Source organism: Oenanthe melanoleuca, chromosome 3, assembly GCF_029582105.1.
Source record: "Oenanthe melanoleuca isolate GR-GAL-2019-014 chromosome 3, OMel1.0, whole genome shotgun sequence".
Classification (NCBI taxonomy): Eukaryota; Metazoa; Chordata; class Aves; order Passeriformes; family Muscicapidae; genus Oenanthe; species Oenanthe melanoleuca.
Window position 1 is genome coordinate 64,748,987 of NC_079336.1, and position 203,089 is coordinate 64,952,075.

General features: G+C 37.0%; 2 protein-coding genes across 3 annotated transcripts; one reads left to right on the forward strand and one right to left on the reverse strand.

Moving 5' to 3' along the window:
• Positions 1-894: 894 nt before the first annotated feature.
• GREM2 (gremlin 2, DAN family BMP antagonist) lies at positions 895-39,523 on the forward strand. 2 transcript variants are annotated; one of them, XM_056486930.1, is made up of 3 exons: positions 895-1,225; positions 34,486-34,625; positions 36,711-39,523. In XM_056486930.1, the coding sequence occupies exon 3, from the start codon at positions 36,712-36,714 to the stop codon at positions 37,216-37,218; it is 507 nt and encodes a 168-aa protein (XP_056342905.1). In that variant the 5' UTR covers positions 895-1,225; positions 34,486-34,625; position 36,711; the 3' UTR covers positions 37,219-39,523. The 2 variants fall into 2 exon arrangements, with proteins under 2 accessions (XP_056342905.1, XP_056342904.1); XM_056486929.1 differs by lacking the exon at positions 34,486-34,625.
• Positions 39,524-41,530: 2,007 nt separating this feature from the next.
• Positions 41,531-194,590, reverse strand: FMN2 (formin 2). The gene is made up of 19 exons (XM_056486928.1): positions 192,962-194,590; positions 178,196-178,362; positions 165,378-165,520; positions 161,450-161,522; positions 145,070-146,222; positions 144,460-144,832; positions 143,296-143,440; positions 132,794-132,881; positions 111,644-111,705; positions 104,077-104,168; positions 103,818-103,947; positions 102,724-102,870; positions 100,823-100,882; positions 100,521-100,641; positions 90,858-90,950; positions 75,819-75,870; positions 59,887-60,036; positions 46,160-46,241; positions 41,531-44,750 (listed from the first exon to the last, which is right to left on the reverse strand). Exons 1-19 carry the CDS (start codon positions 194,469-194,471, stop codon positions 44,724-44,726), a joined length of 4,668 nt encoding a protein of 1,555 aa, XP_056342903.1. The 5' UTR covers positions 194,472-194,590; the 3' UTR covers positions 41,531-44,723.
• Between the last annotated feature and the right edge of the window lie 8,499 nt (positions 194,591-203,089).

The window sequence follows — 203,089 nt, forward strand, 5'->3', positions numbered from 1 at the left end:
AATAGCATCTGATGTACCAACAGGCGTAGATGGTGCCTAATTCAACACCATCAGTTAAATGCAGGTCATTGAATTAATTAACAGTGCATCTGTTATAACTCATCATTTTGTTCTCCCTAACTTTAATAAGCAATTTTGCCAGCATGCTTACTGGAAATATTACAACATCTTCCTGCACTGAGAAAACCCACAAGACGTATTTATCTGGTTATATTGTTTAAAGAGAGGGTCAAACCAAAGGCTTGCCATTTTGCCCAGAAGACAGGTCTAATATCTGCCTTAAGATTACAGCACATCTGCAGGAGGGAGAATACTTTTCCACAGGTCCCTTAAGTCATCCTGAGCAAAAGGAATACCAACACCAAAGATGCACCAAGGAATGACAGCCACAGCCGCTGAGAGTGAATAACCTGAGATTCAGGGCGAGGAGGCATCCTGCTTCTATTTTTTGTGCATGCCAAGATTTGACGTGTAGTTAACCCAGCTGGGGCTAGGAGCCCAAACAGCGCAAGGAAAGCAAACTCAACTCAGGCAAAGAATGCTTTGTCCTACCTCAGATTTAGCCCTCAGGTGATCAAGCACTGCATGCTTTTAATTTTACTAGCTAGGGATATTTTTTTAAATGTTCAGAGAACAAACGTGTCTGAATATTGAGCATGACACGAAATGACATGAACGCTTCAAGTCGCGGGTCCCTCAGCCCACGGAGGAAGATGCGGAGGGAAGGAGGGCGTTTTGTCAGACCCACGGTGAGAATGTCCCTCCATAAACAAAGGGCCCGGGATTGGAGGTTTTGGGGAGGGAGGGCGCGGGGGCAGGAGCGGAGCCGGCGGGCGCGGCAGGTCGGGCGGGCGGCGGGCGCGGGGAGGAGCGCGGGAGCGGAGCGGCGCGCGTGGGGCGCGGAGGGGAGGCGGGCGGGAGGCGGCGGCGGGCAGGCCGGTGTGAGCTGTTTGGCCACCGGAGCCAATCGAAAGCGGGGCCTTGATCCTCTCCCCGGGCAGTGGCTGCGCCGAGCCAGTGCCGCGCTCCCCGCAGCCGTCGGGACCGGCACGGCCGCCTCGCCCGCTCCGCGCACCGCCGGCCCCAGCGAGCGCCTATGGGCATCTGCAGCCGCCCGGGGCTTCGCACCACCGGCACCAGCGGCACAGGGCGGCGACCGCCACCGCGCTTCATCGCCCCTTGGGATCTATAGCCGCCGGACGGACCCTTCCCCGCCTCCCTGCAGGTATGGGGCGCCCAGCGCCCTGACCCGGCACCGCTCCTCTGGCGGCCGGCTCGCTCCCTTCCTCCTCCTCCTCCTCCTTCTCCCCTGTCCTCCTACCGCCCCTCCGGGGACAGGCGGCGGGGCCCGCGGTGGCGGTGACAGCGCGGGGCCGCCCGCAGCCCCGTCCCGCAGCTCCGTCCCTCGCCCCCTGCCCGCCCGGTGCAGCCCGGCTCGGCTCGGCCCGGCCCGGCTCGGCTCGGCCCGGCTCGGCTCGGCCCGGCTCGGCTCGGCTCGGCCCGGCTCGGCTCGGCTCGGGGCAGCGGCGCGTCCGAGCGCTCGGCGCCCGCGGGGCGCTCGCAGGGCGCGGAGCGGGAGCAGCGGGAGCGGCGCCGAGCTCCGGCTGCCTTGCTCCGAGCGCCCCGGGAAGGCACCTGGATGGCCAGGTCCCCACGCTCCCTCCCGAAGGAAAAAGGAATACAAATCAGGAAAAAAATTAGCTCGTGCTTGAAACCTGTGCCCCTTTGTACCTTTCTTTCTTTGCTTTGGGTTAATGATGGTTTGTGATTATGAAACCCCACGAGGGATCAGCTCCAAGAGCGAATAGCATTACTTTAAGTCATGACTTGGAAATATACGTGTGTGTATACAGACGCTTTTTTTTTTTTTTTTTTTTACCTTGAACTTGAGGATTATACAAACCCATGTCTCTCACAGGGAGCTGCTGACTGACTTTCTGCTAAAGTTAAGGAAATACTTGTGCTTCCACAGGTCTTGCAGAATTGGAGACACAGGTCTTATAAAAAAAATTGCAGTGGCATTTGGCTGAATAGCTCTTATTTTTAGCATGCTATTGTGAAAGTGGTTATATAACTTCTGGTGCATTTTTGAGGACAAAATTAACAGCTCATAACAAGTTAAACCTCTTTTTGTTTTTTTAATTTTTTTTTTTCTCTGAAAGAAGAGAAATAAACAGAATTAAATTCCAATGAGTAGAGTCAGGTGAGCTTCAGCCCAGCGATAGAGATTCCCTGAGAAAAAGCCCCAGGTTATGAATCCTACAGCCCTCTCGACAGTCATGAAGCAGCAGGTGCAAGACCAAGCAATGTCAGAGCCCCAGTTAGGAAGTTGGTTATCAGGCTGCTCCAAGGCTATTTCTTGCTAAACCGGGGTGAAATCAGCAAGCACTTCAGAATCTTATGTTCCCACCCGTGGCAGTGCAATACAGATGCTGTGTTTCCTTAAGGGATTAGATTGTTTCTTGAACTTCAAGTGCGCACAGCCTGAAGTATTTGCTTATAATGCTTGATGTATTTTAATGCAGATGCTTCACTTGCAAAACTTGGTTCCTGCTTCTCAGGCTGGTCTTTCTTCATTACTTGCAAAAATTGAAGAAGAGTAATAGCCTAAGATTTTAAAAAATTGCTTCAAAAAAGTAACCGTGTGGAACAGCAGTGTGCCTCCGTGGAGAGCCAGGACGTGAGGGTGCTGTGACAGTGTCCAGGCTCTGAGCAAGTGGTCTCTCTCTCACTTTTGTTGCATGGTCCTGCTGTCATCCAAGTGAAGTCCTAAGTTCTAAACATTTGTGATCACTGTGCAGCTGAGAAGAGAGAACTTGTTTGCAAAATCTCTGTTGTAGGATGAGCGAGAAACTTAGCAAGTAGGATTTTGCCTTCTCACCTTCCTTGTAGCCCACTGTTCAGGCAGAGCTCTTGTGTGCGGGCAGGAGGAGTGTCTGCTAGCAGCAGGTTTTGCTCAGTCTTCCACTGCAGTATAAATAAGTGAAAGATGTGTCAGTGAAAAGCATAAGTAAGACCTCCACAGGAGTAACACAAAATAAATGCCGCTAACCCAAGACTTAGAGCTGATTTGTTCAGCTGAAATGTATTCTTTTTTTAACCTTTCAAATAGACTGTGCCTGACTTTCAGTGGGGAATAGAACAAATGTATGAAAAGTTGAAGAATTTAACTATGGAGATCTTTGTTCCTTTTCATAGTACCAGGTGAGGGTAAAAATTAATATCTGAAGTACCCACTGAACTGCATCAATAAATTGGAAAATGCTGGGTTTCAGTCACCATTTGTTAATGTCTATGAAAGTGCAAATCTCAGAGATCCAGATCATCTTTTGTAATAAATAGTCCTGTTTGAGTTTTGTTTAATATGTCTGGTAAGTAGTTTATTCTAACATTATTGCTAAAATAATGTAATAATTCTAACCCACTCATCAGAAACTGATAAATTCCAATTTGGGATTGGTACAGTGGTATTTACCAATTTCTGATCTAGAGTTAGAATAGTTTCAACGAGCAGCTCCAAGTTACTGAGTAAGAATTGACTGGTTCAAACTACTGTGCAGACTTACTGACATCTGAAGAGTATCTTAAAGAGTAGCACAAAGAAGACATTCCCTCTGCTCACAGACGCTCTCTGGTGTGGTTGTGCATTTATAGTGTTGTGGTTCATGTCAGGAGTGGGCTTTTGATGCCCATCCTTCAGTTGTTCCACTTACTATCCATCTCCTCCTCATGGTGAGCCAGTTGGATTCCTTTAAGATGAATCTAAACTAAAAGACATGTTGGAGTTGTTGCTGGAAATATGATCCATAGGACCAGCTCTAGCCTGAAGTAAAACCCTATAAAATGCATACAATGTCTTCTGTGCCGGAATGTTGTGCTGTGCCTGTCAGTTCCTGTTGGGCTGTGCTAGCTGCTGCAGTAGACCTGGTCCATTTGCAGCATGCTTTTGCTGAGCTACCACGCATTCTGGAGCCCATACTAGCTGTCTTTCCCAGGGATGTGGGCTACTCCCTGCTTCTTGCACCATTGCTCAGGTATCTTACCAAAAAACTCCTGGCTCAGCTGGAGAGCACAGCTCTGCAACCAGCCGGGGCTGTCCTGCTGAGATCTCTTCAGTTCTAAATGAAGATGGCTAATTTTTTTTTTCCCTATTCTGGCATGTGATAGCAGATTAGCTTTTTGAGTGGGAACTTCGGATAGTGTAGCCTTGTGCTTGTGTGCTGGGTGTGGCCACAGAAGTTGCATTTAGGAAGGGACCGCTGGTTCTTCACGGTTGTTCGCCGGTCACCGGCCATATCCCATATAAAGGTCCATAAGGCTGTTTGTATTCCTCATTGTGTTTGGGAGTGGTGAGCAATGCTGACTTGATACTTTGAAACTCATTTAGAAATGCTTCGCTGTGTTCCCTCGGTGCAGCATCGTGGCCGGCTGCATCTCCCACAGGGCAGCAGAGGCATCGCTTGGGAGGAGATCCCGCCTGAGGGGTTATTCCTGGCTTCCAGCACATGATGAGAATCATGCTCTGATCCTGGAGTCTAGTTGCCTCAGGCAGGGGGCAGTGTTTAAGGGAAGATGTTTAGAAACATCCACTTGAAACTTCAAGCTTCATTAAAACATGTTAAACCTTTTTTCTGCAGTTTTCACTATAAAAGGAAAATATTTCCACTCTCTCTTTTTTGGTGATTTGGCTGGCTTCTTAGAGTTTCATGTTTTTCTTTAGTTTGCTTATTTGGGAAAAATTGATTTTAAACTGAAAAATTATTCTGTTAATTATAAATGGTTATCTCTCTTATGAAAGCATTTCTTACTTAAAAATATATTATTGGAGCAATGAATTTCTTACCACCTCTTCAGTTTTACATACATTTCCATTGGATCATGATGGAAATGGTAGGATTGCATGTGCATAGCATGCTTGATACAAATACTCTTCTTGTCCTGGATCACTGCTCCAAGACTGCTTTTAGACTGCAGAAAATGTTGTGCTATGCGAAACAATAGGAAGTAAAAAACAAGAGAGCGTTTCCCTCTCACATGACTATATTTCTCTTGCTAGAAGTTCTCTACTCCAAGTCTTATTTCAATGCATAGCTTCTCTGTGGATGAAGTATAGATTTAACATGAGTTGTGTAGATGATGATATGTCACTTGAAACCATGGTATTTCTTGTTCTCAATGCATTAAGCCTTTTATTATCAATTTTAAGAAGATTTTTGAGGCCTGTTTCAGAAAGGGAAGCAGACCATAAAAATCTGTCTCGCTCCAGGACATTAGAACAGAGGGCAATCCATCTTTCAATATCTGGTGTGATACAATCATGGCAACTTCAGTTGTAACCTGTCTTTCTCAAAAAGTCGTCTTACAGCACCTACTTTTAACTTTTTTTTCTTCTATGCTTAACCATACTTATCTATGACATTCTGAATATTTTGTTCTTTGTTGCTGTTCAGATAATATCTCTAAGAGTTATAATGGTGTATTTTAGATTAGCCATAAAATTAAGGGGATTTTACTAAGGTCAGTTTTTCGTGCTGCCATATAGAATTGGTTATACTGTAAACATGGGTTGTAGATAGAAATATACGTGTTACTGTCTTTATTGCAAGACTGTTAGAGAAAGAAAAAGGGTATATTTATCTCTTATTCCTGGCAGGTTTAAAATAATTGTTGCTTAGGAAGTATTTTCAGAAACCATAATAATGAAACTTGAGGAAATTAAAACTGTGATACATTCAAGTAGAGAAAGACTGATAAAGCTTTTGTTTCTGTCTATTTTGTGTTAAGGAAGTGGGAGAAGCAAAGTACACTGTGAAAGGAAAATGTATTATTTACCCTCCAAATTTCATTTTGGAACCAGTTTTTATTGAGTGTGATGGGCAGTGCACAAATGCAACATCAGACTGTGGATTTAACGCAATAAATCTTGAAAATTTCCTGAATTTTTAACTTCTCTTAAAACTTGGAAACAACACTTGTACAGCTCATGCAGAACGCCTTGTTGACCTTGTGTTGTACAAACACTTTGTGGAGTTGGAAAACTGTGTTGAGCTGGTCTAGATGTGAATTAGCTGTCTGTCTCCGTTTACATGCAGTTCTGTTGTGGATTCCAGCCATGTCTCATCTATCCTATTACCCTACTTGAGTGCTGTTATGATAATGCTCAAATAGACTGATATTATACAGTAGTGCTAAGAAGAAAACAAACAGCATTGTAAAAATTCTCCATGACCATTTCTGGCATGGAACCGCAGGTTTTTTCCCTGGTGCAAATCTCAGACCTAATCTCATTTCCAGTTAGGCCAAAACACTAGCTTGGCTTAGAGTTAAGCAAGATCCTGCCCATAAATCTGGCCAGTCTCCATTAAGATAACATCTAGAAAGTTGTCATTTAAAAATATGTGGGAGAGCTTGGGATAGGGGTATAAATAGTGGGTCAGAGCTTCTATCCAAAAGGAAAACATCCAAAAGGAAGCTCTCAGATATCAGACATCCTTGCTCTAGGCATGTTCTTTGTTATGATCCATCTATCGTTTGTTCTTGTTCTGTCAACATAATTTGGAGCTCAGTGTCCTTTTGTGAGGAACAAGAGGAGGCTGACAGGCAATGAGGATGGGAATATGTGAACATGTTACATGACTTAATGGATGCATCCAGTAAAGTCTTCTAATAAAGAGAGAGATGGCTATCGCTTGTGTTTTGATTTAAATAGTTCTCTGGCTGACACCTTTCAGATTACTGCACACAATGGAGTTATACTAAGCATGTTTGTTGACTTTGGTCTATAGTCTTCATTAATGATGTCCATGGAAACTTTGCCTGATTCTTCAGTGAGAGCAGCTTTTGTTGAGATTGTTTCAGTTTGTAAGTAGTCAGTCTTCAGACTAAGTCTAAGCATCTTGGATTCCATGTAGGCAGGGGAAGATTGTTCATCTATCTCTTTAATACTTCCATTCCTTACTGAAGCTGAGCCTTTGGTAAAGTCATAGATCAGAATGTGTGGCTTCTTAACTGTAGCTGAAGCTGAAGATTCAAATGTCACAGAAACTTATTATGATTATTAGGAATATTAATTCTTTTATTCAAAAATCACAGAAGATACCTGAAAATAGCACCATTGTGTTCCATTTTTTTTTATATGTGTATATATATATTTGTAGTGATCCCTTTTCTATAGAAATCCTGAAGGAAACAAGACAAATGCACTCAATTGGAAATTGAGCTAGTATATGTCACTTGAAACTGTCTTGCTTTCAGGTTCCCAAAGTCCCTTCAGTCACTTACATAAAGTTATTCAACAAATCAGCCTAGATTTTTGGTTTTTTTTTTGAACTGTAAGACAAATCCCACCTTTGTCTACTGTACATTCCTCTAAAATGAAAAGAGGCTTTAAATACAAACTGTACCATAATAGATCCCATTTTGTTTTCTTTATCTAATTTTTTTAAAAATTGTCTGGACTTGATATTCTTTCTTCTTGAAGGAGCATTGCAAAAGCTCCTTCACAAAGTAAAGCCTCCTATTTTCTGAATTCTTAATCCAGAATTCCGATTGCTTTTTCCTTCGATTCAGGTAGACTGCTTCCAACTAGAAAAATATTTTTCTGTTGGTGTTTCAATAGCTGGCTTTAAAAATGTGATACATGCAAACATTATTTTGAGTACCTATCAGAATTTGCCAGTCTTCTCTTTATAAAAATAGCTATGTTTTTTTTCAGTCCAAAAATATAATATTTTGTGAAACTCGTTTCTTTGGAAACAAGTTTATTGTGTTATTCCAAGTTGAGCCTAATTATTTTCTGGACATCTCTAAGGTTTCTTTAAAAGAAGCATATGATATTACAGGAAGAATGTTCCTCTTGTTTGCCAGAGAGCTGTACTATGTTTACTATAATAAGATTAAAGGAAATTTGAAAGTCAACGCTAGCTCAGTGGGAAACTGATAAACACACGTTGTACTTGCAGGAACACTCTGCCCAGTAGTATTAGGAAATTTATCACTATTTATTTAGCAGCTCAGACTCTCTCCGCCAAACAGATTTGGTGTCCATTTAAAAGAACACCAGACGCTAAAAAAACTTACCAATATGGATGTGATTTGTGGAATCTGAACTGTTGTCCTGGCATAGCCATCTCGTGTGGCTTAGGATTGGGAATCTCATAGCATAGTCTCTCAAAATAAGGAGTCTGTATCTTATGGATCCTGTTGCTTTCCAAAGACTGTGGTTTGATTCCTGGCACTTCTGGTTAGGTCAGCTATTACAGCCACAGTCATAAACAGCAATTTTCAGACTTTGAGCAAGCTAGACAAGGGTGTAGCTCCTTGGAAAAGGAAGAGGTAAAAACCAGCAATATCTCTGGATCCATATCTGGCATTGGCAGACTTTACTCTTGAGAAGCAATGGCTGTCCAGTCTCATATTTACTAACTTTTTTTATTTGTGCCTTGGCCAATGTTTCAACTAGAGGGTGAATTCTGGAGAAAGAGAAGGCCACAGGGATGACTTTTCATTCCTAAGTTTGAGTTGAGGTCATTTTTACATGGTCACAAGTACTACTTACAAATCAGTAAAACAGAAAGAAGTAATTTTGCTATGAAATGCATACAGGAAATCTTCTGGGAAATACTAGGAGTAGAGGGGGATGTATGAGCACATGGTGATACATAAGCTACTATTGTAAATGTCTTCATCACCTCTGAAATGTCAGATCTCTTGCTAAAGTGGGCAGGTACTCACTGTGTGCTTCTGAGCACCACGAAAGGCCAATGGATTATTCCCACCATGTGTTGGTAATTAGTAGGAACTGCAGGATGAAGTCACTATTGGTTAGCTGTTCATGCTGTGTATGGTAATATATTTATTTGATAAATAGGCGATTAAGGAAATTAGTTAATTTCCACACTCCTCTCAACTATGAAATTTCTTAGAAACAAGCCTGAAAAGCAAGGATCGCTCTTTGTGTGAAATTTATGGATTTGTATGCTACTCAGAAGTCACCCCAAAATATTAATTCCTTTTCTTGGTGATGTAAGATATGAATGTGAGCTCCTAACCTGTTCAGATATTAAAGTCTGATGTAATTTGTGCAAGCTGTGGAGGAATAATCTCATTTCTCCTGCGTTCCTCTCCCCACAAATGGTCTTTAAAGGTCTGTGGATTCAGTGGAGATGACCTTTCCATGCCAGCTGAGTTATCATTTCATTAAGGGCCGTGCCTTTCCATTATAACCATGACTGTAGTACAGTCCCACATGTTGTGGAGTCTCCGAGGCTTCCAGGAACCATGGGAAATTTTATTCTGGTTTTAGGTGATTGGTTCAGGCAGTAGAACTGCAAATGGAGAGGTATGAAGCCCCTACCAAGGGTTTCCTGTCTCAGGGCAGACTGCTGTGTATGTAACTTTGCTGGCCACTCCAGGGCTTCAGGCCACAGCTGGGGTGAGCTCTTCTGCAGATCTGTCCTCAGCAGGTTCACCTGCAGATGGAAGAAATCTCTGTCATTAGGTAAACCAGAGTATTGCCTGTTTTGACTCCTGTGCTTAGCTTTGTCCACATAGATAGACAGGCTGCAATCAGAGTGCTTCCCCATTATGGACAAATTGTACCTCAAGGCTCTACAGACATTGCCAGTTCATCTCCCCTCTCAGACTCCAGCTTCATTTACTCATATAAATAATTGGACAGCAGTCAAACATGATTGACTTAAGCTGTTACTTTATCTGAATGTGTAAAAAAAAGAGAGTTTGAAGAGCTAATGCTGTGCTTTCCCATGTGCAGGCAGGTGTTCAACCATCCCCAGGAAAGCAGGGCTCCACCATGTGCAGTTTGCAAGGCAAATGCCATCACTGCAAACAGTTCTCCTACCATGTCACCATATGGTCTTGAATATCCCATGTGTGAGGTGGAGTCAGCTGTCATGGTGTGTCCCCCCACTTCTTGTTCATCTCCAGCCTACCTTCTAGTGGGGTCAGATCAGAAGCAGAAGCAGAAGCAGAAAAGGTGTTGATGCCATGAAAGGGCTGCTTGGCAATAAATAAAACTTTATCAACACTGTCATATCCAAAACAGCCATATACCAGCTACTGTCAGGAAAATGAACTCTATAACTCTCCCTGCCAAAAGCATCACAAAGTATTAATGGTCCAGAGAGTATCCATGTTTTGGATCCATATCTTCTGCCTACAGCTATGCCCATGTGGCATCACTTTAGCAATGCATAGGTCTAAACTTATAAACTAAAAGGATCATCCTGCCCTTGATTCTGCTTCTGGCCATTAGGCTGTGTCTAAATTCTGTTCCAGCCTTTCTTTGTGCCCTCTGGCCTGTCTGAAGTGGTGTACAATCAATACATATGGAAAACTGGCTCAGAAAGTGTGCTGCAAATGTTGACATAAGTGTTCAAAACACTGTCTGTCCTCTAAGTGATGAGGCTGGTAGGTGCAGACTGCTTGCATGATGTCTTGAAAACACTGTTAGTACTGGGTGGCCTTAGGGGTCTGGATAGGCAGGCTTAGTTTCTAAGTGTGGAAAATCTTTAGATAAGGCTGTTATTTAAGAGACAGCCTAGAGACCAGAATCCCAAATCTTCTGAAATGAGGTGGGCTGGTGGGAGCAGTGAGGTCCAGGAACAGTTTGCTCAGAGAAGCTGTGTATGTCCCATCACTGCAAATATTCAAGACCAGGCTGGATGGGGTTTTGAGCAACCTGATCAAGTGGAATATGTTGTTGCCCATGGCAGGAGGATTGGCCTGGCAGGTCTTTAAATTTCCCTTTTAACCCAAACCATTCTGTGATTGTATAATGCTATCATTGTTTGAACAGAACCTTATGGTTCACTTTATGAGCTGTAAAAACTCTTATTGTTACTGAGCACTTTAAAAAATTATGAAAGGCTAACATGTTTCTCTTATTAACTGCTTGTTGCAGTGTGATACATGTGCATGTAAGCAAATATTAGTAGTATCTAAAAGAGGTAGCTATGACCTTATGTGTAGATATAAAAAGTTAAATGTTTTGTTTTTCTGGAGAGCCTATAAGGATGTGAATTCTAATGCAAATTTGCACACACTGGATTAAATTCCTCACACAGAGAAGGAGAACAATGTATTACTTCAAGACAATGCAAATATACTTTTTTGCTTTAAAAACCTAAGACTTTTAACTATACAGTGAGAATTTCACCCCAGTTTGTATTGCTGTGCTACCTTCATGATGTAGTGTTTCTAACCTGGGACATCCAAAGTTTTTATCCATGGTTTGCACAAGACCATCCATCCCTGTAAAAATATTTTTACTGTAGTAAAAAAAAAAAAAGAGACTGAAGTTGCTAATTGCCCTCACACTTTCCTCTTTTGAAGCAGCATATCTAAACCCAAGTGCTATAAAGTAGGGAAGAGAGGATTTGCTTCTGATGAGTTGAATTATTCCATACATAGATTTTTCTTGGACATTTCAATTATACCTTTTACTCTGTTGATTTTTATGGTAGTTGTGAGTCAACATAATATTTAAATGGAAACTTTCTAAACAGTTTTGTACCTACTTAGGTTTTGTGATAAAACTTGTATGATTTAATTCTGAAATTATTTGATCAGCTTTTCCTGACTTGCATATGTTGTAAAGGTCAGAATTGATTTCAAATTTGAGTTAAACTAGCTCAGGCACTTTGAGACATGGAGCTAACCTATCAAAGATATGTCCACTGAAGGGTTGACATTAACACTTCTGAATTTCATTCTTTAAGAGTCACCTTATTTATAGCAAGATAAATGCACTTTCAGCTCTGCTTGCAAAAGCATTCTTTGGGTAGCTTAAGTAATCTAAAATATATCTTATCTGGGAAACCTCAAAGGATCTATTTATTCAAGAAGTTAGGAAAATTTAAGGGATGTATACTTCCAGCCTGGATTTCAGAATACACAAGTGCTGCTTGCACATTTTAAGAGGACTGTTAATTTCTTTTAATTAAATAGAATGTTTTAAACATCATAAGCTATGTCTTCACAGAGTTTATAGGAAAGATATCATGCCACGCTAGAAATTTATATAAGAACTTGAAAAGTACATTCAAGAAGAAAATCCAAACAGATTAATGCTTTTATGTAACTGAAAAAAAAAGAAAAATGCAAATAGTGACAGAAATGAAAAGTGAGTTGAACTTTTCAGTGGTCTGAAGTTAAATTCCAGACTGTTTATGACTTCACAGTGTGTGTGGGTTTATCAAGTGTTTTGGGCTTCTTTAAAGTGGCTTTAGGATTTTTTTTTATCCATTGCAAACTATTCTGCTCACACATTCACTGTTTTTGAAAGTATTTTTACATGGCAATTTAACATGATTCCTAAGAAATGCTTACAAGATGCATCTTTAAGTAAGATACCTGGCTGTAAACTAATAGTTTCAGAGTATAATCTTTTTCTAGGAGTGTATACATACAGCTTCCTGTTTTTAAGGCTTTTCATGAGAAGTCAAGTGGGATTTATTCCTTCATAGACTTCCTTGGTTAGCATATGTGAGGGGACTCGTGTCTAACCACTAGTAGATTTTATATTGGGTAACATTTACAAGTATTCATTGCATGTTAACTATTATTATTATTATTACTTATTCACTATTGACTTATCTTTGAAGGATGATTTACTTTGTCACTATTGAGTCATCTCCATGCTATGTGGAGACAGCAGTCTCTCTCCAGATCATCATGTGGCATGCAACTATTGCCCTGATGCAGAGTTGTCAGAGGTCTGCAGGAGGAATGTGCAGGAGAAAAGGGAGAAAGACAAATGCTGGCTGAATCTGTGCTGAGGACAGCAATCACTGGTGTCTGCAAGAAGGGTTTCACATTTGTAGATCTTGCTTGCTCCTGTTCACAGGCCAGCTCTGCAGGGCATAGCTGGGCTGTGGGGAGATGAAGGCTAAGTATTTTGCCATTTTTTCTTTCTCCCTTGCTGCTCATAGGGTTGTGTTATTTTGCTACACTAAAAAAAATCAAGAAGCCAGAATTGCAGTGACATTGCTTCTTTGTCTCGGTCACCTTCTCATATCAGCTTACTCTTTACTTAAAGTGTACCTGTTAGCCCAACCTTGCATATGTGTATGACGTGCTATAAAATCTTGGTTAATGCATGAGTTAATGAAAGGTGCATTTTGCTTTTATTTGGAAATTTCAGCACAATCTCTGAGTAACTTAAGAAGAACTTAAGAAGAATATAAATGTATCTGGCCCCTGTGGCACTGCTTAGTTATGTGGCATGTGAAGTCTTTGCCTTCTTCCTTCCCACTTATTTTCACTGTGCAGAAGACTGGCCTGTTAAGAAGGTCAAAGGAATTCTACAAATAACAATGCTTAGAGTGCTAGTTTGTAAACATGAAGCCCCAAACTTCTTGTTGGGTAACTTGCCTTAAACCTTTTTCTTACCAGTGCTTAAGTTTCCCTCTGCCTAAAATTACAGAGGCTAAGAATTTTTCATGGTCCTTGCTCAGTATGTGGAGATGTGAAGATAGATTAGCCTGACAGTCTGAAATTAATACATCTTGCAGAGAAGCAGGAGCTAATAGGTAAACTGCTTTGTGGTAACCTGCCTAGGTGGCTTCCAAAGAAAATGAAGTGATCTGTAGAGTGAACTGCACAGTATCATGGAAGTGCAAGTCATGGTTTTCCAAAGCACCGGTTTTTAAATGTGAAACTGAGCAACCAAAATAATTCAGTAGAGACATCACTCTGAGAACACCTAAGGATTATTGAAGAACACAAAAATTAGATGTCTGGTATCAGGAATTCCAGAGGTAGGGCAACAGGGTGCTGCCAACAGGGAGCTTGGGGAAATTAGCCTTAAAGTGTACACAAGTCAGTGTGCCAAAGTGGGAAATTATTAAACTTCAGATAATGTTGAAGAAATGAGTGTTTACAGAGCCCTGCATCTCATAAGTGGAGGCTTCTGCAGAAGTGTTTGGGCAAAAAAAGGTGGAAGAAAGATTAAGAAATGCTGCAAGATGCTGCTTAATGCTTAATATTTTTGTATGCATCTGCTGAGATTTTCAGTCTGCATGGAAAAAAGTGCAACTGCAGACTGGGGAGGATCTATGAGGGTTCAATGCATAGGTTAAATTACACTCTGGAACTAAAGGTGGTAAGATCTTTGGAGCTATAAGAAGGTGTAATTAGATCCACAGTACAGCTAGACACACTTTACCCCCTCCCCTCTACTGTCAAGGAATGGCCCCTGGTGCCAGTAGCCAGAATGTCACAGTTCAGAGCTGATGAGCCTTTTTCAGGGGCTGTGGGATTTCCCAGATGCTTTTAAGGATCACTGAACATGACTTTACTTCAAGATGAGGAAGTCCTATATAACAAACAATTTTACAAGTCCAAAGTTCAGTTGGGAGCTGTGCACACAAAGGAATACAGATACTGAATTCTTCACTGATACTGTATTAGCCTTGCATGAGAAGAGATTAGGATCAGCCATTCTTTGCTGAAATGATTTGCCTGGTACCGCCAACTGGCAGTAACTAGGTCCTTCCAGCCAGGGAGCTACCAAACAAGACATTTGTGTTATGAAGCCAGCAAGTAATGCAAACATTGTGGGAAAATTACCATTAGCTTCAGAAAAACAGTTATGTGTCACCACTGCTGAAACTGAACCTCATGACTTCAGATGATCTGATACCTCTGGTTTCTTCAGCTGGCCTGGTATCTCTGAAGTGAACCTTAACTTAGGCTAAATTTGGTTCAAACCAGAAGTGTAAATTAATGGAGTACAGGATTATTTCTATTATATTTATATATTTATGCTTTAGGATTGCATGGCACTTGTGCCACAAAATATTCCTCATTTCTTTACTGTTTTCCCAGAAAAATTTGTATTGCAGCTCTTTATCCTTCTTCACTTACTTCAGTATTTTACCCACAGTGGTCTTCCATTCAGTTCTTACTAGGTCCCTATACCTAAGGTCATGGAAAGAGAAATGTTAGTAGATAATTATCTGTGGTGTGTTGATACTAAATTCTTGTGGGCTCAAACTTCTTAGGCATTTAATGGGAGACTGAACCATTCTCAGATGTCCTAAGTGAGCCTGCCAGGCAGCTTTACTAACTTGCATAAGCAAGAAAAATCAGAAAGCAGAAAGTTTGGGTTACCTCTGACTCACAGGACTTCATTGGACTGGATGCCTTTAAAAAGAGAGAAGTTGTCCAGGCACTTTTGGGGATACCTTTTTAGCCATGTTTTATGGTAACCTCTTGGAATATTGGTTGTCTTGTAAAGCCAAGGGCTTCTCTAACCTAAATTAGGATTTACTAGGAGAGATTTAGTTGCTGTTTTACACTAGGCAGAAAACATTAATCTGTGGAGTTTTCCCTTGTCCATTTTTTTCCTCTTTATAGCTAGATGAAAAATAGTTAATTAAAATTATAATATTATTTTAAATATAAAAAATAACTAAAAGTGCAGCATGTTATTGCTTGCAAAAATTGCAAGATATTCTAAGAACAGAAATGTTAATCTGTTGTTTTAAATTACTTCCTAAACATTTTTTGGTGTCATTTTTATTATTTTTTTTCTATCAGTCAGCTGTCAAAATAACTTATCTGTAAGCATTTGCTGGCTACTTCAAACTGATCAAGTATTTTTAATGGTAGTACATTTTTGTGCTGCCTGAAATGTGTCAAATATCATCAAGTCTACCTTAAGATACATCACTGCCTGATCTAAATGACTATATATTTTAAATCTCAAGGATTTTGTACTGGTATTTCCACAGAGTAAAATTATTGTCCCTATTGAAATAAAAATAATTGTTTTCATTCACTTCAATGAAGTCAGTATTGGTCAGATAAAGCCTCTGAAATATTTTAAATCACATATTTGCAGAGAATCCTCCCATCTGCCATATTTTCTTTTCCTGAGCTTACTGAACACAGTGGGCAGGTATGGAGCTTTTTGTTGGTAGAAAGCATTACAGCATTGCCTAGCACATGAAGTCTTGCAGGATGTTCTCATCCTCTGCTGTACTGATCTTTTTAAAGATTCTGTCTTGAATTAAACTTCCCTTTTGTTTCAATTCTGCAATAATTCCTCGGCAATGAGTGATGGATGTACTTTTTATTAGAATATGGACAAATGTATATCCACTTGGTCATAGCTTTGCATTGGGTTACAAGAGAGTATAAATGTAGCATTGGCATAAAAAACCTACCTCAACAACTGGCTTCTCTCAGAAATAGCAGTATATTGGTTACTGAATAACAGTGTATAATAAGAATGTAATAGTAAAGAAATAAATAATATGGATTGTAGGTTGCTGTTGGGAGAATGACTCTTTCCTGGCTTTCAGGAAGCCACACACTGCAATGTCACCTCACCTGTTTAGAGTAATCAGAAATATTAGACTATATCTAGGTAAGGAAGCAGTTCCACATAGGGAAAATGTCAAGGAGATGCCTTTACTCTCTGTATTAATTTTATGGAACTAGCAACAGTAAGTAAATCAAATTTCAAAACTTATATCAGTTTTGGAAGGATAAAGGAGGCAGATGGGAAACTTGAATTCTATTCCAGTGTGTGTTCAGTTTCTGTTTGAGGGCAATTTCATTATCTTCTTTATCATGCTCTGTGGGAAAGGGAGTGTTGGACAGTGGGTACAGCTTCACAGAGCACTGCTGTGCTTGTAGGACAAATGCCATAGCTTTATGATAACAGCTGTTGACAAACTATTCCACACCTGTTAATTACAGGTATTACAAATAGAGAGGAATTTGGGTGTTTGCTGTCATGAGGACATTACAGATGTTTTCTTCTGTGCAGACCTCTGCAGTTGGCCTCAGATCTTTGAGGATGTGGTTGTTTGTCAGCCTGTTCTGTCATCCTGAGAGCTCTGGGTAAGAGGCCACTCAGCTGTCCCGTTCAGTTTTTGGCTGTGGAGTTTGGCAGCTCCATCAGCTGGTGCTGCAGCAGCAGCAGTGCCATTGCCAGCCTTCTAGTTCAGTGCATCTGCCACTGACTCTGAAGGGACCATGGGGAAAAAGTGTGCATGGCACAGTATTTCCCTCTTCTCATCTAACCACCCTGGCTAATTAAGCAGTTTTGACTCCTCTGTCTTGAAATTTGTCTTCAAAGAGGATTTAAAACTTTGCCCAAATTAGCCTTATGTGTAAAATGGTGTCTGTGTGTTTTATGCATATTTAAATATCTTTTAGGAAACTTGACTTATTTTCTAATGATTTATAACTTACATTCATCTTCAAAAAATAAAGAAGAAAATGTTTCCTCTAAATAAATGAAATTTTGGAAAAGCCAAAACGTTCTTCAAAATCTTTGAAGACCTCCTTTGCCAACAGAGGAGCATTGCACAAAAGTTATGTTATCTGCATGCAGCAAAGGAAGTCAAACTGAGTCTTTAATTCTGAAACCCTCTGATGGTATCTTCATTATAAACCTGTTAGGTTCACATTTAGCAGATCACAGAACACCAAGGTGGCTTTGAGCAGTGGTTTGGTGACCCTTTAGAAAAAAAGAATGATAGCAAAGCCTAAAAGCCAAGGAAGACAAGAAGAGAGATGACAAAACTAGGCAAAAAAACTCCACAGCCTATTAAAAAGATGGTTCTTTGGTGGATAATGGTTGTTTTATGTTACATATATATGTATATATGTCTATTTAATTAAAAGGGAATTAAAGGAAGTTTGAGAAGTTGTCTGGCTCTTCTCCTGCTTGTTAGGATCCATTTCATCTAACATAATCCATGGAAGATGTGATTTTGCTTTTTCCTTTTGTGTCACATTTTCCTTAATAATTCTGATGACAAATCTACAAACTTGGGCAAATCAATGCCAATGCCTCACTATCTGTATTGTGGTGCTTACTAATAGGAATATTGTCTGGAATCTTATTTGCTAACATTACTACATTCGAATCTATGAAGACTGAAAACATAACTTTGTTCTTTGCAATTGCCTTTTATGCATTTAAAAGTTATTAACATTACTCCTCTGGACTTTGCTTCTTTCTATTAAAGATCACTGACTCCTGCAATCTTGCCACATTGAGTTGGTTTCTGTGTATATAAATGCTCTTGTCTTTCTTCCTTGCCTCCCCTTGGGAAGACTGCATGGCTTTCCTGAAGCATGGTGCCCAGAACTAGTTCATAATCTACTACTTTCCATTCTGTATTTGTGCACACATGTTTTCAGGGCCAAAAATAGCCTCTTGATTTGTCCTTAACATCCTCACTGTAACATCAGTGAAGGGTGGTGGTTACAGATCTGAGTTTAGCATATAAATTGGATTAGCTTCTGGTTTTGGCTTTTTGTTTTAATTTCCAGGTGCAGAGGAGTTTCTTGTCTACTGTGGAATGTGTTTGGATCATCATACTGTGATGACCATTGTGAAAGATGTCAGTGCACACTGAAACAATTGAAAATTGGTGGAGTGTATGGAAGCCGGTTTGACAAAAACCTGTCAGTGAAGTACTGAGCCTTTAAGAATAAATATTACTTCACAATTGATTAAAAATAAGGGCTATACATATAAGATGGCAGGCACCTTTCTCTGTTTAAATGCCAGCTGATACACTTCAAACTTATTCAACTGTCCTACAATTTCCATCTCTTTTTTCTAATTACAAGTGGGTAGAGGGTGTGTTCCCTGGTGCTTATGACTTGCTGGTGTTCAGGGTACATTGCCATGCTTTTCTTCTAAGGTCTGGGAACTTTAACAGGCTTTTAGGCCTGAATGCAGGAAGCCAATTAAGTGTTTGCTTAACTTCTACAGTGTTAGTTTAAAGCTGTCCTGTCTTAATCAGAGTCCTAATTACTAAAATGCTCCCATGCCTGCATGAGAGCTTAGTCCTATCTGTTGACTATTAATTATATTACATTTATTCTTGCATAAAAGCAGCTGTAGTTAAATGGAAAGCCTTAGCCCACGTGGTTCTCAGAATCAGCCAGGCTTTTGGAGAGTGAAGGTGCCTTTGTACAGTGGCAAGGGAGAAGCTCAATGGATGTGATAAGGCATGCTCCCTTTGACTGGTCATTGTGGTGTCTGTATGGTGGCAGATGTACAAGCTGGTGCTTTTTGGCATCGAAGCCTGAGAAGCAGTAGGAGGCCAAATGAAGACTGCTTCAGCCTTCTGCTGAATGAGTGCTCCTGAATGTCTGCCTTGTGTTTTCCTTATTCAGGTATTACCAGCATCACTCCTTCTCTTAGCATCTCACGTGAAACAAAACTTATGTTTTGCCCAGGGAGGGCAAAAATCCACATGAATTCAATAGCAGAACAAGTGACCAACTTTTTTTACAGCTCTTGTTCTCTGTTCTGAAAGGAAGGTTGGACAAATTCAAGGTGTATTATAATTTCGGAAAAGGTTTTTTTTTTTCAAGCTATAAACCAGCAGATTGGTCCTGTCTCATGAGTATTCTGGCAAATACCTGGAAAGAGAATGGAAAAGTGTTTCCTCCAACTTTTTTTGCCAAACCCCCCTACTTGTTTGTTTGTTTGTCCTTAATTCAGTTTTGTTTAATTTTGTGTTTTATTAATTGCATGAGCACACAGCATCTTCATACAAAGAAAGAGCCACCTTGCCACCGTCTTCCAGGTTGTATTCTGGATCAGGCATGGAGAATCCAGCAAGGGTAAATATTAGGACAGGGAGGATGATAATGGAGAAAGAGTGAAGCAGAAGACATCAGTGTTTCATATATCATATAGATAATTTTTTTTGCAGTGTAACCAGTGGTTGTGTTTAATCAGTTAAAACCCTGATGTTTTGGCAGTAGAAACCTTTGCACTTAAAAGGCAAGACACTCCAAAGTTAGACATTAGGATGGAAAAGTTAGAGTAAGTTTTCATGCTTCTTTTTCCATGTTTAATATTTAGTTTTGCACTACAATTCCAGAGCACATTTTCAAGATAAGATAAAAGATCCTCTTTTTAAGTACTCCATATCCATTGAGGACTTGAGATAAACTGCACATACCACTTTTGGAAATGTAGTCATAAGTCAGAGCTGTAGTGTTTAAGACACTTGCCATAATCAAGTTCTTGTGTCTTTATGCCAGGATGAGGTTTTGATGGGGAGCTGGCTGCCCGAGCACATGTACCTGTTCAAATATCCCACATCTCTCACCTGGCTTCCAGTGGCCACTGTGGAGGAGTGTGCATCTCTCACAGGGTCTGTCTCTGATGTGTCAGCCTAAACAAACATTTTTGTGATGCTCTTGGGCATCTGAAATGGTACTACTCATCACATTCTATTCTATTCTATCTGTTATTATTATTGTTATTATTATTATTATCAATCCTTCTGACTGCAGTGGCACAGACTGTACCACTAATATCAGGCCATTTAGATATAAGGGCCATGCATCCCTTATAGGGAGCCAGAGCATGCAGTTTCATCTGTCAACGCCGCCTTTATCAGCCACACCCTCCCAGTTACATTAGCCTCCTCCGCCCTGAAACAGGTAAGTTGGGTGACAGCGTTCCCAGGCCCCAGTCTGGAAGGAGTATCAGGGCGTGGTGTGGCCACTGGTTGGAGGCAGAGTGCTTGGAGGCTGGAGCTGGGAAGGCAGAGCAGCCCAGCATGGGCAGGGGAGCCCAGCAGCACCACTGATCCTGCAGGCAAAACAGAAAAAGCCAAACCTTTTTGGCTGGATCAGCAAACTTGTCTTGCTGACTGTGTGGCTGCACACATGCCTGTGTCCTGGGTGGGGGGGATAATGAGGTCAGGAGCAGAGTGAGTGGCTCACAGTAGAGGACTTAAACTGCATCCTGGACTGGGTGACGGCGTAAGATGATTTAAGCTTTATCTCAGAGGAGCATGGTTTGCAATCAGAAATATATCCAGCTGTTAATTGCTGTTTTGGTTATTTCCCAAGGTCAGATACAGGGTTTTCTGTGTGCCATTGCTCTTCCTGATAGTGGAGTTTTGCTGTCCTAAAATGACTATATATAGTGGGAATATATATTTGAACCAGTTTGCTGCAGTATTCAAATTAGAATGGAAAATTGAGGGGAAAAGGCATAGGTTTTAATTGTTTTGGTCTGTGATCAGCTTCATTTGGACTCAAAAATGTGGAACAATTAACCTTCTTAATCTGTCAAGGAGGGTGATATAATTCAGGGAGCTTAAATCAAGACCTCACAGACCTCACCCCCCATACCTCAAAGCCTGATGACTTCAAAACAATGTTGAATATGATACTGTAATTCCCTTCAGGTATGCCTACCTCATAATCTAGCTTTAACTGTAAAATATGGTAAATGCCTATCTGTGCTTTCCGTTTTCTCTCTAAACTTTTCTGCAATTTTTAGAGGTTTTTTTGTTTGGTTTTTTATTTTGGTTGCTTTTGTTTTGGCTTTTTTTTGTTGTTTATTTTTATTTTATTTTTTCTTTTTTTACAATGGGAGGGGAATGCGGGTGAAATTATCTCTAGTTCATGTGTGTACAGAAATCATGAGTTTACATTTGTAAACAGGGAAGATGTGATTGAAAGGCTTGTTGCAAGAAAGATAAGTAGCGTCCCCCACTGGCTGCATTTTTGGATGGCTGGTAGCAAGCAGTTCGTGCAGTTCATCCCCCACTCACTGGTGGCTGTGTGTGAAACCCACATGACAAAGCAGGGCTGTTGGGAAGCTGCTGAGAGGCTCCCAAACTTCATCTGTCTTCTGTGTGAATGGCAGAAGACAGCACCACCACCTACCCAGCTGTACCCTACAGAAACATGGCATGTGGACACATGAGCAATGTCACAGTCCAGAATGAAACTGGAGGCCTTGTAGGTGTGGGAACAGGTGTTTTCTGGATTGCTCACAGTGATATGTGTGTCCCTGTCACCTATTTCTAATGTGTCTCTAAATCTCTTGTTTCTCTTAGATGCTTTGCCATGGATTTGGCAAGCGGCTTTAAACAAATAATATTTTGGTTTTTGTGGGGGGGTGGAGAAAAGAGATAGAGAAGACCTTGTTAAAACTATAGTATTGAGAAGAGCTCTTTATGTCTTCTGTACAGTTATGCTGTACATTAGCTTGCATTCTAAAGTCTGTTTCTATTATTTCAAAATCACCTGTCTTGATTTCTTTTCTGCTTTAAGTCTGCAGTGCTATTGCACATTCTGCTTAAACCATACAATTTAATGTTTTAATTCTCACTCCTTTTTAAATTTTTTTTTAAATTTTCTTAGGTAAGTGTAAGAGTCCTCTCCTTCAAGTTTATAACAAAGATGTAGATACAGAAGTGTGCACTTGCTTTGATGTAGCTTTTTGTGTCATTCATGTTGTAGAACAAAGTGTTTGATTTTGAGAGTAGGAAACAAGGAAAAAAAACTCCACAAATGTCCCTGTGTTTTTAATAAACTGAGTTTTTGCCAAGTAGCAATTAGTACTCTTCAGTTTTTGTGCTAATTAAGTGCTTCTTAGGATCCTCTGAGGAGAAGGGGTTTTGCCAAGTTAGATTTTCAGACAGGTGAGCTGCTTTTAGCTTTACCTTTGCTAGGTGCATTTTTTATAAAGTTTTTCCTAATTGCTGTTCTGTTGCTCTGACATTCACCATGTTCTTATGCTGCCCAAATCACTGATGTGATATGTGTGAGGCTTCTCTACAATTTTGTGCTGGAGAAAAATTACAGAAGCTGAAATAATCACTCAAAGCAAAAGCTGTTGTTCTGAAACTAAGTAAGGGAAGAGAGGAAGCATAGTCTTGTTTTCCTAAACCAAATTCTTTACTGAGCCTCCTTTCAAAATACAAGCATAGAAAGTCCCATGGGGCTGTGGTTATCACTGACCCATTGAGGTCCATCATACTACAGGAATTGTGGTAAGTTCAGTTGAAACTTTTTTTGTCTCTTCACGCAGTGGGAATGAAAGTTTTCAGAAGTGTTGATCAAAACTTTTTTTCAAAGAGACTTTTTCAAAGAAAGAGATTCAGACATTTTTGGACTGAAAGCACCTGAAGGCCCTACTTTGAATTGACTTGTGTTTTTTAGGGCTTTCCCATTATTGAGGCAAAAACATGTCTCATGTTTACTCTGAAATGTCTTCTTGGCTTTTGAGGATTTAGTAATTTTACATTGAAAGTATCTTAAAACAAATTTTTCCTTGCTTCATTTCCTTATTGAAAAGAAAAAATAAGGGATAATTCAGAATGTTATTATTTAGCTGATCTTAAGTGGAGACAGAGGCCAGTGCTCCAATATCAAGATGAGGCTTTCAATATGTCTAGTTCTCATAGTGTCAGAAAATATTTTCCCTCATTCCTTGTTTTAGATTCCTGTCCTCTTAATCCCATATTACACACAAATTCTTTAAAAAGTCTACTGTTTAGCCAAGACATAGGAAAAAATATTTGAAAAGCCTAGTTCATAGATACATAATGATTTTTGCATTTTTGATTTAAATCTCTCATAAAAGAATATGTGAGCTCTGTGTGTGATCACTCATTAGGAACCAGATTAAATCTATGGATCAGAGCATTTTCTTTGGGATCATCTTATTTGGCTGTCACAGATGGCATCTGGTTGCTGAGCCATTACAAGCACTTTCATCTGATGGAACAAAACCTTCATCTGATCAAACTTCCTTTCTGCTTCTTTATGAAATGCTTAAACCAGCTCTAAGTGGTTAGGAAAGGTGTGAACTGCAATGCCTATGTTCTCTGACTACTTTGTAATAAGAGAAAAGAAACCAAAGCAAACCCTGAATGGGCAACCATCCTGATCACTCGTTCCCTCTCTTCTCAGTCAGTTTTGCATTTGCTGGTCACATGTGGACCTGCCAGCTAGGATCTCATGTTGTAATTGTGTCAGAAGGGAAGCTCTTTGCTGCTTTGCTTGGACCATTCATTACTCTCAATTAAATTAAGCACTGACATGCAATGGGGTCTTGGTATCCTTTTCCTTCTGTTTGGTAACTTGAAGTCATCCAAGATTGCCAGAAGTGTTGTCTCTCTCTTCTATAGATTCAAGGAAGAGCTGGCTAAGGTAGAACTGGGGAAGAGTCATTGAATAGACCTTGAAGAGAAATGGTGCTTGTGACCTCACACTGAAATTTATAGCTAGATGGCTAACTCTTCCAAGATACTTTCCTGACCTTTCTGAGATTAGCTTTTTGAAAGAACCAAAGAGAAGACTCTTTGGATTTCCTTTTACTTACTGTCTGTTTCTGCTGATCTTGAACGCATCAGTAATGGAAAAATACTCAAAGCTTAACTGTGGTGACACACTTTGAATGGCTTGTGGCCAAACACTGTAAAAAAACCAAGGTCAGAATAAGTTAATAAAGAGCCTCCAGGTGCAATTTATCTTCTGTTGGTGTTTGGGTAAAGAAGGTGCCCCGTTACTATGAGCCAAAAAAATAAACCCTCAGCCAGTAAGTCATGAAGTTGGAGCCCATCCTCTCTGATGCTGCAAGATTATAAATGCAACTGAGGTTACAGGGATAGAAGTGGTCCTGAAACTATCTACAGAAGGAGAGCTCTGGCACTTTTCTGTGGGTGTGTGAGCAGGAGGGGTTGGTGATTGCCCCTGTTGGCTTTCTCCCTTCTCCAGTCACCATTCTGGTGAATGTAGGTCTGGCCTTCCAGATAGTGAGGAAGTTACTTCTTTAGCTCCATTACTAGCTTTGCTTCTGGTGTACTAGTCCAGTGGTACACTACTGAATCTCCTTTTGTTCTGTGAAGGGAGTCTGGAGCAATCAACTCGTGTGTGTTTTTAATTACATGTTTGTTCAGCCTTCCGAGGATGTCAGGAGCTGTGAACAGCAAATGCCAAGTGATTGCCAGGAAGAAAGCTGCTGACTGCAGTCCATCATGGACAGAACCCTTCTGTGTAGCTGCCACTGCCTTGCCATGCACATACCGACGATATCTGATTTTGATTATAGTCTCTCCTCTGATGATAGTGCTGTCTCGGGTTCTCCTGGAGACAAAGTCTTGGTCAAGTGAAAACATAAGCAGTGATGTAGTCAAGGCCAAAGTCAGTCAGTCTCCCCCAGATTCCAGTCTATTGACTCTTCCTTCCTCCTCATTTGGAGTGAACTGAAAGGCTAACGATCTCCCTTTAAATGAGCATAGCTCACTGTATTATGTTAGTCTAGACAAAGGAAATCAAATTAATTAGCAGAAAGACTGCAAATGTGCTGTGGAGGAGGACCTGTCATTAGAGTACCTCATTCAGGCTCCTGTGGCTTGCTGTGTATTCAGAATGATAGCTCTGGTCTTTCTCTCCACAGAAGAGAAATAGAATAATACTAGGCTTCAATTAGAGACAGAACTATAATTCAGTCGTGGGCAAGGAGAGGGGGAGGTGAGTAGGAAGATGGATGCTCTGCAAAGCCTAAGTCATAAAACATAAAATCCCAGTTTACACATGGCAACAGATCCTTCTGTGATTGAATTACAGCCTTCATATTCAGTAGCTGGTCAGGTCTGTAAACCAGAATACAGACAGAGCAAATATTTACATTCAGTTTATAAAGACAGAGGGAGACTCACTGATCTGAGCATGAATCAAAGCCACAAGAACATAGATATGGGACAGCCACGTGTTGCCAGCAGTGTGAAGTGGGAGGGATAGAGTAAATTTCCAGTATTTGGATGCTAAATTTGCTACAGATCATCCTACAGCATTTAGCTGACAATTTTTCTTCTATTTACTTTTAGCTGAGACACACACTGCCAGTAAAAGTGCATAAATGGCAGTTTGCCCATTCATTCCGTGTGCTATATGTTTTCTAATATTTCTGGACAGTTCTTTTGAAGTGTATAGGTATTTAGCATTTTATGTTGATAGTGCATATATAATTAAAATTTTATTTGTGTTCCTGACTTCCCAGTATCTCAAAAGATTTTTTTTCTCTCAAAAGATTTTTTTTCTTTTGACAGCTATTAAGCTGCTATGATTTATTCTTGTCCATGTGACAGCTGTGACAGTCAAAAAGGTTACTGCCAGTTTGGAAATGTCAGTAGACATGTAGTGAAGTAAAAATTATTTTTTATATATTAAAAAACAAGGGTCAAAATATTTCCAAACTGAAGAACTTGCATCAAGGCATCAACTGTGTATGGACTAGTGTAGCCAAGAAGCTGTATAACTCTAAAGGTTTTGAACTCCAAATGTCATGTTTGTTTTTAGGCTTGCAAAAACACAAAAAACCCCCATCACAGCATGTGGCTGCTGTACTTTTCAGCCCTTACAGGTGTGAATTACATTTTGGTTGCATACATCAAGTTTTTCTTGTAGAGACCCTGAGTGAACAGAGTCTTTCAGAGCAAAGCCCACAGCTGAGTTAAACATTTGAAACAAAACTAATTAAAGAGGGATTGTGATGGGCCATTGGTTAACCCACAAAAAGTAACTGCAGAACTAAGCCAAGGAGAAGGCTGGTGCTCTTAGGGAAAGAAGAAAACATCTGGTAATTCCCTAAGTCAGTTTGTAAATGAAAGGAGTTACAAAACATTACAGGACAACCTAAGGATAATACCATGCATGGTGTGCAGCAGTGACTTGCCCCTGCTTGGCTTCCATTGACACAGAGTGCAAACAAGCTTTACACTGTTGGGCCAGCTTACACCCTGGGTGAGAGAATGTACTAAAAACTTTGAGGTGACCCACTGCTGTGTCAAGGTGTCTTGTGTTACATGTGAACATTAGAGCTCATGAACTCTGATTTTCTGTGCGTGTGTTCAGTGTGCCAGTCCACCACAGTAGCCCTAAACATCCCCTTTACTGTTCACACCTCCTGTTCTAAGTTGTGATACCACTGACTTGTTCCCCTTGTCCCCTTCCCTGAAAGATTTTTCATGCCTCCCTGGGTACCCTAGGAGAAAACATTCTTAGTGTAATGCAATAGACGTTTCAAACCTGTCTTGCTGTCCAAACCTTTTGAAATTTGGCAGAGGAAAAAAATTAATTGTGAGGTGGTGTCAGATGTGTTACTTATAAACTGAAGGAAAGGCAAAATAGGATGAGAGGATTCCCTATATTTAGCCTCACCCAGGAGAAAAAGTGCTTTTCTGTGAAACTAGTAACTCTGGTAAGGCACTTAGTTACATGTTTGCATGGCACAGACCTGGCTGGAGCTGGCAGGCTGCATGGGGTCAATGCTTGTTTTATTTGCTCATTAGCAGAGATCTTCTGCATTCTGTCCCAGAACTGCTGTAAGTTTTAGTCAGGAGGACTGACACTTTGTCAGGCAAATTTAAGCAGAGATAAATGTAAATGGAAAATGCTCCAAGCAATAATAAATCTGTGCCATTTTTTAAGACAACTGTATGAAAATACAGCTGAAATGATTCTTACAAGTGACATAGTGGAAAGCAGAGCGATATATAGCTGAAATTTTGTTTGTATGGGAATTTGCATACTACCTAATAGAAAGATTAGCCTGTGGGATATTAGGATAAGAGCAATTCTTATTTGAACCATCTGTATTTCAACTGTATAAATAGAATACTGGCTTACAGAAATTCATAATATAAAGACTAGACTATCAATAACATTTTAGATTTTTCAAACAGGAACATGACCAGAGTCATAATGTGGTAACTGAGGATAGCATCTTGACAGAGAGCCTGAAGGAATCAAACTGTCTGAATCTACCAGAAAATAAGGAAAAATTTAAATGTTACTTCTCTGCTGATTAATCTAGTGTTTCTTATATACAAGATTGCATTCCACCTGCTGATTTTTAGAAGTATTTGCATTTTTCTGATCATTAAGAGAAGCAAGCACTTCTTTTGAGCACTTTTATGTTGCTTTAGAGATCTCAGTTTTCTCCTAGAACAGAACTCATTCAAATGCCCCCTTTGTAGAATGGTGCAAGTACCATAAGGAGCAAATATTGAAGATTAATGGCCATCTCCCTTTATTGAGGCTACAAAATGAGCTGTGCATTCTAGGAGTTGTATGTTGTTTGAAGCCACAAAGAAATTAAGCTCCTAACTCCATCCCTGTTCTATCAAAACTCAGGGAAGCTATATTGGAAATTTTCATACAAAATAATTTTCATTTACAAGAGTAAAATGTTTTTAAAGAAAAGCTTGCCTAAGGGTAACAAATCTGTATTTCTTTGCAAAAAGAAGAGTATTGGTGCCATGCAGTGTAATTGAAAGATGTTGGAAACAGTCCATTCTCAGTTAATTTCTGACCTCCAGTAACTCACTTCCCCTCTGAGCTCAGTTCTGGTCCCGCCATATGTTGCTCACCAAGTCAGTCTACAAACATTTGAAGTTGTGTCGCTTAGTCAGGCATTGGTCTTGGATGAGATTTCTATGTTCTGTTGTAATGCAAACAACAAAAATATGATGGAGACTGTTCATTGCAAAATAGTCTTTTGTAGCATTGATTCTCCAGTGAGGAAGCAACGAAATGAGCTATTGTGTTTAAATACTGAACTTCCCCCATTCTTGTGTTGACTGTCCTCCTTCCCAACAGGCTGAGGGATGGTCACAAATGAAGACATTTGCTCAAGCCACCGCTTCCCTTCAGATTTAGTTTGTAGTTTCCCAAGGGCAGAAGTCTGCTGTTTCCTCCTGAATGAAATGCTGCCAAATGGGAGTTTAACAGCTGCCTTTGACATAGAAGAATAAAGTTAAATGTAGGCTGTTTTTACTTTCTGGACAAAATGTTCATATGCAAACAGAACTGACTTCCTCTTTGGGGCTCTTTATCTTGTGCTGAAAAGCTGAGAAACACTGAGAAGGAGACCAAGTATCTTTTCAAATAAGTTCACTCTTGCAGAGAGACATTTTTTAGATTCATAGGAGAATTATCAATAGTTTCCAAAGACCTTTCCTTGTATCCATTCCTTCCACCCCCTGACTGTAGCATTCTTCAAAACCAGGTTGTGAAGAAGAGAATCAGCCTTATGGACAGCTAGCAGAAATCTGGTTTTATTTTGTGGGTTTTTCCCTCCTCCCACTCCCCCTTTTTTTCCCTAGTGTTGCATATGCTGCCAGTACTGATGACTACCCAGACACTTCTGAGTAGGACATCTCACTCTGCTTGGGACAATTCACATGTGCTCACCAGGCAGACATTTGTCTGTGGTTGTTTCTAAAACCACAAGTTCCTGAAGCTGAAATAGCAACAAAAGTTAGGGCTTTTAATCACAATGATACAAAACCCCCCCTTTGTCCAGTTACCTGCTAGTATTTGATCAGTTTTGTGTTCCTAATCCCCTATGAAAGGCTTTGCTACATTACCACAGATACTATAGGATGACTTTGCTTTTACGTATCTTGCAGCTTTCATTCCTTCTCTTTATTTCACTTTTCCTGTTTTAAAATGATAAATGCTGAGACAATTGTTGAATCAAAATCTTTGCTACTGATAATTACAGGGTCATATGAAGTTGATAGTGGCTTTTTTTACTGTATTACCTGGCTAACATTTAGCCTGAAAAAGAACCCAAAACAACAAAACTTGCAGCATTGTTTCCTGCATTATTTTCTTCTAATTAGGGCCTTAGTAATTGCATCTATTATATGTGTGTGTGTTTTTTGGGAAGCACTGTATTTATCATGGACATAATCACAAAGTAAGGTTAGAAGGAACCACAGTGGCTGATCTGGTCCAACCTTCCTGCTCAAGGAGGGTCATACTAGAGCACATTTCACAGAATTGAGTCCAGACAATTCTTGAATGTCTCCAGCCAGGGATACTCCACTACCTCCCTGGGCAATCTGTTCCACTGCATGGTAATCTGCACAGTGAAGAAGCTCTTCCTCATATTTAGATGAAACTTCCCATGCATCAGTTTCTGTTGCCTCTTGCCTTATTGCTTGGCACCACTGAGAAGAGCCTGGCTCCATCCTCTTGGCACTCTCCCTTCAGAATATTTTAGGCATTGATGAGGTCCCTTCTCAGTCATCTCTTCTCGAGGCTGAACAGGCCCAGCTCCCTCAGCCTTTCCTTGTAAGAGAGAGCTTCCAGTCCCTTAATCATCTTCGTTTTACTGAGGATCCCAAACTGGTTACAGTACTCCAGATGTGCTTCACCAGGGCTCATTAGAAGGGCAGAACCCTCCCTCGACCTGCTGGCAATGCTTTTCCTAATCCATCCCAGGACACCATTGGCCTTCTTGGCCACAAGGGCACTGCTGGCTCTTGGACAGCTTGTTGTCCACCAGGACCCCCAGGTCCTTCTCCAGAGAGCTGCTTTCCAGCAGCTCAGCCCCCAGCCTGTGCTGGTGCTGGGGTTATTCCTCTCCAGGTGCAGGACCCTGCACATGCCCTGATTAAAGATCAGCCAGTGCTCCTCTGCCCATCTCTCCAACCTGCAGAGGTCCTTCCAAAGGGCTGCACAGCCTCTGGGGTATTGGCCCCTCCTCCCAGCTTTGTGTTGTCAGTGAACCTGCTGAGGAGACACCTGCCCCTTCACCTGAGTCATTGATGAACAAGGCAAACAACACTGGGCCCAGTGCTGGACCTTGGGACACACCACAAGGCCTCCAACTTGACCAAGTGCCTCTGGGTATGACCCTCTGGGATCTGCCATTCAGCCAGTTCTGAATCCACATCACTGCTCATCCAGCCCACACTGCCTGACTTTGCCTGTGTGGATGTTGTGAGACAGTGTTAAAGCCTCACTAAAGTTGGGGTAGACAATATCTGCTTCTCTCCCCTCATCTATGCAGGCAGAATCAGGTGGGTCAAGCAACTGGGAGCTGAATTAGTATAATGGAACATTCTTTCAACTAGCATAGACTGTCTCCACCAGTGTCTTCTACATATATCCATTGTGTTGATGATTTACTTTGTTTTTCAATACTTTAAGTTCATTGTTTTCAGGAACTGCCTTGATTAGGAAAACTTCCGAGTTCTGGCATTATTGGGGAAATGCTCTCCTGTTCTTCATCTCCCCTTTTCAAAAGACAAAGCAAGAGCTTGCACAGTAGAGTGTGGCTCCTGACACATCTAGCCTGCAGGAGGACCTTTCCTGGTTCTTTCAAAACTTCATGGTGTTCCCTGTAGGCAGTCTTGACTCTCTGGGGAAGAGATGTTGGTGCAAGAGAAAAGGATGGATCTGCTTTGTGGAAGGGAGAGAGAAGGATGGAGAGGAGGAAGGATCTAGGAATTTATTAAGTCTGAAAGAAATGTTTTCTCCCCCAACCATCTACTATTAGGGCTGTGATGCAACAAAATAGCTTTCTTTCAAATCACTATAGAGGGTTCTTAGAGGACAAGAATGGAAAAAATTCTGACTGTAAAATTTCTGTAATGGCATGAATTATTTGCATTTAAATAATTGCTGCCTTTTGTGTTTTGAGCAGTGGTTTAGAAAAGCACTGTGTTGTACATGGTACCTAGTGCTATAATGCAGATCTGAATAACTGAATCCTAGCTGCAGTATTGTGTTTTCTACATTTTTAAAAGTTTGGTCTGCCTAGCCTCCTGCATGTTTTGTTGTTGCAGCTGGCCTCGCTCCTGGCAATTTAGTAATGGGAATCTATTAATGATGGAATGATTTAATAAGACGCCCGTGTCTCTGCAACAGGAGATACAGTACAGTGTTCAGTTATTGCTAATGCTGTTGGGAGAAATAGTTTCCAAAGGATAGTTAAAAGAGAAAAGTTAGCATCAAATACCTCCCTTGCACAAAGATGCCTGATTAGTCTTTACTGAAGTCTTTATGAGAACATTCTACCATTAGAATCATGCCTAACTATTAATAAATTAAATAAATAGCATTTTTGGCTTCCTGGTAGAGAATTTGATATTTTCTGGCTTTCCCCATCTATTGCTAAAGCCAAGTTTTAGTTCTTTGAAAAGCTGTTGCCTGGCTTGTCTTCAAGGAGCACTTCTTGTGTCCCATCTTAAATGTGAGAACTAACCATGTACATTGTGTTCTTAAGTTGTTACACATATGATAGTTTTATACAGATTCTTTTTCTGATGAGGTCTAATATGAAAGTAAGGGGGGGACTAGAAAAAAAAAATTGGTAACAGGGCTTCTTGCATTCAGCCACACTCAAGTGATCTCTGAGGAGAGTTCTCATGTCTCTGACGTTTCCAGGGTGGAAACTGGAAGCAAGGGATATGGGTCAAATGTGGCCATCTTTGTACTGTACTGCATAATGGGACCTGATTTAATCTAGTCTGTAATGCCTGCCTTTTGCAGGTAGTTACAGAGAAATAATTGTCCAAGGGAAGCTCTTCAGCTGTTAATTAAATTAAATTTTTTCCAAAAGCTAAAAAATCTCTGAACTTGTTTATTATCTTCCAAGCCACTGGCTCTGACAATACTTGAGACTGTACTTCTGATGGTGTATGGTAGGTTTATAGTACTAAATCTTCTTCATGAATGTAGACTGTGATTAATCTGAATAGGTAGAGTCCCAAATTCCATGGTAAGACAGGTTTTGCAGGTTTGGATTTTTTGGTTGTGGTTTGGGTTTTTTAGTAGATAGGGGTGCTTTTGCTTGTTGTTGTGTTTTGCTATGTTTTGTTTTGTTTTAAGTATCCTGTGACTTTTGTTTCTGCATTCCCTCCAGACAGGCCTGGTAAAGAGATGATTGTATCATACCTGTATCAGGGAGTTGGATGCTTCTAGCAATGCTGATAATGCTGAGTGCTTTGTAGGTGCTAAAGCAAACAAATGGGTTTCACACCTCCTGAGCAGCTAACATAAAATATCACAGTGATCTATCTATTACATCCCTCTCTCTTTCTGTCCACTTGCAACCTTGAAATAAGCTGATCTTCAAAACAGGAATTCCCAGTCAGAATCTGCATCCTGAGCTGAGAAAGTGGTCATGACTTTGAAAACTAGAGGAAACATCAGTGGCCACTCAGCACAGATGGGCACTGGTGTTACCTCTGCCCTGCCTTTCAGACCATAACACCCATTTCTTCTCAGGGAGACTTCTCCAAAAATGATGACGTTGAATTCTGAAAGCAAATCCAGAGACAACTTCCCTAAGCACAAAGCTATAAGCTGTTTTGGGGGTTACATGACTGCCTGTCCTGCTCTGGAGCTGGATTACTTTCAAGAATGCATGAGTTATAGGGCCAGAAAGTCGGTATGCAAAAGGGAGCCTGCCTTGGTAGGTACTTTACATTACACAGTAATTGGATACAAAGAAGAAATAAAGCTAAGTAAGGGCAGACACATGATCCTGGGTCTTCCCTTCTAGCACAGTGATCTGATCTCTGCATGACAGAGCTGGATTTTGACACTCTTGCTTCCATGGCCAAGGATTTTTTACGCTCCTAGGCCTGATAGCCTAGCTCCAGCATGTTTGGTTTGATGAGTTTATGAGCTTATACTTGATGCTGAGAGAAAAGCTTGCCATGTGATCTGTAAACGCAGCCAGGCCTCATTGGGTGTCTTGTCTAAGGCTAAGTTATTCTCAGCTCACACACTGGAAAAAAGGCATGGGGGGAACTGGCAGCAGCTGGCAACAACGCTTGAAGAAGTTGAAAACTGTCCCAAAGGAGCTGCCACTATGGGGACCCCCAGTGCAGCAGGAATGGGGGGTCCAGGCTGGCATTGGTGCAAGTTGTAGGGGCATTGGTCTCTTGAGGCAGTTCTCACTTGCAAGGTCTCAGCCACATGCTGTTTCATTCTGTTCCATCTAAGTAGGGCAGAACTGCCCTGTCCTTGCCAAAAGCCAGATTCTCCTCCAATACGTTTTGTGTTTCTCCTCATCCCGCTCTGTCTGCAGACAGACAGCATTCACTGTCTTGCTTTGCATTCAAATTGAGTTTGCCAAAATGTTCTCTTTCTCTGGGAGTCCTGAAGTTTCTCTTCTCTTTGCATGTGAGTGCTGAAAATATATGTGTAGTCCTTGGCAAGGTGCTGGCACCGTGTGACCTTGTTTGCACCCTTACTTGCTTGAATAGGGGATTTGTGTGCCAGGGCTTAGAAAGGGGTGATTTGCAGGCTAGTAAGGGGTAACACTGTGATTAGAAATTCCACGATCTGACAGAATGCACATTTGACCTGCTAGTGTAGAATAGATTATTCCTCTATTATGTAGATATTTCAAGGTTCAAGTTTGATAAAGGATCAATGACAGAAATAAGTGGTGTCTACCTGTCTGTAGAAGTACTTGCACGTATTGCAGTGTTTGGTTTATAACTGTACAATAGTGGCTTTGATTAATAATGCTTTATTAGTTATAAACACAGACTTACTGAATAAATCCTACTTACTCTATTGAATGGCTCTCCATGCCTACATAAAACCATTTAAGCAATTAGAATACTGCTATAGTATTTCTCTATATTGTAGACTTTGAGTTGTTAGTTCTCTGTCAGCTTTCCTGAATTCCTGCATAGGATTTCTGCTTGACCACCACTCTTGACACAAAAAGGAAACATGTCCTTTCAAGCTGCATTTTAAGAGAAAGGGCAGGCGTGGTAACACAGGGTTTCATAGAATTGTAGAGTCATGAAAGTTGGAATAAACCTTAAAGATCATCCCAAGAAAAGAGAGGGGGGCTGGGGGGAAGGGTGTGTCTCTCCTTCTGACCTTTGCTGTCGTCTTCTATGCCAGGATGAGAGAAATGAGACTGGAGAGGCAGTATCCCTTGTGTTTCAAAAGAATAGAAGAGTATGCCTGAGAAATACAGCATAAGGCATCTTGTGGAGAGCTCACCTCTGTCTTTTTCTAGAAGGTTTTTCTAGAACACAAAGGTTTGTAAATCTGGTTTCTTTTCCTTCTCTTTCTATATAAAACACAAAGCATTGGGAATCAGTTGTTTTATCTACTACTGAAATGCAGCCATCAGTGCAGAATAACATGAGTGCAATTTAAAAGAAGCATGGAACACTATATTCAACTGAAACTAATTACCTGATTAGGTTTTGGCCTGGCTGTGTGGGTTGACATCCAGTGGACTTGGCGACAATACCTGCCAGCAAAGCCAAGTCTAGTCTTGCTTCGTTTAAAGACTCTGGACAAAACTTCTGGACTTGCATGCTGAATGCTAAGCAGTGTGAAAATAGGCCACTGATTTAAAGTACCCATGGCTACAGTTAGTATTCAGTGGGGAGATGGCATGGTTGCAGATGAATGAACTTTTTTGTGGTTTAGAAATACCGTTTCCATTTAAAGGTGGTTCTGTTTCAAGCATACACTGGTGAAATTTAACTCTGTGTCAGAACATCCTCTGTTTGCAGCTATACAATTAGCACTTTTGTTTCCTTTAGCACTTCAGGCTTCCCCTCTTAGAAACTTAGTCCAAATCTGACTTTGAGATCTTGTAGACTTGGAAAATAACCTTAAGCCATGTTATCTCACCTAGTCTGCTAGAGTAGTTTCTTTATCTCCACAGAAGTCAAACATGTTAGGTCTGCTTAATTAGGTGAGAAGCATTTGTTACTGCTATTGTTGTCTTCTTCTGCACCTTTACTGCAAACACTTTTTAAATATTTTTGTGTCTTGTTTGGAAAGTGACATCTTTTCCAGATGGGAGTACATATGCAACATCTGAAGTGCCTGTAGTGTTAGACATTATAATTATCATGTGATGGTAGTTTTTTTGTCTAGGCATCTCTCTAAAGGAAAAAAAATTAAAATCATTACTTGGAAGGATTTGAAGCTTTATTGTGAGGAGAGAGATAAGTCTTTCTTCTGTACACTATAAAAATGTCCACTAAGAATAAAGGTGAATAGAGCACTTCAGAAAGACTTGGAAGTGTTCTAGTCTCCAAATGGGAAGCTTCTGTGCACCCACTTCTGGCATTGAAGAGGCCCTCCTTTCTCCTTTCCCAGGGAGAGTGATATGAAATGAGCTGACAAATGAGCAGTTCACTAGTGAGCATTGACTTTATAAGGAAGTTGAGTACACTTAGTCTGATGTTCTGGAAGCACATTGAGACAGATTACTAAAATGAATTGGACAAGAGCTGGTAAGAGATGCTCCACAGAACATGAACACGTAATAGACAACCATAGGAAAAACATTTTTTGCCATCTGGCTGACTATTTTAACTTAGCAACAAGCTTGTGCTCTAACCTATTCCTTAAAATCTAAAATAAATATTGAATCCTCTCATGTTTACAAACCTTCTTAAACCATTTGCCCAAGAGGCCTTGCAGTTGTGAAGTCCTCAAAGTTGTGTTTAAGCATTTCCTCTTACTGCAAAAATAAATCCATCAAGGTTTTGGCCTCGTACAAAGACAACAAATACAAGCCTGTAAGTGCCCTAAGAGCCCTAAGAGACGTCAGAAGCAATTTAGAATAATAAAAATAGTTTTTTGGACACCCCTTGCTACTTCTGCGGGCAATGAGGCTGGGCTGGGACTTGGGGGTTGAAGAGACCTGGGCGTGCACTTTGTGTAACCTAGTATTCCCTTCTCCTCTCCCCTGCCATCCCCAAATCAGCTCTCACCATCTTGGCAAGAGTCTCCTGAGCCTTTGCTAGCCAGGAGGTTGCCCAGCTGTTTGGGCCAGGATTTCACAGAGCAGGAGGAAGGGTTTCTGGCTGAAGCTTCTGTAAAACCACCACTTCAGCTCTGAAAGCATTAGTGTCCCCGTGGGGGAAAATAGCAGTGGGAGAGTTTGGGGAGGGCTGAGGGGGGCAATGTGACCTTCCAAAGGGCCTGGCCTCTTCATGATAAGTAATCACCCGAGAATGGAGCTAATCTAGGAAAAGCGATGGGATTACAAAGGCGATAAGATCTCCACTTGTAAAAGCGTGCGTGAGGTACCAGCTGCATTCCTCCTGTGGTTCGAAGACACGCTCCCCCTAACGTGCCCTGTGTTGCCCTTGCAGGATGGGCTGGAGATTCGCCCTGTCCGTTCTCCTGATGGCGGCGCTGGTTCGAGCAGCGGACGGCAGGAAAAGCCGCCCCGCGGGTGCCATCCCGTCCCCGTACAAGGGCAGCAGCAGCAACCACTCGGAGCGCCGGCAGCAGCTGAACAAGGAGGTGCTGGCGTCCAGCCAGGAGGCCCTGGTGGTCACCGAGAGGAAGTACCTCAAGAGCGACTGGTGCAAGACGCAGCCGCTGCGGCAGACTGTGAGCGAGGAGGGCTGCATCAGCCGCACCGTCATCAACCGCTTCTGCTACGGGCAGTGCAACTCCTTCTACATCCCGCGGCACGTCCGCAGGGAGGAGGAGTCCTTCCAGTCCTGCGCCTTCTGCAAGCCGCACAAGGTCACCTCTTCCACCGTGCAGCTGGAGTGCCCCGAGCTGGACCCGCCCTTCCGACTCAAGAAAATCCAGAAGGTCAAGCAGTGCCGGTGCATGTCTGTGAATCTGAGCAGCTCGGGCAAACTGTGAGAACAGGCGCATAGCTGCTGCTTGGTGTTGCTTCCATCGGCTTTACTGCTGCCTCTCCTCTCCCACTGAGCAGACTGTCCGTTTTGTTGGTTTGTTTCTTCTTTTCCATTTTTTTTTTGGTGTTTTGTTTTCTTTCAGGAGGCATCTCTCCAGCAAGGAAAGACTCCTTGTCACTTGCCTGCTGGAATAATGCTTTTTAACCGGCTGTGTTAGGCACTTCACCATAAAGTTTCATTGTATTTTAAATATCATCTGGCAGTTGAATCTTCTGGAGTGGAGCAGGCTCACAGAAGTTGGGATTGATCATCCAAGTGACCAGTTGGCTGAATCCAGCATTAAATGTTTCCACTGTGTGGAGTAAAGCCCTCTGCCCTACACTCCAGTTCCCTCCACAAGCTGAGAACGCCTTCCCTGTGCTTTGATCTGGAGCTTGCTTCTCTCACTCAGAAACGCTGGGGTTCTGCCCAGGACTGGGGGATACAGATGAGGGAAAGTAACGAGGAGTAATGTGTGAAAAGCAAGCGAGACTCTGATGAGGCTCCTCTCCTTCAGACTTCAATTGTGCAATGACAAATGGCTCTGGGTTTGTTGTTTGAACGGCAGATCAGAAGCAAGGGGAAGAGGGTGAGGCGCTGGGTGAGCCACGGTGACCACAGAGCAGACTGAGGGTGGGTTCTGATGCTGTTGTGGTTAGAGTATATTGAACACATGGCCTCTGCAGCAGTGTTTATTTTGTAACCTAGCTATAGTAAACAGCTGTTTAAAGTATTATAGACCTAGCCATGTATGTTTTTCTTGTGGCAGAGTATGCCAGCGATTAAAATATGTTAAGAGTCTCAGTTGCTAGGTCGGCTGCCTGGCTTAAAATGGACATGGTTTTATTATGCTTTTGGTAGGTTTTTGTACGTTAGATACATGTGTGTGTTTCTTGCTCCAAAAAAGACAACATCTACTTATGACCTTATATTTATGCCTGCTCAAACCAGGGGAGGTGGAAGGGTAGTGGGAGAGATCACTTAGGGAGGTGATGTGTCCCCGAAGATATAAAAGCACTGTCACACAAAGGACAAAGTTCGGTCATTGCTGGACTGAATACAAAAGCTACATAAGTGTCATCAAGTTTTGGGAGTGGCGTCTTTCCCATGATTGGAAACCATGTTTAATGTGTTAGTGTTAAAGGACAAACGCCTCAGTCAGTGCTGCTGGAATAGGTCACTGGAATGGGAGAGAGTAAGTGGTAATTGCTACACTATTGGTGGTCCGCTCAGTTTTTGGGACCTGCACAATAAGTGTTGGTGAACACTTGCAGTTCATTTTAAATCATACTATGTTGTTATTCAGTTGGTGGAGTTTAACATGTCCTGTATACCCCATTTGTTACAGTTCTGATCTGTATTAGTCCCAGCTGCATCAAAATCCTGTGTCAAGCCAGCCCCTTCCCCCAAACCAAAGGCAGTCCTCCCGCAGATGTCTGAAGCTCACAAATTAAAGATGACACGCGGCTCCCTGAGCATGTCTCGCAGTTCAGCATCTGCAGCCGGAGCCGCTCCCCACCAGCCTTTCACATGCAGCACTTCAAGGGTTAAAGCGTTCAGCCCTGTCGCAGCCGGGGCTCCAGAGCCGCAGGTCTCCCCTCCGTGGCCCAGGGCTCCCTAAGAGGCTTTCAGGGCTGATCCCCACCCCAGCTCCAAGCGGTTTACCGGGGCTGGCGTGGGCAGGGTGAGGTTGGTGGGTCTGGCAGCCCTGTTACAGGAACAGGCGTCGCTTTTCTGCCGTGACCTTCCATCGTGTCAGAAGGGCACAGGGAACGCTCTAGGGGCTATTGCTGCTGCCCTGGGGCATCATGCCAGCCCTAGGGTGGGCACAGTTCAGACTAGCCTGGAGAGTGAGGGTGTGGTGGGGTGCAGAGGGGGAAGGTGGCAGTGTAGTCTAGTGTGACTCTGTGGATCTCAGTCTTCACTTGAAAGGAATGAACTGAAAGTCAGACATCCTGGACCAGAGAGAGAAAAGCACCCTAGTAAATTCACTTAAGAAAAACGTGCAAGAATCTTTACCTTTAAGCTATACCCTGCCTGGGTTTTTCACCAGTTTGCAATATGAATATGCTGCAGCTTAAAGCTCCTTTCTAGGGGCTGTGTTTATGTAAAAACTGAGTTGAGCTTGTAATGGTTAAAACTGTATTTAATTCTTGTTTTATAAATGAAAACAAAAAATGAAGAAATGCTTTAAGTATAATGTAATTATTTTATAGGTCAACTATTAAATTATAGATTAAATAATAAAGCTACTCTAGGGTTATATGGCATCCAGGTGTTTTGCTTCAATAGTTTGTGTCCAACTGCACTCTAACTGGTATATTCTCCAGCTTCCTTTTTACCCTCCCACATATAGGTGAATGATGGCTCACCCTGACAGGTTGGGAAAACCTGACTACTTCTTCCTTTGTTTCTCACTCACCTCAGAAGTACCTGGAAGGCAAGAGGGAAAATAAAATGCATTATTCTTAGATTCTGGAGTTGATTCTGAATGAACTTATTCTGGGTTTTTTGGTAAACTGATGAGGAAAGCTACACCACTGGCTGAAACACTGCCATCATTTGCCATAATAGAAGTGACAGACCTAAATAATTTAGTTTAAAATATATCCTTATGTAACAGGCACCAAACTGCTTATAAGGGAAAAAAAACAAAAAGCAATATTCTAAGATATAGGTGAGCTTTAGTGGTTGCTGTCAACTCTTGAATAGGTTCACCATATGGCAGTCCAAACACAGGGTAGTATTTTGGGGTTTGTGGTGGTTTTTTCCGTTACCAGCCCAGAGATGATGCAGTTTCTCAAGGGAAAATTTCTGTGTGGAAAGGGAGCTGTCACATTGATTGATGAGCCTCCATGTGGCCAGAAGAGATGCCTGTGATGGGTCTTGAAAGAAGCAGGAGAACATAGACCACAGCTAACAAGGAAGGGCTATGTCCTTTGTGGCACTACACTTGTAGGAGCCCTTTGCTGTCTTCCCTTCCCTGTCTCTTGCCCAAATCTTCATACAGTTCAGTGTTTGGAGAAGTTTTTTGTTTTAGTAGCTGTTGCTTTAGAGGATTAGAGTTTTGCTTTGCCTTAGCTACCTAGGTGTAGTCAGGCTCCCTGCTCAGACCTCCTAAGTGTCTCTGTCACTTGGCTCAGAGGGAGCTCAGCAATCACCTCCTTGAGTGCTCCTCTCTCATTTCTACCCATCTCTTGGCCAGTCTCCTGTTTTGCAGGTCATGGATTGTCCAGCACACACCTGAACCTCTGCTGCTGGAGGCACAGCCCAGACTCCAGCTTCAGTTCTCTCAGTCTATTGCTGCCCAGCTATTGAACCATTGTTGTAGCAGAGGCATATGCTGTAATCCAGAAATCTCCCCCTTGTGGAAGCAGTCCAAGAACATGGTGAATCTGTCAGAGTTGATGGAAAAGCTGTAGGTCAAACAATTCAGTTACTTCCTAAAGAGGACAGGTGCTACAGGACAGGGAAGGGAGGAGGACAGTGCACGTTAAGCTCCCCACAATGGGACTGCCGTGTCGGCAGGGCCCAGTTTGGGTGGGTGGCAAGCAAAGTTTCTTAGAGCTTAAATTCGAGCAACAGCTGGGAATAAGTGAGATAACAGTGCTGATGCAATAGGGACCCTTTATATTCAGAAATAGATAATTTTTTGAGGTAGTGACTTACCCCTGGATGCTCTTACAAGTAGGTTGGATGAATATCAGACACAGGAACAGATGGGTCTGTTGTAAGCAGGAGAATGGCTCTGAAAACCTGTTCTGTAATGAGAATCCTTTGATGGGTGACAGACATGAGTGGTGTGGGGCATGGCTCTCTCTTTTCTCCCTTTGCTGACTTGTTTACACTATCTTCAGAAAAATTCGACTTCATTAGTTTTCACTTATTCTGTCCATAGTAGTTTAAAATTTGTGTAACTGAAGTAACTGGTGTAGTGGATTTGTCACAAATTTTGCTTTGCTTTTAGCCTAGTCTACAACAAAATAATTAAATGCAATGACTTGCTATATGTTCTCTCAATGAAATGAATATTTTCTTCCAACTTTTTAAGCTGATCATTGAAAATTGGGCAAGAAAAAAAAGCCAGTCTGTGGAATATCCCTGTAATTATTATTCCCACTGCCACTGTTGGTTAATATTTAACTAAGGTTTGGAAGTGTTTTGGGATGATGAAAGATGCTACAAAAAAAGCTGACCTGCTACAGTGTCATGACGTGACAAAGTACCATGCTTCTGAAAGGGTTTAATTGACAGGCAAAACAACATGAATCCTCTTAATTCCTCATTAAAAAAAAAAAACAGATTCAGCCGCCTTTACCCAAGGAGACTATGTGAAACTCACTTCAGCAAGTAACATCTGCTGCTCAGGTCTGAAAGTCATTATTTTGCTGCTGCATTTAAGTAACAGTGAGCAATATGTGGTGTTAGCAATCAACAAAGGCTCAATTTTGTCTCTGAGAATTCTTGTAGAATTAGGGCCAGCTTAAGTAGAGTGCTTGATGTTGCTGTAAAGGAGGGGATTGCAGCAAATGAGAGGAGAGGAAACCTCAGAGTGGGGTGTTCAACCTCTTTAAAACATATCCAAACAAACAAACAGAAGAGCATTGGTCCAGAATCCTGTAAAAGTTGAGTATGCTGCTAAAAACAAAAAGCAGAAGTGAAACTTGTGCTGTAAGTCCTCTTTGGATGTTCTGTGGGTCAACTGTGGTGCTGCACATAGTGGGCTACTTTGCATGAAAGTGTGAGACAGGTTGGAGAGAAGCTATATAAAAGAGAGACGTTCAACCAAATAGATTGGGTCTGAGTAAAATGCAAGAAAAATCTATGTAGCAGCATGTGTCTTAAGATTATAATATGGTTCCATCTGGTGCAGTCAACCTTTGACACTTCAGAGAGAGAGAGGTTTGAAATAATGTCTAATGTCCATGCTGCAGATCCTGTAGAAAGGATATGTATGTATGTGACAGAGGTTCCTAAAGCACTTTTATATATATGCAAGAATTATAATATAGATATAATACTTTTAAATGCATATTTTTGCCTTAATAGCAATTTCTTGAGACTGTTAATTCAGCAATGTTGGTAGGACCAGGTTACAAACCTGAGCCAAATGCAAGACCGGGAGGCACGCACGAGCTGGAGAAGTGAGTTTTACACAGTCTCCTTGGGTAAAGGAGGCTGAAGCTCTCACTACCACCACCTGGGGAAAAGGTGGTATATTTACACAGTTGGGAATCACTGTCACTACCCTGCAAAAGGCAAGCAAAGAGAAGCCTTCTTTCCTCTGCTCTCTTCACAAAGGCTGTTCCTTGATCACAGGAGCCACAATGGGATGTGGTGCTTAGGGAGCAAATAGTTTGTAGCACGCTACAGCATAGCCAGAGAGTGACAAGAGAAGGCAGTTATTTCATTATTATTCCTTTTATTTTCTTATAAATTAACATTCTAAAAAAATTGGAATAGAAACACTAAATACAGTATTGCACATAGTGATCTTTGTTAGATGATCTATTATTTCATTTAGTATAGTAATATACATACTGTAGGTACTGAAGAGAACAGGAAGGCTACAAATGAAAACATGCTACTGTATCCTTGCACTTAGGAGCAAAGTTAGGAGGAAAAGACTATTGTTTACATAAATACAAACATGGATTTGAATCAGTGCCATTAAAATAGCTTTACTCTTTAAAGTTTTTTTTTCCATAAGTTAGCCGTAACAGCAAATAATCTCTTATTTTCTCTTCCCCAAATAGTAATGTTACTCCCATCAACACAAAATTTTAGAATTCCATTCTTGGTAATTTATATCCCTGCCAGAAATTACTACTAGTACAGATTTTCACACAGGTTTATCAACAACAGGAGACTTGCTTTTCACACAGTGAAAAAAACCATCCTTTCTAGTGCTTGGTATATGCGAAGAATAACAGATTCCTGAGGTCATATTTTGCACTTGGTTTTATGACACCCTGTAGAGTATATTAGCTCTGAACAGCTCAGAATGTCTCTTGATGTGCTGTATTAGACAGGGAACAACACAACCCAGCAAGTTAGAGCTCATTTGCCTTACCCCAGTGTCTTTCAGGCTCCAAAGCTCCGAGCGTGTGCATCTGACTGAGTCGCACACACGGTCTGCTTTCAGGAAAAATTAGCTTTGAAAGAAAAGTGTTATCAATCAAGCTGGTTGGTTTGGGGCTCTTAAATAAGGACTGGAGGAAGGGGTTGTTATCAGTTGAGTAGTCTAAAACTGATACAGCAAATTCTGGATTGCAAATAGGAAATAGCATGTGGTCTAAAATGGAAGCCCTAAGTCATGTATTTCAATCATTAACCTCCTAGTCAGGGATACTGAAAGCCTGGAGGAAATGTAATTCTAAGTGTGAAATTGATGTCAATTAGTTGGTAGTCTATGTTCTGTCACTAGAATTGGCTACTGTTTTCCATAAATGTTGTCTCCATGTGCATCTTTTAATGGCTCTCTAAAGGAGTTTTAAATTAACTGTAAAGCTAATTCCAGAAGGGAAATCATGTACATTTGGCCAAAAGCCTGACTTAAGTGATCAGCAGTTAAAACTATACTATACCTTCTAAAGTTCATGTAAAAGTATTAGCTGCTTTATATATTAACAAACTATAATAGACAAATCTTTCATACTCTCTATCATACTTCTGTGCTTTTCTGTATTTTCCTGCTTTTTCATTTTTTCCCTTTTTTTATTTTTTTAATTTTTTTTTAAATGCTGGATTTCTGACCCCCATACCACCTGGCATTCACTATCTGGCAAAAGATGAAGTAAAAGTATGCTGCCTTATCGATTTTAAAGATAGTTACAGTAAACATCTTGTTCCACAAATATTTAGTCATGGAGGGCAACCAAACAAGTTGGGAAAGCATTGATTATACTGTATAAACAGCACTTAACGATTCAAAATACAAACTACAAATGCCAACATGAAACGGATACAAACAATTCACTAGGAGTAACATTTCTTTCCCTAATCTAAGTGCAGTGTCATGAAGTATTTGTGGTAGATGTTGCCAGTAGGAATGGAAATGTTTTACTGTACCAAGTAGCATTCTTATGAAGTTCAACTTAATGCAATTTTCAGCATGTTCAGAACTGATACAGATGCCACTTTTTATGCATGCTGACTTGTCCTATTTGTAATATACCATACACTTTACAAAATACCATTTTTGAGTGGCAAAGGAGATACAGAGTACAGGGAAGGTGTTTCAAGTCCATACCTAGTCTATTTCTGGGCACTCCATTAAAGTGATTACATTCGTGAATGAATGTACAATAACGCATCAGTTGGTGGAAAACTCTAGAGAACAAAACACAAATTTTAAAAGGTCAAGGAAGCAAATGATCAAGATGATGTAGTTTCCTTCCCTCTCACTCCCCACCCACAGGCATGTTGAGTTTTGGTAACCAGGTAACAATGGCTTTTGAATTTCTTCTCTCAGATCTTCATACTTATCTTTGCTTTCTGAAAAATAAATTTAAAAAATAAGGACAAAATTTGAGTGTACACAAAACCACCTTATACAAATATGAAAAAACATAGAAATACATAGGCAAATGTTTTATTATATTTACTGTAGAACTGACTTCACAAATAAACTTTGAAGCTAGAACTGAAGTAGACTACAGCTATACACTGCTTGTGAAATATTTTTGTTTACTCTCCTTTTCACTCATCACTAATCTAATTTTCACTAAGACTGAAGGTCCCTGTTTCAGTGCAAATAAGAATGATATGGGAATAATTAAACAAATAGTTATTTCTTAAAAGAAATCTCTCAGTGTCTTCATATACAGAAGTATATAAGTTAAATGGAGAAGCCCAAAACAATGTTAATTTGGGAGTTTTTTTGGAAATAACATGTTGATCTGCTTTAAATAAAATTGATAAAATGTAGTTTATAATTCCTTACCAAGCTAGCACTCCATTTACATTTCTTATGGCACTAACTACAGTCAACTCTCACTAAACAGTCAAAATAAGAAACAATAAATGAAATATTATTGCTTCCTGTGTCAGATTATGTTAGTTATAACACAGTAAATTACCACATGCTTCATTTACAAGATGTGTCACAGATAATATGACTACACAGCTATGACTACAAAGCACCAAAGAATTAAGTCATGTCTTGGGATGGTGGGGAGCAGAGAGCACAGACAGGGACACACACATGTGAAAAAAAACTTCTAGTATTTTTCCAACATAAATGATGGCTAGTTGCTACAGTTAGGATGTAAATGTGAGGTACCAGAATTTTTCTGTAAAATCAGTCATGAGCCTCACAATGGTTAGGCAGTCACAGGGGAAAGGTTTCATTGCATGACCAGAATTACTCCTCAGTTATCACTGAGGTTATTTATTTGTTTTCATAAGAATGGTGAAAGCACAGTACTATCTTTCTCTAGTGTTTCTCTATTCCAAACAAGTCCATATCAGTGACTCAGAAACCACTGTATGTGATACAGTGATCCAGCTTGAAAAATGTGTAACTATCAAAATTCTTCCTTTCATTCTGTATCTGTAGAAAAGAGAGTGAATACAAACTGAATAAGCTGGAAGACCAAACCTGCCTTTCTGCCTTCTATGTCCATCCTACACCAAGGCTGGGAAGAGCACAGATTAGCACAGTGGGGCAATAATAAACTGCTCTTGCTTGTGCTACATTTATATTTTGTGGAGTAATATTCATAGGCAGATTTCAACTTTGTTAATTTACCACCTTTAAAGAAAATGTTAAACTTTAAAGAAAAAAAACTGACAAACCAACCCGGAACAAAAACACACATAGAAAATAACCTGCCTATAAAATGTAAAGAGAAAAAGGTAGAATAAGCAATATAAACAGAAGTATTGCTACGATTTTTACTTACAATTCCAGAGTCGTGTTTTGGTCTAATATTGTATAGTGACTTCCCCTTTTTCTGCCTGCAGACTTCCTCTGCTTCTTTGACTCTGAAGAGAGACAAAATCTATAAATACTCCTGTACACCAACAACATTTTCAAAGACAACGCAGTATATAACTTAAAAGTTAAGGCCTGAGGACACAAGTGGATAACTTTATTATCCATATATTCATTAGCATGCTCCACAAAATAGTTCTTGCACTCCAGGACTGTTGTAGCCATACCTAGCACTTACCTGGACAGGCATAATCAATTGCATAATCAATTCTAGTTACAAAAGCAATCAGTACTTACTGCAGTTGAAGATTGAAATGTGTGAGAGTTTAAAATACACCGGATGACATGACGTTTACATTTCAGAGCATTCATGAAAATATTGCTAACAAAACTCCTTTTTATCACTGTTTAAAATAATTCTTCATTTATTCTAACCCTCAATAGTTCAATTACAGTTTAAACAAAGTTTGCCACCAAGCTACATTCCCTTCCATCCATTTTTGTATTTAAAATGGCAAAATTGCTTAACCTAGATTTCTAGTCTTTACTCTCTAACTTTAAAAACAAAAAAAAAAATTGGAAAATTTCCATGAAACATGGTGTTTAACCCAAGATGATGCATGCCACTGCACACATATCTTTTTTCCAAAGCTGAGGAATCTCAAGGCTTCCATGACCATGGGATGAACACACTTGGGCTGCTAGGATGTAAAGAGAGGAACAGGTTCTAAAAGTAAGGGCCCACTTCTCAGTGCTTCCTGACATGGCAAATAGGACCAAATTAATACTTTGTGAAATGCCACCACATTTTTGGTGAGAGAAATATCCCTGTTTCCATGCAGATAGGAAACAAACTGTGGAAGGTAGAGGACTACTCTCAGACTGGGAACCTGCCAGAATCAAGCTGATGGGTTCAATGTTACACTGTAAAATGTTTCTTTACAATTTTCACGCATTTTATATATTAACCTTGTAAACACACACGTTTTCTGAAACACTGATAATACAGATTTATGTTATAAATTCTCTAAGCTGCAAAGGCCTAGATAAACATTTCCCATAAGAGAACATTAAATCATGTGAGACCTTCATTGTTTTTAATGAGAGATGAGAATTTTATTGATGAATAAAAAAGTAGAAAACAAAAATGTAAATCCTATATTGGCTTGATCTTGCCAAAAATATGGACTTGAGATGGCACTTATTCTGACTTTTCACCATTAGCCAAGAGTGACAAAAGAAACAACAGTTAAATGATAATAAGAAATAATATATCCTTGGCTGGTTCCTTGCAGTTCATCTCCAGACCATTTGTATATCTGTTCTTTCACTGAGGCTGTACAGGGCAATGTGAGAATCCAACTTTGTGTTACTATTATTTTTGAAAATTTTTGTGTGTGTAGTAAGGGCCAAAATTTTGAAAATAAAACTCCAGCTTAGTCTGCTAAACACATTAAAAAACTGCCTGAACATTCATCTCTACTTCATTCAACTTTATCAGTTACGCTTTGTTCTTTACGTAAGTTTCAAATTTATGCTTTCAAAAATTAATTTAAATGTCAGTTCTTTTCCAGCACTTCCACAAGCTGCCCTCTTCATTTGATGGCCTTGTATATTGCCAGTGTAGGAAGACCTTCATTTACAAAGGTTGGGAGGAAAAAAGCTTTGAAACTTGTTATTTCAAGCTGTAATGCTTTCTTTCTGACTGCAAATCAGATAGACAGCAGCAAAATCTAGAACAAAAATGTCAAGCAGCCAGGTAATTCACCTTTAAAATGTATTCAAATAATTCAGTAAAAGTGGCAGCCAAAATGTGGTGATAGCTTCAAATAGAAACTTAGGGGAATTATGCAGAATGAAGAAAAATTCAAAGACCTTTTCTTTTTCCTATAACGTTTTTTCTTTTGCTTCATGTAAACTTTCCTCCAATGAGGAAAAATATCTGAGACATTGATCTTCCCATGATCTTTTCTAAATATTCAGACACATGCTAACCTAACAAATGCTGCTCTTACAAAGTCAGATATAAAACAGCACATCTATCATATAATTTTCCTCTTTTTCAAATACAATTATAGCTAGCTCCCTTCACTGTGGACATCATTTAAATAACAAAATGAAATCTTACTTGTGAGTAAATGAGTGTCAAATACCTGTACAGGGACTATACAAGTACTATTGAGTTTATCAAAATGACTGTTTTATCGAAGCAGTGTAATATATGCAGGTATTCAGACCACTCAACATGCAATGGCAGCATATGTAACATACAAAAATATTTACCAAACCAGCTCACACAGATCCAGATGTTATTCTTGGGAAATAACAAGGAATCTTCAATTCCAGTCTTTGTCCCACCTAAATATCCCCCTTCCAGGATGGATTACCCACTGCTTGCTAACACACCAGGTCATGAAACAACACAGCACCCTGTGGGTCTCATGATAATTCAAAACAAAAATCCTCACACAGTGAGGAGCCCTATAATTGTTACAAAAGAAATGATAATGCAGTTCTTTTCTAAAGACCAGGTCCCATTAAGTGTCACTGTTGGTGTAACACCTCTACATATTCTGCTTCATGAGAGAAACAGCTTTTTTGAGAAAGGCTGTCTCTGCTTGGAACAGCAAAATGTTAATAACACACCACCTGTGAAGGAGGAAGTCAGAACTTCTGAGTCCCTGAGATAGCACTTCAAAAACTGATCCATAAGCTCCAGACTGGTAAGTGACAATCTTAAGGTTGTGTTACCCAAATTTACAGGATTATATAAGAGGTGCTGGTCTCAATAGTATGGTTGTAGTCCTCAAGGTTTTGGGAGCTTTTATGAAATTCCTTGGAGTTTGAGCCTACTTATTTATACCAAAGGAAATACAGAAAATGAGAAGTATTATTCCCTAATGCACTTAAAGCTGAGAGCTAGCAACCAGTGAGTTCCAGTTCCAACCATATCACTGACTCACTGTGTGGGTTTGGGACAGTTCTCAGCCTCCTGGCTCACCTCCTGCTGTCCTGCAGGAGGATCCAAGTGGTTGGATACAGCCTCATGTGACCCATACATATGCTTCTTCAGCAAGAAATGCCATGAGAAATGTAAAGATAGGGCACCAAAGGCTCATTTCAAGGAGGTTTAGTTTGTGACCATATTAAATCTGGAAGCATGGAGAACTGTGTAAATCTACAGCTGTATCTAACCAAGAAAAGCCAGGAGACTGGTGAAATAGAGGCAAAGGCAACTGCTAGCCTTCCACAGGGCTAAAATCATAAACCAGTGAGTATGCTTATTAAATTTACAGTGTGCAATATATTTTGTGAAGGCTGATCATTCAGCTTAATCAAGATTTTATTAAATGTAAAATTAAAAAACTTAATCTTTCTGGAAGAAGAAAAGGATGTGTTTTGTAGGAACATCTACATGTTTTAACTCTGTGATCTAGAGAAACACACAAAAGGTTGCCTTTGAAGTAAGGACAATAGTCTTAGTTCAGTTGGAAAATAATTGCCATTGGCAAATATTTTGTCACAGGTTTTCTCTGTTAGCCATGAATGTTTTTTCATCTTTCCATGAAACTAAGAAGATTTAGGCAAAACCACATTGTTTCTGTCAGCTCATGCTTGGTTCAAGCCATATTTCTCAGAGGCAAGCAAATCCCTATGCACCTTCTTCTTGTTCAAGCTTTTCCTGCACTTGTCACTGACTTCAGAAATACCCTGATCAGCATGGAGGTGCAAGACAATAATCCAAGACAAAAAGTGCAAAAATTGCATGAGCACTACTTTTTATGAGTTAATTCAACTGTGAAGAGTTGATAAAGGTTTATGAAGAAACTAATGGATCTAATTAAATAATGGGAGGAGGAAAAAGGATTTTTGGAGAAAGCAACACAAGACTCCCAACCATCACAAAAGGAGAAGCAATAGCATACAACAACAGATTTCCAAGCTCCATGTCAAAATGACACCACTGTGCCAATGCAGAGCTCAAACAGCTAAAAAACAGTTAAAAAGACATTCTTAGGAAAGGAGTGGGTATTCAATTGTCAGGCCTTGTGTGGAAAGATAGGCTGCCACTGGGGAGCCTCTGAAACAAAAGTCTGAGGAAGGTGAGTGTTCCCCACTTCCTGAGAATTATGACCCTTAGGCAGAGACAGGCATGTGATAGATTGATTTATTGTTATGAAAATCTGTTTTTACTTAAACTATTTAGTTCTACACTACTAATACTTTCTGTTAGAGAGTTTGTTCAGTCCCCTTATAAAGCCATCACTCTCAATGGCAACCAAATTCTCAGAAGCAGGACATCTTCCAGGCATGACCAGAGAGTGGGAGAGGAAGATGGAAATGGAAGGGACATGGTGTGCTCTTGCAGAATCAGGTGGAACCCTTTACTTGATTAGTGTGGTGGGAATGACTTGCAAGCTTGAGGTGTGTTAAACTTTGCTAAACTGATGCTCAAACTATCCCACTTCATACTTTGCAACCACTTCTCAAACTCACTTTATTTCAGCAAACTGATTTTGGTTCGTTTGCTATCAATCCCTGCCCCATTTTATGCCAATTCTGGCTCAAAAGTGAGCATATCAGTTGACAGAAAAGATAGCATCAACTGTGTTACTTTTAGCAATTTTTGCCTCATATTCTTTTCCCAAGTAGTTTCTTGATTTTGTCTTAGTGAGAATATAATCATACAAAAACTAGTCTTCCCAGCCTAGACAACCAGAGAGTTGATTAACTCTCACTGTGCTAATCTGAAGAGCAGAGTTATTCAGGCTCAGAACAGATTCTAGAAATACTTATTAGGAGTGTTCATCACTTGAATCTCCTTAAATATTAAATTTAGCTAAAGCATTTCTTGCATTCTTCTTTCAGAAAGAAAATACTTTCAAATAGCCCCAATGATAAGAAAACAAGTAGGGAATAGACAACGCTGGCTGATCAGTGGATCAGTTAAAAAAAAAATTAAAAAATCTACAAGTGAATGAATAGCCAGTGACTTACAGAGCCTAAGAATTATGGTCCTGAAATCTGCTACTTAATAAGATTGAGTCTATCAATTGTCACCTGTAACAAAAGAAGTAGTTTCTTATTTCCATCAAAATAAAAACTTTTCTCTAGCACTATCATCTCCTTGTACCTCATATTTATTGTGAGACAAACATAAAAATGATGATTAAGTTTAAAGACAGCCTGTAAGATGAATAAGTGAGTTACACTTCAGCATGCTCACAGGAAAAAGAAACCAGACATGCTTAAAAACCCAAAAGAGTGTTTTTATCTACCTTCTAGACCAAAAGCCAGCCTGGCCACAACCTTATCAAAGCTTTGAGACTTTCTGTCATCATTCAATCCATTGAAGGGCTAGCCACTTCCCTGCCACTAAACATTAATAATTTTGTCTGAAGTATCTGTGGCAGACAGATTCATTTCCTACTGGCTCCATCAAGGCTTGGTCGCCTTACACTTCACTAGTGAGCACTATGACATGACAAATGTAATCACAGTGAGAGCACTGGAAAGTTATGCCTTAGATAGCAGAGCTGCTCACAAAAACTTCCATGATAAACTCAGACAGATATTACTTTTATGGGTGACAGTATAGTTCATGAAACCCAAGAGACATTTTTCTGCAGATATTCTGCTTTTTTTAACACAAAACAAGGCTGAGGCCAATACTTTTTATACTACTAAGTGCTTATTATCAGTTAATAAAAGGAGTGTTGCCAAAATATTTTATGTAGCTTTATCTGGGTTAAACTTGTTTATAATACCTTTTACATATAAAAACAAATAAAAAAACCTCCACTAAATTATCAAATGCCAAACATCTTTCAGATTTCAAGGGTAGAAAACTTTAAAACTTTCTCCTTAAACTCTTCCAAGGCAATATTCCTATATTTTATTCATCGACTAAAATCCTGAAAATATTTTTTTGCAAAGGGAGAAACCAAAACATAAAACCCAAGACGGAAAATTACAATTGCCAACATAAAAGTCAAATAAAAAAATGTAGACCTTTTACTTTCATGCCAATAGGGTTGAAGTGATGACACAGATATGATTCAGTAACTGTCTGCAAAGACTTTATACAGATAAGAAGTACATTGCAATGTACCTGGTCCCTTCAAACAAACTGAGGAAACCTAACCTTAGCCTACCAACAGAGAGATAATGTATTAGACTATCCTGACATCCTGCCAGCTCCTTGCATGGTTAATTCAAAGACCATGAGGCAGACAGAGGCTGTTGGAAAGACACAGTGATTAATCATAATTTCACTCAGAGGACCACAGACAAATAGATTAAAATGTTTTAATCTGGCCACTTAACGTAGAAAATAATCTGTAGCAGGACTCTGAATAAGACCTCCTCTGTCAACAGTGTAGATGTTGAGGAATACATTTCACATTTTTTTAGTGTGAATCACTAAAATGGGCCTAAAATAAAGCTTTGAGGCCAACTGAAATGAAAATTTGAGTTTCCCATTTACAGTCTCACTGTGCTTCACCAAACTTAAAAATATTCTGAAAGTATTTCAATTTAGAATTATTTAGTTTCACTTAGTTCTCTCTGGCAATCATACTCTTGAGGATCTAGGGGTTCTGCTCTTATCTGTGAAGAGATATACAGATGCAAATAAATAAAATAAAGAGAATACTGTGCAAAACATGATTTAAAAATTATAATTTTAACATTAAAGAGAATTTCATGTTGAAAATGGAACAAAATAAAAAAATTTAACTGTTCAAGAATGGCTGTTTCTAATAAAATGTAAGCATACATATCCCCACTTAAATACATTAAATACATTTCATGACCTTCGTCATTAAATTGCCAGAGTGGCCAGTATTTCAGGCTGTACCTGGCCACCTTGAGGCAAGATGGAAATCACTTTTCTACAGACTTTATATATCAAGACTGACATTAATCTAAGAAAAGATAGTCATCGCCTTCCACTGTTTTTCTTGGAACTGAAGCCAGGTTGCTCTCAAAGAAGCTGGCTACATTTGGGCTATTTGGTTAGGAAATTCAACAGGAAATTATAAGGAAAGGGAAGAGGATTAGAAGTGAGGTAAAACTGGCAACATAATCGGCAAGCAAAAGAAGTGAACAGAAGTGTGAAAGCCTGTGTTAGCTGTAAAACATTTTTAAGCAGCAGGTTGGGCAAAAGAAGGCAAAAAAACGTAATGTCTGAAAAGGATAAGAAGAGTCTTGGTAAACAGACTATGTGGAGAAGACGATTCTTAAAGAGAATATGGAAGCAAACCCTGTTAGCTACCTTCTTTATATGCTAAACACACATACTAGGATGCAGCATAATGTGCTAGCATGATACACCACCATCACCAGATAGACACTACTGAAGAACCCTTTGCTGCTTACATGGGGGCTGTTCTGGAATCCAACCTCACACAAATCACAAAAATTAAAAAACATGCATTCGGAACTAGTTCTTTATTAGATCCTTCACTTTGTTTAAGTTTAATGTTTGTAAGCACCAGCTGGCTCACAGCTGCAAATGGAAATATTTTTCCTGCCCTACAAAACACAGGATTGCTTAAAAATGTTAGACTAAGGTATTCAAAAGGATTTTCCACCAAAGATCCAGACTGAGAAATGGATCTCGCAATACTATTTTTCCCCACAAACTTTTCCCTCAAAAGCAATGCTAAGAAATGAAAGTTTTGTTTATGTCCCCCTAAGCAAAGTACAGTAATGCAATAATTAAAAGAAAAAAAAAAAAAATTAATTGCCAAAAAATGGACGAGGAAGAAGAAAACAAATCATACATGTTGAGCAATCTCTTTTATCTGGATAGCAAACAGTGTCTTTGTGAGGTACTGCCTCACAGCTAGCTGCTGAATCTTTGGTGTGTTTAGGCTTTTTAAATTAGATTTTCCAGGGCCCATAACATATTCTGATCAGAAAGCTATTAAGGTTAACAGTTGTGAAATGCTCCCAAAAACTGAAGATCCATGTAATTATTCAATTTAATGTCATGTAAAATTGTCTTCTGTTTTGACATGTCATTATAACTGAGTTGTTATCCCATGCCTACCAGCATGCAGCTCAGCTGGTCAGAGTGTAACAAACACATTGAGATTAAAGCTTCCAAGAGACTCAGCAAATGTATCTGCCCATGACTACTCACTAACATAACCCTAGGAGCTTTTAGCTGGCATTACAGGAGCATGCCAAGCAAAATGTGACCCCACTAAACATACTCCACATGTTCATCATTTCCCTCTCAGGCTGCAGCTCCATATACGTTTTTCTTCTCTTTTCTTCCATCTCTGCATTTCTTTGCAAGTACCTATTCCCATGTCCCTCGATTTCTCACTCTCAAGTCTGACTCACTGGTTCATATTATAAGCCTTAAAAAAATATCCCCTAAATTACTCTGAGAGGACATTGCTCGTGCTATGGGATCGAATGCCCTCCTCTGCGAGCAGGAGTGGCAGCTTACCAATACACCCCTCACTGTGCAACGTACAGATATCCCATGCCAGACTTTAAATTGCTCAACAGCAAGTTTTAAATCATCCTGCCGAGGAGTCTGTAGGGAGACATACCAGTCTTTCTGCAGAGGGAGATCAATGAGCTGTGGAGACATGCTGGCCAGGAATCTCCCTTTCATCTAGATATACACAGTGTGACACACCAGGTGCCAGCTTAACTGCTATTCTTACGGGAATGGGCAACTTCTGCCTTTGAGAGATGAGTGCATTTTTCTGGGTTTATAGGTTATTTTTAATGTGTCAAAGATTTATCATGGGAGTTAAAGGGTTGAATAAAGTCAGCCAAAAGAAATTCTCAAGCTTAGTGTGATGCAAGATATCAGGGACTTACAGAATTTTACCATGGTGTTGATCCTGCTTATGAACTCTCCTCTGCTGGCGTCCCTGACACAGCCTCTGCTCAGCAGCACGACTCAGTAAAGGCAAGAGCCTTTTTATACCTTATACCCACATTTACAGGGCACCTAGACCTGCCCCTCGCTCCTTCCTCCTCCAGCTCTCCCATCCAGAAATAGAACTAAGGTAAATCTGTGCCCAGTTGCACAGGCCCTCTAGAACAGGGAACAGTCTGGAGAGAGGGAAGCACACCCAGAGCTGGAGAGGACGAACAGGTGTGAACACCTCACTGGCACCCAGAGAAAGGGAAGGTGGAGCTGTGGCCCTGCATACGAGTTTCTGCCATATCCCTGATGATATTGATGCTAACATTTGACAGCAATGGAACTTTGAAACATAACATTTTCTTAAGGACTCACTGCTTTTTCTACTGTAGTGAGCCAGGGTGTATTCAATGGCTATAAAGAAAAGATATAGTCCTAAAGATTAATCATTGCTGTCCATAGCAATGAGAAATTTTCTGATAGATAACTGTATTTTCATATTTTACTTCCATGACCAGCAGTTGCTTAACTTTTTAATTTTTTAGAACATTTCAAGACTATTCTGTTGGGATGTTGCATCATGAGCTCTTTTCATCTTTCATTCTTAGGACAGGATATTTTTTCCTGGTTGGTAGGAAAATGGTAGGGTCTGGTCAACAATTCTGCAGGCCTTTCCTGGATGTCAGGAAAAAAAAAAAATACTTCTTGCTCTCACAGAAATGCTAGACTGAAATAGAGCACTTAAGATTGGCTACATCTAACTCAGAAACATGAAAAAAACATTTTTAGAAGCGAAAGATAAATGAGAAAAGGGTTAATACATTGATAGATCACCTTGTAAAAGACAAAACAGGAGGGAAAGCCAGGCATTTCTAGATTGGTGGTCTGATTGCCTAAGAGTTTTCCAAAGAATGGGAGACTTTGCAGAGGTGTTACTGAAACTGTGCATTGCCTGACTGTATTCAGAGAGCAATGTGCATCTGTGGGTATGCAACACCTCAAATTCATGTATATAATAAAGGTGCTGAACAGGAAGCTTGTGGAGATCAAAATACTCTCTCTTTTCAAACAACATCAAAAATATTAGGGAAGTTTTCAGCTAGTCAGCTCTTCTAGTCTTTCTTGCTGATTAAGCACAAAATGCAGGCTATTCTGACAGTAAACCTTTCAAGAGTTTGCAAAGTCTGAATGAAAACCACAGACTATGACTGACACGTTATAAATATATTTAAAGGACAATGACAGCAACACAACAACTGTTAAAACTCCAAACATGCCCCATTAAGTTTTATTATGGATTTCTTTTTTTTTTTTTTTTAATATGGGCTTTTCTGCCTTTTTTTTTTTTTTTTGGCAGGCTTTTTGTTTGTTTTGGATTGTTGTTTTTGGATTTTTTAAAAGCTGCTTAATCAGAAAGAAGTAGTATTTGAAAATTTTCACTTAAAAGGAAATATTTAGGATAGATATGTCATCAGAAATGTCAATGTCCACAAACTATAATTAAAAACTTTATAAATAACCCAATATCAATTTCTAATGGAATTATCTAGTTAACCTTAACTGCAGTGTGACCACAAAAAATATTGCTGCTCAGAAAGCCTCTTGGCAGACCTATGCTTTTACTGTAATTTTCAGGTGCATTTTTCTTTTTATTTCTACTGTATTTAAAAATTTATCACACATAATTTTCCCTAGGGATGGTATTTTCCAGTCTGCTTTACTTCAAGTGAGAGAAGACCAAACGCAATAGAAAACTTCAGAAAAATTGTTTTTAACTTTGCACCATTTTTCTTTTCTCATTTTCCTGTAAGGAAATATGAAGTCTGACACTTCAATGTTTATGTTTTGCATATAAATGCCTGGCAAACCAATAAGCAAGTTGAAAAGCCAAGTGAAAAGTGTTTAAAATAAGAACTGACTGCTTTCTGTAGAACACACACGCTTAAACTATCAGTAACAAAATATAGTACTGCCATTGGAAATGCCATCTATGAATATCCTGTGGTTAAATTATTGTAAAGGAATAAGATTAAGGAGTTAAATTATTGTAAGCACATATTTGCAGAGTCTAAATAAGGAGCAGCCTCTATTCACAGTCCATATGGAAACTGGGATACAAAATATTCTAGGAAAACCCAAACAAACCAGGGGTTGATAAAGATGAACAAACTAAAAAAGACAAGGGAATAAAGTAATACATTTTATAAATAATTATTGTAAATAAAGTTTGTTTCATGAGGCAGAAACCTGGTCAATAGCTCACCAAAGTGGCACACCACAGTCTTTGAAAGGCTCACCATATGTGTCCCTTGATTTTGCTGACAATGAACAATTACAGAAAGTTTCTCTCACCATTAAAGTTTTAGCCTGGTCCTCAACTTTATCAGCAGAAAAAAAATCAAGAACAAGGGGGAAATCTATTTTCTTCAAATAATTATTAATATTTCAGTGGCAATAGGCAGTTTTCAGGTTTGTGTCACCTACAGATCTCATGAACTAGGCTGAGATTTTGAAAACTATCATGATTTACATTCTTACACCTCTAGGCAACACACGTATTTTTCCATAGAGATTTTTCTCCTTTGACTTCTCAATACCAAGACACCTTCATATCACATCATCTTGTCTTTTATTAAGGGAGACAGAAAAGCAAAATCAAGAAAAAAAAGCCTAAAAGACATCTTCAGATATCAGGTTGAGTTATGATTGGAGGCAAAGTATTTTCTGTGCAAAGGTTTTGGTAAGACAGTTGTTTAACCAAAGGACATGCTTAATTTTTGGAAAAATGATGTCTTACTTGAAAAACTGTTGCTCTTAACTGTAACTCTTACTGCCCATTTGGCCAAAACATTCTAATTCCTAAAATGCAATGAAGAAGTACCACCAAAGATTTCTCAGAGTTGAGCACAACCAAGATATCAAAGGTCCCCAAAGTCTAAACCTTGCCTCACCTGAAGAAATCAAATAAAGTGGAAGATTTAAACTCGATGAGGCAAGTGAAAGTTAAAATTCAAACCAAAAATCTACTTGTGATTTTCAGGATGTATTATTTTCAGTCCTAACCTCAGTGACTCCCTGAAATGAAGTTAGAGTGAAAGCCTCCTTCAACCCACCAGCTCTGAGTCTGGGTTTAAACAAGAGTATCCCTGCTGTTCTTCCAAGGGATCTCCCAGTTTCCTTTCCCACTGTAGGTTCTTCTCACTGTCCTTTCCCTTCCCTGTCACATCTTGCACCTGCAGACATTTTGTAGGTTATACATGTTAAGGTCCTTTTGGGCTAGAACCACCCTTCCTAGAAAGGACAAACTGGCAGACTGTTTTTTCTCTGCTGCTTCAACACATCCTCTTAGGATCATTTGACTCTCTTTGAGTTCAATGTATGTTATACTACCTCAATCCCATTCTCCTCTTAAGCTTTAGATGTTTAAAGAAGAACTTTTGTGCTGATTTAGTTAATGTCTTCTAAAGAAAACTATTTTGCAGTGAAAACTCTCTGGAGGATTTTTGGGTTTTTTAAATGAAAAATAACTTGGTATTTTGAAATAAAAGGACAATTTTCTTAAATAATTTTCTATAAAATATACAAGACTAAATTAAGCTGTATTAACTAGGTAGCTAAATCCCTGCATAGGGAACCAAAGATATTTAACTGTCAAATCAGTTTCAAAGAGATATACTTAACTACATGAAATTAATTCAGACAGTCAGTAATACGAAATAGATCCCCAGAGATCTGCTGTACTGTGTTAACACTTGAACCATGCTCTTGCTATAGTAGCAGAATCCAGTTTTTCCACTGTTCCAAAATGTACCCACTTACAGCAAATATATATGGCATACACAACATTGACTATATAAGTGCCTCAGGAAAGTTTTTCAGTAACTTTCTAAAGCAGTAGTCAGATGTCTGTGAAAATTACATAGGATGAGTACACTTGGAAAAAGGGTCTGTTCTTGTCAATTCACCTAATAACAGGCTGAAATCAATAATTTAATGAATCTAAAGCTTCAACCCCACCAATTTTTAGGCTCAGATGCAGCTTCAACTCAAGCTGCTAACAGTTGTAGGATTATTAATGCTTAGAATTTACAAGTTTGAATTTGTTTAATTTTTGCTTATATGACATTTATTACTTTTCAAACAACTGATTAATCCTTGGCATAATTTTGATAAACAAAGGTGACCACAATGGACTACCTGCATGCAGATGAGTACAGACCTCATAATTCTTCTAAAACATGAATCAGACACCATAGCTACTGTCTCATATTCTTTATGCCATTTTATGCCTTTGTGTATCCCATCACCAGGGCTGTGATTTGCAATATGATTCAGTCTGAGCCTTTTTTTAACACAGGGCTAATTGTCTTATTCTCTCTGTCTTCCTTTTTTCCCAGCATCATCAAACAAGTATTAACAATATGCCATGTCTTAATGCCTTGACTTTCTTTGGCTAAGTATGCTGATGAAAATCTCTAATCAACTTTCAGGACTGAAACAAGTCTTCCATTCCTTGGGTTCATAGTAGCATAGTAGTTACACACTCTGCCAAAAACACTGTTCAGGTGATGGACTCAAAAAACTTTAGCACAAACTGGCATTAAAATCCCATTCAAAAATTAGGATGACTGGGGGTTGTGGGTGGTGGGTGTCATGATCTGTTAAAAAAACAAAACCTGAGAAAACTCCAAAAGCATTCAATAGGTTGTGTGTTAATGAAGTGTGGCTGACTGGTTTCTGTGCGATTGCTCCCAATAACATTCTTTGAGAAAAGCCTTTGAACAAACAAACAAATGTACCTTTCTTGAAGAATAAGTTTGTTTTCCTTCTTCCAGAAGTCTTTGAAGTCAGAACTGAATTCATGCCAAATACTGAAGAAAGAATGTGGGGACACCTCCTTCTCGCCCATTTTTGGTTTCATGCAGAAATATGCTGTAGTTTCCAAAAAGCTGTCAAAGAAAGCAGAAATATTAAATGCTTCAGTACCTACTGTTGTATATTTTTTTTTACTTGACACTGACACAGTATTTAATTATTCTTAATAGGAGATCTAAAATAAAAGAATATAAAAATGTAACAGTTCTGAGCTCTTCATATACAAGTAGGTAAACAATGTAAGCTGATTCTTCAGTAAAGTTTGGATCTGGGATTTGTCACAGTTTCTAGTTTTGACCAAAGTATTTTCCATTTCAAAAGCTAAAATGAACACACTGTCCACAGCCCTGCAAATCCAGATATCCACACCCACCCATATACTCCTTTTCTGTTGTGTTGAAAGCTGTTTTCAAAACACAGAGTCAAAGCCTATAAAGGACTGTAAATAAACTTCTTCAGGTTCTGTTAGATCTGTGATACAACACAATAGCTTGGGCTGGAGACTACACAGAAATATTAAAACTCAAACCTGCTTTGTACTAAACAAGAAATGACGCAACAGAAAACTTGGCCCAGGAGCAGCAGTGCTGGAAAACAGGTGCCCATTGTGACTCTACCAGAACAATCCAACAATTCCTTCTGAGCACAGCAAGAGCAAAACTAGTGCAGCAAACACACAAGCTGCTCCTCAAGTGAAAGCTGCTCCTGAAATGCAAAGGTCGTATTTCCCACACTGAGTGAGGACTGTGACTGCAACTTAAATCTAATGTACTTCTGAATTTGAATTGCTTCTATTTTATTTAGGAATGTTACAGGAAGGTACAGAATAATTAGTGAATCAAGCAATATTTAAAAAAATATTATTCCATTTTGTGTTTTCACTGTACATTTTGTAAATACTGGAGATTTTAAGAATGTCTTCCTGATCTGAAGATCAACATGCAAGTCACTGGAGAATTGCTTATTTTATGGAAAGTGCAAGAGAACAATCTCATTTGAAATATAATTGCTGGTGCTTTTCTCACTGATCTATTACTATTCATAGACTCCTATGATAATTTCTCTGAATCATACATCACAGTTTTAATCACTTTAATTAGGGGGAAAAGCCCAACTCCAGCTAAAAGGATGGAGATATAGTTTTAGTCACACAAGTTATATCCATTCATGGATTATGATGGTGAAAATAACATACTAAGATTCAACCATTCAGAAGGGTCACTCTCACGAATTCTGCAAGAAAATGTTTACCCTAATTCTCAAACCCAAATATTCCAGCTGTTTTGCCCTAGCTGAAAAATAAGCATCCACATATATTATCATATTGCTGAATAAAAAAAAGCTGCATCTTAAAAATTTAAAATCAATTTACCAACCAAATTTTACATTATTTTTTTCTCCTAATTTGCAGTTAATTTTTCCATCTGCTGAAGCAAATTGAAGATGTTGAGCAACAAAGATGTAGCACATAAAAATATAGAAAACATACTCATTTTTTAACCCATGACACTGGTACTCAAATGCCACCTTACCTGATCATGTCATTTCTTCAGCTCTCTCAGCCTACCATGGCACTCTGTTCTGTAACTCAGTGTTTAGTCAATAAATGCCCTTTTTTTTTTTTTTGGCTGGGTTCTGTTGTGGCTTTCATTTGGGTTTTTTCCAAATTATTTATTAATGATTAATACTGCTAGTTAAAATACTCCATTTTACTTATTTATATTTTCCCCACAGTTTTATACTGGGAAAGATATTTATCATCTCTCCTCTGATTCCACAGAAACACTCAAAAAGAATATCCATGACATTGCAGTCAGCTGCCTTGTTTTAAACTTCTTCCTATTGCCACATATTTCCAACTTTTTGCAAGACTGCAAAAGTTATCAGGGAGGTATTTTTTCTCCCAGTCTCTTCCCTCAGAATTACAGCTCTGCAGCTGGCTAGTGGGGAAATTATATCAAAGGCTTATTAGAATTTTCAGAATGAACTGACAACTGACATTATTTTTGAAGGAGTGTGAGGAATAAAGAACAAGAGAGAAGTCTGGAGGCATCAGCTGAGTATTTTTATAAGAAGCTCTTTGAATGAAATCCATTAATGATTTACAAAACAAGAGAAAGACAGAATTTCATATAATAAACCTTGTTTTGAGAAGTGCGCCTTCAAAACATTTTGCAAATGACAACGATAAGAAAAGAATTTGACAGTGAATGGCCATCCCAAGTCCTGCAATAATATATGAGATAATGAGCTCGAATTCCATCACAGGAAAACATCCCAAGAAACAGGAAACCAAACAAAATTAAATTCATGCTGTATAAGAGAATGCTCAATTAAAAGAAGAATAAAAAAAGATCAACAGCACTAACATCTATTAGAGATGCAAAGACTTCCACTGTTCTTCAATTATTCTGAGAGCAGGAGGAGATAACCAGTGTTTTTTCTCTGGTGACTGAAAACCTCCCTGAGGACTACTTGTATAACCATTGCAAACTTACACATTCATACAGCTGTGTCTAACAGCTGTAACATAATTACTAGGTTTATAGAAAGCAGAGCAATGCTCATACAGGTTGCTTGACTCCCTAGCAGTTAGTTTGGGAGGTAAGGAAAATTAGCTGTCTGTGAAATGTGAAACATCAGCAGCATAGCAGGTTGTCATTGTTAGTATGTCACACCTTTCTAATGCCCAGTAACAATGCACAAGACATCAGCTGCAACACAATAATACTTCAGGGCACAAATCTCCACAAATCAAATATATTTTTCTACACATGCAGATCAAACACTCAAGACAGTTGCTGTATTTTTTTCCAACCAGAGAGGTCTACCCTTCTTTAGCATTATAGTCTCTTAAGAGTTCATTTAGAAGACATATGGAAACCTGCTTGCTGTACATTTGATGCTGTCATCTTGCAGTACAAGACAAAATGGCATAATTCACACATGAAAGACAAAGCAAATAAAGCCAATCCAAATGCATCAAATAATAAAACATGGACAGCAATAAATCCTCTCTGTTACCATGGTCTTTAAATATCTGATTCGGAAATGTTTACATATGTCAAACTAGACATATCTCAAGGCTAATTCCAGGAGAGGACATGCATTTTAAATACAAAGAGAAATTTTGATGACATTCCCATAGCCCCAAGACTAGATACAATCCTTTCAGACTTCAGCCAGGCAATAAATATCTTAAATAGTTGTGGAGCTTTTCTCTGGGACAAGTCATTCAAATTTTCCTGTTCACTTTTTAGCAGATTTTGAAACAAAATATCTGCAAATACCATTGTTACTATTCCTAACTGTGCATCACATAGACATTTTTAATCAAATAAGAGACTAGCTATCAAAAGCCTTTTGTTCCTATACTCAGATTAAGTTCTGCATCATACAGCCTTGGGTAACTCATCTGACCTGTTTGAATTTCATTTCACCTATATGCAAAATTAAATATTTATTTTTGAAATAAGTACTGCAAAGCTTGTTTAGTGTCCATTTCTCAAGTGGAAAGGTTTATACTTATCCACACTCTTTCTGAGAGTCTTAAAGGAAAAGAATGTGCATTAGAGAAGATCTTTGAGTCATGGAAGAGGGAAAGAAGGGCATGCAACTCAGTTTCGGGGATTAAAAGAGGTAAAGGAGGTCACTGCCTTTGCTTCTAACAGCCTGACTTTTCAAGCATGATTAAAAATATGACAGTGATGGTCACACTACCGTCTTACTCTGACATGGCAAAAGCCAGAAATATTTAAACAGGTTTCAGACCGGGTCTCATATCCCTCATACTGGCCCTGGAGGAGAATTAAATAACATGGTCTTTCTCAAAACAATGGAAGAGTTGCTCATCTCTCTGACAAGTAAGGAAGGAAATAATCAGGAGAGATGGTTAGTTTCTTTTCTTCCTTTCTTGTCTTCTAATGTCTTTGGTTCAAGTGTTTGAGTAATTCAATAAAAACCACTTCGGACTGATGTCTGAACTCACTGCTTGCTCAAACATGGAAATTTGATGAATGAATCACTGGACTTTTATGTGTGCTCCCTTGAGTATGACTATGAGCCTATGAAAGTGATTTTTCTATTTGGAGGGAAGAAAGGAATGGATGTACTAACAGCCAAACCAAATTTATTCATATGAAAAAGAAAAGAAGCTATTCACATTGCAAATGGCTCATTGACAGCAATACCAGCTAATAGACCTGAACTATTATCTTAAGAGTAGCTATGGATTATTCAACTTTTTTTCCCCATTCCATTCTGAAAACAGCTGGCAAGAAGTTGCAGACAATAATTCCAATCCAAGCCTGCTGTCTGGGATGCAGTGGCTGGTTTATAAACATATACAAAAGCAAATCAACAATACTAGAACAGCAGTAGTTTCATCTCAGCATTATTTGATCAGGCTTCCTTGGCCAAACAAATAGCAAAGTAACCACAGGTATATACACGCCCTGGCTGACCTTTCTGAGAAATGCTGAACACATGCTCAAACACACATGTATCTGGTTTCCCCATGCTGCAAACTAAATCACCTGCAAGGGTAAAGATTTGCTCTAATGTGGATTTAAAAGCAGAAAAAAGTGTTTCTATTCTGCATGGTTAAACAGACTATGCATTTTGGTTGAAGTTGGAACATGGATATTCTTTTTTATTTTGGCTTTATAAATCTCTAAGCATCACTTTCGTCCATTAGTGATTAAGAACAGTCAGTGTAAATGGTGTAACCTGCTACTTTTGTGAAGCAGTTGTGTTTCAGAAGCAGTTCTAAATCAGGCTGAGACTACTAAAGCACCTTTCAGTTCAATGAAAGTCACAAATAAAATTTAGAACTAAGCCCATTCTACCAAAAGAAAAAAGGTAAAAGGAAAAGACTATATGTATCTCCTACTACTTATTTAAAGGCAAACTAGTGAAATGTGTTAGTTGATGGGCATATAAACCCATTTAGAGTGTTGATCCTGAATTGTTGACTACATATAGAAGGTGGGTACAATAAGGCAACAGTATTTGCTTCCTGGATGCTAATAATTTGAATCATCATATTAGTATCTGGTTTGTTATATAAAGACACCAAGGCTTTGTATCTATTTTCTTAGTATATTCAACATCTGAAAGCAAGAATTAATCTTCAGTCAGAATACCAACCACTGCAACAAGGTCACACAAAATTATGTCAAATAAAAGAGTACCAGCGCCCTGACTATTGAGATAGCACAAGACTGTTAGGAAACTTTATATGCACAGCATTCTATGAAAGCTGTAATTTTCTATTGATGTATTTTGTTGAGGGTCCTTCTCTGCACTATAACTTTACATCACTTTCTTCACCTTTTCTTTGCTTTTCAAAAAAGGTATAAATTCATCTCCTCAGTGCTGTCTCTTGTTCTGCACAATTATAAGTGAAAAGATGTAAAAAATAAATATAGGTTCATTCAAGATATCTAGTACCTAAATGCTAGTATGAAATTTCTTCTTGTCCTTTTTTTTCCCCCCTTCCCTTTGAAAGGAAGAAAAGTAACCTTCATATATTAAAAAGAAAGTTGAGATAATATGCCAGTTTAAATTAGCTGCCAGAATCACTAATCTCATCTCTTATTTGCCAATTTATATTGTGTAACTATGTATTTTGTAATATTGTTCCTTAGAAAACAAAGGTCTCAAGAGATTTTTCCTTCCCTCTAAAAAAAACCTGCCAAACATTTGCAATGTTTTGAATCCTAAGTCATCTCCCTCATGCCTGGTCCCTTGCCTCCTATAAATTCATATTAAACAGAATCTTTTTTATTGCTTCAACCATATGAAAATTAGCAGCTTCAGTACCAGCAAAAAAATCCCTCTACCTTTGAAGCACCATTTTTTTCCTTCCAATAAAAGCTCAACAAAAACCATCCAATGTTAAGAACAGAAAATTATGTTTTGACAGGCTGGTCTGTCTTGTTCATGAGAATTTTAACACCTTCCCTCCCACTAGTAGGAATGCATTACTACTTTAATGATCATCTACTGTGATCAATATTATCAGTTGTACATAATTATCATTAACACAAATGCAGAACTTCCATATTTTATACTAAAGGCAGCAGACCCTGTAACTGAATGCTGTTACATAGCACAGAGCATATACTGTGACACAGACTGTTAAATTCAATAGACAAATTAGGACTACAGCATTCCCCTAAACATTTTGGGAAAAATAAAATTTTAGGAAGAATGATGATCTCATTGTGTTAACAGTGAATAAACCCGTCACATATCAGATGGCTATGTCAACCTCGATTTAAACTGTTATTCCAGACCTTTCTATTTACTTAATCCAATGGGAGAGTATTTCTTTATTCCTGTCTTTCAGGAACAAAGTGCCTCATAACAGCAGTAACAAACCAGCAAAATAAAATGGCCATAACTAAATTAAATTATACTTTCATTGAATGGTGAATTTGAGCACTGAGATTTTCAAAATCTTTATTTTAGAAAATATTTTTATCAGGTCCAGATTAAGGAACATTGGTTGGGTATGATGAAATTTGCCTAATCAATTCTTGTTGCTTGTATCTTCTGGAAATATTAGGCTGTCAGGGATCACAGTTAATACTACATTTAAAAAGCATACTGCAAGATCTTTCCTCACTGGTTTAATTATTTTTTAATTTGTATTTTTATTTTCATTCATCTCTAAAACAATAGGCTACAATCTGGTCCCTCTATATGTTTGGGTTGATTCCGGGTTTTTTTGCATTATTCTGACGTAAACAAATGCTCCACTCATATAACAAGACCATCTTTTATCCAAGGTGGCATATGATTTGGTGCTAAATTTTATCGGGAGTGAGCTATCTTGGCAAATGGAACTTTTCTGGTGACAAAAAAAATCCTGTGCTAAAAAGCCACTCTGCATATACTGAGTTAGATTCCAGCCATTTGAAAATCAAAGGTCAGGAAATGTGGGTTAGAGGTATTTTTGCTACCTTCATTATATCATGTGCCAAGCATTTGTCAGCTACATCTCACCCAGTAACTGGGGTTTATGTGAACCTAAATTCTGCTGTGGATATTTAAAGGTTATATTTCCATTCAATATTATTCAGAATAAAATATGAATTAAGACAATACATTAGAAACCGAACTAACCTTGAGTCTTTTTTTTTTTTTTGCCTCTGACATTCGTATTCTAGCGGCCACTCCAAGAAAAAAATAATTTAAAAATCAAGCATTTTTTAGCATGACTCTTCAAATGCATTTTTAAGTCTCATGTGCTTTTTCTGTATAATTTTAAAATGACAATTTGAAGTCAGTTCAAACTTTCTCCCAAAACCTTGGCTAGAGCTAGTTAAAGCTCTCTAGATGCATTGGTGTTAGCTGCAACCCACTGTTACCTGAATACCTTGCATAAATGTTTGTGCTCTCCATCTTGGATGGAGATCTTGAATGCTTTTAATTCATGTTAGTGTGGATATGATGCCCATGCCTGCCAGCTAAGCTGCTCCAGACAAATGGCTAGCTCTCTGCTAAGCTAGACACAGGCAATATGAGCATGTGTAAAACAATACCATGCAATTTTGTGCACTGGAGAGTCAGGTCCAGCAACATATCCAAGAGAAAACTATTTTTCTCTCTTAAAAAGGCAAACATATGAGCTTCAAACATATTAAATAACCCTTGGCTGGTTGAACTTCAAGAAATAATAAGGTGCTGTTAGACACAGAATACAGTGGTAGAATGAATTTCAACAGCAGTGGTCTGACACAAAAGCTGCTGGCCTCAGTGCTGTAAGAAACAGCTAAAAGCCTCATGTGAAAGCCCAACTCGACTTCAGATCTTTCTATTAGCACTCCTCATGGTCACTCGAGGCCTTCTAAACAATCACTGTTACTTAAGGAGGTTATAATTACATATGGAAGCAGTGCAAAGCTGTTGTGCACTAAATATGTGTTAAAAGCTTATGATTTTTCAATTTATTGATTACAGCCTCAACCTTATAATCTGCCTGCTCACATCATGTGGCTCATCTTTATGACTGAAATTCATGAAGAAACAAGGTCAGGGTTATCTAAGAAAATAATAACACTTATATAATGGAATAATATTTGTTCTTAAATCTAGAGCAGATTTAGATATCTAGATGGAAACCACATACGTGCTTTACAAAATTTCAGGTACACATAAGATTAATGCATCTCTAAGTATGATTCAGCAAAGATAAAATTTTACATATGTACATTGATAGAAATGCACTCTAAATATAGCAAATGAAATAAATGTACAGGGATTTTTTTGGCATAATAATTTCTATTTTGGTGCTCAAATCAAACTTAAGTTTCAGTTCCTATTCTTTGAAATTGTATTCTTTATAGAATAAAAATGCTCTGAAATACTTGGATATTACAGAACATCCTACCATTTTAAAGGTCTTTTGATGCAGCTCCACCTTAACCCTTTGTGGTTGCTCTGGAGAGCATTCTTATCTAATTCAGTAATTCAAGCTCTCTCCTTAACATGCATCCACTCACATCATCATGGCCAGCATAACTCTGAATAGAAGAATTCAATCCTTTGCTGAAAATAGAACTGTTCATTGGGGGCTTTCATACTCTTAGAGTCAATTACGAAAAAATCCCTTGAAGGGAAATTGAAAGACTTCAAAATCTGTCTTGATGAACTGTCAGGTTGGAAAAGTCTTTATTTCCATTTTTCAAATGTTTAGCACTTGAGATTCAAGTCTCAAGTTATCCCAATACATTCTCTTCACAGAAGTGAAAGAATCTTTGTGTAGATGAGTACAGAAAATGGGCAGAATTTTCTATAAGGATTGTCTAAATGAAAAGGTGGCAGTCACTGGAAATAATAGAAATTAAACAACCATATCAACTCTGGATTTGTGAATCATCAGTATTGACACATCCAAGCAAAGCTACACAAATCATATTCCTTTGGCCTGAGAAAACCATCTCATGTCTGGAGGAGCTGTTACCATCCCTTCCAGGGAGACTTCCTGGTGTTTCTGGTCAGGGGTGACCATGCCCTAATTGCTTTCTTTAGGGTGAAGCAGGAAGTTTTACCTCCTCCACAGACTGATTAAGGTAGAAGAACTCTCTTTCACGCAGCAGCTGAGAAAAGAAGCAGGCGAGGTTCTCTCATGAGAAGCCCTCCTTTAGCACATAGTACAGAAGGGATCTGGCCCAGCAAAGCTGTTTCTGAACTAGCTTGATAAAGCAGCCAAGAAACAAGGCAATGAGGCCGAGGAACAAACCAAGGAGGAGCAAAGGGACAATGCTTTTTTCCCTAGTCACCTAATCTCAATGGATTAGAAGCACAGCAGAGTTTCAGCAGTAGGCTGAAGCAATCCCTGTATCGTGGATTGGCTTGTGGATGGCAGCCTTCCATCAGCTGGAAATTGTTATGGAAGGAATGACCTATATTGCACAGATTATTACTGGATAGTTCCCAGATGAGTTAATACAGCAGTTGTGACCTAATTAAATCCCATCCCTGACGTTCTGCTTCTCTATTTGCATATACATGACAACAGCAACATAACATTGTAATACTTCAAGTAAATCATAACACCCAGCAAAGAAGAAAGGAACAATTCCCTTGGCAAATCAGCATAAGAGAGTAAAAGAGACACATTATCCACATTTAAATGACAGTCCTTGCAAATGCAAGCACTGACTAGAAGGTCTTAGGAAACAATCTAACCAAACAGCTCAGGTAGACAATATGATGAAAGAAAGGTCCTGCTGAACATAATCAGAAGCTGATGCACAAGGGAGAGGCACTGGAGCTAATCACACATGCACACACGCACACAAGCGTCTTACTTCAGCTGCAACAGCTCAAGAGGAATATCTTGAATTTTTGAGGGCTACTCAGTGAAACCACCTGCTGAACATAAACTGGAAGCCAAACAAAATGTGCCACGTTGAAATACTTTAATTCATGTATTTTCCCCCCACTAATTTTATTAGCTACATGGTTCTATGCTTTTCTCTTTTTTTAATCCTTAGTCTGATGCCATAGCATTAGTTTTGGGTTGATCAGATCCAAGTTATTTTAACTATATCGCTATCAGGGTGTTAGCTGTATTGTTATCAATGCTATTTAGCCATGTAACTGTAGTTGCACCTTAAACTAATGTCCTTTATCTTTTACTGTAAGATCCAAGAATAAACCCTCTGCATGAACTTTAGAATAAGTTGCATTAAAAAATCAGTTTACGTGGCAGAATATTAGATCTCTGAATTGTATCCTAGTCTGTTAGGAGTTGTATTACCATTTGTTCATGCTAGCATTGAATGCCATTAAATGCAAACTAATTTCAAACCAATAAAATAAAATAAAATTATTTTTCAAAGAAAGTAAGCCAAAATCTTTAAAAGAAAAGACAATGCTCATACAGGCAAAAATCAATCATCCAAATGGTTAAGGACTTGGCAAATATTTTCAGAAAAGGACAAGGACTTCATCTTCCAGGATAAGACCAATTACCCATATTTTATAAGAGACTTTCTGACATAACTAAACTGCTGGCTAAGTTTCCATTACTGCATATCTACTGGTCCTGATATTTTGTCAGGACAGGATACTAAACTAGAATGATCCAAACTGTTTAACAGACTGTAAGCTTCTTCTATACACATTTCCTCTGCTCAGCAAGTATTTACTTTTTGCTGATCCAACTAATGTATACCTATGGTCTGAAATGTATTACCCTTAGCAATTCCAGCCTACATGCTGGGAGCCACACATCGAGAAATAGACATAACAGTGAAGCAACCAACAATAGATGAATGGCCAAAGAGCAGTGAAAGACAGAATCTCATAGTATATTCTTGCCTTTCAGTTAAAAGTTTTCTCCTGGTGGTTTTTTTTTTTTTTTTTTTTTTTTTTTTTTTAACTACATACCTCTTCCATTCTAAGCTTTTCACCAGTTTATTTCTATCATTAACTCAATTTTCACTTTAACTTTACAGTTCACTTTTGGAAACAATCCAAAACATTGTGTGGAGGGTAGCGAGGTGGGAGGAACAGTTAATGTTTTAAAGGATTACCAGACTTAGGTGCTACATTTCGAGGTGTTGCTTTTCAGCAGTGCCATTGTACCATACTGTCTGCTATTTCTCTAAATGTCATCGACTTGTCAGCTCATAAGCAGGTGTAAACCTTTGTTCCTCCCCAAGTTCTCATGTTCAGTGATGTCAATGGAAGTCTGCAAAGAGTGTTGTGTCAAGAATACTGTTTTTTTCTTTTAAAGGTAAACATTTCTCTTCAAAATTAATGGCACTTTGTTGCTACAGCAAAAGAAAGCAACAACACATTTCTAACTGGATTATTAAAAGTCCTGAAAACAGAAGAGGTGCCTGGGAGGCTGCTCTCAGAAAGCACTTAAAAGCCCAAAAATCACTGGAATGTGCAAGTAATGGAAGCAAATTATAAAATAAACCAAATAAAAATATCCAGACATGGAGAGATGTGCATTTCATACCAAGCCACACACATCCAAATCTCCCAGTTGATACTTGCGTCAAAAGGAAAAAAAAAAAAAATCCTCTGTTTGACTTTTTATAAAACAAATATATATTCTCATAATGCACTGAGATTTACTAACGAAAAAATTAAATTCTAGGACTTTTTTTAAATCGGTGATGTACAGAAACCAGGACAGCAAGTGGAATTTCTCTCTTTCCAGGTCTTGTTAGGCATCAGCAGGAAAAAGAGATGAACCGTTTTAAACTGCCAGTGTATGGGACTGTTGACTTAGTGACTTATCACTTCAAGAAGAGTTACACTATTAGAAATACTAGAAAACCCAAACCAAACCAAACAAAAAAAAAAAACAAAAATGGAAAAGATCTTTAGTATTCTTTAACATTTCTAGCATACATTGTCTCTTACAGGAGGGGAATATGTAATTATATGAAATATGAGTAACTGAACAACTTTCAGTGCTGCTGAATGGTATTCAGAATCAAATGCTTTATTGTTAGACTGAGATAGCAGGAAAAATTGAGATCATCTGACTGTATCTTGGATATATATATTAAAGAAAAAGATTAATTAAATTTCTAATAATTTCCAAGGTGCTATTCCAAGAAGAAACAAATATTTGCTGATAAAGGGGAAGGAAAAGATCACCTTAACTATTTCAGTGGAAGACACATCAGTGTTACAAGTCTGGATTTATTTGCTTTTTAAAAAGATGTGAAGCTGGAAGCCTTCTAAGGAGATGAGAACTTAATTATAAGAAAAAGTAATAAAGTTACATGATATTCCTCTAGAGCTATGCAGCTGTTCAAGTAGCAAGGCAGAAAGTTAGGACCTTCAGCTTCACTGAATGTTGTTTCTAGTAACTTCAGTCAGGTTGTTTAGCTATTGGTTCTTTGGAAATTAAAGGAAAGAAGAGGAGTAAGTAACTCATTACTTATTATAAGTCTGCAAAAAGGCATTTCTGCTGTTGCTATTGCCTTTCACCCTAGCAGGGCAAACAAGGGATCACTTGTCACATCATTTGGGCAATAATTTTGTTGTAATCTTGGTTCCTACTTGCTGTGGATACTATGATAAAAGTCCATCTCATTCTGAAATTGTATTAAGCAGACCTGCAAACAATAATACCTCAATATTTTTCTTGCTGCTTAAGTAAAATTACATCTGAAAAGATGAAAGATATTGAACACTAAGTAAATGAAAATACAGAAAACAGAGAGCATATCTTTAACATAAGTCTTGGGACATCGGCATTATTTCAAATTTAAAAATAAAAACAGAAGAAAAATAAACTGAATTGAGGACTCCTGATATACCAAAGCATCTCTTTCCCCTCCTCCTCTCTCTTTTCTGTTTTACTTCTTTCACCTCCCCCCCAAAACGAGTGATTTTCACTTTAACTTGACAAGTATTTCACAGCTTCTCAAGCATTTAGCAATGAGGATCTAATTGGAAAGTGCCAGGTTCTTTCTTATTACACTTTATCAATATTGTTAAGGGAATGATGTAATTGTTTGGGGTTTGGTGAAGACATTCCATGTCACTTCAGTGTTAATACCAGGCTGGAGCCTTCCTTGTCTGCCTGCATGAGCTAGATAAACATAGACCTGTGTGCTTTCTTCTCATCTCAGGATACTTACTCAGAGAGATCTTGGAACATATGCCTATTGCCAGCTAAACATTTCACTTTTCATTTTATCCATGTGCCAGAAATCCATTCCTTGGATAAACACTTTACATACTGACACTCTTAAAGTCACTAAACACGATAAATAAAGAGAGAATACATCATTTCAAAACTGATTAAACATTTTCTCACATGTGACAAATGAACAGCTATACACTGTATGGAGTCCCTGGAGCAGACATTCCATTTTCTTTGTCTTCATTTTGTGAGTAAGATTAACTTTCCATTTCAGCTCATCTATTGCACAACTGAGCTTTTTTAAAATACACATAGCATTTTCCCCAAATCATTATTCATTTCAGAAACATTTTTTGTTATAGCTACAAGAGCTTTTCTTTTGGACTTTTGTATTTTAATGGAGAGAAACTAATAAAGAAAATTGATATTAATAATAATAACAATAATAATAATAATATCATAGATTTTAATGAAAGCTAAAGAAATGCTTCCATGCAGTAGACCTGAACTTACACATGGGCTGAAGTCACCCACTTCAACAAGGAAAATCCAAGCACATTAATCACATTAACTTTGCTCCATCTAATCCATCACTTTTCCTTGCACTACTTGCTTGCCTTGTCATCCTATGCACTGCTATCTACCTATGATTAGTCAAATGCAACTAATCTTTTATTTAGTTTCTTAAGCTCTTATCATATTTTTCACCTACCCCTTCCAAAACAGATCCCAAGCATTTTATTTCCAAGCTAAATTAAAAATCTTACTGAAATAATCACACATAATACTAAAACTGCATATGAAGTTGTCTTCAGTGTTCTAACAAATACCACTAATCTGATCAAGAATTTCAGTGGGAAGGTGGAAGGAAGAAAGAAAATATCCTTGCTGAATATTCACAGAAAGGAGGAGCAGTGAAGCAGAATTTTCTTCTTTGACAAACTGTGTTAAAGGAGCTGAGAGAAGAAAGAATTAGGGCAAGCCAGAAGAGGCAAACCAAGCTGAACAAGAATTCATGGAGCAGCAGTTTGCTTTCTTCCCCCATCGGCTAATAAAATGAATACAAAGTTTTTGATAACATGGTTCCAGTCTAGTTAGGGAAAAAGATTAGAAAAGAAAGTTAATTAGACAACAAAAGATAGTGATAAACCACAAGATTTCTGAGCAGACTGAAGATTGCACTGCCATTAGATTTCTGTCACATTTGGACTTGTATTGCAATCCATTTTTGACCAGACAAATCTTTTCCTTAAAAGAGCAATCTGAGATGACAAAAATCTAACAGTGCCATCTTCTAACAATGTTTTATTTTGAAGGAAAACTTTAAAGGTAAGAATTATGTAACTGAGCAGCTAAACAAAGCTAAGAAATGTCAGGAATGCCTTGAGCAAGAGGTATGATACTAAGCCAAAGCAATACCCTATTATTATGTCAGTTTGTTAGAGTGTTGTGCTAACAGCACAGGCTGGGAGGTTGATCCCTCTATGGGCCATTCATTTAGGAGTTGGACCCGATGATCCTTGTGGGTCCCTTCCAGCTCAGCATATTCTGTGATTCTGAAGTGAAACTTAAGGGAACACACACCTGCTCAAAGCAGCTGACTGTGATTCTCTTTTACTTCCTTACCACACCACCATGATTCCTCACATGCCATCAAGGACCTACCATCCCCTTACAAATAAAAAGAGAGGTTCTTGTGTGGCCCTCACTCCTCTTGCCTTCTTTTTCAGGTGTTATCTTTACATGGCCCAAGGGAATAGAGAAAAAAAGTGATGTTCTATCAGGAAAGACATCAACCGCCCTGTGGCTTTATTGCAGGTAGCAAATTTGGGTGTTGAGGCCATAGAATGGCTAGCAAACTGCAGTAAAACTAGAAACTTTTATAGTGATATCTTTTAGAGGAATCCTATTGAAAGTCTTCATAATTTTGGGAATATATAATGGATATATTCAGTAGTATGTGTTATTAAGTGATAGTTGTAGCTAGTACAAAAAGAAAATGCTATTTTTAGTGAAAGAAAAGCAAATACAGAGTATGAACTTTCCTAAGTTTGGGCTATAAATGCTGTGCGCCGTATTTTGATCTCTTGCTGGAACTGATAAAAATCTGTCCCATCTAAACACTGCTGCTGGGGAACTCTCCAAAAAAATCAGAACTAACCACATGCTGTGCAATGCAGTGAGGTTTCCAGTTTTGAAAACTGTCTCAACTGCATACACTTATAATGAAATTTAATGAGGTATTTTGCTTTTACCACAAAAAATATTTGAATATCTATAAGCAATTTTAGAAAGGAAGTCACATTTAATAATAAATCTCATTAATTTATTAAAAAAGTTTTAATAATTTTTTATAAAATGGACATTTTGTAAGCACAGGAAATGATACCTAATACTTGTTTGGGGAATGCTAAATATCTCTCAAATTGCCACGATTCTGGTGTAGTATGAATAGTTTTCTATCAATCCCAAATGATATACTCAGAATTTATTTTTTCATAAGGTTAATGCATTTTCTGAAAGATAAGAGTAATATACAATATTTTTTAAAGAATTTCAATCTTTCTGCATTATCAAATTAAAATTAACAATAACTAAATATCACTTTTCTTTCTGAGTGCATTTCTATACCATTCAAAAACACAGTAATGCTGGTTACCAATACAGCAACTGCTAAAAAACATATTTTTCAAAGAAAGGTCTTACTACATTGCTCTTTCTTACCTCTTATGTGCTTCTGTCAGTGACTTTTCTTCATTTTCTTGGTCTATTTTGGCTGTAAAAACACAATCAAATAATTAGCAACAAGGTGAAAGATAGAGATGTTTCAGGATAATTTCAATTTTAAATATGTCATGTGTAAAATATACTGAAACCAGCTGAGGATATTCTCATGTAGGTCAATTCCAAAAAAAGAAAAACCAAAAAACCCCAACCATCTTCCCCATTCAACAACCAACCACCCAAACAAATGACACAAATTTCAATAACCAAAACCACCACTGCAAAAAAGAAACTGATCTAAAATTCAAAGCCTTGAACATAAACAAAAAAAAAAAAAAAAAAAAACCAACAAAAGCCAAAAAACCTACCAGTAATCTTAACAACAACCAAGTCATGAAATTGACTTAAAACCAGATCTTAAATAATGATTCCAAAAACTCAAAGAATATGAGGAGGAAAAGCTGAGTAAAGAGCAGAAAGGATTCAGCCTTATAGTTTTTCTCCAAGGTGCTTGGCAATTATAAATGAAAACTCTTTCCTCTCCCTGTACACACATCTATTAGTGAAGTACTAGAGCTGTAGCAGGTCCATATTGAAAACATGACTAGTTTTATATGAAAGAAAGCATTATTTGATGATCTTGTGAAGGAAATTACAAATAAGAAACTGTCATTCTCACACACTGATGAAAAAATTCTCTATTTGCCACATGTTCTCTCCTAATTTTTTTTGCACACATTTCACTTAAATCACTGAAAGAACACTTAGAAAAAAATCTACAAGAATGTCCATGTTGACTTAGGCATCACCAATGTGCAAAGCAATTGTCAATCTATGCTTATGTGATATTTTTATTTATGCAGTCATTCAGGTAATACAACTTAAATTTCATTTTAAGTCTGCATGCTTAAGCAGAAAGCTCTTTTAATTTGGTACTTGATTCCCTTTTCAAGGGAAGTCTGCTAGATTCTGGGCTGTTAACTTGCAAGGAGGATTTTAAGATTCCCAAGAGTCAGAAAGTTTTGAAGCATGAAAAGGTTCTGAACTGATCTGGTAACAAATGTCAGTTGTATCAAATTCATATAGAAATCTAAAAAAGAAACTTATCTGGTATTTTTTATTACAATTTCCCTAGATAGCTCTACAATAATAATTCATTGAAGTTATTTTTCTGCATTATAGATACACTGCTGTTGAAAATGGAAACCCTGATTTTAAATTTACTGAGAAAAAGAGCAAAGCAATAGCATAATTAGGATACAAAGATAATCACTGTTTTTCAGTTAAATGTTTCAATCAACAGCAATTTACACACACTCAAATAGGCACGTGAAATCTATAAAAAAGATACAAAAATGGAATTTCCTTATACTTCCCCAGTCACAACAATGGTCAGAGCTTTGTCTAGTGCTGCAAATGCTTTTTATTAGTAGCAATGCAGTCTTCTGAGCAGTAGCGCTGCTGACTAGTGCCCGGATATTTGCAGAAGAAAACACTGTATTTAGTAATCATTACTGGAAGACTTGGGCTCCACCATTGTTATCCTGAAAGTGAAAAAAAGAATCCTAGCAAACCACAGAAAACTTGAGGGAGAGATGGGTAAATGTTCTCAAGGAAATTGAAGAGCACGTGAATCCTGCCTGATTACAGGTTTCAATACTGACTTGAAACTTGGCCCAGATTCTTCAGAAGGTTTGCAAGGGCTCACAACCCTTTTGAGTGAAGTTCAGCCCAGTGCTGAGTGAATTTGGGCTGACTTAGGGTTTTTCTTGAAAGCCTTGAATCACTTTGGATAAGAAACCAGGTGAAATGTGTCAGCTTTTACAGAATTTCAATAATACTTTTTTATTTTTTCATACTTCAATCCTGAAAATCAAGGTATGACCAGTAAAACATATAAGTCAAAAGAGAAGAAGCTGCACACAAACTGTCTGGATGAAATGAGATCAAATACCTCATTCTGCATTAACACAATCACTGTGTTTCTGTGGATACAACTTTTAAAGGAGATAATTCTATTACTGAAAAATGCAATTTGGACTGCTTTCACTTAAGCATTGTTAGAAATAGAGGCTAACACATTCCATCCTGCAACAGTCTTACATACATAAGACGTATTCTTAGGATACAAATCTCTTTATAATTTCCAAGACTGATGGGATGGAATATCATTAGAGTTGCCTTGTTTTAGGTCCTTTCTTCTTTATTTCAAATGTTCTGCACACGTTTACAAACAATTATTTACCCACCAGTAATGGAGCAAATATTCCACAATTTATTTTTTGAAAGAGTATAAGTATAACATATTATCCTAAGCTTATCAAAGCACGTCAGAATATCCCCATTCTGGCAATTAAAAAAGAAAGTTATTGTGGTCCAGAGAAGAAGAAAAACAAAATAAAGCAAAACAAAAGCAAGTTATTTCTGGTATCTATACTTTTGATAAATTCATAGAGAATTGGTATTATGGCAGACATGCATACAATAGCACCTTTTAAAAAAATAAGTACTTATGCATTAGGCAGCTACTGTACTCACAGAGAGAGATTTCATCCTGCATCAAATCAACTCTTGGTATCAAACAGAATCTTGCAAGGAAAAGAATTTTCTCTGAAGAGGAATTTGCTTGTGGTTTGTATCAAATGTGATGATATTTTAAAACCTTCCTCATTTAATAAAAAAGATACTACACAGGTAAAAATTTAATTTGCAACCCTATTGCATTATCATTTTTCTAGACAGAAAAAGTTAAAGATATTATGAAGATAATTCTGCTTCCACAAGATGACAGGTGGCACCAGTGAAAGAGAAAATATGGTATGTACACTCAGATCTGCCCCTGTCCAAAGAAAATAATCAGATAACTGCTTTTGTATTAGACACAGTAAACATCCAAGAGCTGTGGAAAATGGCTAAAGACATGCAGTGAAATTTAATAAATAAGAGAAGAAAACCTCCTGTTATCAAAACGACAGAATTTTTCACTATGACCTGGATGCAACGGAATAACCATTAGATGTTGAAGCACCTGGAGATTGTTATAATTGTGGAATGGGAATATTATCACCTGATATTAGTGGTTAGGTGTACTTTGCTCTGCACTAATCACCCCATTGGTAAACTACTTCCAATTAAGTTTTCCTCTTTGAATAGGGGAAGGAAAAAATTTAGTTGTGATGGATCAGTTGAAGTATCCCAGAATGCATTATACTTCAACATTTCACTCAATATTATGCATGATTATTATCACTTCTTCCTCCAAAGCAGTTCATCACAGGTGTAAAAAGAGTGGATGAAAGGCACTAGTTTGGCTTCTTCATTCTTGGCATATATCCATTAAGTAGAAAATGCCAGCTAAAAGGTGCCCACCTTGGAAGAACATTCAGAGGAGAAAAGTGTGCCTTCTGTTACAAAGAGAATTCCTATAACAGGGGAAATGAAAAAAAAAACCAAATCTATACCCAGTCCACAAGTGATCACGGCACAGTTATCATCAATGGCCAACACAGAAAAATCAGATAAATCCTGAGATACCATGGCAGGCTGACCTGTCTGAGCACTCTCTTCTGCCTCTATAAATACTCTCTATCTTCTAAAAATAAGATTATTTCAAAAATGTTATTATTTGATTTTCTTTGAAAAACACTAAAAGAAATCTTTAAGTCAAGCAGTATCCATATCTGCTTTCATATATATTTGGAAACCATCAGCTAATATAATAGTGACTGTTTGCAAGTTTTCTGACAGATGTAGGAATTTCTGCTTTTGAGTGAGTTTTCTTCCCAAATATCCCATATTTTATTGGCTCATCATCTTTTCTAACATCCCCTAGCTAAGAACTTGATTCTTGACACTAGTTTGCTGATTTTCCAAATCGTTCCAAATCTATTAAAGACTATATCATACCAGGAAATACTAACCCCTCTATTTTTTGTAATACATTGGTAAGCAAAAGAAACAGATTTATATGTTGGCCTTCACACACTCTTTGTATTGTAGGGCTTTACAACAGCCTTCATAATCCTGAAGGTATATATATTCTGAAAAATCTACTTCAAATAATATGGTTGAAAAACAACCTTAGGTCATCTTGAAAAACATGGCCATCTCAAAACCCACAGCATTTTAGAGTCAAAGTGCCCTCTAACAGAGAGAAGCCACTTTATCAATGGTTTGCAGCATGTACTGATGTAGTTATATTTTCCCCTTTTAGTTTGAAAACATCTTTAATGGCTTCTTGTTGGATGACATTCCACTGTTTGCCTGCTTTTTCCATTAAGATACCTTCAGATTATTTAAAGTTGGTCTCCTTTTAGAGCAAGGTCTATACTTCCTAAACACTTTATATATTTGGTCAAAATTCAAGTACATTCCTTTCTCCCTACGTCATTGCTTACCAAGTGTGAGGACTGTACTATATCCAAGGCTCTTATATCAATTCTTTTAACTACAGGACATATGTATCTCTTCAAAAATTACTCACATCAGATGTCCTAATTTCTATTCTATCACTTTTTTTTTTAAATTTGCTTAAACTCACTGATTGGTGTTTTATAATTGGGGCATAAAACTCGATTTCATGAAGTTCAAAATGAGCTTTTAAACAAGACTTCACAAACAAAATCTAATTAACTGACTTCTCAAATCTTCTGTCCTTATTAGCATATACCCACATTCCAGAATGATACATGCCATTGTTTTGTTTGTTTGCTCTTCCAATTCTTTTTGATTAGAGTCCTGCAAATGTTACATATAAGCTTCTACAAAGGCACATATATGAATAACCATACTAAAGTGACCTATGCCTGTATGAAAATCTCATGTATTTCACCAAACTGAATATGAGAAATAGACACAGGCATTTTAGAAAATTCTGGTCTTCAGAAGAAGTAAAATTCATTTTTCTATAAATACTTTTTTGTTTTCAAGAAGCCTAGAAGATGAAATTAAATTAAATGGGGTTCAAAGGCAAGGATATAAACCACTGATTGACCACAAATTGTCCCCTCTGACCTCAGTGGATCATTCTGGATGTTATGCTAAGTTCTCTGCAGAAGTCAAGCCACAATGAATGAAGACAACTGCCAAGTATCCCTTTTAGTCCAAAAACCTTTCTCTACTAGTCTCCTCTAAATTTAACCACTATATGTTGTGCACTAAATCTGACTTTTAAAAAAGCTAATAACATGAATATAGCTATTTTCTATATGTACAGACTATTTTCTGTATGGACAGATATTGCAAAAAATATCTATTGTCTCTATTTTTAGTTGTTGCAATTTCTTGTTTGAAAGCAAGACATTTCACTATCATCTCTTCCACAGGATTAAAAAAAATCTAAAAAAAAAAAATTTTACTTACAACTAACTGGAAACTCAAGATGCACAATAACTGTTTCAGAGTAGGATTATTGTGCTCCAGTGTTAATACATATTATCAAAAAGCAGGAAAATTCATTGAAATATTTTTTTTTTCTGGGAAAAAAGCCCCAAATAAATAAAAAAGAAAACAATTACTAATATTTTTACAAATCCTTGTTGGAGATTTACCAGAATCTTTAAAAAGGACATATTTTCTTCCACACTGGTGATGAGTGAATAGTAGCTGGGGCTTTGGAAATATACCAAATGTGTCCACTGGCAGAGGCACAAATTCAAAAAAAGTCCCAACAAAACTAAACTAGGAACAAAACAGAGGGAATTTAACCCTTTTTCTTAAGAAGTGTATGGAACCTGTCACTTCTGCCCTATCCTCACTAGGGCCTGAGGAGCTGAGGTACCTGACAGAGGCCCTGAGGATATCTTCTGTGGGCATCTCAAGCATGTGACTAGGACAGAAAGAAAATGGATGTAGAAAAAAATACTGGATGAACTACCAGCACAAGAGCATGCAGTTACTCTGCTATTATTAGGGTCTAAGTTCCAAGTTTACAAGAGCTTTGTCAGTACTTCTGAGAAAATTCCCCTCTGCTCCTTGTTAGTACATATACTTTTAAACACCCTCAGGAAACACCAAAATAACACTTAAAGATTTTTTTTTTTCCAGTTAGCATACTATTCAAGACTATGTTTTGAAAAACCTTGAAACACCAAAGCAGAATAGCAAATATACCACAATCAATAGAAAGCACTTGAGAAAAGTTTCTTTCTTCCCCCTCCTTCTACCCCAACTCCCTTTTAGACTTTTGAATTTGTTTTGCCTCAGTTTTTGGATTTTGTTGGTGTTTGTTCTTTTTGCATGTTTTCTTTAGTGTGCTTGGGGCATGAGTGGCACTAGGAAGAACTAAGCCATTTTAGATGGACTCTGTCAAAAAGGAAGTGGGTTTTGGGGAAGGCTATAAAGAAAAGTTAGACTATCATTAATTTTTAAATGATACCAGGGGCTTGTGCTGAGTGGCTTTGTGAAAAAAAGCATAAAACTCAAGCTGAGAATTTAATATGAAGTATGGAAGGGATTTGATGAGAAAAATAGACTCAAAGCTAGCAACTAATAAAAATTATCAGTGTCCTCTATGTATAAATGTACTAGATAAATATAGTCACACAACAAGCTGACCCCTTGGAGCCTGTTCAGAAAGTATTCCAAGAAGACCTTGTAAGTCTCCTCAAACTGCATTGAAACACCCTGACAGAGCTTTTGTTCCACCAGAATTTTTTGTTGTTGGTTTGTGGTATGATCTTGACCCAGTGATTACTGTCTGTAGTCACCGTCTGGCCCCAGTCCCTGCTGCAATTTAAGCTATTTCTGCTGAACCAGTTTCAAAGGGCTATGAGTAAGAAGATGCACGAAACTGCCATCCCATCTGATCTCTCCATCTCTCTTAAGGGAATATCATATCTTCTCAGGTAATTGAATACAGGAATGCATCTGAGTAATCTCAGATGGAAGGCAACAAGAATCCTTTCATCTGCTTGTCTATGTCCTAAATCTTTTTGCTTTTTTCCTCTCTTCTTATTTAAAGTGTTAACTAGTATTTGTTTATAATTAGCTATGAATGTGCTTTCCAGTAACTTTCAAGTGGAGCCAGTTGTTTTTTTCTCTTTTTTTCAAAAGATACAAAGCCTTTTCAATGACTCATTAGAGCTGAGTTGCTATAGTTCTGAGAATTTCTATTTACACTGAAAAAAGATCCAAGTACATTTGGATGGCTTATCATTGGGTAAGCTAAGAAAGCTTTACAAGAGAATAAAGCAAGATTTCTTCTGGGAATCCTATCGAGAGTCTTACATCCTTCTACACGTCCTATGACAAATTCATAAAAGGCTATAAGCATGAAGAATACCTGTTCCCCCTCCCCCATTTTCTGAGATATGCATACAGGCAAGAGAACATTTAAATAGAACATTCAAATTTAAGCATTCAGACCTCAATTTCTTAAAGATGACTTGGGATAGAACATCCAATATGCTGAACATTTTCCTAATGGTGGTGTTCCTTTTTTTTCAAAACCTATGATCAGTTAAATACATGAATATTTATATTGATTCCAGCCAATTATACTTCTCTAGACGTTATACACTTCAACAACATGAATGCAAATAATGTGCTAGCTCCATAGATTGTGAGCAAGATTCATAGAAGCACAGCTTAGAACCTCATTGAATATGCTAGGACAGAAATTTGAACTTCCTTAAAAGAAAAAAAAAAAATTAAGCTTAATACTCTATAAAAGGAGGTTTATTTTTGACTCAGTATTCCTCAGCAAGTGGTCCAGCCACACTGCCAAAGCTGCAGAAGACAAAGGCAAGGATTGAGAGAATGAAGAAGGAGAAGACTGGGTTTGAGACTCCCTAAGGAACCCAAAGGTACACAAGTTCATGGGACCTGATGAGATTCATCCATGTCAGAGGAAGTGGCTAAGCCACTATCCATCATATTTGAGATGTTGTGGCTGTCCGGTGAAGTTTTCAGTGACTGGAAAAGTGGAAACACAAACCTCATTTTAAAAAGGGAAATAAGGAAGATCTGGGAAACTATAGCCCAGTCAGTCTCAAGTCAGTGATGGGCAACGTCATGGAGCAGATTATCCTGAAAATTGTGCTAAGGAAGTTATTAGTGACAGCCAGTATAGCTTCATTAAAGTGCAAAGACTGCCTGAAAAATGTTGTGGCTTTCTATGATGGGGTTCCAGTGCTGGTAGATAAGGAAAGAGTACTGATGTCATCTGCCTGGAACCATACAGAGTATTTGACACTGTCCCCACATGACATCCTTGTCTCTAAACTGAAGAGACACAGGCTTGACAGATGGGACACTGGGTGGATAAAAAGCTGGCCGATGCTCACACTCAGAGACTTGTGGTTAACAGCTCAATGTTCAAGAAGAAAGCAGTGACAAGTGGAATTACTCAGAGATTGATTTTGGGACCAGCCCTTTTAAACAGCTTTTCTGGCGACATGGACAGTGGGATTGAGGACACACTCAGGAAGTTTGCTGATGACACCATGCTGTGTGGTGCAGCCAACACCATAAGAGCTTTGTGCTGTTGGGAAGGGACCAGAACAGGCTGGAGAGGTGGGCCTGTGTCAACCTCATGAAGTTCAATGAGGCCAAGTGCAACAGGTTGCCTATAGAGTTTGTGGACGTCCCATCCCTGGAAGCATTCAGGGCCAGTTTAGATGGGGTCCTGAGCAGCCTGGTCTGGTGGAAGATTTGTCTGCCCATGGTAGGGGGTTGGAACTAAATGATTTTTAAGGTCCCCTCCAACCCAAACCATTCCATGATTTGTCAGCCTTTGAAGGATGACATCTCTTGTCAGCTGAATTGAGGGAGAGAAAAGTGGGATCCAATCCAACATTCTGAAAAACCCTGAAACATAACAATAACTAAAAAAGCCCCAGTAAATCACTCCATCATACTTAGTAATGCATTTTTTAGCAGCTACTCACTGTAATGTTGTCATGCCACATTCACAGAAGTAAAATGTATTGTATTTTGTGTGCAGCTTTGAGCTCGATGTTCCCTGCTACTGATCTTAAATCCTACACTGCTTAAAGGTCTCAGTCATGTCGGGACTAGGCAGAAAATAGATGTAAGTTAGGCAGCATACTTATGACTTTAGGTACACTAAAGATCCAGCAAGAGAATTGTTCATCTGTGAGTCTGGACTTCACAGTGCTGAAGAACGTGTGCCATTGTGATTAGGGCTCATGAAAGACCTAAGTGCTCTAAAGCTTAAATATCCTCTTAATTTTCATTCTCTATCCCAAGAACTATGTCATGAAAGAAGTCTTATTTGATTACATTTTTACTGGAGAAGAAACTTAAAATGTGAATTTTCTGCTCTCCCCAACTCTCCACGAGGTTTTTAGCAACTTCTTTTCAGAAGGCATTTTTTTAAGTCTTTTGAGTTGGATGACTTCATGCTATTGTGATACTCATACATTGCTCTCATGTGATGATAAAATATATTTTTTAACTCTACCACATCTGTACTATCTGAAACCACTGGGATGCCTACAAAAATGATTAGATTAGATCCTGTGCCAAGGCACAAAACAGCTGACAGCCCCAGTCTAAAAGTTTGGTCTTTCATGGACCTTGAAGCAAGGTAAGGCTAATTCAGTGAAGCTTGTCTAGCGTTGCAAATGCAACACAATCCAAATTAGGATTATTGTGTAAAAATGCACACCAATGGAGGTGCTGACATCTGAAGTAGGGACAAGTTTATATCATGCTGACGTTAAACTATTTATCAGCATTAAGATGTCAGTGGGAGATTAAAAAAATATTTTCAGGACTCAAAGAACAAGTTTTAAAAGCTCCTTCAATAATTCAACAAAAAGAATACTAACAGAAAAATGTAAACATTCATAAAATTAAACTGCTTAAGTTTAATTCCTCCATCTTTTGTTCTAGTGAGTTTATGTTGTTTGCCCTTCATATTCCTCTAACATTTTCTTCTCAAAGGATAAAAAAAGTATTTTTTAGATCTTAGCAATGAGTATATTTTGGTAATAATAATATTTAAAGTAAATGTCTCCACATAAATTACTAATATCCAACCTCTTAATGTTCCGTGCAATCTTTTAAAGAAAAACAAAACACATTTATTCATATATCTTCCTAATCATGTTTTGGTCACATTTTCCTCAAATTATTTTTAGAAAAATTATTAACTACTGCTATGTTCTCCTTTATATTTATCAAATTATAAAAACAATATTTAAAGAAAATGGAATCTGAAAAATCAATCATTCTGGGTTAGAAAAGGTCAGAATTAAGATTACCCTAGCAGCAGTCATTTTGCAATCAACTACAGTATTTCTGGAGCCAGGAACTTAACCCAGACATCCAAGATTCAGTCTGATGCTTTAGTCTCATTCACAATCCATCATTTGATGGTGCACAGCCTTTTGCTACTTGACTTAAATGAACAAGTCATGACCAACTATGTGGTTGCACTACAGCGATAAATAGAACTCACTGTGATTTATACATTCCTTTAGTAACAATTTGGAAACTGGGTTCCTGAATGCTCTTCCAGGCAAAAGGAGATAGGTACAGACAATTCAACAAACAGGACAATTTACATCCTTATTCTGTAAGAACACGAGGATGGGACTAGAATTTAGGTCTGGAGAAGGGCTGTATTCTTGGGTCCAGCAGAACAAAACCTGGTACTGGTATTCATTTACAATAGCAGAACTGCAGAATTTTCCAAAATAAGACTGGAAGGAACAAAAGATTCAATTGTTACCCTGTGGTTCCAAACTCAAAATCATACAGAAATAATTCTTATTGGTTTTAAATGAATTAGTCAAACATCAGAAATTTTTGTTTTTACTTCTGCAAACAATGCTTGTACTTCTCCCGTGGCATAATGCATTTTCTAAAGTCTAAAACAATTATATTGGCTTGGCTTCTTAATATGATGTAGGTAGATTTACTCAGACTTGAAGTCCACAACACTTTCCCAATTTATAGAATTTCAGAGCAAAAAGCTGTGATTTCAACATATTGAATCTTCCCTCTTCCCAAACAAGACTTACTATTCTGAGGGAGTGATGGTTGCTACCTCCTGCCATAAGTTTCCTGCTTTATCAAGCTGACAAGGATGCCCAGTCTAGACAGCATCCCAACAGCAAACACCCAGAGAGTGCTTTCCACTGCAAAGTTAACCACAGTCAAAACCTGGGGACTAGGAGTCATTTGTGGCTCATGCACACACAGTTCTTCCAGCATGAGCTGGGTAACCCGTCCCATGGGCACAAGGTTAAAGGATTACTAACTGCTAATGAAATTCTTCTGCAAACTGCATGATAATTAGTACCCTTAGCATTTCCCCACACTCATTTTCACCAGGAAAATAGGTGATTCCTGAAACTTTCTAAACTGGTGGATGTGATCTCTCATGTATTTGCATCCCTATCTATCCACAGGTACATATGGAGATAAAGTTCCCAAATAGGGCTTTGCTTTCAACTATTCTCATTTAAATTGTGATACCTTGTGGGGAATAACTCAAAACCAAAAAATGTCACTATATATAGCCTATATTGGGGACATGCACATTTTACATTCCCTACTGCTTGGAATGAATACATTTTCATTGGAAAAGGACAATTTACTAAATTTACAGTTATATATTACATATTGGAAATGCTTAGATAAATGGTTATGAAAAACTAAATAAGAAAGAATTTTGAAAAGTTTTGTATTTTCTGACAACTTTTCTTCAATATCCCTTCTTGAAGTAGATTTTCCTTTTTTTTTTTTTAATTGTATGGCTATGGAGAAGTTCACAAAAAAAAATTGACATTTGTAAGAGCAGGAGAACCACATCATACATTTGGTGATTTGATGTGATTTCAGTATGTAGACTCAAAGACAGGACATGAAAAGAAAACAAGGAGAAAACATGGAAGAAAACAAGAGAACCTGGTAGAACAGAAAGAATTTTGTTGGAGGTTTTGAAGCACACAGATCCTTAAAAATCCAGTGTATAGGATAAATCGTGCTTGCCAATTCTCACTAAGCCAATGTAGAAAGGAGAGCACAGGTAATTTAACCTTCTGTTAAGTATAGTGATCATTTTAGGAATAATATGAAGTCCTTCTAGAAGGGATTGGCAACCTGTAACTAATTTGCATACCTTAATGCACATACTGATTGTTTAGCCTACTGAGTTGGATAGCAAATACTGAACAGCCTTCATCACACATATTAATTTCATCTAAAATTGTCATGGTTCTGAACACATACTTGCCTCTTCCCCTTTTTTAGCTTTCAAATGAAACAATCTTTACAGTCAAGCTAGTGATATGCAATTGTTTTTTGTCTCTGATGAATCTAATAAAAGATTTTTTTTTTAAATTAATACATCATTAGCAACAAACAGCTAGACTAGTTGCAGTAACATAACTCAGTTATCTGGCTGCGTGTGACAGTAACTATTCTTTTAAAACACAGCCTTTCTAACCCCTTGCCAGGGATATTTAATTTGGTGTCCAAGTTTTCTTGCCTATGGGAAAACCATTTTCCATTTTAGCTGCTTGCAACATGTACAAGTGAATATGCTGTAAGTAACTAGCTACTTTGAACTTTTGGGTCCCATTATGCACACAAGTTATCTACTCTGAAAAGGCATCATATAAACATGCCAAATTATTCAACCTTATGAAAAATGCTTTTCATCTGAATTATAAGCTAAAACTTTTTCTGACTTTAGAGAAACTGGAACTTGAAAAGATAAAAAACGTAAAGCTTGATTTTTCTTTGCCCAGAGCATATGTTATATAAACAAAAAATCCCCAAAAGGTGCCAAGAATTGTCCCTGTGTTTTTCTAAATGATCACGTGTGCAGTCTAGCTGAAAAGACTCATCGATTATGTCTACACAAACAACAAAAGCCCTTAGAAAAAATATCTAGATCAAAAGCCTGTCAAACACTGAACAGGAAAGAGAAATCCTGCTTTAAACATGGCCTCTTTCAAGTCGGAATTCAATCCCATGAAGTAAAAACAAAGGATTTCATAATGAAAGGTATTTAAATTACTTTATTTTTGGAACTTAACCAGGGATTCTTTCTTGCTATATGTTAGCCTTTGTCTTTCTTATATTGAGACAGAATTCTGCATAACAGGGTCCAAGGTTTTAAAAAAATGTAGAAATTCTTTAGTCACACTTAACTGTGTTCACAATACACATTTCCAATTATTTTTATCAAAATGAGACAGTGACATTATGGGTTTCTCCTTTTGTCAACCACCCCAAAATGTACATTATTAATATGGGAACACAGCAAAGCTTGTAATGGATGTAATGGATACCCTTTCTTTCTTTTCTTTTTCCTCACTCTCCTAAAGTAATCACACGTAATCACAAAGGAAATTGCATATGCTTACAAAACCAGATCACTATACGACATATATAAAATTATATTCTGGAAGATATAGCCAGAAATCATAAAATAAGCTTAAGTATCAAGTTAGATACTTTTAAAAATATGGTTTCTAAAAGAAAAACCACAATTTTAGGAAATTTTACTATCTGCTGAGACACAATCATATAATCATGGAATGGTTTGGGTTGCAAGGGACCATAAAGGTCATCTAGACCCAACCCCCCTGCCATAGTCAGGGTAACCTTTCACTAGACCAGGTTGCTCAGAGCTCCATCCAACCTGGCCCTGAACACTTCCAGGGATAATGCCCATGTTTGATTTCCTACTCTGTTAATAAGGTCAAAATTACATGATTTACAGTATGCCAGTAGTGCTATCTTACAGAAAAACTTGTGATGTCCTCTCTCTACACATAAAAACCATAATATAAACCTAATGCAAAACACTTGCTGCATGTTCAATCATACCACTACTGCTGTATTTATGTGCCATAGACATAACCAGAATACAGTTTTAAATCAGTTTATTCCTACTAGTGCTGGAGACAACATCCTGTTTGCCAGGCTTGGCTAGTAGACATTTGTCTTAGAAAACATCAGTTCATATTTGATGATTAAAAATATCGTGTGTGCTCAATTTATTCCCTGTAATTGAAGTCCTATAGCATGGATCAGCACATGAGCAGTCTGGTCCAGTCCCCTCCAACCCAAACCATTCTGTGATTCTATAGGTACTCCACTTAGTGCATTTGGATAGATAGTCATCTTGGATAAATATATCTGACAGGCCTCTCAAATACAAAGCACATTCAGTTAATAACTATTTCTAGATATGGTAGTTCTAGCACATCTCTAGGTTAATGAATTGATGAATCAGCCCTAGAAACAGAATTCTCTTATAATTTTCCTGTTCAGCAGACAGCAGGTTTGTCTTCGATTTTAAGAGGAAATATCAAAGCAGAAGGAGCAGCAAAATGTTAAAATTATGTTGGTGTACACATCAGGGTATTTTAACCCTGATGCATTGAATTCTAACTTGTATTAAAAAGCAAATTGGTCAATGCAGAGTAGTATTTTGAGAGATTCTCTGACATACCATTAGCCAAAACCTAAAGTTATCCATATTTCCTATAATCTTGTCAAAGAAAGGTCTAGTAAAGCACAGTCTATTAATTTTTAAGTGTTTTTCTACTAACACTCAGGATGCCAGTTGATCCTGGATATTTCTAATATATTTTTTCTTAAAGTGTTAACCATTAATCTCATCCAAGTATTTTATATGGATTTGCAGTGTATCTGGAAAACTTTTAACTACTTTTCTTATGTTTATTCCATGTTTTTGGCGCATACAAAGGAATTATCTCATTGGAATGAAGTTAATGAAATAGATCCAGCTTCAATAATTTTTCAAGGAACAAAGGCTGTAAATTTGTTTTCTACTGGAATGTTGAACTTAGAAGATCACACACTCAAGCCAATAGCATTTGTCTTTGCTGTCATGCAGAGAGTGAGTCACCTATAGTACAAGGGAATAATTTTGCAAATCTGTTAGAACTGTGTGGCATCTGATTAAACTAATCCATGTCTTTCTGTGATGCCAAAATAAACAGTCCCTTTCCCACAACGTATAAACATTGTTCCCATAGCTTTCCTTTGAAATGTCATGAAAAGGTTAAGTGACGTTTCATTATTTACCTTGACTAATGAATTGCTCCATGTTGTCTTTGAAGGGCTGTAGGTGCTCTTCTAGTGATAGCTGATAAACTTTTGCTGCTTCTGTCTCACATGCTGAAATTGAAGTAACAGATTAGTTCAGGATGACACATCATAGCATGGATCTGCATACTCCAATAAAAGACATTTTAACTCATATCCAGTGCATCTGCTGGAATATGTGCCTCAAACACACCACAAGTACAAACACTATGATAACAGAAACAGGTACAGTCATATTCCCAGTTACATATTTTTCAATGCAGATAACTTATGGCCAGCATGTGAGTTTAAATAAGCAATACCAAAAATTAACAAAAGCGTTCAATCGTTTTGAGGGAGAAAGACAAATTTAAGGGGCAGAATTGTATGGGAACTAAATTTAAAACTCAGATTCCAGGCTGTGTTGATATACCTGGCCCCAGGTAATAGTGCCTGAATCAAAATAAAGTTCAGATGCCAAACTTGCACCAAATAGTAGGAATGACCTTAATTTAGGAAGTTAAGGCAGATGAGGGCTTGATACTTGATGAAACCACAGACATAGTAAAGAATTTTGCAATGTTCAAAAGTAAGAGTGCCAAAGGATTAAAGTGAAAGATTTTAAGAGTACAGTACTCATGGCTTGAACTCTGTGAGAGAACTTGAATGAGAACAGCTTGCTTCTTATTGGACTAAGAACCAAGATAGAGAATCTGGAGCCTAAAGCAGCTCTGACAAAAATTATTTGTGGGTAAAGTGGTACCATCATACTTCCACCAAGTATCCAAGATAATTTAATCTGGGTCAGGAGAAGACCTAAGACTATTATTTCAGGTGAATGTTAAACTCCAGTTTCCACTATAAGGGAAATCTCTTTAGGCTGTGAAAAGTTCCGTCATTCAGCAGAAATTAATCCTGCTTGATTCTGCCTCAGAATTTCCAGTTCAAGTGCACACATTCCAAAACACACATTTCCTTGCTTACCCTCCAGGGTTTCTTTAGGAAAAAAAGAATTATTACTATATCCTTAAAGATAGAAAACCTGTTAAAGGTTTAAAAAATATTTTGAGGTAGCATAAATCCTAATATTTAGGTATTTAGGGTAATGCTGAAGTAGCAGCATTATCCTAATATTTAAAATGCAAATATTCCAAAAAGCAGAATGACTCACATAACTGGGAACTATACATGACTGATGTAAAACCAGGGTGATAATTTTAATTATTTTTTTAAGCTTAGAACAATATAGAAATAATAACAGCAGACATTTAGAGGAAAGATATACATGAATATGTCTACTTTGACAGGTAACCTACTTATGAAGCAATATTAAAAATTTTTTTAAAAATTAACACACCCCTCCATCGCCAATATAGTCATATAATATATAATTATATAATGGGAAGCCTGCAGTTTAAAAAAAAATATTAGTCCACACATGTAAAATAGGAGTGAGGACTGAAATGACCATGGATTTTCTTACAACATATGACAGAAGAAGAAACAGAGGACCTGTGTACTATTCTGCAAAGGGAAATGTTCTGATGGCAATATATAGAATTTAGATTATTCTTTTATCTTATGCAGAAATGTGTCAGAGCTCAAACAGGTAATAGAACCTACCATAACATTTTATATCACCAAAATTCCATACCTTTTTTAAGAATATGGATTAAATATTTTTCAGAGCAGTACAGCATTATACTCTCTTGAATGTCTGCAGCTTAGTTGAACCACTGATCTCTCAGGCAGTGTGAGAGAAATATATTAGGAAGACTCATATCCATCAAAAATCTTAGCCTATACCCATTTCAACAAAACATCTAATATTGATTGTCAAAATGAAATGTTCTTTAACTGTTCAGATGCTGGAAGCTCTCCCATGATTGACTTGTTTGTGCACATATGTGTGGTGTGGGATAAGGTGTGCATTAAGCATAGCTTTGTTTGTCCAGTTTTTGGTGGAATGATTTTTGTTCTTTTCTGCCCACACCCCTCTCTCTGTGAAAAGAACAAAAATCAATGATGTTCAGAAGAATAAGTTCAGGTCCATTTTTATCTTATTCCTGAATTGAAGACACTGTGTAAATAATTTAAAATAAAAAAGGAAACAGGGGAAACAATCCCTATATTTTGCTGTAGAGAGAGTAAATAAATTGTATGTAGCATTCAGACTTTAAAAATTAAAAAATCCAGTTAGATTGTTGAAACAAACTAGTTCATCAGTTGCTTTTTCATTAAAGAAGTAACAGACTCTTCCTAAGTTTCTCAGTTCTCCAAATCACCAAGATTGGGATTGAAGTCTCCCTGTACAACCTGTTGGATATAGCATTCATTTATTATTTTCTGTAATTTGTCACTAGAATATGCCATTATTCGTATGAGCCATTGTTATTTCTTATTGTAACTGAAGAACTGAATACCAGCCCCCAGTATTTCTGCCCAAATGAAGAAATAAGATAGTAAATGCTTGTGTCAGAAGGGTATTTAATAACTTCTAAGCAACATGGAGAAGAACAAAAAAAGAATGAGAGAATGCAAACAGCCCTCATTTTTTTAATCCTCAACTTCATATTCAAACACATTTATCTCCATGAAAACAGGTCAGCTAAACATCCCAAATATCAAAGGAATAGATTGGCAAAGGAGATCTGCTGTGATGACTTTGTAAAAGTTTTGTCTAAAGAAAAAGCTTGTCAGATTATTCTTAACTGATAAAAAACTTGGTCTTAAGTTCCCTATTCTCATGTTTAGTTATTCTCTCATTTTAGCAGGCATACATACAATTGAAAAACAGCATATTTTTGCTTATAAGTGAAAAAGTTAGCATATTTTTAAAACTCCATTTACTTCAAGCAGGTTTTAAATTTTCTTATAGTGAAAGAATTGAAAGGTATTCAAGGCACTACAAATGAGACTCATACAGGCAGTCACAAAAGCCAAGCACTAGGTAGAAATTAATCTCACAAGACTGAATTGTCCAAACAGGAATAAAGATACTTTTTGTTGCTTTGAAGCAAGGTTTTGGTATTCTCTAGTCCCAAATCACGCACTTGAGACCTCCCAAAGATCTCAGATCCTAAGCAAAAGTTGGCAGGGGCAGAGACACCTTTTCTCCAGCCCTCTAAATCAATTTTGACATAAAAGCAATATATAAACAATGGAAAGAACTGATAATACATCTAATTTCATCTCCTCTCAAGATCACATACTACAGAGAGCTGTATGTCATTTTTCACAGAAGCAATCAAAATGGATTCTTGTGGGCAATTCAAACTGGCACCTTTTGCCCATGCATACACAGGTGTCTCAAATGCTCCTGATCTGGAAATTGATGTGAAAATCTGTGCTTAAATTTAAACAAATTGCAATTCCAGTTGTATCTAGTATCTCAAGAATTCATCTCATTCTCTATTTCTGTGTAAAAATAGAATTGCATTTTGCAAGCTTGTGTCAACTTACTCATTCTATTTTTTTCTTTTATTTTTATTTCAGGTAAATTTACTAAAAAATCAAGTTTCACAACAGTCAGTATAATTTAAGAGACATCTAAATGGAAAAGGAAAGTGACAAAACAATCTATGCTTTGCACTAAGATTTTCAGTATGTGATTCTGGTAAGTGATGTAAAATGCACTCAGTCTCATTATCATAAATATTTTACCTTTCTCAAAAGGAGAAAAAAAAAGTTTTCAAAATTCAGAATATCTATTTTTTAATGCACATTTTTCAGCTGGTTGTGTTGCATGATAAATTTTAGCCCCTAGAAGCATAAATCTCTTCTAAAGATAAAAGATCTCAATTTGAACAAAATGGGTGAGGAGATGCCCAGCTAATCCTCAGGCTGCATTTTCTTTGGCCAGGATAACAATGGACAACCAGATTTTTCTTTTCAAACCCCCAAAATATAAAAAATAAATGAAAAATAAAAACAAACAAACAAAAGTCCCAAATCCAACAATAAAAAAAGCCCCAACCCATTAAAAAAAAAAAAAAAAAGCAAGGAAGCAGACTGATAGATGATCTTGTATGAGTAATTAACAGATCCATTAAACTGTTTGTGTTAACTAATTCAAAAATTACATACTTATCTACAGAACTCTGCTAGAAGTCAGGTGGATTTTCAAGATTAAGATATTTGAGAGCACACCTTTAATTCAGACTTGATAGACTGTTTGTTTTTAAGCCTTTATGGAAGCTTTGAAATGATGTCCTTAATTTTCTGAGGTTCTGAGTACTCAGACTTCCACAGGAGATGTGCCTGTGTCCTGCTTGTCTGAAACCTATAGAACAACATAATCACTGCTTTCTCAACTTTCTCAGTGCTTTCTGGATTCCTCACCACTGCAACCTGTGACTTTAAAAGAAAGTTTAGACTTTATCTAAAGGAAACAATGCTGGCCTCATCAAAAGACAAACTCTGATGAACCCAGCCACAAATGCAGAAAGAGCTCTTAATTTTCTTTTATTTATTTTTTTTGGAATTGTAATGTCTTACACTAAGAACTGCTGAGTCTTCAAGGGCTTCCATAGACAGCTCCTTGTTTGGAGTTTTAAGGACAGTAAAATATGACTCACAGATTGACTGAAAGCCTGGCTTTAGTTTACATCTGGTTTAGGTTTAGGAATCTGCATGCAGCAAAGCTGCAGCAATTAACCCTTTCAGAGATAACTGAACAAACAGAATTTGTGGATGCACAGTTGGTAATGAGCAGGCAAATGCAAAGATTTAATGTAGTTAAAACAATACTAGTTTCTGTAAAGGTAGCTTGTACAGATAACTGGAGGACTGACCAAAACCACTACTGCTGCTATATTATTTTGCTATTAACTACTTTAAGTGATTTAGCTTTTTTTATAAGACTAAAGGGATTTTTCATCAGACTATGGATCTATGGATCATAGAAGAAAAATAAAAGATCTATTTTTTAATTGGGAAACATCTTCACTCACATTTATATCAAAACTATTGACAGAGAGTGACAGAATGTCAAACATTTCAAATCATCTTAGAACAGAATGTTTTTGATGATGCAATGAATTCAAACTCCAAAGAATACAATTTTCTCATTTCAAATCTTTCTACTCTAGCTCCATCTTCTCTTGAAACATCAGTGTACAAGCATATTAAAAAAAAGTTTTTGGGAAATCTCTTAGGATACACTTTATTTCACCAAACTTTAGCTTTTTTTAAAAGACAGATCACCAGATTAGGCTCAAGGCCTTTCCCCAGCTGGAAAATCTATCAATCCTTATATTGTCCCTCTCCTCCTTTAGAAAAGGACAATCAAATTTAGAAGAGCAGTCCCTTCCCTTTCTTCCATCTGAAGTGGGGCCTTAAATGGCTTAAGGCTGCTCAAGTTTGTTAATTGAAGTTGTGATTAATACCACACTTGCTTCTGATCAAGAAGTGGCATTGAAACGATTCCAGAGTCTTAGATCCATATTCAGAACTGTGATGGAATACAGTCTTCAGAATATGGAAAGATACAAGATACAATGTGTGTGTGCATGTGTGAGAGAGGGGCAAATAGAACGTTGCATTTTAAAAAAATTTAGTCTGAAAGCATTAATATTACTTATTAAATAAGAAATAGTGGATGCAATCTGATTTTGCAAAGTAATCCCTGCACCCCAGACACAGATTTGACCACGAAGAGGAAAATTCCATCTCAAACTATGGCTTGACAGAACTCTCAGGGCTGGGAACTCTTTCAGGGTATGGAGGGTAACCTGCACTGAGGCAAGAGGAATGATCAGCAAGTCTATTGCTGTCTGAACTCTCTCAGGGGCACATTGACACCATCAAAATACAACTCCTAAAAGCCTTTTTACTGCACAAGATGGTACTTCCAATGCTCTTATTCACACAGCAGGTGTTAAACAAGAGAGCACATAACAGCTCTTCAAGTAGCAGGTCCAAACTGAATAGGCAACTTTAGGTGACTGCAACAAGCACTGAAAAAAATAGGGAACGTGTATTTTTCCAAGATACTCTGGGGCTTTTCTTGGAACATACTTTTAAAATACAAAATGTTCTGCAAATGCTTAACACTTTATAAACATTCTCAGTCACATTTATTCCAGATCAGGGAGATGTACTGGGCCACACAGCCTAGCTACTTTTGGATGGAGAATTTTCAATGAGTTGTAAACACTCAGAATAGGAAAAGAAAGCATCACTACAAGAATAATGTTTAATTATCATAATTATTGCTTGTAGTCAGTCTCCAATCAAATATATTAAATATGACATTATGACATATAAACAAGTACTGACTTCAACTCAATTTCATAGCAATCTTCACTTCATTGTACTATTAATCTCTTGTACTAGTCAGATTTACTTTCTGCCTGACATTGTTTCTAATTCCCTTTTAGCTGAGCTTCAGTGAAAGTTTTGCAATAAGTGACAAGTGATGAATTAGTTTCTGATTAGCAAGAATAAACTTAATGTTGAAAAGCTAGAATGTTAATTTGTAGCCAAAGAATAACTTCTAAACATTTTTAACTTGCCATAATCCTGTAACTCTCAATGCCATTCTAGTGTTCTAGTTCTTTCCTAAACTAAATACATCTTGAAGAATTTCGACCACATTCATTGTGGATTTGGGCCATAAATCCAACATTTTCCTAAACCAAAATTTTATCTTAAGACAGTGTCAGAACAAAGAGGTTTAGAGTCTTTTTCGATTCAATGCACATCTTCCACATCTTTCTGCTCTATCTGGAGCACTCTGAAATGTCTAGAAAAACACACTGATGCTAATAGTTATATAACAGAGGTCCTAATCAGTGAGAGTCACACTCTGCTCCTGTGACCCTGGATGCCCAATTTTCTTTACATGGTGAGTTAAGTCATGTGGCAAGTGCTAAAGTTTCTTCTGTGGAATGACATAGGAACAGAAGTCATTGCTTGGCATGACTGCATCAAGGAACGTTGCTGACAGCCAGGAGAGATCAAAAGCAGATCAAGTTGCCTAACAAACTATATGTCACTGAAGTCAAAAAGGCTAAAGTGGGAATCCTGGAGAGCTGTGAAATCTAGGAGCAACAGATGGAGCCAAACTTACTTGATTTGTTAGTAAGAGGATCTACTTGTTCTTTGCACTTCGATCTTGAAAAAAAAAATCAAAAAAAAAAATCTGGTATATAAATTTTATCCTTTGGACCTGTATCATTTAAAAACCCCAAATTTCTATATTATTAATCTTGGAACAGGCACATGGCTTGCTTCTAAAAGCCTTTGGGACTTGTACTTTTAATCTTAAATACTAGAAGAGATTATCTTTTCTAAAATTTTACAAACTGCCAAGGCAAAACATTTATAAAGACTTGCAAATGGACAATAGCCTTGATAGTCAAAAGTGAAGAAAACACAGAAATTTGAACTTCACAAGTCCTTTTTCTTTCTAACCAGTCAGCATAACTCTAACACAAATATAAGTTCAAACTCCAAACCGTTAAATAGCACATTAAAAAATTATTTTACAGAATGACGAAGATTATTTATATCTGCATGTCTCTGTGTATACTACTGACATCTTTAGATGGAAAAATATAGCAGTATTAAAATGAATTGCTATTTTTAAGGCTATGAAACTTTTTTTAATATCTGTCCTCTACTTTGTGGGTATTCTGTTGGGTTTTTTAAAATTTTATGAAGAATCTTTCTGGAATGAAATTTAGCTTTGAATAAGGACCATGGAAAGTTTTCTAAGATAGCAAAAAAATATCTGCAGAAGACTTTTTTTTCCTGGGTGAACCAATACTTTCTTCCCACACTGAAATAAGCATGATCTCACTGCATGGATTTCAGCATATTTGAAAATAACGTGAACAGAATAAACTGTAACAACTTTAAACTGTTATACTTCACGTATTAGTATTATCTACAAGTTTCAGTTTCTCAGTAACAAAGTGAACAAATCAAACATCCACCCTCACCAAATGGTGAAATCTACTCATGAAATCTGCCATCTAATTACTGATGAATAGAAGCAAAGGTTACAGTCCACATCTCAGTATAAAATTCCAATATATTCTGAGCATTTATTTCTATGCCTTTAAAGTCAGCATTTCCCAGGAATAATCAGTACTCATTTACTTGCACTGACTTCAAAAGAATAAGTTCATATTTAGAATTTTGTCAGAATTTTACTGGCTCAAGTAACTCAAGATTCCACATGTTCTTTTGTAAATCTGGTAGCGTATTTAAAGTAAAGGCAGAGAAAAAAAAACCCTTTGAAGTATTTTTACACATTCTGTTAAAATTTGTGCTCTATTTAGAAATTATTGTCATTGAGACAGGGCATTCTATCTCACTGAAATCATTACAATAATTAAGCTATCAGAATACACAATTTTTAGTGTGTTACTAAATTTTACTACTGCTGCTCTTGTGGTCATAAAATCTTTTAGCACAAATAGTATTTAATTTATTTTGACACTTTCCTTTGAAAAAGAAGTCAACACAAAGCATTTTGCTTGTCTGAAGGCTATTAGGAAGCCATGACTGATATCTCAGTCTGGTGTTGAAATTGTCATGTCATATTCAGGATAGGATGAAGCTGCTGATGCTGCCCCCAAAAAAGTTTGTACCAAATGTAATAGGCAAAGAGCAATGGTGTTTGTAGTTATTCTTCAGTTTCATAACTACAGAAAAGACTGACAACAGTCTTGAGCCTAAGGGCTGGATTGGAAGAACAGAAAGAATTCAACTGCAATCTGAAGGCAGATCGAAGCGTGTAATTTCCATTTTTACAGAACCCCTGCTTTGATCACTGCACAGTGTGGATTTATTCTACAAGAGATTTATGTCTACATGCAAACTTCAACCTTGATGTGAAAATATTCAACCATTCATGTACAAAACCCCATTTTCAGTGAATTTGTGAGGAATAATATCTGCCCCTTGTATATTCATTAACATGCCCCTGAATTCAAGCATCTTTTTTTAATAAGATCTAAGTATCTTTCTTCTACATGTGCAAGCTTTGATATCAACTCTGAGACTATCTAGAAATTGCAAGAATTATAGAAACAAGTTTTCATGACTGAATTCTGAGATTTTTGCCCCCTAGATTGTTCAGGATCAATAAATGGATGATACTACTGTTCATTCCTCAGTGCCACACAGAGAGACTTTAATACAACTTTAAATACTAAAAATACTAAATACTGTAAATACTCAAAATATTTCAAATATTTTTTTAAATATCAAAACAAAGTTTTATAGGAGCAAGAAGAGAAGGTCAGATATCATTTAGCAACCATGTTATGTTTTTGTTGTAATAGAAAACCTCCCATTGTAGGTTGTTCAGGGATTAATGGATTACCAAACCTTTCCCAGGTCTCTAGAGGCATGGCATTTAAAAGCAGCAAGGCAAAGTAATATCACTCCTTGATTTGTATCTCTCCCCCAAAGATTTAGCACAGTAGTGTAAGTGACCAGTTTAGCAGAGATTCTTTTGCAAAAATATTGAAGATCATGGATCATTTTTTTCTTCCATTTCTCTTACTTAACAAATTTAGTGCTTAGATCCCCAAGTTAAAAATACACAACTATTTTCTACAGTATCATCTAATTTCTCAGAATGATACAAACAAGACTATAAGAGATATAATTGTAACATAAAATTAGCACTTAATATAGGTTCAGTACCTCGCAAATCTTTCTTCATTTTGCGGAGATCTTTCTGAAAATCATCAAACTTCAGTTGTGAAGCCTGGAAGAGATCTTGTGGATCCGGAAGAGGAAAGATACATTGTTCTCTTCCAGCATCCTGACAAAAACATAAATTAACAGTTACATAGGCTTGTTATATTTTCTCTGTACTAAAATATATAACTGAAAGCACAAGGAATATTTATACATATTTCTGCATCTTGCCTGGTGAAGAGCAAATTTAGTAAATTGGGTTGCTTAATCTGAAATTAAAAGAGCTAATTTTAATTTTCACTCACCTCATCAAAATTACGCAAATAATATGAGACAATGTACGATAGAAGGCTTCTGCTGTTGTCCTGTATAGAAGAGGATAGAGTTTGCTGTGTTACTGAAACTCACATTAAAATAAAATCAGAAAAGATAATTCAGATAAATGAGATATTTAGTGTATAAAAAAAATACTTTGCTGGTTTTGTCCCGTCACTAAAAAGGAAAAAAAAAAAAAAAAACAAAAAACCCAAAAACTGAAACACAGAAATAAACCCACTCAAACAACAACAACAACAAAAAAAACCAACACATCCAGAAGTACCATTTAATCATTAAATAAAATGAAGAAAGAGAAAACAGCAATGTAACCCACTACTGATTTTTTTAATTCTACCTGATTGCAAGGCAAACCCTTACATTCTGAAATTTCCCAAGAAGAAGAGAGATTGTTTCTGGGTTCATGTATACAAGTTTGTTTGCAACACTTCAACTATAACTGAAGCAAAGTTAAATTATGCATAGAAAGTTATTTTTATAAATTAAATTTGGGGGACTGGGGGAGGGGATCATTGGGGGTTGAGGGAGCGTTTTAATTGCTTCCCCTCTGCCATCTCTCTAATGAAATGTCAGCAGAAAATCTTCCATTTGATGAGGATTTCTGACAGAATTAAATTTTCAGGTATTTTCAGAAAAGGATTTTGTAAGGGCTTTCCTGGCTAATCAGTAGCAAATAAATTGAAAATATATCTTGCAACTGCAAGCTTAATATTCATAATATTTCCAGCAAATTACATACAATTTACCAAACTAAATTTAGTGCATCTAAATTTCCTACTGAGCAGAGCTCTGAAACTGGTGATGTGTTGGCTCTGGAGTCAATTTGAAGGTGCAGCTAGAGTAAGCTGACCTAAACTTGTTGTACTGAAGTATCATTCATGTCACTGCTCCTTTGGTTTACCAAAGCATGCAAGAAGGGAGTTCCTCCACCCATTAAAAAGGGCAAATGGCTGACATGCTCTCTCAACTCAGGGTCTGCTCATATGACCTAAGCTAAAAAAATGAATATTTAGTGAGGGATCAAGAAAAGAAACCAACTCTTATTTTCTGCAATTTGCAGAATTGAAGATCTTGACAGCAACTCGCCAGACAGACGTAGGAACAAATTTTAAGGCTCAGGAATTATTTCTATAGTCTGTCACATCCTGATAAGGTTTTCATTAGCTATAGAAACTCTAAGATTATTGATTCCTTGTAAACAAAAGCAGATACATGAATGCAAGCCCAAACTTATTAACTAAAACTGAAAAGTGCTGGTAACACACAAATTACAGTTTAGCACTAAGCAAGAAAAGCTACCACTTATCATTCTCTTTACTGAGATGACTAAACTAGACAAATCTTGAATCAAGAAGTTCTCTACTCAGGTGGCTGCATGTTCCAATGTCAAATAAAAACTCTGTAATCATGGTGTACATAAAGAATTAATTTTGGGTTATCCCAAATGCTCTGAATGTCCATTCAATCATTTTCAGGAGTGACCTTTTTCCCCTCACAAGTATTTTGAATCAGCATGGAACTCCTTCCACCCTCCCTAATAAGCTTTTAACAGTTAGATCATAGTTTGCTTCTAATTACAAGAAAAGTTGGAACTATGGAAGTGTACTGAGAGTAAAATGTATATCAGACTAAGAACTAAAACATAACTGTAAGTATTTTTGTTTGTACAGTAGCGAAAAGAGATGGTTATTTTTCATAATTTTACAGAAATACAAACTCTAGAAACTCTAGGAGTGTGATAAATAAGCTTAGTAACAAAAGAAGTCCCTTCTACATGCCTTCATGAGCTTCTCACCATTTATTCAGAAACAAAGTAATTTTCTGAGAATTTAACCTTCTCAGGCCTTCAGGAAGTCTCAAACCAACTTACACTGCTCTTGACATCTTTCAGTTTTGGCAGGATATCCAGCCCAAACCCATCAGCCTGTCCTCGTGTCCTGTTTCCACCATTCATGTAATTCCCAAAGGCAAGAACCAAACCCAGAACCCGCATAACTCCTGATTCATTCTTCAATGTCTAAAATACAGAGGGAAAAAAAAATTCTGTTCAAAGTTCCATTAATATGTATAGTTAATGAGCAGATTTGTTGATGTTGGGTTTAGAAATAATACTTGTATAAAGACTCAGATAAAGGAAGCTACCTTCTACTGCAACACATAGAAGTAGAATACTATTAATATGTAATTTTTTATGAATGGAGAATGTTATCTCCAAGATGGATACTTGGAAAAACTAATAGAAAATCTATACAGTATTCCTAGGCGTGACCTGTTAGAAAAACAAAACAACAATCTTTAACTGATAGTGACATTGTGAATAGTATGTTTAATTTCACATAAAATTCATCAAGAAGTTCATAAAACACTCAGAACAATTAAAACGTGTAATCAAATAAAAGGCACTACACAGTAAAACATAAAACAGTTGAAAGTTTTAAGTTATTAAAATACTGATAAAACCTGCATTTTAAAACTATTTAAATAATTTACAAATACATAAAAATACATAAATATGTTTTTCATGGAACTGCAAAATTCCAGGAATCTCTTCTGACTAGATACAACATTGCTATCACTACCTGATTTTAGATATCAGAGATATTAAGTTTAACATTTCTCAAGTCCAAGCAAACACAAGGTTAGCTGAACTGGCATTCCTCAGAAAAAGAGTGATAACAGTGACTGTGAAGAGGGAAGATTTTGCATTAACGAAAGGAGATGGTGCATTGTTTTCCAGAGACTGATACACATTGATGGCAAAAGCATGATATAATTCAGTAGCAAAAGCCAATGTTAAATTTCACTTTGATGTTAAAGTAAAATCATAAAATGTTCTATTTTGCTACCGTTCAGATTTTTATGAGTACTTTAAGTAAATAAAGTGAAAACTTCTGAAATATGGTAAAGCTTAACAAGATTAAAAATCAGAAATTTAGCTGTATTTTTTCACAGAGCACAACCTACCTCGCACAGTTTCTGTAGCAATTCGAGTTTGCGGCGGATTGAACCAATGCTTTCTGAAAATGTTGATTGGAACAGGATGCAAAACACACGTTCTGAAAAGTTGGGAATCAGCGAGAGTTCGTAGAGGAACCTGAAAAAGTGAAAATTCTTTGAGTCACTGTCTGTAGGTACAGGCTTGGCGGGTTTTATACATATTTTACTACAGCAGAGAAAGTTTTCTGAAGTGAGCAAAACTGCTCTATGATAAGTATGTTCTTACTGTTCTGGCTTATCCAAAGACTTGGCGTTTTCTTTTTCCTTGGATGCCTTGCTATGCTTTTCTATTTTTTCTAGTTCATCTGACTGTGCTCTCTGGAATAAAGGAAAAAAAAAACAAACAAAAAATGGTTGTGACTAGTCAAGCAACAGAGATAAATATGTCCTTATGTTCATAGATTTTTTTTTTCTTTCTATCACCTGCTTATGGTAGAACTGTAAGAGTTCACAAAGTGATTTTAAGTATAAATAGATATGATGGAGAATAGAACCTTTTGCAAATAATAATATTGACTACTAGCAGTCTGCAAAGTATTTACTCATTCAGTGATGCACTGAGACAATCTTCATTTTGCTTAATCTTTAATTTTGCTCATTTATGAAGACTTTGAATTGAAAGACTCAAGAGGAGATTTGTATTTCTCTTCACAAATTTGTTAGGTTACATTTGAATGTGATCTGATCTTTAAATATGTATTTAAATAATATTTTTTAAGAATAAATGAAAACAGTTTTGTATTGTTTACTGCAATTTAAATTTTATTTGGGATTTGAAAAAACAGCTCAAAAAGCATACTTGATTTATAATAGAGCTATCATACATATAAAACATGAGAATATTCCATAATTCTTTGGAGCAAAATTATTTTCATTTTCATCTTAATGAGCAAAAAAAATTTACACAAACTGCCTAGTTTCTTGAAGAACTCTATGGAACACTGTGAAGTCTCTTCTTCAATATTCCAATCAATAGAAATTGAACCTCACTTTTTTCTGTGCTTCAAGCTATGGCAAAAATTGTTTTCCAAACTACAGTACTGGAAAATGGAATGGCATGGAAAGAAATAAAAGTGAAATGAAAATTTCTCCTTCTGACCCTTCTTTTGCCAATCATAGCAGTTTTCAAAAGAGATTCAGAACATTAATCTGCCAAGAGTTAATAAAAAGTGTATCTACCTTTATTCCTTTAAGAAAAAATTACACTAAGTTTTTAACTTTCTCCACCACAGAACTTGAAGACTACAGTGGAAAATTATATTCTGGTCACTCAGACAATGGCAAAGAGTAAGATATGCTGCATCTGCATTCTTTCTTGAATGCTTTTGAAGGGTTAGCAGAAGAGGGATAGAGCTGCTTCAAAGTATAATGCCTGCTCCATCAGGAACCTGAAACCAGAAAGTTGGGTTTGTACACTTTCTGAGATTGTTGAACATCTTCCCATGTGAAAAGAAAGAAAATACTGACATGAAATAGAAAGATGAAGAGATTGAAGAGTCATATAGCAAAAGCCCGTCAGAGTTTCTCTTATTACTTCAAGAAGTCTGGAAATCACTGCAAAGCCACCTGTCTAGGATGTCACATATCCTAATATTTAGCCAGTACTTTTGGATGTTCTTCAAAGGCCATCTCTAAAGTTATCTGATCTTATATATTAAATACTTAAGCAGATTAGAAATATTGCAAACATATTTTTTTTGTTCAGCAATCGCCTTTGTTCTCAACACTAAGAAATTATAATGGTGGTAGTACCTGTACCAAAGATTAATAGAATAGCTGAGGTTTGAAGAGACCCCTGGAGACTGTCTAGGTGAACACTCTGACACAAAGCAGAGGCAGCTAGAGAAGCTTGCTCAGTATCATGTCCTGCCAGGTTTTGAATATTCCTAAAGATGGAGACCTGACAACTTCTCTAGGTAACCTGTTCCAATGTTTGGACACTCTTGCAGTGGAAAATAAAAAAAAAGTTTATATTTAAATGGGATTTCCAGTGTTTCAAATTCAGGAAGCCCTCTATGTCTTGTCCCTACGTTGGGCATTCCTGAATCTAGATATGTGTTCTCTACTCCCCCTCCCCAGTCAGCTATTTGTAAATACTGGTAAGATTCCTCTGATCTTTCTTTTTTCCAGACTGAGCAACTCCAGCTGTCTCTCAGCCCCCTCCTTGTATAATACTTCTCCAAGTCTTTAGCCATCATTGTTGCTCTGTGCTAGCCTTGCTCCAACATGTCACTGTGTCTTGCCCTGGAGAGGCTCAGCTGCACACAGCATCCTAAACCTGGTCCCACTAGTGCTGAGCTCGACCTGTTTGGACCTAATTTTATCTGCTCCTTTATACAGCATCAGGCCCTCCTCAGTTAACAAGGGCTAGGCTAAGGCTTATTTACCAGTTTTTTATTTTAGAATACTGGCAGTATTCATATTCATATGAATATATATATGAATAGCACATATATATATATATATATATATATATATATTTTCATAGCACTTAGTTTCCTGAATCCCCTACCCCAGTTTCAGTGTGAGGAAGGAAACAGAGATTCATCCTCCAAAAGTACCTTTCTGCATAAAGTCAAGGCAGACATAGGACCTGTGAATATAATTTCTGTAGCAATTGTTTCTTGTATAATGCTATCCTGAGAAGAATATTTCCAAGTTACTAGGATCAGAAAAATTAATCCATTTTTAATCCAATCTTAGACTACTCTTCCAGAGACAGGATGAGGACTAGAAAAGACATAAGTAACTGCAGAAGTATTAACTTAAATATTGCATCTGCTGTTGGGGAGAAGGCTTGGGTGTGGTTTTGTGTTAAAAAAGCTGATGTAAATGGGACATGTCCATACTTAATCTAGAGCACTCTTATTCAAGAGAGAGTTAAAAGAAAAGAAAGTTTCCACCTCTTCTCAAATCAATGAGAACTTTCTTGACAATAAGTGAAATCTACAGATTTTAGAAACTGGAAGTATGCCAAGAGAGGTAGCACTGCTCCAGTGGTCACATCATCAGAGCCACCGAGGTCTAGGTGTGCAAACGACATGGCTGTGTAGGAAGACCTATTTTATTAATTCAACTAACATTTCAAAAATTTAATGTATTCAATTTATACTTGTAAATTTTATAAAAAAAATGCTTTTTGTAAAAGTAAACAAGATGTCATACTAACAATTTTAATTAAGTTCCATTATTTCTGGCCAGTCTGTAATGTATGTTCTCTTTGGTTAAACTGAAGGAAAATCACTTGACATTTTTTTCAAAACAGTTAAAGAGAAGTAAGTATTTTAGCACAGAGCATAAAATTAAATGGTTATTTGTAAATATTTTGGAATAAATACTGAGAGTTGTCTCTCTCCTGGCCTACAACATATAGTGAAATATTAGAGGCTTATCACAGCAATCTATTACATACACGCATGTTCAAGCTCTTAATGTTTTTCTCCACTAAATCCCATGGGCAAAGGTTAGGCAGACTCCCTATTCCTTATTTAAACCATTATTCTAAGGCTGTGTATGCAAAGAAGTAACAACTGTCAAAGATACAATAGCTAAGCATGATCCACTCATGGGCAGGCCAGAGTAAAACTCAAGAGAGAAGGTTTACATCCTTCACCAAAATCAAGAAGTTAAAATACATGGTCCAAGTTCAGAATCAGACCCGAATTTCAAGTCACTCATTATGGCTCAGGTATCCAGAATTGTGATCTATGGGTAATTTAAATTCTGACAGAAAAGGAATACTGTGTCTTTTGCACAGGTATTATTGAAGATAATTTTTCAGAATTTTTTACCAACTTTCTTTATTGTTAATGCCCATTTGCTCTCTAATTTTCAAATGGATAATTTAAAAAAAGCTTCAATATTGCCCTCTGAATTTGTTTCAAGAAAGAACATGTTCAATAAATACCTCTCATAAGTCATTAATCTGATTGCATCAGCACCTCTTTGAATGTTACTGGTCTTTCTTTCCTTGAATTTTAGCTATCGATATACAAAGCCTCAAAATTGGAAAAAATAAAAAAATGTACTAGAATTTGATATTACTATATCTAGAATTAGACAGCATAAATCAGAATGAAATTACTGCAAAAATATTCAGCTTCAGTTTAATTATTTTCCTATTTTCTTGCAGAATATAGATCTAGTCTGTTTTTGCTCTTACCAAAGTTCATAAGGGCCCTTTTCCCATGTCACAACATAAATCATACACATTTCCTGGTAAGCTTTTTCTTTCCTTGCAACAAAACCTTAGCTCTGTGTTTAGATCAGTTTAAATGTATGGAATTTTAATTTTTTGCAAACTTGACTTTAAAATTTTGTATTATATATTTAAAAAACATCAAGTGAGTAGCCTTAGGAATTTTGTTAACAGTAGCTGAAATAAGAAGGATATACAGAGATATACTGTTCATAATAAATATAATATTATTTTGAAGCTGGATCATCAGAACTCAAGTAAAATTTATAGGCTTTGCCAAAAAAATATTAAGACATTACACTGTAATTGTTAGTCAAAAAGAAAGACTCTCAAGAAACAATTGAGGAGAAAGTTTGAATCATAGTGTCAGAGAAGTGTCATGCACTTCAGACTTCTGGATGCTTTTTTCTCTAGCAAAGACATTTTGAGGTTTTTGAAAGCACTGACCTAAGTCTTTTAAAGACAAAGACAGTGTGGTCAATTTAGTGGGAGCCTAATTATGAAAGTATGCATGTTTCTTTTATGATGTAAAAAGGGCTAATCCATAGATGGAAGATAATAAATGATTCAATAGCATTTTTAATCCATTTTTATACAACTGTTTTCATGATACAGCAAAGATGCAAGCAGTAGCAGACATGTCTTGTTCCAGTGATACTTAAGATACAAATTCAGCTGCTAAGAGGCAATCTGTTTTCCAATTAAACATTCACTGATTTGCCAATTGCTTCATTTCTTATCACAACCAATATATCCTAACTTGGGTGAATTTTACCTGCCTTCTCTCTCCCTAGTTATAGCTGTCACCTGGTAGCACTGTTATTGGAGAATTTGTAAAAGCACATTTAACTAACTCTTCCATATGTAGTTCTATCTATAAAGATTCTCCTATTAAAACTGTCTGGATACTAATACATGACTAATCGTAACAAGTATTCAAACAACTCTTCACAAAGCAAGCTACACAAGCACATGTAAGAGCTATTTGACTGTACAGTGCTGCAGAAACACAGTCCTTCTCACTTAATACAATTCAACTTAATAATATTAAATAAATTATTGATGGCTTGGGTCTTTGGTGGGGTGTGGGCTTCTTCGTTTATAAAAAGTCACTAAGATATATACAAAAACTTTGTGGTTTAACACGAGTTTAATTCCTCAGTAAACAGGAATTGAACCCTCGGGACTGTGGCTTTTGAAATTAGGGTGTGTTTAGGTTTGGAGACTGCCCAAATTTCATTCACATTTAAGAAGAGAAAGCACTATGCCAGACACATGCAATCAGAAAAAATGATTACATTCTGAAGGAAGACTGTAAAACAAATGCTCCCATATGTTCCATGCAGATCAAATAGAAAGACTGAAGACTAGTACAGTGGTATTTAAATATCCAGGGGAAAAAAAAAATCAATCCTAAGAACTAAAAATTAAGTTAATGGCTACAAAGTAAACAAATGCTGCAAAGTTATTCCCACTAACAACACAGGATGAGATTGAGAAATAAGGGAGGAATCAAACATGCCAGGCTCTCTGGTACCACCCATTGCTTACAACTGTTATTGAACAATATTGTTATAATTAGTGAAGCTAGCAAGGGAAGGGAATGCAAGGTCTGACGTGTTTTGACAAAAGGCTGAAAGGAAAAAACGAAAACAAAAGTCAACTAAAAAGAAAGCTTCTTTAAGACACAGTTTTATCAAAAAGAAGACCCAGGATTAAAACACAGGTCCCCTTATAAAACCCTCTCCAAGAAAACTGAGGGCTTTTCTTGCTTTGTGTTTGTTGTTTGGTTGGGTTTTCTGGTTGTGGTTTTGGGGGTTTTTGTGTCTTGTACCCAAGCACATATTATAAAGTTGGACTGGTCTGTTTTCTATTCAAAGCAAAGAAATATATTATACATTTAAAAAATTTGAGTCTTTCCTGAGATTAACATATGGTATTTTCCTTTATCAGGACATTTCCTAGACATTTTCTGTAATAAGTGAAGGTAAATACAAAATGAACACAATGTCATTTGGTTATTTCAATGAACTGCAAATTTGCATATAATCCATTATATTTGGATTCTGAAGTATATTAGAGACAACATTAAGTAAACATTTGAAAAGCATTAGTACATTATCAACATAAAAGGAATATTTTTTCAAACCAAAATTAAAAAAAAAATCTTGTATAATAGAGGGAAGTATGCAAAAACTGACTATGACTGCAGTCTCTATTCCATACTTCCCACAAGAAAATCTCTCACATTCACACATATGTAACACATAAAGTAATTTTTCTGCATGCTAAAAATTGTATGGCATGGGATATATCTGTACTGTGTAAGGAAGCAGATTAAAAATAATTTAAAATCTAATGCCTTAGGCCAAAACAGAAATGTTGTGGAGCAAAGAAGAAAAGTGTTCATAGAGATTTGGAATGTCAGAATAGGTTTTTCTTTTGACCATTATCTTCCTTAGCACTGTTGGGTCACCTAGTTCTTCAGGGATAAATACTAAAAGTCCTCTCTAGGTCTTGTCAGACTTTTAGTTTTTTCTTTCAGTTTTTCTGTAAAGTGGACTAGACTTACTATCTCTTTTTGCACCTCAAGGTGGATTATTTAGAGGGACTTCATAAACCATCAAATCATTCCAAAGCAGGTGACTAAAAGCTAAAGTCTAAAAACCAAATATCTGAAAGGTGTAAAATTAATTAACATTATCAAAACTACATGAGGAAAGTGAAGGATACAGTACAGTGCCATACATTGACCTTCAATGCCATTCTGTGGCTCACAGCTTTCCATCTCATATTTCCAGGATCTTTGGAGGGCACAGAGAAAGCCTCTCACTCTTTCAAGAGATGTCCAGCCAGACCTCCACATATCCAGGCAATACACTCACGGAAAGGGGAAATGCTCACTGGCCTCAGCTGAAGGCACAAACATGCTTCTAAGATACAATATTTTGCATTTGTTGTGACAGGCTTTGTCAAGTTTTAGAACAAGTCCCAGCATATTCTGAATCCCTGATTTTACATACCTAGAGGTCAAATCTCTGATTATTACTACCAGACATTTATGAAGCCCCTGGAAGTTTATGCTAATTTTTATTACATTGCCTTAAAGAAGTTCTTTTCCTTTCACAGAATTAAAATTGTTTTGGAGGCAATCCCTGAAGCAACTATACAATAACTAAATGTTTCAGTTCCACAAAGAGAATTATTTCTGTTATCAAAACTTTTCTTTTTTAGTTGAACAGTATTTTTATATGAGTGAAATTACGAAGTGAAGTCAAAGGTGTGGAGTGTACGGTTTGATACCATTGATCAAAGACTGTCACACCCAAGAAGCAAAAAAGGAGCAGAACTAATGTCTGTTTAGTCATTTAGAAGTTGATCATGTTACTTGTGTAGAAATACATGCACCTCATAAAACAATGGCAATAAGTACATTGAAAATACTTGATATTTTCACTGCTTTTGGGGAAGATAAAGTCCCATCAAAATAGGACTTGTTCTACAAGCTTTCTGAATATTATTGATGCCAAGTAAAGATACCTTCCCATGGACACACAGTATTCCTACATTTTATGGACTTCCTCTGATTACTCACATTCTCATACAGGGCTTGCAGTGTCTCTAGGTCAACCACAGAGTTGTCCAAGTTCACAACAGCTATAAAAAAGAAAAAAGAAAAAAGAGTTAGTTGCTCAGGATGATAATCCAGCTGTGAAAGAAAGACTAGTCACAATACTCAGCAACAGTTTTTATGACCTACTGGTCATACAGCTTAAGGGTTTAACGTTATTAATGCCTTGAATAGTGCCGTTTCTAAGAGTATAGCTGGAAACCTGGCAGAGCCAGGTGTCAAGTGTTAAAGAATTCATCACCCTCCCCCCAAACACGCAAACATGATCCCACGAGTATGGCCATAGTCAGAGATCAGAGATAAGCTTTACATCAGACTTTCATGGTCCAGCTGAAAGCATTATAAAAATTTGTAAATCTGCACCGCAGCCACACACACACACTCACACAACAAAGCTCATTCCTGTCGCTGGTTGACTTCAGTCTTAAACTCATTAATCCATAAGTCAGCCAGTTAACTTCAAAACACCTGACAAGGGTCAAGTCTTCTATGCACTAAGCCGACACATTTAGTATGGATACAAAATATGCCTTTCCTGTTCCCAACCAATTCTGGCGCCACACACATACTGTATTTTGTTCAGCATCAAAAAGCCCCAGTGAAACAGCTCAAAGAGACTGATTTCTATCTACCTAACCTGGATTAAAAAAAAAAAAAAAAAATCATTAAGAGGTACACACATTTAGAAATGGAACTCTGACTCCCCACTTGTTAGAGAAACATTTCACAAGGCACGGGAAATATTTGTGCTAACTATTGAAAGATTGTTCTCAGTTAATATGAAGATTTAGTTTTCATATAGTGCTTTTCAGTCTTCCTCTTACATACTTTTGCAAGCACAGTGACCATTCATTTAAAAACTATATAAATCAAATTCTCCTCATCCAGATTTTATATCTTGATTTTTAGAATATTGCTTTATGTGATGGCAATGAATAATTTTTATCATGCTATACCAGTCTTTTCCTACTTTGCACTTCATTAATTTGTACCCTTTTTCTGTAATGGGCTCTTTGTGTGTGTTTGTGTGTGGTGTGTGAGGGCAGTTGTACAATAAGCTGAATAATTCCCCAGGTGAGATTAATCTAGAAATTGCAACATTGATCAGAGATAGAGACCTAGGTTACTTTTGGTCCTATAAATCCATGTCTTTAACTATCACAGAGAAATTCTGTATACACCTAAAGACTACAGAATATAATTCAAGCTCATGTGTTTCTGATTGGCCTAAAGCATAGGCTAGAGATAGCACTCTGAGTCTGGGACTCATCATGTTTCCCCTTTCCAGACCTGAGACACAGTTTTAGTTGCAGTATAAGAAAATTATAAACAAAAAAGTGTTGACCTTGATTAAACTAAGCAGGTCACACTGTATCTCTAAGCAGGGCACAAAGCTAACTTTATTGACTAAACCAAAACATAATATAAAAATTCTTTTTTTTCAGAAATAATGTAGTTTTCCTATTTTACCCTTACCAGAAAGCAATGTAGCAGATAATGCTGATACAACAGTTAACAGTTCAGAAAGCAACATGGTTTTTTTTGTTTTCTTCTGGGATAGGGGGCACATGCAGAAAGCTGCTAATAATTATTTGGGGTATTTTTAAACTTCCCTCCCCCATCCAAGTGTAATAATTGTTGCAACAGAGAATTAAAGATGCCCTCTACACAAGGCACGGTATTATACATTGTATTTAATAATCCCTGTTGCTCAATAAGACTATCTGTATGCTTAAAAATGTGCCAAATTAGCCTTGTAGAACTGGACATTAAAGTTAGCATGCAAATAGAAACTGGGTCTAGATAGGTTTGAGAGCTCTACTTTAAGAAAGCACTAACATCAAAGCCTATGTACAAACAGCTTTATTAAACCCAGGATATATTATGAAACTCAGTTTACACTATCTAACATTTCAGCACTTTTATGCTGACGCAATGTTTTCATGTATGGACACACTTGCAACCCTTCAACTATTTATTGTGAGTTGTGGCTGCCTTCTCCCTACTCCACCCCCCTTCCTTCCAGAGACTGTCCACTCCTGCACTAAGAAATTCAACATAAGCTCCTGCCCTGACTTTTGCTCAACGTTAAGATCACCCACGGATTACTCAGGGAGCAATAGAACACTTTTGTTTGAATGCTTGCAGGAGATAAGAGAACGCCTGGCAAACACAATGGTGCCAGGTCTGTGTACTTTCAACAAAACAGGTATGCAGAAGAGTGTACACACTTCAGGGAGCTGCTTAAAACAAATCAGTCTGAGACAAGGACATGGAGAAGTTAGGTCCTAGGATATATCCTACAAGTCTCTGCCTTCAAAGAGAAATGTATTTCCATATGTTTCATCTAAACCTGTGTATGTCCATAAGCAGCACTCCAACATATCACTGGGATTTTTTTATGTTCACCTTAGGCGTGCTCCCCATACTCTGAGGAGTCAGGATATGAGCTTCTGTTCTTAGACAAATTCTCAGCATTGCCATACAGAATATAATAGCTGGCAAAATAAATCAGAACTATTGCACATTTAATTCCATTATCTAGACAATTAGAACTTTAAAAAAAAAATAAATTATGTTTCCTTATGAAGCCAAGCTTACTAGTTAAACATGCCCCCTACAATCAGCATGACTACACAAACATCTAACCAAAGGATTCCATATGTGGTGGCAATAGGATGATGAAACACAGACAAAGATTAATTTCCTCATAAGAAAATATTTTTAGCCATGCTGCAGTTCCAGTATACTTTGATGCAAACAACTGGAGAAGGGGTTGTATTAGTCCTGCAGTTGCTGGATATTTTCACCCATGTCACTGGTTTAGAAAGTGATTTTTTCTTGTTAAAAAGATGACATTGAAATTTCTTGGCCTTGACTACTATGAAAGTGAAGAATATGTATTGGCTTTTGGTCTAACAGAAAGAACTTTAATCACATCAGACCCAGGGATTTAGTTCTTACTGTCAAGATCTCACAGTTTTGTTATTTTTTTGCATTCCTATTGCCACTGCTGCCAATAAAACCAGCTTCAGTTTCAAGCCCTAACACTGTAAAATTATTTGATGTATATATATATAATTGTGCGTATATACAAATTCATAGATACAATTAAATCCAATTTGAACCAAGTGTGTCTATATATCCACCAGAAAAAAGAAAATATTAATGTAATTACAAACCAGCAATTTATTTTTCTATTTAAGCAAGCCAGGGTCAACAGATGACTACAAATAATCCACCCAGCAAAATGATGGGTGGGGATCAATCACAAACGATTAGTTGATCCTATAAAGGACAGAGAAGAAGAAGACATTTCAAAGGATTTATAGCCAAATTAAAGGGTTTGGGGAACTCTTGTGTCTCCTAAGCTTTCCTGATATTGTCACTGTTTTGGTCACAATCGACATGGAAGTCTAAACTGGTATCATTGTGACAGGAAAAAATATCTTATTATCTAATGGCAGAATATGGAAATTTTAGCAGAATGGAAGAGTTCCTTTCAATTCAAGAATTCCTTTCAATTCTGTATTTCTACAATATAAATTGGAGTAAAAATATGTATACAAACTCACATTAGAAAAGCCAATTTAGACATTAGATTGAAGCTAGAAAGACAAAAGAAAAATGCAAGCAGAGAGACAAAGATCTACTATGCTTTTTAATATCAATTGATTTGCAAGAGTAGAAGTTATATCCCCTGACAGGAGGATATGTTGCTGGTAAAAAAGTGAGATTAGGGCACATGATCATATTCAGAGGCATATTTGAACTGAAAACTGATGGATTCTCTTCCATACATACAAAAGACAACTTAGAACAGAGACACAATTAAAAAAAAAAAACCAAAGCAAAACCAAACCAACAACAAAGCAAAATACTAAAAAATAAATCGAACAAAAATTATCACCACCTTCAAATCTTCAGGGCAAGACAGTAAACAAGCCAAAGAGATCAAACTTTTTTCCAGCAAATGTAATCCTGAAGAGGAAATATATGAGAAAACAGCATCAGCAGGAAGCTGCAGGATGCCCAGCATACTGTGAGGAAGACTACAAAGGGGAGTTGCTGTACTTTTGTCTTTGTCAGACAGATCACTGCTGTTGATATTCATATATTCATATATCTAGGAGCACATAAACTACCAGCTGCCACTAAACCAAAGCTGATAGGCAATGCAGACACAGCTAACCTACATTTCCCTGTGGCTATGAATCTAAATCCATCAATAGTACCACTTCTTATATAAGTTGTTAGAGAAAAGACAACTTCCTACAGCTACCCAGTCCTTGGAAAACCTATTTTGTTTCAAAGTCAAAAACTTTGGAATTTCATTTTAAAATGAAAAGGCCAAAATTCAAAGTTTCCCACTGAGTAGAATTTCAAAGAAAAAAAAGTGTTATAAACCAGACCCTCTGGGTCCAACTTTTGTGTCATAAAACTCTCATTAGCACAATCACATATGGATGACTTTCAGAAAGCTGGTATTCAGTTGAATTCATAGCCTTCCCTTTTCTCAGGGCAGGTTTCAAATCACACTCCATTTCTCTGGCCTTTCCAAGTATGCTTCCTAAGCTTTCCTGTCTCTGGACTCCGTCTAAAATTAAGCATCTCCTTGAAACCTCCTGGAAGCACTGCTGTCTCCCAAAAAACTGACTAAGCATTTTCCAAATCCTACTTGACTGATAATAGATTACAGATTACAGTTTAAATCCTCATAAACTATCAGTAGCTGAATTAAAACCATGTCTGAACCTGCACTGCTCTACTCAGATCCATCCTTCAGGGAGACAAACTAGCAAACCACCCTTCCAAGTCCTCCCTGCTGCTTTCCACCTCAACTGACTTCTCTGTGACTCTCCAAAAACCAAGCAGTATTGCTTCAGGAGGCCACTCCTTTTTTCCTCCTGCACATCTTTGCCTCCTCACTTTCACATCTGCTCTCTTTCTCTAGAAGAACACCAGGAGTTTCTGCAAGACTTCACAACTTCTCTGACAAATGGCAGAAACAGATGGTCAGTACAGCAAAATACAAAGGCAGATCTATTCTTCTTCACTGAGTGAAGGACCTCCTGCTTCTGCAGCAACTAACCACAGTACTCTTACCACATAGTTCTGTGTGTGGCACAGATTTGGGGGTTTCTCAGCTGTTGCACCCTTCATGACTCTAACATGCAAGATTATAGGATATTGAGAGGTTCCAATTTCCATGGTACTTTTTCCCGGCTTTGATCCTCAGATATTGTTGCCCCACTGAAATCATCTACAGCCCAGGAATATTACTGTAAGCTGAAGAATGAAAGAAACTGAAAATGCATCAATTTTACAACAAAAAAAAATCATATCAATATATAGAAACATAGAAAGAGTAAACTTTATTTAATTAAAGCCTCAAAATTACTAAGTAATTTTTTAGGCAGAATGATACCATTAAAATTCATTCAGTCAAATTTCACAGAACTTATAATTATTTTAAATTATCTAAAAAGGGTATTTGCAAGAAAAAAAAGGCACATAAGTAGATGAGTAGGTCCAATGTGTCACTTTGAATGATTTTCCTTGACTTATTATTTCTGAGTTAATTAAAAACAATAGTTTCCTCAAGAAAGATATATAGGCAGTATATAAAAAAAAATATATCAAAATCCAACACCATTAGAAAACCAGCATACTGGCAAAACCATAAAAAAATTGAGAACTCTGATACAAGAAAAACAAATCAGATAATATATAGCTTGATCAACTTACGCTTTTATCAACTAACAAAGAAAAAAGAATAGATATAGAATTGTTTAGTGAATACAGAATGGAAGCCTTCTCTGATAGGTGTCTTTGGAGGAAAATGCAAGAACATGACATATGCAAACACAAGCAAACCAGGAAAAAAGTCTCAACGCAGACAATTTCATCAGGTTCATTGGAATGACTTATAGCTGAACTGCTCAATTCAGAAGTAGAAGAAAAAACACCTGCATCAGTGTTCTCATCAACAAGAAAGCCAAAAGAGCCCAAGAAGATGATCAAATTGCAATGGCTTCTTTTGCTCCTATAAAGACTATGCTTGGATGTAATATCAAGTTACTTGCAAAATAAATCCAGATTTACATCCGATAAATACTTGGTATATTTACATTTACATTTATAATAAACTACTCTGAAAAACTTTCAGTCTCTTATTGGTTACATAGAAAAATAGAAAGACCACAACTTTCAAACTTCATATCCCACCCCCACTTCCCAGACCTGCAACCCCTACCCCCGTTTATTTCTTTTTCCCCATGCCACTTTTGGCATAATTCACCTAACATTCACAAGGTCATATTTTTATCTGTAAAGTTCCAACAACTTGACAGCTACTGCTATTTTCTTGGGACTCTTCTTTATCTTAAATAACAGAAATGTGAATCTCCAATGCAGAAAGTTAAATCCCATATGGAACTCTTTGAAATAAATGTTGTGTTTATGTGGCAGTGCTAAAACCTTATGTCCTTGTGCTAATGCAAGTTGAAGCAATCACACAAGGGCCATGACTATAATTTTAAAGTATCCTCAGAAAATAAGTGAAAGAAAAAAAAAATTCTTAAACATAACTTGTAAACTACACCCCCACTGAAAATTGGTAGGTGTGGTATGGCTGCATTGAATTAGCATAAATTAGTAACTTCATATTATTGCTTACCTTCTTGCCCTCAGTACCTTTGTGATATATTTTTCTATTTAGAAATACTCAAAATTTTCCTACTGACAATGTTAAAGTGCACAAAACATGAGGGAGACTGGAGCTTCAAGACAGTATGGATCAGAGGCAAGACACCACTTAGAACTGCTTGCACAGTTTTACTGTGGCAGTAATTCACCTTGATCTAAAGCTTGTGTGAGAAACCAGAACAGTAAACAAAATTTCCAAGCAGAAGCCATGGATTAAGTTGAGCTGTTGCTTCAGATGACTTAAGAATTTTAAATACCCAGAACATGCACTCCCATTTCTGGGAAGTGATAAAATAAGAATAAATTAAGCATGAATATATTTTGCAAAATGCAAAGTAATATAAGTAGAAGACTTCATTGAAAGGAGTGAATCTTTGGCATGATTTTTCTCTTATAAACTTAATTCAACTTTCAGACAGTTGTTCCCTAACTTGTATCCCTAATAAAAAACAGTATCAATAGAGGTTTTTTACAAACGTGTAAATATATATTCACACATGCAACAAAATATATCACCAGATTTTATACAGCTGTATACAGTTAATGTAAACAGTTACACTACATACATTTCAAACAAGTGCCTACTTTGTTAAGGACAGCAGTTACTGATTATGTGAAGTCAAACTTCATACACCTATACATTCTGTTTACAAAAAGCGTGCAAGTTCAGCTCGTAGAGAACAAATATATTTTGTTTGACTCAGTATGTCGCCTTCTTGTCTAGGCAGGAAAAAAAAAGGAGAGAGCAATGCTGTAATCCTTTCAGAATAAAATGTTTAAATACAAACATGATTGCCATTGTAGACTGTTTAATTTAGAGAGATTGTGTTTCAGTTCTGGCTTTGAGAGGTTTGCTGATTTGACTATAGAGGGTACTTCAATGCTTATCTTAATTGTTTAGATAAGATTTGTTTGAATTTGGCAGGTGAAAAAAACATGGGTGTGGGATATAGGAAGGTTGAGAAAAGACTGGCATTTTACCAGATTATGGGCATTTTAAACTACAGTGCATAGAGGAGCAAACAGTCTCAATGAACATGCCAGGGGCTGGGCATCGCAGAGTGAATTTGAAGTGCGAGACTGAGTGGCAGGATTCAAGATTTTCAACAAACTGAAAAGGATTACTAGGAAAACTCCCAAAACAATACTTAAGGCTTAACATAGTACACAAATGCAAATTATATAAGATACATTTAGATAAGTTAAAAAAAATATAATTCTGCTTTATGATTATAATAGGGGGTTGCTCTCTAGGTGAACTTCCTCACCCTTAAATGCATTTTTTAAGTGTCTCAAGAACAAGATTTCAATATAAAATTAATATTGGCATATAAGAATATTTTATATGTAAGAATTTCTTTGACAGAAAATATAATTGCTGCTATAAAAAACCTCAAAGCTCTTTGCTTTTATTTCAGTATCAGTTTGTACTAAGCTTTTTCACTTTCTGGGTAAGGTAGTAGAGCATGCCACAGGCATTTCATTTAAAGAGTCTCAAAAGAAAGCTTGTCATACCTGTCAAGTATATATTTTTTTGGGGCAGACTACTAGAACATGATATCTGAGGAATATATTTTGGGGATGTTTATGTGTCAGTATGTATTTACAGTGCACGTTATAAAAACAAACTGTACAAACATATCAGCTGCAAAAGCACATACCAGTAGGTTTGGCATTGTGCATCAATCTGTCTGAAGACAGACATGATCTGTATCTTTAAAATTCACGACTCAGGTGACATAAAATTTGGTTTTCCTGCATGCTAAACTTTTCTTTTAGATTCTTGGTTTCAATGGCATTAAGACCACGAGTTCCACAGGCTAATTGTACCAGTGATTGTGTAACAAAGACATTAGAGCAAGAGTTATTTGGAGTACAAATGAGACTTCAGGTTTCAAACTAATTGAGACTTTGAATTACGTGTGGATTTCTTTCAGAATTCAAATTTTCTGGCTTTTTATTTAATCCCACATAATCTATTTCTAATCTATTTCTAGCTCACAATAAAAAAAGTCATGTCTAGGTCTGAGAAGTGCAGCCCACAAGCAAGAAGACAAGATTTTTATTTCTTGCTTTAGGGATATAATTAAAAATTATAAACTGAAGTAAAGTGTGAGAGGAGGAGGAAGAAGAAATTTATTTTGAACCATCCAGTAGTGAACTACTGTATTTGATAAAGTTAACAGGACTAGCACAATCCTTTTCCCCCCCAAATAATAGATTCTCTGAAGGAACAGTTAACTTGGGGTCTTAGCTATTTTTTCCCAATTTACTCTTAGTTAGTGCATAGTTAATGGAGCTCCCGTTGTGTCTGGTTGGCAATTTAGAATACTTACATTAAATTATTTGTTTAACTAAATGAGTTAATAACTGCCCAGCTCATAGATCTGAAAATGCAATTGTTCCTGAAACATTGCCACAATGGAGAGAGTATCTTTGGCTTTCATAGGACTCTGCTCTCAGTTTACTGCAAATATCTTTATCACCCTTAAAACGAAAGGTAATAAAAATAGTGTTTAATCCTCACTGAAATCCAGGTGGCAACGTTAATGGGAGAGCTGCTCTTTGCTGAGCAGACCAAAACTCACCCAAATAACTGCTTTGATTGCACTCTTTGTAATCATGATCAATGACTAATCCGAAACTCTCAAGGAGTGGCTAGAAGTTAAAGCAATTTTTGGACTAGAGCTAGAACCGGTGTAGTATCAAAAAGACCAACAAAGCAGACAGCACAATGACCTCAAGAACTTGTCTTTCTATTGAATTGCTTGATTTATTTAACTTACACAAAGAAAGCTAAGAAGCTACATGCCTGCATAACAAGATACCTGAAAGTATATGGCTCTGTAGTTTCACAGACCAAAAGCATGAAAGAATGAAGAGTATCTATAAATTAATCTGACAAATTCACTATGGAGAGCATATTTAAAGTGCTAAAATTGAGGGAAAACAACCTTTAGAGCAATGTTTCACGATATATGTTGACTTCTCCATTACTTAAAGTATTTCTAGAAATCCTACACTCACCAAAGGCAACTGCAAAAATTTCAGCAACTTCAAAGAAAGCAAAAGGTTGAAGGGTCAGAATTTCAGCTGGAACTTAAGATCATTTATACTGCTAAAGCATTCATATTTATATAGACTAATAGCCTGAGGTAGAAATTAGCAGGCAATATTACATAACTTGCCTTATTAAGCAGCCAGACTAAATGCTTAGAATGCTCTTTCTAAAAACTTAGACTTGAGCTGCACGTTTGCCCTTTGCTAAGTCTCTCTGAAATTCTCTACCAGTCTTCTGTAACATCACCAAGCCTAAATCATTTTACACAGACTACATGGAATGTTGTTACCATTTGATTATTTACAACAGAAAGTAATGCAAGTTCTTTTAGCCATGAGGACACCTATTATCATTCAGAAACAAGCTTTCCCTGCTTACTGCTTCAGCTAGCCAGTTGTGTGTGATATCAGTATCCATACTAGCAGAATTAGCTAGAAGCACTCCTGGAAGCATACAGGGTTCTCAAAAGTCATGCAAAGCACATCCTCATTTGCTTACAATTGTTTTACAGGCAATTGTTTAGTCACAACTCAAAATGCAAATTTTCCCAGTCAAGAATTACAGAAACAAACCATTTGAGTGGTTTCCTCTCAAGTCTAAATTTCTCTTTCCTTCTGTCAAATGGTGGTAGTATCTAACTGAAAAAAAAAAAAAAAAAAATACATACTCTCAATTTATTCTCAAAATCAATTTAAAATTTTATTTTTGGCACAGCAGAGAGCATACTAGATGTTGCCTACTATTCCACATGGTTGCCCTGTCTGACGTCTGGATAAACACACCAGGGATTTCATCGTATTAAGGCACGTTAAGCCTTTCACCAAATATTCTCAAGTTAGAGTACTAAGGAGCTACAGATGCTAAGAAAATGATGTAATGATCTTGTGACACCACGTTATAACTGTGGTAGGATTATGAAAATAATGCAAAAAGATTTTTGGCTAGATACATGACAGAAGACAAAGCTTTACTAATTCAAATCACAATACTGTGATAGCTCAGTACAGACGGATGCCTGTATGTGGTTTAAGTTCCATCTTTTTTCACACTCCAAAGCATTTTTTAAAAGCTGTTATTAATTCTAGGAAATAAAGGCTGGGGTAACACAAAAAAAAAAAGCCCAAAAACCTATGTAGGCAGAAAACCAAAATACATATATTAGAAGAAAAAGCCCTAAAAGTTAGTTGGAACCACATATGTACATTTATTACAGTATCATGACTAGCTTCGGCCTACTGAGTACTTTCAGATTATGGGAGGCAGTCGATATTGTTTCAGTTCAATAACACGGAGCTGTATTTTGTGTCTAGGTAGCAAAAGCAATTGCAACTTCACTAAAAACAGAAAACACATGACACTGAAACAGATCCTAACATCTATTGCTTGGGGAGGTTTCATGTGAAACAGCAGAACAACAGAAATTAACCTGATCTTTCATTGCCTGTGGATAACAACAAAACAAGGACAGACGATAAAGCAGTAAGGAGGAGAAATCCAGGTACTCCATAAAGTGACAGGCACAGGAGCACCAACAGACTGACTGCAGCACGGGGAGCAGCGGGCGCTCAGACCAAGAAAAAACCCGTAATTTCCCCGGCACTCTCTCTTACCCTCCCCTACCACGCATGATGCACGGACACAGCAAACAAGCCACTTTACCATCTTCCCTGCCCCGGCGCTACCGTTTAGAGGAGCCATTCCCTGCGAGAGGGCTGCGCCGAGGGGGCTCGGCCGGGCCGGCTCCCCCTGGCCCGGGCCGCTCCTGCCGCAGCGCGGGCCGCGGTTGCCACCTGCTGCCCGAGCGGGGAGCCGGGCCCGGGCCGCCCGGAGGGCAGGGCCGGCACAGGGACGGGCGAGGGACGCGGGGTAGGGGACGGGCGAGGGACGCGGGGTAGGGACCGCCATGCGCCACGGGCACCGCCATGCGCCAGAGGCACCGCCGTGCGCCAGGGGCACCGCCGTGCGCCACGGGCACCGCCATGCGCCACAGGCTGCGGTAAGCCGAGCTCACCGGGGAAAGGCCAGGCTGTGCGAATGATGCGAGTCCCTAGAGGCACCTAACATCTGCAAGGGGAAGATTTGTATTCGCTGGAGGATGCGATGGTGTTCCGGCTGGAACAGAAGGGCGGTAATCAGAGTGACAGCGCGATGCAAGGCTGTACACGGTGCCATAAAGGCTCGCAGCAGAAGAGGCAGCGAATACTGACGGGAGCATTAGCGGGTAAGACAAAGCAATTGAGTGTAAAAGATCCACCGCACTCCCTGTGGAGGAAAGTCACGCCTAAATAGAAAAAACACCGTCAGCGCCCTCTTACAGACCACTCAACAAGCATCTGAAAATGACTCCTAAATGGTATTTTACCATTTATGTGTAAGCCCGTATGCCACAGAGAAAACATACTATTGCAAGGTTTAATCTGTTACCCATATTGCTTGAAGCATCATTCACATCTAAATTTTACAGCATCAGAGTTATTACTCAAAGGAGCTAGGCAGATTTACCAAAAGAGGTGAAGTAACATTTGATCTGCTTCTGAATAAAGTACAAAGCACGTGCAGACACCAAACCAGCCTTTATCGAAATTTCTCCGTAGAACGAGGGAATAAGCATTTTAGGAGTAAGACCATAAATTTAGATTTTACAACCAGAAATTAGCTTAAAATGAGAAGATAGTTGAAAGCCTAAAAGAAGGTCGAAGGTCAGAAGAAAGATTATAGACACTTCATTACAACCACAGAGAAAAAAAAAAGTCAACTGATAATTTTAAATGCACCCTTTTTCCCTCCCTTGTGTTTTCACATTTCCAATATTCTACTTCTCAAAATCACAGATATGATTAACTATAAGAGCATGGCAGACACCTGTAAATAAAATATACTCTTCAAAAGTGGAAATCAGCCAAAGAAAACAAAAAGCAAAGTCTTGGAAGTTCAATGTAAATTGGACAAGAACAAAAAGGTCTAAACCAAACTTGCCAAATGCATAAAGCTAGTAATAAAACTGCTTTCAAACACATCACATGTATGAAGCCTGACAGGAAACAGCTGGGCATGCAGATAATCTGGCTGTAAAAAGAGCACAAAAGAAAGAGAATCAGAAAAGGTTAAACAAAGTATTTGTGTAAGGATTCACAACCACAGAAAAGGTCAAAGAGGTTCTCAGACAAGTTCTATACTCCTCAAGTGATATGTTTTGGGCACTGCCTCAAATTGAACAAGCATCAGAACATACAAATGAAAATTTTAAGAGGATTCCTCAGATGATACTGGAAACTACAAACCAGTCAATCTGATTTTTATGCCTGGAAAATGCCTATGTATTATACAGAAGGTTTTTTTTAAAGGACATACAGCTAAAACAATGGAATAAGAAAGCAAAGTAACAATTTGTAGCAGGCACTCGTGAGCAACAAATTAAGTAGTGCTGCTATAATGGAGTGTTCACAAAGGCCCAGGTAAGAACTACCAGGTTAATACCGAATTTGCAAAAGGCTCTTTACTATCCTTACCTAATGTTTCAGAAAAAAACATGTTGTGGTGGTATAAGAGGAAACCTCTTCTTGGATTTAAAGCACCCAAACTAACAAACAACCAAAAAAAAACCCAAAAAACTATTAAAAACCAAAACCTGCTCAAAAAAAAAAAAAAAAAAAAAAAATAGAAAGATCAATTACCAAACTGAATTATTAGTTTTCAAAGTAGAGATTTACAGCAAAGAAGCCTTACTAGGACCTCTAAAGGTTACTGTGCTGTTTAATGAACATGAGGCGTCAATGTTCTCAGATAGTAACACCATTTAAAAGCTGACCACAAACACATATAAAAGAATCTCTCAAATACTCAGTGTCAATACATGCAAAGTAGATGGGAAGAAAAGGACCCAGACTGTAAAAGTCCTGTGATGCATACAAAAATCAGCAACTGCTACCCCAAAAAGACACTCAGATTTTTTTCATAGTTTCCTGAAAACACAAACTCAAAAATTAGCAGCAGTGAAAGGCAAACAAAATATCAACAACAATACAGAAAAAGCAGAGCCTGAAAGAAGGTGGTGTGACATCTTGGCACAGGCATATGGTGCACAAAGATCTTGAAAGCAGCCTGCAGAGCTAGCCAGCCACCTCATTGGCAAAGAGTAGAAAGAATCCTGGAGTGTAGACTGGGGACAAGGAGAAATCAAGAGAACGGATAACATGAATGCAAGCTGTTCCAAATAAACTTTTCAGTTTGAAGTAAATTCCTGCAATAAGGTGAGACCTACAAAAATTACATAATGAGCAGTCAGTGCCACTCACCTTAGCTTTTTATTTTTATTTTTATTTTTATTTTTATTTTTATTTTATGGTTAGCTGCAGAGTAGATCAGGTACAAAGCTAGGTAGATTTTCACTTGGTCAAATGTAACATATAGTTTTAATTGATTTTTAAAAAACACTGATTAAAATACAGTTATAGGTACACTGAATATAAAAAAAATTACCTATTTTTCTTGCAATGATACTAAATCCCCATTTTATCTACCTTGTATTTAAATTGTTAATTGTTAGCAGCTATATACATATAAGTGGCATTAATGTTTGAATGCAAATTTTTTGTATGTATAAATGTATTCAAATCTAAAAAACTCATGAAAAATCACAAACTGTTGTGGCAAACATCCCTTTCTTTTAAACTTTTTGGTTTAATGAAAAAATATGTAACTGTATTAATGGAATTTTAATTAATAGGGATTTCTTAATTTTAATAATGCTAGAACCCCTATGAAGTTCAGCAGTATATAAGAGCATGACCAGTGGAAAATACTTCTGCTATAAAAGAGACACAAGGTGCTCTTTTTCTCCCTCCTGCACCCAATTTGTACATGGTACTAATGCTAACAGCACATTTGGTTGTTTTTATGCTGAGAATTTTGTAATCATCCCTCTTCTGAGTGAGTACATAGTACACAAATGAAAAATAACAGTACTAGTTTTTTTCTTTTGGGAGAAAGGAACATTACTGAAACTTTTCTCTAACTTTCAAAGCTAGCTCAGATTTGAAAGAAAAAAACCCCATGGTTTCAACTGAAACAACAGACAGACAATGCAGTTACATTTTCTTACAAAACTTCTCTATTAAATTACATTCATATGTTCTTAACAACAACAAAAATGTTTAATTATCCAAACTGCCCAATGTGGCAGTAATTAGTCTCTGCTGATTCAAATATTGTGAAGAAAACTCAATATTATTTTCCTCATTTAAAACCTTAAACTTAAGTTCTTTAAAATGCATTTTGCATCATAGAAAAAAGAATGTATAATTCTATAGATTTGTTTTTAAGTGTAAATTAGAAAGAAATATATGACATAAACCATTCAGTTCCTTTCTTGATGACACTAATATTTCTGTGCTTCATTATCGTGATGCATCATATATATATTAACAGAAAACTATGATTGAAGTTGTATTTTTCCCTTAACAACTGTTGCTATTTCTTTATTAACCTCTGTTCACTGTAAATTAAGTTTCAGAAAATCTTAGAAGATAGAAAGAGGAGTGGAAGCATGCTTTAAATATTCCGGACAGACTTTCTGGACCTTTACCCACAGCTCAGGGGTTTATGCCAAATTCATTGGAAACTCCACCTGTCTCCAAGGACCTTTGTTGTCCTTCCTCCCTAACTGTGTCTGACAGGAGTGGCCAGACTCCAAGGGCTCCAAAATCACTGCTCAATGCAGAGCACTGTGGGCAAAATAACAGCATTAAAGCAATGGAAACATCTGCAGCAATACATATATGTGACACTCTAACTCTAGTTAAATTTATTCTATAATAGTAATTTTGTGTATTCCATTATTTTCCTTCTCAATAATTTCCCAATAGGAGCTTCTAAAGTAATTAAAAGCTAATAAAACATTTAAGCATCCAACCTAACAGCAGGCATAATGCAATGAGTATGGTAGCAAAAAGTCTAGAAGAAGTAGAGGAATAAGACTCAGAATTATCTGAGGAAGTGCTGGCACATGAGACAAAACTGCTGAATCAAAGCAATCTTTACTTGGGCTTGTCTCTGAAGAATCTAAATAGGCATTGGAAAGGCTATCAGAAGTTTACATCATAATCTTTTAAGGTTTTGGCCATTTGCATGTACAATATTTGATTAGGGAAAAAAAAGAAACAATAAAAGAATTAATATTATCTACTAATAAACCAGAAGTAACAGGTAAAGTCTCAGACTTTGTAATTAACCTGCACTGATTGCAATAGCTTTATTTATCATTAATTTAAGAAAGAAATAAAGAATTGCCACCTAAGAGAAAAAGTCTGCATATCTTCCTACAGCCAACATTTTCCCCCATAACTTTAAAGGACAGAAATAACAATTTTGGGCAGCAGATTTATTTATACTTTCTAGTATAACAGTGGCCAGATAATTTCATCTGATCATGTATTGTTTTGTCCTCATAACTTGTTTGATCAGTAAGATGTCTTTTAGGAAGGTACTGAAATACTTGTGAAGAATGGGTACTAAAAGTTTCAAATGATTGTGCTTGTTCACACACGTTGTTAGGATAAACAATGCTCAGATCACCTCTGGACTCTCTATAAAATAAACTCAGCCTGAGTCTTATTTTCCAGATGATCAGTCATTCTTTCCTGATTGCTCTCCATTTAGAGCATCTCTTGGACCCAGACTACGTGATTGTTCAATACATGAATAAATCCTGCTCAGAACATTGAAGTAATGCAGTGTAAGGGACATTTTATCATCCTTCTCTAGTGAAATCATTTAGTTAAACCTTCGACAAAGCCTCTCCTTGCTCATCATTTCTACATGTCAGCATGAGTGGTCAAGTAAGAAAACAAACCCAAGATTTTCTCTTGTTCTTTTGTCACTAATAGTCAAATAATAAGAATAAACATTTCTTTTTCTTGCTAACATTTAAAGTATGTTCACTTCCTGCACATCTGTCTTGAATTCAGGGCAGAAGATATGTTTGCTGTTCAAAGTTGTACTGCTGTTAGCAGAACAAACTCTGCTGCAGATAAAACTTCCAGTAAAATAAGTTCAAATCCAGATTACAAGGTTGGATTTTACCAGCTGTTGGTGAATCTTCCTGCCCTTTCTGTAATTGTTTTTCCTATTAATTCTTTTTTGAGGTTTGTAATAGACAGTGTCTTGGCCTTCCCTTTCCCCCCCGCCCCCACCACTGCAGATATCAAAGTGGGACAGGTAGTTCCATCAAATTCTGCAGACAGCCAGTGTTTTAGAGTGGGGGGACAAATGACTTATTAAATGAGGAAAATGAAAGTCATGCAAAATTCAGAGGCAGAAATCTCCAAACTACTTCCAGTAGAGCCAGGGCAACCACAAGGCACTATGCAAAATTTTACAGAAAAAATAGTTAAGAGTATTGTAGCAACACAGTCCCTGGAGTGAAAAACCTTGTTGAGAGAAACTCAATGAATTGGAAAAGATAACAAATAACTTCAAAAGACAAAGAACTGCACAATGCCATTTTTGAGAAACTTTTACTTTCAACATTTAAAAGGCATGCTTAGAACTAAGACAATTTTCATGTCCCAAGGAATAATTTCCATATATTAAATGAATACTAGATTAAAATCTCACTGTGCAATAAATTTAATATTTAGCTGCAAAAAATACCAAATTTTCCTTTTTTCCTGGCTGACATCTCCAGTTTAATTTTTTCCTTCTATTTTTATACACACACAGAATAACTTTTTGCTATTCTTACAGCACTTATTGCCAGTTGCAAACACAGAGGAAGAATCACTGTTTCTTTATAAATAAGGGGATTGGGGAAGGCACTGACAAATTTATCTGCACCATGCCTGCAATTTTAAAAAGTTGTTATCTTTCAAGTGCTGACAGAAAACTTGAACAAAGATATCTTATTTACAAGACATGGTCCCTAAATGCAGACACAGGCTTAATATGTAATTATATTTTAATGTATAGTGTGTTCATCATAGGTTACTCCATGCAGTTACACCAGAATCTTGTTGTATCCCTAATCTGAGCAGAATTAGCATCTCTGAAAGGTTAAGAAACCCCCCAAAATATAAATGTTTAAACCCCAAGTCTCTTCTCTAGGAAGAAAATCTGAACTATAAAGGAAAAAGAGGCAAGAAGTGCTTGTTTGGCATTTCTCAAGTTTTGGCCTTATCATGCAGCCAAAATACAGCAATGTTTCCAGTGGGAACATAACACTGGATAAAGAATATTTGTGGTATAAAGAAAACACAAAAGCAAGGAAAATGCCTGGATAAAGTGTTTTGCATAGTTGATAGATGATTGCAGAAAAACCCAGGCATCAGTAAGACCTTGCATGAAATCAGAGAAACCACGAGAACTGGTTTTAGTGCTAATTACAGAGAAAGGGCACTGTAACTAAAGAACCAACATTTCTTACAGTTCTAGCCTTGTCTGCATAAAGTAGATGGGTGTTCTGTTAGCAATTAGAATCTACTAAAAAATATCTCCAAAACAACAAAAATTAACCTAGCAAACTTTGAAGCACTACTAGAAAGACACTCTAGAGTTCAGAACAAATGTGCTCTGATTATTACAGCTAGTCCTTCCACACTATAAAAATATTTTGAAAGCAGACAGGCTCTGGACATTTGTATTACTAAACCTACTTCCAAAGCTGGAAGCAGACAAATGCAATTCTACAAGCAGACACTTAACAGCCATATAATAAAAGAAATCTATTTAAGATGTATTACAATATACTGAGATCTTCTATTAAATGCCACATCTGATCAGATATGCAGACAATATTCTTGCAGACAATATTTCATTATCATTTTGTAATCTTAAGCAAATAAAACACCACCAAATAAAGCAAAAAAAAAAAAAAAAAACCACTAAGAAAAAAAAAAGCAAATAAAACACTACACCAAAAACACGAACCAAAGAACAAAAATTTTACAAGACATTAAATACAACATTTGACGAGGTATCAAGCTATTTTAAGGTCTTCATCTAAACACAATATGATTTAAGACTTGAAATCATAAATTTATTAGATGGATTAGTACCCAGCATAATTGTTTTCCCTTCTGTTCATGTAGGACTTCAAAATTTTTCAAAAGCACCAGAAAAATACAACACAGTAAGTAGTATGCAAAACAAGAAACAGAATATCACTCAGCACTGAAAGTTTCTCCCTCCTTATGGGTGCCTTTCTGGGAACAGTAAAAACAAAAAAAAATTACATTTCTGTGATTTGCATGAACACTGCATTCTAAAAACATGCTTTATGTTTGATATAGGGAATATCTACAAGAAAATTGTAAGTTGCCTAGTACCACAAATGGTCAGGAGGGGGTGGGGGAAGGTTTCATTTGACTACAGTCCTTATTTATGTAAAACAATTGCTTGTATTATTCTGAGATGTGTAAGTTTGTGTGTCAGTGTACATGAAACATAAAAAAATTTCAAGACCACTGCTAAAGCCCTGGGCCAGGGGACAAAGAACACTAATAACATTTTTTACTGTATTCATTGTCACACAACTTAAATATTAATGTATAAAGATGCAAATACATCAACTGGCTATTTTTCTTAATGCAGGCACTTGATCATTGCTTGAGTTTTTGTTAGTACATTCTTGTTAGTATATTCAAATTGCAACAGAAAATCCTAAATGTTATAAAACTCAAATATATAATATTTGTAAATATATATAATACATATAATATATGCAAACATTTTGTTTTTAATAAGGAATTAACACCTTGTGTACATAAAGGTAAAGTTAAATACTTGGGGTTTTGATTTTATAATTTCTGCATGAGCTCTATGGTTAGATCACTCAGAGACCTCTGCATGGAGTGAATGATTCCAGAAATACTTCTGGGCAACATCTTTATTTTCCTTGTCCCCACCATGCAAATTTATTTCCTTCTCCTCCCCACATTTCCTCCATGCCTATTTTATGTTCTTTAAAAAAAAAAAAAAAAAGAAAAAGAAAATAAAAAGAAAAATGAAAACAGAAAAAAAGATTTCTAGCAACAACAATTCTCACAAATTCCCCCCACCAGAAAAAATTTTCTGGTGTTTGTTCAATGACTTGTGCACAGCAAAGGAATAAAAGAACTATGAAATTCCCTTTTGCAAAGACTTTTGACTTTAGAAAACAGCTATTGAAAGAGGAATATACAAAATCTGCACACAGCTCTTAGATGATCATGTGTGCTTAATATTGTAATAGGATAAAGGTTAAGAATAATATTGTTTGACCCCTTCAACTACTGACATTCATGCCATGTTATTGTTAGTGTTGCATGTTAAGCAAGCAAATTTTCAATGAACTTGTGTTGGCTTTACCACAGACACAGATGTTAGGCGGACTCCTTTTTTCATAAGGTTCTCATTATTAACTGAAACCAAGTTGAATATTTGACTGAAGGAAAGGACCATATCATTGTTTTCAGATTTTGCTCTATGACTTAACAGAACTACATCTGCCAGCTTTGGAAATACCAAGTACTTCTTGGCGCCAGTGCTGGCGCCTTGCTCTATGACTACCATCTTAAGCGCTTCAGCTTGAGGAAGTCTAGTAACCATCAAAACAGTTTAATAAAACCTTAAAACTGTGATTACGAGTTACTCACTAGCTGACAGAGGGCTCTCAAATTTGTTCTATTTACGAATAATTTCGCAAAATAAGTAAATCACAGTAAACTGAATGCATGGCTGTAAATATGTAGCCTAGAAAGTTCACAAGATGTTTCTGTGATTTATGAAGTCTGTGTTATACTTGAAACCACATTTATTTAATAGATAGGCTGGCACTTCACAGGATAATTCAATCTGCTTCAAATCTATCCAAAGCCTTTGGGAAACATAAGGGATGCTCTGAATATAAATGCAATTCCACTTTTCACCTTTTTGCACTACTGTCTCTTAGCATAAATGTGAAAAGTATTACACTCCCCTAAAAGACCTCACTTTGTAAAAAATGCTGTTGAAGATGAAAGAATGCCACAGTTTGTGCTAACCCAAATATAGGAACTATTTTGTAAAACAAATAAATTAAACACCATAATTCACTTTTCTGGATATATCCCAAGGTTATCTGAATTCAAATAAACAACACATCATTCTTTCCTTTCTCAAAAGGACCAAAAATCAAAGCATCTATATTATATACCACTTATACAGCTGATGCTGAAAGTGGGACATAAATGCCAGAACAAGCTATTTTCAGAAAATATAATGCAAAAAAGGCCTCATATTAATTTATTTTATATATAAAAAGATGTAAATATTTAGCATTGCCAGATAAATAATTATGTGATCTGAGCATAATCAATAGTTATTTCACTTACCATGCTGAATGTCCTTCATGTCTAAATGAAGACTAGACATTAATATTCCAACAGCTTGAGATCTTTTGTTACTTAACAACTTGACAACCTGCCAAAAGAAACACAAGTATTGTTATCTTATGCAGGGTAATGTACAAGATATTTCTCATTACTAATGACACATTCAAGAAATAGTTCTTTGTAGTCTATATACATATCAATAAATGAGCAAATTTATTATTCCTAAAGTTTGCTTCTGCTGTATAAATCCATTACAAGTGTATGTAACTTTGTCACCTAGTTGAATTTAGTGCTAAAGGAGTCACTATAAAGGTTCCTCTACTCTTCCTTCTTCATTAGAATGCACACTTTACTTCACACTGATGTTACTAAGTGTATGAAACACGTTGTCAAATAAAAAAAATTCCAACTGTGTCTATCTTGGAATTGCTTTGATTTCCAAAACCACACAATGACTTCCATCTTTGATGCAAGTTAAGACTGTGAGAATTTGTATTTTATTTGAATGTTTGACGTAGTAGGCGCCAATATGAATTTTATTTTAAAATCAAAATAACCACGTACACATTGGGGTTTTCTTTGATCAATTTAAGGATTATAAAAGGTCACAAGGCTTTTTTGCTTTCAAAATAGAAAAAAATAAAACCAAAATCAAGCCATCAAAATGTCTTCCTTTAAGGGGCTAAAATCAGTGATTAAAACAGACTTTCATAAATGTTGGTTTTGCAAGCATAAAAGCAGCATGCAATTCACAGGAGTATCTCACAAAGGGCTCTAAGTTGTTTGAATTCAACTTGATGTAAATTTTATATCATTGTTAGGAGAAACAAGTAATGCCAGAAAAGGACCCTTATCTGTAAAACGATATGATTCTAGATGAAATAATTTTCAATGCTGGGATTCAACCATTGCATAGAAGAAAGACGTTAATATTTACTCTACATAGGTTGCTGAGTTTTACACTGTACTAAATGCACTGATGAAAACCTTTCTGAGTCACTTGGAGGAAAAAAGGACAGACAATTAAAACTGTTAGTTCACGACAGGAAGCATATACATATTTTTTCAAGTTACACTGTTATACCATTGCAGCACCAAGAGGCTGTATTATTTACAGATACACTGGCAAAATTATTTACAAATCAATTAACAGAAAAGACATTAGAAAAAGCAGAATTAAGTTAACCAGAGTAAAGAATTTCATGATCCAATTCACATCTGAAAAATTCGAACAAGTACCCAGAAGATGCCCTGTGATTCACTGAATCATTGCCAACTTTGATTCACTTACATTTTCATATACAGGTCTGTACACTGATGTTTGAACAGCAGAAAAAGAAGGAAAAGCCTGATCCTGAACTCTGCCACTGAAACTACTTAGGAAAGGAAACTTGAGAAACTCACTGTACTTACAACATAGGTTTTCTGAGGATGTGGCTGGCTGGCTGGCCAACTGTTTAATTTTTTTTCCCTTCTTAAATCCTCATAACCATTGGATTAGGAAGCTATTTCATCCCCCTTTACTCACAGATGCCAAACTAGCTGTAGTGGAGTGAAAATACAGCTATAGAAGCCCTGAAGATAAGGGGCTAATGTCTATGTCTCAAACATGAACAGCCAGATCGCTGTGCAGCCAACCAAAGATCCTTGGTAATAACATGCTGTGAGAAGTAAGGGGATGTGGCTGGAGAAGGGGGGCTTTCTGGGATAGGGCAGCAGTTTTCTGGGACTGAAATCCTTGTTCTGGCTCCTGGAGTTAAGCACATCATGGTACAGTGCACATGCAGTAATGAGGTTGAGTAAAAGGATTGTTGACCAAAAGCCAGCCCAGTAGAGGGGCATTGAGACACCAGAGACCCCTCAAAGTCCTTCAACACATTTCCAGGAAGGTCTAGAGGAATGAACTGTGAATGATAACTGAATTGCATAGAAAGGAATAAACTTATCTCCAGGGTGGGGAAAACTTATCCATAAATAGGTAGCCCCATGAAGCTCAGGTATACATGCTCCAGCACTCTGGAAATCCCATTAGCTGGATCGACACTGGAGCAAGGACTGGTGATCTTCCTCCCTCCCTCTCTCCAATTTGTCTTGCTCACTCTACCTCTTTATTCAAAACCAATCACTGTGTTCTTATACTGGAAAATAAGGGAATGACATATCATTTTCCATGACAAGTGTAAAATTTGCTAATAAAACTTTGTAAGCTTTTACAGACCTTCTGGCTTTTGTCATGCTGTTTTGACCATGAGCATCTGCACACCTGTGTGTTACCTTCTCTTTTGGGGTGGGATGCCTCAACAGCAAAAATACTGTTCATTAATCAAAAATTATAACATTAGAAAACAAGTATATCATAGCTGCTGTTCACAAGGTCAAAGACCTAAATTCAAGACATAGCTACTGACATCACCTGTTAAAAATCAGCAAGAAGTTCCTATCTAATTTTTAATCCATTTATTATATTATTAGGAATTTAAAACTGAAGTCAAATGGATTGAAATAGGATAGGATAGTCAGATTTTTCTGAATTCAAATGTAAAACTAAAGTAATTCAGGATAACCTGCACTAGTCTTCTAATAGGCTATCATCACTCCAATATTTTTTTAATGGAACAAACATTTCATTCAAGCCTGGAACTGAGATAAAGCTGGGTCAATACATGATTTTCTTCTTGTTAAGAGAAGCTGTTATTGATTTATTTCTTTGCAGCTACAAAAGGATTATAAAATAAAGTAGATCTTGGGTAGCAAGGTATTGATCAAATCTTTCTAACAATTAAGTTGCAATTTGTAATAGCGACCAAACAAGTATCTTGTTGTATAAAAGAAAAAAAAAATTGTGTACAAAATTTCAAAAATAACATGATTTCTTCAACTGGTGTTGCTACAAAACCATACTTGCAGGAAAGGCAGAGCAACAAAAGAAACAATACCATATGTTACATTAAAAAATGTTCAAAAACCTCACCCTACAGTTGTATATTCCAACAACATTGAAAAAGATTGAATTTGGTTGATTTCAGCTCCTATTGTTATGGCTCAAGTCTGAAACATCTTCTATTAATAACTAATTAACTAACTAGCATAAACTAACTTCCTCGTGTTGGCATATAGTGGGAGTCCTTTGTTACCTTTATTTTTAACTGGAAAACTATCCCAAAGCTGGCAAATAAGGTGAATTAAAAATCAAATGCAAATTTATTGCAAAAGTGCTATCAGAAAACAACAATAACAACAAAAACAACACAAAGTGGCAAGAGCTCATCTGAAGTAAGCTTGTACATTTCCTGTCCCTCAGATTCTGCAAAAATGGAACTGATGCAGGATACTATGTTCTCCAGGAGTAAAACAAAACAAAAGAGAAAATCAAGAGTAAAATAGCTTTGTGAAGTCATCTTCCACAAAAAAATAATTTTACAACTGCATTCAGGAATGAACCTACCTAGAACCCACTTGACCTTTCTAAAGGAAGCTGAACTATGTTGTTCCCTCTCAAAGAACAGGGATGAGTTAGAGTCTTTTCTTGGAAATGTCCCACTTCTAATTCATCACCCACATACTATTATATCTGCTTCACATTGTGAAATCACAGTTTCTATATTCCACTAGAATTCAAAAGCTCAGAGAGCTACTAAGATCAGTCTTACAAATACAACAAGGGGATTGACACCAGGGAAAAAAGAAACAAATAAACTATGCTGTTGTCACACAGGATAGAACATGATTCCTGCCAGAAAGCAAGACCAGACTTAGTGACCTAGTAGATCCTTTCAAGTCATGGCTTAAAAGTTAGCAGGAAAAAGAAGCTGCTTTTTCTGAAAGTGAGCTGATAGACAGGAAAATAATTATTTGCTGAGTGCCACATCTTGACAGTGATTAGAAGAAAAACAAAACGAAAAAACCACTGTTCCACATGAAGAATAACTTAATCTTTGCTGCCAAAATTCTGAACCATGATGATCTCAAAAGGGTGACAAATAGCATGACTGTCAGGTGAATGGGTGCAGAACAGCAATAGATAAAGCAGTTTCACATAGCAGCTACCGGCTTTCTCTGGTTTTATTTAAAATGTAGTGTTTATGTCAATTTCTATACTATTCTCTATTATGCAGTACATTCTCATTTCAGTCAATTGCATGAATACTAGAGTTTCCTCCAATAGAATGAATGTAACAATACAACACTAATTCAGAAAATATGAATATTAGCATAAATGCCTAAAGCAATTCCCACTTTTAAAAGTAAAACAATAAAATAAATCAGCTGCATAGTCTGGGCCTACAGGCTACAGACAAGTGACGCCATTTAAAGGCAGAACAACAAAAGTTCGATAAATCCAATCTCTACAAGATCTAAAGCCTCAGACACAATACACAGTTCCTTTTTAGTCTGGATTCTGGAACTCTGCTTTAAACAAATTTAAAAAAATAAATAAAAAGGAAGCTAGAGATATTATCTGCAGCCTGAAGTCTAGGACAAACTTTCTAATTGTTGAGTAGTCCTCATTGTTGAGCAGTAAACAAACTACATGCCAAATTTGTTCCTGATTGTTCAACACAAGCAAAAGCAGTCAGAGATATTTAGTGAAAGGTAATGCAAGACACATGTTTGATGAGAACCCCGAAGCAAAAATTATGAAGATTCCTTTTCCCCAGAATAATATTTAGTTAATGCATGGAATTTTTCAATGATTCTTGCTTTCTGTTTCTGATTTTGAGAGTTTAGAAAAAGTATCCCAAAGTTCTCACTGGTTAAGAAAAACTACTGTACGTTACACAAAGTCACATGCAGGAAACCCTGCTTTACAAAGACCTACTGCTCATATATGTGACAGAGAAGAGGCAGCAACAACAAAGTTCCAAATACAACGTTAAGATACAGGATCAGGGCAGTAATGCAGTCACCTTTTCACCAGGCATTGTGACAACAAGTCTTTTCTGCAGATTCAAGTATATTCCAAGTGCAAACTGGGCATTCACAGAAGTGGACCCATCATATCTTTCCACGTATATCCTTCTTATAGGAGTAACAGAATAATACATTCCTACAGGTGGGAGTTTTTATGCATGTTGTGGAGTTTAGTTAACCTTTTGTTTGCCTTTATTTAAAGGTAAATTCAGAAATAACTTCTGGCTTGTAATGGCAATTGTGAGAGGGGGAACAGGGACTACTTCAAGTAGTGTGGTCACTTTGGTGTAATAGGAGATCAAAAACTTTTCCTTAGTATCTACAAAAAAACCCCTAACATACCCAAAATTAACACCCAGTCCCAGCTGTCTAACAACACATCCATGTGATGGCACATAATGATCTAACTGAACTCACAGAGCATCAATAACAAAGCATAACTTTCAGCATCTCTCTGTCTCCTATCCTAACCAAAATGGAAAATTCCCTCTGGAAATGAGCTAGTTTCTTTACCCACTGAAGAATTTCATAATCTATACCTTCTCTTTCACATATAATTTCAGATGCAAGTTGTTGACATGTTACGCAAATTAGTGAAGTCAATCAGCCATGCCTGAAACTTTATGCTTGAGCGTAGCAATGAAACATAATATTTACTTTTCATACATTTTCTCTTTTACCCTGTTGTGTTATTTCATAAATAAAGCTTTTACCAATATGGATGAGACACAATTCATGCCCTTTGTGCTGTTTTAACACTAAAATAGCACTGTTTGAAATTAACATCTTAAAACTATCACTGTAGGAGTAATCTCTATGAAGAGATTGCTGCCCCAATGACTTGACATTAAGTGAAAAAAACCCAAAACTACTTAGATTGCTTAAATTCAGTTAGAAACTAGTTAAGTTAGATAAGCATTGTGTTCCTCAACAGGAGGCTGAGCAATATTAAAATGTTGTTTACTAAAAAACAAGAACAACATTCTAACTCTAAGGACTGGAGTGGCATTTTATTTCCAGAAGTATTCTCTTCACACAGCTTCTTTATGTCCAACTTAAAATTCAAATATCCTAAAATCATAATCTAAACTGTTTCATTGATACACCTTTTGTGCACCTAGGACTTTTGAAACTAAATGAAATTTTAGCAACCTGCTATTTATATTCTGGGGTGGAAACAGTGTTTAAATCTTAATGTCAATAGATTCATAGTGTTCTTCCCACATGAGAAAATCTTTAACATTTTTTTCATTTACATGATAGATCATTAGCACATGGTCTGTGATTGAAAAGTTCATTGCAGTTACTTCAATAATATTTTCCAGAAGTACAGTTAGAGGATTACCAGTAAAGTTTCAAAAATGACTATTCATAAGTCAGGAAAATAACCTATGCAAGTCAGCTCAGTCCATTCCATATCCTTATTATGCTGACTGATATCAAGGTTTTCTGGTTATATACCATTTTTCCACTGAACCCATTCAATCTTTGCCATGCAAGTATATTCTAAATATTGCATTTGTCATCATTCTTGAGCATGTGGCCTTAATCATGAGAACATTTTCTTATTGCTTTACTAATTACTTGTATTTTAAGTCCTGCAACAACTGTTACAAGCAATTGTTGACACAGGTAACAGCTTAATTAAATAAGTAATCCTTATGGACTATGCTCATTCCATGCAGATGACACGAGCTATGGAAAGGGTTCTATGGAAAAGACTACCCAGCCACATAATCAAAACTAGTATTGTCACTACATGGCACAGCTGAACAAGACACAAGTGTGAGTTTTACCCTCTGCTTGGGTCAGACACCACAGGTTTCATGAGACTGACAATTTAGTTTAAAGGATCATCAAAAAACACCCCAGTCTCACAAAGTTTGAGTGAAATTACTTTAAACAGAATAAGAAATGACACTGAATCACAGCTAATATGCTCTATATTTTCAGCTGTCAGATCTCCTCAGTTGTTCACTCGGTCCTCAGTTACTTTCTTAGTATTCCTTTGCCTCCCTCCTCTTGGCTCCTGTTTTCCACACTACCAGTAAAAAGTCAGAAAAAATTCTTCAGGATTATTCCTGAAGTCCCTCCTAAGCAACAGGAACAGACCTATAATCTGTAGAGCGTCAAAATTCAAGACATCCTTTATACAACTTAAAATATACATATAATAAAATATCTCCATAATTCAAGTCTATGAGACTATGCAGACATGAGCAAAACCAGATCTTGTTTCCCTTCTTAACACTGGCAAAATGAAGGAGACAAACTGGGGGGGGAAAAATCCAAACCCAACAAAATTTGCAGTCTAAAGAGCTAAATTTTGGCCATGTTTTAACAGGGACTCTTCTAATGAAAGTCAGACCACTTTAATAGGTAGCAATGGCAGCCCCACCTATAATATAGCCTATAAAGGACTTTCTTTGAAGATTTAGTAGGCATTCTCATTGAGTGAGCCTGCACACATTTACAGCAGCTGAGAATTTGATATATATGCATTAACAGAGCAAAACTAATCACAGTTTTTGCTGTAGCACCAACCAAATAAGAGGTGGCAAGAATAAAATCAGCTGCATTCACAAATAAATAATAACACTTCATTATTTTTCTTTAAAGTTCTGGAATGTTTTTCATTCAATGTTAGGTGTAATATTGATTTTTTAAAAAGTGTTATAGATCTATATTGTATTACTTGCAGGTGATCATACCTAGAAAACAATTGCAACTAACGTTGCGTAGGGTGAAATTAACTCATTCATTAACAGAAAAAAAAACCAAAACAAATCAACCCAGAGCAATAAGAATAATTTTACCACTTAAAAATGCTCACTAATCAGAAACAATTAAATCATGCATATCTATCTACATACACAACAAACATATGCAGTCACTCCCTGGCTTAGAGAATGAAAGCCCTGTGTGCAGAATAACAGTGTGCTAAAAATCATTAATCTTTCACGCACTAAAACATCCCAAAACTATCAGATCTTTCTACAGATTAGCTAGAATTCTCCCTCCTGCCATGTGCAAAAATACATTTTTATTTCAGCTTGCAATAAAAAAGTTTTATTAAAATCATATGTTTATACAGAATACCAAATACTTTATACATTTGAAAGTTATCTGTAAATTTTTGCATGACTACTATTTCCAGTGCAGCCAGTGCTTTACATCCACCCATCCAAGCAATGCATTCACTCAGCAGACCCTGCACACCAACACAAGGAGCAAAACCAATTGCCAGACAAGAGCTTTTCCAGAAAGCAGCAGAGTGAGGGTCCTGGTTCTGTTCTGCACAGTGCTTCTTCATAGCTCAACAGGTGACACAACACATCTGCTTTGCATAACATGTCCCAGTAAAAATCTCTACAGAAACACCATTTGTAAGATCTTTACAGCACCCAGAGCTGTCATAGAAGCCATGCAAGTCAGTAACCACTTAAAGAGCACTTGGTGCTTCCTGTAAAAAAACACACTTGTGGAATTACAGCCTGCTTTCCCCAAATAACTGCTTCTTCTCCTAAACATGGATAGACTTCATTATCCGAGTGTTTACTGCAGTATAAATTAAGAGAATTCTAAAAATGAAGTCCTGCATTCCAAATTGCTGAGAGGGTGTATGTGAAATATGTTTGTGAAGCTGTTCTGTTTCAATTGTTTTATGGCAGTACTCTGAAAAGCCCTAACTGGATTCTTACACATGAGTATTTAACTTTGACATCTGCAATAAATGATAGCTCTAACCATAGTTGTAATGAAAGCCTGTTTATCTGTTTAGTCAATCTTTTCTCCCCAGATACTACAATTCAACAAGCCAGACTTCTCTATTAAGCAATTTCTTTGTATTTTTGGGAGCAGTACATTTGTTTGATTATCAGAGGAAGAGAAAAAGAATTGTTTTCTGTGAATTAAGGTGGCCCACACAAATGTTTGTCCTAGGTGGCAGTGACTGCTTTGATTGCCTTAAACTTTTGTGTGGAAATTTGTCAGAAAAAAATTGTTCTTTTCAAAGAAGCTAAGCACAATCAGTCATTTTCATTTAGCTTTCACTACATTTTTTTTTTTAATTTGCTGACAACATATCTAAATTTATGGCAAGAAAATTAAATATTTAGTATTAAAATCCACATCTAATGTTTATTCATAATCACTGTCTTTAAGCTCTCTTTTTGTTACAGAAGGAAACAGCCATGCTTTCTACTCTGTTGAGCAATTTTCCTCACCAAATCTTATCAAATGTATAGGGACACACAGCATCACTTTTGCATTCCTTTTTTTACAACTGTGATAGCAATTAAGCTAGGAATAACCATTAAAAATGGCTTTTTCTAGGAGGAGGAAAGAGGAGAAAAAGTCTTGCACTTTGGAGATTTACTGCAGGACAGCAAGATAGCAACAGAACCTTACATTTCCTCCTATCCCAGTTAGTACAGCCTAGTGCAGCACAGTGGTGTGTGTGTTTGCACTGTCCTTCCCATCCACCCAGAGAAAGGTTTTATCCAACACCTTGGGATAATCATCCTAGCTGCATTAGCAGTTCTGCTACCTGCCACAAGTCATCATCACAGTAAAGCTCCTGGCCAAAATGTGTATATGGGGGCAAAACCTCCAGAACCAAGAGGTGGGGAACTAATAGGTCCTACTCAGATATAAGATCTAATGAACTGAGATTTTAAGGAGTCCCTCTGTTTATCCCATGTGGAATAAAGTCTTGTACAGCACTAACTGGCATGTCAAACAATGATGGAAAGAAGTGCCTAGCTTTGAATTGAGTACAGGAACATGAAACCAAGATAAAACAAGAATTTTAACTGCTTTTTAGGAACTCACATAAGACCATCCCCCTCTCTGACCTGAAAGTTTAATTGAAAATTACTTAGCATACCACCACATTTTTACACAGATACCAAGAAGATTACAGTCAAATAGTCATGTAAACATTCCCATTCAATTATTTTACTCTGGGGTTTAAACTTCTACATTTTAAAGTAGTCTTCCCATTTTTATTATATTGAACACCATTCTGTCTCAAGAAACAGGTTTGATTAACGTTGGATTTTTCCCAACAGTGCTTGTCATTTATTGTCTGTATAAACTTCATATTCTTTATATACATAAACACAACACAAACTTTAAACCATTCTTATTGGTATAACACTAGGAATTAGATTATGAAGCATAATTTTTCTCTGAAGTCATGGTACTTCATATGCAAGTCATTATTTAATGTATAAAATTAATCAGAATAATATATATACCACTCCTTGCACATCTGCAGTCAATTTCAAAGCATCATATATGCACCTAATTATTACAGTATTATTTTTGTTAAAGTGGATAAAGCAAAGATATTTTTAAGAAAATACATACTTGAAAAGCAATTTATGAAAAAAAAAAAATCTTCAGCCTTGAACATGTACAGCTTTGAAATCCATCCTACATTCTCTCCTTTTCTAATTTTTCTATAGCGTGTATTTATATATGGTAACAATTCCACACCAGACATAATTCATCTCAGCTGCATGCAAAAATCTGTCTTCATGTAAAAAAACAGCCTAGAAAAGATCTGAAATTAAATGAGTACTCACTTGTTTAGTCTTTGTTTTTGTAATGGTGTCCGAAATGGGTTTCTTCCTCTCTTTAACAGCTGTTTTAGAAAACAGTTCTTCAAACTCATGATAATCTATGGAAGGCTCTTCAATTTTTTCCCACACAAGTGAAGCACTAGAATCTCTAAAGTTAAGCAAAAGACCTATGTAGGGCAATGTCAGACTAAATAAGGTCATAAACGGAGGAATAAAAAAAAATAAAATAGTAGCAATTTAAAAGTTGTTGCCTAAATTCTACTAGCAGCATTTTGATAAGAACCACTTGATTCTTCCTCATACTGCTGTGTTTTCTTCTTTTTTCACATGTGATATGATCGGGCTTATTTATGTTCACCCACTCTACATGCATAGGAATAAAAATAGGCTGTATACAGGCTATAAAACATACAGACATGGACAGGAAGAGAAGTAGAAATAGTTATTTACAGACCACCTGTGTGACAGTGGCAAGAACTTGAAAAGAAGGAATAAATTCATCATGAAATAACAGCAGATGGGTTTTATAACTACTTTTCAAAGATATAAGGAAAATATTTATAAGGAAACTTTTTTTTATGACCAGTAATGATCTTTTACAAATAAAAACTCCCAAAAAGCATCAACAGCTGAAACCAAGTCATACCAAAGTAAGAGCTATCAGAATCTCTTTATGCAATTAAATTGCAGATTGAACCTGAGTCTGTTGAGTGTACTTCTAGGTCACTGAAGAAAGGAAAGAGAAGGATAGGATACGCTCAGCATACGTTCATCTAGAAGGAAGACACTACCAAAACTTGCAAGCTGCTTCAGAGACTGACCGATGCTACTTTGAAATTAGAGGGGAATCACAAATATGACACTTTGAAAAACATTTCACAGAACACTTGGTGGCACACCATCACCCCCGGATCTCTGATCCACATGTGATATGCAGCCCCAAAGGACACTGGAAACGCTACCAAAGAACTTCCAAGTGAAAATTATATTTGTGCACTTTAAAGAAAACGGGCACCCTATTTACATATCCAACTACACATAAAATCCTGTTTGCACCGATGTCCTCCCAAAGATCTACCTAGCAGGAAAGACTTTTGCTAATGACAAAGAATACTATCAAGACAGCCATAAAGAAAAACCACCACTCTACACATCTCTATGACTTACCTTTTACTGTGGAGCTGAATTCTTGTCCAGTAGAGAGGCTTCATTGGCCGAGAAGGCTCTATCACATGTTTCCTGCTCCCTTTCTCCTGATTCATCCCCATTGCAAATAAACCAGATGGTAATGGAGGAGGAAGAAAACCACAGCCCTGTGGGACTGCTGGGTAGCTGCCACCCTGGACTGATGCTGGAAGCGGGGGTGCACTTCCAGGCAATGGTGGTGGGGCTGGAGGAGGCATCCCCAACCCAGGCAAAGGAGGGGGTGGTGGAGGGACACCAGCACCAGGCAGAGGTGGTGGAGGAGGTACAGCTACACCAGGAAGAGGGGGTGGTGGAGGGACACCAGCACCAGGCAGAGGGGGTGGAGGGGGCACGGCTACACCAGGCAGAGGTGGTGGAGGAGGTATGGCTACACCAGGCAGAGGTGGTGGAGGAGGTACAGCTACACCAGGAAGAGGTGGTGGAGGAGGTACAGCTACACCAGGAAGAGGGGGTGGAGGAGGTATGGCTACACCAGGAAGAGGGGGTGGAGGAGGTATGGCTACACCAGGCAGAGGTGGTGGAGGAGGTACAGCTACACCAGGAAGAGGGGGTGGAGGAGGTATGGCTACACCAGGCAGAGGGGGTGGAGGAGGTGGAGGGGGAACAGCTACACCAGGCAGAGGGGGTGGAGGAGGAGGAGGGGGTGGAATTCCCCCTCCAGGCAGAGGTGGGGGAGGTGGTGGCAATCCTGCTCCAGGAAGCGGTGGTGCTGGGGATGGCAATCCCAGGCCGGGCAGAGGAGGAGGTGGAGGAGGGACACCAGCTCCTGGTAAAGGTGGTGGTGGAGGGGGAGGTTCGATACCCCAGTCAGGCAGAGGAGATGGGACTCCTGCTCCTGGCAAAGGTGGTGGTAGAGGTGGTGGGGGGAATCCAGGGCATGGGAGGAGAGGAGCTGGAGGCAGCATCGCTATCTCCCCACTTGGCAAATGCGGAGGAGGAGGAGGAAGAGGTGATGTCACGGTGCCTGGGAAAGAGTGGTCCAGGTGTGTCACTGCTGAGGCAGCAGAAGAAGGGAGTCCTGAGTCAGGTAGGGGTGGTGGCAGTGGCAATCCTGCCGTAGACATGGGAGTAACAAAGGAATGGCCATGTGCTCCAGCCTGTTCAGTCACTGGGGCAATGCTACATGTGGGCTCTGGGGGCACGGAAGGGGGATGTTCCCTACAGGTTACAGCTACAGTACTTGGAGGCTGATGGCAAACTGATGTTTCAGTCTCTCCTTCGGATGCTTTGGGTCCTGCAAGAGGTGGCTGCGCTATACTCTGCCCTGCTTGGCTGGCATCCAGTGGCACTGAGATTAGCTTCGGTGACAGAATTAAGGAGATTTCAGAGCAAAACGTGGGCTGTAGTTCTAGAGCTGGCAATTTCTGAGTAGGCCCTTCACTTTTGCCCCCTTCTAAGTGCAGTGGCAGGGGTGGCTGTGGCAGTGCACTGGCTGAAGGCATTGTATGTGTTAAATAATCCTCTGTTGGTGACGTCTGTACAGATCTCGCCTGTGACACAGTCCTGGGTGCGGTCTCCTCTTCATTCCTTTGAAGAGTCACTCTGCCGAGTTCCCTGGAGTCTGCATGTGTGTGCTCATTTTCCTGCTCCCTCCCAGCAGTCTGTACCTCTGCAGCAGGAAACTGCTTCTCTAGTTCTGCAATTTTTGTCCTCAGATCCTCAATAGTTTGCTCAAGTTGTTGGATGACACTGGCACGCTCCTCAGATTTCACCTCAAACTCATCCTTTCAAAGAAAACAAATAATAAGCTCAAAAGAGGACAACATTGATCACCATATAAAAAAAAAAAAATTTAGATCAAGAATACTAGCATTCCAGAGGTTCAAAAATAAGTTAGTTATGTCAAGACTTTAAAAAGTGAGGAATCATTTTGGCTAGCTGCATTTTAAGAGGAAGAAAACAGTTTAAGAAAATTACTTATGACACTACCTTTGTCAGTACAAGCATATTTTAGACTGTGATTATACTTGTCGAAAGCAAAAGTCAGAAGCACCCCTCCCTCCCTGCAAATACCCTGACTTAGAAAACAACCAACCACTGAGCACAAGTACTGCAAAATCATTTGCCTACATGTGGATGTGAAGACATGGTGGTGGGAGGGCTCAGCATTACTTTAATTCTCTTAATGGAAAAAATTTTAAGTGTTTCTTTAAAGGGATGCACCATGAATAACAGACTCAACACAGCATTGACCACTGCATTTCAATATACACCTTAACGATACAACACAGATCAGGAATGCAGAATACTACAAATGCTTTTGGAAAATCTAAAAAAACTAAATCTCAGAACAGAATAAACCAGTATGACTAGGGAAGAAAAGAAGCAAGAAAAAGCTAAGGGAGGACTTCCATCCTACCCCAAATTTTTAACTCTTTTGCCAAGTGATAGACTGTGATAGGAAAGATTCCTGCTTAGAACGATTATTCTGTATTTGACAGGTTTCACTTTTTTATCTCCTTCTCTAAATCATCTGATCCTGCTTTCTGTAGACTGTGTACTGAGTAGAGGAACCATTTACCTTAATGGCACATTAATTCCTACATTTAAAAAAAAATACTGTAGCAAACTGTATTAAATTGAATGGATATGTGCTTTCATCCAAACCTGCCAATAGAAGAAATCTTGTCCAAAAATAGCCATTTGTGCTTATTCAGGACTGATGAACAAGATAGACATGACCTTACAACAAAAAAATCTGCTAATAAATAAATTATTTTCTAGCTGCATACATTTACTTTTTAGTACTTTTATTTTCTCTTTCAATTTAAAATTAGCCAGCATTTCCAGTATTTAGTTGTATTAAGTTGGTCATGCAACAGGTTTCACAAATGGTTACAGCAAAACTCATTTAGTGCCTTTTTATTCCCTTTTACTAAGTCATGTTCTTCTCAGATGGGACTGTAGGCTTGTTAATAGGAAATATTTCAAATACTCAGATTATAGGTTTTGTAAAGAACTATAAAAATAAGCACATAATACTTGATATACCAATTGCCTTAATTTGTACGTCTTTCACATCTCTTGACATGTGAAACTATTAAAAGTTGTTTGTTTTTTTTTTCTGGAAAAAAAAGTTATAACTTCCAGCTGGGAATTATTAATAAAATATAATGTTCAATAATACTTTAAAAAATGTTTCTGCACAGAATTGGTTTTCAGACAAAATTTCAATTTCTTAGTTATCTTAGAATTTCTTAGTTGCCCTGAAGCAATCCCAAAAGCAACACAGCAACAACATGTAAACCAATTATTGCTTGATTTTGAAGTACCATTATCAAAAAACTTACAATCTCAGATAGTTTGAACTTTCTGGAACAGCAGTTTGAACCAAAGGTAATGTGTTACAACTAGGTCTCCCTGCCACAGGCTGACAAAAAATGTAAAACAGAGAAAGGAACATGAAAAAATGAATAGTAAAGGAATTAACACAGACATTATAACAAACAGTATAATAAGAGGGGAAAAAAAGGCTGAGAAAGACATTTCCATTGCAAATTACTCATGATGCTTCAGTCCATCCAGTTTCCTTTAATAACTCAATACTTCATAGCAGCACCAGTTTTGTTGAAGAATTTCTTAATAAAGGAGGAATACAGTATTATTTATCCCTTTGTTTCATCTGCTCTTATCCCCCTACCAGTGACCTGCAAATACAATAAGGCCTATCAGTTCTTCAAAAGGCAACACTATCAAAGGAAATATGTTGCTAGGATTATTAAGGCCACACACCACTTTTCAGCTGAGATCAAATCCAGTTTCTCCAGACTGTAATTCTCCTAAGCTCCTATTCTACACTGTAAGAACACTCCACAAGGGTTTTATAAGAGATACAGTAAATTCATTTCTGCCATAAACAAACTGCAGCCAACAGGATTAAGCACAATATTCAGTGGCTCTGAAGAGATTTGCCTTAAAAATGGCTGATCTCAGAGCAGTTCACTGTTTTAAACGCTCTTTTACTCGGGAGATTAGATTCAACTTTATCAAGAAAAATAAGTAATTCTTGAGTTCTGTAATTCTACATTAACTGCAGGAAAACCTTAGAATTCACTGTTCTGCAAGACAATTTACCCTGCAGATAATGAAATTTCTTCCAAGAGAAGAACTATTTTTTTTTTTTTTTTTTTAAATGAGCAATCCAGTGAGATGAATTAGCAATCCAGACAAGAAATGAAAATGTACTAATGAATTAAAAGGGCTGTTTAGCCATGCCCTAAGAAACTGTGTTTTTGCTATCCTTGAGATACAGCATTTCACACAACTGGTGATTTCTCATCATGTTGCACCTAAGAATCACCTACATATCCAGGTTTTCATAGAAACAGCATTAGTATGAACAAACAAGACTTTGATGTGAATGAAATGATATTTTATCCAGAGGATGTAGTGTACTTCAATTTATTTGGTCTAAAAAACAAGGAAACCAAAAGCAAGACAAATCGTAGCCCCTGTATTTATGTGCTTAAGTAATTATTTTAGACAGAGATATTTTTCATTTAGATTTTTAAGATGTCCAGAGAGCATTTTAATTGGATTTTTGCCTTTGTCCTCATTTAAAGTTGGCATCTAGATTTGAAAGGGCTTATCAAATAAATGTAAGTCACAGAATGCTTCCTCTAGCCTCAACAAAGAAGGAAATCAAAACTATATAAATCAAATCAGAAATGAAAATTCTACAATTTCCTTAGAGAATAAGCAAGAGAATACTTAATTTTTCATACATGTAAAAGATGGTCAAAAGCTCTTGACAAGGACCAGAAGACTGAGATTAAAAAACCCACACATAATGAAAGAAGTTTCATTTTCAATTCAGGGGACAATTCCACAGCAGAAACCTACGGGGTTTAAAAGAGATATGAGGAAACTCTGTCTTGCCTAGAGTTCTTACCCAGGACCCAGGTACTGTGGAACAGTCTTCTTTCTGTAAAGAAAGAAAGAAAGGTGGAAGCTTAACCCTTGCTTTATCCTGGTGGCTTGAGTATGAAAGAGTGAGCAGGAAAAAGCATTTCAGAGGTGTGCGGCTACAGAACAGTGCCCAGCATTTCTCAAACAGGCTGAACATGTTCCAAGTGCACTGAGTTGGATGCTTGATCTGAGACTCATCTCCTTGGGTTGCAGTGATAGGATTGTTTGTACATGGATCTGGAAATATTTGCTTTACTGGCTAAAGGTTGTACACTTGGATCTGCACATGTACATTACATACAATTCATTCCAATCTTGTCAGGTTTTCCACATGTGCATTTCAGATGTCCAGCATAAAGCTGATCTATATAGATAGAACCTGTCCAGGATCTTCAAACATGTAAAAGATCAGATTGCAGCTAGCTCCTGCTACAGAATTGACAATCTAGTTTCTCAGATGAGTGACTGAAACCTATAGACCCTTCTATAACTAAACTTCCAGGCAGAAAAAACCCCACATTTGTAAAAGTTAGCCCTAATCTATATGTATATATAGACATACATGCATGTGTCTGTATATTTGTCTATATCGTTCTCTATCTCACCTTTCATTCACTCGTATGCTTTATGAATAGCCTTAAGGTATAATTTTTAAAAAATAAACATAATGACAGTTCTTATTAGTAATTTTGGCATATTTGAAAAATAGAAAACATATTACAGTTTAGTTTTAGAAGTTAATACTTCATACAAGTCAAAAACTTGCATCACCAGTTTTTTAATTTTCAGCAAGTTGTCACAGTGTCATGACATTTCCTCTCTGGATGTAATTTATATTTAGATGATAGAATTATATTTGCTTTGATTTTGGTTTTTTTTTTTTTTTTTTTTTTTTTTTTTTTTTTTTTTTGTGCTGAAAAACTTGAATCTTTAGTTTCTCCACGTCACAATTCACAAATCAGAGTTTATGTTGCTACCTAGTTGCATGAACACAGAGGAAATAGAAGTATACAGTTAAACAGGATTAAGAGGGCAGAATAAGGTTCCTCAGGTCTTCTAATAAGTGTGCCTGGGAGTACTTGGTGGTACTAGCAGCACACAGGAACTTGGAAGGATGCTATTCCAACTGCTCTCTTAAGAAATGCCTCTTTTCTACGCGAAATGAAACATTTTTGAACGCGCACGCTCACCGAATGGCACAAAGTAGAGCCACAGTAAGAATTTAATTCAGTCAGAGAAATGTGATCTCTGTTCAGGTTTCTCTCTTTAAAGCTGTCTCATTTTCAAAGCTATTTCTTGAAACTGCAGATCAACCTTAAGAAAAGGAGACACAACATTTAACAGGCATTTTTAGTGCTACAGTAATTGGCAAATGAGAAGTACTGGTGGAGACTTGATTTGCATTCAAACAAAATAGTACCCATCTAATTAATTCTCACATTTCACTTAATCTCAAGGCCCATTGCAGCTTTTTTTTTTTATAGCAGTAGAAGTTGAGTAAGAAGTTGAGTTGAGCAGTAGAAATTGGGAGAATTGCTGAAGGAGTAGAATTAGTACTGGATACTAATTTATTCCTCAGACTACCTAATTAAATTTTTTTGATAGAAGCTTCTGCTATTCTGAAGTTACACATATGGAAACAAGGAGTACATGTTTTCACAATAGTCCATTTTTCTTCCTACAACTGCAAGGAAATGATGCAGAACTCCTCAGTACAGCAATGAACAAGCAAGCCCTGAAACAGAAACAGTGTAGTGAATTGCCCTTCCCAAAGTCAGAATCTTATTTGGAAAGTGTGAGCTACTCACCCACTCTGTGACACATTGCAACAGATGGATTACACCACGCTGCACTATGCTGGCAATGGACTAAGTAGCTTTTCCTGTCCTAAAGAGCTGGGACATCTCTAATCAACCCATTGGTTTTTTAAAAGCCTATCACCTGTGACAAAAAAAACCCCAAACTACTACATACAGAGATCTTGAAATAGTTATTGAAATTCAAATAAAACACAGAATCAACAGGGATCATACACCTTTAAAGAAAAATGCATGCATTGTAAATGCTGAATTGGAAAGCTGGAAGTCAGAGAAGAAAAAAGCTTAGTTTCTTGAAGTTTCTGTTCCTGAAACAGTTTGAATTCCTTAACCCTGAGCTAAGCATCTTTCAGAGGATAAGAGCTCAGTTCTTTACAGTATCCATTTTAATAAATGAGCAGCTTGAGATATATCAAAGATTGAAAGAGATCTCTCTCTCTAAGGTGTAACTCTTAACTTAGTTGGAAAATAACCTTAGGTTATCCCCAAGTTCTACTACAATAGAAACTTCAAAAGAACTTTCGTAGATTACAGACAAGACAAGGTAAACAAAATCTCACAGACCCTAGGAGATCTACAGGAGTCAAGTTTAATTTCTGTAGTATTACGTAGTATTACTTTAAACCTTCACAAATAACACTTGTGGAAGCTTAACCCCCACTTTACCCTGGTGTATCCCCGAGTATGAAAGAGTGAGCTGGAAAAAAATGCATTCAGAGGTGTATGGATATAGAGCAGTCCCCAGCATTTCTCAAATAGGCTGTGCATGCCCCATGTGCAATGAGCAATGTCCTGACTATCCAGGCTGAAAAACCAGCCAAAAAAGTCCCTCTCAAATATTGAAGCTTTGTGTCCTGGCCTAGATGAAATTTCATTATTAGAGAGGTATGAAACAACACAGCAATAAATAAGACTTCAAAACGGGTTTACCAATCCACATAGCTTAATTTAGCTCAGAAATTCATTTAACTGTTTTATCACTCATCCAGTGCAAAACCAGTATGCAAATGAGACTGGGTACTGAAAGAAAAGTTGAACTTTATTAATTTTAATATAAAATTATATTATCTGTTTTGGAGTCTTATTTATGATGCTGTGGATTGCAAAGAAACTGCAAGTGCAGATTGAAAAGATAACTAGAACCTAGCCACTTATGTCAGCAGTCCATAAGCAACAGGTAGGTAACTTAAAAGTCACAGATTTCCTTAAAAGCTGGGATAAAAATTGTCTGGATTTATTTCCTCCTCAATATTAGATTGCTTACTGAAATGCCTAACACATGATGAATTGCTTCCTTTCTTCTGTCACCTGTGTTTGTTCTAAAGTATTTCAGCTATGATACTAAAGTGTTCGGTGAGTTTTCCTGTGTATCTAGGCCAAGGCAACAATTCATCTCATTCTGTTAAAACAAAATCTGGCATACCTTGAACATTACTGCATTGACATATTAGAGAAAGCTGTTAAACCTTTTCACACCAGACCTTTCCCTGATTTTCCATTCCACTTGAAACTGACCAGCAACCTGGAAAGCAGTCACTGCAAACTAATTCCATTATTATTTTTTATTGTTCATATGCAACAGTTGTAAGCTTTTTTGCTAGAAATAAGAATATGGATTCCATGAGCCAAAATGTGAACATTAATGGTTTAAATTTGAAGGGCTTGGAATATCTTTACTCTCTAGTAGGGGAGAATCAAGAAAGGTAATGATTTTCCTGATGAACTTTGCAACTTCCTGATAAGCAACTGCCCAGAGTAGGATACTTCTACACAGTACTTGCCCTTTTCATCCAAGAGTTCAGCCAGACCACAAAATGGGAGGTTCACATGCTGCTTTTGTCTTAGGCCTCCAACAGGGAATAAGCAGTAAAAAAATATCCACAGTAAGAATAAATCTTTGCAGATAGGCTGAAGCATGAGCCTACTACTCACAACAGAAAAGGTCTGAAGAAATGGGATGAGATCCTTCACAAATGTATCCATGAACAGGCTGAAGGCAGGGACCTGAAAGCCTCTCATCTTTAACCCTTTAAAAGTGTGAAAACTATATCAAAAACAAAGCTGAATCACTTTGGGCGAAAGAACCTTAAAAAAGTCAGTTAAAATCAAGTAATCAAAAATAAGCTTTAAGTATTGAGAATTTAACTAAAATCTTTCTGTTATCAGGTACTTTACAAAAAACCCAATTTGTATATTTAGAAAAAGTTGAATAATTGTAAAGAGTAATTTCACATTCTGGAATATGTGAGTTAGTTTTTATGAATAGTTTGGAGCTTGGTCTCTAAAGAATGAATACAAAGAAAAACAGGCATTCAAAATACAGAAAAGGAAAATAGGGATTTTACTGCTTTTATTTATACCAAATTAAGATGGAAAACGTAATGATAACTTTGACCTAAATCTAAGTTGAAGATAAACTGGTTACATTGTCTTGTATCCAAAGAGTAGAAATTATTCTCAGCCTTGCTTTTAAATTCTCATTCAGGTTGGGCAGTATATAATAGTTTGGGTTTTTTTTTTTTGCTGTTTGTAAATTATTTAGGGTATTTCTAAGTTAAATGAATATTTATTTTTACTAAGAAAAGTATTTCTTATCTCCCTTCTACATAGAGAGTCCTGTAGAAAATCTCAGCATCTACACCACTAAAAGGTAGCACCTGATATTTAATGCCAAGAGAAATATAAGAAGAACTTGAAAGAGTTCTCACTTTTAAATGAAGGAGATCTCTGAAACAGGTTAAGTCCAATTGCCAAATTAAACGTCCTGCTAGGAAAGTCACAAGAAGCTTTCTTTTCACATACTGATATGTACACACACACACACTTTCTCTTACACTTTTTCAAATTGCTTTCCTGTATTTTATGTAATTTCTTCATCTGTTCTCTTCAATTTTTGAAGACTTGTAACTCTTTTTAAAAAAACTTGGAAAGTAAATACTATAGTACCAAAAACATTCTACATAATCCAAGTATGGGATGTTACCACTGAATAAACAAAATCTGTTTTCATTGCTCTCCAAAGGATGAGATAAATTTCATATGTAAATAATGGAACCTATAGTACAAATAATATTTTGGTATAAAAGAAGATTCTCAAATAGGATTTCTGATTTAGAGAATTTAAGAAAAAAGATTGTATATTAACAATTAATGAATAGAGGTCATAAATTTTGCTCTAACCAGGAATGTATAGATGGCACAAGCACTACCACAATTTATCTATTTTCATGAGCAAAAACAGTGAGGAGTCAAAGGAGAATAGAGTAAGCAATTTAAACAGAATTTTCAATAAGTATATAGCTATCATGTATTTCCATTCACTGCTCCCTAAGGCAAGATACAACATTCTGCTATTATTTTACAAGAAACTCACTGTAAAAGGCAAGAGAAGAAATACATTAATGCTTGAAATCAAGCACAGACAGAAAAGTGATAATTCTTTCTATACAGTCCCTATCCCATAGTTCTCTTTTTTCAAGAAGTGAAAGTCTCTCTCATTATAACCAAGAATTTAAAGTATTGCCAAACAATTCTTGTTAAAATAAATTATTTTCTCAATTTACTATCATTTTCCTTTCCCCCCCATCACTTTTTGCCCAAATCCTAAGGTTGGTGCTACATTTCCAAGAATTTGTTCCTAAAATGACAAAACCTCCTGTATTTGTCCAAGTATAAAGCATAGTCAAAACAGACAAAGGAGAATGTCCATTATGACTAAAGGATGCAAAATCTATATCATTACTATTTTTGTTGTTATTATTAATATACATTCTCATAAAATCTGTGATGAAGAAGCAGTGAAATGAGATTAATCACAAGAACTTGACCTAAAGTTTCTTAAGAATTTTAATCAATGCCTGAAAGGACTTGAATTAGGATTAACTCACAGGAAATGCAGGTTTTTCAAGCACACATTTTCATCTCTTTTAGCTGTTATCCAAACAATGCATCAGAAACAGAACAATACTTACCATTTTACCACTGACTAGGCAAAGCAGGAAATACACATCACCATTACCTCATACTCATACTCAGAGATGAGCAAAGTCCTCAGAAAAACCACCAAACATCTAAGCTAACCTTGCTTGGAGGAGGGTGTTAGTGGAAAAGGGTTTGTACATCATGACCTCCTAATGTCCACTCAACCCTGAACCAAGCTACGATTTTTATGTGTTTCAGATCTATAGTATATGGCTGTCTCAATAAAAATGGTAAAACAGAATAAAGAACCTTTGAAACTAAAATGAGCACAGAAGTAGAACTTCATCTTGACATTAAGAGCACAGATTAGAAAAAAACAAATTTTAGTCTCACCATGGCTAGGAGGAAGAGGGCAAAAATGTGTTATTGTAACTCCACTGAAAATAATAAAATGTATTGTTTCTTTTTAAAAGGCAAACACTGCCTTCAAGCAAAATAACAGAAGTCAATCCAAGTATTGTGAAGTCTGGATATAATACAAAACACTAATGTTTGTTCTGAGAATTAACTTCTTACATTTTTCTACCACACAGGGATGACATTCTATACTCCTGTATTTTCATTTAAACATGCAGTCTGTGGTTTATATTCTATATATATGTCAATTAATTATGTCCGATTCAATTTTTTCCCTTTTATTTTTTTTAAACTTCAGCTTCATCAGAACTAAATAGAAAATGGGTTCACAATTGTGGTTGAAGAAACAAATTTCATCTTCAACAGAATACTGGCCTCTTTATTTAAATGGTGGTAATTCACTGATAATTTTCTAATTATCACTTCAAAGACAGCCATCCAGAAAGCTGGTAGACCAAACCAAATGTTTTCATTTAACTGGTTTAAAAACAAACAAAACAACTTAATAGTGACAGAACAGTGCTTTCTAAATATTTAGTGTTTTGAGGGCACGGGAGGGCAGAGGATCTGCTTTGATTGCTAAATCTTGGTTAGATTAAATCAAGCAAGTGAGCAAGTGTATGTATATTCTAAAGGCTAACTTATTAATTAGCAGAAAGCCACTCTTTTGACTGAGACAAAATAAATTAAAATTCCCACTGCAGGGTGTCTGCAGGACAGCCTGGAATGACTTGCAAGTGCCCTGCAGTCCATTCAAAAATACGTAACTGCCATCTAGTGGCTGAGGAGGCAGAGTCCTTTAGGGTGTCTTTCAGACTCCAAGTCCTCATTCCCTCCTTTCTGTTATTTCATATATGTCTTCTCATCCTTCTTTCATGGCCTGAGAAGCCCAAACAGTATCAGATGACAGAATTTATTTACAAAGTGGCTACTAGCCGAGTAGGAAGCAGCACAGTCTCTGTTTAAGCTATATTAAGGTCTCAGCTCAGAGAATCTCACTTCATATTTCAAAATGTTTAGTTAATTTGCCTGCTACAGTTGTAGGAAATAAGACACCTATTTGTATTTTTAAGGCTTTCTGAAAACAAATAAACAAACAAACAAAAAAAACCCCCTAAAAATGGCAGCATATTTGAACAGAAAAGTAACATTTAATAGTAAGAATCTAAGAATTACATCAATAAAACTTGAAACTTGTCCTTAAAGATTGTTTTTCCTGAGTACAAACATAAAAGACATGATTTGCCCTGCAGTTCCACAAAGTTAAGTTCCCCTTTGCTGTCTGAGCAAAACACTGCATTTCAGCAGTTCCTGCCACCCTGGCAGTAAAGGCTTCTGCCAGTCTGTATCACCTCTTTTCCTACAAACTTTGGCTCCTTTCTGTACCTTTCTGATACAACGTCATTTGCTCTGAATGCTACCAGGAAAACAGTATCCACATATGCTTCCTGAAGTACATCTGCTTAAAGCTAAGATACCCCAGTTCTAACATTGGGCCTTGAACTAGAATAGAAATTCCTCCACAACACATATTACAAATCTGTGTTCATATTTTGCAAGATAAAAAAACCCAGATATATACCTCTGAATTTTCTGAACCTTTTGTTTTCTGAAATTTGGGTATGCTGGTATTATTTTTCAGGAAGTTTACATTGGTACTTAAAAGAAAATATGAGATTCTGTTCACTATTGATTAGTACAGAAACATAAAAAAAAAAATTTGCTTCTGTCATAATCCTTTATTTCCTCAATGAGACAACTGTATATAGTAGATCCTTTTGATTATGTGATACTTTTTTTTAGTTGGTGCTTTTTTTTTACCCAAATATGTAACTTATTTTTCTCTGGTGAAACCTAAGACTCTGGTGGTCATGTAATAGCAAAATAAAACAGGTTTTATACCAGACTACAAGTGTCATAACAGTCTAAAGCAGGTTTATAAAAATCTCCCCTTTTAAATTTTTTTTTTTGTATTTCACCATTTCAGACTAATCCTTTCACTTACCTTCTTTATCTTACCTTCACCTATAAAGAATAATCTCTGAAATTTCTTTTAAAAGAGAGTTTTGGGCAGCATGTGTGTTTCTGAAACAAATTCTGGTGGTGACATTTTATAATAATGAAAAGTAAATTCCAGTCCCACCAATGTTTCATACTTTCTAAACAGACTGATTATGTATTTATCTTACAGGATTTTAGAACCTTTTTGCTTGTATTTTGAAGTGTCAAAACTGGAACATTTCCAATATCACTAAGCTATTACCCTAAGGAATTATAATAAGTCATAGTCAAAAACTAGCATAACAATAAAGGTCCCTGCTGAGAGACAAGTTACCAGCAAAGTGGGGTGGTTAGGAATATTCTAAAGATACAGTCCCTGAGTCTGTTTTATAAAGCAGAAAGTATCTTAGAGATGGCCAAAGCTGGGTTGTAATTTAGTTTTTTAAGACTAGCTTTGTTTCCCTATGATATTGCTGGAAAGTGCATGAACTGATTATGCAGTAAAAAACCATCTTCAGCACCTCAGAACTGCCAAAATTTTGTCTGGCTTTTAGTACTAGTGGAAGTACTTGGAATTCCAAGGAGGCATATAATTTTGGTTTAGGATTTATTTGTTGGGTAAAATGTGGTGAACCAAACCAAATTAAGATGGAAACTTTATGAGCATAAGAATTTTTTGATGATAAGCTTTTCTGATGTAAATATAGTTTAAATAGTCACTGTAAACTGTCCTATAACCAAACTGCTAGAGACTGCAACAGTCTGGCAAAACCTCCTCTCCTGAGGTGGGATTATAGAGACCAGGCAGGAAGTATTCATTATACCTGAATGCTGACAATTAATTGTAACAAGGGTTTTGTTTTTAAAATTATGTGGTCCACAGAATAGACTCTCATCACATCACAAATGATCAAAAATAGAAATTTAAAATATTTTTTTAATATGGTATATAAAACAATGCTTTTAAGTGCCTTTCAAACAACTTTAGGTTTCTGGCTCTGTGATGTCCCACTACCAACCAAAGCCTAGTTTACATTCACTCATTTTACAATCCTTTTTTTTATCTTAATCTTTTTGCTAAAAACCCATTTTTACCTACCATATAAACAAAATCAAGCTACTCTGAAAAGTGAATTAAAATGTAAGGAAAATTTCAAGGATAGTACAAAAGATCAATGGTACAAACAGAAAAGAAATTGGCTCTTGCACAAGGTGTGGCTGTCAAATTTAAAGATCAGGTTTGAATCTGGAGTTTCTAAATTAGGGCACTGCATTTTTCTCTCCTTTTTCTAAAGGAGTTAAGCCCAACAAAACTTTCTCTGTTCCTACTGGGAAGACTAAGCAGACACCATTGCTATTTGGCATTTCAAAACCAGGAATTGAAATGGCTGCCAATTTTTCTTATTTTCCCACTGCTTAAACAATGCCTATACTAAAAGCAAGCACACCCCTGCATCAACATTTTTTTTAGCTGCAATTTTAAAAAATTAGATATTTTTGAAAATTGTTCTTAAAAAAACTTTCAGGAATTATGCTGTAAAACATGCAGATTATATCTAATATTGCGAAGATAAGGAAATGGAGAGGAGATATATATATGTACACACACACACATATATATATATATATATAAATATATAAAGAAGTCCCTTGAAGGGACAAGAAAGTAGAGAATCTAGGCAGTAGTACTTGTGCCTTTAATTTAAAATTACTCTGATTCTTTTAGTTAACTGTTTACCATAACAGATAATTTATCAGCACATCATGTTACAACTGTGTTTTGGCCAATAATATTAGATTGTATTAACACTATATGGGAACTGTCTTTTCCTAGAAAAAGGAGAGGGAAGACTTCTGTAAGAAGACTTAGCTGATCAATTCAGATTTTAAACTAGAGCTCTCTTTCGTTTATGTGTGAAAAGAAAAAGAGAAAAATCACCTGCTAGGCTACCTTCAGCCAAAGCTTCCTTTTTTCAGAAATTAAAACTGCAGGCAACAAAAGAGGGCAATATCTAATAGAAACACGTTCATCACTTAAAATATGTACAAGTAACACTAGCAATGATCTGATTGCAATAAAGGATTTACCCACAAACATGATGGCCATTCTACTTGCTAGATGTTTTTATAGACTGATATGGTTAAACACCGATGGATAGGTAGAATATGCTCAGCTGCTTGGGACACTACAGAAATAATTTAAACATATGACAACGTTTTATCCACATGCAGTCCATCAAAAGAAAAACCTCTACTCTGATTTTTAAAAGTAACCTGAATGATAATGACATAATACAGCAAAAGCTTGAGGTGACTTTCTGCAAGGGAGGTGATCCTGTTGGTTCTGCAGGTTATTGATGAATAGTAGTATAGGATGGAAGAAGTTCATGTTACTGCCATAAGAGATCACCACAGAGTAAGACAAATGGGGATCTCCTAAACACTAGCAAATGGAATTCAGCAATTGGATAACAAACTAGGCTAGTTTCAAAAATAAAGAAAAGCTCCCAACTGTAACTTAATGCCATTCAAGTGATCACGCAGTGCTCCAGAGCTCCTGGTTAAACTTCATTCTTATAGTAATTCTCATAATACTTTTAAACAATAGGTAAAATAACTATGTATTCACAGACCTGTTTCAATTAATTACATTTCCAATAAGAAAATCATTTATAGGTCATTTCTTGCAATGAATTATAATACTAGAGATTGATTAAATATGCTTCCTGAATACAACAACTTTTTGCAAGTATAGGGAAAAAGTGCTTTTCCACAATAAATACTAGAAACCGTTGCTAGTGAAACCTGAGTGACTGGAACAGAAAAATAGCATGAGAAAAATATATTTTAGACTAAACTTAAAATACTGCAATGAAGAATTATTTTGTAATATTATTTTAATAATGAGCTGCAGTTTTTAAATGTTCCATATTATGAAGGTAGAAAAAATTAGGTATTCAACTAGAAGAACTCTTTAAAGTTGTTTGGCAAGGCAAGTCATAAAGTGAATAAACATACTCTCCCCACCCATGGCTCAAAAAATATGCAATCAAGCCCAAATTAAATTTGCAAGTCTAATGATGATCAGTAGTATGTATTTAACTACACATTCCTTATTTTTCCCTGAAAAGCAAATCACTGACCATTTTCACAAATGCTGCTTGATATTGTGATGCTTGAATTGTCTTGTGACTAATACAAAAAGGCCCACAAAAAAAAAAAAAAAAAAAATCTTAAACCCCACAACAAAACACCCAGCAAACCAGAAGAAACAAAAAACACCCCATAAAAAACCCCAAAACAAGCCCAAAGGGGCAAACGAGGGGAACAAGCTGAGAAACAGAGGAGGAAGAAAAGAGGTTCCAAGAGCTTTTTGTTACTGCTTGTTTCAAACCAAGATTTCAGAAATTAGCCTTCCTTCTGATGACTTCCAGAACAACTGAATACTGTTATCCACAAATAACAGAAGTCTGTTTCCTGTTGAGGAAACAGAATTTGAAGTTCCTCAGCCCCATTAAACTGCGCAGCCTTTAATAACAGATAGAACATGTATAGTGACATACTAAAAAAATTACTTACATGCACCTTTGTATTAGTTAGTTTGTATTAGTGCACCTAGCTTTCATAATAAGATCTTTCCTTACTAATGCCATCAGAGGGTTGACTTTTGAGTGGACAATAGCATTTTGTACGAATCACCTTCGGCAGGCAGGAACCTTCAATCCTTATAGCTAGATACGCTTTGGAGCATATAAAACACCCTCACTTTGGAATTTTTTTCATACAGAACATTCAGTACACAAAGCTATTTCAAAAATGTCTGAAAAGAAGTACTGCTTTTTGCCCTCTTTTTAAAAAATGATGAAACATTTATGTTACAATCTTACCTGTGCCTGCTGAACACCACCTATGCATTTCTTCTCTGTTTCCAGGGCTGTGGATTTCAACTCTGAATTGACAAAAAGATAGATTTTAAAATTCTATAAATGAAAAATTTGACTGATCTTTTGAAATACACATTAAGAAATTAATGAACAGTTCTTTACTCATCATAGCCCAGGCATTTACACGTAACAAGAATAAAAGTATTTTTCTTACACCTGCCCAGAAACTACATATGTGTGGCATCTTTCCTATATGTTTAAAGGTGCCACTATTAAACAGGGAAATCTCTTGACCATTTGCAGAAAGAGGGAAGCAGCTGTGAACCAGAGCCTCTGGATTCATAATTCCAGACATGTGGCCTCCTCACAGCTTTCTGACAATCCCAGCTGTTGGGAAGTGAGACACACAAGGAAGAAGTTTCATTGCAAGTGTGAGCTATGTCATAAGGCTTGAAAATTAACAATTCACAGGTTGTTTTTAACTGGATGTGGATAAGCTGCACCTAACAAAAAATAAATCTTTTAGATTTCTCTGAGTGAAATGTTTGTATCTATTTGATCTTTGCTCACAACAGATTTATTCTGTGCTAATTTCCCAGTATTATACGTGCACCCACAACACTTAATGTTTTCTGACATGCAAATTAGCACAGCTACCTGGTTTAGATAAAAGCTCCTAAAATAGGAACAGACTGCTCCTATGTATTGGTCAATATTTACCAATTTGACAGAATTGCCTAGCTTATTTTTACCTCAGAAATGTTATTCTTCTGAAAAGGATTCTAGATATAAGCTGAAGTCAGGGTGAGCTGAGCAGTTAACTTTAAGATTAGCTATACAAAATTTGGCAAATATAATCTATTCCCAGCCAACCAGTCACTTTTTTTATGCAAAATGAAAAAACAAACAACAATAAACCAATCACTATCACAATTAAGAAAAAAGGATTTGGGAAAGGAGAAAAGTGCTGTTTGAGAAATGAAACCTTTCCTTTAAACCAAAGCATTTTTTTTTTAATTTGGGTTTTTTTTTTCTTTTTTGTGTTTTTTTTTTTTTTTTGTTTTGTTTTAAGAGACTTATATTTCAGGTTGTAAACCCACACTGATATTTAGTGGGCTGAGGCTTTCATTTTGCAGAAATTGCATGGTCTTTGAATGTCTTCACAAGTGGTTAAGCAGCCACATGGGAGACAGGATGACTGGGCTCTAGTGCCTGCTTACTTGCCTTTTCTGATATGTTAAGTAGAATAGTGTCATCAGAAAAGCATTAAACAAATTGAATTTCAAATACCCTGTTAAGATTCACAGGCACTGTGCTGACATGTGATAATGGTAGAGTGAAATGCCATAAGAAGAGACAGGAACAGATTTGGGTATTCAAATAGAACATTAGTCCCATACACATAGATCTTACTGGTGATGCTGGCTCATTTTGTCCTAAACTTGAACTGAATCCAGAAATGAAAAATGTTTTGAACATAAGTACTTGATGACTTGAACCCAAATTCTTATTAGGTATTTCCAAATGCCTGTTTTTAAAGAAATAACAGACCTAAAAAAATCCCCTAACAACAATAATCAACCTGACCAAACCCACTGCCCACAACCCCAAAACCTCCCACTCTAATAGCCCTTTTCACACATCCAGCAATGATACAGAGCATACAGCAAGACTATTAAATAAAAACTATACTAAACAGATGATTAACTACTTTGCTAAAACCTTGCAGAATTTTGTTTTGCCTTACTTAGAGCTTGAAGGCCTACTACTGTTCTAATGCCAGTGCATATAATAGAAACAAAGAACCTATAAAGATCCTCTCTCAATCAACACTTTTGTCTAAAATGCATGTTTTTGTTTATGAGCTATTGTTTCTAATGTTAATATATCTCTTTAATCCAAACAGCAAAAATTGTATATAAAACAAAATGCAGCTACCCTGCACATAATTTAAACATTTAAAAAAGTCCCTTACACACTGCAAAGGTGTAAATACACAACAATTTAGTTATTTAGTGACAAGTTTCAAGGAAGGTGTTTTTCATCATGTTTCACATCACTCACCTCCAGGTTCTTGCAAATGGCAAGCATGTAAACAATTAAAGAAAGTTAAATTATTCATCTGCCTGAATTGCATTCAAAAGAATTATAACTCTTCCTTTTCTTCCATGTCCTACACTGAAAAATCACACCAAAATTTCAATAAACACATCTTAAGAACTACTTATATTAAACTTAGTAAAACCTCCAATACACCATTTTATACTTTATTTCTAATTCTGTTTCTTAATATTTTTGCTTTTTTTTGAGAGGGCAATGACTGAGATAAGGAACAGACAAGTCTTGCACACATTACATCCATGTAGTAGGTATGATAGAAAAGCATAGGATGGAAACAAATTGCATATAAAATTAATACATTTAAAAATTATTAGTATTGTCTGCTTGATAGAAATACACTTCTAAGTGTATTTTACATTTCTAAATATATTTTACATTTCTAAATATTTTATGTAATCAACATTCTTCTAGATTTTAGAGAAACTAGACTTTTGTTGACTTACACCAACCTTTGCTGGGCTAAAACCTCGAAATAACTTAATTTGAAATTCACTCTATTGTTTTTGTAGTGTACAGTATGTTCATAAATACTGCGATCATGAATCCATTAGCTGAGTCTCCCAGCTGAGAAACACAACTCTCAGAGGAGATAGCAGTGAATTCTACCACCACATATGACAGCACTTTCATTGAATAAACAGGAGATCATTGGTTAAAAACTGGACTAGCTCAACAGTCCAGCACTGCAGAGTTCCACACTCTGAATTGCATCAGTGAGATGGATGCAGAAATGTTCCCTCAATCTCCAATAGCATTCCTTTGGTAAGAGGCACAACATAAACAGAATAATACAGCAGTGTTGCATTTTTGTTGGCATCACTTGTTTTGCTTGTGAACACTGAAATAAGTGATACCAGTAAAAGTAAAATGTTGCCATGGTAAAAGGTGTCCATGCAAGAAAGACTTTGCTCATGTTCCAGAGGAAGTGGCAGAGAAGTCCCAAAGAGAAGTAAACCTGAAATTAACTCCACCCAAAGCCTACAAGCAATACAAAGAGATCTGTTGAAATAATGATTTAACTCTTCAAATCTGAGCAATGAAAAGGAATGAAAAATTTGAGAATACTCAGTGGCTCTCCATGGAGGGCATGGGGGTGAATGCACTTTACAGTGATGAGAGCTGCTGAATACTAACTAATGGAAAGCAAAGCCTCCAAGAACCTGAGGTATTTATGGATCAGTACTACCAAAAGAAAATAGGCTTGAAGCCCTCTTCTAAACTTCTCTGTCAACTACAAGGGAGGTTTTTTTCTTGTTTGGTTTTTATTTTCAGTGTAAACAAAGTTCTTAAAAAGCATGAAGAAAATGGCAAAAATCCAGTTGGTAGCATAACCTCACAAATTTTAAGGTAAAAAAGACCTCATTTAATTTTTTCAGATACACTTTTCCTACCCCTCTGTCAGCACAGGGCTGCTGAATCTACAAAGGAATGCCTTACACCACTAATAACTTTCAGCATAGCACCAGTTGGCTTCTGAAGTTTTCCATATTTTAAGAAGAAAAAAGAACTCATATCTCATAGCTCTGAAAGTATGCAAACTGAACAAGAATAAAGATCATAGCACCTTGCAAAATCCTTTACTCAGCAGATGCCAGGTACACATCTTGGTTGCCAACAAAAAGAATGCATTTTTGGTGAATATTTTTTATTAGATTCATACTAGCTGACATTATTCCTGACGCTAATCCAAGTTTCTCAAGACCAGGTGTTTGTTAGTAGTTAAGATACCAGGTTCATATTTTGGATTCTAAAACACAGCAGCTTCCCCTATCCTATACATTAATTTTCTCTGTATCCAAGAACTGTACCTTCTGAAACTTTGAGCCTTTGTTCTTCATCTGGAGGTTTGGGTGGAGGCCATGCAGATGGAATTCTCCTTGGAAAGCTTCCTTCAATGTAATCTGTTGAATGTGTGGGTTGGCTAACTGCAGCCCAAGTATAAAGCTGGTCTTGCTGTGATTTAAAAAAAAACAAAACAAAAACCAAACAAAAAAAGGGTGGAAAACTTAATATAGAAAGACAAAGTTAAAATATCTAAGCTTTTGTTTCTAGCACAAATAACCCAATATACCCAATATCAAGAGAGACTAAGTTTTATGCTCTTCAGTCTGATAAAGACTTAAGAAAAATCTGTATTAAAATAGTTATGTTCATTACAAACAGAAAATTAAGCTTTTAGTTTTCCACAACCCAACAACACATTAAGACACAGCTCAGCACTTTTTTGAGTGAAGAACTCTTTGACACTTGTCAGAGTGATAACACATTCTGTGACTGCACTTTGTAACACATGGCCAGTTTTATGGCTTGGAGTGAAACATTTCTCTCCACACCACACATCATCATTTTACACTAAACACACAAGCAAAGAAAATGAACAGAATTATTTCAGCAGAAATTAAACTGATATATGCACTCTTTGAAGCCCTATTTTTATGATTTACATTTTAATATTTTTAGAAAAGAAGGTAAAAAGGTGGATTTTGTCTTGGAGTAAAATGAAAAAACCCCAAACCAACAGCTAAAGGTATTTTCAGTCTGCTAGGCTCAAATCAGATTACACCCTTATCATTCAACAGCTTTGAGTTTGAGTCTATGATTAAAAGTAGGACATACAGTTTCTGATGAAAACTAGGGCAAACTTATGCTTTAAGCTAACAGCAAGATTTTAGATTACCACAATTCAAGTAGTTATTCTTGTGACTCCTAGTCTGCATCAACATGCACACCTTGTGATTAAACATTTAGAATGCTGTAAATTTTACAGAGATCATTCACAGCAATTGCACAAGTAACATCATAAATGATCTGGAAAGATGCAAATACTGTAGCACAAAACTAAAAAAAAAAAAACAAATCACAGGATGACAATACAGTCATATCACAGTAATAAATTTTACAAAGATGATGTTCATTAGACTTCATTCATTCTATTGCCTGAATAAAAACTGGTAAATATTTCATTTTTGGATTAAAACTTTTTTTCTTTTTAATTTTTCAGATAATAAACTTTGAAGAGATATGCAGGAGGAAGAAGAAAATTCTACTTGTTTTTGTGATAATCACTATTCTACGTGGCAAAGTTTCTACTTGCCTAAAAATAAATTGTTGTAAGAGTGAAAATGTTATTTTGGGAGCAACTTGGAACAGAAAAATGCTGGTAATAAAGTAAAAAGCTTTGTTTTAAAGAGGGTGCTTCAGTCAGGGTCAAAGGAAACTCATTAGACCTTCCCAGCATGAAAAACATGGCAAAAATCCAGACATGTACATTGACTTTAGATAAAGGTAAAAATAAATGGATAAAAAGCTTAATAAAAAAAATAACATCAGGTTCTTTACATAGCCCTGAACTCCATGTTCCTCAAAAAGCATGTCCATTAGAATAGAATGCTACTCTATTTGAACATCTGAAAAGGCTCTATTAATTCAGTCCTTTGAGTCACTTCTTTGTCTATTTCCAGCTTTTTAGAGGATATGTGTTTCTGAGTTTCTGCCCAATTTCCAATACTGTTTGAGTAAAAGGGAGAAGGAGTCCTACCTGTACATGTTGTCTGAAGAAAAAGTGCTGGATGTCTCTATTTGTCATGTTTCTGCATCATTTAAATCTCAAAAACAGAGGAAATTAAGACTTGAAAAAGTCATTGGGGCATACCAGAACAATTTTTTTTTCTAGCCCACTCTACCTACCACCTTTTACAGTCCAGGGAACACAGGGAAGAACATGCTCTGCACAGGGTTAACTGGCTAAGCACAGATGACTTTCAATAGAGTTACATGTAGGGTTACAGGGCAGTAAAACAAAAAACAACCAACTGCAGATAATGTTGACATAGCATAAATGAGGAAGACAAAGAGTTAAACTGTTCCTAGACATGACATTTCACCAGTTCTTGAAAGATATAATACAATAATTTAGCAACAGATTCTTGAAATAAGATTAGTCTACGTGAATCAAGATATATTTAAAAAAAAAAACCCCACCCTCAGAATTATTGTACAGATGGTATACATTATGAAGGTAAGAAAATATGAAGTACCTATGTTCTTGCTGATACAATTCACAGCATATAAAATATGAGCAGCTATAAATTAAAACATCACATGACTTGATAAAAAACTCTTAACCCAGCATGGGAGCTTTGTTTCTGAGTGTGAAAGACAGTAACTCTTGTTTGTATTGCATTTGGGGAGGATTTAGTTATTTTCTATTCAATACAGAGAAGGACAATAGAATAGACTCCTCATGAAATGGAAATTTACGGATATAAATGTAAATTTAAAAAAATGTCTCTAAGGGACTTGCACTACAATGAAAGCATATCCACTTTCAACATATAAACAAGGTATTTAACAACAACTATCTTCAGATTAGTTGCAAGCTTATAAGTATAATTTAAAATATGAAAAAATCTCATAACACAAAGGTAGTCTGAAGCTCTGGATGGAAAGTTGATAGTCCATAAATTACACTTTAAAAGAGAAAAGGTTAACTCTGTCTCTACTTTCATGCCCTTCAAAAGACACAAATCATTTGAATGTCCTAATTCCTACGCACTGAATCTATGGTCCAAAACCTAATCCTCTTTATGTTTTGTCTTTAACTCCTTCTCAGTTAATACACTAACCCATCTCAATTCTCCTTTTACAAATCTGATAATGCCATAAATGTACATGATTATTAGAACGGTTTGGAGAAAGATATGCAGCCAATTTTGTGATGCTGAAGTCCTATTCAAGCAAAAAAACCAAAATAATCCAAATAAAAAAAATCCAGATTTGTTTTTAGTATTAATAATTACAAAGAAATCATCCACGAACCTAGATTTCCACATTCAAATTTTTGTCCTTTAATCTTTTCATTTCAGAGGCAATTTTTACTAAATATCATTGTACTTACAGCAAGTGAATATGCTTACCGTGATCAAGTTTTGGATACATCTGGAATTTCCCCTTCATCTTGCTCAAACACTATGATTTAGTCTTTAAAACATCTCCTTTGAGGGAAAAAAATTGCATGCATATCCTTGTAATGAACCCAGCCTTATTTATTCAGACTCATATCTGGGCAGATACTGGAAGCTTCAAGCTGAGCCCAGTGCACTAAACATGATGCCAAGAAGAGTTCTCGTTTCCACACGTCCTTACACAGCACTTTCCACTGGTTCTTAAAAGTGCAGAGCATCTGCACATGGGCGAGGCAAACTGCCTGCAGGATCTGATGGTACCTAATCAATATACATTTTACCATTTATAGATGCTAGCATTTAGAATCACAGAGTCAGGTCTGTAGTTTAACTCACTCTCTTCCCAGACAGCTCTCAGTATGCACAGGGAATGGCTTTTTGTTACAACTTTTCATTCTCTGCTATCACAGTGTTACACTTCAACTACATAATAAATTAAATATTAAATATTCGCCTCACTGCTTGAGCTGGGTATTTTTTCCAGCTCATCTTTAAAGATGGAAATGAATGTTGGAAGCTACTCAAAGAAAGGCCTCTAGTAAATGCTGTGTGGCTGGTGAACCCAAAACTAGAGCCATGAGTGGGACCAGCAGCAAACATCAGATGTCAGTCTGGTGGGCCTAGAACTCTCAAAAAAGGGGGTCACACGTTTTTCACACAGAGAGACCAGTTTTGTTCCCTGGGTCACACACTGAATTACAGGTTAGTATATCCCTCGCTGTAGGAATATAATAGGAACCCTCAAATGTATTCTGCATTGCTCCTGGAGACAGACAGGCAGCACAACCTCCTGCTCAATGTCGTTTCAGTTTTTAATCAGCTGTTTATCTGCTTCCAGTTCAAAGAACAAAAACTAGCCATTGTGAGAAAGGCTTAAAAGCAGTATGGGTGATGGAGTTGAAATAGCAATAGATGTTTACACATTTGGCCCAAATGGCTGCAAAAGCATGAATTAGCAATGTGAGGATCAAAGGGGAAAAACCTGACCAGATTTATTTAGACAATTCTCAAGAAAAAAAATCAAAACACAGTCAGGTGGGAAGGTGAGGCAGTACAGCAGCAGAGTGCTCTGGTAGTGGGAAGCAGTAGAGGGAGGAAGCCTTTTAGCAGTACCTCTAAACTTTCTTACATGAGGGTACATTGACACTAACTTGCCTGATGGTTCCTGTGCCGAGCTGTGATGCAATAGGGCTCTTTTTTGCATCACTTCTTTTTTTTAAATAGTAAACTTGAAATTCTTTTCCCTAAAACCATAAAGATTTGATGTTATCCTGAATAGGAAAAACAGAAGTGTTGGTGTTTTCTCAGGCAAGTATAAACAGGCCAGGAGTAAACACAGAGCAGTACTTATGAGAAGGTTCCTACTCATCAAATCATTCAGAATGACATTCTTTCAGTATGAAGAAGCTGAAGAACAGGAGAGGAAAAAGTGTAACTTTTAAGTTATTAACTTCTCATTTAAGATGGAACAAGATAAGGTGTAATTCCTCTATGAGTTTATGTTACTAGGGACAAGAAGGGACCAGACTCCATGTCTCAGAGGTGTTTTCCAGGCTAAGAGCTCCAAAGAGCTTGTCCACATTTGTATACAATTTCTTGGCATTTAGTCTCTTTCAAGTGTGCAGAAGGAATAATTTTTTTAATGCAAGAGGTTTAATCATTCTAGCATACTAAGTATACAGCCTCTAAAATAAAAGAAAGTCAACTGTATGTTCTGGACTGAATATAAAGAGTTAATTGTAGAAGCAAGGTTTTAGTCTGAGAAACTAGAGCCAGACTACCTCAAAATGCTCTTATCAGCAGGAGACTGCTTTATTTTAAGCAGCTTTTAAAATAAAGAAATCAATACTTTTAAGAATGGGAAAAGTGGTTTACTTTTTGAGGACAGGTTCAGTAACAAAGCTCTATCTTGCCACTGACAGAACCAGAGCAGTGATTAAACACAGCCCTTTACTTGTGCTACCATTGGGTGCACTAGTGAGCACAGATGCTTTCCAAGGCTGGAAAACAGCAAGTCATTCATAATATTGTAATGTATAGCTGAAGCAGCACTATCCTCATTAATTAAATTTCTTACATTAGAATTTTACTTGAGTCAAAGGATTTTTTTCTTTTCAGGGAACCAATGTGCCTCAACAATGAATTTAAAAACACTTTATGTATCAAAAATCATGAAACATTTATTTCCCATGAAATGACTTCAGCCTCCTCAACCAAAGAGAAAAAACATGTTTGATCCCATCAATCTATATCCCATGAGAGGCAAAGAGAGCCAATAGCCCTGCAGTTAGAGCTCTCACAAGGAAAGGAAACCAAATTTCAGATTTCCACATCTATTCTCATTCTGTTCCACTGTTGTTACCTTGGTCTTCCTGTTCCCCAGTAACTTCCACATTTAATGGACCTGAATAGGTTCAACAGGTGAGCTTACAGTAAAGTTTCCTTGGAAGAAGGAACAGTGGCTAGCCTTCAAGAAAACAGGTCAAGACCTAGCCTCTCTCACATCCAACTAGAACACCCACTTGGAAGGCCACCAGATTATCAGCTACTACTGACATGACCTGAGGATTGTCCTCTTGTTGACTCATCAGAAAATGTGAGCTGAGACAAGAAGTTTCTTCCTCAGGAATTGTTTTCATTTACATTGACACACACTGGATTCTGAAAAATCTGAATTACCCAAATCAAACTGCTTCCTTAGAAAACCCTTTTCATCTCTATGCTATTTGACAATGTAATTTTTACTATGGTAAAAAGGTCTCTTTGAAAGAGATGCAATGTATCCAAATTCAACTCTCAATTTATTTGCAATTCCAAGTGAGAAAAGACATCTTTTTATGACTGATCTTCTGAAGAAAGAGAACTAACCTACAGAAAGTAATAAAATACAAATATCTCTTGAGGTGACAGGCTGAGCACCACCTTCACCATATGCTCAATGATACTAAAAAATTTTAACAGGCAGTGTAAGCTTAATATTCATTATATGGCTCTTGAAGCAGCTCTTCAGAACAACAAGCAAGCAAGCAATGTTCACTGCAAAAAGAAACCTGAAAAACTAGCAACATCCTACATAAGACATCCACGTTGAAAGTGCATACAGTAGCATCACCACCAGGAAGCAGAAAGGAGAGACAGAAAGAAAATAAAGAAAAGGAGCAAAAGGAGTAGAAGACTGCTGGGCTTGGGCTGACAATTGTAAAATAGATTAAAACTTTTAAGAAATGGAAGCAAGGAAGTAGCATAAGAGCAATACTTCAGCCCAAAGATTAACCAACCATTTGCATTTTGCTACACTCAAGAACATTCAGAATTGATCACCACAAAAGACAAAATATCACAAAATGTCACCAGGCAATGCAAGAGGAGACACAGGGACTTTGGTTTAGCAAAAATGAACTGCTATGGTAACCTACACTACAAACAAAGATTAAGAAGCAGATTAACCATCTGTTTTCTCTGGTCTGGTCCACAATTTTCACTTGTTCATTTTTAAAGTCTTATTGACTACTGACTCCAACATACTACTCTAATAAAATTGAGTACTCCAATGTACAGCTCTGATAAATACTGCTCTGAGGTGACATTCAATCTTACATACAGATGCCCAAGCATTGAAAGTATGCTTGAAAAAATGCTGCATGCATTGTTGCCAGCTATGTGCTGCAGTTTAGAATTGAAGTGCTCCTAGTTGATGTCAGTACTTGGGAAAGTTCTTTGGAAACTGATCACTTGTGTTTGGGCTCTCTGTCTTCTGAGAAAGAAGTCTATCTGCAATCTGTTTATCTACTAATTTTCAGACTGATATCAGCAGTGCAAATATGTTAAAATTAAGTCAAGCCTTCATGTCACTAATTTCTCTTCTTTCCGACTTGCTAAGTCCTACCATCTGCTACTACTCAGCAGAAAGAAAGCAGCATCTTTATTTCCTTAGAAAGCATTTGCATCACCGCAGGTGGCCAGGAGATAATAGGAAAACAGCCATTTTTGCAGTATTTTTCATTCATGCTGTCTCTCTGCTTCCTTGGGGAAGCATTATTTCAGAAACAGATGACAGCCTAGTCAGGCATCATAACTGCAAATGGCACAAGGGGCAGAGCCTATCCCAAACTGTCAAACATGACTCTGTATAGAATCATAGCATAACACAGCTAAAAAAGTTACCATCCAGAAGACTTTATTTAGCCCTTTCATTATAGGATGTGCTGAACCTGTTGATAAATCTAGAAGGCACTAACAGCTGTACTCAACACAGTAAGAGCAATAAATAGAAGAACTGAAAAGAGATGTAGAGATCTAGCCAAGTCAGGATAAAACCACAAACAAAGATGAAAGAAGATTATATTTTTTTTTAGTGCCACTTGAAAAGTGGTCATTAATGGGCACTTCAGTGTGAGATAGAGATTAAATTCCTCACACAAGGAGAGCAGTATGGATACTAAAGTATGCTTGGTTTTCTTCTCAAAAGCACTTACAAAATTATAAAAGAAAGCCCCTATCACAAAATAACTTTTCATTCAGAATTTAAGTGTTTTAAGCCTAATGCTCAGAAACAACACAAAGTTACTTGAAAAGCTTATCAGAAAAAAAGTAGGAACTTGCTATGAAAGAAAAAACTGACTGTAGCTTGAGACTATACAACATGAAATGGAAAATCTGAAATGAGAAGTCATAATTAGAGACTACACATCTAAAATGCGTGCTAATTGCAACTACTGGATAGAATGCAAACACCAACTACTGTCACTATTTCTTTGCACTGAGATGTTAAAGAAAGTTGCCTCACATTGATAGGAAAATGCCAGCTTCTTCCTTGTTATGAGCAGTTTAATTCTAATGCAAATATTTATAACTTATACACATTACTGATGGTCTCTGAAGATAGCTATCTTATACCCTAGGTGATTATTAAGAGGGGAACTAAGCAGATGAGATCTCTCCTTATTAAAAACTGTGAACCTCCAACAGCTGAAGGAAAAACTCGCCTGTTGTTGCATTCTTGCCAAAGATGCACCCTTTAGACATGCCAGTTTTGTGATTGTTTTACTCTAATAGGATAATATAATGAGGTAAGATGCTAAAAAGCTTAAGACTACAGCTGTAGTACATGTAGGAAGGTAGGTAGCTCTCACAGTTAACAAGTGACAAGACAAGAAGAAAAGGCCTCCAGCTGCACCAGGGGAGATTTAGACTGGGTATTAGGTAAGATTTCTCCACTGAAAGGGTAGTCAGGCATTGAACAGGCTGACCAGGGAAGTGGTGGAATCACCATACCTGGAAGCGTTCAAAAGGAATGTGGATGTGGCACTTGGGAATATGCTTTAGTAGTGAACACCATGGTGCTGGGTTAAAGGCTGGACTTTGTGATCTTGGAGGTCTTTGCCAACCTTAACAATTCCATGATTCTGTGGTTTGTGAATAGAAGACTTTTCACAAGGCATTAATGTCTGGCATATCATCCACTCAGAAGATATTTTGTTTTCATTTGAATCTTTAGAAACCCTCTTGAATAACTCCCAACTGCTAAAAAGGGAAAAGTTTAAAAGGCAATAACTCTTCAAAAGGCACACAATTTTTTCAGAGAACATGCTTTCTGTAGGCTTTTTCTAATCTATCTTTCTATAAGTTTCCCATTTTCTTGCTTGACTTTATTCATTTTTTAATTAAAACCCCCATTTTTCTTTTATAAAATACTAGCAGAAGCATAACAGATTAAAGATAGCCTGATTAGTATGTTGCCATGACGTACATAAAGCAATAATTAGCAGCCTCCTGAGCAAATGGGCAATGCATGTCTAGACACAGTACCTGCCACTGAACATTTACTTACATGTTAAGACACTCTTTACATTAAAAGAGTAGGTAGGAAGAGCTATAACAAAAGCTTCCACTTCTCAACAGCAAAATCTTAAAAATCTTAAAAACACCAACTCTTTTTTATTTAAAGCTTTGTTCAATTTGTATTTTTGGGACTAAATTTTTAATCTGGGCTACTGCCATTAACCGTTTTAAAAGAAATAATTGATAAAATAGGCCAAAACTGAACATGAAACTTTTCTCATAAGTTCTTAAAACAGTTCTAAAATTTCTGTTCTTTGGGCTAATTGGACAAGAAGTTCAGACATACTTCATGAACATGTCATCTCCAATCATCATTAAATTCTATCCAAAGACCTGAGTAATATATAAGCCTTTGGAAAATACATAAATATGGTGACAGCTGCCATCTCTCTGAAGATTATGTGCCCTCATTCAGCATTTGTTGATCCTTCACATTTGCCATATATGAAAAAAAGAGTAAGCATCACATCCACATAGTGTCCACCAGAGACACAAGTGCCAAGAATTTAAATTAAACTGAATTCTAGAAACTATTATAAAACTAGCCCAAGAAACTAAGAGCTGTGAAAGTTGTCTTTACTTTTAATACACTGCTTAATTGCAGTCAGATAGAGGAGAAAAGAAAGAAATAGGATCCAAAAAGAAATAAAAAAGAGGGCATGTACTATTCTTTAGTGCCCTACACTGAAGCCTGGAATAACTTGGGAGAAAAAAAGCAAACCAGATCTCTTGCATTACTGAGAACACAGACACAATATTTGAATAAACATTTCTAAGACAGGGAGAAGTAGAGGTGACCAGCTGCATGATTAATAAAGAAAATGAGAATATAATCAAAATGTGCAATTGCAAACATTTCAAGAGATTTTAGCACTAGCCATGTTAAATTAAATTCACTAGAGGCCAGCCAGAAAAGGGGATCAGAGTGAGAGAATAGGACTTTAAAATAATCTGTTTATATTCATCTTGAGCCATGAGCAATAGATCATAGAGTGAACAAAACTTACTCTATTGTTTTCATAAACTGTAACCTAACATCTTCAAAAAATAAAGTCTGTGGGACCACACTTAAGCAAGAATGGAATCATGGATTTTATTCAATTAAAAAAAAATAATACCTTTAAGTTCAGAAAGGGATAAGTCAAAAGAAGAAAAGGATTCAAGGATGGGTTTCAGTGGAAAAAGTGTTGGAAATTCTGCAAAAAAATTATATATTCTGAAAGAGTGACCTAAAAGACTTTACAAGCACCAGACTAAGCTGAAAATCAAAATGGCCAAAGAAGTAACATTAAGGAGCAGGGAAGCACCATAGCTTCATGGAGGGTGGAAGGCCAAGGTGGCAGGGACCAGGACAGGGCTACAGGATCTCTTCTGAGGGCAGTTTGAGCTAAGGTAAACGGATATCAGCCAATCTGGGGGCAATCCAAAATTGAACTCTGAGTTTGATGAACTCGGAGATGAACAAAGAATATGGGTCTATCTCTGCTCCCAATTTTGGAGTAAGGTCAAAAAAAGATGTACCTCTTAATTCTAGATGGGTGAAATTTAGCTATTAAGGCTAGTCCTTAACTAAGCTGTAATTCCTATGTCTTTGAAATAAACTGTCAGATCAACATTGAAGTTTAGCTCTAATAAGTTTTTAAAAATACAAAAAAACCCCAAGAATAATATGAATAGGGAAAAAAAGCCTCAAAGTATACACATGGAGAGAGATTCAAGAGAGGATATGACTCGCCTACCTTACATGTCCTTTTTAAGGTAATATTCAGCATCATAATTTTTTTCAAGCTAATTTTTAATTGTATAATTCCCTTACATAAAAATTAGCATTTATATTCCGTAAAATAGAAGCAAGGAGAAGCACAATTTTCAAGTTTTCAGCCATTTAAATTTATACTTCAAATTGTAAATATTTTTATTTCGGATAACATGTAATGAATAAACTGCTAAGTGTTCCTGTACTGAGGTCACCAAGGCTGGAGTAGAAACATATTTCAAAACTCAGCATCAGCAAGTCTCAGCTCTGCACCATGTGCAATTCAATTACAGAGATCTGGTGTTCTAGACAGCTGTATGCTCCTCTGAAGTACCATGAACTATTGGTTACATAACAGTGCTGCACACCACTTCTAACACTGTTTTACCAGGAGTGTGATCTATTTAGGGGATTTACACAGAAAAATTTTCACGGAAGCTGTGACTTTTGTGGCTTACTGATAGACCAAGGCAAATTAAGATCACTGCTAATCCAGCAACATCTTAAATTCCCAGCCTTGACAGATGGTTGACATGGCACCACTAGGCTACTACTATGTCCCTTCTTAATGGACATGTTAAACAAAAGATAACTAAAATATCTGTTACTCAAAGCATGGTATATCACTTTAAAAAAGAGCTTTTTCTGCTTCTTTACAAACTTTGAGTTTGATAAAAAACTCTATTTGGAATGCAAGTGAAACTTTTAAAAAATGTGGTTTTCAATAACCTAAAGGAGATTGCTGAATATATGGTAACAGCAGGAGAGTGGAAAACAGTACTAAGATTCTTTTAAACAACCTGGAAAATAAGAAACTTGTCTTTCCATTAACTATTATGAGTATGTTTAACCACAGGCACTTTAAAATTCTGTGTGATTTTAAATTGCCTGGGTAACCTCAGTTTAACAATTAAACCACATTTTTTCAATTAATTTCAAAAACCAGTTAAAAAAAAATGTTTCAAATGTTGCATCCTAAAACAAACAAACAAAAAAAAAACCCCAAAAAACAAAACAAAACAAAGCAACCAAAACAACAACAAAAAACCAAACAGTAAAGCCAAAACATTAATATATAATATTGTTAGAGTGACCTTGGGATGACTTTATAGATAACTGGGTTATTTAGGAAAGCTTGTATAAGAATTCATTGCAAAAAAATTATTCTCAGTTTTCCCTTTACCCGTTGTGTTAAACTATTCTTCAGGAAAGATGAGAAAGATTTAAAGAGTTAAGAAATAATCATGTTCTCTCATATCTATGACAATCCTTTTTTGAGTGTTTGTAACCAAACTTCAGCTTAATGTGTATAGAATAGGGATGATCATAACTATACCAGCAAGACATTAAGTAGATTAGTTAATTTTGTATACTCTTTTGAAGCTTATTAGTGAAGAGAAAAATCCCAAATTATGTTTAGCCACATAAACAAGTACAAAGTGTCATAGGTTACAACAAGAAGACATCTTAATGTTGAATTTATTATCCAAGAGAAAGGTAAAGCATGTAAAGTTATGTCAATACCCAGGTTTGTAATAGTAGGCAAACACCTGGCCAGATAGCCCACAGGTACAGATAACATTATAGCTGGAATGCCAGAATATTTGCACATTTGCATTGACCTCTGCACTATTTTGTATCAAAAGCATTTTCAGAAAAAGAAAACAAAAAAACAAACAACCTAGCATAGATGTCTAGTTTGTGTTCTGTAAAATTTTGTGACATGCCATTTTCTGTTTTTCCTTTAATTTATATTTTTTAGTGAACTGATGGAAATCTTGGTAGCTACAAAGTGCTTTGATTCAAGGAAGACAACAACAAAAACTGCAAATGAAGAACAGACTAAGACTAGGGTATGACTTAAAAAGTTAAGAAATCAAGTTATATAGGAGAACATGCTTATGTGGATACAAAGGTGAACATACCTGAGCACAGAAAAAGAGCTGGTCACTCTCTAAGGGCAATTTCCATTAAAATGACAAACTGAATTCTTTCAGGAGGGATAAACTATTATAAAATCGTGTCCTGCTTCACAAAAGAGACAAAAGACAAGTTTCCAGTACTCACATCAAATGTGGGTGTGCTTTGCTTGGCACTCTGGTTGCATGGCTCTCTGAAGCAGTCAGTGAATGGCAGCAAAAGACCCATGGCAATAATGCGGGAACACAGCTTTTCTGCTTCTTCTTGTGGTGCATTTTCCTGCTGGCTGAAGAGCTTTTCCAGCAGAGTTCGTCCTGCCAAAGTGATGAGAGATCAATAAGAAATGGTAGCTACATGCAGGACACAAATATTTAGGCATTACAATGTGTATTGAAAATATAAATTGTCAGAAGTAAAGAATATTAAATTAAAAAATTCTTGAGAAATGTATCTGATAGTAAGTCATTAATACAAAATATTTCTACATAATGATTGCAAGTGATCTGGAGCCTGATTAATTAGGATATTCAAGAAAATATGTGTATATATTATATGTGCCAGCTGCACTGTGAAGTAGGAACAAAAACCATGAGTTGTTATTGTAGCATTTCCTCTACAATTGTTCTGAAGGGAAAAATCAAGATACTACTAGCAAGATAAACAAATTCTTCCAAAGATGTCACAAACGAGTTAGTACAAAGTTTAGCCCCTCAGCTCCTGGAATGAGCCCTTGTTCTTTGAATCATAAAATTATTACAGTCTTTAAGAATTTTTACTGTGCTTCTTTGGAGAAAGTCTCAATAAAAGAAGAGTAAAAAAAGCCTCATAACTATTCTGTACAAAATTGTATTGTACACAGCTCCAGAGTGGTGGAGTGCTCCAAAATAAAATGCAGTGATACAAGCAGCAATTCAGAGAAGTAAAGCTTTTAAAGATCAGGAAAATATTTTTTCCTCTTATAGGGCCAGATTTCATGATCAAAGAGTTTTCTTTTGTTATCCAACCAGAACATGAAAGGAAAGCATATACTATAAAATATATTAGAGGAGAAAATGTTAGTGGTTTGAAATATGACAATGATTTGTGAGTTTAGTCAGAAATAGACTATAAAAATTAGTTACATAGGCAGATTGCAGTAAAACCTACATTGTAAGAATATTAAGTTGCTTAAGCTCTTAAATGTCAGATGTAAAAAGATGCCAAAGTTCAGTCACATGATTTTGATAAAGAGATTAAATAGATCTACTAAAAGAGGAAGACAAATGGAATAATAAATTTAATTTCATGTTTGAGTATAAACTAGCTGGGAATGCAGTATATACCTAAAAAACTTTCTATAGCCTGTTTTTTCTACCCAAAGCCAAAGATATTTAGAAAAAACCAAACAAAACCCAAAACTGTTAAGAAAGCATTTTAGTGTAATTTAGCATAATAACAATAATGTTAATAATTCTAATTCTATGGGTTTTTACATGCAAGATTTCTAATTGAACATTGAATTTTTTCAAAATGTAAATTTTCCCAGGCTGTCTGAACATACTAAAAAGATTTTTCTTTTAAACATCTGGAAGCAATTTTAAAAGGATACTGTAAGTGACATTTGGCAAGATGTTTCTGTATTATTTTAACTCCATGTGGCAATACACCCTAAAATAAATAATGCATTAAAGTGTTGGAAGTTGTTTCTAAGATTTTCTTCTCCACATCTAAACATCTGATAATTATCTGATTATTAGTCCAAGTTTGCTAGCCCTTTATTAGACAAAATCCAATACATTCAAGGGAATAAAATACGAGATAAGCTTTGAGATAAACTTTTACAAGACATAAATTTTGTAATGTTAGCCAGTAAGTTTGCCTCTGCTCATTGGTTACACCACCTAAAATGCAATGCCAACAAAACTGCTTTTTCAACATACCCCTTATCACAGTTCAGCTATTAATCCTTCAAAATGATTTATTATTTCAAGGCAGTCCTTCTTGCTGACCACAGGGATCACTTTGCTCACACCCAAACAGAAAGAATTATGCAATAAAATGACACATTTCTGCATGCTATATTATATATTGAAATGTTATCTTTGACTACTAAATGTCAGACTTGATAGATTTTTCTCCCCCAGGACACTGCACCATTTGAACAATCTTGTCATGTTTAGAGAATCTTCTTCTGTTTAGAACCAGAATAACCCCTTCCTTTTCCTTTGGCCTAATTAGTAGGAACAATATCTGTAAATTACTAAATAGGAAATGATGCTTTTTTCCCTTTTAATCCACCCATTAATTTGCTAATTTTTATAGCAACTAACTGTCTTGCTCAAGTTCAAAGACATTTTTCAGAATTTCAGTTGCTATTCAGCTGGAGTTTAATTTTTATAATAGTTTTTGACTATGTTCTAAAATTAATTTAATATTCAAACAGTATAAAATGTGTAAAAAGTCATTAATGAATTTAATTAATGAATTTTATTAAAGTAAGAGAAAATATATAATTTTTTTCCATCTGAGCATGAAGCAAATAGTATAGCAAAAATTATTTAATTATTAGCAAGTACTTTACAACCTAGAAGAATCAACAATTGTATTTAAACTGATTTCAGGCTAAATTTCGGTCAACTACAATATTTTGGACTACAATTTTACCTTGTTAGTTTTTAAATAAAAGGCACCTGCAACAGCTTTTGGTCTCAGACACCTTAATCACCTCATATTCATAATTTACATAAGATAATACCTTCAGGAAATTAAGATGTTTGCAAATCTGGAATTAAATGATTAACAATTTGGTAATTACTAGATAAGCAGCTGATTTCTGCTAAAGGTTTAACTGCAATGACAAAGAATTTCTCATGACAGCCTTTACCTGCCATGAAAACAATAAAAACTAAATCCAAGGTCTCTGAGATCTCTTTTTTTCCCCTAAGAGGTTACCACAATTCATGTTTAAAACACTTTTTCCTAGAAATCCTAGATTATGAAGTTACTGAACCTTGTTCTTACCTTTCCCCTAATTATTTTGGCAAGGGATGGGAAGAATACTAAATTTTGAATTAGACAAGAACTTCAGCTTTAGATCAAATCAGTATTTTGAGAATCCTGATAAAAATCTTCAGCAAGTAAGATGACTATAAATTCAGAAGATATTTTTAGGAGGTTAGAATGACTTATTAAATCCTAGTAAGGGATAAAAAGACTTTTATTTTTTTCTTCTCTTTCAAGGGATTACACAATTAATCAACTAGAAGAATGAGAATGTGGGATTAAGTTTGGAAGTATCAGGTATTTGGCCTTCTGTGGCTATTTTGTTATAATTTTTCTACAGTGACTCAGCCAGAATCTTCTGGCTGGGCTTCCAAGTTCCTTGCTCTCCACCTCTGTAAGATCTGCCTCTTTCTCCCATTCCTATGAAGATGAAGCACTGTGGATCTTGTCTCCTCCACTATGACACAACAGGTGCATCCAATCCCTATGATCAATAATTGAACCACTGTTCATGAAAGTCATCTCTGCAGAATATGCAATTTGAATGAATTTTCACCTTTTACTGAATGAAAATTCACATGTTCCAGTATGGTTTCCATTCATATTGCCTCCCTGTATGAAAAATGTGGGTAAAACAGTGTTCAGTATTGTCCACAGAGAAACACAAGATAATCCTGAATAAATGAATTCACCTATAAATGATAGATGTGCTCAGAAGACAAGCTTTTCAAAGAGCTACAAGGTGAGCAAGAAAATCCTTAAAAAGCAACAATATCATAGAAATGGTGTTAGCTTTGAATTTGGTTAATTATTGAGAGGAGGAAGAGACATGAATGGAAGTGGGAATTGGAAGAAAACTAGAGTGGTCACAGTTGTACCAAAACACACACACGCTCTAAGGCACTGCTCCACAGCAGAGATTCCAATAATGCTTCCCTGAGGATCCTGCTGTTATAATCTCACATTTATCTTTAAAGATGTGTCTTCCATCCTCCTCACACTGGATTTGCAAAAGCCCAGGAGCACAGCTGTCAGTGAGCACCAGTTGAGACTAAGGATCAAAATGAATCTACTCCAGAAGCTCCCCCTTCTGCAAGTCTCAGTGATTCTCTCCAAGAAAAACCAGAGCACTAACACCACACCTGAACCATTAACAGAGCAGTTGCATCAGTCCATCTTAACCTAGACACACTGGAGACAGACTTTCCATTTTTATTCTTCCTAAAGCAGAGTGAATGGCTTCAGTATAACATCAGCTCTGAACGCTCTATTCAGTCACCTCAAGAGTTAACTTGATTTGTGCACACATTGCTCACATCTTCAAAAGCTGGAATCTGCTTACTTCCTCTTCCCCACTTTACTCTTTTTTTCATCCATTTTAGTAAGATCAGAAATGCTCACACAGCAAAGGGATTTCATAAGCTTTGAAGCCAAATTTACCATAGGCCTTACTCTATTTCTGGGAGACAAGACAGGAAATAAAGGAAAAGGAAGAAGACATCAACAAAATGGTGAATTTTCATTTACAATATTTTCTTTTAGTCTTGCAGAATGTGAAAAGACAATTGTAGTCTTCTTACAGTTTCTCATTTAAAAAGGATTTAAATTACATAGTTTAATAAACAAAAATTAACAACAACAACAACAAAAAAACAAACACCCTAACTAAAAACCAGAGACAAAATAGGAGGAAAAAGAAAAAAAAATTTTGAGTAATTCAAAAGTTAGGAAATGCTGTACTTCAGCAATCTGCTGAAGCTTAATGAATAATTTTTCAGGGCAAATCAATCACACTCCATTTTCACCTTTTTGCTGTTCAACATACTTTACCAGGGACTCAAATATATCAAGCATACTAATATTTACATACAAAATTATTACCTCAAGGATAAAAAAGTATTCAAGTTATTTAATGTTTTCCTTTAATTTCAAAATCTTTTCAAATTTCTAGTTTTTCAGCTAACCTGTACCACTCAGCCTAAATATAAAGTGCAGCATGTGACTGCTGAGAAAGAGGAGATTTTTCAAGATGCACATGTAACCTGGGGAATGAAACAGAAATTGGTATTCTAGCCCACTTTTCTTCAAATAATAAGCCCAAGTACTGTGTAAGTGCATATTAAATATGCATTTGCAGTATAAAAGAAGCAATTTAATTTTGTCTGTTATTTGCCTGAAGACTGACCTGGGAGATTATACCAAATATTCCAGGATTAGAAGCTTCATTTATTGTTCTTTTCACTGTAGAGTTTCTAATCCTCTTCTGATTGGTAAACTGTTCTAGATTTTTCATCCTGTGAGGTTGCTTTAGTGGTTTTGGTTTTTTTTGGTTTTTTTTCAAATTTTTTTAGGGGATTGAATTTTTATTGACAGATACTTTCCTAAAATCATGTGACAGATTTCCTGGTTACATAAAACATGGAAAACCTAGTAAGCAACAGGTCTCCACATAATATAGTTTCATAACAAATAGGAAAAAAAAAGCAGCCTGCTTTGAATAAGCACAAAATATAACATGATTTAAGTCTATAATTTCCAGCCAACATAAACCTTAAATATAGCAAAATTGGTCTAGGTTTAGGGCACACATTGCTATAATACTGTCAAATATATTTCCTTTTCTTCTAATTATCAGCTGATCTCTGCCTACACTGGTTGTATAAAAGCCTATGTTTCTAAGGGAGGAAAAAACCCTCAGAGATGTTATATAATTATATCTTTATGTATTTATACTGTATAATATCATATCATATAATATATAAAATATTATTTTTTCATATTTATATCCTTTATTTTAGTTTTTAGAACATCAATAAAGTTAGGGATGTGTGAAAATACCAAAGAAGATTATCCTTTCTTCTCTGATGCTCTGCCTCCAGATTTCCTGGCTGTGTTTACATGGTATAAACTAAACCCACACATCATCTTAAATTCAAAAGTCAAAGCAGAAAGTCTGTCTAAGCCTGAGAATTAAGAAAAAGACAGATATCAACACTATCTCCCTCATTCCCACAGTTTTCTCTGTCTGCCTACACACAGCTCAATGTAATTTCAAAGTCAGAAATATCTATTTATTACAGTGAATAGTGTATTGAATGAATACATTCACAAACTATTCAAACTGGAATAAAATTATCAGTTATTAATTTTACATTTTTCAGTCCTGTACTTGACTGTCACAGTAAACACTATGCTTTATTTTTGCCAAGCTGATGAATTTCTTGGCATCTCAATCTCACTCCTTTTACTAGGTCCTATCTCTCACAGCAGATTTGTTCAGTGTTAAAAATTTTCCATGTAACTCTTCACTAGCTCCAAGAAAACAGGATCAGAGTACATCAACCCCTGCGCAACTTAGGAATTTTTTCTTTTATTTTAGCCTTACAATTATCACTAAAAGTTTAGACAGATTCTGGGTTGTGCAAGACAGCCTTATTAAGCATACAACAGATTTCAACTCAGCCAAGAACAAGCAACGCATTACACAGAAAAAGAAAGAGCACCACGTAATGCTAACAGCTGCAAGTGCCTGAGCCACCCCAAAGAGAGCTAAGGAACACGTGTCATGCTCCCTTTTGGAAGGAAGGGCATTAGCTGCCAGTGGAAGAGAATCCTGCACTGCCCCCAGTCACCCCAGTGCATGCAGGGCAAAAGCAGCACCTCACTCAAATAGCCCTGAAATTCTTCCAGAAATTCCCTGATGGAAAAAGTGGAGATCTGAGAAAATTTGAAAAAAGGGTTCTCAAAAATTAAAGGTGAAAAAGAGGGATCACTGAATTAAGGAAGAAAAATTTCACAGCAGAAAGTATGTTACAAACAGTTTTCAAAAAACCTGCATCTGCTACTTGATCTGTAGTTTGCCCTAACTGAACCAAGAAGCTGTATTTTAAAACAACCTGATCATTTGTACTGACTATAAGACATGACAACACCACCAATTTCAGAATATAACCCAGTGGTCTGTTATAAGATTACTTAAACATACACCACATTTCCACAAATGATGCTAGAAAGCATCTGAAAATCTAACCAATGCAGACCTTCGTCCTGATGAATGAAATCCTAAGGTCAGCTCAGTTCCTAATTTTGAAATTTGTGTCATAATATAGAAAGACAGAAGTAAAATGAAAATTTTACTTGGTAGTGAAAATATAAAGTCCTCCAAATGCTATGGTCAGGTCAAAGGTCAGGACACGGGTCTGCTCCTGTGTTAATTATGTAATAAACTTTCCACAGCCTGACTGAGCCCATCAATCACTACACTGCAGGGAGCAGGCCAAAATGACCTTGTTCCTCTGGTGGTAGTGAAGCAACATGACAGAGTCCCTTATCTAAGGCCACCAGGACTTTTCCTCTTTGGATAAATGATTTGCAGTGTTACATTATGTACAGAAATGCAGATGAACACCTTCTCACCACTCTTGTGTTGTCTAGAAAGCAGCCATAAATAGAACGTTATCAATGCAGTCTTTCTGATCTTTGCTAAAACCATGCTGCATTTTGTTGTTTTTCTTTACCCTTTTGTCATATACTCAATAGTTAATTCTATCTTATCCTCTCCTCCTTCAAGATTTGTTCCAAAGGCTTGCCAGCTGCTGCAGTCAAAAACATGATGAAAACTGGCTTGATTATTTACAATAACAATATTTTACTTTTTATATAAAGCAGATATTATATCTTTGCCATCACCAGGGCTTCAAAATATATTAAAGTATTTGTGATTTTAGGCTGTGACAGTGCTTTCAGCTTTCTTCCAGATTAGCAAGTCTGAAGGACTGTCTCCCTAACTTGAACATAAGCTCCATGAAATTTTGCTTCCATGGTGACTAAGATTTTACACCTTTCCCACACAGTGAATTTTCTTACATATGACATATGTATGACAGGATAAGCCAAGAGAGAATATTAAACTATCCTTTTAACCCTACCTTTTGCTAGATGTCATTTATACGTGTCATTTAGTGACATATATGGGAAAAGGTAAATATACCTCTTTCAGAAGACGGAGATGTAAAAATTATTTTTCAATACCTGACAATTCTTTAGTTATGATGCACAGAGTACAAAATAAATATCTTTCTAAAAATATCAACAGGATTCGCCCCCACACCAACAATTAAATTATATGTGTCCTTCCACCTTGATCTCTCTTCAGGTTCTAACGCAGCATCATTTCAGTTTACAGAGATACATTTATAAAGCTTCCTAATTACACCAATTTATTATGAAGGAGAACCTATATGCGTCTGTCTACCAAAACTTTGAGGCACCATATGTATCTTTGGCAAATTTCATAATGTGTTTTCTGGGTACTTAGCTTTCTCTCAGCAAGTATTTAATTCTGTCCTCTTTATCCTTTTAGTTTCTTGGTGATTTGTGATGCGAAGGCAGCAGTCTGTGCCAGGTTCTCACAGACTGCTGGAAAGCCACAATTCTTTCTGTCTAGCTCTTTTAAAATAAGAAGCTCCTCTGATGTCTTTTTGGACATCTATTACTAACAGCATCTTTTGTCAGTCCAACCTGATACATGCAATTCCTTACAACTCAATCTTGTAAAACTTTATTCCCAATGGTTTGACATTATATTCCACATTCAATACAGTCTGGCCCATCTCTACCTTAGAAGTAAATCCAGGTGTGTGCTCAAGCAGCCAAAAGACACAAGGCACAACTGAACTCAACCAAGCTAGGTGGTCTTTAAGGTGGCACAAATAACATATTTCCTTCTACCTACTCATTAGCTACCAGGCCTGCCTTTGCTTTCTTTCCCCTCCAGGACCCGTGCTCCCAAGGCCTGCTAATCTCCAGCTTGAGTAACTGCTTTTTAATATTTATCAAGTTGTAAGAAAGCTTTTCTTTGTATCCATAAAAAAACAACAGGTGAAGAAAAGCAAAAAGGGAGAAGTTAGAACTACATTCCACAAAAACCAAACCTAGACATGCACATCTCTGCATTTCTGCAGATATGTTCTTCTAGACTTCATTTGAAGAAAACCTAGGAACACAACTACCTTGCTATAAGAGGGCCTTTATGTTCTTTCATGGATGTAATCAAATATTTCCCTCAACAATTTCTCAGCATTAATTATTTCTTGACTCTTTGGATGACAAAATAGCACATGGATACATAAACTTTTTTTTTTAAATGAAAACTCCCTTTTTGTCCATGACTTTTAAGGGATGTTAATATGGACAGTTATTTGATACTACAGTATAGATTTCTTTTTTTACTGTGATTTTTTTTTCCTTATCAGTGCAAGAAAGAGGAAAGGATAGGTGTTACTTTTTCCCTGGTAGATAATATCTCTGACTCTTCAAGGGACATCTGACATCTCAGCATCAAATGAACTCTAGGACAAAAGGTGCCTTCTGTAATTAGTTGCAGAAAAGTTATCTATGTTTTCTCCTGATCCAAACTCACACCAGATTCAGAGCTCTGGCATTCCTGATAACTTTCATATAGAGACCAAAAAAATTTCATACTTATACTGACAAACAAGAATGTCTCAAATCTCTTTTTTGACCAGGCTTTCCTGCCAGTACTTACTTTTCCTGCTGCTATATATGTCAAGATGTCAAAAAGATTAAATTCTCAATATTTATGTTCTTCTTCTATATTTATGTATTTACATTTAGCTTTATAATTATTAGGGTTTACTTTTACAGCTTTTGATATTTATCCACACAATCTCATAACCACTGCTCCTTACTATTGCAAAACTGCTAACTTATTGATTCTACTGGTGTGAACAGATGGAAGAAGTAATGGTCAGTATTTATCTGAGAATAAAACAGGGTTTAGCATCAGAAAACATAACCCACTTCCTGGCCAGAAAGCCTAGCTATTTCCATCAGTGTGAAGAAAAAATTTTGGACAGCAGCAATGTAGAAATACAAGGAGGAACAGTAATTTTTTCACTCAAGGTAACACAGCCCACCTCATTGTCCCTGATTTTCTTCACATGCAGTGTAGGAATGCAGGAAGCTGCTGTTGCTTAGAGAAAATAATAGAATGACACAGCTCCTGAACCCACTTTGCTGCATTTTCTAAAGCATTTAATGAAATGAAACTGGCCTTTTATTATCATATGAAGAGGCAGGAATGCAGTGACACAAGTCCTAACATCTGTCCATCACCTTCCTTTCACAGCTTCTTTCTGCTTCTGCCCTGCACACTTTGTACCAACTCACCCCATTCCCAAAAAAGATCAACTGCCTGCATAAAAGTAAGTTTCTGGAAACTTGCAGTCCAGCTAACTTCTACAGAATGATGTTTTCAAATGTACCTAAAAATAACTAGAGCTGCAGTCACCCACACCTACACATATATGGTTCATCACTGCTACTCCTTATGTAAGCTGAAATTTTGGCAGAAGTAGTTCATAAGGAATACACTTGGCCTGAGCTTGATTAAAATGTTAAACAAACAAAGTATCTTGGGTAATTAGTATTTCTTAGTTTTTAATCACCATGATTCACATTAAAACTTAATCCTTCATATACAGTCAGCCTAATATATCTCCAGAGTTGCTTTTCAAATCCAAGTTTGTTTTCCTTAGACAGAATAGCACAGAGAAAAAAAAAAAAGCTTGTTTCAAGAAATAGGGTTTTTTCTCTGCAAATAAGTTCTACACACAGTTCTTTTTGTTTTGTTTTTTAATAGACCAACCATGCTCCAAGCTATTAAAAAATGCACGCATATTTAAAAAAAAAAAAAAAAAAAAAAAGCACAATTAGATCCAAGAAATAGAATCAAGCAAACTCCACATAATTATTACCACTAGAATAATCCACTGCTTACTTCACAGAAATTAAGACACTGAAGCACACAACATCCTTTAATGGTCAGTTCCAGACAGATGCCTTGTTTGGCAGATATTATAGTAGCACTGTGTCTCAGAGTCAAGTAGAGATGCACAGGACTAAGCTATAAATTGTCCCTTTTCCTTTCCCCATTTGCACCCCAAAAAAGACCATCAGACAAGCAAGACCACACATTCCTACTCCAGACATGTCAGGTTGCCAGTCATGCCTCAGAATGTGGTTGCCCAATAAACAGAACCACTCAATCCCATGACCAAAACCTGCTATTCCCCATGAAATTCTAGATAAAGATCAAAGTATTAATCATGAGATCCCATCAAAACAAGCCTGGGGCAGCACTGAATTCCAGTGAAATTACTCATGTGGCTCCAAATCCCATATTGCAGTGCTGGCACAGTAACATTAAAGTAACTTATCAGCCCTCAGCAGTCTTTCACCAACATATTGCAGCCCACTTTAAAACACATTTTAGTGAAGTTGAAGTGCAGTATTGGAGTCATCCCCCACCCCAAGTTTTGTGTGTACTAGGCAAAAATCCCTTCAGATGCTTGCTAGCAACACTCAGTCTAGTGTGTGATCACATGCCATGTGTAGGGCTGCTGTTGGGCAGCTCCCTTAGCTAGAGGAGGCTACACCCCACCTGATAAAAGAATCATTTGTATTACTGCTAACAAACATCAGCAGTGAAACAGCAAACCATAAGTAATCTTAATAACAGCTGCATGGTAAACAGTTCACTCAGGATGCCAACAGATACAAATCCATATTGTGTGCAGCATCACATGAATCAGAAAGTAAAAAAAGCCTTGAAAAAACATTTTTAAAGATCTACTTTATATCTCAAAAACAAACTTTGATCCAACTTTTTCAAGATTTCACGTACTTATCTATACTAAACCTCTGTATATGCCTGGCAAAAATCAGAAAGCAGAGGTGAGTACACAAGCACAGCACTGGCTTCAGGTTTTGTTTTGTGGTAGCCAGGACTTTTTGTTAGTCTCCTCTTGACAGACAGACAGAAAGAAAAAAAAACCAACTCTGAAGAAAAATATAAAGATAAATGATCTGTTTGAAAGAGCTTCATGCAGCAAGTGTGTTACAACCAGCCAATAGAGAATAGGAAGGGCAGGGGTTTGTCTAGGTCAAGTTTAATTACCATCTGGGGCAGCTGATGGGACTCATTCAATTTATGTAAAAGACACCCTTATTAGCTACTCTGCATTCTCTGCACCTAAAATTAATGCAAGATTTTTTTTTTTTATTATTATTATTAAATCTGTCTATTGGCTCTTTCATTTTAGTTATGTTAATGTTTGGAAACATCAGTTTCATTTTCCCACCAAGGTACTCTCTTCACATTAGTGCAAATGATTCACTGCCACATACCAAATTGAGGGAACCAACTCTTACTGAGCTCTTGCTCTCCTGGGACCACGATATAAAAACCATGGCCCCACTGTGTATTGGGTAATCTAGAACTTGTAATTACTGTCACTACAAATTCAAATACAGCTGTCCACATAAAAAAAGAAATAGATCCAATGCCTGAATTACAAAATGCCCATAAACATGTCCACACCACTTTCCTAAGAAATGCATCGAATTCAAAACACTGCACTTTCCTTCTTATATAAAGCAAAATTAAATTATGCAAAGTCTCTGCCATTCAAGTCCTTGGCTTCCATCTACATTTCACATTAAAGCAGTCTTTAAGAGTTCAAGTGGCTCACTGTGAAAACCAAATGACACACAGCCAAACCACAACATGGTGCAAAAGTAGGCCAATCATGTACATGAACCTGCTGTCATTGAAATCGATGATACAGTGTTGTGGAATATTTTACTTGATTCCAGTTAGAAATGCAGGGCAACACTGAAATCACTGCACAGCGAAATGGGATTTAATGCCGTAGGCAAGAAGCTGTTTGGGATTGGCTTTGCTTTGTTTTGGGGTTTTTTAAAGCTAAAAATATCCCACTATAAAAAATGTTATTTCTAAAAGCCTGATGCTGATCCCCAAATCAACATATCTCATGTATGCAAGTGAAATACAGCATTTTTCACAAGTGGTATCAAATTACAAGGAAATTATTTTTGTAATCATTGCTGTGCAGAATGTTTTATTTAAAGAGGCTTTTCTGCTCTTACAGCAATGGCAGTTTATGGAAATAGTAATGTGAAGTTTAATTTCCCTTGCTTATGTACACTAGCTGCTATTTTTTAAATTCTTGGTAAATTTTAGCTTGTGAATACATTTTTTAAGATTATGAATGGCCAAGCAGAGATGAGTCATTTCCAGTTCCCTCACTTCAGGCTTTTCTGCATGAACTGAAAGATATAATTGTCCTCTGCCCGTAAAGACAGCTGGTATGTACATGCAAATGAGGGTCACTGTAATTTCCATAAGAGATAGAACTACTGTTGCACTGGACACTGCTCCCTTCACAATAACTGTCTAAAGCATTGGTGGGAAAAAAAACCAAACCAAAACAAAAATTATTAGTAAGTAAAGCAAAACCTTATGAGGCAATGTGGAAAAGTCTATTTCCTAGGGAAAAAGGTATCTAAAAAGAAATACCAAGTTCTTGAAGTCTGCCACATTCAATTTATTTTCATTGTAGCACCACCATAAAGTCTAATTACTGGCAATTAAAATTTTTTTTAGTTGTTTATAAGCTGTCATATGTTGATAGCTAAAAAAAACCCAATGTGCTTTTTATATGCTACAAATCTTAAAGGAGTGAACACCTCAAACTAGAAAAGTTTAGGTAGCATGTCTGAAATTAAGTCTAAGAAATGGGTGAAAGGGATTTAAGACCAAAAAAAAAAAAATTCAGCTCATTTTACAGAGGGTTAGTCTCAGAGAGGACTGACTTTTTCTATGTTAAAAAATTTGAATTCTAATGTTTTAGACTGAAATTGGGGATTTTTGTTCAAGATTGATGAAGAATGAAAGCATTGTGATTTGAATCTGGAAAATAATTTTAATTATTTACTTCCTAAATCATACTGTTTTGTTTATTTTTCATAAAACCACAAAAAAACCTCACTCCATTTTTGCAAAGAGCTTGTGCACATATTGTTGTGCTCATGCATCTAGAACTGACTTCATTCAAAACAAAACTGATTTTATCTAATAGCAGGTGCTCTTAGGGTTTGTTCTCTTAGTTCTACAAGTTACTTAAGTAATATGTTGCTGAGTTTTCTCTGTATGCATACCTCCAATGTGGCAGAAGTGTTCCTATTTATTAACATATTACCTTTAGAAAGAAACTTCAGGTGGAGGGACAAGAAAGGGGGAAAAAACCTCAGAGTGTAGGAAAGTATAACCATCTACTCACACTCCCTCATTTGTGAACTTACTATTCCCATGTCCTTGTGACAGGATGCAAGCTGCCTAGCATGCAAGGTAAAGAATGCTTTACTGAATGAGTCACCTGAGCAGCAGCCTGTCACAGCTACCAAATTGTACAACCCTGTTTCCCTTCTCCTCCCATTTTTGCTGCCTTTCAATACATTAACATCTTTTTCTTCTCCTCCTTCCCCCTTCTGAGGGGGAAATTGGTTCCTCTCTGAAGTGCTGTCCATCTGTGCTTGCACAGCTTTTTCCTTTTGTACTAAGCAAATCCTCATCATTGCCTCAGTCTAACACCAGGTGCACCTCTCATATGTTTATTGTACACTAGAGGAGTACCTAGAACAAGAAAACCCCAAACAGGATCCTGGTTACAGAAAGCTTTGCATTTGAAAGATCTATTTATGCAGAGAGCTGGTCTGCCTACAAGAGTGCAGCTTTTAGCATTTTCAACAAGAATAATTTAAGGCATTCAGCCTTTTCCTACAGGATGTAGACAAAGGAGACAAGTAGAAAGAAAAACTTCAAAGAGTTATGCACTTCCTTTACTGGCAGTACTGCCAGACTGATGAAATGAAACTGTGTTTGTAAGATCAGGCCTTGGATTTCAAAGCTGTCAGCACACATAAAGATGACAATGCATGAAAAGTATTGCATGCAATGAATTAAAGTATTTTAAAAATGTTTTCAAAGCTGTTGTGGGGAAAAAAACCCCAATACCCCCAAAACAGCCCTTAATACATATCACTCACCTGAAAAGACATTGGGAAATGCCTCTGTAGAAGCCTGGACCCCTGAGGACTTTCTTGAATGAGTCAAAGGCACTCTTTCTGCTTGAAATTTCTCTCTAAACCCCTTGTGCTCCAAAAAGTCTGCAGAGCTCACCTTCTCCGTTATCTCGCTTTTGTGATTAGACACCTCTTCTGTCCAGTCTGCAGAGCGACTGAACAAACCTGCCAGACTAGCAGACCTCTTCTTCCTGATTGAGACTTTTTCGTTTTTGTGGAAGGACTCCTGCCTCCTTGTGAAAAGTGGGCTCTGGGATGGGGAGGGAGAAGGGGAATGGTTGGGAGAACTCAGTTGCCTAGTTGTGGTTTTGATGTAACAGGGATTAATTAGATAGGGCTTAAAACACCGGGAAGCAAGCATGGGACTGTCTGCTGTTCCTTCAGAGGACAAACTGCCATTTTTCATTTCCGTGGATAAACCATTCTGCAGCTGCTCTTGGCTGGCTGACAGAGCGTGCTTCCCTTCCCCGGTCTCAGCAGCATCCGAAACACCACCCTGTGTCACTGAGCCCTGCGAACCGACAGCCTGCACCTCAGCGATGCTAGCCTCAGCTTGTGCGGAGCTGTGCGCCCGAGACCCGCTTTCTACCGCAGCTCTGGCCGAACCATCTCGTAGCTCACTGGCCACAGCATCCACCCCAGCAGGGAGCTGCTCCTCAGCCAGGGGCTGAGGCTCTTGTGTTTCAGATAAGCTGTTACCAGGAGGGCCTGTGCCATTCACCGCCTCCGTCGCACAGGAGACGGGAACGTTTTCCACAGTTTCCGATACCGCTGGAAAAGCCCCCTCAGTGTCTGGGCTCTTCTCTTTGTCAGTGGTGGTCACTGAAAAGAAACGTTCAAAATCCAAGGGGGTTGCTTGGGAATTAGCCATGTGTCGGCCCATTGTTTTGGTGACAAGGTCCTCAGTTCCAATGTTAATTGCCCCCTGCTGCTGCTGCTGCTGCAGCCTAATAGCTTGCTGGATATCAGAAAGCAAATCCTCTTGTTCTGCCGCTGAATGGAAACTGTATATATCCGTATCAGAGCCAGAGCTGGTCCTTTGTCCATCCTGTGTCTCTGCAGCAGCTGGAACAGCTTCATTTCTGATTTCAAAATGTTCAACATCTGTGTCTGAGAGACCCCCCTCATCTGCAGAGATGCTTATATCGGGAGTTTTGGTTACAATCGAGTGAGTGCTGTCCAGCTCCCCAGGCTGCAAGGCCTGGCTCTCCAAAACATCCTCCCGCGAGCTGCTGTTCCCATCTTTAGCCTTGGACAGATTTTTTCTGATCCTCAGATTTGAAAACACAGAGGGCCTGGAGTCCGACTTACCCTTCTTCTTGCCCGGCTCGCTCCCTTTGGCGTGCTTCCCCAGCCCCCTCCTGCCTCCCGACACCTTCTTTGTGCCGTCCGCATCCCTGGGCCCAGAGGCATCTTCTCCTCCTTCCTGCACATCACCTGCATTTTTCTTCAGCTTCCCATCTTGATTCCCCATGATTTCTCGCGGTGCAGCACCCCTGGCAATCAAGCCATCCTCCCGGATTTCATTCCTCCCCTCTAGCGACCCAGGGCTGTTTTCAGGCGGCGATGCAAGCGAGGCAAGCGCTCGCTGTGCCTCTCTCCCATCTGCTGGAGCTGCCTTTTTGCATAATGTGCTGCCTGCGCTGGGCTCCGCTGGGACATGCTCAGTGCAGCACTGAGAGCTGCAGACAGCTCCTTCCAATGGCTGCTGCTCCTGCAGCCGCCGGCTCGCTTGTTGCTTCAGGAAGGATTCCGTGAAAAGCCTTTCCTTTATAAAAGTCACTTCTTTTTCCACGGTTTTTATTGCCCGCATTGCAAGCTCGGCTTGTCACCAGGTCGTTTATAATTTCAGTACTTCAAGCTCCTGAAGGGAAAAAGGAGAAAAAAAAGTTAAAGCAAAGTACTTTAATTACTCTGCAACTGCTTAAACAAATAACCTAACACTTGGAAAGAGAAATATTATGATTATTTAATAGTTTATAAGGTGCTTAAGCATATGCTGCTTTGACAGATCACACAATACCTCTGGTGATTTATATGCTTGCTTTTTAATGGCCACCAAAACAATACAGAATTTTAAAAGAACAGTCATTATCCTTTTAAAGTAGACAAAATAAAGATAAAACCAGAAAGCTCTTTCCACAGTTTTAAAGAGTTGCACTTAAAATTCAATGCATAGTGGTAACTATGCCATAAAAAGCCTCCCACAATTTGTATTCAGAGAAGGTAGATATACTGTTATTCCCAGGAGAATCAGCTCATCAATATTAAAACACATCACCATTGTTTTCTCTGATAAGAACATCTGGCATGAAACAAGATAAAACAAACAAGAAAAATAACAGTATTCAAATGTTACTAAGGAAAAAGATACTGTAAAGTATTCCTCTATTTCACCCTACATATTCAATAATTTATTTAGATGCTGACACTTCATAACTACTTTGGAAGCTTGTGCAAAAGATTTAACCAGTTACTGCTTCTCCTTCATTTTTGCTTTAGATGTATAAGCTTCAATATTTCATAAATGCATCCCCTAAACTTCTGGACAGATATTTCCTTGCACTTTTAAAATTTAGAATTAAAATAACTGGAATGGAAACCAAAGGACTTGAGATGCCAAATTGCTAAGTTGGACCAGCTCAGCTGATACCTTGGTTTAACACCAAACAAGCAGTAATTAGATAGATTTTCTGTTTATAATTTACCCTCTCTAAACTGCCCAGTCTATTAGGTTCAGTTTCTGTGAAAGACTTTATTTATTCCTCATGGCTATGAAATTCCTCACTTGCAATTTCCTTTTCATCAGGGATCACTCAAACCAATACATCATTCCAGGAAAACACATTCTACTGGTTATCTAACTCTTGCTTTTGATGTAATTCTTACCAGTGATTTTACTTCTTTCCTCTTCCTTAATAGACTTTAAAGAAGAAGAAGGAGTATCATTCACATTTTAAAAACTATACAGGCATATCCTCCCCCCTCCCCCTAAGGCACACACTATTTTTTTTCCCCAAAGATTTCTAAATACATTTACAAATCTAGGCTCTTGTTATATAAAGAGCAAATAATTGCTGTTTATTTGCTGTGAAAACAATAATGCTGTTAATAACACATGTAAATTAATTATTTTGAACTATTATAATTTCTTCCATGTATTTCTTCTTGGTCACTTACTGCTCCGATGTGAGCCCTGCCCTGAGGACCTTGTGGTTCAAGCATGGGAAACCTCTTGTCTACAAAAACTTGAGTGCTTTATGTGAATCAGATGATTTTGTATAGTCAGTGGGATGATTTAGTTGTTTTGGGTTTTTAAAAATTATTTTTCCTTATATAACCAAGTCAAACATCTAATTTTTCCACTTTTAACACTTAACAACTATAAACATACTAACAAGAACTAATACAGCAAAACCTGTAGGAGCATGTTACTTGATTTTGCTTTTTTACTCCATTCTTGCTTTTGCTTTCTGTTATCCTACTTAATTTCTACTTTGTATTTTACCTCTTACATCATTATAATGTATTTTCAAAAGACTTTTGAAAGCACATATAATTACAGCCCAAATGAAGATACACAGTAAGAACTAAGGCAGAGCTTGAGAGAACCATTGTAGTAGAATAATACCTTGATGGGTATTTTCACTGACTAGAACTGACAAGGATCTAAGCCTTGACTACAACTGGAGTATTTGTATCTTCCAACCTCGCTTAAAAACAGTTTCACCACTAAAATATGCCAGAAATTAACATAATGAAGGAGTGATATAAAGATACAATGGACCGAATGTGCAAGGGAAATGTAGAATAAGTGTAACATTCTGAAACACTCCCTTCCTTACCTGGCAGATACTATACACTTCCTTTACAACAAATGATAATTCACCAGAAGTGATTGCTCTGCAAATTGTGTTGCAAAACCAAGTCATCAACAGATAGGCTTATAAGAGAGTCAAGTTCATTTTCTAATTAGATGCTAGAAGCTTATCATAGTTTTAATCATGTAGGTGCATTATTTCCTAGAAGTTTTCATACAGCACATCCTGATGAGTCAGCTCTTTAAGAAGTCCCACATAATGTATAGCCATAGATATTTTCAAAATTTAAATATGCTACAATAAAAGACAAATGTTAATATTTTGAGGTCCGATTATTCTCAGTTTGTCTTTTAGCTTTTGAGAGAGAGAAAAATATGCTATCAGAAGTCAGCAAGAAACCAGAACATTTTGGTATCAGTGTAAGCAACATTTTAAAAGCTAACATGGTATTTAATATTCTATAGCAAAAAATAGAGAGATTTTCAACAGACACTAAATGGAGAAAAGGATTTAGGTGTTCAAGAAGGATATGTCATTTTAAGGAGTAATAATAACTCATTCTGAGTTACTATAACTTATTCTTAGCTTGCTATAAATTGTTGACAAACTACTGAGGCTAGTCAGGTAGCCTGCCTGCCTGGCTCATTCAACATCTCCCAGTGCTCCACCAAAAACACTGAGGGGTGAGACTACAAGCATAGGCCTGAGATCCTCCTCATCTCTCACTCTCCTCCTAAACTGAGGAGGTGCAAATAGCAACACACAGAGAAGAGTCAAAACTTACAACTCAAGACACATTATCCTTGTGCTCCCAGAAACTTTACATTAACACATTCCTGCTAAAACCATAAAACCCTGTTCCAGGACCGCAATAATAATTTTCAGGAGAGTTACCATTTCCTGCAGCCTCCCTGGGAAGGTGAGCAGCTCCCCCAGCACTGCCTGCCTGCCCCCTTGATCAGCTGGGAGGGGAAGGGCAGCACGGATTGCCCACACCTGGTCAGGACTCAGCCTCCTGGAGCACAGCCAAGGCACAGTGCTGCCCTCCTGTCGGGCCAGGAGCTCTCCCTCCAGCTCCTTACAGAAAGGCTGGCTGGCCAGTTTGCACCTATGGCAGACATGGGCTGCCTGGAGGAAAAGAGGGCTGCTTGGGGGAGCCTGCTTGTGGAGACAGGGCTGTCTTGGGTGGATGAGTTTTCACCATGCTTTACTGACTGTGATATTTCATTCTGCTCTCAACAGTAGTTGCTGAACAAGTCCCAGTAGAGTGAAGACAACACCCTGTTACTGCCTTAGCTAATGCCTGCTGGAGTCCAAGCCTTTGGGCAGGGTTGGGCTTTACCCACAGGAAAGGGTTTAATGCACAGCAGTGCTGGCAAGACACCAAGGACCCAAGGCAGCATCCCAGCAGTGATGCTGCACCATCACCCCTGCAGCAAAGGTGTGGAGGGCAAAGAATGAACTGTGCCCTGTGCCCCAGGGACTGAGGGACAGGCTCTGTACTCACAGCCAGCTCTTCCAGGAGCCCAAAGGGGTGGTTAGGCTGCACAGGTGTGTGTACATGGGCTCTGTGCCTCACCACCTCCCTGTTGGGAGGCTCAGGAGATGAGGCTGCTGCAGCCCAGGGCAGGTGCTCTCCTGGGTGTCAGACACAACACACAACTAGGGTAGAGGGGCCTGGAGGGGGCTGAATCCCAATCTTCAAGGACTCAGCTCCACAGAGGTGGGCTGAGGCTGGGGCAGAGCAGTGTGAGAGCCCCTGCACTGTACTGCAGGCCCTGGAGCTGGGCTCTGCTCCCCAGCACTGTGTGCTCTCCAGCCTCCTCTCACACTGCTGCCAGAGAAAGGAGCAGAGCAGAGCATCTCTCTGCAGAGAGGATGCAGAGCATCCTCGTGTCACCCATACACACATGCAGAGATTAATTTTAATGAGTGGCTCAATGTTCGTGGGTTTGGTTTGGAGATAAAGGCACATAGAGTAACAGGAGGGTTTTAAAGTACTCTGGTGTCACATTACTGACTGCAAAATGTTAATGCAGAGGGTGTGAAGAAACACTTGTTTAAAGCAGACCAAAACATTCCACCCATCTATATTACTAAAGCTTGAATTTTCATACTCATTCAGCTCAGTGTTGGAACCTGGTCCCAGTTCCTGCTGTTCTGTGGCAGCAAGAAACCTTCCCTGGCTGCCATTCTGAGCATGATGTAAATGTGTCTTCCCAGAAGGCATCAGCTACCATTTAAATATTCCTTCACATTACCAAAGTCATGCTCCAAGCAGTTGAAAATTGTTCCCTGCCCCCACATTTCCATCTCTTTCAGCTATAGGGAGAATTGCCTTTTAGGACTTCACAAGTTCTAGGTGTGACTGGCAAGGGACAAGAAAACATAAAGTGAGTTAAGAGACCATAGTGGCCAGGACTAAAGCTAGACCAGCCCTTGCTTCATTTAGTTTCTAATGGATATGAGATTCTGCTCTTTCTTTTATTACTTGTTTAAGCAGTATGAAACCATGCCTTATGCATTGTGTTTATATTACACAGAGGTGATCCAGCTGATGGGAAACCTAGTTTACCTACTAAAAGGCTTCCTTTAGGAGGGTTCAAGGAGCTTAAACCTAGTAAGCAATGGTCCTAGGTGAGATTTGTATTGCTTAGGATCTTTTATTTAGCGCAAGAAAAAATATTTACTAGGATTTTCAAATGCCTGCCAGTGCTGAACTTTCTTTCTCACAATTTCTGTCTAGTGAGAACTATAATTTAAAATTAATGTATCTGAAGAAGCAGTGTCTCCAGCAATGCAATGTTTGCCAGCTACATGCTGTAGAAGGGCACTGGCTGGGAGCCAAAATCTCTATGAAGCATTTAACCTCCTGAATTTTTCACCTAAATGCAATAGTACATTTATGCATTGTGGAATAGAGCATTTTTTGTTTAAAAATGTGATCAGCTTGACATAGAAAAACTCATACACATTCTAATGAGTTGCTTCATTGTTTTCCCTTTGCATTTCCATATGCTTACTGCTTCTATGTTGTAAAATACACTTTTCATCATAGAAGCTGTACAGAACCTATCACAGTTACTTATATGGGAGGAGTTGGCTGAGCAGCTGCACTCAAACCCCTGCCAGCATTCCGGAGATTTATGCATTGCATTTCAAGTTAGGTCACAGAACAGGCTCCAAAAGTCCAGGCCTCTGCAAATACAGCCAGAGACTCCTGTATTTGGAGCACAGTGTACTACACTGCTACTGTAGCCAAACCCAAGCGGTGAAGAAGTCTGAAAATCTGGTTTATTCCCTATTAAAGACTGAAAAGTGAGGCATCTTGTGACACAGCTTCCCCTATTTTTTGCACAAAGTTTATTTCAGGCAAATTGCATGCTGAATGCAAATTGCCAGCACTTGCTTGCTAGTATATGCTGAAAAAATTCAATGCAACACATCTCTTGGCTACACCAAGAAAAAAAATAATTAGCAAAATATCAGATTACCAGACTGTTAAAGTAAAGAAAAAGCAGTTTCTACCATTTAAGCAGCTGTTAAAGTAGAATAAAAAAATTGGAGTAACAGTCTAAGTTATAATTTTATTTTCTAAGGAATGAAATTTAAGCAATAAGGTTGTTTCTTCAGACCTCATAATACCTTTTGAGCACAGTAGGAAACATCAACCAAACTTTTAAGATGGAAATCATTGAACCCCTGCAAAATTCACACATGTGCAGAATGCCTATTTGTGCAGAGGGAGGAAAGATAATCAGAACTGACTGTGTCAGTCAATCAAACAGGATTAATGTCGTTTAAAGCTACCCACCACAAGCAAGCATCTCGTAGGAAAAACTGAGAGTGGACAAGATTTATTGTACTAGAGGATAGAGAAAGGAACAAAGGACACAAAACTGTAGGAAACTGGGCCTCCTCATTTTCATTCCTTAGAAAAGAACATATTCTGTTAAATCAAGCAGAAAATTACATATTGTCTTGTTGGTTTTCTTGGACAACTCCCAGAGTACTTAATGACAGGTTTGAAAAATGTAGACTTTGATCGTATCAGTGGACCTTTCTGCCTGCAGAGAGCCCAAAATGCCATGAAACAATGGCATATTTTTGAGCCTACTCCTTTTCTGCAGGAGACAAGGGATTAACTAAAGTACTTAGTGCTCTAATTTTATCTTTTCTACTGGAGAAATTATCTACTAGTCTAAAAGAAAATTTGAGAAAGATTTTCCTGAGACTCATTTAAAAGTTTTTAAAAATCTCAACTGAGTACATTGATTGTTTTTAAAAATATATGAAGAGATTAAATAATATTAATTATTTACCCTCTTATTTTAGGCATCAGTTATTGTTCTGTTGCATACACACATATGGATGTGTAACATTTGGATCAAATAAAAAGAGAGCATTTGATCAGCTTTTACTTCTTGTTGAAACACCAACCATTCTCCTGTCAATTGCCATAAGTTTGTTCTCCATAGAGGGAACAATCCTGGGGCAAACTCTGTAAAACCCTTGGAGAAGTTTACAAAATGTGATAATTTTTATTTTGTACTATTTTTTTGCATCGTTTCAAATACTTTTGGCAATTAGAAAGCAGGACAATGGACATCAGCTGGTCTACAAGTCTACCTAGACACAGAGCTTGCTAACAGCCAGGCAGTCCTAGCTGTGATAGGAATTACCTGCACCCAGACACCTGCAACTGTGCAAAGTGGGCTCAGTCAATAATTTATGTTTTGTGTCCTCAGGTAGACCTTAGTATGAGGAACAGAGAGCCTAGTTAGCACAGTGAATTCCTACTGGTTTTGTAGTTAAAATGGCTTTCTTTTTGTCAGCTGAATGGTTACCATAATGAGTTAAGGTCCTAATCATCAAAAATGACTGAACAGGTGGCAAACTATTTAACTACAGTAAGACAGAAGAAACATGGTCCAGATAAATAACACAGATGCTTAGATAAAGTTCATGAAATTCACTTAGAATGATGGTGTTTTTATATCAAAAATCTTATGATATGTATAGAAGCCAGCACTGAACTACAGCTTTTGTAGTATGATCCAGATAGGGGACTGAATGTTCATTCCATGACCAACAGAAAGCTAAATTTTACCAGATGGCCATTTGCTCACTATACACATTCCCAAACTTTCACAGTCTTATGCCTTCTTCCTCAACTTCACCATCTTCATCTAAGTATCTAATGTCCTACTGAATTTTTCTCCTGAGCAACTCTCCTTTGACTTAGTCTCCACACCTGCTGTATACAAGAATTTTTGTTTGATGTCTCTTCTCATTAAATGATTTATCCAAGGTCGTCCATAGACCAAGGATATCCTCAATATGATGGGTGACCTGCTTCTAGATATGAAATGGCAACTCTTTTTCTATATTGGTTTATCTTCAATAATTCCTTTTTCTGAAGTTGTTGATAATTTCAAATTCCTGCATTCATTTCCTAGTTTCTACTGCACCTCCTCTTGCCGTGCCATTTCTCCCTTCTGCTAACTAACCCTGTTCTCTTCTATACATGATAACTGTCCTGTCCTTAAATGGTGCATCATCAGGGCCTATTACCTTGAAAAGTAAAAAAAACAACCAGGATTTGGTTCAACATCAAGTCTCTAGCAGTCATCAGTCTGACACACTGCAGACAATGATGTAGGAAACACTCTAAGTATAAGCAATGAGGAATTTATTTCCCCAAGTCTGTCATTCAGGTTAATGAATGTCCTTAGATAAGGGGGTTGGTTTGTTTGTTTTAATTGAGTCTCACAACTTCAAACAGTCTTGTGCTGGACACCTTGTTCAGGGTGTGCTATCATGTTAGCTGTGTTTTGTGGGACCAGCTGCACCAAACACTAAGCAAAGTGCTGCAAGCTCACTGCTCCTACACCAGAGAGCTGATAATCTCAGCAGACTCACATGGATAACCTCATTAACTCAATTACATTTATTCTCTTTCCCTGCCTCTCACCACTTTCACTTTTGTATCACAGTGCAGTGAAAAGGTGTTTGATGGACAAATATCAGTGACATTCCAGAAACAGATTCTTAATGTGGAAAGGATAGACATCCTGGCTTAGTAAAATTAAGTAGTTGCTTCATGTTTATAGCAAATATATGTAAAGTGGGAAAAGTGCTAAATCTGTCAGTACTTTCAAATCAGATGACAATGAGCTTCAGAAGGGCTCAGGTCAGTACAGAACATAGGTGTCACTGACGTGGGATGAATGTGACAGGAAATGCTCAATCACAATATAGCGTTGTAGGG

What these genes read in the sequence shown, in the direction of transcription:
- GREM2 (XM_056486930.1), top strand. Translation starts at nt 36,712, where the DNA reads ATGGGCTGGAGATTCGCCCTGTCCGTTCTCCTGATGGCGGCGCTGGTT.
- FMN2 (XM_056486928.1), bottom strand. Translation starts at nt 194,471, where the DNA reads ATGGGGAATCAAGATGGGAAGCTGAAGAAAAATGCAGGTGATGTGCAG. An exon ending in GTGGTGTTCAGCAGGCACAG is followed by an intron (nt 146,223 to 161,449) that starts GTAAGATTGTAA and finishes TTTCTTTGAAAG; the next exon opens with GATGAGTTTGAGGTGAAATC. An exon ending in GGAGCAATTCATTAGTCAAG is followed by an intron (nt 75,871 to 90,857) that starts GTAAATAATGAA and finishes GTGTTTTTACAG; the next exon opens with CCAAAATAGACCAAGAAAAT.